The sequence below is a fragment of the Perca flavescens genome, chromosome 19 (assembly GCF_004354835.1).
Source record: "Perca flavescens isolate YP-PL-M2 chromosome 19, PFLA_1.0, whole genome shotgun sequence".
Lineage (NCBI taxonomy): Eukaryota > Metazoa > Chordata > Actinopteri > Perciformes > Percidae > Perca > Perca flavescens.
In genome coordinates, this window is record NC_041349.1 from 16,003,845 (window position 1) to 16,292,202 (window position 288,358).

At 39.4% G+C, this 288,358-nt stretch overlaps 17 protein-coding genes, 2 long non-coding RNA genes and 4 other non-coding genes across 48 annotated transcripts; 12 read left to right on the plus strand and 11 right to left on the minus strand.

Moving 5' to 3' along the window:
• The first annotated feature begins 7,527 nt into the window (after nt 1-7,527).
• rin1b (Ras and Rab interactor 1b) lies at nt 7,528-32,821 on the plus strand. Its single transcript, XM_028564382.1, has 12 exons — nt 7,528-7,647; nt 19,549-19,692; nt 20,066-20,180; nt 20,422-20,494; nt 21,139-21,230; nt 21,944-22,119; nt 22,451-22,735; nt 22,996-23,545; nt 26,220-26,528; nt 27,045-27,176; nt 27,759-27,928; nt 30,984-32,821. The coding sequence occupies exons 2-12, from the start codon at nt 19,549-19,551 to the stop codon at nt 31,305-31,307; spliced, it is 2,370 nt and encodes a 789-aa protein (XP_028420183.1). The 5' UTR covers nt 7,528-7,647; the 3' UTR covers nt 31,308-32,821.
• Nucleotides 32,822-33,454: 633 nt separating this feature from the next.
• zgc:101810 (actin-related protein 2) lies at nt 33,455-40,932 on the minus strand. Its single transcript, XM_028564697.1, has 9 exons — nt 40,769-40,932; nt 38,909-39,019; nt 37,932-38,090; nt 37,437-37,566; nt 36,362-36,498; nt 36,017-36,166; nt 35,469-35,614; nt 35,225-35,357; nt 33,455-34,261 (listed from the first exon to the last, which is right to left on the minus strand). Exons 1-9 carry the CDS (start codon nt 40,814-40,816, stop codon nt 34,091-34,093), a joined length of 1,185 nt encoding a protein of 394 aa, XP_028420498.1. The 5' UTR covers nt 40,817-40,932; the 3' UTR covers nt 33,455-34,090.
• A 2,205-nt stretch (nt 40,933-43,137) lies between these two features.
• Nucleotides 43,138-46,736, minus strand: six7 (SIX homeobox 7). Its single transcript, XM_028563883.1, has 3 exons — nt 46,263-46,736; nt 44,558-44,721; nt 43,138-44,298 (listed from the first exon to the last, which is right to left on the minus strand). Exons 1-3 carry the CDS (start codon nt 46,668-46,670, stop codon nt 44,088-44,090), a joined length of 783 nt encoding a protein of 260 aa, XP_028419684.1. The 5' UTR covers nt 46,671-46,736; the 3' UTR covers nt 43,138-44,087.
• Nucleotides 46,737-64,094: 17,358 nt separating this feature from the next.
• On the minus strand, nt 64,095-68,596 carry b4gat1 (beta-1,4-glucuronyltransferase 1). 2 transcript variants are annotated; one of them, XM_028563881.1, is made up of 3 exons: nt 68,473-68,596; nt 67,071-68,075; nt 64,095-66,158 (listed from the first exon to the last, which is right to left on the minus strand). In XM_028563881.1, the coding sequence occupies exons 1-3, from the start codon at nt 68,473-68,475 to the stop codon at nt 65,967-65,969; spliced, it is 1,200 nt and encodes a 399-aa protein (XP_028419682.1). In that variant the 5' UTR covers nt 68,476-68,596; the 3' UTR covers nt 64,095-65,966. The 2 variants fall into 2 exon arrangements, with proteins under 2 accessions (XP_028419682.1, XP_028419681.1); XM_028563880.1 differs by having other exon boundaries at nt 67,071-68,596.
• Nucleotides 68,597-68,736: 140 nt separating this feature from the next.
• Nucleotides 68,737-68,818, plus strand: trnas-gcu (transfer RNA serine (anticodon GCU)). The gene has a single exon. It is a non-coding gene; the product is annotated as a tRNA-Ser (tRNA).
• Nucleotides 68,819-69,444: 626 nt separating this feature from the next.
• Nucleotides 69,445-74,117, minus strand: pfdn2 (prefoldin subunit 2). The gene is made up of 4 exons (XM_028563885.1): nt 74,008-74,117; nt 72,728-72,816; nt 71,155-71,278; nt 69,445-70,931 (listed from the first exon to the last, which is right to left on the minus strand). Exons 1-4 carry the CDS (start codon nt 74,086-74,088, stop codon nt 70,740-70,742), a joined length of 486 nt encoding a protein of 161 aa, XP_028419686.1. The 5' UTR covers nt 74,089-74,117; the 3' UTR covers nt 69,445-70,739.
• A 1,062-nt stretch (nt 74,118-75,179) lies between these two features.
• Nucleotides 75,180-78,187, plus strand: nit1 (nitrilase 1). The gene is made up of 6 exons (XM_028563882.1): nt 75,180-75,551; nt 75,918-76,151; nt 76,644-76,747; nt 76,904-77,040; nt 77,555-77,680; nt 77,785-78,187. The coding sequence occupies exons 1-6, from the start codon at nt 75,463-75,465 to the stop codon at nt 78,049-78,051; spliced, it is 957 nt and encodes a 318-aa protein (XP_028419683.1). The 5' UTR covers nt 75,180-75,462; the 3' UTR covers nt 78,052-78,187.
• Nucleotides 78,188-79,734: 1,547 nt separating this feature from the next.
• clcn3 (chloride channel 3) lies at nt 79,735-120,706 on the plus strand. Of its 10 annotated transcripts, none has more exons than XM_028563870.1 (15): nt 79,735-80,009; nt 86,653-86,834; nt 105,430-105,590; nt 106,847-106,946; nt 107,428-107,615; nt 108,397-108,519; nt 109,419-109,625; nt 109,752-109,832; nt 109,992-110,244; nt 110,638-110,930; nt 111,024-111,210; nt 112,074-112,472; nt 112,748-112,964; nt 114,098-114,173; nt 119,322-120,706. In XM_028563870.1, exons 2-15 carry the CDS (start codon nt 86,672-86,674, stop codon nt 119,493-119,495), a joined length of 2,622 nt encoding a protein of 873 aa, XP_028419671.1. In that variant the 5' UTR covers nt 79,735-80,009; nt 86,653-86,671; the 3' UTR covers nt 119,496-120,706. The 10 variants fall into 10 exon arrangements, with proteins under 10 accessions (XP_028419671.1, XP_028419678.1, XP_028419673.1 ...); XM_028563877.1 differs by lacking the exon at nt 114,098-114,173 and adding an exon at nt 116,540-116,577 and having other exon boundaries at nt 79,795-80,009; nt 119,322-119,397; XM_028563872.1 differs by lacking the exon at nt 86,653-86,834 and having other exon boundaries at nt 79,795-80,009.
• A 3,174-nt stretch (nt 120,707-123,880) lies between these two features.
• Nucleotides 123,881-132,926, minus strand: mfap3l (microfibril associated protein 3 like). Of its 3 annotated transcripts, none has more exons than XM_028564804.1 (3): nt 132,779-132,926; nt 130,596-131,001; nt 123,881-126,026 (listed from the first exon to the last, which is right to left on the minus strand). In XM_028564804.1, the coding sequence occupies exons 2-3, from the start codon at nt 130,915-130,917 to the stop codon at nt 125,077-125,079; spliced, it is 1,272 nt and encodes a 423-aa protein (XP_028420605.1). In that variant the 5' UTR covers nt 130,918-131,001; nt 132,779-132,926; the 3' UTR covers nt 123,881-125,076. The 3 variants fall into 3 exon arrangements, with proteins under 3 accessions (XP_028420605.1, XP_028420606.1, XP_028420607.1); XM_028564805.1 differs by lacking the exon at nt 132,779-132,926 and adding an exon at nt 132,072-132,213; XM_028564806.1 differs by lacking the exon at nt 132,779-132,926 and adding an exon at nt 131,899-132,061.
• On the plus strand, nt 132,264-138,861 carry LOC114546139 (uncharacterized). Its single transcript, XR_003690984.1, has 4 exons — nt 132,264-132,963; nt 133,082-133,208; nt 133,495-133,617; nt 138,786-138,861. It is a non-coding gene; the product is annotated as an uncharacterized LOC114546139 (long non-coding RNA).
• Nucleotides 136,333-145,724, minus strand: aadat (aminoadipate aminotransferase). Of its 4 annotated transcripts, none has more exons than XM_028564801.1 (15): nt 145,360-145,724; nt 144,999-145,112; nt 144,541-144,612; nt 143,815-143,983; nt 142,818-142,950; nt 141,605-141,679; nt 140,965-141,174; nt 140,684-140,749; nt 139,914-139,996; nt 139,015-139,111; nt 138,436-138,497; nt 138,213-138,277; nt 137,396-137,508; nt 136,532-136,633; nt 136,333-136,391 (listed from the first exon to the last, which is right to left on the minus strand). In XM_028564801.1, the coding sequence occupies exons 3-15, from the start codon at nt 144,605-144,607 to the stop codon at nt 136,350-136,352; spliced, it is 1,284 nt and encodes a 427-aa protein (XP_028420602.1). In that variant the 5' UTR covers nt 144,608-144,612; nt 144,999-145,112; nt 145,360-145,724; the 3' UTR covers nt 136,333-136,349. The 4 variants fall into 4 exon arrangements, with proteins under 4 accessions (XP_028420602.1, XP_028420603.1, XP_028420604.1 ...); XM_028564802.1 differs by lacking the exon at nt 145,360-145,724 and adding an exon at nt 145,335-145,351; XM_028564803.1 differs by having other exon boundaries at nt 137,396-137,502; nt 144,999-145,365.
• LOC114546140 (uncharacterized) lies at nt 140,954-144,171 on the plus strand. The gene is made up of 2 exons (XR_003690985.1): nt 140,954-141,201; nt 143,766-144,171. It is a non-coding gene; the product is annotated as an uncharacterized LOC114546140 (long non-coding RNA).
• ino80b (INO80 complex subunit B) lies at nt 145,122-149,780 on the plus strand. 2 transcript variants are annotated; one of them, XM_028564808.1, is made up of 6 exons: nt 145,122-145,254; nt 145,733-145,850; nt 146,407-146,587; nt 146,699-146,856; nt 148,671-148,843; nt 148,955-149,780. In XM_028564808.1, exons 2-6 carry the CDS (start codon nt 145,811-145,813, stop codon nt 149,408-149,410), a joined length of 1,008 nt encoding a protein of 335 aa, XP_028420609.1. In that variant the 5' UTR covers nt 145,122-145,254; nt 145,733-145,810; the 3' UTR covers nt 149,411-149,780. The 2 variants fall into 2 exon arrangements, with proteins under 2 accessions (XP_028420609.1, XP_028420608.1); XM_028564807.1 differs by lacking the exon at nt 145,122-145,254 and adding an exon at nt 145,312-145,585.
• A 124-nt stretch (nt 149,781-149,904) lies between these two features.
• Nucleotides 149,905-188,360, minus strand: intu (inturned planar cell polarity protein). The gene is given in 18 exon segments (XM_028564799.1): nt 149,905-150,586; nt 151,506-151,648; nt 166,948-167,137; nt 167,247-167,341; nt 167,657-168,079; nt 168,262-168,354; nt 168,498-168,713; nt 173,317-173,370; nt 173,372-173,380; nt 173,833-173,886; nt 174,271-174,454; nt 174,756-174,833; nt 175,474-175,563; nt 176,105-176,223; nt 180,985-181,200; nt 184,917-185,002; nt 186,484-187,085; nt 188,107-188,360. Coding segments are annotated over 18 exon segments (2,901 nt in total). The 5' UTR covers nt 188,244-188,360; the 3' UTR covers nt 149,905-150,474.
• Nucleotides 165,373-165,444, plus strand: trnad-guc (transfer RNA aspartic acid (anticodon GUC)). Its single transcript has one exon. It is a non-coding gene; the product is annotated as a tRNA-Asp (tRNA).
• trnad-guc (transfer RNA aspartic acid (anticodon GUC)) lies at nt 168,140-168,211 on the plus strand. The gene has a single exon. It is a non-coding gene; the product is annotated as a tRNA-Asp (tRNA).
• Nucleotides 188,361-190,245: 1,885 nt separating the features above from the next.
• LOC114546267 (small nucleolar RNA U3) lies at nt 190,246-190,461 on the minus strand. The gene has a single exon (XR_003691012.1). It is a non-coding gene; the product is annotated as a small nucleolar RNA U3 (small nucleolar RNA).
• A 3,039-nt stretch (nt 190,462-193,500) lies between these two features.
• trmt10b (tRNA methyltransferase 10B) lies at nt 193,501-200,052 on the plus strand. Its single transcript, XM_028563662.1, has 8 exons — nt 193,501-193,866; nt 194,649-194,757; nt 194,891-194,898; nt 197,797-197,949; nt 198,888-198,966; nt 199,335-199,402; nt 199,581-199,704; nt 199,790-200,052. Exons 1-8 carry the CDS (start codon nt 193,723-193,725, stop codon nt 199,924-199,926), a joined length of 822 nt encoding a protein of 273 aa, XP_028419463.1. The 5' UTR covers nt 193,501-193,722; the 3' UTR covers nt 199,927-200,052.
• A 4,960-nt stretch (nt 200,053-205,012) lies between these two features.
• On the minus strand, nt 205,013-208,369 carry cxcl19 (chemokine (C-X-C motif) ligand 19). Its single transcript, XM_028564143.1, has 3 exons — nt 208,140-208,369; nt 206,144-206,279; nt 205,013-205,405 (listed from the first exon to the last, which is right to left on the minus strand). Exons 1-3 carry the CDS (start codon nt 208,189-208,191, stop codon nt 205,276-205,278), a joined length of 318 nt encoding a protein of 105 aa, XP_028419944.1. The 5' UTR covers nt 208,192-208,369; the 3' UTR covers nt 205,013-205,275.
• Nucleotides 208,370-216,762: 8,393 nt separating this feature from the next.
• Nucleotides 216,763-221,524, minus strand: LOC114545805 (C-X-C motif chemokine 2-like). Its single transcript, XM_028564336.1, has 4 exons — nt 221,290-221,524; nt 220,976-221,084; nt 217,676-217,756; nt 216,763-217,470 (listed from the first exon to the last, which is right to left on the minus strand). The coding sequence occupies exons 1-4, from the start codon at nt 221,465-221,467 to the stop codon at nt 217,359-217,361; spliced, it is 480 nt and encodes a 159-aa protein (XP_028420137.1). The 5' UTR covers nt 221,468-221,524; the 3' UTR covers nt 216,763-217,358.
• Nucleotides 221,525-227,249: 5,725 nt separating this feature from the next.
• LOC114545728 (protein mono-ADP-ribosyltransferase PARP14-like) lies at nt 227,250-241,886 on the plus strand. Of its 2 annotated transcripts, XM_028564194.1 has the most exons (15): nt 227,252-227,284; nt 232,055-232,231; nt 232,343-232,461; nt 233,141-234,628; nt 234,718-234,954; nt 235,439-235,663; nt 235,758-235,812; nt 235,979-236,125; nt 238,194-238,256; nt 238,344-238,520; nt 238,610-238,792; nt 238,909-239,541; nt 239,793-239,929; nt 240,265-240,445; nt 241,173-241,886. In XM_028564194.1, the coding sequence occupies exons 1-15, from the start codon at nt 227,257-227,259 to the stop codon at nt 241,457-241,459; spliced, it is 4,137 nt and encodes a 1,378-aa protein (XP_028419995.1). In that variant the 5' UTR covers nt 227,252-227,256; the 3' UTR covers nt 241,460-241,886. The 2 variants fall into 2 exon arrangements, with proteins under 2 accessions (XP_028419996.1, XP_028419995.1); XM_028564195.1 differs by lacking the exon at nt 232,055-232,231 and having other exon boundaries at nt 227,250-227,284.
• A 787-nt stretch (nt 241,887-242,673) lies between these two features.
• On the minus strand, nt 242,674-270,274 carry f13a1b (coagulation factor XIII, A1 polypeptide b). 8 transcript variants are annotated; one of them, XM_028606247.1, is made up of 19 exons: nt 270,090-270,274; nt 267,958-268,620; nt 261,688-266,914; nt 258,661-258,847; nt 254,970-255,083; nt 251,316-251,539; nt 249,390-249,578; nt 249,034-249,282; nt 248,803-248,921; nt 248,617-248,724; nt 247,684-247,858; nt 247,195-247,333; nt 246,403-246,506; nt 246,160-246,248; nt 245,892-246,045; nt 244,366-244,641; nt 243,899-244,059; nt 243,592-243,728; nt 242,674-243,263 (listed from the first exon to the last, which is right to left on the minus strand). In XM_028606247.1, the coding sequence occupies exons 6-19, from the start codon at nt 251,500-251,502 to the stop codon at nt 243,122-243,124; spliced, it is 2,229 nt and encodes a 742-aa protein (XP_028462048.1). In that variant the 5' UTR covers nt 251,503-251,539; nt 254,970-255,083; nt 258,661-258,847; nt 261,688-266,914; nt 267,958-268,620; nt 270,090-270,274; the 3' UTR covers nt 242,674-243,121. The 8 variants fall into 8 exon arrangements, with proteins under 8 accessions (XP_028462048.1, XP_028462047.1, XP_028462045.1 ...); XM_028606246.1 differs by having other exon boundaries at nt 258,661-259,798; XM_028606244.1 differs by having other exon boundaries at nt 258,661-260,063.
• On the plus strand, nt 258,704-267,258 carry si:dkey-185m8.2 (trichohyalin). 2 transcript variants are annotated; one of them, XM_028606242.1, is made up of 3 exons: nt 258,704-258,962; nt 259,200-260,024; nt 261,703-267,258. In XM_028606242.1, exons 1-3 carry the CDS (start codon nt 258,914-258,916, stop codon nt 267,183-267,185), a joined length of 6,357 nt encoding a protein of 2,118 aa, XP_028462043.1. In that variant the 5' UTR covers nt 258,704-258,913; the 3' UTR covers nt 267,186-267,258. The 2 variants fall into 2 exon arrangements, with proteins under 2 accessions (XP_028462043.1, XP_028462044.1); XM_028606243.1 differs by having other exon boundaries at nt 259,248-260,024.
• Nucleotides 270,275-288,358: the final 18,084 nt, after the last annotated feature.

Here is a 288,358-nt window from a genome sequence, read left to right on the forward strand (position 1 = left end):
TGCACACTGTAATTTGAAGCCAGCAATTTTGTAATTTTGCCCCAAAATACAGACAGAGACAATATTAGCAGGGCTGTAGCCACCACTGGGAAGAATAAGAGTCACGTCTGTATTTTTAGGCATGGCTCGAGGGGACAGTAATGTCTCTCGGTCTGCTGGTTGATTCACCACTTTGGTCCTAGTCAGAATATCTCAACTACTATTAGATGAATTGCCATTAGCTCTTGTACAGACATTCATAGTCTCCAGAGGATGAATCCTACTGACTTTGGTGGTCTCCTGACATTTCCTCAAGCACCATCATCAGGTTAAAATGTGTCCAATACTTTGGTTTATGACCAAATACTAGCAACCCCCAAAGTTTACATTATACAGTTGGTGTATTGGCTTATTATCATACTTTAAACTCAACACAAAAAAAACAATAAATGTATAAATAGAAAGGATTCAGTATTTCTCCACCAGAATGTTATTCCATCCAGGCAGCATGGACAGGGCTTTAAAACAGCAGTTACACTTATGTGTGAGTAAACAACCTAAACACAAGGTCAACTTAACAGCTTTTTCAGGCCTTCTATTTTGTCTTTATCAGCATTTCACACTTCATTTTATGAGGCTGTAATTTCCTAGAAAGATCCTGGAAAGAATTATGTAATCTGAAAATAGAGACAAAGCATCTATTTTGTTGAAGTTTAGTTACTTTTGTTTAGTTGTTGATTGCAAGAGGAATTTCCCTGACAGAAGAGCTTAATTTAAATAAAACGTGCAGAAAATATAATCAAGCAATTGATTGAATAAATGAAATATGAAAAAAAACAAGTACAAGTAAGCTACAGCCCTGCATGATTCTTAACATGTGATGCATTGACCAAACCCCAAGGGCAGAAAAAGAAGAACAAAGAGCTGAAATCTACTAAAATTATAGTGAAAAACATGAAAACTGTAAACTCACTCAGTCACTCACACCAGCCATAGGTTTGTGACTAATCATCTTCAAGGATGAGTCGAGAGAGGCATGAAAATGACAAGAAAACGAGTTGTTACTGGGGACAAAAAACCTGATTAGATTGAAGAGGAACGACTCAGACACCAAACAGCATCTGGGGCTGGCAGAGCATCAACAAACACATCAATTAGGATGTGCGTAAGTAGGGACATTATCAGGTTTAAAACTTAATCTGATTAGAATTTAGATAATGTGGCAAGTTTAAGTCTGAGCTCACGCTGGACCACAATATGGCCCAAAGTATGTGGCCACCCAAACACACCCATATTTGATGTTTTGCTGAATATTTCATTCCTGCTGCAACAGGATTTCTGCAAGATTTCTAATTCTGGCTGCAGGAATTTGTTCCAATTCAGCCCCAAGAGTCAGCTGTGCAAGAAATACAGCTACAGAACACACACACAACACACAGACATAGGGACATACTAGGAAGAGTTATTCAGGTCCAAATGCCAAAAAAACAGAAATGTCTTGAGGTAGGACTTTCAGAAGTGGGGGCGCTTATAAGAGGGAGGCTGTTCCACAATCTAGGGGCCACAACAACAAAAAGGTATGATCGCCCCTTTTTTCTCCAGTCTAGATAGTGCAACAGCCAGATTTTAAAGTAAATTCTACTGCACTGAAAGACGAGGAAGAGAAGTCAAGAAGCAGTATTTTCAACAGGTTTGCATCCAGGACGAGGAAGAAGACTAGTGCTATTATGGAAAACTGTGAAAACCATTTCTTTGTTAGTTTGGGCATGTTAAAACCTATTATATTTAGTTTAGGTTTTAAGTTTTTATCACAAACATAATGAAATATAGCTGCACCAGCTCCTAAATATCCTTTATATTGAGCCATAATGTTTTACTCCTGATCGCCACAGTGGTGCTTTTGGCCCTGTATGTGGAGATAAACGCGGCCTGTGGCGCCCTCCAGCGAGCAGAAGCGGAAGTACACATCCTCACCTGTTGGAGAGAGAAAAAAATGATGGATGCAGCAATCCAGAAATAGCTCACAAAAATGCACCCTGCGTCAAAGTACAGTTCCGGTTATTTATGAAACATCTAACAGCTTTCTAAAGGTCACAGTGTGAGAGGATTATGATATTTTAATTAATATACCTCACTAGATAAATACAAAATGACTAAATTAGCAATTTAATACCCTTAGCTGTTTCTTCCCACCTTATCAGTGTTTTATGTAATAGATATGTGGACAAACAGGATGATGGTTAGATGGTGTTTAGTGACTTTAAAATACCTTTTTCATGGTATCTTCATATGATATTTTCTATTGTTAATATTAGTTTATTGTGGCTTTAATATTGTATTTTTTTTATAATATTTATTTACTGAAGTTAATCATCATCATCGTCGGTTAGTATCATCCTTTATACTTTCGTATTAAGAAATTTGTATAGGCTACTTAATTGTATCATTTTAGCCTACTATCCGCACATTCTTTTTTTTAAATGTTATTACAGGATTGATATACCGGAAACACCCTCTTTTGTAATTTTTCTAATTGACAAAAGTGGTCTTGATGACAAAATTGACATTTTTCAGTGGCATAAAGTGGTTTGGTGTGTGTGTGTGTGTGTGTGTGTGTGTGTGTGTGTGTGTGTGAGAGGGAGGCGGGAGGGGGGGGCACACACACTGTCTCTGGTGTGACTGTGTATCACTTCAGATGCTCAGACAGAATTAAAAACGCGCTCCTCCGCCTTGTCACCAGTGCTGTGCGCATTTTCTTGACAAGCCCGTGTTCCCACAGCATGGTGCTCGGACTCAGAGGCTCAGCAGCACTGCCTTCATACATAACCATTAAAACTCTCTCGGACGCCTAATTAGGCAGCAGAACACGCACAGCGAGGCGCAGCACCTGTTCCCACCTTCATAGAGAAGGTAAGTTTATTTTTGAAGCCGAATTGGCGTTTGAAAAGAAAAGAAGAAAAGAAAAAAAAGAGACAGACGAGTGCGACTGGTTGTCATGCTTAAAAAATAGATTCCGTGAAGTAAAAAAAATGCAGCGAGAGTTCCTGGAGAGTTGGCACACGCAGGCTGGCTGCAGGCAACAGTATCGGTATTAATATTTTCTCCTCCCTTTGAAGGTCTCTTTCTATTCTCAAGTTCAAAGCGCGTTGGCGTGTGTTGTTTCACGTAGTTTCCGGTCGACAGGGGACGTCTTGGTAAACAATGCTGCTCAGTGATTCACACAATGTGTCCCCTTGATATTCAAGCTGTGCCAATTAATCAATTAGTGGTCAGGACAATCGTAATGTGATGTCACGCAGGCTCAGTGCAGCCTGTCCATAGCCAACATAGTGACTTCATTCCATTACAAGGGAAAAGGAAAGAAAATAGGCATTTTCTAATTGTTTCAGACTGGCATTGAAAACACGAAGTGTAGGTGTTCAAGAAATTCTAAATACTGCCAGCCGCAGTGTGCTCAGGTTGTCAGAGGAGCTGACAGGTATAGCTTTCTTTTACATTTAATGATGACTTCTGGAAACATCTCAGCACTATATGCTGAAGGTTTGTCTTTTGTCCAGAGAAGATAAAACACCCTAAAGTTTCATTCTCTAGAAGAGAATGTTTTGTTTTGTTTCACTGCAGCTGATGTTTGAACCTAAATCCAGCCATGAGCAATATTTCTACTAAAAAAACTAAAATCTTTTTACTTTTTTTACATCTTTAGATGTGAACTAGTCATTTATGCACCTGTACCAGCCAGAACAACGTTCAATTAGCCACTCAGACTTTTCATTTTTTGAGTATCTTGATCTCTTGTCTCCCCTCTGAGGGCAAAGTGAATGTAATCTCACACCATTGGATTGTTACATAACTTTAAAACTGAAGTGCCATCCTGCCTGCGTAGGAGTATGTGATGTTCCCACTTCCTTACTGTTGTTTTGCTCGTTAATTCTGAGAGGCACATTACTGTAAGTGGCGTTTTGTGACTTAACATGACTGCTGATTTGGGGTTTTTTGTTTTTTTTTATGCAGATTGGGCCCTGAGCAGGACTGATTGCTTTGCAGGTCCTCGCTGTGATTATGTAGCCTTCCTACATGAAGTCTGGGATTGTTGAATGTGGAATGGCATGTTAATTTTGGAGGTGGCATGACCAAGTGTGTATGTGTGTGTGTGTGTGTGTGTGTGTGTGTGTGTGTGTGTGTGTGTGTGTGTGTGGGGGGGGGGCTGCATTCTGCCCTGTGTTGTGTAGGAGGGGTGTGAGCGCAGTGTGCCTGAGCATGACGCTCAGAGCTGTTGGACAGAGTTCAGTCCTTCACTGAGCAGTCTGTCCTCTGTGCTGGAAGTGGTGCACAGACAGACGCGTTACAGTAACCTGACTCATGTATGTGGCAGGCTTCCCCCATCACTGCTCAGGAGTTGTGTCATCATCATCATCATCATCATCATCATGCAACACAACACAAAGGAACCAGCGACGAAAATGAGTTTCAATCCTGAAGCAAATGTCCACCATTTTGAAATATCTGGCAGCTAAAAAATGATGGCTGGCATGCAAGAAAAACTCACGACTGTGAAATGTTTCAGTTAGTTTTCAGTTAAAAGTTTTGGTTTTTTTAAACTCATAACTGCACTATTGTTATAAATACTGCAGTCATATTATTGTTTTAATAGTAAATATGAAATGATCTTTTTACTGATAATACAGTTTAGTTTATGGGTATGATACTTTTCTACTATTTTCAGGATATTTTCTTAATAATTCCCTATACAATTGTCAACTCTTTTCTTTGAAAAGGGTTATGTAAGTTAGAACAAAAAAATGAGTTGAGTTTGAATGAAACAACTGTGTTTAAGCTATGAATGCATATCTCCTTGGTTACCAAGTGGACCTTCAGTCAGTTAAAGAATTGTTAAGAATCTGAGTTATTAAGAATTTGCTGCTTATAAACCAAAATAATGACTAACAATACAAACTTACAGATACAATATTATTATAAGATACAAAGTAGATACTTTTTTTTAGTTTAAGGTTGTCTTGCCTTGTATATTGTTGTGATCAGATCATATTTAATGCCTAATGTTATCCTCATCCTTGATCTACAGTCTTGCAGTTTTGTGTTTTTGCCTGTGCTCTCATTGGACCATCCTGTATGAATAAAAGTTGAATGAAACATGTCCTAGTAATTAAAAGTGACATACTAGAAAGGAAAACCTACAGGAAGTTGATATAAAATGAAGGGACCTGTATAATAAAGCATATCTGACTATGGATTTTTTTTACTTCCTTCGTATTCCACACCATCTCTTTCCACACACCTCCAATGCAGAGACTAAAAGTACAATATCTACAACCCAGATAAGACATAAAACTATAGATTTGATCCCAGCCACACCACTGATAAAGTGATAGATACAATGTGGAGATTACCATCTAGCATATTTGAGATGCAGTTTAAGTTAGAGGAAAAAAAACCTACACTTCCTGATTTTGTTATAACACCCATTGACTTCCCCACATTTCCTCCCAGCTCACGGTTGATGTTTTGTATATGTTTTGTATATGTATATGTAATTCACTTTTTCTGTCCAAACATCAACACTTTTAGGTGTGTCGTTATAGTCTAAATTGACTTAAAACACTTCTGTTATATGGAGGTATGTTTCTTTACCAGAGCAGTATTTTCCTGAGGCTTATTTTCGTATTTTTCTGAGGCAAGTCTGGTGGGACAAATGCTCCAATATAGACAATGTGATTGGAGCCAGATATCCCTTTGTGAAAAGATTAGAGAAAAGAGCATAACTTGGAATGGAAGAGGTCTGACTCGGGACCCTCCCTCCCCGGCCACTTCAGAGTGTACAGTATTAATGCAGGCTTTTGTCCTCTTGTGGTCACTCTAACACAATCTAAAAATGGAGGATGAAAGTGATTCATCATTGTCATTGTCAAGACTACACTCAGGAGATTCACGACAGAGTCCAATGCATTTTTTTTATTTCCTCACATTCATATGGTGTAGAAAGCCATGAAAAGCCTGAAAAAGGAAATAATGTCCAAATGGTAGGCATTTAGAAAGATACAAAAAACGGTCAAAGTCTTGGGGCAAAATAAGATTTCTTTTAAACCCCCAAATGCAAAATATTTTTGTCTGTTTACCCACTGTCCTGTTAGGTGTTATTATCACGTTTTGGGGTTTATCTTTGGAACAAATATCTTTGGTTTTTAAGTGATTTTATCTAATTCATAGAAAATAAATCTTTGACTCTAAAGATTATTAAACTCGAAAAGCAGTTAAACTGGAAATGAACACAAAGTCTTGGACACCTGTGTGGACCCTGATTTTGTAAAATATCTACTTCAAACATCCCCAACAATACTTTAAAAAGCACTTCGTTTTTTAAGAGGTATTATTCATGCTCACTTATGGAAAACCTCTGACAACCTAACGGTCCTTTACAAAAATAAAATTTTGTATAAAGTGCTCCCCATGCCGACCCGTCATTAGTCACACTGTGATTCACACAGTCCAGAGGTCAAAACGCATCAGGAAAGGCATGATGATGTTACAAAAACCTTTTTAAGTGCATTAATTATTGTTTTAAGCTTTAACTTGTGTCTTAAGAAATATTTACATTCCTCTGACCCTCTTTTTTCTTAAAAATGTGAATGTTTCTGAGCAATTGAGGCTAGTATTCAGCATCCACTCTTGTTTTTATTAAAAATAAGTGTGAAAACTATATGCAGTTGTTTTGTCTTTTGAAAATTGACAGTAACAAGTGACAGCATCTTGGAAAAAGTTTCTGTTTTCACAGGAGACAAGTGGATAGATTGGAACTAGATTGTTATTCTGGCAAGTATCCTTGGCTTATTGTGAGAGAAATTAAATTTCAAAACTGAATGCTAGATTGGATGACCTGTTCAGATGGACGGATTTGGAATTGCAAGTCAAGTGGAGCCTTCACAAAAAGCTCAAAAACATGGTGAGAAAAGAGACTTAGTGATAAATATTCATAAGTCACTGCTTGATTAAAATAACCAACAAACGTCAATGAAAACTTTACTTAATCACCAATCAAACATGGCCATTATGCACCCATAGTTCACCCCAACTGTTGTTGGTGAACTGTTAGGGTGGGGACATTTACATTGTTTGTATTGTTATTGGTTCGTTTGGAGATAGCATGGTGATATTAAGAGCAGAGGTCTCTAATTAGCAAGAGTGACTGAAACCTTGACTATTAAAGTTGACCATGAACTAGAATTTAAGTAATTATAAATTACCCCACTAAGGATAACCCTATATGTCCCTATAAGATGAACTCCTCTTTCACCCTATGTTAATGTATCCAGTTTTAATATTAAGTAGGCCTAACTATGACATTTAAAAAATTTAAATTTCAGAAAAATAAAATAAATTAACCTTATAAAACTTCATATAGCCTACCGGTATTTTCATTCATATGGAAACTTTTATGTATTTTATTATCTGCAATAACGGGTTTTGGCCACTTGGTGGCAGCAGAAACAAGGTGTAAACCATAGGTGTAAATCAGTCTATGGTGTAACACAACATTGACTTATCATATAATTAACGCGTTAGCTAACAGTTGCTTGTAGACACATCCAGCAATTACACACAAAAAATAAAGTATGAAGTATATGAAGACGTGTTTGTGGACACCTGGTGAATGTAAGTCCAATATTCACTCTCAATTTTACCTCTTAATTGGTCTCTAGCTACTTACGGAGCAACTCCTGAGGGAAATATCTGGCTATTTAACATTAGCTAGCTAGCTAAATGCTCAAACGCTTCACTCGGTAACGCTAACGTTAGCTAGTTAGCTACTAAATGTGCCTGTCTGCTGTTTGTTGCTGAGCAGGTAGCATACAGTGGATTTTAAGAGTTTTTTGATGAAAATAACTGTCAGTAAGGGTAGTTATAGTTAAGTTATTGGTGGAAAACTAACCTGTGAGCTAAAAGCATGTTAAAATATGCTAACACACTTGTGTAGAGCTGAGTTAGCTAACGCTAACGGTTAACTGCTATGAGCAACCCAACTGTCTATGTGAGCAACCCCTTCCCTAATTAATGTTGCATGTAGCTAGTCATTTGATTTATTAAGATACCATTTTTTTTATTATTATAGACAGATAAATACATGTGTACATGCTTATAGCATCTTTCAAATTGTTCTAAATAATATTGCCCAGTATTAACTGAGGGCCTCGCACTTGTAATTACTAGCAAATTTTTTGTGAGCCAACCAAAAAAACCCAAAAAGGACCCCAGAAGATTTTATGTATACCGAATGTTAAAAAAAATCCAAGCAAAAGTTCGTTTCAGAGTCGTTTTAGTTAAGTTCAGTGTCACACTGTAGAGATCAAATCAAGGAAAGACTAGAACTATGAGGCAGTTTAAAGATTTTATGACATCATGATGGATACACTATAGCTTCTCTCTCTCTCTCTCTCTCTCTCTCTCTCTCTCTCTTCTCTCTCTCTCTCTGTGTGTGTCTTTTACACACAATCACACACACCAGTGGTCTGACAGAACTATTTGTGATAATGTCCCTTCTGAATCACCGTACCGATATGCTTCTAAAATTATGAATATTCACAGTTATGCTAACAGCCCTTCTTCTCTCCTACAGTCCCAGTGTTACTTCTGACTCACGCTAATGCCTTTGTACAACTTCGTCATAAACACGCAAACAGACAAACAAGCACACACTGAGTAACACACAGCTCTCACTTCCTTGTCACTGGCCCCGAGTGCCATCGCTTTTGCAGCAGGCATCAAAATGGACACCTGTCATCAGTCAGCATGCCCCGTGCCCACTGTTGCCCCCTGTGGATACTTATAGCCCACTGCAATTATGTTGTTCCATTAGTCATCCTACGCATGCACTGATGGGCTGCTGGCTATACTTAGCCATAGTCATTGTCACTCTTGTGCAAAATGAGAGATTTTACAGTCTGATGCTTGTAGTTGGCGTCAAACACGATACATAGAGATGAATAATAAGTACATCGTTGTTGTTTTGACAAAGTTGGCTGTTTGTTTGTTTGTGAGGAAACAACAACTGCTCATTAATGTGTCGGCCACTGCTATTTTGCATGTTTTTTTTTTTTTTATCTTAGAGAAACTTGCTTAATAAGGTATAAGCCACTACACAGTTTATCCATCCTATAAGCCACTACACAGTTTATCCATCCGCCCAGTGGCATCTCCAACCTCACAGTGACAACAAAACTCCAGGAGGTTCCTGCGCCCAGCTGTTGATGGTCCCTTTTGAATGGAGCAATGAATTGCACACGTTTGTCAATTTAAAAGATAATTTTGCAAGAAAGTTGCAGTTTTCCGTAGGTTTGTCGTTGGACTACGTAGTTTTGTGTGAAACCACTCTGTGAACTAGCTTACATCTCTCGTCTCGCACAATATACGTCACCTTGCTCGCTAGCTAACTAGCTTAGCTATGTTCCACAACACACGTAACTTCATCTGATGTGTTTTATCCAGCGTATTTTGATCAGCCGGAAAGAGAATGAAGGGGCAAGACCTGTGTGAGTAACGTTACATCCCGGTACAGACCATAGACTTTACTATGTATAATATATAATAATAACTATTTATAGGCTATAATATTTACAGTCAATGGTACAGACACACAGGCATCGTAGCTTCAGAAACCTGTCACTTGTGCAACTTTGGGGTGAGTAGTCTTTCTAATTACGTATTTTCAGACTCTTATACTTCAACAGTTTTACGACAAACTGAGACTTTCTTGACAATTATATTTGAAATTGAAGAACATCAATCTCTAAATCATGGCTTAATTCAAAGGGGATCAACAAATTACTTCTTCTACTACTTCTTCTCTCGCAGTTTCCTACCATACAGATTTTTCCCAAATTAGGTCCATGAATGTATGATTAGGTCCCATGGTAGTCCACCGGAAGGGGAGGGACTTTGTCTGTTTATTGTAATGTTTACATTTCTGACAAGATACAAGTAAGTAAGTAAGTCATTCGACTTCAAATTACTTTATATAATTATTTTCCAACTAACTGCTGTTCTACCAAATGCCATGCTAGCATTGCAGCTCCATCAGTAATGATCCTGTCATGTTTTGTTTTTTTATCTTCCAAAGACTTTATTAATCAAAACAGATTTCCATTTGATCACAAGCATAGTGGTAAATACTGTAAATGGGAAGTAGCATCAGTCTTAAAATACAATAGATAATTACAATTAAAAGAGATAAAAAGGCAGATTTAATTATTTATATTAATTATTATTAATTATAACTATTTTATAGTTATAATATTTATTTGTGAATGTACTCTTTTTGTTTTTATGACATTTCAGAAAGTTTATAACATATGTAAAATCATAAAGGAAAAGTGAAAATATTGATGATCTTTTAGAAAAATATTGATAAAAAACTCAATTGAATGGTCTTTACATTCAAATTGAATCAAATTGAAAAAGAGTTGCATGAGTGAGCGATTCAGTTTCTTTTTTACAAACAGTACAGCTGATGTCAGCCTCAGCAAAATGTGACACAAAACCATGAGTGGGGTCTCTGCGTCTACCCCAGACCTTACGCTGTAGCCTGACGTGCACTTCTCGAAAAATGTAACTACATGTCGCAGCGACGCACGTCGCTCGGCCGTGGCTTGGTAGCGTTGCATTTCCCCCGACTCATTTCCTGGTTCTCCTTCTCCGTAAACAACGTGAAATCAAGGAGAGGTTAACTTTTCCTGCTAAAGATTTCCCACCGTGGTCAGAAAGAACAGGGGAGACACTTTATTTCTCTCACTATGACTCTAGAGTCGGTACTCGCTCCAAAGCTAATCGCCATCACTCTCTCACTTCTCCCTCGCTCTACAACACACTCCCCCCGGCCCCCACACACACACACATATGCCGGCTCGACGCACACACCAGCAGTATAAACATCAGGCCACTTATGTAGGCTACGGCGAAAGCTCTGCAGGACTATAAAACGGCCTTTAGTGGGATCCTGTCATGTTTAAATAGAGCCATTATGGAGAATGGTGTTAGAATATCAAAAGGCCAGTAGTTACCCATCAAGCTAGCCATAGCCAGGAAAGGACTTTGGCTCTTTATGGTGGATAAAACAAAAAAATTTGCACAATTACCGTAGTTATACAGTATAGGCTCCATACCCACTACTGAGAAATAAAAGAAACGTTTTTTGAATTTCTAATTGGAACAAACACCAAGCTCGTACGCCAACTCTACATCTTTGCTTTAGGTAAGAAAATACCTCAGTGGCCTGCTGCCTCTGCAGAGAGGGACAGTTTGCACAAAGTCTCCAGACTCCAGCGTTGACAGCGTGTATGGACTCTTTTTTTTTTTTTTTTTTTTTTTTTGACTGGACTGCAAAAGTTTTAGTAAAGTTTGGGGTTTACTTCCCACTGTAAGTGTCTCTTATTCCTTTATGTTATATTTAGAGGTGAAATGTGTATGAGTAAGTTTAAATTTGATGCACAAAAGTAAAATAGGGAAAATAAACCCTGACAGTGAAATGAAAGCTGTTGAAAAGTAGGGAGATTGTTGATTTGTCTGCAGTTAATTGTGCTTTAAATATGTAGACATGACAATACATCATGGTTGGATGAAAAGTATGAAGAATGTGTGGATTAAGATAAGACACACCTTTTCTTATTTATATATATATCCCCAGCGGGGAAATTCAATTACAGCACATACATTAGTAAGAAGGAAGTAAGAAACATATATGAATATCTAAAATCTTTAAGACAACCACATGCATATCAAAGAATATCAAAATAATAATAAGAAAAAAATGGGTGGCTGGATATGGGCTTTGCTAGCTGCCTGCTTATCAAAATCTATACATGGGAATACCGTATGTAGAATGTGACAGTGAGCAAAGTGCACAGCATTGCTGTCTGTTTTTAGTACCGCTATCATTACATGTTTGTGGGCTGGAGGTTACATTCGTGGAGAAAAATGTTGTGAAGACTGTGTTGCACCTTGGAAGATGAAGTAGAGGCTGGAGATTTGTGTGTGTGTGTGTGTGTGTGTGTGTGTGTGTGTGTGTGTGTGTGTGTGTGTGTGTGTGTGTGTGTGTGTGTGTGGCTGCATCAGCTCAGTGTCGAGGGGGTGGGAGATGTTATGGAGGATTCGGTTTCTTCCTCATCCTCCCTCGGCTGCTGCCTCTGAAATCTCTGTAACTGTCTCTGGACTTATTTAGTTACGTTTTGTGTTGCTGTGGATGACTGGCGAAATGTAATGAACAGTACAGATGATTTATCGCTGAGATATTTTGATTGCAGACGAAATTGAGTTTATGAGAATACATCAGCCGTAAACATCAGCAACATTTTTTAGACTCATTTTTTAGACACAATATTTTGGACTAATGATCAGAAATAATCTAAGAAGAGGCAGCGATATTACTTTCTCTTCTTGCTGTATCCTCAAGAGACAAGAATGCAATGCCGCTAGAATATATGTTAGGTGTAAAGAGCAGTTTTTTTCCACTGGAACCCTGCGCTCTTTTGCTCCTACTATCTCTATCATTATGGCTTCATCCACCTACACAAAGTACTTAGCTGAATACAAGTTCATGTGCATGTGGAGGCTGCTGAAAGTAATTCTGGGAAATGTAGGAAATCACAAACCGGAGTAGAAGGAGAGGAGGCAGGTTGAAGGCAAAGTGAAAATGTCAAATTCTTCCTTTAAGGAACCATTTCCATATTTGCATATATTTATCATTTGACTTCAAATCATGTATACATTTTTGCGTTACTGACGACTATTTCCCAATAAATTAGGTCAAAAAATAAAATTAACCAATCAAATCAAGACCCTTAAGGACTTAAGGATTTTCCTTCTCCATGCACTTTGCAAGTATGTGAAGTTGCACGAGAACCCTCCACGCCACTTCATTCACCACCTCACTCTGGCTGATTCCAGTTTATTTTGTGCTCCAGTGCAAAGCTCCTTCCTCTTGCAGCTGCTGAGCTGTAGGTGGTTCTCCTACAGTACCTGACAAAACTCCTCACCAGACTCATGTTCTCCACCTTCTCTGCTTCGCATGACTAAGCCGTCATCAGGGAACATCTGGAGGTGGCACAAACTGTTGAGATTGTTGAAACAAGGTTGAAACCATTGATCCCTTGCGGGTGCCACTGTGCTTATCTGTAACCAGATGGGGCGCTGGTCTGGAGGTGGACAAATCTGGTCACCATGGTGTGGTCCATCTGCACCAGAATGAGCTTCCCGGTGAGCAGCTGCTCACCGTCAGTGATTTCTTTCAACCTACACTGTTCTCCTGAAAAGCTAAAATCCTGTGTTTTTCTCATCCTCCTCTTCAGCATCATTTATGTAAATTTAACTTCAGCTTCACCTCCAGCCCCAAAGCCTTCTTTTTTGTTGTTGTCTTGAACCCCTTCTACTTTTGCAAACTTCTGTCATTTGTCATATATGAAAACTTGTATATTGGATTTACAGGTGCATGACACTGGTCTGATGAGTGAAGGCTGGTGATGTTTTCTGTGTACTTATTCTTCGGCTGCACAAATTATTTTTTTTGCTCCAACACCTTGAAAATCTTTAGGCAATTCAACACTGATACCTACAGTATAGCACCTGCTGTGTTTTTTGTTCTTTAAGTGTTTGTTTTTTTGAGTCACTCTATCTAGCTGTCATCACTCGCTCAGCCAGCATGTCGGTCAGTCCTTCTGTCCAGTTTTGCATCTCCTTCCAAATCTCTCATCTCTTTTGCAAAAAGGTGTAAACTAGTCAGGTTTTCTGTAGCAGTCAGTCAACATTTGCACAATAAAATCTGAAGTTCCCTTTCCAAAATACCCATTAGCAGCTCACTGATTGTTGACACTATACATGCTCACTCCAGATGTGCCTGACAAGCCCATTCTCCCTCTACTGAGCATGTCTACCAGGAGAGGGAAACATAATTTAGGTTTCTTTCGAAACTCCGTTTTCCTCTACAACGCCCCACAGATTCCAACCACTGGGCTCAGCACTCCTTTTCCTCCCTCTACTCCCTTTATCCCTCTTCAGACAAGTTTGCCCTAACTCTACTTGTTAAGTCGTCAGTGCGTTCAGCAGAATCAGACTTTGTCTATCCTGCTGCTGCCCTAATGTGCAAAAACACCTTGTTAGATATACAGTGTATGTCGCCTTCTGCTTATTATACTTCCAGTCTGCCAGCTTGAACCTAAGTGCTGCAGGCCCACTGAAGTTGTGATTTCCTTACCCAGCATTAATTTTCAGTCCAGGCTTTTCTCTTCTCTTTTCATCATTTTATCTTTTATCTTTCTCTTGTGTTTCTCGCGCTCTGTGTAGCTCTCTTTCTCTGAGGGAATTACATAAGTCTTTCTGTGTGTGTGTGGGCAGCGTTGCATTTTATGTAAGGCAGACCTGGAAATGCCTAGCAAAACACAAGGGTCTTGCGCTCTGTTTTTTCTCTTTCTCTGCTTGTCTTATAGCCTTGTGTGGTTGTGTGTGTGCGGTTGGGTCATCGGACTGTGGATCTGCGTGGTGGTTGGCTCCTGATACACAATGAGGTGACTCTGCATGACCACTCTGACTCACACTCACAGTTTATTTTTTGAAGCACACCTTAAAATAAAAAAAATATTTGACTCCTAATATGAAGATGATGATGCTTGTTGACTTGTAGTGCTCATGTGAAGTGCGTTGTTTTGAAGTGAGTAATGTCTGAAGTGTATCTTTAACGGATAAAAGTAAAGGAAGGAGTAAGGAAAAAACTACTCTATTTTATTTGCATTCGACAGTTCGCTAAGCCCTGCCCCTCTTAGTTACTGTCGCTATGCCTTACAAACTTTCCGTATGAGACATATGCAGTTTACATAAATAACGGTTATCATTCTACAACGTGTCTTCAATTTCACACAGAAATAAACAAAAGCAGGCTTCTCATTTCTAGCCGACTATCATCAATTTTGTCGCCTGAAATATTGTCGCTAGCAGATTTTAGCTAACTGGAGTAAGCAAAAGGTAATGTAAAATCAGGAGTTGGTTAAAAACTAATGAATCCAGCTGACTCATTTTAAGATAAAAACCTATAAAGGGTTCTTAAATAGTTCTTAAAGACAGTCCTGACCAGGTCTGTTTTTCTAACCTGTAACACTCTTTCTGTAACCCTACAAAGTAACGTAGATAGCTAACTTGCTCCTTGTCTTGAGAAGAAAAGCTAGGTTACTACTAGCCCAGTTTTTGCCTCTCATGTATTAGCATACACTTGAGTCACAGGGATAAACATCAGTTTCTCTATAAGATCATTAACTGATGATGTATGAAAACCCCGGATGTAAGCAACCCACCAAAGCAAATTCCTTGTAAGTGTTATTTACTTGGCAATAAATCCTTTTCTGATTCGGATTCTCAAAAAATGGAGGGCACAAACTGGGGCAAGATTACTACTATATACGATTTCGGTTCTTAACGATCACAAACAGAATCATCGAGAAAAACGATTATTTTGCACATTACGTTTTGCAAGTAAACTCTTATTTTATCTTGTGTTCTGATAATACAAAAAAGTTCAATGGGAAAAGTATTAAGGGAAATTTCACAGATCAAGGTGTTTTCACTGTTTTAGTTCAATAAATGCAACGTCTTTCCAAAAGTCAATGAATAATCGTGTGAAATAATCCTGATTTCAATATTGACCAAAATAATTGTGATTATGATTTTTTCAATAATCATAATAAGCATCCTCCAACTCCTGGCATCCTCTCTCCCACTTGCCGTTTCTGCATGTGACGTGACCAGCGGCGGCACCCAACTCCACTTGAGGAGCGGTCGGCTCGGTGTCTCTCAAAATCTGGCGAAAATCTTTTAAACTGACCTTTGTCGATCTGAAATGAAGACAGATTCAGCAACTGCATGGCCTATTTCTTGCTTACGTTTTCAGAAACACGTTTAGGTGAACTATTTTAGTACAATATGAGATCGTATTCTGAACGAGCTGCCATGACAGTCTGTTTTGAAATTGGGGAGCAGCAAAGAATTTCTAATATAGGTGACGCGATCGTCCAATCAGCTGCCACGTGTTGCGTTCGTCACGCTCATCTCGCTCGTCATTTCCAGTAAGTGTTTTAACATAGGTGTCGAAAGTGGGCGCTACGGCAGTAAGTGGTTAGTGCACATTAACAGTGTACTGACGAACCGTGCGGCACACGCACACTCCGAAACGAGACTAGCGAACCGAGCGGTTCGGATATTTTTTTATGAACCATACCACCCCTCGTAAGATAGTTAGCTGGGCTTGCTAACGTTTGCAGCTTACGTTAAAACATACACACACCTTTTCTGCATGTGGAGAAATCCAAAGCTTGACACGCCTGCCCTGTCCAGTTACAGTTGCTCAACTCTAATCAGACAGTTGCTGTTTGTGGGTTCAGTCAATGCTTCTTATTTTATAACCAAATCAAAGTTCTGCAAGCCTTACAGTTGTCAGAACAAACCTGTGATCCTTATAAAACCCTCTTCTTTTGATTGGTGCCTGCTGTATTTGATTCCTAACCCCTCTAACGCTGTTTACCATTAACTGCGAAGGGTCCTTCAGAGTGCAGATTGGCTCACGGATTACTGGTTTCCCCGAGAGGAGGGGAGAGTAATGTTTATAAGTGGCAGGAGGTGATGATGAAAAATGTGAAAGATTCAAAGGTGTTTTTGAATGAAAAACAATATTCATAATGCTTCCTCTAATACCACTGAAACAGGCTGCTGCATCTGATTTGCTTAGAAAAGAACGTTGGTGCTCTGATGTGAGGGAGGAAGCAACTAACAAAATACTGATTATTAATGGCATCACTTTATTATTTATTTAGTGTCATATTTCTTTGGGAGAAAAAAAGACTTCCTAGTCTCTGCACCCTGGAAAACCTGTCATATATTTAAAATAGTTTGTGTCTGTGCGTGTGTGTGTGCATGTGCGTGTGTGTGTGTGCGTGTTTGTGTGTTTGTGCGTGCACGCGCATCTCCAACTTGTCAGAGAAAGGGTGTTTCACTGAGTAGGAATGCCTGGTAGGATGTGTAGGCCCAGGTTGCTATGGTAACCATCTGCTGCTACTCTCACAAGCGTTCGCCATCAGCCCACACAGTGTGACATCCAGCAGCAAGCCAATCTGAGAGAAAGAGAGAGAGAGAGAGAGAGAGAGAGAAGTAAATCTGTTATCTGAATGTTAACACTAAAGGGCCAAAAATAAGGAAAACACACACAGTTCAAACTGAATGATTGGAGCACATGTAAAGGGGCTTTTTTTTTTTCCAAAAAGTGTAAGTTCAAACACTTGAATTCTTTAGAAATATGTTGAGTTTTCTGCTGTTACAGTGAAGACAGAAGGAGGAGAGGTGTACAGCCCACTGAAGCACGCAACAATGCTTTGATTATAGATTGAACAGAAGGATGTAAAGCTGCTTTAAAATGTTTAAAACTGAGGAACTGAGGTTTGGTGAAGAAAATCTTTATTAAAGTTAAAGCCACCTTCACACAGCAGGTCAAAAGTTGGCTCAGGGGTTAAGATGCCGATCATGAGCCACAACATCCTCAGTTTGAGTCAAGCCGGAAACCTTTGTTGCATCTCTCTCCCTCACTCATTTCCTCTCATCTCTCCACTAGAGCTATCTAAACTTAAAACAAAAAGTAAGGAAATTTGTGTTTGGTAGATTACTTCTCTGTGGTAACAATGCTTTTTGGCAATAAATCTTATACTGTTGGAAAGCCTGTTTAGTTCCCTTACAAATGGGGCACCATTTGAATGCACATGCATTTGTGGGATGAGAAACAGAGCTGAGTATGTGGATTGCGCCCATGAAAAATTTGCCAAATCTTCTCTGCCAATGGTGGATTGGGTGATTGGAGTTTGAAGAAACAAGACATAATGGCAATTTTAACAATTTATTAATTTAACAAACAGGAGCCTCAGTAGCGTGTGGAAGAACCATACACAGCCACAACAGCCTGGCACCTCCTCCTCATGCTGGTCACCAGCCTGGTCACACACTGCTGTGGGATGGCATCCCATTCTTCCATCAGCATTTATCGCAAGTCAGCCAACGTGGTTGTGTTGGTCACTCTGGCACGAACAGCACGCCCAAGCTGATCCCACAAGTGTTGAATGGGGTTGAGGTCAGGACTGCTGGCAGGCCATTCCATCCTCTCCACTCCCACATTCTGGAGGTAGTCTCTGATAAACCCCGCTCTGTGGGGACGAGCGTTGTCATCTTGGAGGATAGAGTTTGGTCCCAGACTGTGGAGATATGGGATGGCCACTGGTTGCAGAATCAGGCACCTGATTGTCAGCACCTGGGGGTACCAGAAGCTCAAAACAAGAGTCAATAGCAACAGCAAATAAAAGCTGTTTGGCATTGTCAGAGACGATTTGGCAAATTTTTCATGGGCGCAACCCACATACTGAGCGCTGCTGCTCATCCCACAAATGCATGTTCCTTACAAATGGTGCACCATTTGTAAGGGAACTAAACAGGCTTTCCAACGGTATAAGATTTATTGCCAAAAAGCATTGTTACCACAGAGAAATAATCCACCAAACACAAATTTCCTTACTTTTTGTTTTAAGTTTAATAAAGGCATAAAACATCCTAAAAAGCATAATAATAATAATAATAATAAAAGTTGCCAAAACTCTGCATTTGTGTGTGATATGAAACCAAACATCAGCCTTTTTTAAGTGAAAAAATACATTCAATCTGACATTTTTAATTGTTATATTTTACTTGGCAATCCAAATCTGACACAAATCAGATTTGTGCTAATGTGGTCACAGTCTGATTGTATTTCATTCACCCATGAAACATGGGGAGAGAGAGGGGTATGACATGCAACAAAGGTCCCCCGGCTGGGAGCCAAACTGTGAATGTTGCGGTTATATGATATGCGTCTTAACCTACTTTTTATGCTACTGGGGCACCCTGTTTGCCTCCTCTTCTCATAATATTTAGATACATATGTATATATATATATATATATATATATGTATATATAGTTATAGTTATATAGTAGCGTCCATTTTACTTCTGTACCACCAGCCCTCAACATAAAAAAAAATATAACAACATTTGATCCTAGAAAGAAATCAATGAAATGATGACAATAAATGCTAGCAGTGTGAACGTGTGTCTAAAACAGCTACATGTATATGTTCACCTTTACGCAGACAACTTTTCACAGTATACAGTAAGTACACTTGTGTAGTGCGTAGGTTTCACTTCAGCTTTAGGGGTCACAGTCTGGGCTCAACTCTAAAGGAAAGCTGGGCAAACTGCACTCATGTAGTAAATATAATATATATTGTACTCACTGCAGCCTGAAGTCAACTCATTGACAAAAAGAAAATAAGTAAGTATGACCTTGTGGACAACTATTTAGTCAGGGTGAAATACAGACATCGGAAAGCTAATCGTCTAAATAGGGCTAACAACAGTAAATAAAATGTGAATTATTTTGTGAAAATAGACAATCAGGCATAAAAAAGAGAAATCTGATGGTTGTTGAATAATAACCTTGTACATGTGTTTCAGATGCAGGAGATGGGCAGTACACATCGAGGCTCCGAGAGGGTCTTCAGCGTCCTGGATCGTCTGCTGCTCACACATCCTGTGTGGCTGCAGCTGTCACTCAGCCAAGACTCTGCCCTCTATATCCTGCTCAGAGAGCCTGTTGGGGTGCGTACAAGTCAATTATTTCAGTCATGTGACCTACCTTATCAGTTAAAAGAATACAGGAATACATTTTAGGACCCACTGATACTTTTTAAAAAAAACTAAATATGCTTTAATTTCCCCAAAAGTGAAAGACAACTTTTGTTCATCTTGACCGAAGACATTAAAATGAATAGTTCAACATATTTGGGGAATATGAATATTTGCTTTAAAACCTCAGCACCTTACCATTTTAACAAATATTTTGTTCTCATTTTGTATTCAAACAACTACAGCTCCTCTGAGGTTTTGACGGCATACCGATGTGAAAACAAAATATATCTTTAACATCCCTGTGTTTTATTCTTGTTTCCGTGGTGACTGTTGGTGCTTACAGACCTTTTTGGTGCGTAAATGCAGCTCCAGCCAGAGGAAGGTGCTGTGTTTGAGAGAGACAGCCGACAAAAGGGTCTCCTCTGTTAAGGAGTGCTTCATCTGTGAGGAGGACTCCAGTGAGTATAAAACAAGCTAGATAAGCATGCATTATCCACCTGCGATACGCATAACGCTACATTTCTCTGCTCACCGTTTGTGGCACAGTGCAGTTCATACACTTACTGGGTGAAGTAGTGCGGGACAGAGAAAATGGGTCCTCCAGATTATTTGCAGTTGCCATATATCTCCCGTCAGATAGTAACAAGTCTCCCACTGCCTCCTCAGCTGTCAATGAAACTCTGTCTCTTCTCTAACCAGCATTCGCTTTGGAGAACTCAGCACTCACCTTCCCTGACCTGTGTCGACTGGTGGCCTTCTACTGTATCAGCAGGTGATGTTTTATTTGAGCTAAACATCTATGGGCAAAAGTAAGTTGGGATGTTCTTCATGGTTTCCCCAATTCCAATGAAGGGAACAGCACACAATGATATACAGTATAAGACAATAGTGTGCTTTCAGTATTGAAATAATTTATGATAACAGTTTAGAGAAGGCTCTTTCCTGTTACAACATGACAATGCCCCTGTGCACAAAGTGAGCTCCATAAAGAAATTGTTTTTCCAGTTTGGTGTAGAAGAACTGGCCTGCACAGAGGCCTGACCTTATCCCTGTCCAACACATTTGGGATTAACTGGACTAGGAGCCACAACATCACTGGTCAACTTCTCTAATGCTCTTATGGCTGAATGGGAGCAAAACTCTTTAGCCAGGTTCCAAAATATTGTAGATAGCCTTCCCAGAAGAGTGGATGTCCACATACGTTTGGCCATGCAGTGCACCTGATGTCATTCAGCCAAGGCCCTCTGGAAATCTCATGGCCACTGTGTGTGTTGTGTGTATGGCGTCCTTTTATATGTTGCGTCCTCTAACCTGAGCCTTAGTTTGATTTCTTTAAATGGAGGCTGTAACAGCCACACACATGCCCAGGATTTGATGTCTTTTCTTTCTGTGTGTCTATTTTTTTCTTGTCTGCAGAGATGTGTTGCCCTTCCCACTGGAGCTACCAGAGGCCATCGCCAAAGCCACAACACATAGGCAGCTGGAGGCCATCTCACACATGGGCCAAGGTACAATGATTGAAGACCTCTCATCCTTTTAAAACTGCATTTACTAAGTACTTTACTTTATCGCTTGCTCTAAATAACAATACATACTGTACTTTACCAAGATGATTAATAAGAGAGCATACCAATAAATATTAAAGTTGCAAGTATTCTTTGTGTAGATAACTATCAAACTTAAGTTAGGGGTCATTTTTTATGATTAACACCTCCTTGCGGTACTGGATACTGAGGATACAGTGAAGTTCCTCTGTAACGGCTTTTTCTCAGCAGTGTATTCAATTCAATTTAATTCAAATAACTTTATTTATCGAATTGCAAATTTGAGGGAGTAAAGGAATAAGTGACTAAAGTAGTGACTGCCAGCTTGCAACTATTTAACATGGCAAACGTGTTCTGATGCAGCGCGGCAGCAGAGAGCGAGGTGTGACTTTAAGACGGCTAAAAGGGACATAAGTAAGACACAGTATTTGTCACTGACTCTAACTCAAAGATAAAAGACTCGTTCTCACCATGGTTGGTTTGCACTAGTAGCCTGAAAGAGAAAAATAAAGGTTCTATGTGTAGCATTTTAACCCAAGTGAATAATTACTGCATTGATTTTTAAATATTTGCACAATTGCTGCATAAAAATCTGATTGATTGGTTGGTATATCTGCAATAATAAGTGTGACTGAAAAAACGTTGGTATCCAAACTCTCTTCTTCTTTCTGGACTAGACTTCTGGAGCGCACCGACTGCTTCAGATATCCAAAACGGACCGGTGGACCCGGTTGCATCCACCAGTGGCAACCAGGGTCAGATGGCCCAGGAGCGATGTACCCTGCTGACCCGGGGTAGACCAGGCAAACTCTGCTTCATCAACCCGCTCTTCCTACAGCTGGAGGTTAGCAAGGTTAGTAGTGAAAGTGGTGGGGTTATGTGAGCTTTCTCTGAGACCATTTAACTCTCCACTGTTGTGATTTTCTAGTATTTTACCTTAATTTGAAGTTCAAATAGAATAAAAGAAAACTTTTATTAAAACTCAAATTTTGTGTAGTTCCTGAAAAGTTCCCTTTTTAAAAAGTTAAGTCCATTACAAGGTCTCTGAATCCATCATCCTACTGTGCATGACAATATAATACTGTTGTACCTTGCACTTCACCTTTTACCCTTTGAAAAATAAACAGTTCAAAAGTCACTGGCTTTTGTTAGATTAAGGGCTGAATCCACTTTTATTTCTACAGCAGCCACAGCTCACTAACCACAGTGCCTCCAATAAACGGCACCGCTTCAAGCGCAGCATGCGGCTCAGGCTCTCAGAGTCCTCAATGAATCTGTCTTTGGAAGGGGTCGGCTCCTTCTCACCTCGCTCATCATTGGAGATGCCCGGCGGGTCAGAGAGGCTGCAGAAGGCCAACACTAACCCACAGAGAAGAATTCACCCTGGGGCAGGGGTCCTGAGGAGAACCCCTGCTGTATCACCGGGTTCTGCAGAGGAAGAGGACATGATGTCAGTCTATGTGCCACAAGTAATATGTGTTTTTATTTGTATTTCAGACCATGCCTTCACTTCTATTTGGGACCGTGAATATTAGGAAGTTTAGAAAACCATCTTTACAGTCACATAATACTTTTTAATGATATTCAAATGAAATTAAGCGTGCTTTGCTATTTTGTAAACTGAACTCCTCTTGCATTTAGGAAATTCATACTAAGATATGGTAAGAAATGGCCAACCACAACATCTCTATTATCATGCTGTAAAATTATCACTTCTGTCCCGGTCAAGACATCTGCAAAAGTTGGGGAGCCTCCCCAGCCCCAGCAGTCCGCCCAAGCAGTGGATACAGGCATCGAGGTGGCAGTTCTGGCCCTGGAGCGCCGCCCGGCTCCGTCCCTGGCCGAGCTCGACAGCAGCAGCTCCTTCAGCAGCATGGACGAGGACAATGATTCTGATCCAGAAAGCATGACCCAAGCCCCAACTCACTTCTACCAGCGCCCGCCGCTCGTGCGCTCTCGAGGCCGTGGTGGGCTGCACCGCATGAGCGAGGCGTTTGTGTGTTTCTTTGCTCCGGACAAGCGGCTGACGCGACTGGTGGAGGAGCTGTCCAGAGACAGGCGCTCCATCTTTGGGGGCATGGTTCAAGACTTCCTCCTGGCACAGAGAGAAGTGCTCAAATCCCTGGCTTCCTCTTCTTCATCCTCTTCCACTTCACATGTGACCTCTGTGCAGCTCCTGCAGGGCCTGCGCCTCTTTCTGTCCCAGGCAAGGTGCTGCCTGCTGGACAGTGGAGAGCTGGAGCCTCCCATTGAAACCCTGGTGCCAGAGAACGAGAAAGGTACACAAACGCATCATCAAAGTAAAACACATTATATTTGAATCATAGCATGAACTATGTATTTCCACTTTCTTGCACAAATTAAAGCTAGCTGTAGAGAAGGGATGCCCTACCACATCTCAGCAACTTGTTTTGCAGCCTTGTGCCTCAAACTACCTGATTGGTTGATTCAACTTCCTGTCAGGAGATGGGTTCAAAATGATACAGCAGAACTAAACTGGACAGATTTAATTATACCCAATATCTGGAAATGTGTAATGGAAAACATCTCTGAATAACACCTGTGTAGACGGAGAAGTACGTCCCAGCGTTTAACATTATTGCAGCCATTAGTTACAACTTATCAATCTCCTATAAAGTATACCTCAACTCAAAGTAAGTCACTTAGTGAGTTATTTGATGGAATTTAGCTGACTGTGCCGGATTACATTCTGAGCTCAACCTTGTGAATTTCCCGTATGCATGATTAGTTTATCAAATCAAAACGAGGAGACGGTGAGTGCAGCAGGGGACTGGAGCAGGGAGAGATATGTGAAGAAAAAAAAACTGCTATTAGAAAACACTGATTCAATAGAGCACAGTGCCAGAGGATGCAGTTCTATGGAAACAGACAGCCTTTTCTCATCGATGGTGGGCTGCCCAGGCTCCAGTGAAAGGCACTGTCAACACAAAGTAGTTTGCGTGGGGGGAGTAGAGCCTCATTCACTAGAGCTCATATTGTCTCCGGTATTTAGAAAACAGCATTAGGAAAGCCCTGCCCGGTGCGCCTGCTTTCATATCCAACATATTCAAAGTGAGATTCTTCACCTTACTGTAAAGACATCGCAGGGTGCTACTTTGAAAGAATTCTAGTTAGAGATTTTGACACAGTCCTGTGCGTAGGTTTTTCTTTTATGGACTCCTGTCCTGTGCGGCCGAGTGTGTGTTTGCAGGTATGTTTGTGTGTAAACGTGTGATGATGGATGGTTGCCTGGCAGTACAGAGGCTTCAGGAGAGAGCGGTCGTCCACTGCTTTCCTTCCTCCCATCCTTCCTTCCTGCGCTTTGATTCTGATCTATCTCACTTTGCGTCGGTGGGAGGCATTTGCATTTTTTTCTCCCCCTCGTTTATCATAAAAATATATCACAGACCCACGCTCACTTGAAGAGCAGCACGATTCAGGGGAGGGTGGGAGGGTGGGAGGGAGGGATAGAAATAGTCAGGATACTTTGAAAGTGTAATCATTTACAGATCTGGGAGTAACCGTCAGTTTTCTTCTGTACTAGCCAGTAACTGACAAGGCTGTAATCACACTACACGTACTCTGTTACTCTCCAGAGCTGGTAAGAGAGAGAGGGATGCTGGGAGGGGAGAGGAGAGGGAGGCAGAAAAACGGAGTATGGAGGGCGTGAATGATTAATCACAAGGGGGTAAGATATAGTAAGATAGATAGGGGGATATGTTGGGGAATTATACAGGAGTGAAACATGAAGAATGGAGAGAGGGAGAGGAGGATTTGATGATGAGTGGAAAACCGTGTGCACTGGAGAATTGTTACCCACTTAGTCAGGACTGCCCACTGACTAATCACTGTGTGTGTGTGTGTGTGTGTGTGTGTGTGTGTGTGTGTGTGTGTGTGTGTGTGTGTGTGTGTGTGTGTGTGTGTGTTTAAAGGAGTGGTTTAACATTTGGGGAAGTACGGTAATTCCCCTTTCTTTCTGAGAGTGAGATGATTGACACCGCTCTCATATCTGTGTTAAGAGCCAGGAGATGATTAGCCTAGCTAAGTATAAAAAGACCACAAACAAGGGAAAAACGCTGGCCTGGCTCTGTCCAAAGTTTAAAAAAAATATGCATACAAGCACAAGATCACTAATTAACAGGTTGTATCTCCTTGCTTTAATATGTTCACAAACAGAAATGTAAAAACAATTGTGATTTTACAGGAAGCTATATACATACAATAACTATTTCTTGTCAAAGAGGTAGCTAACTAATAACTGACAGTTAAACAGCCAGACACAAAGCTGTTGACTGACTAGCGCTAGCATGTTCCCGACTGGCTACTGTGTTAGCGCTTAGTTCACCAACAGGTTTTGTGAGTAGTCACTACGTCACAGAGCTTCCAACACCACCTATTTCCAGAGGAGGCATGGATTAATTCTGTGTGTGCAGGACTTTACTGGTTTGTGTTAATTTGATTGAAAACAAGTGATATGAAAAGGTCCTGCTTTATTACTTAATCGTGATGCCCTGTCTTGAGGAGAGAGGACAATTTGGAAATTACATGAACACAAGATGCTGATATTCATAATTTTTTTTGTGTTTGTATATGTTCTGTGTTTTGTCCATTGGTTAAAATGGTAAAAACACAATTTAATCACATATGCAATCAATAAGAAAAGCAGATGTCCCCTGCACAGCAGAAACATTGTCCTTGCTATTATATAACATTTTCTACAAGTGAGAGAGTGACTCCATTTTCATTGCAGACACGTCATTCACCCTAGCAAAAGCAGCATACCTTTCTGGGCCTCTTGCCAGTGCCTCTAGATATGCAGACGCATTTCTCCACCTGCAAATTACCCAATAAATAAATCGCACAAGCAACTCGTGTTTACAGTAAAATAGAATCACAGTAGTACAAAAATGTTTACTTTCAGCCCAGGCAATGAACCCCTCCCTCTGTCCTCAGACCTGGCGCTGGAGCGGGCCATGTTCTCCTGTGTGCTCAGGCCTCTGAAGTCCCACCTTGAAAAAGCTCTAATTGCGTCGCACAATCAGGACGGCACCAGCCAGCGCCTCACCCAAAACATGGTCCGTCTGAAGGGGGACGCCGCCATGGAGCGGCTCGGCGTGCGGACGGGCGTCCCTGACAGCCGCGAGGTGGAAAGGGTTAAGCAGAAGCTGGTCCTGATGCAGAGGACGCACTCGCCCATCGACAAGGTGCTGCTGCTGCTGCAAGTGTGCAAGTGTGTCCACAAGGCCATGGGTTCCTTACATGGTGAGACCAAATACTTTGTTGTTTTGTTGGATTGTAAGGTTCTGCAGTTTTGATGCTTAAAAGCTTCCCTTTAAAGGAATGAAGGTCAACAATATTTGCAAAGCTGAGTGGCTTGTCACTTTCAAAAAGCTCCACACTTCAGACATACTGTATCTGTGTGAGCTGTAGCACGGCCTGCCTGCTTTTCAGCATGACCTGCTGGAAATGAATGCGTCATCATGTCAGTACACTCGAATATTGGGTTTCATTTTGGAATTGGTGCATTGTAACGTATTTGATATTTTTACTATCATTTGCAAAGTCTAGTTAGATGGGTAACTATGCTAGGCTAAACTTAAGCTGAGTGAAACCAAATGATTTGGACCAAATGACAACATTTTTTTTATTATTATTTCTCTCCATACTTTGCTAGTATATATATAAATAATATTCAATTAAAATTTTCAGCAACCTGCAGCAACAAAATCAAAGATAATAGCGTACCCATATATTGTCCTCCTGTTATTTTCTTTCCAGGACAGGAAGTGAGCTGGGAAGACTTCCTGCCATCATTGTCCTACGTGATTGTGGAGTGTAACAAGCCTCACATCCTGATAGAGGTGGAGTACATGATGGAGCTGCTGGAGCCCTCCTGGCTCGGAGGAGAGGGTACGACCTAAACTCAAAATGCTACCTGTAGCCCAAAAATGTCGGCTGTTGAGGAGCTGTTCTGTGCTTTTAATTAGTTAAACCAATAACAGACTGTATTGTTTGTCTTTAAAAAACAAATAAGTAGGAAATACACCCCTACAGCAGGTAAATCAACAGCTGTCGACTTGAGTTACATGACTTAAACTCTTTGTTTGAAGTTTAGTCATTAGTGAATGAAAACTTCCTCCACTCCAGTGACTCATTGTGACTGTTGGTGTTTACATTTTAAAGTGACCTGAAGTGGCGTTAAATTATGCGACAAATGCATTTTGACTTGGTTAGAACTCCAAACCCAGTGTGTAGGACTTGTTTGGTTGTTTTATCACTAAATCTGCCAATTATTTTCTCGATTCATTGATTAATCGTTTCAAATAAGCCTAACTACGAAGCTAGCATATTCAGTATTTTCCTATCTACTACTTCTAGTACTAGTAACTAGTACCTACTTATTAATCACTAGGTCCTGTTTTAATTTGACTAACTATTTGGCTCTTATTTAAAGCTACTAGAAGCTAAGTTGTATTGTCTTTGTGGTTCCAGGTGGCTACTACCTGACCAGTGTGTATGCCAGTCTGTGTCTGATCCAGAGCCTGGACAGGGAGCAGCCGTTCACCGGCTGCCTGACGCCAGAGGCCCAGGAGGCTCTGAAGGAGTGGAGCTGCAGACGGAGCCGCGAGGCCCAGAAACAAAAGGAGAACCAGCAGAGCGAGGTAGGTACAGTACCAGATGTTTTGATAGTAGCACCCCACAGAAACACTGGTAGTGTTACAGTATGTGTGGGTTTGCACTGTAATCTTCTATATAGCTGCCACACATAGCTGCCCTGTGTGAAGTGCTGATTGATGTGTAGGAACTCCTGCTTATTATGCAGTGAAACAGTTCTATGGGATATTCTCCACAGTACCATGTGAACAACATAATGGCAAAAGAATAGCGGTTAGTGAAAATAAATTATTTGTGTCAAAACTAAATATTTTTTCAATGCTTTAAGTACTTTGGATAATTGTTAATGCTCATGAGAGGATTCATAGTAGAGAAAAATAGTCACATGCTAAGTGATGCTGGAAGGTTAGAGTGATACAGAGCTTCCTAAAATATAGGATAGAACCCTAAATGGGTTTCAGGTGGCTGACTGTGGATTGAAGGCTGTAAAATACAACAACCGGTAACGTAATGTGATTGACAGCAGGGGCTTTTTTGTTTCTGCATAGGTCCTAAACTATCGCAGACCGAGTTGTTGTTGTTGTTGTGTGCAGATAGGAAAATAAAAGGTCAGGGCCTGTATTCACAAAACATCTGATCTTACTAGAAGTACTCCTACATGGCACTAAAAGTTCCTAGCTAAGAGTGTCCTCCTACAACCAATTCACAACACTGCTGAGACCAACTTTTACTAAGGAATTGGGAGAGCTCTTAAACTGAGAGAAAGGGCGGGGTTAATCCCAATTGCTAAGGATGATGTCATGTTTCCTGAAACTGTGATTGGCTGTCTTGGGTTTCTGTCAGTGAATTTGCGATGGAAATACTGTAGGAGGTATGTTGCCATATCTAAATAAATAAAATGTATGCTAAGTCAAGGTACCTTTAATAATACCTGAAGGTAGATTTGGTTCCACTGATTTCACAAGAAACAAAGAGTAATATAGGCTACTTAATATAGTCAAGAATATGTGTCAGCCTCTTACATGTCTGGCAGCTCGTTAACAATTATTATGAAAGAAGAATGGTAATTATCAGACTGCTGTTAAGACAGACTGACTTCTGCTGGTCCAATCAAGGTCACAATTGTAAGAAACGTGATTTTTGCATTTGAAATGTGGACAAATCTAATCTGAACCTAAAGTTTTAGCAAGTTAGCAACTAGTTAAAACTATAATATGGGAAATGTGGTCTATAAACGTGTGATGCGTGTCTTTATACTGCTTTATTAAAAGTCTTCTCACATGTTCCTAGCTTTAGAGTTCTTGTCTGTAACTGACAGCCCCCTGAAATGAACTGCCCTGATACTCCAGCTTCTAATGTTGAAAGATGTTTCAAACAGACACTAATTGTTACAATTTCACAATTCAAACATGAACCTGTGTTATGTCTTTTGAAAGGCACAAAAGCAGCAAAAGCAGGGTGATAATCCACCCAAAGAGTTCAGACTTTACATTAATTATACTGATGGCGATGCACGCTGAGCAACATCAGATTATCCAACATCTGTAAAACAATGACAGGTGGGGCAGAATGAGCAACAGCGACCCATATTTGATTCAAACTGGATCTTAGGTATTACTGCTGGTGCTTCTTGGGGAGTCAAGGGCAGCACTCCAATTTTTCAAGAGTTCAAGCAAAAGGTGAAGATTTTGAGATGAACAATAGGTCATCCATCAAAAACCAGACAACACACCTGGATTACACTTCTTTGCGTGCAAACGCATTTTAAAATCATTTTAGGGGATTAGTTTTTAGTAATTTTTAGAGGTATGGGGCTTGCACTAATGCGCGCGAGCAAACACACACACACACGCACACACACACCGACCTTTACCTACACTTTCCTATTATCACTCTCCCGGCCCCAGATTGGTAAAACTGTCCACCAGATGCCATGTAAAAAAGGCATTGTCATCCACAACGTTTCTGTCTCGTCACGTGGTGCCTCTCCTGGCTTCAAATAGCCGATCTAACTCACCCGGCAGCCAGATTTTCCACTGACACAGGCGGGGATCAGTGAGCCAAGTGCTATGAAGAAGTGGGCGGTCAGATAACATGAAATTTATTGAGCTGCATCTACCCATCGAAGCAGGCAAACACAATATGCACACGGACAGCGAGGAGCTCAGTGACTCTGTAAGTTTTAATAATGGCAGACCTGTTGATTGTAATTGCTGGTGTGTGTGCGTTTCTTTTTTTTAGAGCATATTTGGCCACTTGTGCATCTGTGTGTCTGTGTGTGTGTGTGTGTGTGTGTGTGTGTGTGTGTGTGTGTGTGTGTGTGTGTGTGTGTGTGGGGGGGGGGGGGTGTAGTTGTGTGTGCAGGCAGTATTTGGGTTTTTGTGTGTGGCACAGAAGAGAATTCTCTCTGGTTTCTTGGCTGTTTGGTTAAAGGATTATGTTAAGTATGTTTTCATTGTGTGTGTGTTTTTTTTTCAAAGAGAGTTGTGAGGTCGTCTGTAGGTGGTTGAATCTGACATTATATAATAGCTTATGTACAGCACAGTTGCTGGTAAGTGTTTAAAGAGTGCCAACTGTTGAGACAGACTCGTTACTTGTGTTTTAGCGTCTTTTTTTGTTCTTCTGAAAATGGCAAAAAGTTTCTGTTTGGATTAAAGTGTAGAGGGAAAACTCCACCAGAGCACCAAGATAGAATGAGTTTAATGGACTGTATTTGGTGAGTTTGGACGTGGACATGTTCTAGTGGATTAATATTGGGAGTTTGTCAATGAAGCTGTAACATTCAACAGAGAAAAGAGCAATTTGACAAAGATGATTTTCATGTTTCATTTTTATCTTTTCGACCCGGTGGTTGTGTGTGTGGGAAGTAGAAGCTTTGTTTTAGAGAGAATTTATTTCATGGGCATCATTTTGACTCATTTATTATGGTGGATTATCAGCCTGTGTGCCTGCACTGCTCTCACTCCTCTGGCTCCATCTCTCTCTCCTCCCCCTCTTTTGCCCTCACTCCATAAGCCTCTTGACCTCTGTTTTGCATGAATACAGAATATATTCACTCTTTTTTTTCCCTCTTCTCCTCCCTCCCTCACTCCCTCCCTCCAGAGGTGCGTTCGGGTACTGTTCCAGGACGGGGAGCGGAGCGCCGTGCGGACGTTGCAGTGGAGAGCCGGGGAGACCAGCCAGGCCCTGGCGCAGCTGTGTGCCGCCACTTTCGAAGTGTCCGACCCGGAGCAATACACCCTGTACTGGCGCAGTGGCGGCGAGATGAGGGCCCTGCCGCCTCAGGCCCAGCCTCAGGACCTGGCCAGCCACAGCGAGGGAGGCCCCTCGCTCTCCTACCTGAGGACCGACCACGACTTCAGCAAGATGCGGCGGCTCACCAGAGGTGGCGCCGTGGACCTGAGCGAGTCGGTGTGTGAGGAGTGAGTGGGAGTAATGGAGGAAGGAGGGAGGAGGAGGAGATGGATGGTTGCTTTCTCTTTCTCTCTCTTTCTCTCTCTTGTTCTGTCTCTTTCTCTGCGGCGGTGTGTTGTGTCTCGTCGTGGGTCAGGACTTGTTGTGAAAAACTACAGCCCTTCTCCAGACTAGGAGCAGACCTTTAATGGTAAACTCTTTCCTAAATGGACCAACATGCAGAGCACAGCAGGACCAACATAGGGACTGTTGCCAAAAGTTGTACTATGTACCACTCAGTGTGGCTGCTGGTGTAAAGGAGTGTACTACTATTTGTGAAATGGAAAATGTGTAATAAATGGATTTGGTTGTTATTTAAAATCCAGAGTTATACCATGAAGGGATTACATCATTAAAACGTGAAGAGGCTCAAATCCAAAGACAAATTCTGTGAGACTACTGTTGCCTGGAAACAAAATCACTTCCTGTACGCACACTAGAAGGGAAATTGTCCACCGTGGTGATGTAACCCTTTCACAGTATAGTTCTAGGCAAAATCTAAAAGACACTTGGATGTTTTATAACTTCACTTTTATGTGTAAAAGTCGGATGGAACCACGTTGTTAAAGGGTTTGGGGATACAAACCTTTCTGTGCCCCCCTGGAATACAGTTTGACAAAAAAGTCCACAAGACTAAACCTCAATACCAAAGTGACAAAAAAAAAACAGATAAAGAGAGGTCCTTTACTTCGAAAGAAATCAGAAGGAAGCTTTAAATCGGCTGTTTATTTTTAGAATCACCCACAGAGACAATTTTATTTTTGCTTTCTGAGAAAAAGCGCAGACTCTCCTTGCTCGCGTAAGTGTTTTTGGCAGGTGGAGTAATGGGCGAGTAGGAGTGAAGTGATAGAACAGCATCAGCTCTCTTTTTCTCTTTTTTTTTTTTTTTTAACCATGTGAGAAAAAAATTCAAACATCACATCGACACACCGAGACAACCTGCAACAGATTTACTGAATGACTTGCGAATGTAATAAATCATTTTTTCCGTGTTGGACTTTAATCCTTTCACAGCTGCATTCATTTCACGTTTGAATTCACTGCTTTTGAGTTCTACTGTATCTCTTGGCCGTACTGTAAAAATAACACTGCGTTACGACTTGGACTGAGCGTACAGTCTGACCAGTAAACCAGGACCTCGCGGTGACTGGTAGAATGTAAATGTAAGTCACCAGCTTCTGGTGACTCCTGCTGCAAGTCATCACGATCAACTGACTGTTTGACTCAGTGTCATCATCAATTATCATATTGTGTATTTTAAACTAACTTTTAATTGTTCAATTTGTTGGGTAGATAGGTTTTCAACATATCTGGAGTTTTTAATCAGCGGAGGAGGTTCATTTTGAGATGTGTTTTGAACATAATTGCATGCTTTTTCATTTAACGTGAAGGTTCTGCGAATGTGGTGTGTGTGCGTGTGTGTGAAGCATGTTTTCATTGTAAGAGCTCACTATTTCTTTTTTTTCAGTGTGAAAACATATTAATGTATTTTGTCAGGTAACTCAGTATCGCAATAAAAATTGCAATATCTGTTCACAATGTTGTTACATCCAGTTTTTTTTGTAGTGGGATTGTGAATGTTGTGTTTCGATGTCTTAAAAAACCTCAACCACCAGAGGGCAGCAGATAACACCACTTTATCTCCTGCGTTTTCCAGCACCTCCCAAATGTGTTATTAATTCAAGATTTGTGGTTTCTGATGTTGACATCCTAACAGATTGGATATTTTGGTCTTTTATTTTTGTATTTCAGCTTTTACCAAATCAAAGAAAGCACTGCTAAGGCTTAATTAGCATGTTTGATCCTTAAATCCTTAAATATTAGGACTGATATTGCCCAAATGCAACAACAAAAAAATTCAATCCATACAGATTAGTTGTGTTCTTGATAATCTTTTGAGAAATAACTAACTAAATAAAAAAAATAACTAAATAAAAAGCTACTTTGTTCCTTCAGTCTAGTTTGACAGGCTTATGGTTATTTACAATGTTAAACATTTCCCATGCTCTACATCAGTCTGTGGTGTTTTCCATTGTTTACAGCAGCCTTTTACAAAGCAGACTGTCTCATTGGATGTAATAAATATTTTTTATTTATTTATAGACAGAATTTCACTCACGAGAAGTTATACATTGTGTCACATTGTGAACCTTGCATGAGGTTGCATTTGAAATGACAGAAAACAACACTCGAATTGCTGATTTAGTAGTCACACTGTATAAAAAAAAGTTTATTAAAGTTTCATATGCTGCATGTGTTCAGTGTGTCCTGAACATATTCATGGTTAAAGATGAACGAGCCGTTCAGAAGCCTAGAGTGCTGCCCATCTCATGGTCAGTTGTTTTGGAAGTAACAAATGAACGGATGGATACCTGAGACTTGCTGTACGTGTAGGAGAGCAAAGGTTTCTGGGGGTTGCATTCTGATGTTTATAAAGCGCCATCTCAGCAGGGACTATAAGGCTGCAACTAACTGTTATTTGTAATACTATTTCATCTGTCAAATATTTGTTAATCAAGCAATTGTTTAAAAAAATACCCATTACATTTTGTTCTGTCACAAAACAGTCCAAAACTCAAATACATTTACTTTACAAACTTGATAAATGTCAATCAAAAAAATTTGGACAAATTGATTAATCAGCACCAGCAGTCATAAAGGTACATTGAGAACAAGCTTTTTCATCCAGCATGCCAGGCTATTAAGTGAGAAGTTGATACAAAAATTGAAACATCTAGGTGATGTTGTTTTCTGTTTTATCTGACTCCAACTCCCAGTTTTTGCAGCACGCCCAGGCCTTTTTCCTCGTACTCTGCCCTGCTCAGCCAGAAGGACTCCTTGTCTTTCATGATGTTGGCCAGCACCGCGCCGCCCATGAACACCATGTGTTTACGCCGGGGAGGGTCCTCCATGCGGATCTTAAACTTCTGCACGGGTGAAGAAACAAGAGAGAACAGGTGATTGAAACACAGTGTAAACTTTTTAGCAAGTAAGTCAACTTTATTTATATAGCACCTTTCACAGACAAGAGGGGTCACAAAGTGCTTTACAGTAAAACAAATAAAAACAACAACACATAAAATATAAAACCACATGGCTAATTAAATGCTTGTCTAAAAAGATGTGTCTTTAGGTGTAATTCTAAAAGCTTCCACAGACTCCAAGGCTCTCAAGGCTAAAGGGAGAGAGTTCCAGAGCCTTGGAGCCACCACAGAAAAGGCCCGATCACATGTACTCTACATGTCCATGGTTTGATGCTCTCTGTCTCTCTATGTGTGTTAGAGCACCAGATGAAACCGCTCCTACAACTGCAGTAGGAAAACTTATTTTAAAATAACCGTCACAATAATCCTAATAACAAAATATATTCTCAATATAAGTTTTTTTTGTTGTTGCAATAAATGCAACAAATATTGCCGTATAATATTGGGTTTGGATTAATGGTGAGCATTGTAAATGGCTGACATTTCCTCATTGTGAACCTTTTTGTAATTAATAGTACAAATAGTGTAAGGATTGACAGTTTATTCTTGCCTTTGGAAACAACAGTAACAAAACAAGCTCAGCTCAAGGCCCACTTACTGTCAGTCTTCGTCTTAATGACCTTGTGATATGGTTGAAAGCTCCACAACAAGCGAGTAAATGGACCTCGGGCTAAGATTGTTTTGTCAAATGCATTTATTATTCCAAAAAGAGTAACTATTATATCAATGCTAAGTAACATTTATTAAATTAATGGAAATGTCTTATGAGAACATTGTTGATATATTTATAAACAATATTTAAACAGTTGGAAAACTGCTGTGTTTAAAAAAAAAAAAAAAGCTGTATCCCATTGTATTATTCTCCAGAAAAGCAGAAATACTGTGAGTGAATATTGAAGTTCTTACTGATAGTTTCTGAGTGTCTCCATCCAGCACCCTCTCCAGGTAGAGCTGCTTGATCTCTCTTTCTAGCCTGGATGGAAGTCCGGGGTACATGGTGGTCCCTCCGGACAGAACAATGTGCTTATAGAAGTCTGCCCTGCACAGAAAAACACACGGTAGATGGGCTAAAAGCAATGCTTTGTTTGTCTCCATCCTCTGTTTATCTTCTGTAGGGCATTATTACAGACAGCGGTGAGGAGACTCAGACCTGAGGTCAATGTCTGCAGCTTGGATGGTGTTAAACAGCAGCTCAGCCACTCCCGCTCCCTCCACGTTGATGAGATGAGGCTGGAAGAGAGCTTCAGGGGCCCCGAACCTCTCTCCACCCACCTTCACCTGCCGGCCATCAGGGAGCTGCACCACACAAAGGCAACGATTTGAGTTTTGCGGATGGACAACATGGTAGCATTGTGCATTGCAGTGTGCCACAATTATAGGCGTAATTAAAACTGGACAGTGCAACCCACCCCAAAACTCTATTATAAATTCCTTTATATAAATAAAGACATTTGCACCATAACTTGATGCAGAAAAGGCTCAAATTGTTGCAGAACAATTCACCAGAGTGCAGGGAATGAAGTGTTTCATATGCTCAAAATTTCGATTTTGATCAAAATTGGAGATCTCTTTCAGATACATGAGTGGTATTGATCTTCTCATCTAACTCTTGGCAGGAAAACAAATAGGCATATTTCCCAAAATGTTGAACCACAGACTTTATGATATCAGTTTTTAACATAGAGATATGTCACATGCCGTGAACTCCTCCACCAGGAAGGTGGTCTCTGTGGCCAGCCGCTGCTCCTGCTCAATGTTGTATCCGACATAGCAGAGCTTCTCCTTCAGCATGCGCACAGTCTCAAAGTCGGCCGTTTGGTTGAAGACGTAACCGCGGAGAAGCAGGAGCTGATGGCCGTGAGATAAAAGGTGAGTGTTTTTGTCCTTTTTTTTTCTTGTATGCATGTTTACCAACATAATTTACTAATATTTTTACTAATATTACTAGTATTTTCACAGTTTGTCTCATTTTCCTAATTTTTTTCCACTTGCAATATTCAGACCCTACGTCCCAAACACTGAACTGAGCGTCTCCCAGCTCACCTTAATAAGGTAGCGTGTGATGTCACGTCCTGCAATGTCCAGCCTGCGTGTGAGGTGGGGTAAAGAAAAGCCCTCATATACCGGACAGATGTGGGTGACACCATCCCCTGAGTCGAGGACCACGCCGGTCAGCAAACCTGTAAACAAGATTGAATCCCAAAACATAGATAGATAGATAGATAGATAGATAGATAGATAGATAGATAGATAGATAGATAGATAGATAGATAGATAGATAGATAGATAGATAAATAGATAGATAGATAGATAGATAGATAGACTTTATTAATCCCAAATTGGGAAATTACTCTGTTACAAGCAGCAAGTTACAAGGACATACACACATACTCACTCACACACACACACACACACACACACACACACACATACACACACACACAGACAATACGGATGGATGGATGGATGGATGAATAAGATATAAAATAAAATACAATAAAATTAAACAATGAAATAAAAAATTAAATAAGATAGATAAGATAAAAATGCCAGAACAACTACTGAAAAAAAATGTACTTACAGGAATGAAAAGAAAGTAAGTGTGTATACAAGTGTAGAATAAAATGTACAACCTACTGTACATAGATAGTATATATAACAAAATAAAATATGTATAATATTAAATATTATTATACAGTATTTTATTTATGAAAGAATTCCAATAATCCTGGAGGTTTGATTTTGATTTGATTTCTTGTGTCTTTAAAGGTCCTATGACATGGTGCTCTTTGGATGCTTTTATATAGGCCTTAGTGGTCCCCTAATACTTTATCTGAAGTCTCTTTTATATAGGCCTTAGTGGTCCCCTAATACTTTATCTGAAGTCTCTTTTATATAGACCTTAGTGGTCCCCTAATACTGTATCTGAAGTCTCTTTCCCAAAATTCAGCCTTGGTGCAGAATTACAGCCACCAGAGCCAGTCCCACAATGAGCTTTCCTTAGGACGTGCCATTTCTGTCTGTAGCTTTAAATGCTATTGAGGAGGTCAAAAAGTTAAAATGAACAAAGGATTGAATCCATTACATATTCATTTCCCACTGAGTTGTGATGTCTTACCTTGAGCATACAGAGTGAGCACAGCCTGAATTGCCACATAAATGCCGTGGAACTTGTACTTCTCAAACATGACCTCTGTGATCTTCTCCCGGTTCTTGGTGGGGTTCATAGGCGGCTCAGTCAGCAAGATCTTGAAGAAGTAAAAAATGAAATAAAAACTGTGAATGTTTTTAAAAAGGCTTATTATGTGCAGTGTTTTTCCAGGCATGGTATAAAACGTTTATATATATTTTTTAATTATTGTAGGTTACAGACAGAGAGGATAATGCTGGTATTCAGAACATACAGATGTAGAATTAATTACAATAAGGTCTGTTTTAGTATTTTTTTGTTACTTCATGTGGTGTTACAATAGTTATATATGTTGCTGAGCTTCATTTTGAAAGGTTGACATTGTGGGCTTCTTGCAAATCCCCATAACAGATGCAAACAACATTTAGCAACACAAACATTTAGCAAAGAAACTCCTGCAACATCTGTCCAGCTGTGTTCTACCTTGCACTCTGATGGGTTGAGGTCCAGGCGGTCGGGACCAAAGGTGTAGTCCCACAGGTGGAGCATGTCTTCCCAGGAGCGCACCATACCATTCTCCATGGGGTAGGAGACCTCCAGCATGGAGCGGCATTCACTGGCCTCATCACCCACCATCAGGTCCTGGTGGGAGAGAAACAATTCAGCAATCTGTAAAATGTCCGTCAATTTATAAATACAGGATGAGGAAATGTTCCTTTCTTATGTAAAGGGGGACATTTAAAGCATTCCCTTTCTCTTTTCTGTCTTTTTTAATTTTTGAGTGATGCTACAAGTGATGCTACAGTTAGTCTGAATTGCTTTGTTCAAAAAGGATGAGGACTGGGTATTTATTTTCAAAAATTCCAATCCCGGTGCATGTATATGCATATGATACCTTAATTTTGGCATAGATACCAAAATAATGCTTTTTACTAATGATACATTACACTAATGATAATTATTGTCTTAACACAAGCAGCCTTACAAGAACTATATCAAAATATAATATTTAAATCAGGTGATATATGATCAAAGAATAACCAGACTGTGCAATCCTGTGAGGATTACAAGAGTAAAAGTCTGAACGATTTGCACAACTTCATGTTACCTAAGGATATGCTTAGGCAGCTGACAGGTGTAGGCCCTACACTCTCAGCTCATACTGATACGTATGAGCTGAGAGGTAAGAAGAGCTGGAGGAGAGGAGGTAAGTTAGGTGTTTAATTAGCTTAACAAGTCTTACAGTCTTACAGACTTACCAGACAGCCATTACCCTTTGCTTTAAATAGAATCCACCCACATAAACCGTTTTTGTTATTAGAGGCTGGATGAGAGTTGGTGTTAATAAGTGACAGATAGTTTTATCGCTTTTACATCCCTCTTATCATCCTGTTGTTGTTTATCTCAAGTCAAAACCAGTTACATGCTATAACAAACCAGTTTATTCAAAGTAATCTCACCTTTATCTCAATGTTGCCCACTTTGGTGGTTGATCGTATGAGTGGTCGACCCACCATGGCAGGGAAGATGTGATCGGGGAAGTTGGATCCAGCAAAACCACACTTGACAAACTGGGGGAGGGATGTGAGAGTGAAACATTTTAGTATATATATTGTCTGTGTGTGTGAATAAAGTTCTCATTTTCATGTATTGACTAAAACTATAAGTATATCCCTAACTTTTTATTATTATTTTTATATTTTTTCGAACATACAGAATAGACAAATACAACTGAACAAGAACAACAACGCTCTCCCACGCCCCACCCTCTGTGGCCTTGAGAAAACAAAAACAAACAAATAAACAAAAAAAAAAGAAAAAGAAATCACACCTTGCCTAGTCACTTTCCTCTAATTCTTGTGACGCTGAGGTCATTAGGACTGATACTTGTGCTGCTGCGTTTTTCCATAGGTCTATTATTGATGATTTGGCTTTGTTAATCCTTGCTGTAGAGAGCTCAAGCATAACTATGTCCGGAAAATACGCCAGCCACTGTTTTACACAAAGCGTGTGGGCGGGGGGGAGCCAGCGCTGAGCTATCATTCTTTTGGTTGCAGTTGACCCGGCTAGCCAAATCTTCCAAGTAGTCTCCCAAGTAGGTGTAATTTAGAGTTGTCATTAAGTAACAAAACAATTGGGTCAGTAGGAAGTCGACATCCTGGCACATCAGATATTATTGATGTTGTTTTATTCCAAAACTCATGTAGATACGTATCTCTTTTGAGTCCAATAAGTCCTATGACATATGTTGAAGTGGATCTGCTGGTGATTTGGATTCTTGGAACAGTGGGAAATGTTGTCCCAAACTGTCTCCCAATTAATTACTTTCCCCTCCGAGCTCAGCTCTCGCTCCCATTTCTTTACTATTGGGAGTTCTCCTACAGATACTTGCATCAGTTTAGCATAAATCCTGGACACAAATCCTCTCACAGGAGAATCAACAAGCCATTTAATGATTGGGTGCATCTCAAGTCCCCATGGGATGCCGCACTTTTGTACTCCCGCACTAAAGCCTTTTGTAATGGATAATTCCAATTCATAAATCAGTTTCATTCAGTTTAATCCGGCACTGGACTTAAACTGCAGGAAACTGTCCCAGAGTGTATTATCGTTATGCATTTACTAGATTATTTATCAGGCAATGCAAGTGAAATTTCATTAACTTTTGCAAAAGCATGTGTAATAATTAATTTGGCAAGCAAAGGGAAATACATGTTGCTACATTGCTTTTAAATGGCCTGCATTTCACTGCTGCTCCCCTGCATACTGTAGTGTCTCAACTTGTCTTTGTGGCCATAGACACATTCTTTAGCCTGGAGGGATGCAATGCATTCCAAGCAGAGGCAAATAGCTAAGGATTCTGACTGCAGGTATGGTTCATAACTCATGTTTGTCCTAACATATATCAACATTTGCATGCTACAACACAGTATTGAGCCACTCCTGACGTTTCAGTATCTCAAATCTCTCTTCCTTATTTTCATCCAATAGTTGCTCATTTCAAAGCATCACAACCATTTATGGCTGTGTGTGTGTGCACATTAGAGGCAGAGTGACAAGTCGAGACAGATATAGATCAGGCTGCAGTATGCACACAGATTCACACCCTTAAGATGTTAAACACTACACATGATCCAGAAGCTCACTTTTAACTTTTTAGAGTAACCACTTTAAAATAAAACACATGTTTCACACAGCTGGTGCAGGTTGCATAAAAAACAGTGTGACAGGTTGAAGATAACACAATAATAATAATACAAGCTTAAAATTTACTGGGGAAAAAAAAGACAATAACCAGTGCAGTTAAGGCTGTGACTTACCCCTGTCCCATTGTCACAGACCACCACTTTTCTCCCGGCGCTGTCCATGCTTAAGCAATGAAGATTCTCCCCTCTGTCAGTACAGGGGTCTGACTAACAAATGACAAATTCAAGAATATTACGCATGGATTTAACAGTGACTACAACTGACAGGTAAGCAGAAGTCTTGCTACTCCTCCCAGTGTGGGCGGGATTGCTAAATGTATGATCGCACATTTTCTGTGGTCAGAGAAGAGGGGGAGGACCTGCTACACACTTCTTTGAGGGAAACAGGCAGTGTTTTTTTGAAAGAGGCATTTACAAATATTTTTTTAATGTTGACATTTCCTTGTTGACTGCTCATTTTGCAACAAAAAAAGAACATTTGTTCCATTTATTATGTAAATGTCCCTACTCTGCCCACTTATGGGGAGACATTCCCCACTTATGTTTACTATGTTGACCATATAATACTGGAAATGATCATATTTGGTGGATAATACCATTAAACTTGCTTTTTTGAAAAGTTCCACACAAGCATAAGAACACTACAGAAGAAATGTATATACTTATTTTCTTTCATTTTGATGTGATGAAATTATAAAACTAATTAAAATATGTTGTCTTCTTTAGTTCCGTAAGTTATTTCTACATAGGCCTATAGCCTATGGAATTATACATATTTTTTTACTTGTCATTTTTATTTTTAATTGTCCTTGCACTTTTAAGTTTTTTTGTATTTTGAATTACTTCAATTTTTTATTACTCTATGACGGTATTAATAAAGACAACCAATTGTGTTTCTGCCCCCTGGCCTTCAAAAAGAGCAAGAAGCTATATGTCACTTCCGGCCGCCATCTTTTTTTTGTTTAATAAACAGTTGTGAGTAAACAGATGCAACCGGTTGCAACTAGTAAACACTGTTAAAAATCCTCTCCACTGTGCAGCAGAAACAACATTTTTACGTTCAAGCTGGGTTGACGAATATTTTGAAAACCCTGGAAATGTCCTCAAAACATGGGTATGTGTTTTTATTTTTTAGTGTGGCTTGAATGTTATTCATAAGAAAAACATGCTAGTGACGTGACAGTAGTTTGCAGCATTAGCTCAGGAGGCTAACTTGTATGCTAATCATCAGTGCAAAAGTTTTAAATGTGAAAACTTACACAAGAAATAAACTAACGTTAGTGCTAAAGTCTTACTCAGTGAAAAGCTCTGATAAAACCACTGCAACGTTACTCTAACGTTACCCTACAACAAAGTTAGCTGTTAAATTTGCCGCTGAACATATTCAATCATTTAAACTAGCAGCAAAGGAGCCCGATACTTGAAGGAGACTTAAACAGAGCTAAAAGTAGGGTGAATATTGGTCTCACATTCATGAGGTGGCCAAAAACTGAATACCAGTGTTGCTCTTTGTCTGCTGGATTTGTGCATCGTTTGCTAACATGTGGGCCTTAACAACTAGGGCATATGTGGATTGAAACTAAAATGGAATAGACCTTTTTTACTGGCTGTCATTATTCACTAGTTTTGTATGTACTCAGTTTCAGTTCAGGTGTGCCATTACTGTTTGTAATTAGAGTATTTGCAATTGTAGCTCTGCTTTTGTCTTAGCTTGTGTTATTTAATGGAAATGTAAGTTCAGACCCAGGATTTATTTTGATCTGAATTGACACAGATTGTGTTCTTTGTTGTCATTGCTTACCTTCAGTGGACTTGGTGACAACATAATCAACAACAAAACCATAACACCCCTTGCAACTTTAAACTGTAGGTGAGTGACATGTTAGGATTTACACTAAATCTCAAAACATAAATAAAAAAAAACACTTTTCCAGTGAAACATAATGCAATTTCAATAATGCAATTTTTCAACAATAACAAACTCCAAAAATACTTAAAATGGGGCGCACACTCTACTGGGTGAGCTAGAGGTCACCCCACGATTGTGCTTTCTACCCTATGCTATGTGGCCCTTATGTTCATCGACCCAATTTGGGGATTCTCTCTCAGTTAAAGTGAAGGCAACATTGTACTGTATGGACTGTATGTGGCCCATAATACAAGTTCTATCACATTTCATTGCTCTGCTGCATTAATACAGTTTTGAACTTATAAATACAGTTAGTCAGTATTACTTTGGATAAAAATAGGTTCATTTATTTACATTAAACATTTACAAATTACATATTTTCATTGAAATGCAGTAATGTGTTGTGAGAAATGACGGTTGTAAGAAAGACAGCAAACAGTAGGCCTATGAGTGTGTCGTTCTGACATGAGGACACCCAATCATATCCAACTAGGTCTCACTTTTCTCAAATGCAATAGGCACATTGAGTTAAGACCGATTAGTGCTTTACATTCTTGCTGTCTCATCTTTTCTGTTTCTGCTCCTGCAGGAATTTATTACAGCAGCTCAGGAGCGTTTACAAAAACCCTACATATTTTAAACAGTAACCAAAAGAAAAGTGAACAGGTAAAACACAGCTGGTAACAAAATTCATTGTATTTTAAGCAGGACATTTGCATCATTAGTTACATAAAGTCTGTCTTATGTTATTTGTTTTTGCATTGTAAAATACTGATGCCCTTAGTTCCTTTTTAAGGCAGTGAAATGATTTTAACTGGTCAGTCACTGTTTACATGCACATTATAACCTGATCACTCTGAATAACAGTGTTACGGTTATGATAATGCAATTGTTAAAGGTTTACATTGTTTGCCTTTTACTAGTGCCATTAAAAGGTGTGTTTTGGACATCTATTCAAACTGTTTAAGTTCTTGATCAGATACATTGAGTGATGGAGCAAAAATCTAGGTTATGCCTATACCGTAATTTAATGTTTAATTGCTTGCATGGCACTTTACAAAGTTGGCATATTGCTGTAATATGAAGTTAATCAAGTTATTAATGTGCATGTAGATGTAGTTACATAGAAAATGGCCTACTCAAGGCATTGTTCGTTGTGTCCTCACAATTTCCATACAAATGAATTATGTAACTTAGATAATGACTATTAAAAAATGATCTATCAAAAAATATTTTCTGAAACGGTATCAAAACTTGACATATTAATATTCACATTATCATGGTCGGCAGTAAACTAATTCATTTAACAGTCGAGGTCATGTGCTTTTTTGAAGTGCATGGTTTTGTTTTTTTGCATATCATTGCCTTATAATGTCCACTCACAGCCACATCCAGTGGCTTGACCGTCCTCTCACTGAGAACACCTCCAGTGGGTCCACAGCCACAGACAGTTCAGGTGTCCTTATCTGAGTCTGATGATAGACGCTGCTCTCGTCTCTGCAGAGAGCGAGAGTCTTGATCATCTCAAGACTCAAACTCGCTGTCGCTGCTGACGGAGATCTCTGGGGTGGAGGCTCCTGTTCCTCTGCGCTCGTTCTCTGTGCTACAGTCGCTGGCCTCCGGGCTGCCTAGGTGGCGAGGGGAGGGAGGCAACAAGTGGGGGTGATGACAGCGGTCCTGAAGGGAGCCATCAGGTGAGCTCCCAGAGGGCAGGAGGGAAGGATCCTGCTGCATTCTGGGTGGAGGGAGAAATGAGAGTGGGGTCCCAGATTAGATTTTTTTATTTTTACATGTAGCAAAGCGGCAAAAATATCGTTTTTTTGCTTTTTAACAAAATATAACCTATTTCACCAAAGGGCAATTAGGTCTGGTTCTCAATTCACAAATTGAATCTATAACCGTAACAGCAAATTTAGATTTGCCACGTGCCCGATTTTCTTTATCTTTTCTCCTTTTTATTAATAATCAGCATAATCTTGTAATTCTTCACACACCTGTTCTTTGCAGATGCAGCACGGTCTCTTTGACGGCGGTTCTTGAACCAGTTGCCGACCTGTGTGGGTGTGAGCCCCGTGGCCTGTGCCAAGTGGCGTTTCCTGGACGGGTTGGGGTAGGGGTCTTGCAGGTACCACTCTCTCAATAAACTGCGAGTTCTTTCCTGGAGAACACACAGAATATATGGAATATTTATGCATATGTTGTATTACCCCTGTTAAGCAGACAATACACAGTACAATACTTTATTAGCATTGAATAGCACTTTGAAAAGACACCATATGGTGTTTTGATATCCTCTTTAACCACAATAATCGTATCACTCTCATATGATGCTCAGTATAATCGCATTAGACTGGATTTATGAATACAGTAGATGATTCTACATTAGAAGTATACATAAGAACTTATAGCCACTAAATTGGATCATGTTAAGGGGCTTAATAGGCAGTTATAGAGACTATCCCTCCGGAGGTTTGGCATTAAAGATTAACTACTCATATGAACAATACTTAACCCTGCCACATGAGGGAGATCACACACATAAACACACATACCCAAGAGGCAAGGTACATGCTTTTTTGCCTTCTCACATACACTATTTCATTATCTTAATCTTTGAATCCTTTAAGTGTATTCCTCGCTTGTGAAATGTAGCGGTGTCATCATAACTTTAAGGGAAAACATACAATATGCCTGCTTCCAAAAAAAACACTAATGATCTCATGACACTGAAAAACTTAAATGTTTCTGAATTTATTTTGTATACACATGGTGCTTGCACCAGTAGTCTGAGGTTATGCACCGCAACTGTTGCTCTTGGAATAAATGGAATGGAAACATGGAATAAATGCCTCTATATTGGCTCCTGGATAGCAGATAGAGGGCTGATTTAGACTCTTGCAGGTCTGTGCTCATAGCCAGGTAAAGTGGAGTTCGCATTTGAAAGAAGTAGATACTAACTAAATTAAATTAGATTCAACTTTAATGGGCCCTTTGGGGAAAACAATGCAGTTGCACACAGTAAATGTTACAGCAAGAAAATAGATTATAAAAAGAAATTTGTGCTTAAGTGACGATTTTAAAACAAAAACATATTAGACATACAGATAAATAAAATAAGTATGACATAATTTGTAAAGTTCTTTCAAAAATATGACTATAGCCTATATCATATATGAGACAAATATGAGAATGAAAAAAAAGAAAAAAACACTGAATGGACAAGATGCACAAGAATCAATGCTAAAACTACTAGTTTGGTCATCTTTTGGAGCCATAATCAATTTGTCTGACATTGTTTAACAGTTTGTCAAAGCATGGATGTCTGGCTCAGAAAATATTGATCTCTGATCTTGCAACAGTCCACCACGTCTCAAGTAGTTTAGTCTTCACGGCAGAAGGATAACCACAGCTCTGACGATTATCATCTTAAGAGCTCAAATACCAGGCTGCTTAATACAGCAGGTTAAACAGCACTTTTGCAAAAAAGCAACTGGTGGTCAAGTTTCCAAAGTTAAGATGCAGTTTCACATAATCTAAATGCATGGTATGGGGCCCGTATCAACGCCTGATCGATTACATTTTCGCCCCAAAACGATGGAACACGTGTGTTGTACCAGGGTCCCACTACATCAAACTTTCACAAGCAGCCATGTGGGTTAAATTATAGCACCACAGCACGTGTCGCGACATTGTGTTTACCTTAAAGCAATGCGTCTTCTGCTCGCCGTCCCAGATGGTTCGGGGCAGGGGGAACTTCTTGCGGATCCGGTACTTCTCCACTGGGCCCAGCGGCCGCCCTCGGAGCCTCTCCGCCTCTCGGTAGTGCGCGTCCAGCCACAGGTCTTGAAGCTTGGCGTGCGACTCGCGCGTAAACCTGTGGCTCTGGAGGATCTGGTAAAGACCCTCAAAGTTTCCCCCGTGGAAGGCGACCAGCGCTCTCGCTCGCATCACCGACTCATGTCGGTTCAGCGCTTCCCCGGCAGAGCCAGGGACGGCGGCTGGCAGGGACCAGAGGAACCTGCCGAGGCGCTCGATGTCCCCGGTCTCCTCCAAGTTTTCGCACACCCGAGCGACCTGATCCGGTGTGAACATCGGCAGTGGGAACATCTCGGCTAGTTGCTTCTCAGTAGCTCACCGAAGAAGCTATGAAATGTTCACAAGGCGCATGAAATTATGTATCCAACCGTGGGTAACGCTCCGTGCGCTCACTGCCTTTTTTAAATGAAGGCAGGTTTATTGACACTCGCAGCATCTATCCGCTGCCTCTGTTATAAAACGGTGTCTTTCCTGGTATTTGGGGAGATGTTTCAGAGAAGCCGGTATGCACGACGGCGGCTCCAGGTTTCCAGGGTAGTGCCAAATAAAGAAAGAGGACAAGGAGTCAACTTGTATTTATAGCTAGATACAATTAGCATCTCTGTAGTTGTTTTGAGAAGGATTAAACATCCCGGCCATTAGCCTCTTAGTGGGGGGTAGTGTGTACAGAGGTGACTGGCAGATCAGCTTGTTTGGCTTAGCCTGAGGATACATTGACTGCCAGGATTACTGCAGTTAGCAAACAAGCGAGGATATGGTTATTTGATAGGATGGATCTGGTGGAGCCTTGCCTCAGGAGGAGATGATGAGGGAAGTAAATATGGAGTGAGATGTTGCGTGCTACAGAAAATAACTAATTTTTTTGACCAAACCCAAGAAAATGTAAGCAAATTCCCAAGAAATTGGGTCATTTTTGCTTTTATTGATTAGTGAAAACTTTAAAGGCGTAATATGGAACAGTTACTCTGCCACACACTTAAATGCAAAATTAAATTGCGGTGCCCATGGTCATGAAAATCGGTATCACAGTGTCTGGACATTTGGACGAGAGGTAGTCGGGTCACAAAGCTTTAGTTATCCCCGAGCAACTAATTATAACATTAACTATGTAATTAAAACAGACATGGTTGCACCTAAAGATTATCCTCATCAACCTCTTGCCAGGCCAAGACATAATAAAAACGCCCCTAGACATCGATGTATGGCGGAGCAACTCCAGGACAGGGAATTAATGATCTGCTGCCCGGTTCAATCCTTCTGATCTCAGTACCATAATAATGTTAGGATCATTTCCTTGTTAATCAGGTTAAGGATCCTGTAAGCATCTGTCAACTATAATGCAAACATGTTGCACTTCATTTGCACATCATAGCTTAAAGGAAATATATTTATATGACTTTTGCCAAGCATCAGTGGACCAAAGCCTGAATAAAGCATGTTAAGTTATAGATATTGAATTAACAATTTCACTTAAAGTCAACAATAAACGCCTCTGAAGGCAGACATAGATTAAACCCTGGAGTGAATATGAGGCTTTGAATAAAGGTTGCAGTCAGGTGAAGGATCATCTGGTTTAAAATAAGGCAAAGTGGCTTAAAATCCTTCTAAAAATCTGTCTAGAATAAAATGTTGAGCCTGCCAGACACTGAGTGTGAACATCAGGAGTCCCAATTTGTGTATGCTTAATTAGAAAAAAAAATATTAAAATGTGAAGTCCATATGAGAACCAAATTAGAAGTCATTTTAAGACCTTTACTCACACATCGGTTGTATTTGTCAGAATAAAATGTTTTCTGATTTAAATATTTACTGATAGGAAGATGCATCAAGTTGGTTCCTAAAAGGATCTAAAGCATGTGCAATTAAATATTTCAAATTGTTTTCAGTATTTAAGCAATAGAAAAGGTTGTTCAGCTTCATGAAGCAAGTTTTACCCCAAAAGAGTTTTAAGATAGAATTTTTTCTCAACATTGTAATTATGACAGATAATTCATCTGACAGCTTTTTGCCTAATTGCCAATTATGACATTTAGCCAATACCACAGTTAGAAATAACCCTTAACAGTTTCAAACAAGAAAATTATATATAGTCTCAGTTTTACATTGTTTTGTCAGGGATGTAACTAATATATTTATTAACCAAATTTTGTATCACTTTGTAAAATGATTTTCCTCATTGTTTAGTCCATAATATATATACGTTGTTTTCTGACAAACATTACAAGTTACAACAATGTAAAACAAAAGTATCCAACCAGCAGCCCAAAATCCAAATTTAATTTACAATAATATAAGAGAGAGAAAAGAAAAAAAAAATCTCATCTGAGCAGCTGAAATGTATTTGTTTGTTTGTTTATTCATTCATTTATATTCAGGATACATTAATCAACATTTTCAGTTCCCACCTCAATGTAAATATACCAATGTTGGCTAATGAGTTAATTTTCATCTGGACAGGTTATAAGCAAATATATAGACTACTAGATAAATTACTTTAAGCAATTTATTAGAAATTGACAAAAAATAATTTTCAGTCAAATAGTGGACTAATCCTTCCAGCCCGAGTCATGGAGGACGCTTTCCTAATCTGTTCCTGAGATGCTGTTGAGTGGAGTTTAGAGTATAAAAAGCATATAGAATTACTTTATAAGCAGTAGGCAATCATGTAATACTGTATGTGTTAGATCCTAAATCTAGATTAAAATACCAGGTGGGATTGTTGGGCTAATGGAAAAAGGGGGTAGGTGTGATTGTGTGTGTGTCAGCCACACTCTTTTAGCACAGAAGGGGAGAAATTAGCTCAGTGAAGATCATAGTTAATCTAACCCCTTCAAGTTTCAGACAGTTCGCACCACTGACCACCACACATACACACACACACACACACCTTCATTAAACCCCCCCCGACCCAATCTGTTTAACACTTTGAGAGCAGACTGAACAAAAATCTGCTTAAGCCCTCCCAAACCGTTAGAACAGGATGAATAATAAAATAGCAATGGGATGAACAGATTATGTATGTGTTTGTAGAAGGGTGTGTGTGTGTGTGTGTGTGTGTGTGTGTGTGTGTGTGTGTGTGTGTGTGTGTGTGTGTGTGTGTGTGTGTGTGTGTGTGTGTGTGTGTGTGTGTGTGTGTGTGTCCTATATATGTCATATCTTTTACTGTATGTCTTTGTAAAATAGAATATCTTGACATATCATGCAATTGTTATTTATAATTTACCCCCTGCTTTAGTGAATAAATGTGTAACATCAAGGCCATTTCAATTACATGTTTTCTCGTTACGGTATGTCACACCATCATTTTTGTCAGCATAGCACCACCTCTAACTGCTACTGTAATCATCCGCAACAATTTCAGGTAGACTTTTATTTTGAAATTGATACCAAAAACCGGTGCTCTGTTTAACTTTCAAATCACATTGAATTACAATCCGGAACACTTTTCAGACAATGACATGACATTGACAAATATGAATGATGTGGTTGATAGATTCAACAATTTGTTAATGTGGGCCCTAAACTGGCCAAAGATATAAAAAGCACAGGGAAGAAATGCTCTGAGATTGACTATGTGGAAAGAAACCCAAACTCAATATTTTTGGAAACTGTAGAAAATAAAGAAATTATAGATATTGCAAGTAAAAGAATGAATTCAACTTTAAAAGATTGTAATGATATTGCTATGTCTCTGGTAAAGAAAGTAATACATGGGATTGTAGATCCCCTAACACACACACACACACACACACACACACACACACACACACACACATACATACATACATACATACATACATACATACATATATAATATACGTAATTATGTATGCCCAAAACGGTTTATGATATTTGTAAAGTAACAAATGTATTAAAATGTATTGTTTTTGCAGATGACACAAATATTTTTTGTTGCGGGGATGACTTGCACATTTTGTAATGGTCACAAAAGAAATGAACAAATTAAAACGTTGGTTTGATTCGAATAAGTTATCTTTAAATTGAACAAAACTAAATTTATGTTATTTGGAAATCGCACAATAAACAGATATTAAAATAGTAATTGATAATGAAAAAAAGTAAATAGGTTATGAAAACTAGTTTCTGTGTCTCGTACTTGACCACAAGCTGTGCTGGAAGCCCCACATTAAATATCTGTGCAGTAAGATGGCATTGGAATATTAAGTAAAACTAGATAAATCTTGAACCAGAAATCACTACATACTCTGTACTGCACGCTTATTATTATCTGCTATATCAAGAGCACCTTACAAAAGATTTGCACAATGCAAAAAAGAGCAATCAGGATAATAAATCATGCTGGGTATCATGAGCACACCAGTCATCTTCTTTTTGAATTCACAATCATTGAAATTTTTGGACATTGTCAAATTTAAAACTTTAATCAAACAGAGCCTGGAGGAGGAGACCTGAATATAAGAATTGAAATGTAATGTAAGTGTATATTGTTGTATTCTTTGTATGTTCTTTGAAGTGTTGTATGACCTTCACTTTTGTATGCTGGCTATGCATATCTATTTGATTTTTTTCCCATACTAATATAATATTGTAAAGTAGGGGCGGGACTATATAAGCATTATGCTTCCGCCTGATCCGCCTGATCCTTCTCAGAGTGGTCCTTTTGTTGTTCTTTGGTGAAGTCTGATTGATTTGTCTATGTTTGTGTTTTTATCCATTTGTTCTTTATTTTGTTTTCTCTTTTATAGCATACTGTTGAAAAAAAATCAAATCAAACAAAAACTTCCAAAAAGATTTATTTAAATTATTGTTAAATAGCTGCTACATAAGTTTTGTTCATGCGTTAGGTTTGCATTAAATTATCAGGGGCGGGGCGGCCTCTAACTCACCCAGTAAGAGCGTGCACCCCATGTATGGTGAGGCCTTTGCAGCGGCCCGCGTTTGAGTCCGACCTGCGGCCCTTTACTGCGTGTCATCCCCCATCTCTCTCCCACCTTTAAAGTATCAGGTGAGAGAAATTCTTAAAGGAAAACACGCAGGATTTTCAACTTTATCTCTTTATATAATAATTCCTTCCTCAGCAGCAACACGGAGTGTTCTCCTGTGTTTCTCTGAACCGCTGCTATATGATGAGCCATTAATAGTCCACCAACAAAAAATGACGGCTGGAGGATTTTTGTGTGGAGTTTACATGTTCTCTGAGGTTACCTTCAAGTGTTCTAGTTCCCTCCCTCAAACAGTCTAAACACATGCAGGATAGTTGAACAGGAAAGCCTAAATTGCCTGTACATATAACGGTGTTTGTGTCTTTGTTGTATCCTAATTAAGGTGGTGAATCAAACGACACGGCAAACCAGATCTGAAAGCCAGACTAAGCCGACGCCTTTTCCCCAAACGGATAAGACCAAACCTACTGGTGTGTTAGGTGCTTCTCATCAACTCATCAGGTAAAAGACTAACTAACTGACCTCAAATGGTCGAGCGAATCTAATTTTATGTGCAACAGTTGAGATTATTAGCTTCCATTATTTATACCCTGCAGAGGCTTCTTCATTAGTGTAGTTTTTGTGTAGTGTAGTGTTTCTTTGAAGAAAACAAACATGGGAATTAAATATGACATATTCAAGAGATATTTCTTAACTTCATGAGTTGACGAGAATCAATTGATGCACACAATGGATTACTGTACAAGACACTGAGGGCTGCTAAGGGTACAGTGGTCGTGTTCTCCAAAGAAACTGGCAACTGGTTTTGTAGCAGCATTTCACATCAGACAAGTCTTGTCGGCCTATTATGACGTATCTGGTCTTGAAATGCACACATCAGGGGAACCAGTCCATGAATTGGGACACTCGCAACCTGCCTCTTGCCCAATACGTACTGGCATAGGTTTTAGCTTCTGATCAGGGTAAACAAGTAAAGAAAATGGCTTGATATGTTGTTCTGTGCCTCAAAGGATGATTAACATTTTATAGAATCAAACTTCCGGTTTAACTATAATGACCGTTAAAGAGTGCCTTCGGTGCTAATTAGACATTTAGTCTTCAGCATATATAAACCTGTAGTTCCATGGATGTTTATTTGTTTGGTTACTGTATTCTGTTTAAATTTAAGAACAAACTAGAGAATATTTTAAAATTGTACTACAACTTAATACACACACACACACACACACACACACACACACACACACACACACACACACACACACACCTCATTGGCTGGAGACATAGATGGTGGAACCCCACTTGGCATAATTAGTTAGAGGCTTAAACAGAAGCCTCCTGCTTAATAAAATGACCTGTTGATTTTGCCAACAGGCAAAGCAGGGTGTGTGTGTGTGTGTGTGTGTGTGTGTGTGTGTGTGTGTGTGTGTGTGTGTGTGTGTGTGTGTGTGTGTGTGTGTGTGTGTGTGTGTGTGTGTGTGTGTGTGTGTGTGTGTTGAATGAGGGGGGTGGGGGGTATTACCATGCTGCATAAATCCACACCAAGCACAATTAACAAGCAATTGGGAGGAGAAGTAATTAGTATTATCTACTTATCACCGTCGACCCCTATTTTAAGGAAAATGGGTTAAAAAACACACAATGACACATACACACACACTAATTCCCTCTGGGCAAATGAGTAAGGGCTAATTACAAGCTCATTTGCAACTCAATGGTATCCTCTCAGACAGGTCTATCCCTCTGCGTCCTCCCCTCATCCTTAACATACTGTGTGTTAGCTTTACCTCTCAGCCCACGCCAGAGGCACTCACTAAACAAACAGCAAAAATTGCTTCCCCGTCCGTCGCTGTGGGGTGAGAGGAGAGAGAGAGAGAGGTAGATCTCTTAATTCAATAGACACAGGTGATATAAAGTATATGTGGGTTGCATTTTCAGCAAATACTGATGGGGGATTTTATTACAACTTTAAACACAAAAAGAGGTTTAAAATTAGATCTCCAGTTCAATTTGATGGATATATTGGAATATATATATATATATATATATATATATATATATATATATATATATATATATATATATATATATATATATAAAGCAGGAATATTAACGCACATTGTACCAGTCTATCGGCTGTGGTATATACTGTATGAAACCTCTGCCTAGCAAACACTTTCAGAGACTTTGTGATCTTGTGGGAGGAATGCAGTGCTCTATCCAGTATTTTTGCTTGTAACTTATTAGTTTTGTCCAACTGTAACACACAAGGGTACAACTGACAATTATTTTCTAATTGTTTGGTGTCCATAGCCCAAAATTGACATATTCAAATTATTTGTTTTCCCAAACAGTCCAAAATACAGATATATTAAATTTACTATGTTTGAGAACTATAAGAAAGCCTGCAAATATTTGCTCTAAGGAGCTGGAACCAGTGATTTTTTTTTTTTAAAAGTTGGATTTGTCTTAATTGTCAAATCGTTTACTGTACTAATCGTTGTATTTCTGGTGTATCATCTATATACATAAACAGTTTTCACGTATGAACCCTGGACAATGTCTGACGAATTTCCCCTTTTCACCTGTAGCACACAACAGGAGATTGTCTGTGTTAAGGCTCTGACACACCAACCCGATTATCAGCCGTCGGACAGTCTGGCGAGGTCGGTGACTCAAGTCTGTTCAGTGTGTTCCGTGCCGTCGTCAGTCGGAGGAGGAGGAGCCGGTGGCATCCATTTTGGCCAATTTGACTTGTTGAATTGGCCAGTGGGCAGTGCTAGCCCTTGACTAGTGAATAAGTGCTTCTTCTACAAGAAGAAGCCCGAGAGCTGACAATGCCAGTATCTTCTTATTACTAGCCATCGTATTTTCTTGCGATTAATGACAACAACGATCCTTCTTGACTACTATCAACACACTCTATGAAAACAATGACTGACGACAGCGTGCTCTATGTTTACTAGGTCTAGAGAGATGTTCCGTCATTTCCGGTTTTGGGCGACGATACAGATTAGCGGTGCCTGCTGTTATGGAGACGTATTACGTCTCGCGCACGCGCAGAACGTACGCTGAAGTCGGCGTCGCTTCGGTGTGTTCCTAGGCACTTTTTTGAGATGGGAGCCGACTGATCAGTCCGACTGCCTTTTCTGCCGACGGTCGGCCGTCGGCTTGGTGTGTCAGAGCCTTTAATGGAAATTCTCTTGTTTGGTGTAGATGCGGGGTGGCGCCTGGGTAGAGCATGCAGCAGGCAGGACGTGACGTTGATTACACAGCGGTCATAGCCGATCCAACTGACTCCGACATTTGCGTTCTCACAGACAGCTCCGCCGGGTAATGTCTACATAATTTCAGGTTTGCAGTGCATGTGTGAAAGGGGTTATAGAGTATGACATGTAATCAATCTGCTTCTATTATCTGTTTTTTTTAACTACTAATATGCCCAACTAAATATACCTCTGGCCTTTGCTTTGAACTAAGTATTCTTCTAAGTTTTCTTTTTCTGTGAGCATGTTAGTGTTATGTTAGACTCTGGTGTCACAGCAAATTTGCACTTGAAATAACAGATACATTGTGCCTCAATTTGAATGTGGTACAAATCAACTGTTTGTACAAAAGCAGGCTATGTTTTGACTCAAACTAGCCTAAACAAAGACCTAACAAAATAACAGTATACGATATAGCATGTTTTCTTGTAATTCAATAAATAAATAAATAGTCTATATATGAAATGATACATCCTATTTGTGTATACTCCTGTGTGAATTAAATACTTTACAAATCTCATTCTCATTTTATTAAGAACTTTAGTGCAAGACATAACGTAAGGATCAGAACGTAGAGCGTCGTCCAAATTATGTAAATATTGCTGTAAAGCAGTTCGGCCAATAGTTTTTCAACATCAAAGCGATACAGAAAAATACATATGATAGACATAGATTTATTTATCGCCAAATTGCCCAGCCCTAGTGTGGATATCATGTTGTTATGGTATGGTCAAGGGAATACATTGTTAATCTATATTTTTTAAAGTCACTTAAAGGCCCTTTACTTGAAATGAGTCCTGTCCGGTTCATAAACATTTCAAGATGTGCATCATTCGTACATGATCTAACCCCAAGAGCTTTTTATCCCATATTTTGTTAAAAGATCCAATTAAAATAAGATCAGGTAATAATGACGTTGTATACAAAAAGTTTCATGAACCTAGAAGGAGACTCTTGAAAGTCACCGATCTTGTGGCATGTAAACTGATTCACTTCTTTTATGTAGTGCTGTGTCACGGCGCCTGCTGGTTTTGTGACATGAATTAATTAGTGAGTCAGAGCAGCAAACTCCTTTTACACTTGAAGGTGTGAAGTGAAAAGCTGTCTGGAGGTTATTTGTGAAATGAGATGTTACAGGTATGATAAACCAGTGGATTGGGTTGTTGTTCCCTCCAGTAGAATGAACCACCCCCCAGACAGTATCACGTTTGCTGTTTGAAGGATCAGCTTACCACAAGATCACGGTTAGCTGCCAAACTCTAATTTAAGCCTTTCAAAAATAGCCCGGAAAATAACTGCTCACTGATTTGTTTTCTCGTCTGATTGTGGTCGTAGGCCTTTTTTTTTTAGACTTGGATAGCCTGGAAACACTTAATGTCCCAGACTTAGACTGTTGTTAAGTTTGTTTGAAAGAATGCGATGAGGGAAATTATAGGTACCACCTCTCTTAATGTGTCCACTATGTGTTTAATACGATAGGGTAACTAAACTAAAAACAAGTACATGTATGTATTTTGATTGAATACACTGTAGATTTAACCCTAGTCTTTGTTAAAGTACTACCAGGACCATACATATTAGTATCACAAACCCTTTTTCATATCTGATTTGTGACAGCGGTTTCAGCTGCTGTTATTAATACATTTAGCCATTCATTGAATCTTGATTGTTGTTCATTTTTATTTTTAGTAAAACTGAGTTTCTGACATAAAACGACACAACCAGAGCAGCTTGTAAATACAATAAATACCTTTTGATTTCAAATTTTGCATGAGTCTGCAATAATATTTAAATAACAAACAAGTAAGCAGTATTTTTGTCTAGTGTTCTGATGAAGAAATGTGTGATTTTTATGTAAGACAAATGAAGAACAAACAGTTTTAGAACAAACCCTGTCAGACTTCATCAGAAAATCACATGTAACAGGTGTTAGTGGAGTTGTTCAGGACTCCTGAAGGATTTAAGGTAGGACTTATTCTTACCTAATACTATAATGCTCATTAATTCCTGCTTTGGTAACTTGCGTCCCCTTGATCCTCTCTGGTTGGCCCGGCCCGGCCCAGCCCATCCTCGACAGAAAGGCCGTGCAGCTGTCGGGTGGGAAGAAGCATTGGGAGGAGGATTTTAGGAGAAGTCGGGAACATGGGATTGCAAGACAAGGGTACATGTCTGCATGGGCGTGCCTCTATGGACAATTTTGTCATGACCCATCAAGCACGAGAGAGAGAGGGTGGTGTGTTAAAGGCGTGTGTATTTTGTGTAACAATTGTTTATAGGGATTTGTGCCGTACTGTGACCAAAACAATATGGTAGTTTCCTTAGTTTAAGCACTGGAAAAAAAGGTAAAAGTGCATTTTCTTCTTGCAGGAAGTACCTTAACTGGAATTGTTGAAGCATAACACAGTTTGTACTGTTTCTCCTGTTTTGTGGCTGAACTTGCACTCTGATCTTTCTGTAAACTAATTCAATGCAGTACATTTGGGCTGTGTGCTAAATGAAATGTCATTTGTAAATTTCTACAATTACAAAAAACCTCCGTATGAGGAACTCAGATGAATATGAGATGGACTTCTAAAAAAAGGAAAACAATAATTGGGCTTTCCTCAGAAGTGGAATAGTACACAAAATTCCTTATTCGATATGCACTATGGTTTTGGGGTCACAAATCAGTAGATTTTCAATACAGCTGGGAAACAAAAGATTGCATTTTTTTATTTTGAAAAACAAATAAACAGTGCCTCTTGTTTCATAAGTCTGGCTGTAAAAACTAATGGAGTTAAAGGTACTCTAAGCGATGTCACGCGTTTTTTTAGGCTACAACATACAGTACAGGCCAAAAGTTTGGACACACCTTTTCATTCAATGCGTTTCCTTTATTTTCATGACTATTTGCATCGTAGATTCTCACTGAAGTCATCAAAAATATGAATGAACACATATGGAATTATGTACTTAACAAAAAAGTGTGAAATAACTGAAAACATGTCTTATATTTTAGATTCCTCAAAGTAGCCACCCTTTGCTCTTTTTGATAACTCTCCAAACCCTTGGTGTTTTCTCAATGAACTTCATGAGGTAGTCACATGAAATGGTTTTCACTTCACAGGTGTGCCTTGTCAGTGTTAATTAGTGGAATTTTTTCCCTTATTAATAAAAAAGCAAAGGGTGGCTACTTTGAAGAATCTAAAATATAAGACATGTTTTCAATTATTTCACACTTTTTTGTTAAGTACATAATTCCACGTGTTCATTCATAGTTTTGATCCCTTCAGTGAGAATCTACAATGTAAATAGTCATGAAAATAAATAGGAAACGCATTGAATGAGAAAGTGTGTCCAAACTTTTGGCCTGTACTGTACATCAAACATCTCCCCACTATTCGCAAGCTGCCGGTCCCCTAAACGCACTGTAAAAGAACGCGGGATCCTACACAAACTGTGTTCCAGTGTGCGCTGAAGCACAGAAGGTAGGGAACGGGATGAGGAGGAGGAGGGAGGAGCGAGCTAGTCTTTGTTTTGTTTGAAAATACTTTGAACGTCAACAAGAAGTAACGTCACCCAACATCGCTTAGAGCACCTTTAAATATGTCTATTGTCGGCGAGTAAATATAAAGAAAAGTAAAAGTGTCATTATTGGTCTAAATTTATTGCAAAACTATGCACTCATTAACAAACAATATAGCGAGCACTAAGCACTTTGTTTTCTCTATGACAGGTTTTCTCTATGATGGCGTGGAGTCCTATCCTAGCCAGTTAAATACATGTACCAATACACCAATTCCTTCCAGAGTGCCATATAAGATGTACTGCTTTATAATTATGTCAATAATCACAAAGAGTCAATGCCATTGGAAAGCATATTCACTAATTCTCCCTGACTGTGGTTCAACAAGTGTTTTTATATGCACCCTCAAACATTCATGAAACAAGTAATGAAAACAAATAGTCACCCTTCACTACTAGCTTATATTGATTTTGTCACGTTGTGTGATCCTTTGATACAAAGGCTGACCGCTCAACTATAATTTAATCTGCCATATAAATCCCACTTAATCTCATGTATTACAACTGCTATATTAAGTATATTAAATAGAGTAAGTGATCAGATTGGTTGATATCAAAGCAGTTTCTTTTTAGTAAAATCATTTAACTGGAATTTTTAGTGCTACTTTTGATAGACAACATATTTCATTTGGTCTTGGTCTTTGGTCATCACATCAGTAGCATGGCATGATGGTAGCAGTGAAAACCTTCAGGTAATCTCAAATGTGATTTAAATTAGAATTAACTCACCCCACTCACCACAACACACCAATGTGTGGTTGTGATAGTGCTTCACTTTGTGGGGGTGTGTGTAATTTTCTGCAGCACGGCATGACGTAGTAAGATGACCTTTAATGGTTACTCACCTGTGTGTGTGTGTGTGTGTGTGTGTGTGTGTGTGTGTGTGTGTGTGTGTGTGTGTGTGTGTGTGTGTGTGTGTGTGTGTGTATATTTTGTGTACACGACTACTGTGTCGTTTCCTGCTGAGTTAATATAACAGCAGGGGTGGAAGGCTAAGAGCTTGGTGAGAAGGATTACCTATATCTGTTAGGCCTCCTTTTCTTTCCCCCGGGCAGTGTCACGTCTCATTACTTTGGTACTCCAGCCCGGATAGTCTGGCTTTAGAGGGATACATTTAAAATGCGGGCAGTCTGGGAGAGTGATGAGTGCCCTTTGCCTTAGAGGCTTTTTTATCAGTAAGTAGACAGGTAAACTTCTCCCAAAGCTGGCATTGATGGTAGTTAAGCCTTCACTTGTTTAAAGGGGTGATAGAATGATTATATAGGGTATTTCACACTGTTCCTGAAGGTCTCCTAATGGGGTATGTAACATTGGTTGGGCTGAAAATGGTCTGGTTGATATTTTATTGGCCCTTATGCATCCCTGTGTTTTGGCCCTATTTGTAACAAGAGCTTGTCTTCCAAATATGGTATGCTCATGAATATTTAGATGAGCTGCACTCTGATTGGTTAAGCGAATTGCCATACACACACATTAGAGACGTGCGCTGATTGGTTGAGCGAATCGCCATACACACACACTAGAGATGCGCGCTGATTGGTTGAGCGAATCCCCAATACACACACATTAGAGACGCGACAGAATCTCATATTCCAGACACTGCAATTACTTTTTTATGTGAGAAATCAACCATATAAAGCTCAAATCGTTTTCTCCTTTTACGAAAATTTATGGCTAATTGCAAATTTGGTAAGACGTGTCGGACTTTAGGAGTTTCACACAGTCTGACGCTGGGCTCCATACCCAGGGCAAGGTCACCCTTTGTGGATTACTGCACCGGGGCTCCTCGGCTGGCTGCCGACATAACTATAATATATTTATGGTGTGAATATCGTCACGCCGCTTATATAACATCTAGCCCAAGGTCATACAAAGCTAACCGTTGTGTCCGATTTGAATTTAAGGTATTTTTATGAACTCAGAGTCTTGTTAGGAGGAGCAGCTAGCTAGCTTGCTATATGTCCCATTCAATACAATGGGAAAATATTGCAGCTAGCTAACTACACTTTCGGCATAACTATAGTATATTTACAGTTTGAATTTCGTCACGGCATATATATTACAGGTTCCCCAAGGTCTTACAAAGCTTAGCTAACACTTGTCCGATTTCGGATTTCAATTGAATGCATTTTTGTGAATGTCAGAGGTCTTGTTAGGAGGAGGCTAGCTAGCTCTCATTGATGGACTCCAGCTCACCGCGGGCTCTATCAATGAGACTCACGGACAAAAGGCGTTTATTTCCCCGATTGTTTGTTTAAATAACTCAACACACATATCCATTATAAGATTAACTGGAACCTGCGGGCTGCGGTATGAGATTGCGGGCATAACAAGCTCGCTGACCGCGCTCTCAGTCACTCACCGGCCGGCCGGTAGCAGGAAGAGGGGAGGGAGAACAGGGAGTTGCAGGCCCTGGAGCTCTGTCAGGGAAGCGGCGTTTGGTAGTTCAGTCACTCAGAAAAGGGTGAGTTTGCGCAGTTATTGAGCACCGGGCCGCCGGCCGAGCTCAATCGAGCTCACAGCAGGCCCGGGGTCTGTGATGGAGGACAGGCAGGGCGGCGATGTAGCAACCCAGGCAGCACCGGCCGCTGAACTCTGACACACAGTCAGACAAAATTTGCAATTAGCCATCCATTTTTGGAAAACGGCCCATATTTGAGCTTTACATAGTTGATTTTTCGCATAAAAAAGTTTCAAAAGTGAATTTTGGAATGGAATAGCAGGGATCTGCGTGACCTAGCTAGATTCAGAAGACTACCTGATCTCAGGTCAGTTGTGTAGCCTATGTAAATGTTGGGGCGTGACTGTTCTCTTAATATACCCATGGGCGTGACAAAGGTACAGGTTTTGAGATGCTTAAGTAAGCAATTAGCTTTGTTGAGATTCGCCCGTTTTCAGCGGCAGTTTCAAAATATGAGATTTTCATAGTAAAGGGGTGTCATGGGATTTTGAGCTTCTATGTATGTCCTGTTTACCCACCGAACTGTTATTCAACTATGACAGGGTAAAATCGGTTTTGCATTCACCCCTTTAAGTGAAACGGATGGTTGCCTCTCAGAGAGAGACGTGCTCAGCGTGTGGTTACAATCTGTTGTAGCCTTTGTCCATGTTCACCTGCATGTAATTACCATCACACACTTCACATGTATAAGGAAGAGAAGAGGGGAGGTAAAGGAAGAAAGCACGGTGTTAGTAGGTGGGGGCATTGTAGAATATTCTAGATTTTCTGCTTCACTCTTATTTATATCATAAATTCAACATCTTTGTTTTTTTGTCTATTTGTTGGACAAAACAAGACATTTGAGGATGTGAAACCAGGCTCTTTTTTTTTTCCAAAGGCATTTTTTTTTTTTTTTCACTGATTGATCAATAGTGAAAATAATCGTTACTTGCAGCTCTTAACTGGGACTTCAACCCACAGTTTTCTAATGCTGAAACTTAGTCGATGACATAATTTAATTTAATTTAATCAATCATTCTTCTCAAATGTGAATATTTGCTGCTTATCTCTGTTTTATGTCATTATAAAGTGTAATATTGTTATATGTTTGGATTTTGGATGGTTGTTTGAACAATATAATCAAATAGGAGATATCTTGAAATCTAGGAAATTGTGAATGCTGTATTTCACTGTTTTCTGACATTCAATAGAGCAATTTATTGATTAATTAAAACCATTAACCTTAACTGATCATGAAAATGTAAGTTTTCATAACCTTGTAAACCCGTCCTAATGTCCTAACACCAGACCTCAGTCAAATAGTAACTAAATTCACATTTGTCTCAAACTGCATGGACAGATGTGTTTTATACCTCAAAGTTTAGGGAGTAGCAGTTAAATGTTGATTTTTATGCCCACCCACTAATATTTATACTTTTGGGTGAGAGACATTTGTCATAGTGCTGCTGAAAGCTATTGTGTGGAAAAAATACACACTTGTGTAATTGTAACCTATTTGTAAGTTAGTATTCTGATATAATATATTCTAAATCCCCTTTGAGACATTTCAGTTAACAATCTTTCCTTGATTAATTGTAAAGATCTCTTCAACCATTTGGCCTAATCATTTGCAAATCCTTCCAGTCAAGTGGCTCATTAGAAGAAATCACTGATGTTAAGCTGAGTGGCATAAACATCCTCTATAGTCCTTTTCTATTCAAACTGCTTTTAAACATGCTACAGTGGACAAACAACCAATTTGTAACCACATTTTTATTTTGCAAATTCCTTTCATCAGTATGGGTCAGTGACTCCTTCATTTGTCACCCATCCACTGACCCAGAAGGGCCTGTATGTCTACAACGCCTGCATGTTGACCCCTTGCTCTTGTTGCCCTCATCCTTTCCTCCCTCCCTCTCGAGGAACCCCCCACTGCCTACTCATCTCACCATCCAGCTGGTTCCCTCCATCGTCCAGAAGCTGTGGAGCTCTCCTGGCCTTAGCTGGCCAGCTAATCTAGATGGCAGGAGGCCTCCCTCCTGCTAGCGTACACAAGAGAGGGCAGCCCTAATTGCTTATGTCGTAAAGCTCTCTGACCCAGATAAGCCTCCATTGCCCCAAAGCTGTCACTATAACCCCACTTTACCTCACCAAACCTGCCTCTCCTGATCCACGCAAGCCACCCCCCCTCCTAACATTTCTGCACCTTCTGCCACATTATTAACTCCCATGACAGGGGGAAATGGGGAGAAGAATACCATGGGTAGACTAAACATGAGTAGTAGTATTATTTTTTGGAATGAAAACCAACCGCTCATTCAAGGAGTTGTATGTTGCAGGAAAACAATTACTTTAAGTAGCATTTTTTTATTTGATTATTTTACATAAACCTTGTAAGAAAAAGTCTTCAGGTAGCTCTAAGGAGAGTAGGTCTTTTTTTTTTTTTTTTATAAATTGACAGAACATGCTTGTAGTTGAAGTAAGAGCACAGGTTTGGAGATGAAGGCGTGATAAATAGACCAGAAAGCAAAAGTGATAGATATTTACAAACAACACACAAGTTGATGAGGTGGATGATGATTAGGGTCCAACTAAAGTTTGTCTAAAGCCAAAGCATGGAGTTGCGTGCAACGACCTCTCGCATGCCTGGCTCAACATTTAACCCGATAATGGAGGCTTAGCCACAAAATGCCACAGTGCCTTTGACAGTTTTCAAGTGCCAAATGTCACACGTGCTCTACTTTACTAACAGATGGCTTCACCGATCAGCATTTGGGCAACTTTGAAGTTACGCAAAAACAGATGGATGTTTTTAATTTTCAACGTAAACTTTTTAAAACTTTTGTTGTACAGAGATGATAAATAGGATATATTGAAACGTTTTTCAGAAATAAATATTAGCAGTTTACTTGGGTGGCGTAGCTGTTTGGACCCCATTACAGGAGTAATTCATATCAAACAGGAACCTTACTGAGAACTCCTTAAAGTCCACTTTAATACAGATCTTAATTACTTAATAGGAGCTTTTAATTGGATGCTATCCCGACTCACCCTGTAATCACCAACCACATGCTACTGGTGCAGGGATGACTTTAAACCCCCCATCTTAAGATATGTTACACCACAGGTTCATGTCAACGGTGTCAAGTGCTTGGTAAATGATACTCCTACTGATATCTTGTTTTTCCTCTGTGAATGACCCACCACAAAGACAAAATTACAAAGTTGTACATCACTTCAGACACAATTTAAGCTAAAATGAGAAAAATCTGATGTATTCCGTTAGTTAGGAACATGTTTCTCGACATTAAGCTCTGTAGTTCCTGGCCTGTCCTGCCTTTAAGCCTCTCCGCCTCCTATTTAAGAAACACTACTGAGATTGTCATTACAAATGCCTCTGGTGAAGTTAATTGATTGGATTTCCAAAGTGCTCAAAGAGCTTCCTGATGACTGGGGATGTTGTTCGGTAGTTGTAACTACTGACTGTATATTGTATAATTAAAAGGACAATAAGTGAGAGTTATGGGTCACATAACAGTCATCCAGTAGGTTTAATAGAAATCCAACAATACCAATCGGGCATTACATTTTAACACAAAAGAAAAAATAAATACAAAAAAGTAAAGCATCACATCATCACACAAGATCATTTGTTGAAATTGATCTCACTTACAAAATACCAAATAAAAATGTTAAATAGTGGTTCTAAAATAAAAATGTTCCATAACAAACCACATTTTCGCATCACAATTCCGTGCTACAGTTTTCCTGCTTGGAGTCAAAAAAAAAAAAAAAAAAAAAAAGGTTCAACCAATTCCAGTTGAAAGAAAACATTTCACAATAAATAGATCATAAACACTACAAGTAAGGAGGGAAAACATGTTTAAATCTCCTTAAAAGCCACAATTACATATCAACACTTAAAACTAACCAAACATTTTTTTGTATATGCATAACTTGCAGTACATATGCTGTTTATATGACAAGAGTGGTAGTCAAGGTTTAATACTGTATGTGCTGAATGTACCAGTAGGTTACAGAATAATACAAGAGTTTTAAGATCAATTGTTTTATAGTGGTGTTGAGATGGACAATTCCACAGAAATCCTTTTGACAACACGTGTTTAGTTTGCATTTTATATTTACATTGTGCAGTATTTTTAACCTTGCTACATTTCTACCTGTAGCTCACTGGCCCCGTCCTGTAGTCTACTTCAGGAGAAAACCCCTAACTCTAGATTATCTAACCGACTGACGGCGTCAGATCAGTCGTGTTATAATACAGTAGTTTTCCACAGTGCTGGCGAAATCATAGTGTTGTACATTGTTCTATGTAAAGTTTCCCAGTGCTTTGTTGTCCTCTTGACTTGTGAGTAATCTCTTTTCAGACAGTTTGCTACAAGAACAAGGACTCACAGAGTAATTAGAATGTCTGAAATGTGCTGACAGTTGTGGCGTGGAGCAAATTCACATCCCCCTGAGCGCCAAACAAGACTGGTGTTGTGTAATCCCTGTGTTCTGCTCTATAGTGTTTTCAAACACTCACTTCAGGTTAAAATATATATATACTGCAACTCTGCACTTAACACTCAAGTGCCTGTTGCCACCTGGTGGTCAGACAACATCGTTGATTCCTAATCATACAGCCAGTCATTTTGTTTCATTTGAAACCATATTTGCGACGTCACAGTTCTATCTTTGGGATAGAAATACCCTTTTTTTCTTCCTTTATATAATAAAAACTATCAACTATACATTTGACATTGCTCTTGACAGCAAAGAGGGATAACTACATGTGATTTCAGTTGGACTTTGAGGAACAAGGCAATTTTTGATCGGCTGTCACAAAAAGTAGAACCTGGGAACTGTTTCAGTACATAAAGTGAAATTAGGTCTTTTGTTTCTTAGAAAATCTTTCGGGGTGAATAGGTAGACTGAATCTTGCGGTCACATTTGTGTCTATTTTTGTGTCTGGACAAGCTCAAAAATATTTTGAAAATGTACCTTGTATGCTACATTACCGTTGATCAAATGGCATCTAGATTTTGGATTTGCATTTGATTCAAAAAGTCGCTCGCCAGTTTTGTCAGTCTTGAATGATCATTTCTTACTTTCAGTCCCAACTAGCAGGAGGCTCTCAGAAATCCCCAAAGAACATTTCCCTGCTGTTCACTTTTAGAGGGACTTGAAATAAACCCAAGAGTTGAATTAGATTAAACTCATACTGTGCTGTCATCACAAAAAATCAAAGGAAAAAAAATAGGACGTTTTAGGCAGAGGAGAGCCTGACTGGAAGCTAAATCTGGTTAAAATGAACAATGTACGTCCATCATTGCCACAGAAGACTGATTAGAGACTGATAGAGGCAGGATGTATTAGTCCTCATCTTGTTTCAGCACCGTCGATTGGAGGATGGGTATTTGGTTTTCAGGCCCTCTTTGAAGCTGCGAAACAGAACCCGGTTGCGTTTATTCTCCTCGTCCTTTCTGGCGTGGAACTCCCCCTGGATCTTGAAGCCCCGGTGTACCACGAAGGCTGAGCTCAGCACCGAGAACTTGTATCCGGCCACATGAAGCTCGCAGGCCTGGAGGGAGACGAAAAAGACAAGATGAGATGACAGACGTGGAAGTGGGAAGTGATGAGACAGATTGTGCAGAGCGCAGAAAGTGAGAAAAAAAGGTGACAGCAAGGACAAAAGGGGAAACAAGGAGGAAGAGATGAAATATGTTTAAGAAATATGGCATGGAACATTGGTAGAGCAAGGTCAGGGAGATGTAATGAATAAGGTAAAGGTATAGTTTGGACAGCATTCATCATGCGATGAGTTAAGATGTGTCAGAAAGACGGGGTAAAGGGAGGTGAGATGGACCAGGGTGTAGAGATGTTGCCATAGAAATAAATCAGCATTCCACGGATTCAGTATTGTTCTTTCATAAAGTTGGGGGGACCTGCGAGAGTTTAAAACTGAGGCAGCAGAGGCCAAGACGTCCTGAGAGTGGGTCAAACTCCAAAAACACTGGATGTTATGATTCCCATAATGCAACTCAAAAGCATCTTTCATTAGACCTTTACTGCTTGGTAAATCTCCATGTCTTTCGAGCTCGACAATGTTCTTCCCAGAATGAAAATGTACTCAAATGAACAGTGGTTGAAAACGATTGAATGAACAAGGCTGGTAAAATTCTACATTTTTCTATTGTCAACTTTCCCTATTGTCAGAAACTATTAGACGTTCCAATGCTTTGATGGTTTTGATCTTTTCATGGGATTTGATGATTGGTTCTGCCTTTTCATTTGTTTGTCTTCCTCAGCTGGTATGTGGACCTGGAGTTGTTTTTTAGTCATCAAACTAGGATTTCAAGTCAAAAATCAACTTTCAGCACACTTAATACATTATTTGTATTGCTGTATGTTTTCTATATGTGAAAAACTTAATAAAGTATTGTTTAAAAAAGAAAAGCAACTTTCACACATAAATGTTGAAATTTGTACAAACCTGGCTGATACGATTGAAGCCATATTGCTTGAAGTTCTCATCATAGAGGGGCACAGTGTGGGGCCCGATGTAGAAGGGCTCCCAGGGGTCCACCCAGGTGAGCGTGTAGGCAACCTCTAGGGTGCCTGTCTCTCTAACGTGGCTGTTGACCCACTGTGAGTAGTTAGTGGGGGCTTGACAGCGAGGGCACAGCTCTTCATAAAAAGGCCGGACCTCACCGACCTGGTAGAGCTGAACCAACTCTGCCTTGTTGGCAGGCATCTTCCGGGCGTGGCGGATCTCAAAGGCAGGCAACACAAATACCTCATCACTAACTGACTCACGCCTCATGATCAGGGCCAAGAACTGCTGGTGCAGGTCAGCGCTCGGCATCATGTCGATGTCAATGACCAGGATGTAGGAGGACTCTGTGCCACCCCGGGCAACGTTACGAAGAAGATTGTTGGGGTAGGAGACATTTCCACTGATGGCATAGTTCTTGTATGTATCTCTGTGGGTCTCCAGTCTGGAGAACACAGAGGCACAGTCCTCAAGCCCTGCAAAATGATCACGGTCCTGCTCAGGGAAACTGGCCATCTCCCCCGAGAGGCAGACCAAGTGGAAGTCCACCAGAGATTGAATCTGAGGGCAGAAGAAGCTGAGAGCATAGACCAGAGCTGTGGCAAACCTGACATCTTGTCCATGTGCGAATATGGCCACAGAGAGAGGGTTTTGCCACCTTCCCAGAAGAGATTCCAGGTGATGCAAGTTGTTGATGGTTGTGTGTGTGGCTAAAGCCAGGACATTGGAGCTGGGGTCGGATCCTGGTTTCTGATTTGTGGTGAAATCACTTTTGATCAAGTTTTTGTACACCCGGTACTGACCACTGTTGTCAAACATCCCACCAGTAGACAGCGAGTACCTCAGACGCTCCTTCCGCGAGTTTTTCTCGGGGTGCCCATTTTTCTTGCCCCCAGAGCCTCCAAAGAGCTCAGAGTATCGGTACCGCTGCTGCTTACCGTGAAACTTGGATAAGAAAGACAGGTATATTAGCTGCAGGAGCGCCACTATCATCAGAGCACTCAGCACCACTTTGAAGACGGAACATTTCTTGGAGAGATGCATTCCAGAGAAACTTAAACTGGCCAAATAGTGTACACAACGCAGGTCCAAACAGCGGAGCAGGCTGCTGGTTCCTTGAGTGCTGGCTATTTCTGTCCAGGCGTCCCAGCTAACATTACCTACATTGCTATCACAATGCTAACAATGCAACCGAGCAGATTTGGCTGGAAATGCAACGAATGCTTGCATATTTTGCTGATTAGTGGCATAACTGCCCCGGTTTTCATACGGCTACCGACAGCACGAATACAACGACGAATATAATGTAGTTTCCGTGATCTCCATCAAAAAACAACGTTACCATTCTGCTCTGCTGTTGCTGCTGCGATAGTGGCGCATGTCCATACGTAACCGTAATGTCGGGAGTAAAGGCGCCACCGAATTTGGTCCGGTAGCACTGCTAGCTGAACTAGTGCTAACGGTCCCTCGAGAATAAAGGGCTATTGTCACTAATTCGTTTACGTGAGAGCGAGTGTGTTGAAGATACGCGATATGATCTTCAACAATAATATTTTCATGAGTTTCTTCTATAAATAGGTACTTGATGTAAACAGGGAGTCCATAAGACGAGGTGGCCGAGTGGTTAAGGCGATGGACTGCTAATCCATTGTGCTCTGCACGCGTGGGTTCGAATCCCATCCTCGTCGATAATCATTTTTGTTTTTTATTGTACAACATATGTCTAGTGTTTTACAATTATGCAAATGATCAAATGTGAATGGACCATCATACTTTTCTCTATATAGATAGATATATCGTATCAGCATAGTTTTTCTAGTCATCAACAAAAATGAAGAGGAGCGTCCCTAAGACTGTAAAATTTTCCAGAAACCAAGAAAAAGGTATTATTGCAAGTCGTTGCTCTCTTACAGCCCTACACATGTGAATGCAAAGCCTAGATTTACACAGGGTATGTTTTGCACTGACAATTAATAGCCTGTTTGGTAGAATTAGTGGCGAAGTGCCTTGCTGAAGGTATACTTACCACACTTGTAAATGGAGGGGGAGTGCTCCCCTATAATTTACAAAAACTAATTTATGCAGTTTCTATCTTTGAATTTAAAAAGAAAATCTGGTATTTCAAAAACCTAGGCCAAAAATAAGTGTCATTTAAAAAACTCCCATTTCCTTAATCCCCCAGAAAACTATGAATGTATGAATAAATTATGCCTAATATAAATAATGTAAGCAAAGGCTGTGTAATAATATCTATTAAAGCTTAATTTTCATCCACCAGTGCAGACAGACAAATCTATGACAAAGACATATGGAAATCAGTCAACCCCAATTTAATTTGACTGCATTATTTGCAATCCGCAGGTCTCATTACATTTTTGCAGTCTTAACATGAAATCTACCACAGACATGCATGGGATACAGCTTGAATAGGTTTAACCTCCTAAAAAAAGTTATTGGTGATGTCAGTAAGGGATTTGTGGCATACAGTAACAAGGATTTAAGACACTATACAAAAAAAAAGCACAGTTGTGACATTCTTTCATTCATGACAATTAACAAAAAAATGTTTGTCTTTACAACTACATGAACAGTGCAGACAGCCCACATCAGGTCCTAGGCTGCGTTTCCTCAATTTAGACTGCGTTAACAAATTAATTTAACCCAGCTCAAACATGCACTACAGATCAGAAAGAAAATGACAACTTTTATTGTGTTTTCAATGACAGGGCTTTATTAAGGTTGTGGTAGCACTGACTTCTTGTCACTCACTGACATCATAAAGTGAGCTTTAATAACCACAGAAGAATAACTGACCTCATATGATGAATATAAGTCAGCAGCCGTTCTGTGCATGGCTTGTGGAGACAATTATGAGTTGTGATAACATGTTTCATAAAAAAAAGGGTGACTAAAGCTGACACATTCATTTTCATCTATAGTGACATGTTTACAGTGTAATATCTTGTTCATGCTCATGACATGTCAAAATGCCTTCCAGGATCTGTTCTGCCTTGGCAAGAGTGACTTATGTAAAATTCAACCTATTTTAGGGCCCTATGAAATCAGCTTTATAATTTCTAAATAGTTAGTCCAAAATCCAAAAGTTTCAAAAGGCAAAAGCGTGTTTACTTAAAAATGCACTGTAATCTAGTTTTTTTTTTTTTTTTTTTTTTTTTTTACTTAAACCAGCACCTTGCCAATTATATTTTAAATTATCTTACGTGTGGAAAAAAAGTTTCTGTAATCTGAGGCAATAAAATATTTACTTGCTCATGTGTAAATGACAAGTGCTTAGAATTGAATGGTTTAATTTATGCCACATAAAAAAAAAAAAAAAAAAAAAAAAAAAAAAAAAAAGTCAGCTTCACTGAAAGGCAGATGTAGGACAAACACCCTTAATGTTTTACACACACTAGCATTCACATATGCAAGCAGAACAGTACGTATAGTGAGTTTGCCTGTTGCAAAGTACTTCAATACCAAGACCAATATGTTCAGCAGAACAAAAAAAAAAAAGTTCCATTTTGAAACCTAGATTGTGTGACTCCAACTCTATTTTCAGTACTGTGGAAATCATAAGGCCCTAAGTTCGCCCTCTATTATTACAAACTACGACACTAAAACACCAGCTCCGCTTTTAGGACCGCCTCCTTCGCTGTCCCTGGAAGATGCTGCCGACTGGCCTTGTGCCTCTCCTTCGCCCTCTCCCACCAACCGGATGTTGTAGCGTTCCCTGTACTCTGTGAGCTCCCGTCCTTTAGTCTGCATCTGTGTGTTGATGGACTCGATTATTTTGGAAATCTGTGGGTGGGGGGGTAGGGGGGAAGAAAGTAAGAAAATTTAGATTTGTGCCCCAAGTTGTCTTCTTATTTGGTATTAACCGACTAAATATATGCAGCTATTAAAAAGGAAAGTGTTTATCTTTCAAGTAGCTACTTTAAATTGAAATTGATATTTAAACAATCCGGTACTAATCTGAAAGGTAATGTACTAGTACATTTGATTTTCTTTTCTCCTCCATCACCTGTTCTTTGTTGGTTTCCAAGGCTGGTAGAACTTCTTTTACCGTCCTCTCCACCAACACTCCTCCTACTAGACGAAAGCATTTCCTCGAAGGATCCACTTCCCTCAGGGTGTCAATTACTAAGCTGGATGGATCAAAAAACAAAACAAAAATGACACCTAAAAGATCCACTCAGCAGGTCAGTTTTCTGGTCTGGTAACTGTAATTGAACTTAAACATGTGCTGTATTTGTGACTAAAGGCCCCGATACCCCAAGCAGACAGCCAAGTATTAGTGGCGACACAGGCCGACTGTGGCGTCGCCTTTGTCTTGTTTAAAAATGTGCAGTTGAACACACCGAAAAGACTAAAGCTTACGTTCTGTGCCTGCGTGAGAAGAAATAACTCTCCACGTCCGCAGGCGGCGGTAATCTATTCGTCATTCAAAAAGGGAAACCGGATACAAACGTTGCTATGATGCCTGAATCAGCAGCGGCAGGAACCCTCTGCTTCACTCGCCACCGGGAAGACAGCTGACACCGGGAGGTGGCTAACCACACTGTCCCTCTCCCGGGCTGTCATTCGTTCTCTCTGCGGGGGAACCATGCTGCTGCTGCTGGCTAACGTTAGCTTGCTACTTCCACCCACCCAACATGCCTGTCTGACAACGCCTTCATGCGACACAGAAAATGAGCCGAACAAAGTTGTCACTCGGACGATAGCAATGTGCTTTCCTACGATGTGACAAGAGCGTGTGAATGAAACGTTATGCGGTTACATTTTACTAATTTAGAGCCTGGCTAGTTAGCGTGGTTCATCTGTAGTACTGTAGCACCAACCACGGTTCAGAGAGAGGTCTAATTACGGTTTTTATATTAAATTTCACAGTAGAACATTAGTTTATTAACATTAGTTCATTTTGTAATGTGTAGGTATATGTCGATCTTTTAAAAGACGATGTTATTGTTGAAATAAATACATCCCACACAAATATTTATGTATCTCGTTGTACATACGTTTGCCATCTTGAGGACATAATGTGCAAAAATCATTGTTATTCCAATAATTTGAACCTATGCGTTTTTTAGAAGGAACATTCAAACGTAATTTTTGTCCAGTTTTGACAGCTGTGTGTATTGGATTGATGAAAAATGAGAAGAGCCTTCTGTATGCGCGCTCACAGTCATTTGGTTGCTTTCCTCACTACCGCTTTTCAAGCTGAACAGCCAATCAGATGGCTTGGCTATTCCTCCTACGCCGATTCAACACATTGATCTCAACATGCCTTTTCAACATGTTGAATCGGCCAAAAACAGGAAGACAAAAGCCTAAGTGTTGCGAAGGTTCGCGACACACCGCAAAAGTCGGTCCAACTTTGGCCGACGGTCTCCTTGGTGTGTCAGGGCCTTAAGGACATATTTTTACGACATGGTTTGGAGTTAACAAAATATCAACGCTAATGCAGACTCAGCAATATCAGAACTATGGTGGCTCGGTCAGCCGGAGATTGTTATAAGAAATGTCTTTCTTGATCTAAAATAAAATGAGTAGACAGTGAATCAAAGGCTGTAGAGGTGGGAACATCTGGTTCCAACCTGTGCTCGTTGATCTCCATCTCCAACTCTGCTGATTTAGAAGCCATACTGCGCTGCTCCTGGCGCATCCTCTGAAATGTCGCCACCACCTGTCACACAAAAATACACAGTCAGCAACACACACACACAATTGTTTTTTTTAAAATACATGAAATTGTTACAAAAACCGAGGTGCTTTCTGCTCTTCACTGTGTATCTTTACAAATCAAGTACTTCGGATTTATGGCTGTTGATTTTAAATCAAGTAAACTGTGATAGACATTTGTCATCATTTTACATATGTAGAGACTAACCGATTTAATCAGTAAATCTAAAAAGTGATTTCTGAAAATGTATGGACTGATTTTTTATTATTGTACTGTTAGATTTAGATGAGAACTAAGACTAAACTATTATATTATTCCAGCAAAAAAACGAAATATTCACCAGTTTAAAATGTTAGGATTTACTACTTGTCACTGTAAATCGTTATGTTTGAGTGACTGACTGTTGCTGAGACAAAACAAGCAGTCTGAAAAATGCCAAAGATCCCCTGGTTTTAGGCTCTCGGAGTGAATACTGACTGGTTTTCTTAAAGTATTCGATGATAATATCTCGGTGTTGATGACTTTTGGTTCGGAAAAATCAAGGAATTTGATTGTCAATTTAGGCTGTAGGAAATTGTGATGAGTTTTCTGACATTTAACAGACTAAAAATTTATTCATTTTTGTATTAAATTTTTAATTTAACAGACCCATACACACCAATATTAATGTATTAATTAAATAATCGGCAGACATTAAACATGTAAATTAATATTTGCCCTACTTTCAGTATATTTAGCTGATCACATTAATAGTTTACAAAAGCAGCATTTTGAATGTGGGACTTTAGTAACAGTATTACATAGTGGTACTTCTTTTACTTAAGAAGAATACTTCGTGTACCTTGATAGTAGTAACGTTAGTAGTAAAACAGGGTTGGGTGGTCTTTGTTGATAAAAATAGCTTCTGACACTTATACTGGGCGAGACCTATTCACCAAAGCCCACCATTCCATAGAGGCGTGTGCTAATTTAAATTCACCTAAGTCCTATTTATGTAATGTTTGTTGAAGCACAAACCAGCGACAAACTCGTTATCAAAAATGGTGAGAAAGCAGAATGATGGCGATGGGGGAGCTAACGTTAGCCTTGGCTAGCTGAGAGTCAGGTTAGCGGCTTTAGCTTCACCGGACACGACTGAGCAACAACGACGACGAGTGTTCCGACTAACGCAGCCTGAGGTGAAGGTGAGGGTACCTGTTCGGCTGACGGGCCCGACTGTTTTCCACCGGCGCTGTTGCTGGATTTGCCAGCCGTGCTGCTACTGTTGGCTGCCATCTTGAAAGGGTGCGCTTGGAAGGACCCCAGGCAGAATGCTTATAGTAAATTCATGTGAGTGCCTGTGTGAAAATCCACCAATCTACTATCACTTTTTTTATTTATTTTTTATTTATACATATAGAACATTACAGACAATTACAGTACAAAATACAAAGAACAAATGACATACAACAGTACATCAGGTAGTGTACAGGGGTACAGCCACAGTCACAAGGCCTAAGTGGACAAGCTGGTAGGCAGAGAAATAAGTAGATAAATATGTATAATAATAAAACCTTATTAATAACTCTTTGAGGTCACATACAACTCGTATAGATCCAGAGTTCTTACGGCCTTAGTGTTTAACTGAATTTATGTAATTTCTAAACTCAGTCATAAAACCAGAAAAGAATGGTTTAGAACCATTGAATTTGTTTCTATGGATGTGGTATTTAGCATTTAGAAATACAAGATTTACAATAAAGTATTAACCTTTAAGTTCAGGTTCAAAGTCAAACATACCAAAGAAAACATCCCTAAAGCAAAATGAAAAATCTGGGATTAATACTGAGTGAATGAATTTTAGGAACTCTGACCAGAATTTAACAACATGGGGACAGTTCCAAAAAAGATGTGACACATTTTCATCAGTGCTATTACAGAATGATCAGTTAGACTCAATATCCTGTTTGTATCTTTTAAGGAAGGATTTTGCTGGGTAAAACCTATGTATTAGTTTAAAAGGTAAAGACCACACTTTCTTCCAGGGAATATTCTCTACAATACCATTCCAGACCAATCTACTATCACTTTAGTGTTGCAGGGATTGGTCAGGGGATAGGACCTGTACATGTAAGCATGGATGCCTGGCCAATAGTAGTGTGTGAATGCTAATGAAGGGCGGGTCTTGGCATGTTAGTGGAGTAAAAAGCACAATATTTGTATATATAATGTACTTAGTTACTTCCACCACTGCCTTGCACCTAGAAACTACATTATCGAAACACCTTTCAATATGCAATACAATATTCAGCAGCACCGCATATCAGCCTCCAAAATGGCCACGGACTGACAGGAATTACCTCATCTCTAGTGTCCAGGGAAATAGAATACATAACAACACAAGTGCGGGATTAATGTATCAATAAAAATAGGAAATTTTCACTCAACACTGCTTTTATACACGCCGTCAGACAAAAGCAAACACTCTCCAACAGATGGCGGTGTTGTGCCTTAATGCTGGTTTCTATCCTCTGACAAACAACAGAGAAGAAGAAAGTAGCTCGCTGATCCTTCGTTTGCTGTACAGTAACGTAATCACAAACTTGTGTTAATATTAACAGTCTATGGTTAAACAGGGAAGGTGAAACGCTGTCTGAGTCACTTGGACTAATGTTCACGGTCAGGTGCATTTTGGGAACATCTGCGAAGTATTTGGCATCTCTCCGAGCTTTGAGAAAACAGATCAAGCTACAAAACAGGTATGTGTATTATTCTGAATAAAGGATATTTTGTTTTGATATCTAACAGCTGATCCTCTAAGCAAAGAACTCATGAGAAAGACTACATTTGTATTGTGACCATAAAGTTCATATCTGCAAAACATAAATGACTAAGATGGAAGTCAGCATGAATAGAGTGCGTCTGGTTTTTATTTCAGATATTGCATTTAAATGTCCCCATATCCTAGTAAGATCATCATGGGTGCAAAGCTGTATAATATTCTACAATGAATATACAACAGAATAACTAGTGCAGTTAATGATCAACCATGGTTTTCCTGACATCTTTGCCAGTCATACAGCTTCTGTGCACTGGACATAGTCAACAACCTCTTCTCCATGCAGGATGTCGACCTTACCTCACTCAGTGGTTGCAGTGTGTCAGGTAACAGCCACCCCGGACAAAGAGGCCAACTTCTCTGCCTGTAAACAGCTGGTGAGGGAAGCCAAGGAGCGAGGGGCCAGCATGGTCTTCCTGCCCGAGGGCTTCGACTACATCGGATCCAGTCGAGAGGAGACGCTGTCGCTGTCTGAGAGCTTGACAGGAGACACAATCTCACAATACACTCAGCTGGCCAGGTAGACAAACTAGTTCTTTTTTCTTCATTTCTATTCCTAGGAAACGGGTCTGCTTTCCACATTGAAAGAAAAGTCTGTTCAGTCCCACACTTTTGGAAGATATTTTTCAGTAGGCTGCTAGCTAAGAGCAGGATGATGATGACAAATGTTGGCTCCATGCAAGCAAAAACATGTTTGTACATGAGATAAAAATTATACAGAGTCAACAGAGTTTTGCTTCCCGCTTCTTCACCTTTTCTTGCGACAAAATGTACTGTTGGCTTAATGAACAAATAAAAGAAAGATAGCTTGTGTGCCATAGTACTTGGAGCTTAGGAACCAGCCTAGGTTCAGTACATTTATTGTAACATAGTGTAAATATGTATTCGGTAGCCAAGCGAGATTGGTTGGTAAAACTCTGAATCCATCAGCAGGCAGCTACTTCTGTATTGTCTCATGTAAGAAAGATGTGAATAATTGGTAACGGGTATTTATTTTAACTTCTCCTTCCAGAAAGTTGGAAGTCTGGCTGTCTCTTGGAGGATTTCATGAACGAGGACATGATTGGGAGTCTGACAAACGGATCTACAACAGTCACATCATAATTAATGATAAAGGTACTGCTTATTGAACAAGCTCTCTTTACATTCTCTCACTCTCAGAAACTTAGGGCTTACAAGGGCTTATTACGTACTTTTTAAGATCCACAGTCCATGTTTTCCACTTGATGATTCCTTTTGATACACATGCTAACATTGCCATTGCACCCACAGGGGACATCATTTCAGTCTACAGGAAGTCCCATTTGTTTGATGTGGAACTGCCAGAAAAACACGTGTCCCTTAAAGAAAGTGCCTTCACCATTCCTGGACCCTCCCTTGTGTCTCCAGTCCAAACTCCCATCGGCAAGGTGTCTTTTTATGACACAATAATTATCACCAAGTTGGCCTGTAAATGCACATGCATTTTTCACATTAGGTGATTGGTTTGAGAAACCTACTGTCACAGAAAACTGTTGATGATAGATATGTCCAAAATAGACCAGCAAACAGTTGAGGTATTCCCAAACACTTTAAGTGTTCTTGACTGGACCATTTAAAGGAAGGCATACTGTATTTATTTTACTGTCACTTTACTGGAAAGAAACACACATTTTAAAATCAGAAATTGTAAGTTTTGGCTGTAAGTCGTCTAACCATCCTAGGCTTGAACTGCTTGTTTTGATTGTGTAAGATACAAATAGAGGTTTTTAAACAAAAAGACAAATCTTTCTTTCTCAAATAATTGTTTATATCATGGAATTTCATGGAAAAAATGTCCAGGCTTGTTTTAGATCCACTTTGGGCTTCCCAACTGTAGTTTAACATTAAGATCTGTTCATGTTCTGTGTCTTTGTTTTGACAATTTTTATTTTGCTGCCACAGGTTGGCCTGGGCATCTGCTATGATCTTAGATTCCCTGAGTTATCACTGGCTCTTCAAAGGCATGGGGCCGAGATTCTGACATACCCATCAGCCTTCACTAAAGCAACAGGAGCTGCTCACTGGGAGGTGGGATGAGTCATTATTTTTTTGGGATTACTCTTGCTTACAACGAAAGGATAACTATAATGTATAAACCCAAGCAAACACAAACTTCATGTATTTATTCCCAGGTTTTACTCCGTGCACGGGCAATCGAGACCCAGTGTTTTGTCCTGGCGGCAGCGCAGGTCGGCCAGCACCACGAGAAGCGATCATCGTATGGCCACGCCCTAGCGGTGGACCCGTGGGGTGAGGTGTTGGCTGACTGCGGAGGGGAGAAGCCAGGCGTGGTGCTGGTGGAAATCGACCTGGAGAAGGTCAGCAGCACCAGGAAGAACATGCCAGTCCAACAGCACCGCAGATACACTGGTTTCTATCACAGTCTGGAGAAGACTTAACTACAAGAGAAGGGAAAAATTCAAACTCAGTTTAGGTTTCTGTCACGATGCATCATGAGCACCTTAAACTGCTCATATTATGCTTTTTGGCTTTTTCCCTTTCCTTTATTGCGTTATATATCTTTTTTGTGCATGTAATAGGTTTACAAAGTGAAAAAGCCCAAAGTCCACCACAAAGGGACTTACCATCTCCAACAGAAAACACTGTTCACAAACTGCTCCAAACAGCTCTATTGTAGTCCAGCCTTTACTTCCGAGACAAACGTGCGTCACTTTGTAACACACGTTATAATGCTTGCCTAGCTGCTAGCGTGGCACTCCCTCATACTCTCCTTCTGACTGGCTAGTAGTCCTTACCTAGGTACTGAGCATGTGCGACTCCCAACAAAGATGGAACAGAAGTGTAATGCCTCACTCTGTAACTAAAACAGAGAACACACAGGGTGAAAAGAGGAGCTGCAGCAATGTGCAGTACAACAAAAATATGGTGTTTCTTGAAAATTAAACCATGTAAACCTATTCTGGTACAACCTCTAAATACAATTATGAACCTGAAAATGAGCATAATATGAGCACTTTAAGTGAAAATCAGCTCATACCAAATGAGTCTGTTAATGACTCATACTGGTCAATAGGTGGTACTGTTGGCTATTAACAATATAAGAAAGTACTGATATGTATATATGATATGTGTTGATCTGTGGTACTGAATGGTTATGTACAAATTCACCTGCAACTTTTCTGTGATTAAAATGAAATACTTTTACTGCTGAAGGATTATAAACTCAAACAACTGGTTTGTTTGTCTTCTGTTTCCATTATGAATAAATAGATTACTTTCTTTGTTTAGCTTGATGGTATCACATCAGTGTCTGAGGTGCAGAAAGGTGATAATGAATGAAATGGTAAAGAAATGTTTAATGTCTCCATCAGGGCCCAGAAACAAGTCATTTCTGTGTATAGCCTAAAATCACAAATACCTCTTATACATAAACCCTCGATTTTTAAATCAAAATATATACTCATGTTGATGTTCACCATATTTATGGATTAATATCATCTTCATACATGTAAATGGGAAAACCTTTAACAAGTAAATGCCTTAAAACTGACCTTTTTTCTCATCAATTCATCTTGATTACCATAAATATGTCACAATTTTTCCAGAGCCCAAGGTGAGATCCTCAAATTTCTTGAGCATAAAAGTTTAGTCCTAACCTTTATAAACAGTAGTTGCTAAACATGCATTAACTAGCTTCCCCCCAGAGAATTAATGCATGAATATATAGGCCTACACCACAATATTTCAGCTGGTTAGGGTGGACCTTTTTTTAAACTGGGCAGTTTGTGAATTTCACCAAGGGATCAATAAAGTATTATCTTTATTCATAATAATACATCATCATTTATTTGTTAATTCTATTTTGTATAATTAATCTGATTCTGCAAAGTAACTAAATGTATCAAATAAATGTAAAAAGTACAATATTTCCCTCTGAGATGTAGTGGAGTAGAAGTACAAAGTAGAATAAAATAGAAAGTACCTTAAAAAAGTACAGTGCAGTACCCCTCTGCTTGTAATGGGAGTACTTTTACAGTGCACTTCCTCCACTACTGCACACTACACATGACCATATAGCACTGGTAGTGACTCCATTAGGTTTGATCCCAGCCGTTTGATTTGCACTGACTGGATGAATTATTGATCAGATGTTCTCCTTCTTGCCTGTTTTACCATCACAGAGACTGCGGGTGGGAGCCGCCGCCGCTGCTGCTGCTGTTAGGATGGGAAACAGGAAGTGAACGTCACTGACACAGGAATGGGACTGAAAAAGGAAAACACCATCATGATGAGGAGAATGTCAAATCCACTCGTGTAGGAAACAAAAATCCTCGTTTCATCTCCAGGAAAAAAGGATGAATGTTCGTGTCCGAGCTGAAATTGAGGCATCAGGAAGGTAACGTATAGTTGCTTTTTTTCTTTATTAGCGGTATCTTAATGTGTGTGTTTGAGAAAGGAGATGTGTCTGTGTGTTTCACCATCCGAGGCCATCTATCCATCCTCCTATCGCTGTCAAATTCTGTGAACTCACAAGTTGATTATTCATCCTTCTTGCTGCCCGAACACTGGTGCTAGCTTGCTTCCCAGCTAGCTTGGTATGTCGGTGTCGATGCCGTGCATTTTGTGTGAATTCACTGTAAATTCACCGTTAGCTTGTGAATATACTTGTGGACAAATTGGTACTTTGGTGGTCTCAGGCCTTTGGCTACTGAGGCTGTACAATCCAACGGCTGCATGCAAACAGTTTCCTCATGATGTGCTTTTTTTCTGGATATTTTCACCATGAAATGCAGATGTAACGTTAACACATGCACGGCTAACTGCTGAGCGTGTGCTGATAAGGACTGCTTTTTTTTTTTTTTTTTTTTTTTTTTTTTGCCATGCTGACATATGGTTGTCTTTCATCATTAGCATTGGAAATCTTCCTCTTAAAACTTTTTCCTCATTTCCTAAGCACACCCTAAAGCTGAATGTATAGAGCAGGGTGTAATGTTAATTTACCATCAAAGCAACTACCGAGCTAGGCTGTAGAGTGTAAAAAGTTAGGCTGGATATTATAAATATACACGTTACTGTATTATTTTTTAGTTTAAAATAACACTACACAGTTATAAAGATTTGAAAATGACCCAAAATGGCTTTCCATCATGTAGGCCATTGGCATTTACTATAAGGCTGATTTGATTAGTCAATTGATAAATTAGTTGATCAACAAATTTTTAAAGCAAAAATACCAAAATGTCATGGTTACAGTTTCTTAAAAGTGAATATTTTCTGGTTTTCTTATTCTTCTTTGACAGTAAACAGAATATTTTTGGGTTCTGGACCCTTTTTTTGGGATAAATTAAGCAATTTAAATATAATACAATTTGTAAATGGCCGTTTTTCACCTTTTTTTAAACATTTTTATAGGACTTTTAATTGAGAAAATGAATTTAATTTCAGCATTCATAGCCTAAGCTAATTAGCAATGCCCATCTTTAGACTGCAAAATACAGATGAATCAATAATGATAACAATTGTTTGCTTAAGCCCTGATCTTTTTCTCATTATCATTAATATATAAATATAACTACATTTAATTGTTAAGTTGCTTTGGCTGATGTATGATAATAACTTCCAGCTCTAAACCTATATGATGATTGGTGTGGACAGTAGTGCTGCAGCTAATGACTATTTTCCGATTACAGATTAATCACTTGATTACAAATTCAATTAATCATAAAGTTGTTTGGTCTATAAATTTTGGGGGAAAAGAGTGAAAAATGCCCATTGCATGTTCCCACAGCCAAGGTTACATCATCAAATTGCTTGTTTTGTCAACAGTCCAAATCTCAAAGCTATCCATTTCACGATGATAGAAACCATGAAAAAAGCAAATGGTCACAATTCAGAAGCAGGAACCCGGCAAGTGTTTATAATTTTTGCATGTTGAATGATGAAGTTATCAAAATTGTAAATAATTTGTCGATTGACAAACCATTTTAGCACCAGCAGACATATATTGAGGCGAGGGGACTATGTGTAGGGTGAGCTGGGATGCTGTATTTTAGGCCTGTGTATGCTTTTTTTTTCTGTGTAAATTTAAACTACTGCAAGTGTCTCTACATGACACTCAAATTTCATAAAATATTAAAGATGATTTTTTTTTACTCTGAACTTCATATTTATGGGAAAAATGCAAATTGAATTGAAAATACAGAAGCCTTGTTGTCAGTGCGAGTAGTTGTAACCCAGATCATGATGTAAATTCACTTTTACATTCATTTTAATCATTTCACACAGCCCCATTTACTAACAAAGACCTTACATGTTGACAAGATGTCCTTGACACTGAAAGTTAATGTTAATGTTAAACATTAACCCAACACCTTTTCATTCCATCACTGTTTTCAGGTATTTAATTATATATTTATGATTAGCCGTCTGTCCTCTCACAGCATAACCAAGACTCTTTCCAACCTATGGTTACAGACCGGTCAAACCAAAGGCACTGCCCGCTCCTTATTTGATTTGCCATGGCTGTTGGTTTAATCAGCGCGCCTGATTGTGTTACGTCTGTCTGGAGTGTTTTGCAGTCATTTAGTTAAGCATGACCTCAGAGTTTCATTCACAGTCAGACAGTCAAGACATCTAATTTAAGTTGTTATCTCCCTCCTGTCTGTAAGATCCCCTGCTGTTTTCTTACTATGGCGTTCATAGGAAGTAGAAGGCCGGATTACACACGTCCGCAAAAGAATCTTGCTAAATCACTTGTCATGACTTTCACTTCAAAACATCAGCCTAGACTTTACATCTCCATAACAAGATTTCTGTTTTTAAGTGAGGCCTTCTCTTATTAAACGATTAGTAGCACACAATTACATCATATAATTAGATACCTTAATGAACTTGTCGTGACAAATCTTGTGATTTGATGATGAGCATTCATTTTGTAAAAGTAGGAACTTCCCCTGTCTTCAGTCAGGCCTGTTGTTTGTTTTTTTTTACAGCAGGATCTCTCCTTGAGACAGTAACATGATGTGTAGGTTTACATGATGTAAACCAAATGGTTTAATGAAAAGATAAATAGATTAAGTAATAAAATATGTGTGTGTGTATATGTGTGTACATATATATATATATATATATATATATATATATATATATATATATATATAATTTATTATAAGTTAAATCCATTTAAAACTGGAACCACTTATAGTATCTGACATTAACTGAGTATTATTTTCTCAAACTGACATCATCACATGACTGCACAACTCCAGCAGTTAGTCAGTGCTGCATGTTGTTGACGTGCTGTTAATTGTGAGGAGTGAAAGCTCCCTGTTGTGTTGGAGCTGCTGTACGCTGGATGTTTTGCTACAAAGCGATCCATATATTGATCGCCCGCTGCCTTTTGAGGAACACGTGTCAACTTTATTGGCCCTGTCCATGGAGGAGGTGGGAGCTTGTCGGTTAGAGGGAGGGCAAAACGCTGAGTCACATCCCAACAGTCGCCTGGGCAACCCCTCCATAGTGACCAGCCGGAGGAAGATAACGGCCCTCGCTGCTCAACTAGTTGTGTAACATCAGCAGACCCTGCAACGTTTTGTTCCCTCGCTGTTGATTATGCTGCTGTTATCGACTGACACACACACACACACTCCTCCCTCTAGCCTATCCACATCCTCAAACACCAAAATGAAATCTGACTCGTAGGATAGTAGCTCCTCAATTATCAACACGCCCTAGTCTCCCTGGCATAATTACGGTTTTGATTACTGTTGCAAAAAATGAATGGAAACATGAACAAGTATACTGCAGACTGTCATAATTATAGCTATCAAATGTCACCAGCGGAGAGAAATGGGACAAAAGATGAGTCTAATTGAACCAGACCATCGTAAGCAGCACAGTTTATTTAATATTAAAACTGTCTGTCTGAAAAGATAATTGCACACTTTTAACATGCATTTTGTACTCTCACTCTAATTTGCCCTGGTTAGCAATGCTTCATTAATCGGCACCCCTGTGTGTTCAAACTAAGCCACAAAAGCTTAGTTTAAGTCCAAACAAAATAGTAGAAGTACTGAAGTACTATAGTAGTTTAGATTTCAGACCGGCACAAGATATTCTTCTCAAATCACGGCTGTTCTGCAGTGTAACTAGAGGCCGACATCACATGAGCTCACCTAGAGGATCTCTGCCTTGAGATTGACTCTGCAAACAAGCGTAATTGAATTTCCTGGCCACGTTGATTTGATATAGTGCAAAGGGAAGTCCTGTCTCATGGTGAATCGGTGCGATTGTTGCCGCAGGGAAAGTTTCTCTTCCCTGTGTGCCTCACATTATAGAGTTTGTGCCAGAGTGGATTAGTGGTCTTCAGTTTCACTGTTGGCGTTTGCGGCAGACTTTTGTTCATCATAGCATGTGCCGTGATGTAGTAATTTATTATCATAACAAAGTGTCTGGTTTTTTTTTTTGTTAGAGGAGAGGGACTTTCACTGCAACACCCCACATCTAAAAGGAAAGGGTCGGCGCTGTTGCAAGCCATTTTTTTAATATGAAATAAATGTGAAGTAAATCCTGACCAAAAATTGTCTGTGGCAATATATTAGCCATTTGCAGTACAGAATGGCCAAAAATATGCTTATGGCAGTTTAAAAACATTCTCTTTCCTTGGCATTCACTTTCTGTATGCACTGGATAAAATGATTGTTTTGTTACAAAATCACATTTTTAGAGAAACCTACTTCCTAATTCTATCGAGCTGACTCCAACTTTTCTTTTTCTTCATTTCCTTTTCATTGTGGCCTTTTCTGAATGTCAGCACACAGCACATGCGAGAAAAATCCAGATCACATAGAAAGTCGAATCTATTCAGGTCAATAAAAAGGGAGCTTAGAAATCGGTTTAGCCTTTTTTTTCACATATATAGCAAAATATGTAGTCGCCAGTCAAACCATAAAGTATTAGTGACGTTCAGTCAGGCTGCAGCACCATCTTTCTCCTGAACTCTCTTCTTCTCTCTTTCTTTATTACTGTGGGACTCATCATGCCTTGTGGCTGATATTCATATAAATATCTTCGGGTCATCTTCTAATTTTCAGGAGTCATTGTGCTCGGCCTGGTGGGGATCATTTAGGTCACGTCTGTCACAGTTTGTGGTTACAGATTATTGTGTAGTTCCCACCTCTTCCACATGGAGGCGGGGTTTAAGCAAAGGTGACATGCTGTGTGTTGACGCCACTCTGCTCTCTTTGGTCCAGCAGTTTTATTATCATAATCATCCTCTCATTGTAGGGAGGATGTCCATGTGTCATTTTAATCCCTCAGTCTATAAATACACCCCTTGGCTGTGCAGCCAACAGAACATTATAACATAAATGCCAAATATCTTGACATTCTAAGCATTAAAGGAACCAAACAAATTAGGAAAAAAATAAAGTCAAAAAAATAAATAAGTAAAAAGCCAGGAACTTCATTCCTATTAGCATTAGCATTATGCATCTGAATCCAAGGTATTTTCAATACGTAGGCCTAGGTAATACTTCATTTTATGGGTCCATGATTTCCTAATAATTTCCCAGGAAGTTTATTAATAGAACTATGTAATTTGGTACTATCTATAGAGAAAATAAGGGTTTCCTAGAGAGAAAATCTCAATTCATACCCAAGTAAAACATTTATTTGTCATCGGAAACTTTATTCTCCATATGTTGAATTATGTGCTTTCCTGTAGACATATTTTACATTATACCATTTTTAGGTTACGCTACAGTAATTTTTAATTAAGATTCGCACATTAACATTTTTTTGTAACAGATTACGTAGTTCTTTTAAGGAAAAGCCTTGGAAATTATTATGAACTTATTCTTAAATATTGTTTCAAAAGAAAAGACTTTCATAGCTGAGATATTGATTTTTATGATAGCTGCTAGACTCCCCAGTACTCTAGATTTATTGATGGTTTAAATCTGCAATCACAGGTCGAATGCATTTTTCTTCTTCACCTTGTATCTCTGGTAAAGGGGTTCAAATATTTGTTCTCAGTCATTCTACCTCTTCATTAGCATGGCTGGCCATCTCTGACAGTAGGCATTCATCTAAACTCTAAATGGATGTCCTGTATCCCTTCCCTCACATTCCTTCCACACCTCATTCTCTTTTTGTTTCACTTAGTCTTCCATCACTGTGCGGTCCAGCGGTTACAATATTTCTCTTATCTATCAAGGTTATCTGCACCTTGAAAATGTACTTGCACACATTTTTGTATTTGTGTGTCTGTGTTGTCAGTTTTCTTACCAGTAATCACTTTTTTTGTTGTTGTTGCCAAAAACACTTAAACATAATAGGAAATGTACGTGGAATGCTAACACTGGAAATGTCAATTGAAACACAACACCGACAGTAAAAGATTAAAATTTGAAATGAAGGACTTTTTCAAATATATAATATGAGCAGGGTCTGTGAGAGTCTTGCAGACATTTAAGTCAGTGATCTAAACAATATTGACTATAATATAGAGTATATTTTGATCTGGTGATAATTTTAAAAGATGGGTCAAACTCTCTGTGTATCCTTGTAATTCTTTAGAATAATTAAAGGACTTTGTTGGCACTTCTCATGTATGTTTGCTGTTTTTGTTTCCCAGTGAAGGCCCCAGTTGCCTCATTCTCCAAATATAATTGGACAGATATGTGATGGATACAATGAAAGAATGTGTGACCAGATTATTGTCTTTCAGTTCAGGCTTTTGTTGTTTGTCTGAGAATAAGCTCTGGGAACTGGTTATGTTTCTCTTACCGCTCAAATGATAAAGTAGATTTTTTTGCTGGACCATGAATGAGTGTATGACTATAATCTCTCCATCACAGCCTCACTGTGGGCCTGTCTGTCTTTGCTGTTTTTCTGTGAGTCAATATGCACGTAAATAACCCACCCTACTCATCTGTGACCCACTTCAGTCTGTAGACTCTATAATCTAGCATCCTCACAACACGGTGTGTATATCTCCACCACTCCCCTCCTTCCCTCCCTCCCTCCTTATCATCCAGGGCACTGGCGTGTTGCTAAATGGAGTCGGAGCAGCTGTATCACAGAGGCTACTGCAGGAACAGCTACAACAGCATCGCCAGCGCCAGCAGTGACGAGGAGCTGCTGGATGGAGCCGGCGTTATCATGGACTTCCACACCACAGAGGACGACAACCTGCTGGATGGGGATGCTACCTCCCCAGGTAGGGAGAACGGGATGCCTCCAAATACCTCCCCCCAAGCTGTTTGATTGGTTCTGGACCTTTTGAGCTCCCCCCCCGTGACCAAGGCTTGACGAACACTGACCCTCACCCTCCAATCAGATAGCACCTTTACTTGAATTCTCAGTGAGCTTCCCACTGTGCTCCATTCTTTCTGTTGTGGCGTCTTCCAGTCCACAATCCAGTTTATCTCCTGACTAAGCAGACACGTTGCTGCTCTGGTCAAGTGTGTGTTAGCTCGTGTGTGTTGCTGTTCTATGGCGCAGTCGCTCTGCCATTGACCCCCTCCTCATCTCCATCCACACCCATCAGCTGCTCTACGTGCCGTCCTGTCACACTCTACAGACACCTGCTGCCCAGCATCCACCCAGCATCATTGTCCTGCTCCTGTTTTGTCTGAAGCAGCCTCACAAATGGTTATAAAACTATTAATCGATATAAAAATGGGAAATGAATATGGATATAGACAAGCCAAAGTCACTTCTTTGTAGCCTGCTGATAACCAAATTATCTGAGCACAGACGTAAACGTATTAGGCTTGAGAGGTTTTGACCATATCTCATGGTCTTCATTCGGCAAATAGTGAGACCCTCAAGTCCCGTGATAACAAATGATAAAAAGTTGAGGTGATAGCCAAGCAGAGTGAATTCATTATCAAATTAATTCCTTTTAACGTTATTCGCTTTATAACCATTTGTAATTTTTTTTAATTATTATTATTTTAAGTTGTGTTTTTCCACCAACAATCATTTGTTTGGTTGTCTTGCACATCCAGTCATAATTATCGTTCTGTCCAGAACTACAAACATAACGATGACTGTTCTTATACCAAACTTTATTTTGCTTGGTTTCATGATTTTGCCTATTTGTGTTCTCCTGTTTCCATCCACCATCTTGACCTGGTCACCTTTTCAACAATATTGCTTCCTGTTTCCTGCAGTTTTGTGGTCTCACCACCACTTGTATGTGTGCTTTGGCCTTGCTTGTTGTTCCTACTCCGCCTTGTCTTGTGGCTTACGTGAATTGGTCTTTCGTATCAGGTCGCAAGCAATGAAAGATAGGTGGGTTTTAGTAATAATACAGACACGTGGCAGAGGCTCTGTCTTTTTGGGGGGGTTTATTCATAAATGCGTCATCAGCTGGCCAAATATAGAACAGTTTAGGTGGAGTGTAGTGTACAAGTGAGACACAGTGATTTTAGCTTCTAAAAAAGATATAGTATTTATTATGCAATTGTTAAAAAGTGTGTTGTACCATGTGTTTCCTGCTGAGTAATTATAATCCTACCTGTCATTCCAGTGCACACACCTGTTTGTCATTCATTCAGAGGCTCAATGGCACTCTGACTGGTATATCTTGTGACCCATCGACATCCAATCTGCTGCGTCCTGTTTGTTGTTCCTTGTCTGAGTAAATCTGGTGATTTCTCTCTTTAGTTTTGAATTGCAGCTGGTCAAACAGAAAGCGCTCATGCTGAGGGGGTTGTGTCTAAGGTGTCAGCTTGGGGTGGGGAGACTGAAGTTAACAAACTAGTGTGTTCATGTTGTGTATAAACTCTTTCTGTCTATTTAATTTAGATAATTAGGATTAACTGCCTTTATTTGTGTCCGCTTGAAGACACAATGAAAAATAAAAACACACTTTTGTATGGAAAGTTGTGGTGCAAGTAAACTGGACTAGTTGCTTGTAGAGAACAGACATTTTCCCTGCTGCTTATTCTCCTATTATCTGCAATCTCCCTTTTCTGTGGTGCAGCGTTTTTCAGTTTAAGTCTGAACACAGCTTTTCCTGTTTTGCACTGATGAGAGTGCAGAAAGACTTGCTCTGTTACAGCTCTCTCTATCAGGCATTATAAGTCATGTGAATATGGTTGGCACAAAGCCTGTAATATTTCTGTTAAAGTGAACATCTCATGCTCAGAAGCTGAAAAATTTGCTCATTCTTGTGTTCAGTGTTGCCAACATAAAAGCTCACAATTCTGTGGGAAGATTCTCAAAAGAAAGGCACCTAAAACAATGAGTGCATTTCTAAGGTTACAGTGTGCACTAATGGAGAAAGTTGTGAATCTTATAACATTTAATAGCAGGTTGATTGAAAGGCTTCTGTTTTTACAATTTTAATGGCAAGATATCTGAACATCTAAACATGCTTTTGGACTACCATTAGCTTGTATTTTCTGTAGGAATTTTCTGTCTGCATTGTAGTCACACTACTACCAGCAACTCTCAAAAGTGAATTGTCTACTGGCTTTAGTTTTATGTTTTTATTGAAGTGTAGTAGCAGTGATATAACGACTCTAGAGTTTAGACTCAGTCTATTCATTATTAAAAAGGAGACTGTGGGTGACCAGGCTGTTCAGTAGGAGACACACAGGTGACTTAACTGGATGGACGACCATGTATAGTGCAGCAGGAGGCAGACAGAAGTGCGATTGTATGGAACAAGATAAATAGAGGTAGTGCTGCAGCAAAGGCAATACTGAAGATGTATCCATCTTCTTTGTTTGCTGTATTTATGCTCGGTTGTGTTTAAAGCTCAATACCAACATTGGTATTCCAACATTAGCATTTAGCTCAAAGCACAGTTCATGTTTACAGCCATACAGTAAGCATGTTATCACGCATATTAACAACTATTTTATGCTAAGTTAAGCATTTTAACATGCTAATGTTAGCTTGTGAACATAAACAAACTTTATTTATATTGTCACATACACACAGTACAATGTAGTGAAATTCTATTACTGCATTTAACCCATCCTAAGTATTAGGAGCAGTGGACAGCTATACATACAACGTCCGGGGAGCAACTTGTGGTTCAGTGTCTTGCTCAGGGACACTTGGACACATGGCCGGACGACTTGGGATTGATCCGCCAACCTTGTGGTTGTGGGGCAACCATTTTACCTCCAGGCCACAAGCTACCCACAATGTGTCGTTAAAAGAACATAACGTGGGCGCCCGGATAGCTCAGTTGGTAGTGTGGGTGGCCATATGTAGAGGTTTACTCCTCGACGCAGCGGGCTGGGGTTCGACTCCGACCTGCGGCCCTTTGCTGCATGTCATTCCCCCCTCTCTCTCCCGTTTCATTTCTTCAGCTGTCCTCTCAAAAAAAGCCTAAAAATGCCCAAAAAATAATCTTTAAAAGAACATAAAGTAATATTGAGCATGTAAGCTTATTAGCTTACATATTATAGCCAGACCAATACTGGATTTTAGTCCCAGAGGTAGTAGAGGTTGTGTTTATCTACTGTATGAGGGATTGGCTTGCATGTCAGTGTCTCCAGTCTCTGCCTGGTGATTAGCCCCTCTTTCTTTTTCTCTGAAACTGGACCTCTGGTCAGTTGACTACTTTCACTATGGAAGGTGAAAGCATGGGGTAACCCTAACCTGCCTCCACGTATACGGTCACTGCTGCTACAAATGGAGTGTGAGCTTCATTGAAATGTTGCAACAATGCATAATTGATACGTTTCCTACAAATATTGAAGAAATCTGATAACCACTGTTTTTACACTGTATTAACCAGGACGTAAAAAAGGTCTTACAATTAGGGCGGTTGGAATGAATACTGAAATTCGAATATAATTCAAATTAGGTGGTACGGTTCACAAAACCCACGGTTCTGTTCGTATCACGGTTTTCGGGTTTTGTACAGTTCTTGTTATTTTTTCTTTTAATACTAAAGTATCGATATTTACGATCCCAACGTCTCCTGCTCTAGTATCGATTCTGATATAAAAAGATCGATATTTAAACTCAGTAATTTGGAGTGAGTGTTTATGTTATCATAAGTAACTTGTTGTCACCTGAAAAGTCTAATTATATCCGTTTAGGGGAAGGAACTACTTCTCCTTCCGCCGGTCAGTTGTGTGTGCACTGCGGCTCTGTGACGGAGCCGGCCGCTGCAACAGCCCTTCTTTAATTTCCCGCTACGAAGACTGCAGACTGAGTGACTATGGCTGACCGCAAAAGGAGTCATGTCTGGCTGTATTTTAGCTGTAAAGACAGCAGGGACGCTGTGTGTGGACATTTTTTTTATTTGTGTGTAATTTTCAACCTGTTTTACTGTACAAGTCTCTGAGATTTTCTTTATAATTAAATAATATGAGAGTAGTTTATTGTCTTGTCATTATGCAGCTATAGCCTACTTTGGAATTGGTAAGCCTACAGCCTACTTTTTTATTTTACTTTAAACTATTTGTCACATGACACTACAAATAAAATACGTAAAAAGTATTGGTATCGGTATCGGCAATACCAGCCTGGGTATTACTTGGTATAGGATCGAATAGGAATTAAGTGGTATCGCACATCACTACTTGACATTTCTGCATGTGACGTGACCTGCAGCAGCAGGAGCGGTCGGCTCGGTGTCTCTCCCTCTGGCTGGAAATCGTAAGGAGGACGGGAAATAGTTTTAACATGACTTTAAAATCGCCATCCACCGAGCCAAAATGCTAATGTTATCAATAGTTAGCTTGTTCTGGTTTCCTAACTGCGTCGGTAGGTAACGTTAGTTAGCTGGGAGCTTCATGGTGAAAGCTAAAGTTTATGTTAGGTCCCCTACAGCTGTCAGTTAGCTTCCACATCATATTATCTTCTTACAGCTATATTCTCAGTAACGTGACAATCTGCTGGAAACGGGTTGCTTATAAATCACTAAAATAGTAGTGACAGCACCGATTGGCTTGGTTATTAATGCACTTAGCGTCGATTGTTACTTACCTAGTTTAGGACAAATGGTTTCGGCTGTGCTTCCTAACATGATGTTAGACTTTACAACTTGTTAGATAATGTTTCATTACAGAGTTCTCGGTTGATTTGGGTTTGTTGCTGTGTGCTCATGGTGGAAAATGAATGTAAACAAAGTTGCGTGCAGGTTGCCTCAAGGCCAATCTAATGTTAGAAGTCCCTCTAGTGGACAGAACGTGTAACAACAACCACATGCTTGTAGTGGCATTGACAATGCATAAGCCTGAGTAGTGTAGAACATATTTAACAGGCTGCAATTGAGCATTAAATATTCAAATATTATTCGAATATTAAAAAAAAAACTCAAATGGAATTTGAATAGTATTATAGAGGAAGATTGACAGCTCTACTAACAATCATTTATAACTTTGGACCGTATTGTAATGTATTACTGTATCTGCCTGGGCTCCACCTCCTGCTCTTGTCAGTTGATTTTTGTGTGACACCCATATGTGCACTGGCATTCCAAGAACCCGTTTGGCTGCAAGGTGTCTGTGTGAGCTAGAGTTTCAGGAACTCTCTGGATGGCTGTTCTTCCTTGAAGCTGGTGTGTTGCCTGTCTCTGTCTCTCTGTGCTATTTTTAGGTAGAAATGAGGGGTGGGTTCATGGGGAAGCTTGTAAAGCCCTCCTCTGGGCTATGACTGCAGTGTGAGCAAAGGGGCTGGCTCACTCTGTGGTACCCTGGAGAATTTTGCTGAAACTTTGTTTGCTTGGAAAAAGTAAAGGAGATCAACAGAGCAATGCTTTGGGGAAATTTGATTTGAAAAGGATTTATTCTGTTACATTTTAACTCACTGGATTACTGAGATTTTTTTTGTTTCAAACTTCATGTTTTGCCGGTTTAATGTCCTGACTTTGAGCAGAGAAGTAGCAAACTATGGCTGACATCACCATTATCATTGCCTAGCAACAGGAGCCCTGCTGAAAGGTAGGTCTTGGCTTTTTATGTTATAGTGAAAACATAGTTACAGCGTGTGAAATGTCAGGGTCCCATTGTTTAGGCCTGGGAACTGTAAGTCATGTGGAAGAGCCTGACTTAAGTTGCATTGTTTCATACAATAACACATATTCACACCAAGTTTACAAAACACCTTCTGTCTTGAAATGGTAACTGTGGTCGCTTTTGGATTATAAGCATTAAATCCACCCCCATTCAGATTGGTTTAAAGGGACTAGAGAGAGTTACTCTACATTAGAGTCAGTACAGTCTGTCTTGCATTATGGCACAGATGCTGTGAGATGTCCAGATAATATCTCACGTTTCATTCATTCGCTTTTTGCTTGTTTTTTCTTGCTCTTACAATCCCCAAAACAGTATTTCATTTTCTCTTAGTATGCTGGAGGAAAGCCAGCCGTGGCAGTGGAATTTATTCAAAAATAACCAAAATAACAAGGCAGATTGGCAAATAACTCCAATGGGCAAATAGTTATTGACCTTGTTTGTGCAATCGGAAAGATATATTTCATTTATGAATAGGCTAAGTGATTTTGAGTTGAATTGGCAAAATACTGCTGTAGAAAGTTTTCTCTTTTATCAGTTTGGGCTGTAACCAGAGATGGACCGATGTGACTTTTTCTCTTGCAATACCAATTCCAACACCTCAACTCTGAGTTTCTGCAGACACCATTCATCAGTCTGATACTACAAATGATCTCTTTTCCCCCCAGTTTTGAAGAATATGTTACTGGCTGGAGCTCATTGGGATCCTTTTTATGTAAAGGTAACATGAGGCCAGAGATTGCTGTGCCACTGAAAACTGAGTTGACTTTAACCAATTCAATTCAATTTTATTTATAGTATCAAATCATAACATAGGTTATCTCGAGACACTTTACAGATGGAGTAGGTCTAGACCACACTCTATAATTTAGAAAGCCCCAACAATTACAGTAATTCCCTCAAGAGCAAGCAGTGCGACAGTGGCGAGGAAAAACTCCCTCTTGGGAAGAAACCTCGGACAGACCCAGGCTCTTGGTAGGCGGTGTCTGACGGGCCGGTTGGGGGTGTGATGAACAGTGGCAATAGTAGTCACATTAATAATGGAACAGTGACTGGATGTAGCGGGAAGCTGCAGGGTTCAGCAGGAAGCAGCATGACATTGCAGGGCACCGCTGAGCTCAGCAGGGAGTGCAGCAGGACCACGGCGACAGCTGGAACCAGGATCTTGGTGCCAACGTTCTCCAAGGAAATACGCTGGGGGAGAAAACATAAGGACTCCGGGGAGTAAACTCCCCAGAAGCTAGGATTAGTAACAAGCATTTCTGGGACGGGATACACACAAATAGTAATAGTAATAGAAAGGGAGAGGAGAGAGCAGCTCAGTGTGTCAAAGGAAGGAAGTCCCCCGGCAGTCTAGAACTATAACAGCGTAACTATAACAGCGTAACTAAGAGAGACAGGTCATAAGGAGAGGTAGCTTTTTCGGGCTTAGAACTCTCTCCCTGCCGGATCGGGCTTGGCTGGCCTGCCTCCCTCTACTTTGTTATGTATTATTAATCTAACAATTATGAAGGGAAGCAGGTGGGCCAGTTAGGTGAACACTGTAACTCCTCACTCCCTAACTATAAGCTTTATCAAATAGAAGAGTTTTAAGTTCATTCTTGAAAGCGATTACAGTTTCTGCCCCCCAAACCCAGATCGGGAGCTGGTTCCATAGGAGAGGAGCCTGATAACTGAAGGCTCTTGCTCCCATTCTACTTTTAGAGACTCTAGGTACCACCGAGTGACTTTTTGAAAATAACATAACAAACACTTGATTGAAACTGTTGATTAAATAAAATTATGTGGATGGTCATTTCTGGCTGACCCAAAACGTACTTACAAGTAAAGTATCTGCTCCAATTCCCATACAGCGATCAGATCAATGCATCCCTAGCTTCAACAAAAAAAATACCAGACCTCTTGTCTTTTTGTGGTCTGACCACAAGATAAGTTAGACCATAGGGTCTCACATGACTGACAGTTTGAAACTCGAACATATTTAGTTTACCATCATATGAGACAAAGAAAGTAGGAAATATTCAAATTTTTGGGGCTGGAGCCAGTAAAATCTTTGCATGAAAATAAAGCTGATGAAAATTATAATTATTCACCTGACAGAAAGCCTGTTCCACTCATACTATTAGAACTTCTATTAATTAATTACACTACTCACAAAAAGTTAGGGATATCTGGATTTCGGGTGAAATTTATGGAAAATGTAAAAAGTGGTACTATATCATGAAAGTAGGGCATTTAAGTAAAAGCATGCAATGGTGATTTCCTCATCTCAAAAAATGTATTGAAACAAAAGCCGTGGTGGATATACCACAACAAAAAATGTAAATGTCAGACTAACTGTGTGCCCTTGAGCATCAATTACAGCTTGACAACGACGTCTCGTGCTGTCCACAAGTCAAGTTATTGTCTGCTGAGGCATGGCATCCCACTCTTCTTGAAGGGCGGCCCTCAGGTCATTGAGGTTCTGGGGTACAGAGTTACGGGCCTCAACACAGCGACTCAGCTGATCCCATAGGTTTTCTATGGGATTCAGGTCTATACGACCATTGCAGGTCGTCTAGCACACAGACCACGCTGATGTAAACGGTTTTGAATAGTCTGACATGACACTTGGGTGCCTCTCGCCTCCCTTAAATGTGCCTGGAGTTGAGTGGCATTCATCATCCGGTTCCGCAGAACACTGTTCACAATGAAGCGGTCATCAGTGTGGGATGTGGCCAATGGACGTCCACTTCTATGCCTTTCTGTGACTCTTCCAGTCTCTCTGTATCTCTGTTGCAACCAGGTTGCAACCTGCTGATGACACTCTGTGACACTCTAAGCTCAGTGGCCACTTCCGTCTGACAACATCCTGTTTGAAGCCTCGCAATGGCGAGGTACTGTTGATCAATTGATAGGTGTCGTCTTGGTCTCATGATGTCAAAATGTGAACAGCATGATGAGGAGGACTGTTTAAATACCAATCTAATTGAATCAGGAAATGTATTGGTCGATTCATGGATCAAACACCTGTTGTGAATTTTGCCGTTAAGCTCCGCGTTACGAGGACAGCCAGTTGTGCAGAAAGTACTGAAACATTGAATGGTTGGACATGCGCATTCAAAAGTTGAGAGAAGGTCACATTAAGTTCACCTGTAAAGGTTATAGCCTAGTGGATTTTAGGTTCATCCTGAAATTTCACCCGAAAGCCGAATATCCCTAACTTTTTGTGAGTAGGTGTATTTACTCCTTACTTTAACCCCCCCTCCATTTGCTCAGTATGGAATATTCCATTTTAGAGCTCACCCTATCACACACACACCCCTGTGACCAGCCCAATGGACTCTCCCATACAGGCAAGGCTCACAGATCTCCCTTAGCAACCAAGCAGACAGGGTTGACCGGCTTGGTGTGCTAGTCGTCTTTCCCTTTGAGTGTGTGTGTGAGTGGTGACATCATCAGCTAGTCAGCTGCTGCAGTGGAGGGAGAAAGAAAAGGGCGGGGGTAGGGAGAGAGGACACACACAGCCCCGCTTGTCTTCCTCTGGTAAACATGGCAGCAGCAGCAACGACTGACACACGCAGCGAGCAGTGCGTAGTGAAGCCTAGCTTAGCTTAGCCTAGCCTAGCCTCGTCTCAACTGTCAACATGGAGGAGGAGGACGGGGCGGCCGACCCCTATTTGCCCTACGACGGCGGAGGGGATACCATCCCCCTGCAGGAGATCCCTAAAAGAGGTACACCACGTCCCCTCTTATTTTTTTCCCCTCCCCCTTCCCCTCCGTTTCCCATCTTTTCTCATGATGCCGTGATGACAGAGGCCGCTTTCTTTCTTGTACAGTGAGTGCATGTAGCCATATGGCATTGTGCAGGTTAGGCAAACGCTGCCTTCATCTGTTGTTGGTGAGGGATGAAAATTGGAGTGAAATTATGGATTTGAAGCTGCAATTGCTATTGAATGCATGTTCTATGGGAGCTAAACATCTGCCTGCTCAGCCTATTTCACAATCCACTTCTCTGTTGATGATCAACCAGCAGTGTGTGTGTGCACGTCAGCCAAAGATAATGAGCTAAAGAGGGAGTTGGAGTTAGTGTGAAGGCTTGTGCTTGGGCCTTTTAAGCAGCAGCGACTAAGGGCAGCATCATGGGCATCCATTTTAATTCCTCCAGAGAGAGACACAGTCAGCCTTTGGCTACTAAATATGTGAACTGGATGCATGTAGGCTGTGTATTGTTGAAGCTTTTCACAATGTTCCTGCAGTGTGAGGACACCTGTTGGCCAAATTCAGGACGTCACCTTAGATCACATCACACATAACGAGGTCCTCAGGGTGAAGGCATACAGTCAAACTGTGACAGCTTGTTTTTCGATGACAAATTTGAGTTCTTAACACTCTATCCTTGTTTGTCTTTCCTATCTGTCTTTAGGGAGTTTTCCTTTTAGTTGCATGTGTGTGCGTTGATTCCTCCAGGCCTTGTTAGATTTTTACGGTGAGCGAGCAGATACAAAAGGCCCCTACTGAGTTTAGGACTGCCTACATCCACTTTGTGCAAAGTACATCCAATCTTGTATTTCCTCTCTCCTTGCAGACACACATTTTTGTAGTTATTAGTCCAGCTTGTGATCCTCTCCTTACTTGAATTCTTCAGTCTCTAGATAACCACATCTAACCATAAGTCCACCTCTCTCTTACCATTTTGTCAGCCCTCCATGTAGAAGCAGCTTTACACATGTATCTTCTGGCTGTTTTGCATTGCACGAATGAATGAATGAAGGTTTATTCGGTTACAAAACATAAAACATAATATAAGTACAGCAAGTTCATTACAAACAAGGTAGTTAATTGAAAAGGTGTAGGCTGAAGCCATAGCTTATTACGCCTACCCTATTTACAAAACAACATCTACCCATCAGAAGTTAAACATAAACAATATAATTGCATAAACATATGTATTCATACACACATACATATATACATACTATATATATTCTCATATGCATACATACATACATACATACATATGCATGCACATATACATACAACATACCTATACGATTTTACTTAGGCAACCTTATATTTGAAAAAAAATTAAGTTTTAAACTTGTTTGAAATAATGAATGGAATTATTCCTCTTAAGATCATCAGTGAGACCATTCCACAAGTCGACCCCTTTTACCAAAATGGTGTTTATTTTAAAGTTTGTTCGAACCATTTGTTTTTTAAACATATTCTCTCCTCTTAGGTTATATTTCTGTTCCCTTTTTTCAAACAAACATAATATGTTTTCAGGCAATATTTTCCTATAGACTTTGAACATAAAGACAGCTGTATTCAGACTGACAAGATCGGAGAATTTTATTGCTTTAAATTTGCAGAATATCGAGTTTGTCGGTTCGTTATACAGTGAATGATTGACTATCCTTATGGCTATTTTTTGTAAAATAAAAATAGGTTTTGTGTTTGTGGTGTAAGCATGCGCCCATATTTCAAAAGTATGGAACAATAAGAGAACAATACAGAGATGGCTTATTTGTTATACAGAGATGGCTTATTTGATTACAGTAATTGTGATCCAGATACATTTTCTTCTAATTCCCTGCTTTACTAACCTGTGAAACTGGAATATAGTGTTTGTACTATATTTGCAAAACAAAATATAGCAATTTGGTCTCTTAAGGTCATTTACCTTAAACACTGTGTCCTTGTCTCAACTATCCAAAACCAACACAGAATATGTAAACACACACAAAAAGGGCCTTTTCGGACTTTGATCCATTTTATTTGTCTGCCTTTTGTGTGACTCCAGGGATTCCATCAGTCTGGTCATCAGGCTGGCTTCTCTGGCTAAGGAGGTTGTCGGGCTCAGTTTATGATGCTGATCACATGATGGCTGAGCAGATTAACCCTACTCCAACCGGGCCGATCCGTAGTGTCCTAGCAGGCTGCCTCTAAACCTCTCTGATCTGATTTAGACCTAATTCAGGGGGTTGAAGGGCAGGTTGTTAGACTGGAAACCTTAAATTTCTCCACCCATTATACACAGAAACCTCTGAACAAGCAGTTGTCTGCTGGTCATTTCCCACCTCATTGATCATAGTAGCACAGGAAAGCCACATCAAATTCATTCAGGGAAGTGGTGATTATTGACAAGCCTGAATGCGCACTGACGCGGCTGTTATCCCTGCTGCAGGCTGAACAGAATTGCCACGTCACTTTACTAATGCACAAGGGAAAGAAACTGAAGCCTTATTTGTATGTGTGTGTCTTTTGTCTGCGTGCCTGCTGAACCGCTGGAATGTGATGCTGGCGATGTGTTCGTATATACAGTACCTTTCGTTTTCCGTGGCGTCACCCTCGCTTGGCTCCAAACACTGATGGGTGTTCAGTAGTGCAGCATCAGCAGGAAGTCTGATTTATTGCATCAGTCAAATCCTTCGTTTTCTTACTGGAAGTTGAAAATGTTCCCTTCTTAGCCACATCGATTTTGTTCCTATTTGTGAGATGGAATTTTTGTAATAGTTACTGCAGTGAAGAGCCGCAGTCTTATCTTTTGTGCTCTGTTGTCTTCATAACCGACACCGCTATTTTTCTTCATTGAAATTTTTTGCCTGGCAACAGACTTTGCAGAAATCTAACTTGCATTTTTTGTGTCCCACCTTTCTCCTGAGTCAGTCCATGAATCACCTAGAGTGGCCCTTGAGGGACAGAAATCCCACTGACAAATATTTTTGGTGATATTTTCAGATATTTTTCATTTTTTGTCTTCAATTAATGGCCTGCCCTAACATTTTCACAAAGTCAGTTGGCCAAAATTGGGTAACTTTAATGTCAGTTTGAGATTTAATCATGTTAACTACAATGTAATTTGGAATTATAAACATTCTTAATTGTAGATGCTCAGTATAAACTGGGTAGTGATTTTTGAATAAATAAATACGGTACATTAAATCAAATCTTTATTGTCCATTATGGAGTTTGTTATATGAGCATACACCAAGACATGCACCAAGAAAACGGCAGTTATTACCGTCACCATCTCATTAAATGGGTGGTCTTTTAAGAAATCAATATACACTGCAGTATCTTCAGTCCATATTAATCCCTGTGATTATTCAGCAAAACATTTTGGCTCTCTTTTTGTCTTGACTTATACTGTCCCTTCAGAGCAAGTTTTATTATGTCAGCGCTTCTCTTAGCAAAAGTCACTGCATCCAGGTCTCTTTAAATTTTTCACCGGAAGTAATTGTGAAACTGAAATTGTATCCTAGCATGCATTTTGAATCTACCAAGCTTGGACGGCGGAGGATATGAAACAGCCTCTCATTTTCGTTATACAACTCAATTATCAATAATAGTTTTACACAATAAATCAACTCATTAGACTTTGAATGTATGGTTGATTTCTCAAAGTAATGCCTGCATGAAAATTTGCTCAGACGTTTGCGGCAATGTGGAGACCTGCTAGCTAGCCTGGTGGTCATCCCTCAGTGGAACTGTTGCATGATATATTTGTTGCTGCAAAAGTGGTTTGGCTGATGGGAAATTTGATTTATTTATTTTTTTCTGCACATACATTACAGTGAGGATAACAGGTGTATCTGTTGATTGCATTTCACAATCGATGCTGTTGAGAGCGCTGAAAAGTTAGTTAAGTGGAATTGTACTGGAGTAAACGGTAACACATTTCCCTCTGAAATGTAGTGGAGCAGAAGTAGAAAGTGGCATGAAAAGAAAATACTCAAGTAGTAAATTACAAGTACCTCAATCTTGAGTAAATAGTTCTAGGTACTTAATTACTAGGGCTGGGATGATATGCTTTTGTCCCGATTAGATTCTTTCATGCTACATGTGTGCGGATTGTTTTCATTAATTGCGATTCGATAGTATTGAGTATTGCGATTTTCTTTTCCTTCTTTAACAAAAACAAAAGTTCAATAATACACTTCTAGAGACAATATATCATGAGACATTTCTAAAAACTAAATGTTTTCTGCACATCGCATTTATTTAATTTGTAAAGAAGTACATAACATGTATTTTCTGCATTTTCTGCTTTCGGTCTGTTTTGCTGGAAACGGATATGATGCAGTCGGCGGTACCATATAAACAGAAAATATTTAGGTGAATCATTGGTAAATAAAAATCGTCGCAAAAAAAATGACACTTTTCTTTTTTTTCACCCCTAGTAATTGGTTATATTCCACTACTAGATGCCAGTAAGAACTTTGTGTACTCTGTAATGAGAAAGGCCTAATGTCAGTTAAACTGCAACTGCTATGACTGCAACTAACTACTGTGCCAGTAATGGTTGCTACTAGCAACAAAATGTTCAACTGAAACCAATTACTGGTTGGTCATTAAAAAGGGAATAAATACCAATTTTTCCTCAATAAACCTAAATTCAAAGCATGTCACACATTTCTTAAGGGTTGTTGTAGGTCTTGCCTTTTTTGACTGAAATAGCTCACTCTCTTGTACTTAATGTAGGCAGATGTACAAACTGATGACTTAAAGGAAAGTTGATCGTATAAACACGAAAACCGTATGAGAAACACACAGACCATAGCTACACACACACACACACACACACACACACACACACACACACACACACACACACAAACTTCCAGATTGTTGGAGTCACTCTAAAATTAAAATGGAGAATGATAGCTTCAGTCTCCCTGCCAAGCTTGACACTCTTACTGCTGCTGACTCCACAACAGTACTCTTTCCCCTTTCTCCTTTCAGAACAGGATGTGTATCAGCTGGTCAGATGAAAGCTACATTTGGCCATTTTGTGCCCTGCTTCTTACAAAAATTCTCACCAAAGTGTTATCAATGTATTTCTTCTTTCTCACATCCTATCTACCATCAAAGGCAGTGATATGAGTTTTCAAAGGCTGTGTCATGGCCCACATTAATAGGGTGGGGGGGGGGGGCAGGATTTATTATCAGCTTATGTCTGAGGTATGATAAAAATGTGGCTTTATTCCTAACTGAAATGTTTATTTGGTTCTTGCTGCTTATAATCTTTCTTGCTTGCTGTGGATTAATTTTTTGGTGCACTGAGTTGTGTAGCTCATTTATTATATGGTAATGCATGTGTTATAGCAGTGCAGTGTAGTAATGCTTGGAAAGGATGCAAATGCATTGATGCCATTTAATGATCTGTTTTATGGCTCTGGTTAGGGATTTTTTTTAAATATTTAAAGCAGATCACAGAGGTATGAATAAGGCCTTGTTTGATAGTCCTCATGGCCCTGCCCCAGTTGTAGTTACACTCAGGAGATTTAAAATGTATTGTGGACTGGAATGTGTATGTTTGCTCTTCAAATGGCCTCAATATTATTCATGGTGTGTCATTTCATTGGCATTTCTCTCGCCCACATTTCTGCATTCACACCTTTTATCTTCGGCAGTGTAAGTTTCTTTTGTTTTATGTTGTTACAGATTACACCAGTCGCAGAATGGCATGCAGGGTGGGAAATTAACATTCCCTTTGATTGTTGTCTTAAGTACCACTTTGGCAGGAAACCAACAATCATTGTTTTATTTTTTATTTTTTTAATTAAATTAAATCTAAAGTTAAATTTATCTGCTAAACTAGTTGAATTTGTACCCTCAGTAACATCATCTGCTGCTAACGGTCACGTTGCCAGACCACAGCGCTGCAGAGGAGGGTCAGGCTAGAGCACACAGCATTCCGGGATAGGAGACAAACGTGCTCTGGTTTATTGGCATTTCTTTAAACTAGGGCTGTCAAAATTAACGCGTTAATTTTTTAATATTTAACTCGTTAAAAAAAATTAACGAAATTAACGCAGCTGTGTTTGTTTAATTCATGTGGCGGCTGAGAAACGTAATACGTCTACATAACAGCAGGCGGCGCTAATCTGTATTGTTGCCCAAGTAATGAAAACCGGCAGCTGATTGGACGAACGCGTCACATGGGTTTGTTTTCTCCGGAAAAATTGAGAGCCAGACTGTCATGGCGGCCGTTCAGAATACGATCTCATATTGTACTAAGATAGTTCACTGAAACATGTTTCTGAAAACATTTTAAGCGAGAAGTGCAGTTGCTGAATCTGTCTTCATTTCAGCTCAACAAAGGTCAGTTTAGAAGATTTTCGTCAGATTTTGAGAGACTTTAGTCACACTCATTCCACTCGCCATTTCCGGGTGAGTCCCGACTGCCCTGCCGGCGACTGAACTCTCGGCTCGCTGGAGATGAGCTGAACTCTCGGCTCGTTGGAGATGAACTGAACTCTCGGCTTGTTGGAGATGAACTGCTCCTCGCCTGTAAAGTAGACGAGAGCAGGCGACAGCAGCCGGGGACGGTGACAAAAATCTGCTTTCTTTTTTGTTTTTCTTCATATTTGCAAAGTTAAGTGATTTAGCATTTAAATATCCATTATTACAAGCTTCAGTCTCAATTTAAAAAAGCGATTAATCGCGATTAATTACAGCAAATTGTGCAATTAATTAGTTAATTTTTTTTAATCAATTGACAGCCCTACTTTAAACCAATCACAATCATCTTGGGCGGTGCTAAGAGCCGGACGCAGGTACGGTGCCACTGTAAAATAGCCTCGGGAAGGAACTCATTTTGGTGGAACGTGCACGTAGGGAAGCGGGCTCTGGAATTCAAATGGCTGTTGAATTTGTGATGAGAATTTTACTCAAAAAAAAAAAAAAAAAAGTAAATATATAAATATAATTGATTGTCGGAGGATGTTTCCCGAACCGGAGTTTAGAATGGCAACACAAAGAAAGTGGCAGGTGAGGGACTTCAGACCGAAAATGAGGGACATCCGACGGAACGGGAACAATCCCTTAGATGAAATGTCTAAGGCGTGGCACTGAATGATCAGGGGAGGTGGAGATGGACCGTTGCGTACAAACTAACAGCATTTATGTAGCCTCAGCTCGATGCTACATGCAAAGCAATACAGGAAGTTTCTATGAGTTTATTTTTACTTACTTTGTTTTCAACTGCAGTTGTTTTAGGAGCCCCATGTTTTTTTCTGAACTCTGTGTCCATTGAATCTTTCAACCGTTCTTTGGCTTGGTGTTAAGTTGCTCTTGCATAGTGGAATACTTTTCTATAAATAGTTTTCTTTTCGCTCTGTCATTTGTCATCTTTTGGCTTCTCATGTTTTATTTGGCATGTCACATTTACCGTTAACACAGTAATTAAACCCATTTTCCCATGATTAATCTGATATTGCTGAATGTAGACAGGAAAAGAAGTTGTACTTGGGACTCTTTGTGTTGCTGATGAAGTCTCACACATTTGCGTCACCACAAGTGGGATGATTAGGCTCAGCTTAACTGTCAATTTCAAATACCAGAGGATGGGGTCTCCCTAATTTATCAAACACATTTTGTGCCAGATTAAACACGTGGCAGTGCATTTTAAAGTTGATGAGGGGGGCTTTTATACTTGAATGTTTACTTACTGAATTATGAGGATGATAAATCAGAAGATTATGAAGATTTTTTCATTATCCCCTTGTTGACTCAGAACTGTATTACAAAATATTACACGTTTTTCACTTTTGTTTTATGAAAGAAATTTTCATCATGCAGCCAGGAAAGGCAAATGGCAGCCATGCAAATTGTGTGTGTGTCCCTGTGTCCCTGTGTCCCTTCTCATATTGAATTTGTGCATCCAGCCAGATGAGATCAGACCTAACCAGAGACATTCAATGTCTAATGACGTTCTTATGAGCAAAGTCACTATAATAATCTAGTCATTGTCAGTAAAGGGCAGGGGACAACGTTTGATTTGTATTTTTTACTAACTCATGTGGAAGTCATTTCTGAACTAACTGTTCATTGTCTGGCAGCCTGTAGGCCAATACAATCAGACCAGCGCTAATGAGACTGTCAAACATCCAAGTAGTTAAACGTGTTTATGCTTAAAAGGACGGGGGATTTTTAGGGCTTCAAGAAAAGCCAACAAGGCACCTGTTAAAGGTTTTAAATATAATTAAAATGTCATTCACTTAGACTGGCGTGTGCATAAAGAGCTTTTAGTAGAAGTTGCTGATTGAAAGTTTTAATGTTGAAAAGATCATCTGCAGACACACACGTCCACCGAACATAGTGATCTGCATCTCACACCAGAGCAAGAAAAATAAACACTGCAACTGCTCTGTGCAGGTGTCCATGTGCAGCTTACTTAACCCCAAATGCTCCAGTGAAGGTGTGACTGTGTTAAAGTGTGGATAAAATATTACCTCAGGGTATTTAGGTGGAGTTTACTCATCCAAATGATCCAGCATTGCAGATAAACCTCCACTTAGTTTATTGTTGTTGCCGAGGAAGTGATAGACTGCAGGCCTTACAGGGATTTCTCAGAGTAGCTGTGTCATTATCTCTCAGCGGTGACTGTGCGTTTAGTTCTGCAGTGTTTTGATGGGCCAGATAATGGAGGAGATTAATCTCGCAGCCAGCTCCTTCTCTTTTCAGTAGCATTTATGAACATAAGATGTACGGCAGAGCAGCTTGGCCAAACCATTACATCACAAGCTTTTCTTTTTTGTTTTCAGAGACAGATGAAGTTCAGATAGGTTTCATTTGACTTTTTTTTTTTTTTTTTTTTTTTTTTAATAAATGATTTTTATAACATGATCATGTCCTACATGTTCTTTCGTATTGTATTTTTTTTTGATATAACACGCTTCATCTTTTTGAGTCAAACAGGTCACCAAAAGATAGTATTGTGAACACTGCACATTTGTGCATATACAATATACTTTTTATACATTTAAAAAAAGTTACAATTCAAGGTAAATAAAGAATAAATGTAAAGCAAACTCTCATGTACTTTTGTTATAGGGTCTAACTACGTCATGTCTAACGGGGGCGGGGCACCCAGCAGCACCACCCACCTGTTGGACTTCCTAGAGGAGCCCATCCCTGGTGTGGGGACCTACGACGACTTCCACACCATCGACTGGGTCCGTGAGAAGTGCAAGGACCGCGAGAGGCACCGGAAGGTGAGGAGACTGAGGCTGGCCATCCTTTAACCTTAGAAGTCTCAGTATACTTTAAACAAGCTAGTTCATACGACAAAAAGTCAGTTTGTAGCACTTTTCACGTGGACAACTAAGGGTAACACTATGAATATCTTCCAGGAGAGACTGAAAATGTTCACCGTTCTCCACATATATCAACAATCAAATCTCTGATCAGCTTTTCACACCTTCCATTGTGGCTGTTCGTAACAACACACTTTTGATTTCCAACGCAGTCGGACAACACGTTGAACAAACTACTTTTGTAGTATAACCCCCCTTTAGGCGATCTAACAAGCACTTTGTCTGAAGCATACTGAGGCTTTTGGCTTTAAAACATGGGTTTTTGAAAACCCTTCTCACAATGAGGTTATAATAGAAGATTCAAATTGATACTCTGCTCTCAGAAGTATTCTCGTAGCTCAGCCCATTTTTAGTTCATAAAGCCACATTAGCTGATGTCAGTGCAAAATCCTCTGCTGCACAGAAATGAATGTCTTACACATTTGCTGTGGAGCAACACTTTGTTTTGGATTGCACAAACTGATTCTACGAACTGGGTAGTTATGTAAGATCAGCAGTTTTACCCTAAATGGCTTAACAGAGGGGGAAAATAGCCCGACATCCGACAGAAAACAAAACTTTATGAACAATGATTTAATATCAAAAGCTATTGCCAGTTTAAAATGGAAGTTTTCTGCTTCAACATTATGATTATTTGAGCAAACCACTACTTTTAAGATATTATTTTATTGCAGAAATCTAGTTTGTCAGGAAATAAATTCCCATAGTCCACTGACCAGCTTGATTTTGGAGCTTTCAATTATATCTTACAGTCTTCATTAGCATGAACTCATGAATGAACCAGAGTCAGTGAACAAACAATAGACTCGGCTTCCTGCCAGACATCTCCAGATCACGGATACAACCTCTCTGTCAACACTTTTGTCCAAATATTGACACAATGTTACAGCCCGCTTTTCATAAGTGCAGGACTTGCAGGAGAATTTTTATGTTATTTGAATACTTTATCAAACATTGTTTTTATAACCTCTTACTTAGTCTTACCTGTCTTACAGGAATTTTATCGTTTTATTGAAGCAACAGTGGAAATCCTGCCACTTGAGTAGATTACTGAATTGCTTATCATTGGGGAGTAGTTATAAACCTTTGACCTACTTGCATATTATTTTGATACTTGTTCATCTTTTTTTTTTTTTTTTTTTGTGTGTTTTTAGATTAACAGTAAGAAAAAGGAGTCAGCATGGGAGTTCACAAAGAGCCTGTACGATGCCTGGTCTGGGTGGCTGGTGGTGACGCTCACTGGCTTGGCCTCAGGTAACACACAATGCACACTTACAATACAAACAAACACACACACACACATATGGCCGTTATCTTCTCTGCTGCGGACTCTCACATGCTTTGCCTTAGGAAGCTCATGCTCAGTCTTTCTCTTGGTCTCGCTCCATCTTTTGCTCTCATTTAACCACAAACGGAAGCACTTTGTGATTTGTGTTTAATTGACAATTAGTCACTTAGACACAAATCCGTGGAAAAATAAGGTTCAGGTCGAAAAATACTGAAATTTCCCTTTTAAGTTGCTTTAATGTTGTATATTTGTATTTTCTTTCGATACCTTGACATTTACAGAAATAGGCGTACCTTGCTGTTTTGAATTGATGACAGGCTCGTAACATGGCGGTAGCATAACTAGCAAGCTAACTGCCTCTGCCTCTCTTTTTCTATTTCCTCTCTCCTTCCTGCCTTCACCTCTTTGCCCCTCTTTTCCTACCTGGTTCCCTCCTCCTCCTGTCAGGTGCTTTGGCTGGCCTGATTGACATTGTTGCTGATTGGATGAACGACCTGAAGGAGGGCGTGTGTCTGAGCGCCATGTGGTTCAACCACGAGCAGTGCTGCTGGACTTCCAATGAGACCACCTTCGCTGAGCGGGACAAGTGTCCTCAGTGGAAGAGCTGGGCTGAGCTAATACTGGGGCAGGCTGAGGTAGAATAGCACAGGCACATGCCCGGGACATGGTTACTGCTAATGCAACCTCAAGGCGTCCTCCATGTTTACCTGTTGTTGGGGGGAAAATGTACATTTGCATAATTCACATCAGTACAACTTGTCAGACTTACTCCTCTGCTGCTTTCAGTTATAATGCGGTTTAATCACTAATTATTTACACCTTTTTATTGCTATCATGCTATCGTCAGTTACAATTCAACACTTTTAGCAGTGCTGTTTCACATTAAAAGCCCACCAGCACAAAGGGCATAATCCCACCCTTTCCTGGTAGGCTTTTAATTTGAAATATATGCATGAAGTATTGAGTAGAGCTGTATCAATTCCAAATTTTGCTGTACAAATAATTGTCTCAGAAATAATTGCAATTAACAATATAATTGTCTCTTTCAGTCCAATTTTAAAAAATAAAATTAAAAAAATAAAATATATTTATTTGTTTGTTTTTTTATTGAACATAAAGCTGATAGTTACCATCAACAGTCATACCCCTTAGCTAATGTTGGCAATTAATTGCAGTTAAAGAAAGAAACGACGATACTTAAAATATTATGCAGTAGGCCTAGTATTGAGATTTAATTGCACTAGCTGACCCGCGACAAAAAGAAGGGACAATTGAAAATAATTTGTGAATGAAAACTATTTCTATTAAAAAGTCAATGGCGAAAGAAACAGTGCTCAGAGATCATTTACATTCATACTCTGCACGGTACCAGTTAGTTTCAAGGTGTTGACTCTTTTACCTCTCACCTCTCTGCAGGGGCCCGGCTCATACATCATGAACTACTTCATGTACATCTACTGGGCTCTGTCCTTCGCCTTCCTGGCTGTCTGTCTGGTCAAGGTGTTCGCTCCCTACGCCTGCGGCTCTGGGATCCCTGAGGTGAGGAAAATGGCGCTTTTACAAAACCCTTTCAGGTACATTTGGAACCTACTTGCAGCTGCATGCAGGGGCCATTTTGAAACCCCTTCTTGGTGGCGCATTGAAGATCTTGTGTGAAACTCCAACATCCAAGAGAGTTGTTTTTCATGCAACAATTCAAACATTTCTTTTAAGAGGTTTTGACAGCCCCAAACTACTTTTTACCACATATGTTTTTTTTATCAACCTTAATGAGGTTAGCAGGCTATCTTTCTTTGTGCCTGAGTGTCTTTCCTGTCTCTCTTTTTCAGAGTGAGTGAAAGAGCCTTTGTAGGATTTATGCAGATTATTGATGTGCTGTTTTATCTCTCAGTTCTCTCATTCTCTCATGTCCAATCAATTTGCTCTGGGTGTCAGAAACTCAAAGTAGCACATGAAATAGAAAACCTATAAATCTCTGCAGCTGCCTCTAACTCTCCATGAAACTGATCTAATGCGCTCTCCGGAATCCTCACAGCGTGTTTTCATGCTACTGGGGTTTCCCTTTTTAATCTTGAAGTGGCTTAATATAGTTAATGTGGGCAGCAGGGAGATGTGACAGGTTTGACCGTGCTGTGAAAAAAATAAACCCTTTTTAAGTGAGCGCTCTGAGCTTTCAAAAAATGTTTTAGAAAGCTGGAACTGCATTGCCAAGTAAAGTGTGTAGATGGAGACTTTGAACATGTTGACAATCACCGAATAGAGAAAAAGATCAGGAGGTAGAGATGCAGCTAAAGCAAAACCTGAGTGAAATTCTTTAAAAAGATTGAAAAAGCATTTTTAAAATATTTTATTAGTAGTTGGGGTTGAGTGTGATATATGACATCACTAATCACATCACTAATTAATCACTTCCTCTTTACACGCCCCCCTGTCCCCAGATTAAGACCATCCTGAGTGGGTTTATCATCCGGGGATACCTGGGCAAGTGGACCCTGATGATCAAGACCATCACTCTGGTGCTGGCTGTGGCGTCTGGCCTCAGCCTGGGGAAGGAGGGTCCCCTGGTCCACGTGGCCTGCTGCTGTGGGAACATCTTCTCCTACCTCTTCCCCAAGTACAGCAAGAACGAGGCCAAGAAACGAGAGGTGAGAGAAGATTATTCCATTGATAAATTGTCTGACATTCTTTGATGTCCCCCTGGTATTCTAATATTATGACTGTGTTTTAGACCCCATCACATCAGCTGAGGTGTGTTTGTTTTGTCCTCTCAGGTTCTCTCTGCTGCTTCGGCGGCTGGGGTGTCTGTTGCTTTTGGTGCCCCAATTGGAGGAGTGCTCTTCAGCTTGGAGGAGGTACAGCACATGTTGTGGTAGACTGTTGAACTGACCAGAAATGACTCTGAAGCTTCACTTTCATGCTCAGAAATCACAACATAATGCCCAGTGTAAGTGGCAGGATGATACATTAAAGTGAACATCTCTTCTCTCTCTCTCTCTCTCTCTCTCTTAAAGGTGAGCTACTACTTCCCTCTTAAGACGTTGTGGCGCTCCTTTTTTGCCGCCCTGGTGGCAGCCTTCGTCCTGCGCTCCATCAACCCGTTTGGTAACAGCCGTCTGGTACTGTTCTACGTGGAGTACCACACGCCGTGGTACCTGTTTGAGCTCATCCCTTTCATCCTTCTGGGAGTTTTCGGAGGCCTCTGGGGCGCCTTCTTCATCCGGGCCAACATTGCTTGGTGTCGGCGGCGCAAGTCGACACGCTTCGGCAAGTACTCGGTCTTGATTCATGATTCAAAGTGGGATATGTCAGTCAGCCCAGGTGTGGAGGTTGCTGTTAGAATTGATGGGGCTGTCTGGGAGATCACTGTCTGCTGTTTGCAGGAGCAGAGAGAAATGAAATGCTAGCATGATTTAAAAGGTTGAGGATGACAGCTTTATCGTTTTTGTCATCTTTAACTTTTTGAGCATTATGGAGCAAAGATGAATGGCTAAGCACGTTAAAATTCTCTCGCAAGCAGCTATTAGAAACACTTAAAGTGGAAAGAAAGGGATATGTTGAGAGGTTTCTGGCGGCTGCTGTTTTAGCAGACACAACTTTGATAGTTGTAATTTCCCCATCCTCCCACAGTCTGACATGTTGCTTTATCCCTCTCTTCAGGCAAGTACCCAGTGTTGGAGGTAATCTTTGTGGCGGCCATCACAGCTGTGGTTGCTTTCCCAAACCCATACACTCGTCAGAACACCAGCGAGCTGATAAAGGAGCTGTTCACAGACTGTGGGCCGCTGGAGTCTTCGCAGCTCTGCCAGTACCGCAGCCAGATGAATGGCAGTAAGGCCTTCACCGACAACCCCAACCGGCCGGCAGGGCCCGGCGTCTACGCCGCCATGTGGCAGCTCTGCCTGGCGCTCATCTTTAAAATCATCATGACTATATTCACCTTTGGACTCAAGGTGATCCCTGGACAGTCTTTCCTAACAGGTGCACATGCTTCACCCTGCATGTCTTCATCAACACTAAAACCACTTCCTGTTTCTCATCCTTAGGTACCGTCAGGCTTGTTCATCCCCAGCATGGCTATCGGGGCAATCGCAGGGCGAATCGTTGGCATCGCCGTGGAGCAGCTGGCCTATTATCACCACGACTGGTTCTTGTTCAAAGAGTGGTGTGAGGTGGGAGCAGACTGCATCACTCCAGGGCTCTACGCCATGGTGGGGGCCGCGGCATGTCTGGGTGAGTCAGCAGATAACAACGTTATAGTAGATAGAAATGGTAGGTTAGTTGGTCAGCATTGTGTCAATGCTTGTTTATTAGTTATCAGTGCTGAGGGTGGGCAATATATGAAATATACCGTGAGACAATAGAAATGTGTTAACCCTCACATATTTTGCTCCACTGTTTATACTGCTGTCCCTTTTTAATATCTTGCTTTATTGGAACATGTTTGGGCTAGTCCATGAGCAGGACTGGATTTACAGGATGTTTGCTTTAATAGGATAAGTTACCTTGTTTTTGCAGTTATTTACTTCACTAGACTAGACAACAAATCACATCCCCATCATGTTATTTTATCAGTAGGGGGATTCTCAATTGACTTTCTTTACTATACCATAAAACATATCACTATTAAGATATACAATTACTTGTGATCAAAGGTCACCAACCTTTTTTTCTCCTTTTGCTAAATGTATACATCTGCAGAATAAACCTAAAAAAGATTAAATTACTCTTTCTTAAATTGTTCACCATGTCATTCACTTGGTTTCCATTGCACAATCTTCTAGAAATGAAAACAAATCAAATGATGTTGCATCATGTTCTTGTCACTTGATTAAAAGACAACTGACAAATGTAGGTTGTTGTACAGCAGACAATTTTCACCGGAGTGGTGACATTTAAAAATAAGGTTATTTATTGACCTAATGCCTTACGAAGAGATGGTTTTGAACTGCGACCCAAGGATATACAGTATACTCTGCTTTTTTCATAAAGCTGCCCTTGTGTTTTTATAAAGTCAAATTCCTTAAACTACAACCTTATTTTCTTTTTGTGTAGATGAGTGTTTGTCTGTTTCTTATTCTCTGATCTCTCTTCAGGCGGTGTAACCCGTATGACTGTCTCCCTGGTCGTCATTGTCTTCGAGCTGACCGGTGGGTTGGAGTACATCGTCCCCCTCATGGCTGCCGTCATGACCAGCAAATGGGTGGGCGATGCGTTTGGCCGTGAGGGAATCTACGAGGCCCACATCCGTCTGAACGGTTACCCCTTCCTGGACGCCAAGGAGGAATTCACACACATCACACTGGCCAGAGAGGTGATGAGGCCTCGACGCAGCGACCCGCCCTTAGCGGTGCTGACGCAGGACGACCTGACGGTGGAGGAGCTGCAGAGCACTATCAATGAAACCAGTTATAATGGTTTCCCTGTGATAGTGTCCAAGGAGTCCCAGAGGCTGGTGGGCTTCGCTCTGCGCAGGGACATCACTATCGCTATCGGTAACTAAATTCTTTCTCTTACATTTCAGTCTAAAATGTGAGAACAGTAAGAGAGCACCAGAATGGTGAAGAAAACTGAATCACCAAAGTGACAAATTGGGACATAAGTTATTACATGGTTAAGGGTCCTTAAGCAAGACATTGAACTTCAAATCGCTCTGTGTGAATACATGAGGAAAAGTTAAGTCACTTTGGACAAAAGCATCTGCCAAATCTTCATCTTCAAATCTACAATCTTTTGATTATAATGTCTTTTCTTGTTCCTTTCTCAACAGAAAATGCTCGTCGCAAGCAGGAGGGCATCATGTTGAACTCCAGGGTGTACTTCACCCAGCACGCACCCACCCTGCCGGCTGACAGCCCTCGGCCCCTCAAACTGCGCTCCATCCTGGACATGAGCCCCTTTACCGTCACCGACCACACCCCCATGGAGATCGTGGTGGACATCTTCAGAAAGATGGGGCTGCGCCAGTGCCTGGTCACTCACAACGGGTAAGTAGGAATTCAAAATAGTCTTAGGAGGAAGGTGAACAGAAGGTGAATCCTTCTCACATCTTAGCACTCAGCACTCTGAGGTCGACAAACTTTGCACAAACACATGTACACTCTGTCTGGTGTTGCATGGGCTCTAAAATCCCTGGATTTACCCTGTAATCTGCATGGCCTGGCCTAACCGCTGTGCTGCACTTCCTTTACCCCCTAACTGGCAATAACAGACTGACTGACTCTCCTGACAGACTGAGCTGCAAAAACTAACTACATAACAGGTATCATGTTGGTAAATATAGTCTGTCAAGTCAGTTGATGTGTGGTTTAAAAGTGAAAAAGAAGCTTTTAGAACAATCACAGTGATGTTTTACTGTCGGTGAAAATTAATGTGGCATGATGGGTCAGACTCCAGTCTTGGTTTTTCAGTTTCAAGTTCTGCAGAGAGCCACCTGCTGGTGTGATGTAGGAATTACAAGACCGATTGTGTTAATATGTCTTGATTTACAGATCACTTCTCTGATTGCTGTTACAATCACCAAAGACCAGCTGTGCAGCAGTGTTTTTCATTTACATATTTGTTTAACATTGTTTACAATTTGAAGGATAAGGCTGGCGTTATTATAAAAAAAATATATCACCAGCCTTACCTTTTAACATTTGCCTTGTTTCCATCCACATTTTGCACACATTTTAAACGATATTTCAGAAAATCTGCAAAATAAAATGCAAATGAATGTGCAATTTTGTCCACTACTGTTATTTAAATATTGGGAGAAACAGGTGGTGGTGCTAATCCCTCAGTCGGGAGCCATTAAATCATCCCTGAAGAAAAGGTTGCAACAAGATGACGTAATTAAAAGAGTGCCAGTAAAACCTCTAACTTAAAACGAGAGACATAATAGATGAGTGACAAACTATCATCATAACCAATGTGAAATTCATTTATAACAGTTTTGTTCTTTGTATGTAATTTTGAGTTATATTTTATGTTAATTTTAAGTTATCTGTTTAATATTTTAAGTTGCACACTGTTATGTATGTTTTTGTGCTGCTGCTGTCTGTCTCTCTCTTCTGTTTTTTGATATTCGTTGTTGTTGTGTTTGGGCAGTTTACCGAGTAACGGGTGTGTGTTTCAGGAATGTGTTGGGCATCATCACAAAGAAGAATATATTAGAGCATCTGGAGGAGCTCAAGCAGCATACGGAGCCCTTGGTGACTAGCCCTGCCCCTTTACACATGTGACTCCTCCCCCCACTTTCGCACCTGTCTCTTACAGCTGGAACACACTGCGCGCGTAAGCGTCGCATATAGCATCTTCGCGCAGCTATTTTTATTTCGGTGCCTATTTTATCCAATTTGTCCGGCCCCACCGGGCGTGTAGCGTCCGGGTAGGCCTGCGCGCTGCAGCGATAGTTTCGGCGTCTCCTGTATTTGTTGCGCGATACGCAAGCGTATGTGTCAAGCCAGGCAGGTAATCACATACAGGAAGACCACAGTGCAGCCAGATGTTTTACCACAATAAACACATTTCAAAATAAAACAGCCAGGTTTATGGCTGTCTTGACTTTTCACAGTGAGACACATGTTCAGACACACGGAGACACACAACCACACACACTACAATTACCACAGTTTAGAGAGAGAGAGAGAGAGAGAGAGACTGTCTGTGCGTCTGTCTGTCTGTCTGTCTGTGCGTCTGTCTGTGCTACGCGACACTTATGCGTGCGGTGTGTTCCAGCTGTTAGGCTCTGCCTCTTAAAAGGGCTGCATGAAACTTGGTGTGAAAAACTGTTGACAGTTCCCGGCAAAACATTAAGCCTTCCTTTTTATTTCTTCTTTCACTTACTGTTGGCACTTCACCTCTCATGCAGTCGTTCAACATCTGTAGATAGACCTCCATCTTCATCGCTGGTAGCAGTTGCCGTTTTGGAGTCATTGTATATAGAAGTGCTTTCTTGTGTTTTTCTGGGTCTTGTAATGTGGACCTCTATGGGAACTGTCGCCCACATCACTGCAGAGCCCCTTTCAGACATGTGCTTAATTACAGAAATATGCCAGCAATTTAACATGTCGATGTTAAAGTTATTTTACTGTAAAAGTTGTAACATGTCCGTAACATTTCTCAGGTTCAGCTAAGCTGAATTGAATGCCGTCACATAAAGGCTAAAGCCTCACCACAAATTAACCTACAGAGATTTTAAAAGTCTTGTTCCACACTCTAGGAGCACTGTAATAAATTAGTCCTAAGTATCATCTTATACACAAAACTTTGATGCTTCACTTTTAAGCCGACGTGAATGAAAGGCTTAAGAGTGCTATTGACAAAATCATAAAAGCTACTGAGCTTGCATGCCAACACATGCAGATGAAGCTCCAAAAAAAGGCAAGTAAGAGGACCTTGAGTTGCGAGTTGTTTTGTCAAACTACCATTGTCCAGGTTGAGATTAAAATATAATATATTTAGTGAGCCATGAAACGCTGTGATTGAGCCAGTTTTAATAGGTTGTAGAGAACTTCTAGTGTCGGATCAGCCTTTAAAAATGGGTATTCTTTAATATTTCTTCCCCTTGTGGTGAAAAAGAGTCTACAGTCACAAAGTTTTACATACAGCAGTAGTGTCAAACTCAGTTTCACTAAAGGCCAGATTGGAAAATAAGGCCTTGAGTTTGACACAAGTGACATACAGCATGTGAGCAAATTGAGCACTGTCTACTTGTAGGCTATAAAACAAGCTGCTGAATCCTTTCTTTTATCTGATGAATTATGACAATGTTAAATTTATTCTGAAATTTGGGTTGATAAGACCAGAGAGAAGCTGAGGAAAGCTTCCCGCACCATTAATTAAATAAGACACCCGGATTACCGGTATTTCAAAATAAGTTTTAAAAGACAACTTTTCTTCCTTCATATCATTATAGTAGCCCTTATGGGTCATTTATGTAAAGGAGGTCTAATGTAAAGCTGTAAAAAAAAAAAAAAAGTCAATATGTTTTGAAATTGTGGAATGACACAGCCACATACTTTGAAATTATTTCGACACATTTCACAAGCTCAAAATCCTCATTTGATCCTTTACTCTATAAATATCAAAAAGCTATTAGTTTAACAGATAGATGAAACCAGCACTTTTAACCGTTTCCATGTCTGAAAAGGGCTCTGTAGATTCCCAGAGTGAGTGCAGCTTTGAAACTCATCCCCATCAAACTGCATTTGTACATTCTGCAGCTCTGCTTAGTGTTAGTGTGTCAGCTGCTGCATCATGCATACATCTTGTTTTTTTCTGATTTATAGTAACTACATCGCTTAGATGTGTTTTTGATATTGTTTCCGGTTATATGCTGTATAATTGAGATTCAACAGTGGATATAATTTCTCAGCATGTCTGCAGTCATGTAACCATGATGCCTGATATGTGTTTCCCATCTTCCTCTCCCAACAGTAGTTTCATTTCATTTTGAGAATTCACCCACCCTCAATTTTCTACCTTCATTAACGACTGCTTTTTCTTCTTCTTTTTTTTGTTTGTTTTTTAAACCCCTCCCCTCTCGACCATACCGTTTCGCCCTGGGTCTCCACAGATTGACGACATCTGAACCATCGCCTTAACGACCACTTGGCGAGTAGCTAGCCGCCTTGGGAGAGCGGACCACCGTTGTTTCAATACTTTTTAGAGGGTGGTGTTTAGTTATAAGTAGGGAGGGAGAGGGAGATCTCTAGTGCTACGATTCATTCCCATATTTCCCTCATTCTGTAGTGCTAGTGAGCGCTGTGGTGCAGTGATGTTGTTGTGTTGATTGATGCTGGTAGTCACCGGGCTAGTTAGTGTGTGGTGATAAAATGACCTTGATACGTAATTGCTGATCCCGAGCTTTAACCTGCCAATGTTTCCTCTTAGCCAGCTGTGTCCTGTTCTCTTCAAGAGCGTTAACCAATTTATGTTCTAAACAAAAACACTGATTACTAATGATACCAATGTGGGTAAAACAGGTTTAACTTAAAATCATCAGTCTGTCTCTATGCTGAAAATGGACTAGGTTAAACAAATAAAATATTGGAGAGAGATAGGAAAAGCGAATAAACCAGAGAATAATAAAAAATGTATTGCAAAATATATAAAAGGATTTCGTGTACAGTAGATAACTGGCCAAACGTAGACAATGTGGCTCCACAGACGGAAATATATTTTCCATATTTTGTCAATTATTATTCAGTCTTTTTTGGGGAGCCACTGATCTAAAATAACCAACTTTCTAGAGGAGATATTTTGCATTTTTATATCACATTCTCACTTGGGTGCCACACTAAAAATGCCAATACAAACACTCTCTCAACCAACGTATACTGAATTCAACCATTTATACCTGGTTTGTGATGGTTTCTGAGTTATTGTGGGAAATCTAGGAAAATGTACCTCCAGTAGAAGTTGACTTGAATGGAAACAAAATGTGTTTAATAGTAAAAAGGTCCTAAATTTACTTTGAGGTAGCATTTTAAAAAGGATTTAACGTCTTAAATGTGACTTTTTGTTACTTGTAACACTACATCTACTGATATCACTTCCTGGCCAGAGCTTTCTTCACCTGGATTAAAAACATGAAACAGATCTGGATACTGCTGGCTTACAGGGAACATTGCCCCCCCCCGACCCATATTACACTCTTAACTGTAGCTGGTATCCCTAGCATCTACGACTGTTTTTGTTCATTTCACTGGTTTTAAAATGAACGAGCCAGTCGTAGATCTCAGCAGCTCTTGGGGGAAACCCAGGTCTGATCTGTGTTTGATGGTAGCTGTAGTTCTAATCCCCCTTACAGGTCCTCTCACTCAGACCTGGGTTCAAATGTTTGTTTTCACTCATTTTGGGTGCACTTTATTTGCCTGTTTATGGTTCAGATGAAGCTGAACCTCTCACTAACAACACATGAACTCCGTGAGTCCATATGACAGTATTAAACCAAACCTCAGCTTTTTTTTGACCCAGCTCTGCTCTCCTCTAGCTCTGTAGCAAATGGACAGCTTCTCCTCACCGCTATCAGCTGTTTTGGCTTCCGATGCTTTTCTTTACTTGACCTCAGACTACTTTCTCAGCTGAATTCAACAGCGAAAGTGTCATGTTGTCTTCTGGCAAATCAAAGCAATTTTACATTTACCCTTAGCCTGCGATGTGCTCTTGAATCAGCAGGAGTAACCTTGACTAACTGAATGTTTAGAGACGTGCTCCTAAGTCAGACCCAGTCATGTAAGTTGGGTCGATCAGGTAAATGTGCACCATAGTAGAGAGCGAGAGAAGGAGGCAGCTCTGTCACATGAGTCAAACTGCTGACACTATGGAAGTCTTAATTGTCTAATCGTAGCCATTTCTACTGGTTTTATATACCATTTAACTTTAAAAGGAAGAAAATAGAATCAAGACAACACAAGTATAGAAAGAGTGAAGAAATGTAGAGACTGTGAAATTGTTTTACATAGAAATTAGATTCATATCTATCTATATATCTATCTATCTATCTATCTATCTCTATATATCACAAATTAAACAAGGCAACTCAAAGTGCTTTATATAAAACATTAAAAGAGCAATTCATATAATAAATTTCTTTTAGAAAATAAAGGTAAAATAGAATAAGACAGGTATCAAATACAAGAATAAAGTTACAGTGCAGTATAAGAAATGAACAGATACTTGATGAATGTTTTGGCACATCTAATTAATAATTTGATCAGTGCTCTATCTATCTATCTATCTATCTATCTATCTATCTATCTATCTAAACACACACAGAATGTCAAAGATTTGGACAAATAAATACAATACAAATTGACATCCACCCTTTTAAATGATTTCTGACTTGTGTGACAAAGACGTCCCCTTGTCTCCTCCTTCTCAGAGGCCCTAACTCTTCTCCACGTCCTGTTCACTACTTCCTGTCTCCTTGTAGGATCCAGTTTTCCCTTCTCCCCAGCTTTTTGGACCGATAACATAAAATGGCTGGGGCAGTGTCTGAAGTGACACCCTCCTCTCTGGTAGTGGGGTGCTGTTTCAGACTTGCTTTAATCCCTTTTTTCCTCTGGTTACTCACTCCCTCCTGCTGACTTTTACTTCCTTGGACTCGTGTTTTTGTTGGCTTGCTAATCAATGTCCAGAAATGTATTTTATGATTCCAATAAACCTAAATAGAATCCAGTTAAAATCATGTGCTTTTGTCTTTAAAGACTTCTTCGCCATTTTGAACAAAACTTGCCAACAAAAACACGATTTGTTGTTTTCTCTCCTTCACTCCAAACCAGCAGGACCTCCTCACTTCTCTTTAACATTTTCTTCTCTCCCTTTCCTCCCTCTTCCTTTGTCTCCCTCTGCAGGCGGCTTCTTGGTATTATCACAAAAAAAGATATCCTTCGTCACATGGCTCAAATGGCAAACCTAGATCCCGAGTCCATCATGTTCAACTGATCCGCTCCTTCCAGGACGGCCGGGGGGGAGGGGCAGACGACAGCGAGGAGGAGGTGCACCTCCTGGATGGCTCCAATCTCTGACATCGGACCCCGTTTTTCTTCTTTTTTTCTTTTTTCTCAGCTGTAGACCCTGAACCTCGCAGACTGACTGTGGGTCCCAGAGACTTGAATGAGAGGGAAAAGACACGATAAACGACTTTGTTATTCTGGCTGCTATGGTCACGGAGGTCACGGGTTGAAGGCACACACACACAAGTGTCCCCAAAATCCCCAAAACACACACTTTTGCATTGCAGACACCTCAAACATGCATGCTCTCTCTTCACATACACATAACCTGTAAAGATTTCCCCCTTTGCACTCTTCATGTGCCTCACCCTTGTCCCATCTCCGTGGAGGTCGTGGTAGCCGTCGCCTGGCAGAGGTCAGAGGTCAGAATGAACCGCTGATGAGGGACGCGATGAGGGACCTTAAACCTCCAGGCTTCTGTTCAAATAAACTCCCCCGCACACACACACCTGACCTGTCCGTCCTCCGGAGAAAGTGTGTGTGTGTGTGTGTGTGTGTGTGTGTGTGTGTGTCCCCGTCCTAGCAGCACTACATTCCAGTCAGGTTACCATGGGAACAGAGGACGTGCACCTGCTGAAACTGGCAAAAAGCCACGATCGCATGTTGGTCTAAATGTGGTGGGTGTGTGTGTGTGGGAGAGAGAGAGGGTTAGATGGGTACTATATTTTAAGAACAAAAATGTTCCCTTTCAGATGGAAGTGAGTGTGTTTTTTTTTTTTTTTTTTTTTCTCAGCCAGCTTTAGCTGTGTGTGTGTGTGTCTCTCACAGGTCGAGTGTGTGTACGTAAAGGAAAACAAAAAGACAGTGTCCACGTTGAGTTATTCTGTGTACTCTGTTACAGGACACAAAATATATAAACATTTCCTTTTTCTTCTCAAACTATTATTCTTGCCACTTTTAGACTATTGATCTTGCTATAATCAATTAGGGTTTTATGACTTAAAGCAAAACAAAACTGGAAATCTGCACTGTTTTAAGTGATCGGTTAGTGTGATTGGAGAAGGACGGTGTAAATGCTACATGGAGACTTCTTGTTTTCTTTTTCTGAAATCTGTCCACATCTCTGGGTGATAACATTGTATATTTTCAAACAAAAACTATTTTTTTCGTATATTATATTCCCATTAGTTTATCAGAGGAAAGCTACTGTTAAACACTTCGTACATCTTTGGACGCATGAACCTAATTGTCCACCTGGAAAAGACACCAAAAAAAAAAAAAAACTTAAAGAGATTTGCACATTGTCCACGTCACACTTTGATTAAATAGTATTTCCAACAGTTGATAGTGTGTGCCAGATGGCTGGAAGTTGAGGCATCTGATCAGTTGAGATGTTGATATTTTGACACTTTAACATGATTTAAAACTAAAAAATACAAGAAATCAAAACCAGTACAAAAGGTCACTAAACCACTAACAATTGTTTGATTTTTTTTTTTTTTTTTTTTACTCAAGCCCAAGTTTGTTTAAATAACCCAAGTTAATGTCTCTAAATTGCTTGTTTGGTCCAACCACCAGTCCAAAACACAAACTTATTGGAATCATAATGATATAAAACAGAGTAAAGCTATACATCCTCACATTTTAGAATCTGGGACCAGCAAATATCTGCTTTATAATACTTTTGCTGCACAAACCCACCAGCACGACATAAGATAGACCAGTGATTCCAGTAGTAAAGTGAACCTTAATTTCCAAGGTCAGGAATATACGGTCAACTTCAAAATTAGGTAATTGTTTTTGTGAAAAAAGTTTTTTCCCCCCCCCCTTCTTAATTCTCATGCCATATCCTGTCAATCATCTCACGACCCACGTGAAGAACCACTGCCATTGGCTAAAAACGCATACAACTACATCTGCACACTGCCTTTAGTGATAGCAGGTTGTGCTCAATCTCGCTTGTCCAGTTTTGCTACGTCTGCCTGGCAAATGTTTCCCGGCTCTCCACACCTGTATTTTATCCCCGAACCCAAAAGCAACACCTGCTACTCCCACCTGCCATTCCCTTTTTGTCCTTAGAACATTTAACGTGTTGTGATCCTTTGAAGTGCAAACAATAAAGGGAAATGAAGTGATGGAGGGACGGTGAAGCGGGGACAAACGGTAGCACTTTACTTGGTGTGTGTGTGTGTGTGTGTGTGTGTGTGTGTGTGTGTGTGTGTGTGTGTGTGTGTGTGTGTGTGTGTGTGTGTGTGTGTGTGTGTGTGTGTGTGTGTGTGTGTGTGTGTGTGTGTGTGTGTGTGTGTGTGTGTGTGTGTGTGTGTGTGTGTCATCCCATATACTCGTTTCCGTTGCAGCTCGTGCTGTGTGTCGACAGGCAGCAGAGTGTGGTCTTTGTTAACCAGTGGTGTTGCCTAACATTGTATTTCATACAGATCTCAATGTTTTTTTGTTTTTTTTTTTATTTATGGTTAGTGTCGATAGCGTTGTGCATTATGAAGAATTTTACGTATGAGTACATTGATTGTTTGATTGTACATTTAAGACAAAATATGTAAAGATTACATTTTGTTTTAAATTAAAAGGAACAAAAAGATTCAAGTTACAAAGGGTGGTGCTTATTTATTTATTTTTCCTGACACCGTTTCTCCACAGCTTGATTTCACTCTGGATTCTCTACCCTTTACAAATTATAATTTGGAGCTTCTAACCGGATTTTGCAGTCTTCATTAGTAAATAAAGTTTGCTGCTGTTTCTAAGGTCAAGAATGAAATGTTGAGCTCAAAATTTATGCCACACATGGATGAGAAGTCTTAAAAGTGCAATGATAAGTGACTGTGATCAAAAGCTCAAGAAAAAGCGAGTAATGGGACCTTTTGTGCTGTGCATATTGTGTTGACTGCCGTTTTAAGGACGGTCAACTCTGTGTTCTCAGATGTTAAATTTGTCTCAACACCAATCAGCTGCACATAAACTGCTTTAAAAAAAAATAGCAAAATTATCAATTAAGGAAACATTTGATCAAAAGAATAAGTAAACATGATTTAGTAATCGGCCTCTCACAAGTCCCATCACTTTATGGAAATGCAGTACTTCACCACTGGAGTACATCTTTAATGGTGACCTCATCCTGCACAAGTAGGGGGCAACAAACTTGCACTCTATCAAATCAAAAGCCTTTATCTTCCTAACTGGTCATTGGTTTACAGTTTAAAATCCTGTTTTAAAGGAAATTCTTCACATTAAGTAAGAGCAGTCGTTGACCATAAGCTTTACTGCAGGGCTTCTGTGTCATAAGGTGTTTCTATATTGTTCACATTCTGTATTCATAAACACAGTACATCACAATATCTGGTTTTGTTCTTGTTCTCAGTCTTTGCATCACCATTAGCGTTAACAGTGGCTTTACTGTTGGCACCCAGGGGTGGGAGAGGTTTGGGACAGAGTCCGGGGAAAGTGATAGGAGCCTCACACTTCCCAAACACAGACTAGCCTTTGTTAAAAAGTCCACATAGTTTTCAGAGATTAAAAGTAGCTCAGAGACATGACAGTGGCTGAGAGTTGGACTGCTTCATGTCCTCTCCTCGTTTCCTGTTACAGAACATCAATCATTCATGGCTCGGTCTGAACCTGAGACTTTAATTTTTTTGTTCACCTGCTGGCTCCACTTTCAGTAAGCCTCCACTGCTTCTGCTTTGTGAGAAAAACAAATAGGATTGCCTCACCTTATTCCATATAGAATTCACACATTCAAAATATTTGTTGGTATAGTTAAAGGTTTTGGAAAGAATCTTTGTTAATCTTATGGCATTACTTTCAACAACAGGGTGTATGTGGTATAGTGGACATTTTCAGTGTACACTTTGTATCACAGAAATTGTAGTGCCAGGTTTACCTAGACTCTTAAAGCAGACATTTTCCCTGCATGTCCAAAGTCTGAGTGTAACGTTACGTTTTTAAGGACACTTAACTCCGGTAATTCAGTCCATTTGACTCTTTTTCAAGCAAACTGCTTCGCTCTTCGAGACAGACGGCTGAAGGTTTCCAGTTCTGTCAGCAGATCCATTTCCTCCTCCTCACCTTTGTCACATCAAAAGACACAAGCTTGTAACCATGGCTCCATGCCCGATGACAAAAGTGAACATGGGTGAGCTAAGTGAGCTGTAGGCTACAACTTGTCTTTTGTTATTTGTTTATATTTTGGCAAATTGGCACCATTAAAAGTATATTAGCTATGAGTATTTTAGTTTGCAGTGTACTCATGGATGTACAGACAGCTATCACTGAATTACTTTGATACTTAAGAAAACTTAAAAACGTGATGATTCTCAAGCAAATTTTGCAGTTCTGAGTAGTGTCTTTTTTTCTGATTTAACAGACATTTGTGAACAAAGGTTTACAAAGTTATTTGTGTGTGGGACTGAGGGATGTAAACAAAAACACAACTGACCAAACTGTGCAATCAATGTTTTTTTTGTTGTTTTTTTATATACAGCACTTCTATTTTATTCCACTACCAAAAAAAAAAGCCATCTCAAGAGCACCAGCAAAAGCCGAAGAGCATCCAGTTCATCTCCGCCACAGACTGGACTGTTAGCCGAGCAAAAGAAGAAAGAAAAGAGTTTTTTTAGTCCCATTGTCCAATCTCACATGCAGCAGAAATGCAACTGTACTGTAAAGCCTCTGCAGAAGCAAGACATTGCTAAGAACAGGTCAGAAAGGAGATAAAAAGCCTAAAACAGCACATGGTGGAGGAAAAGAAGCTACTCTTCTCTACTGAGGAGATCATTTTTATAGAATAAAAACTAAAAAATGTTTTTTTACGGCTTAAACTAGCTGATTAACAAAATCACACCACAATGGGTAATAATAATACTCTAATAATATAATAATACTAAAATATTTCAAAAGAAACAGACAAACACTATACCCAGAGGTGTGCGACCCAATCAGGTAATTACTATACACACATTTTAAGGATTTAACTGGCTTACTTGTTTTGTAGAAATACAGTAGGCTGTACAATCATGAAATGTTGACCAAACTTTTTTTTTTTTGTCGTCAGTCCAGCATGCATCTCTAGGTGAGCAGGACGTTGTACAATAACGGATCAGCTGTAACAGTAGCTGGATGTGAATTCTTGAGTGGATGAAGGAAGCTTAGCTTTCATGGTTTGAAAAACGGCACGAAGAGCAGCTTGAGGCAGATTTCTGGAGTTAGTCCTGAAAACCCTAGCACTAAACTAAAAAAAAAAAAAAAAAAAAAAAGAAATCATTCTCCCCTCCCCCACCCCCGTGAGTACCCTATTTCTTTAAATAATAGTCTGAGCTATAAAAATCTCAACACAGGAAATGTCACTTTACAATCACTGCTTATTACATTAATAACATTATTGATTACCCCTGCTGTGTACAATCAAGCATGAAAGTCTAGAGTGACTCTCATGATTTCCTCATGAGACCCTCGCGATTTATTGTCAGCAGAACAGTCTACAGAGGTTTCGAGAGATTGTCCCTCCAGAAAACATAAATTAAAAATGTGATTGTTTCACTCCAAAATGGGAAATTAAAAATGTCATGTTGACCTCTTCTTGTTTTCAAGTGAAAATGCATAGCAGGATCGTTTATTGTTCCTCCGGGGTCTGCCTGTCTCGTCACACGTGGCTCTCGTAAAACACCTGGCAGGGAGGGGCATCGTTTGCGTCTGTCGCTTCGGGCGCAGCCTGCTCGGTGTCCTGCTTGGCTTCGGCCTCGGCCTCGGCCTCAGGCTGCTCCTCGGGGTCGAGGGGAGCGGGTGGTGGGGAGGAGGAGGGGGGAGGCGAGGAGGGCGCGGCCTCCGGCTGAGGTGGCTCGTCGATGCTGCAGTAACCCTCGATGGCGAGCTGCGGGTGGACCGACACCTGGATGGCGATGTGCTGCGGCTGCTCGTGAACTGAGGAGTTCTCGGAGTCGGCGGCGGGGGAGTCGCTGCGCTCCCTCTCCTGCCCTCGCTGCCTCTCCCGCTCCCTCTCCTGCAAGATGGAGAAGATGTCTCTCGGCCCGATGGCCCTGCTCACTGTGTCGCGGCATCCCTCGGGCGCTTGTCTGACAAAGGTGTGCCTCATCTCCTCCACGCCCACCACCTCCAGGATCTCTTCCATGAAGGTGCGGCAATTCATGATGAGCGGCGGCAGCGGGATGCTGCGAGCCAGCTCCTCGATGTACCGCGCAAACTCCATGGTCTTGAACTGCGTCACCTTGGCCAGCTCCAGCGTCTTGGCCGAGGTGATGATGGGAATTCGCTTGGCTATCTCGAAGGCCTTCTGCAGCTTTTCGGCGCCCTCGGTGCGGAAGAATTCGTTGATGGCTTTCTCGGTCTTCTTCAGGTGGCTGCTCATCATGCAGAGGCGTGTGATGTTCAGGGCCATAATGATGGTGAAGGTGACCAGACACACCACCATGTAGTACACGCCCATGTCACCGTTGGAGAGGATCACTCGCAGCGTCACTGTGCAGTTGGAACTGCCGTGCACGTTGGACGCCATGCAGGTGTACTTTCCACGGTCTGCAAACTCAATGCTGGTGATGTTTAGGACACCAGTGTCCAGCAGCCACCACTTATCACCTGCAGAAAGAGACGGAGAAAGGTCAAAAAACAACCGGATAAAAATCAATAAAGGAAAACTATGGTTCATAAAAACTTTTCAGTTTCAGACTGATCTCATGAACTGGCACCAATTCGTATGCCATTTTGGCGTGTTATCAAGACGCATAATCGCTTTTTAGCGTGTTAATCAACGCTTGGCGTTTGACGTTTGGCCTCCATTTGACCTACATTAACGTGTGAATTATCGCCGTAGCGAGTCGTATGAAAGGACGGAAGTCCGAAGAGGGGGCTTGGTTGGGGTGGTGGATGCAATCATTATCATAACTGATAGCCAATGCTATAACAAATCAAACCTGAGTTGTAATAAGCCTTTAACTACAGGTTTGAACCAGCTACTCTTTGACAAATTCTCAAAGCAGTACAAATACTACAGCCAATCCATTACTTGTGGTACCATGTGGTAAAAATGGACTTTGCTTACCTGCTTTTAAAAACACTCAACCTCGCTACATAACCCACTAAATATGTGGTTGGCCTACTAACTCACTCTGAGGTCAAAGTTTAAACCCTGAAAATCCTCCTAATGCATCTGTTCCTCCTCCTCCTCCTCCCTGTGTGATATAACAGCAAACTCTCCTCTGCAGTGTTAATGCAGCTGATGTTTGCTGCTTTCTAAGAGGAACTTGCTTACTTAGATGTGCTTACGTTGCACTGTTCTAACTCTTTTTTTTTTTTTTTTTAATGGAGTCTGACAGCTCAACAGAACACACTGTTTTGGCACAAATATTTATAAATAAATGAAAAAAAATCAAGTGCCGTTAAACCTAGCAGTCCTTCAAAACAGCAGCGTGCACTGTGATCTCATGTATGAGCCTCCATCCGTGCTCATCTCAGCCTTGGGCTCTAAAATGTAAAGCCACTTTATGTTCCGTATGTGCCACATTAGTGCATGATGTGCATTTATCAGACTGTGAGTTTAGACGGGAGAGAAGCAGTGACCTTCATATTCCTGCCATGCCTTCAATATTTAAACAGGTGGCGCGGCTGCTCTGTGTGAGGTTTGAGTAATCAAAACAGCAAAGTTCTATTTACATGTTGGAGTGGTTGAGTGAAACAAGTGTTACAACCTGAATGAAAGGGTCAGTTCTCTAAAATTATGAAAAAATTAAAAAATGTCAGTGTCGCAATTTTATCAAATGTTAAAGCGCACTACAACTTTCAAACAGAGGCCGTTGCAAAGTGAGTTAACATCTGTCTATTAGCAACCAGAACCTTTTGGAAAATGTTTAATACAATGTAAAATGGACACAGGGAGAAGCTGGAACAACTTGCAGCACACCTGTGGTAAGTCAGCCTTTGATGCTGTCTATTAGAGCGTCTGGATCAAATCTGTGCTTTACAGTCAAATGAATATAATATCTTCAAATGTACCAATCCAAGCATGAGTACACGTACTAGTTTATATCTGTGTGTGGCGCCTGGCTGTAGTATGTTTGGTGAAAATCCATTAATTGCTTTGGTTATCAGTTCTTATCAAGGTAACGAGGTACTGTAGTTATCTTAACTGATAAACTGATCGACCTATATGGTGATGTGACAGCCTTTGTGCGGTTCAAAGGAATAGATGGACATTTTGAAAAATGCACTTATTTGCTTTCTGGTGGGGAGTTATATAAGTAGATTGATGCCACTCTCATGCCTGTCTGTTAAATGTAAAGCTGAGGGAGCAAGAGGGCAGCAGATGGTAGGGCTGGACCATTAATCCAAAATGTATCAACATCGAAATTCTGAAGCAGTTATCGATGTATTTTTCCCATGACGATAATTTCGATAATTTATTCCTGTTGATAGGTCTACTTTCTCGTTAAAAACATTTCACCGCGTATAGCAAGCATAATGGAGGATAACTCAAACACAGAGTCCGAGTCGAGTGAGCAACTTGTGCCCAAAAAACCTGCAGTGTTCGTCTGGAAACATTTTGGCTTCAGAAAAGATGATTTAGAACAACGTGATTAATTATCGTTCATTTATCGTTACCGAGGTCAAATCATTTGACTCAAATCATTTGACTCAAATGTGCAATTAATCGTGATTTTGATTTTAGGTCATATCGTGCAGCCCTAGCAGATGGTTAGCTTAGCTTAGCACAAAGACTGGAAACAGGGAAACGGCCTGCTGGCACTTCCTGATGGTTCCAACTGTTCAGAGCCAAGAAATAGTCAAAACAGAGACAAAACCCCAGTAAAACTGCAAATAGTTGTTATTACACTTTGGTTTATGTATGGAATAAACAAACAAGATATTATGTGTTAATTAGTGAACTTTAGAGGGGCTGGTATGTTACCTTAAAACCAGTCTAGCGGTTTCTTCTTGTTTTCAGTCTTTATGCTAAGCTAACAGGGCTGTTGACTGTTATTCTCATCTCATTATTATGGTTGAAAACCGCTCTTAAAAAAACCGTATACTGTAAGGTTTGTGCTTTGTCCTGAACTGGCCCTTAAGTACAACTCTCATAGAAGCTTTTATCCACAAGCAGCAACATTTTAGTGAATTAAAATTAAACTGCAACTCCTCCTCAACTCCCTGCTGTCTCTACTGTGTGGGAGTAAAGATGGACAGATATCACAAAAGGTTTCTATAAATCTGGAGTCTGGAAGACAGCATGAAAACAATTCTGCTGCCTTCTTCTCCACTGCTAGCACGATCAATTTCCCACACTGGTATCCTCTGGAGGAGAGGTCAGGAAATGTAGCCTGGCCGACAACAGAGTCCCGCCCATCCGCCTATTCATGCGAGAGCAAGATTTCTAATTTTACCTCCACCGCCAGATCATGTGATGCGATTGATGTGCTGCCCAATACTACAAGCAAGTTTGGAAGGGAAATAAAAGAAGCAGCCTGAGTAATAGACGGACATCTGCAGAAGAAACAAGCAAGGTGGTAAAACTGCTCCGTTAGTAACCCATATTTATTACTGAGTAAAGTACTGCCTGCTGTGGTGACAGACAACCCCTCCCTAATTATATTCCTGTGTGCAGCCCAGGGGGAGAAGCTCTGTAATGGTACAGACGCTGCTCTGGGTTTGTGGGTCATAATAACAATGCCGCCTCTCGTCTCCCATGGCAGGTTTCAACAGGCTAGCTCTGGAGAAGCATCAAAAGGACTCCTCACTTTGCATTCCTTCTCTTAGGTGAATCACAATATTCAAACAAGAGCGGTGGAGGCTCGGCTTGAATGGAAATCAATAGTGAAAACTTTCTGAATTATTTCCTGAACCTAATTGGCGAACACCTCCAATCACAGCAAGAAAATAATCACTGCTGCCGGACAAAAATGTGCAATAATTGAGCTAAATTCCCCTTAGGAACTTAAGGCCTGACTTCTGAACATGAGGACTAAAGATTCAGAAAGAAACGTCTATCAGTCATATCAGACTGGAACCAGGACTAAAGTACAGTACAGTACAGTACACAAGGTCTTCAGTTCCTGTCTTGTCTTTTCACTCTTCCCTTTTTTTCTTGTTAAACAGTGTTAACCGCCATTATCATCCGAATGTCCTTGAATATACAAAATAATTATATCTTTATTTTCTTGTAACTGTAATGCCGTCACACATCAAGTATCCAGATGGAAACTCTGAATTTATAAGCTCTAACGGCTGCATTCATAACCCAGCACAGTGGCCTTAAAGAAACTCAACCAGAAGGTGAGCTCATTTCCTGTTCTTTGACTGGAGCTCTAACATTTTTAACACTTCTCCTTGGCCCTTAAAGTGACAGGTGAGGTGATACCTAAACATTTGCTCTGATTGGTGTTCTGTGTACCTGAGAGGAAACACACCAGTGGTGCATGATGTGCACTGAAACACCTATTGCAACCATTGTTTTCAATGTAAGACACTGGCTGTGGATTTCTGTTCATCAAAGCGTCAGGTTACGCTACCGTCCTATTTCCCAGTGGGAAGCAGCAATGTTTTCCACATTTATGGGAATATCCTTGGTACATTATCTGTGTACTACAGTAGGTATACCAGTAGTACCAATGACATCCAACTCTAAATCAATTATCTGTTGATAGGGGTGGGTGATATGTAATGTGATATAGAAACTGCTTTATGGCAATATTAGACTTTAATTTTTAAATGATTTTTGCATCAATCTGATGACGTTTCTTTATTTGCCAGTCCTTTAATTCACTGGATTAGTCAAAAACAGATTATTTTATTCATTAACAGTTTCTAAATCGATTTTCTAGAAAATGTACAGTATTACAATGACTATACCCAAGTAACATAGAGACGATTTACAAAATAAAAGATCTATGTGGCGTACCACATCTGTGACACCATTTCCAGGGGGAAACCCTGTAGCGTGCATTTTGGCGTGTACTGACAACTAACCAACTTGCTACAATTTATAAATGCACCTAAATGTCTAATTGTTAACTCTCAAAGCCTTATTCATAATAAATAATAAACCTGACACTATTCTGTATTCACTTCTAATGCAATTATAATTAAGTGACAGGCAGTGCTGGTGACGAAGAGAACAGGAAGCCAGGTTTAAAGTAACAGTACAGTCTGTCTCACCATTCATCTCCGTGTCCAGAAGGTCTCCATGGGAGTTGAACCACTGAACACTGGGGAACGGCTCTCCGGTGACATTGCAATCAATCAGCACGCTTTTCCCCTCACGGGCAATTATCTGGCCCACTTTTGTGAACACAACTGGGACAAATCCGCTGTCTGTCACATTGCCGGGTTCCGTATGGTTTCCATCCATGTCCAGAGATAAGGCCCCAGTGGTGTGAGAGACGATAAGGAACGCCAGGACCAGAAAAACATATCCACTGGCCCAGTGCATTTTCTGGAGCTGTCGGTGTGTCACCCACAGGGAAGGAGACTCTGTCATTCCTCCTGGGTCTCCATCCAGCAGGCTGGCTATCTCTTGATAGTAGAAGGCAATTTGGTATTCAGTTCTGTGACTTAAAACTCACTAGAATAGAAAGAAAGTGATTGACGTGTTAATCAGAGATGGTGCAGGATAAAACCTACTGTGTCTGTTCAGGACTTGACACTCAGCAGCTGGAACAAACTGATAAGGAAGCTGTTTTATAACCAGTCCTAAAATGACTACAGGATTGCACTTTAATGGTTATGATTATTTTCATTATTATTAATCATTTAGCCTACAATTGAAAAATGCCCCTCACAATTTCCCTGAGGCCAAAGTGAAATCTTCAAATTGCTTGTTTTGTTCAACTGACGTTCCAAAATCCAAATATATTACATTTACAATTATATAAACCCGAGAGAAGCATCTAAGCCCTCACATTTGAGAAGCTAGAACCAGCTTGAAAAATGACCTATACTATTGACTGTCAAAATAGTTGTCGATTTATTGTCATTTGATTCCAAGATTATTTTATAGATGATTGCTGATTTCGTTAATTATTAAACAGAAATACCCCAAATCTGCTGGTTGCAACTTCACAAATGCCTCAAGTTCCTTGCTGTTTTCAGTTTTGTATTATTAAAAAAAAACGATGAACATTTCCTTTAAGTCTTGCAGCACTAACACGTTCTCACTCATGAAAAACATCTTATATTTGAAGCAAAATAAGCAAGTCTTAGCACACACAAAAATTTGGCAAATAGCCTGTACCATTTTACTAACATACTGGTCATGTTCATTCAGTTAGCTTTAATGACAAAATATTAGCATTTAGTCAGGGGTTTCATCAAGGCAAACCTAACGTTAGCTAATACTGTACGTGTCACAGTTAAAAGCAGTTGCATCATATTAGAAATAAATATATATGTATCAATACCTTGCAATAACACTAAAACAGATAATTGGTAACGTTATTATCTGTGTTAAAACAACACTTACTTGCTTGATTAATGTGAAAACAAAGCCACTACAACATAACGGAGCGGTGTGTGGGCTCCGTCTATTTGCTATTCCAATTCCTTGCCAGTGCCACACATACAGTCCCCAAAGATGGCATCGGACAGAGCGCGTTTGCAGGTTGCAAAACGCGAGGCGCACTGCGCTGCTTTTACCTTGTTGAATACGTCCCGTCCCGATCAGACCAGTCGGGTCTTTTGTGATTCTTGCTAGGCAACTGTCGAATCCCCTGTACCCAGCCAACCGTTATTTTGCTTTGAAGTTAAATGGCGTCATCTCTGAAGTTTTTCAACTCGAGGCGGCCGGTTCAGAACGCTCCGGCAAAAAAAACGCGAGGCGCTCAGCAACGCAAAAGCAGCGAGCAAGACGCTTCGCTCTCATTGAAAACAACGACGAGCATGCGGATAATACGCGCTCCGTCCGATCGTGAATGTAATAGTTAATTGTATATTAATCATATGTGCGACTGATTTCAAGATTTCGTCGCCTTAAACGGTGCCGTTTAAGGCACAAAACAAGGGCGTGGGACATGGCTATGTGCTGGACGGTTGGTTTACATCACGAGACCCTTCCAGAGCTGTGCCACTGCAATCAGCAAACAAGCGGCTGTGAGGTAGCTTTCATATTTACAAAACGAAAGATAATTTAACGCGTTACAGTTAACAATAAATATTACCGCAGAGAATAGTCTGAATCATCGGTAGAGAGCGTATGGATGTAGCTAAGCCGAGAAATGCAGTATAACGTCTCCGCAACGCAAGCCCAAACGGCAACCTCAGCGTCGACGTCAGCAGCTTAAACGTTGACTAAACCAAATGTAATGTTATGTTTCCCAGTTGATTAATACCACTTTCATACTCACATATTGGTCCGTCGACGTGTAGCTAGTGGTAAACACCAGAGTCGATGATATGTCCTTAGCTATTTCACCGCATCTCCATCATCCTCCGTCGTCCGCTACGTCACGAGCAACTGTGACGTTAGCGGTGCTTCAGGAGGATAGACTGGGTGACAACATCGCTCAGTTGCTTGGTATTGCCAGAGCAGGTGGGGCAATAACGTCAATAAGACATTGATTTAGAATACTTAAACAATAATGAAATAGTTCAATTCTGAACAGGTAGTTAACATGTAATAAATTACTTTTGCTATTTTGTTGTCACAGGCTTGCCTTCCACTGCTATTTCCTTGCCCATGTTTAAAGATGCAGTAATTGACTTGACACTCAGAGGCAGCAGAACAAGCTGGAAACACGATGTTGACACATGATACACAATAATGCTTCTGTAACTGTAAGTCAAATACAATCTCTTTTTAGTTCTTAAAGTCTGCCATAAATGCTCCATAAGGCTGAAAACAAGGGAGTTGGGTGATAATTTCCTGTAGGTATTCCCCTACAAGCAACCCCTTTCACATAGTCATCTGATCCACTGACAATTGATTAGCGCAGCTTTAAAATCACAAAATCTCAACCCAACGCCTATGGGAGATTTTGGGCCTAAATATTAAACGGCTACACCAAAGATTGAGGCTTACTTAAGCACTTCATGTTGTTTTGTCCTTATATTTGTCCCCCAGCTGTATTCCTGTTGTATGTTTGAGCAGCCTGACCTTGACGCTTCCTTGAGGAGACAGCAGCAGTGTCTGGGAAGCTTCCCGTTTGCCATCGACCACTACAAATCTACTTGAACCCACATAAAGGTAAAGTGCAAGTACATTTAATTTTGTGGTACAGTTAGTAGACCTTTCTGTGCACGTCTGTTTTAAGACATGGCATACAATGACTATGGTGAAAACCCATTTCCTTCAGCATTTATGATCAATTAAAGCTAAAAGGTTGGACAATGAAAAGACGTTTGAGCCTGAGGCAAAATTAGTGTTGTGGAAGGCAGATAAAAAAAAAAATAGTATTAGGAGCATAAAAAAAACAGGAAGAAAGGGCAAACTTCTCATTGAAACAAAATATTTCCTGGAAGAAATAAAGGCTGGACAGAGGCACCTCTAAATAAAGACCAAGTCAGGGTTATCTGGGCTGTTTGTTTGTGTGCCAGAATTGATAATTGTCTGACCTTGAAGCCACAAAGTCTGAAATCAACACTCTGTGCCAAGGCCTCAGCAAACAGTCAATAACTAAGTCAATAATGCTTCATCAATGTATAGAAATATGGATATTTAAAGGAGTGTGTGTGTGTGGGGGGTTGTGTTTATCATACATGAGATAACTTTGCATTACCTGGTGAATATTACTCTTTTTCTGCACTAAATTTCATCACATTTAGAAGGAAATTTGGTACTTTTACTCCAGTGTCAAACAACCGTAATATTTTTTTTATGTTGCAGTTTTACATGCAAGTATAAGATAAGCTCATAAAAGTAAATACAGATACGCAAGTAGTTAGAGTAGACTATATATGTATATATATATATATGACCGCATAATCACTTTTTAGCACACTTTCTTTTCTGTTTTTGTACATTTTAGTGCGAATATTTGACTTTTACTAAGGTCAGGAGTCAGGGTGCTTAGTTTTAACGAAGTATATTCACACACGGTGAAATTGTGGTTTTTACGAGATAATTTCAATACCTTTCTTCACAGTAAATAAGCGTTGCAAAATCCGGACTTTTAAGCCGACCCTCTGACCTCATTATCCTTTACAGATTAATGTTTTAGCTTTACACAAACACCTCCAAGAGCTCGGTCACCCTGCTCCCAAAGTGCTACATATTAACACAACAGGGAGAAAGTCTGTACAAAGGAAAAGAAAACAGTTTCCAACACACAAACCCTATTGTTGTCGGCAGGTACTGTTACGTGATCGCTGAACATGCAGGTTTTTCTTTAGGTCATCAGTAAACAAAGAGGGTCAAACCCCAGCACCCTGTTGCATCAGCTGATTGTTTACTTCAATCATAAGTCAGACTGTAAAATTTACAGTAAATGTTAGGTTGACTTGACACAGTTTTTAACTTATGTGGCAAAATCCTACTACATACAAACACCAATATGTTTCTTTTATCTTCTGTGACCAATAATAAACAGCCAAATTATAGCCTAAATTAATTTATAATAAATAATAAACTAGATTAGATGTTTTGGTTTAGATGTGATATAACCCGTTTGTTTTCATAACTTATGCACCTGCATTAAATGATAGCTTTGATTTTATAAAAACATTTCCAGATAAGTCACCACTTGTTACACAGTTAGTTTTAAGCAGAGGCAAAGACACCTTCAAAGGTGAACAAAGAAGTGGCCGGGTCCGCTCAGTGGGTAGAGCAGGCACATGTGTACTGAGAGGTTTATGCCTCGACGCAGAGTTCAAGAGTTCAAATCCGACCTGTGATGATTTCCTGCATGTCTTCCCCCTCTCTCTCCCCTTTCTTAAAGGCGGAAAAGCCCAAAAGAATAATCTTTGGGCAAAAAAGAAGTGGAAACGGTGTTAAATGCACTTGCAGTTTTAAGAACAACTTTATTGTAAAAGGACGTGTGGCTTTCGTCTGTGCAATCCTTGCGTCGGTCTGATAATACAGTTGTTCTGGATACTACAAGTGTTACTAGAATTTTTACCCTTTTTAGAGGAAAAAAAACATCCCAACTAAAAGATGAATTTGTCCAATCAAGTGCAGGAAGAGTTCATGTTTAGGAGGATTTTTGTACCACCTTTTTGAAATTAGACATTTCCAAAACAAACCTCTAGAGCCTTGCTAGATTGCTATAAAGCAACATTTCATAGCTGGCTGTGCTTTGCTAAACTTGAGAGAAATGAGAGAAAAAGATGCTGATTTAAACATCATCACACTTTAACAGAAATGTTGCTGTGCAATCTATATGCATTTGTTGTAAGGTCTCCTAGAGCCACAATAACCCGGACATACTATTCATTCAACTAATACACTAACCAATGATATCAAGTGGTGTAACTGTTGTATCCACAGGGTAAAAGTTATGTGCTCTCTCTATTACTAATGGGGTGGGAAATCTATTTTTGTAACTGTATTTACAGTGTTGAGGTTTTAGCGGAGCAGCAGTCACAAACATACAGACACAAAATACAGAATGATAAAAAAGTAATTTTATTTTTTTGTACATTAAAAACTAAAAGACATCTTCACTGTGTAGTGTAATAACGGAGTAACAAATTATGAACTCATTAAAATATAGGTTAAAAAAAAAAATCTCTATATCAATATCTGCTATATAAAGGAGAACATTTTTTTTCCTATTAAAGTTTCTTGTTAAAGAAACGTGGCCCAAACACCACGTATTTTATTTCTTTTTTATTCATTGCTCCAATTGGCTTTCGATGGTCAGCACCAAGTACATGCATTCTGTGTGTCTTCTTTTGTCAGGGGAGGTTACACAATACAATACAAAATATATTTAAGCTTAGCAATATTTTAATTTTTTTTTTTACAAATTAGGGATTTGATCACAAAGCCTCTTTGATGAGAGAGGAGAGTCTTCTGAAAGCCTGTCAAAATAATTGTAAGAGATTAGTCATTATTTTGTGTGTGTGTGTGTGTGTGTGTGTGTGTGTGTGTGTGTGTGTGTGTGTGTGTGTGTGTGTGTGTGTGTGTGTGTGTGTGTGTGTGTGTGTGTGTGTGTGTGCACCTCATCAATCTGCTCTGGTGTGGAGAGAGAAAAGGCTGCTCTGACGTAGGGACAGGGGTCACTACTGTTGATCATGAAGACGCCTCCGGGAACCAGCAGTACCTTTTAGCACACATACAAAGAGACATGACTCATGTTACTTAATATTTACATTGCTTTTGTCTTGTTTTCCAGTTTCTACACAGCTGATCTTTTTATGCATCCAAGGTCAGAGTTAGAGAATAAAACACTGATTAATCCTCTTTGTGAGAACACAACTAACCTTTTTTTTTATTCCTTTAAAATCGGTCAGAAATATTGCAACTTAAAAATCTCTGACTGCCTGTTGCAAATCCACTGCATAACACAAGAGGCCTGAGGGCAATTATTACAGCTTTGAACCATGGGAAAGAAAAAGCACTGACAAAGATTCAAATCTGAAGTGTTGTTTTTTTTCTCCTGTGAAGAAGACAGAGACTTGGGAGTCTTTACTATCTGCTGTCTGGATGCACTGTACGCACCTTTGAAAAGCCCGATTGTACCCACTCTTGTTTATCCACGGCTTACCAGCCAAATTTAGAAACGTTCTGTGTGTGTGGGAGGGAAAGCACTCAGTTGCTAAACCCACTCACATTGCTCACAATGGACGCTTTACATGCACCATCCTACTCTCTATTCAGAAACAGAACCCCTGGTGCAAAACATCTGCTCACCAACTGACAGAAAAAAGCACCAAAATGCATTCTAGGTGCCTGCTTTTGGCATAATAGAGTAGCCTACAGTAGATATGAGTTAATTGGGTTTCGTTCCCTAATTAAATCACAAAAACAGATTAATATGTGAAGGCTTAAACAGAAATACAATAGGAACAAGTTGTGCGCTGACCTCTTTCTCCAAGGCTTTCTTCATAATGAGCTGTTGGGTATCGGCTATGCCCTTTAGCTTAATCCACAGGAACATGCCTGCAGATGGGGTGTGCCACTCTGCTACATCTACATCTACACACACACACACACACACACACACACACACACACACACACACACACACACACACACACACACACACACACACACACACACACACACACACACACACACACACACACACACACACACACACACACACACACACACACACACACACACACACACACACACACCATGTAGTTCCTCAAATAGTCACCAGGCGGTGGCTCCAAGAAAACTCTGGTTTATACTGGTGTGACTCAGAATACTTTTTTGCAAAAAATGTTTGTCCATTTTTTTTACAACAGGGAATGACCACTAATGTCACGTCTTAGAGAAAAGGTAAAACAAATACGAACAAAACAGACAATACAAAAACTAAATAAGACAGGTACCCAAATAGTTTTTTCCCTCTCCGCCTTTAAGGCGCTAAGTCAGACCATACAGCAATATAATAATGCAGAGGGTCTGTATTACTGTAATGTAAATTACTTAAGAAAATCTGATTTTCTTTTAGCAACAGTAAATACTGCAGCCGGCCACTTTTTGTATTCCTGATCGGACAGTCCAGACAGGACCCATATTATCCACAAATGTCAGCTCTGTCTTGATACAGAATTTGATTTGTATCTATTTTTTATTTCAGTAAGAGAATATTAAAAGGTGCATTATGTTTACATTAAGTGTGTCACACCAAAATGCAACTTTTGGTATTTCAACTTTTTTTCACAAACCTTTAAGCCACTTGTCTGCAGAGGTGATCATGGCGTCACGCTGTTTCCTGTAAAACTCAATAACCCTGTGAGAGGAAAGAAATCTTTGTCATGCATCAATGCAAGTGTGGCTGACTCCATTGAATGGCACTGTTGGTTAGAAATGGATCTTTTTTCTTAACCGGTCAAATCAGTCCTGCAGAGCAAATGTGGCTGTACAGCAGCATTGTGGGAAGTAACATACCCCTCTATGTGTTGGATGAAACCCTCTTGGCCCCAACTGTGCAACAACTGAGACACCATGAGCTGAAAGGAGGCAGGATGCATGTTATATCATGTAATGACTGGCACAGATTCAAAATATTTTACCCTGCAGCAGATAATCTGCCTTCAGATCTGCAGTTGGAGCATGACACACCTTTTTCTTTTGCCTTTTAAATGTTTGTTTTGTTCTTGTTTCCAATTTTAAATATTTCTGAGTTTTAGTACAGATTAGATGAAAAAGCAGGTGGTGAGGATTGAATCGGAGGAGGGTGACAGCAGTTTTTTTACAGATCCTAATTAATCCCTCTTTTTCCTTATTAAAATCTGCAGCTGCTGCTGATCCAGACGCACCGCAACATCTTGTTTGGCTTCAGCTGTAGGGAGACAACACACAGCCTTCTCGCTGGTGAGTTTGTGCAAATCTGGCTTGCTGAAGAGTTGGAACAGAAGCTGGCAGTATGTACAAGTCTGTGGTGTCAGAATCTGTTTGCAGCTAAACCAGTAATGGCAACATGTTGATGAGCAGGGTGTGGCGGTGTAAAATGAAGGTTTCAGTCACCTGCGTGAAGGTACTAGTGTGCATTGTGGAGGCCTGGATGTGCAGCACCACCCTATCCACCAGCGGTTTGGGACCGGTTACAAAACCTATCCTCAGCCTAAAACACACAGAAAGAAATAAACATGCTGGTGAAGTTCTGCATAATTTGGCTCTGAAAATATAGTGACGTTTGCCTGGTCTTTCAAAGAAAAACATTCATTTTAAAATTAAATAAACAAGTGTAAAGTACAGGTTGAATGAACAAATTCAAATTCTGATGTAGCTATCCTGACTGAAATTAAAGAAAATCTGTCTTAATAAAAATAAGGCAGGTCATTGACAGTCAGCACACAATGTCCTAATCTGTGGGGGTTTAAATATCTTGTCTCACGACTAAGCCTCAGAACTAGTCAAAGCTGCTATGATTATGTCAAACATCAGATTTTTATGACTTGGATTTGGGAAAATGTGAGTAGGATCTTATAGTTTAAGGTGATTATGATGTAAATGTAAAAGGAAGTATCTATAATATGTTAATAGGGTTTTTACAGTCAGTTTGTACTTTTTTAAAGTTTTCATAATGTGCTCAATATAAGCTAAAAAAAACAATATGCTTTCCTACAAACAAACCATCCGATGTGACCAGTGACGATATGTTTACATATCTGATCCGGACTCGTTAAGGAAAAAGCACAAACACTGTGCTGTAGCAGAGTCAATATAATCTTAAATGGCAACAGCAGAGCCTCAGATGCACTGGGTTTACACACACACACACACACACACACACACACACACACACACACACACACACACACACACACACACACACACACACACACACACACACACACACACACACACACACACACACACACACACACACACACACACACACAAACACAAACACAAACACTCACCCTGAAGACAGGATCTTGGAGAAGGAGTCTGTCCTGATGATCCTCCCGTCAACATCCATGGAGAGAAACGTGGGAGCCCACGGCTGCCAAATAGATGAGACATCCAGGAGCATGAATTCTTATGCCATCAATTGGATTGTTAAAGTGATGGTTCGGAGTAATTTCACCCTAGAGTCCTTTGCACCATGACCTCGAACCAAACACCCCCCCAGAAGCTTTTTTCAGCTGGGTCTAGCATTGGGAGAGTTAGCGTAGCAGCATTATCAGCTGAATAGCTTAGCGCAGGGGCTAATGGACTGCAGGTAGCAGCAGCAGCAACAGAGAGCAGAAGAGAGCAGGCAAGTGTTCATAAACTTCTGGTGTACTCACAAACTTTCCAATCCATCGTTTTACGAGTACATAACCTATTTGTACTAGTGTAGAAGTTTGGTATCATTTCGGGCATTATTAGTGGGGTCATTTACGAGATACAAACGTGGGTCCATTAGCCCCTGTGCTAAGCTATTCAGCTGATAACGCTGCTACGCTAACTCTCCCAATGCTAGACCCAGCTGAAAAAAGCTTCTGGGGGGGTGTTTGGCTCGAGGTCATGGTGCAAAGGACTCTAGGGTGAAATTACTCCGAACCATCACTAATTCATGGTTATCCAAAAAAAAAGATCAGATCATAGAGTAACAACAAATGAGACAAATGAACTATTTCACATTTTTAAATGACAGAAAAGTAACTTTGTTTGACGAACAGATGAGGGGAGTCAACTCTTTTTGTACCTTGTCAAACTGCAGGAAGAAGTATGGGTCGTCCTCAATGATGAGCATGTCGTACTGCCTGGCCAGCTATTAAAAAAAGACCGGAGGACGTTAGAAAAGGACTGTGAATCTGCAGGGAAATCAGCTTCACTACAAGCTCTAATTAGCAGTCAGTGGTTCACGGACTGCTCTGCATAAATCAGACAGAGGAGTGATTCATAAATCATCTGCAGTGTGTGCATGCAATCATATTTACGACTATATGAGTCTTTGTTTTGTGACTTTGCAGAGGGGACACAAACCTCATACACTTCCTGCTTCCTCTGAGCCGTCATGGAGGCACCGGTGGGGTTTCCTCCGTTGGGGATGGTGTAGAGGATTTTGGGGGCAGTGCTGCTGGGCTTATTAACCTCTGAGGGGTCCCACCGAGACAAAACCTCCTTCAGGGCTGCGGGTATCATGCCGTGCTGATCGCTGGGGACGTTGATTAAGTTGCAACCAAGCGGCTGGAGCTACAGAGGAAAAAAGAAGTTTGGAAGGTCACGAAGCTTAAGTTACTGCATGTTTGTGTTGTTACAAATTAGAGCTGCAAAGATTAGTCGTCAAGTATTAAAGTAATTGCCAACTATTTTGATAGTCAATTAATCGGTTTGAGTAATCTTATGAAAAAAAAAAAATAAAACATTCTCTGATTCCAGCTTATTAAATGTGAATATGTTTTTAGTTTCTTTACTCCTCCATGGCAGTAAACTGAATATCTTTGAGTTGTGGACAAAGACATTTGAGAACGTCATCTAGGGCTTTGGAAAACACGGATTCACATTTTTCACAATTCTTTGACATTTTATAGACTTTTTAACAACTAATCGTTTAATCGAGAAAATAATCAGATTAATCGACTATGAAAATAATCGTTGAAGACCTATTATAGAGTTCTCTCACCACTGCCAGTGTGCCTGAATACGTGGGTGCATCCAGCAGAATGTTGTCTCCAGGGTTGACCAGCATCTCAAACACCTGAAACCCCAAAACATTTAAAACATGTCATCACTCGCAGTTTTGCCTCTAAACATTTCCCTACTTACCCCAAGCCGCCAAATAAAGATGCAGCATAATGATCTGTTAAATCTGAATCCATGGAACACAGGTCTGATCTCTAAGATGTATAATATAATACATAATATTGATTCTCCAACACACACTAGAATACATGAAGCCTGGGAAAGAGACCTGGAAATTGTAATCCTGGATGATGTCTGGGCTAAATGCATCTCCAGCATACACACCTCTATATGTGTAAGGCATGGACTAATACAATTCAAGGTATTTCTCAGAGTACACTACTCCAATGACAGGCTAGCTTAAATATACCCATCTGTTCACCCTATCTGTCCTAGATGCGGAAACTCTAATGACACTATCGCCTTTATGAGACCCTGTGTTTTTACATCTGGCCCTCAAACAGCTGGCTACACAAACGGCATGAGTGACGGTGAATAGAAGCGTTGCAGCTGGAGTATTCTCACTTTGCCAGACCTTCCTTCACAACGCTGCGGAGGGTGTGGCTAGTCCACACAGCATTCCGGGATGCAAAATTACGAATCCCACTATGGCTATATACTATATACTGTCTATGCTATGGCCACGCCAAGACCCGCCCTACGAAGCAGCTCGATTGGTTGGGGTTAGGCATTTCACCTCGAGTGGTTAAGGTTAGGGTTAGGGGATTGGTCAGGGGATAGGACCTGTACATGTAAGCATGGACGCCTGGCCAATAGTAGTGTGTGAACGCTATTGAAGGGCGGGTCTTGGCGTGGCCATAGTGGGATTTGTAATATCGCTTCCGGGATGGGAGAAAAACATGCTCTGGTTTATTGGCACTTCTTTAAACCAATCAAAATTGTCATGGGCAGCGCTAAGTGCTGCACGGAGCCCCGGTGCTACTAGCTGTCTGGATTTACCCTGCAGAGATCTGAGGAGCAGTTAACCATAGTCCTCAGAAATCCACCGGAGTTTACAATTCCAACACAAAGGAAGGTTAGGTAACGAAAATCTGATTGAAAAAAAAGGACATACGGCGAAATATCCAGCAGCAACGGGGCAATCGCGGAAATGGAAGTTCGTGGATATAGACTACAGCTGGAGGTGTCAGTACCTTACAGAGCCCCTCCTGGCTCCCCGTGGTCACACACATGTCCATCTGGCCGTTCTCAGGGGCGTAACCGGCGGTCGGTGGGTCATGGAGGTCCTTCTGCAGGTTCTTCATCCATGTCAGCAGCTCGGGTATTCTACGTAGGAATAGAAATTAGATTTACTACACAACCAACTTCACACTGTAATAATCTGCTGTTTTTTTTATATATAAATAGTACAGTATGTTTCTGTTTTGTCAGTCCAACCAATATTACATTAATGAAAGCTTTTCTAAGTGCTGTTGCTGGGTAGGTTTTTGAGAAAAATGTTGTGTTTGGAATAAGCATAGAAAGTAATTTAGACAAAGGAAGGCTTTCACCTACAAAACTGTAATCCAACATGAAACTCCAGAAACAAGATATTACTGCCCACACTGTTTTTAACTGGTGATATGGATGGTTTGTTTGTAGGAAAGCATATTGTTTTCTTTAGCTTATATTGAGCACATTATGAAAACTTTAAAAAAGTACAAACTGACTGTAAAAACCCTATTAACATATTATAGATACTTCCTTTTACATTTACATCATAAGCACCTTAAACTATAAGATCCTACTCACATTTTTCCAAATCCAAGTCATAAAAATCTGATGTTTGACATAATCATAGCAGCTTTGACTAGTTCTGAGGCTTAGTCGTGAGACAAGATATTTAAACCCCCACAGATTAGGACATTGTGTGCTGACTGTCAATGACCTGCCTTATTTTTATTAAGACAGATTTTCTTTAATTTCAGTCAGGATAGCTACATCAGAATTTGAATTTGTTCATTCAACCTGTACTTTACACTTGTTTATTTAATTTTAAAATGAATGTTTTTCTTTGAAAGACCAGGCAAACGTCACTATATTTTCAGAGCCAAATTATGCAGAACTTCACCAGCATGTTTATTTCTTTCTGTGTGTTTTAGGCTGAGGATAGGATTCTACAAAACAAGGACTCCTGTGTTAATCTCTCACCCATTAGAGGCAGAGTACTGCAGAGCCCTCTTCATTGCTACATCATCAAAAGTGAGCGTCTGTCCGTTCTTCAACTTAATGGATGCTGACTGGAAGGGGAAGGTGTTGGGGTTGGGTGCTCCTCCCGCCAAAGAGATCAGGGACGGAGGTGACCGCTGCTGCAGCTCAGCTTTATACCGGTGGAGAAATAGATGAGATGGATAGATAGGCATTTGGGCTAAAATAAGGCGACATTTGTTGTTTGAGGCATTTATATGTCCCCATTTTACATACATAACAGCTGTTGTTGTTTTAGCATTTCAGTGACTGTGTCTCGGTGTATGGCCAGGTTAATTAATAAAGTGAATGGAAAAAGTGTTACTTTTATTCTATTGAGAACGTGATTAACCCTTGTGTTGATGTTGACAACACAAGGGTTAAATGTAAAAGTTGGCCACACATAAGTGTCTAAGAGGCTTTTTTTTTTTTTTTTTTTAAATGAAGTTTGTGCCTAGGCATCATACTGTGTGTCAACTGGTTTATGATAAATCAATTGACATCTGTTAGACAATGTGCATCACTTAAGCCTTTCATCAACATGGTAATGGTCTAAACTGTATGCTGCTGCACGCAGACAAGGAGGAATGGGGCTCAGCTGCTTAATTTTGCCTGGGGTCACTAGTAGGTTTATCTGGCCATGCAAAAAAAAAAGTTCACTAGATATCACACATACCGGTATATACTTACTAAGCATCCTGATAGGGGAGGGCTTTCTAGCCGCGCTGACGGCTGTCAGAAACCGAGCGTAATTCATGATTCCTGCGAAATTATGAAATCAGATATATTTACCCTCACATACCGATACATACGTTGGATGTATTTGTTTATTCAGCTTACACCTGTTGCAGAATGCCTGAGCGAGGCATCTGTGTTAAATAAGCTTATTTTCTGTTTAATATAAAACGCTGTAACTTATTAAATCAAACCATGTGACCAAAGACAACTTGACATACATTTTTTTCCCAATTTCAACATGCTTGCAGGCAGATTGAATGACTGTTTCACAACGGGAATTACTACTTTAAATGAATCACTACAATGAGCAGGTGAACATAAGTATACTGAATACATCTAATGGTAGTTGTGGTTTTAACCATAGACTGTAATAGGTTTTAATTCGACCACGTTCGGGCTGTGTAACTGACCTTGCGTAGTTCGGCTTGACCGCCCCGGGTGCTTCTGGATAATGTATTTCTTGTTACACCAAGATTTACAGTGGTCAACCTGCTGCGTCCGTTTCGTGAACTACATTACCCAAGCTGTAAAGCAAACGCACAATTATAGCTACCGGAGTTTCGGCTAGCTAACGTCAATTTTGCTGTACCAAAAATCCTCGAGTCTAAACCGTCTCTGGCTGTACAATTCAAGACAACAGAATTGTTTACATTCAGTAATTGCATTGTGAGTGTGCTCTATCTTGACTATTCATCATTATCATTACTATTATTATATTTGTTTTTGTCCACTAGAAGGCAACAAACCAATAATCCAAGGGATCAGAATTACCGGAAATGACGAGGCAGTTGAACTTCCGTGTTGTTAGCGTAGCCTTTATTAGCGCATATTTAGTTTAGCTTGCTCTTGTGACTTATGACTGTATTACGTTAGCTTAGTACAGTCAAAGTTGCTTCAGGCTTACAGTCTGTGTCACATCATTTTCTTTTAAACTGGTAACTCGAATCTATTTTTGCAATGGAGGTTTTTTTCAGACGTTGAATGCTTGCTAGCAAATGTGAGTGATCTCCCAGCTAAATAATGCAGTTGACTTAACGTCACAGTTAAGGTTAAAACTAACGGCCTCGTCCAAACAAACCTTATATGATTTTCTAAATAAATAGAAAGGAAATATGCTGTATGGCTTATCACGTGTGCGTCTCAGTTTTCCAGATAAGTGAGATTTCTGCTGCCATGTAGAGGCTGTCCTGTCTTTGGTGTTTACATCCCTGTCGTCGTTTCAATGGGGAAAAGGAAAGACATGATTCACCCCCGGTTTCTCTGTAAGTATATGATTATTAGCATTTAATTTATCATTTTGGTACGCAGAGTTATGCTTTTCTTATGCTAGTTTTGTGGTGCTGCAGAGACATCCCGGCCTACAAATCGTACCCCACAGACTAAAGAAAAAATCTTTGTTTGGTACAGATCCTCACAAAAAAATCACACTTCCATTTAAAAAAAAATATATTTTTCAATGAGAATAATGATACAAATGATCATTCCCTCCAATATCGTGAATCATATCGCAATCGCAATATCAGTCAACATAATCGCAATTAGATATTTTCCTAATAGTGCTGCCCTATTTAGAGGGTAGGCTAAATAACAGAAACAGCTTCACATAATGCAATGCAGTTCCACAATACCACAAACTACACCCTTCATTTTGTTGTGAGCAGTCTACCAAATATCAACAGTAAAATGTTCTTGGACGGCTAATTGTTTCTGCTTCATGTAAATCTTCTTGGCCGACATGGCAAGGAAATGGCAACCATCATTTCTTAGTTCATACATGTTTATAGTATTTATTTGTTGCTTTTCTCTCGTCTTCTGCAGGTGAAGGCGGCTCAAGTCTGCACAGCGTTCACAAGCGGAAACACAAAAAACACAAGAAGCACAAGAGGAAGCACCACAGCTTCGCCGAGGCCCCAGAGCCCGAGCCTGTGGTGGTTCCTCGGCCTCCTCCGCAGCTCAGACTCAAGATCAAACTGGGAGGACAGACGCTGGGGACCAAGAGGTGAGGCAGGATGTCAAAGGTGGTCAGTTTGTTGGTGAACCATAATGTCAGTAGTACTCAGTTTCATAGAAACCCAATCACTCAGCGAGTTTCTGTCTCTGTCTGTAACAGCGTTCCCACCTTCACCGTGCATCCCGGTGTGGCTTGTCCTCCCTCCCCCTTGATGATTATTAATAATGTTGATGATGATGACGATGATGAGGACGATGATGAGGAGGACGACGACGATGAGCCCTCTGTGCCTTTGGAACAGTATCGGGCCTGGCTGGGTAAGTTACAAGATACTAGAGCTGGGCAATATATCGATATTGTGATATGAGACTAGATATCGTCTTAGATTTTGGATATCATAATATTGTAATATGGCATAAGTGTTGTCTTTTCCTGGTTTTAAAGGCTGCATTACAGTAAAGTGATGTCATTTTCTGAACTTACCAGACTGTTGTAACTGTTCTGTTATTTGCCTTTACCCACTTAGTCATTAAATCCACATTACTGATGATTATTTATCAAAAATCTCATTGTGTAAATATTTTGTGAAAGCACCAATAGTCAACACTACAATATCGTTGCGGTATCGATATCGAGGAATTTGGTCAAAAATATCGTGATATTTGATTTTCTCCATATCGCCCAGCCCTACAAGATACTACATACTGGATCTTGATGAAAAGTTATTAGAGTAGATCACCTGTGGTTTATGTATCTGAATATTGTGATAGAGGTTACATGTTGCCTTTTCCTAGTCTTAAAGGCTTCATTACAGGTAAATGAAGCAAGTTTCTGAATGTAGTTTGAGCTGACTGAAATGAACAACCAATGCCTTTACCCACTTATTACCAATGTTTCCCTTGAGACCATATCATCGTACCCCTAGTTAAGAATTGTTTATTTTTCTGACATTTCTCTTTTTGTGAAATACTGGACACTCTTTATCTCTTTCGGCCTTTAAAAAAGCCTGTAAATACAACACTCTCTTTACTGCTCATAACTCATGTCCACACACTGAGGTCAGGGGTCACAAGTAAACTTTATTTCATTTAAAGTGGTCACAAGGCAAAAAGGTTGAATGGAAACCATTGGATCCCTTAAACAGTAGGAAAATACAAGCAATTAACTATACTACAAATAGTATTAACTGTATCACATTGATGCAAACATTTAAAGTTAACTTAAATTGAAAAAACACTGGTACTGTACTTTAACATATGTTACCTCTATTATGGATGTAGAAATTTACCTTAATGTTTTCAGACAACATCCACTGAATGCTAAAAAAAAAAGCTTAAATGGTTGTGATTTTTATAATTTTCCTTCTTTCAAATCAATAACTTTTGCACTGTCAGGAGTAGGGTTGGTTACCGAAACGCGGTGCCAATAGGACACCGGTTTCCACGTAAACGGTAGTAACGAGAGCGAATAAGAATGTAAATTCCGGTGCCTGACTGATTTTTTTTCAGAAGCATCGCTGCACAGGACACTACGTTACCGTTAGCTAGTAGCTGGATTAAACACAATGGTTAAAATGCTGACCGTTTATGTTAAGCGGTGTAAAGTGTGACTGTATTTCCCTGTAGAGGATTCCAACTCCGGGACTTAACAGTCCGCAGCTGCCGGAAAAACAACACAGACGGTGCGTTCACTTGAAACTCGCCAGCCTTGTGGTGCATTCAAAGTTATTGTAAAATACCCTTTTCCCATCTGGTTGTTTTTTTCATTCACCAGTAATTTAATGGTGAAATAAGTTATTGTTATTACTTTATTAATCAGTCATTTAATTTTAACCATATGGCCTTAGCAATAAATGTCGCCAACTGTCGTTTTGTGCTCCTTTTCTTTATATTTTATATTATATACATTATGCATATATTATATATATTTTAGTCAGGCACTGGCAACGTTTTAAAAGTGTCGTTTTAGCACCGGTATCGGAAAAAACCCAAACAACACCCAACCCTATTCAGGAGCACAGTGAATGCAAGTTAAAGTCTGTTAATTAGGGTTTTGCACCATGGTCAAAACAATTATCTGGCCTTGGTTTGACAATAAATGCATCATGTTTATTTTGTTTGTTGTGTATCAGATGAAGACAGCAACCTGGCCACGTCCCCTATGCCAGACATAGACTCAGACTCCATGCTGGGCGTGCCTGTGGACGAGGAGGAGAGGTGGTTGGACGCTCTGGAGAAGGGAGAGCTGGACGACAACGGAGAGCTGAAGAAGGAGGTTGATGAGTCTCTGCTCACCGCCAGACAGGTGAGCAAGAGCAGAAACGTGCCCTTCAGTCCTGTATTGATCAAGCAAATGCTTAAAGCAGCTATAAACATGCATCCCTGAGTGTGATTTTATTCCTGTGTTTGTGTTCAGAAAGCCCTGCTACACAAGCAGCAGAGCCAGCCTCTCCTGGAGCTCCCCATGGGTTACAAGGAGAAAGAGATGACCGCAGAGATGATGCAGAAGCGGGAGGAACGAGCCCGAAAGAGACGCCTGCAGGCCGCAAAGAAGGCAGAAGAGAACAAGAACCAGACAATAGAGAGACTGACAAAAACCAGCAAGGCCAAGATCAAAAGCATGAGAGAGAGGAAGTCCAAGCAAAATCAGTGTCCTATGGTCCGGTACAGGGACTGCGCCCAGGGCATGGCCATCTCTTTCCCCACCGGGGTCCCCGCTCCGGCCCCAACAACGCCCTGTCCTCCACCAGCAGCCCCGGTGAACTGCGGGGCCAGCGGCTGCACCAACCTCAAGAAGTACTCCTGCTCAAAGACCGGCGTTCCTCTCTGCAGCCTCGAGTGTTACAAGAGGAACTTGCTGCTTGAACTTTAAGGGACGAATATATCCTCAACGGATGTGGTTCTGTTACTACGTTGGGATGTGATGAAGGTGCGTACAGTCCACGTGGTTATAAACATTTCCTGACATTTACGTTAACACAGATACTCGTGACTCCACAGATGTGGTAGGTATAATTTGAACTTTAAACATAGATCTGGTCAGGGCTAAGAATGTGGATTTACACTTGTTTGTAGCTGTGTCATATTGATAATAATGGTTTTCCCTGCAGTGATTGCTGGTTACACAATTCAATTATGTACATGATGAAATGTTAGGATCTAAAAATCTGTGTACCAAATATAATACAATATTTATGATTTCCATTTGTTGAATACTACATAAAATGAATATTTTTGTATAAGTTTGGAGAAAGGGTAGCATTATTTCCACTAGCTTGGACTGTTTTTCATTTAGTCAATAATGTAAAATGATGTATGTAAAAACTGACAAAGCATGTCAACGACAAGAAAATTTGATTTGAAAGATTAGAAGAGAAAATGTATTGCTTCTTTAATCTCAATTTTGTAACATCACTCAATTTCCATACAAAACTGTACATCTTAAATTAAGTAACAAATAAAATGCCTTTCCAACACTGCATATAAATTGTGACAATATCAGTACAACCTTATTTGCTGTGTCAACATGAAGACGTGTGCCACAGCGTAGGTTTTATTGGTACAGCTTAGTAAACTTTATGGCAGGTTTTTATCCGCTCTTATCAGAGGCTTACACCAAAGTGTCTGAGGTATTCAATGAATGAGAGGCTTTTCATATACAAAAAAAACCCTTGCACACATGTCTGTTGAGCAACAAGGCACAAAAAGTGACCTGGTTTGAACTCACTATTTGCTTAATCACTGCTGTAAGGCCAGAGTCACGCTCTCATCTGTGAAAAAGAGGCACATAGTTCGATTCAGACTCCACACAAAATCTCCACATTTGCTCTCAGGTGTTTTACAAGCAGAACCGTTTGAACTGATTTCCTGAGAATTCAACTGATGCTGCAAGAAATGTTGTAGTTTGTGTGTCCATCATTGTCAGAGATCTAATAATCAAAAGGCCAGTCCGAAGGAGAGCCTGAAGGCCATCTCTACAGGAACCTCTGCCACCGAGTCATGGAAACACACGTAGAATTCCTGAGGGACGGGTTCGAGCAACATCCTCCTAAAAGAAAAAAAAGCGAGAGATTGGGAGATAAGAAAAAGGCATGGACTTTGGAGAGAACGGTGCTGTTACCTCAATGCTAAAAATGACTAAAGTTAGAGATAAATATTACGTTTCATAGACAAGTTGATTGTTGTTTTTTTTTAGACCTACTCTATCTGTAAAGTGTCTTGAGATAACTCTTGTTATGAAATAATACTATAAATAAAGTTGAATTAAAGAATAGTTATGACTATCTACAATACCATTTGGTAAAGATGAAAACAATGAAAGAAATGTTTAAATGTGCTTTTTTTTCCTCCAGCTGTTAGACTGTTTATTCATTCAAGTGAAATTTCCTGGGGCCAAGCTACAAAACATGTTGTCCTTTGCACTCCATGCCCCTTTTCCTTTAAATCCTTCCTTCCTGCTCTCTGTCTCTTCTCTCTGAATTGCTAAGACTGGTAGCCTCTCCGACAAATCGGACCTTCATTCAAAAGCTTTCCCTCCCTCCCTTTTAAAGTAAATCACATCACAATGCTGCCTACTCATTACAGTCCTACCACAGCAGCCTGACGTGAAAACAGCACTGCTGGGTTTCTCATAGATTTGGAAGTCCCACTCAATGAGGAAACACAGATATGTTGGCTACATATAGGCCTAGACCTAAGACTAGACTTTATTCATTCTTTCGTTACGCTGTAATATTCTTGACTATTTTTCATATCACTATATCTACAATATTGAGTTTATTGACAAGGATCATTTCACTGAAAACAATATACTATGGACCAGGTAAAAACAAAAAGGGAAATGGTTGCATTCCTGGTTTCTGGAGCCACAAGTATTTCCACTGGTGCATAACTAAATTATCAGTTCCCTCCCCAATTATTAAAAATAATGTAAGGCTTGTAGATATAACTATTTGAAGCTGACATACCCTATAACCCAGTATGTCATGGTGGGAGCAGGTTTCCTCTGGTCGGTCCAGTTCTCAGGTTTACACTGAAACAGGACCCCATGTTCCTTCACTGGACCCAGACCCCAACCAGCACCCTGAGGCCTGTCTGCAGCCCGACGGCCCTGCAGGAGAGGAAATCACACCAACAGTCACTTGGTTTATCGAAGGTTATTTTCCATGGACGGTGACAGAGGAGAGGCTTCCAGAGAGACAGATCAGGAGATTACATCTTTAGTAAAATAAAATGTAATCTAATTTTGGAATCAACCTACTCCACAGTTTATCAAAGTGCTGTCCCTGGGCCAATGACATGCTTTACAATATTCTTTGGGGCTTTTTCATGATTCACCAGACAAATTTCTTTCTTATTTTTTTTTTTTTTTTATGGTTCCCAAACCAGATATATTTTATGACTTTTAAAAAAAAAAAAAAAAAAAAAACTTTTTCAACATACTATGACGTTTTAGTGACTATTCAAGTACATACTATAACCTTTTTTTTTCCCCGATATGCTATAAAATGACTTTTTTTCGACATACTATACTATGACTTTTATGAAGTACTACAATATGACTTTGACTTAGTATATATGTATACTATGTTTTTGTGAGTTTTGTCGACATACTATGTTACTTTTTCAACATACATGATGTTGTTGACTCTTTGACATACTAGACTTTTCCACATACTATATTATGACTTTTTGACATTCTGTACTATTAAGTTTTTGTGACTTTTTATCAACATACTTGACTCTTGTTGTACTAGACTTTTTCCGACAGTATTCTATGACTTTTTGACATACTATACTGTTTTTGTGACTTTTTTGACATTATATGACTTTTTAGATGTACTTTAACTTTTATTAAATTTCTTCAACATACTACACTGACTTTCTTTTGACATACTATATACTGTGACTTTTTTATAACTTTTTTCGACATACTACAGTATACTATGACTTTTTTATGACTTTTCAACATACTATACTATTACTTTTTTCCAACATACTATGACTTTTTTTGACATCCTACACTATCAATTGTTTTAATTTTTTTCAATATACTATACTAAGAAGTTTTTATGATTTTTGTTTCGACATACTATACTAATTTTTTCCGCCATTTTGACATACTATGACTTTTTTCTACATACTAAGGTAAGGTAAAAGTACTTTATTGTCACATACACAGTGAAATTTATTCTCTGCATTTAACCCATCCCTCAAGGGAGCAGTGGGCAGCCATTTACAGCGCCCGGGGACCAACTCCAGATCTGAGCCAGTAGGCTCGTTCGAGATGATCTGCGCCTCGCCTGTAAAGTAGACGAGAGCAGGCGGCAGCAGCCGGGGGCGGTGACAAAAGTCCGCTCTCAAGTCGGACAGTTTTCCAGCTGATTCCAGCAGCATTCAGGCTGAACAGGAAGTGACACAAACACTGTGGTTCGATTCCGATTAAATAAATGTTATCAGACCCATATATCAGATCCTACACAGTCTCCAGTTGATTTTATTATGACAGAGTAGCTGTCAAAATTCTCTACATGCGATCTGTTGCTGATTTTAATTACCAACAGACTGTAGATGATCCATAACCTTAACAGATTTAGTCTCTTTGACTTCTAAACGTAACTATCGGCCTCACAACAGGTGTTCTGTACAGAATAAGCCTTTAAATCAGACAAATAGCAGTTAAAATCCCTCCGATTGAAAATCGTTTATATAAAACGTCATCATGTTGAGTCGATTCTGAACCAATCAGCTGTTCGATCAGCTGAGAGGCCGGCGTTTCCCAGCATGCAGTGGGTCCACCTGCGTCCACCTGGCTCTTGCGGTTGGTGAAAAGCAACTGCGCTACCTGCGTCTCAGAACTGCGGCCGCCTTGGTCTCGTGTGATTATCGTTGCCCACATGTGCATGACGTCAGAGCAAGTCGGGATCAAGTCGGACACAAATCTAACCGGCATGCATTGGGCGGCGATCGCCGGTGATCGATTCTGCGCAGATCTGACCTATGACTTTTTGATGACTTTTTTGACATACTACACTATGACTTTTTTAAACATACTATACTATGACTTTTTGATGACTTTTTAAACATACTATACTATGCCTTTTTTTAAACATACTATACAATGACTTTTTTTAACATACTATACTATGACTTTTTGATGACTTTTTTTAACATACTATACTATGACTTTTTTTAAACATACTATACTATGACTTTTTTTAAACATACTATACTATGACTTTTTTAAACATACTATACTATGACTTTTTTTAAACATACTATACTAAGACTTTTTGATGACTTTTTTAAACATACTATACTATGACTTTTTGATGACTTTTTTTAAACATACTATACTATGACTTTTTTTAAACATACTATACAATGACTTTTTTTAACATACTATACTATGACTTTTTGATGACTTTTTTAACATACTATACTATGACTTTTTTTTTAACATACTATACTATGACTTTTTGATGACTTTTTAAACATACTATACTATGCCTTTTTTTAAACATACTATACAATGACTTTTTTTAACATAATATACTATGACTTTTTGATGACTTTTTTTAACATACTATACTATGACTTTTTTTAAACATACTATACTATGACTTTTTTAAACATACTATACTATGACTTTTTTAAACATACTATACTATGACTTTTTGATGACTTTTTTTAAACATACTATACTATGACTTTTTTTAAACATACTATACAATGACTTTTTTTAACATACTATACTATGACTTTTTGATGACTTTTTTAACATACTATACTATGACTTTTTTTAAACATACTAAACTATGACTTTTTGATGACTTTTTTTAAACATACTATACTATGACTTTTTGATGACTTTTTTTAAACATCCTATACTATGACTTTTTTTAAACATACTATACTATGACTTTTTTAAACATACTATACTATGACTTTTTGATGACTTTTTTAACATACTATGACTTTTTTAAACATACTATACTATGACTTTTTGATGACTTTTTTAAACATACTATACTATGACTTTTGTAAACATACTATACTATGACTTTTTGATGACTTTTTTAAACATATTATACTATGACTTTTTTTAAACATACTATACTATGACTTTTTGATGACTTTTTTAAACATACTATACTATGACTTTTTTTAAACCTACTATACTATGACTTTTTGATGACTTTTTTAAAACATACTATACTATGACTTTTTGCTGACTTTTTTAAACATACTATACTATGACTTTTTGATGACTTTTTTTAAACATACTATGACTTTTTTAAACATACTATACGATAACTATTTTAAACATACTATACTATGACTTTTTGATGACTTTTTTTAAACATACTATGACTTTTTTTAAACATACTATACGATGACTTTTTGATGACTTTTTTTAACATACTACACTATGACTTTTTTAAACATACTATACTATGACTTTTTGATGACTTTTTAAACATACTATACTATGACTTTTTTTAAACATACTATACTATGACTTTTTGATGACTTTTTTAACATACTATACTATGACTTTTTTTAAACATACTATACTATGACTTTTTGATGACTTTTTTTAACATACTACACTATGACTTTTTTAAACATACTATACTATGACTTTTTGATGACTTTTTAAACATACTATACTATGACTTTTTTTAAACATACTATACTATGACTTTTTGATGACTTTTTTAAACATACTATACTATGACTTTTTTTAAACATACTATACTATGACTTTTTGATGACTTTTTTTTAACATACTACACTATGACTTTTTTAAACATACTATACTATGACTTTTTGATGACTTTTTAAACATACTATACTATGACTTTTTTTAAACATACTATACAATGACTTTTTGATGACTTTTTTTAAACATACTATACTATGACTTTTTTTAAACATACTATACAATTACTTTTTTTAACATACTATACTATGACTTTTTGATGACTTTTTTAACATACTATACTATGACTTTTTTTAAACATACTATACTATGACTTTTTGATGACTTTTTTTAAACATACTATACTATGACTTTTTGATGACTTTTTTAAACATCCTATACTATGACTTTTTTTAAACATACTATACTATGACTTTTTTAAACATACTATACTATGACTTTTTGATGACTTTTTTAACATACTATGACTTTTTTAAACATACTATACTATGACTTTTTGATGACTTTTTTAAACATACTATACTATGACTTTTGTAAACATACTATACTATGACTTTTTGATGACTTTTTTAAACATATTATACTATGACTTTTTTAAACATACTATACTATGACTTTTTGATGACTTTTTTAAACATACTATACTATGACTTTTTTTAAACCTACTATACTATGACTTTTTGATGACTTTTTTAAAACATACTATACTATGACTTTTTGATGACTTTTTTAAACATACTATACTATGACTTTTTGATGACTTTTTTTAAACATACTATGACTTTTTTAAACATACTATACGATAACTATTTTAAACATACTATACTATGACTTTTTGATGACTTTTTTTAAACATACTATGACTTTTTTTAAACATACTATACGATGACTTTTTTAAACATACTATACTATGACTTTTTGATGACTTTTTTAAACACTATACTATGACTTTTTTAAACATACTATACTATGACTTTTTGATGACTTTTTTAACATACTATACTATGACTTTTTTAAACATACTATACTATGACTTTTTTTAAACATACTATACTATGACTTTTTGATGACTTTTTTAACATACTATACTATGACATTTTTTAAACATACTATACTATGACTTTTTGAAGACTTTTTTAAACATACTATGACATTTTTTTAAACATACTATACTATGACTTTTTTAAACATACTATACTATGACTTTTTGATGACTTTTTTAAACACTATACTATGACTTTTTTAAACATACTATACTATGACTTTTTGATGACTTTTTTAAACACTATACTATGACTTTTTTAAACATACTATACTATGACTTTTTGATGACTTTTTTTAACATACTATACTATGACTTTTTTTAAACATACTATACTATGACTTTTTTTAAACATACTATACTATGACTTTTTGATGACTTTTTTAACATACTATACTATGACATTTTTTTAAACATACTATGACTTTTTGAAGACTTTTTTAAACATACTATGACATTTTTTAAACATACTATACTATGACTTTTTTTAAACATACTATACTATGACTTTTTGATGACTTTTTTAAACACTATACTATGACTTTTTTAAACATACTATACTATGACTTTTTTAAACATACTATACTATGACTTCTTGATGACTTTTTTAACATACTATGACTTTTTTAAACATACTATACTATGACTTTTTGATGACTTTTTTAAACATACTATACTATGACTTTTTGATGACTTTTTAAACATACTATGACTTTTTTAAACATACTATACGATAACTATTTTAAACATACTATACTATGACTTTTTGATGACTTTTTTTAAACATACTATGACTTTTTTTAAACATACTATACGATGACTTTTTTAAACATACTATACTATGACTTTTTGATGACTTTTTTAAACACTATACTATGACTTTTTTAAACATACTATACTATGACTTTTTGATGACTTTTTTTAACATACTATACTATGACTTTTTTTAAACATACTATACTATGACTTTTTTTAAACATACTATACTATGACTTTTTGATGACGTTTTTAACATACTATACTATGACATTTTTTTAAACATACTATACTATGACTTTTTGAAGACTTTTTTAAACATACTATGACATTTTTTAAACATACTATACTATGACTTTTTTTAAACATACTATACTATGACTTTTTGATGACTTTTTTAAACACTATACTATGACTTTTTTAAACATACTATACTATGACTTTTTGATGACTTTAACATACTATACTATGACTTTTTTAAACATACTATACTATGACTTTTTTTAAACATACTATACTATGTATTTTTAAAACATACTATACTATGACTTTTTGATAACATTTTTAAACATACTATACTATGACTTTTTTTAAACATACTATACTATGACTTTTTGATGACTTTTTGAAACATACTATACTATGACTTTTTTAAACATACTATACTATGACTTTTTTTAAACACACTATACTATGACTTTTTGATGACTTTTTTTAAACATACTATACTATGACTTTTTTTAACATACTATACTATCCATCCATCCATCCATCCATCTTCGTCCGCTTATCCGGTGTCGGGTCGCGGGGGGAGCAGCTCCAGCAGGGGACCCCAAACTTCCCTTTCCCGAGCAACATTAACCAGCTCCGACTGGGGGATCCCGAGGCGTTCCCAGGCCAGGTTGGAGATATAATCCCTCCACCTAGTCCTGGGTCTTCCCCGAGGCCTCCTCCCAGCTGGACGTGCCTGAACACCTCCCTAGGGAGGCGCCCAGGGGCATCCTTACCAGATGCCCGAACCACCTCAACTGGCTCCTTTCGACGCAAAGAGCAGCGGCTCTCTCCGAGCTCCTCACGGATGAGTGAGCTTCTCACCCTATCTCTAAGGGAGACGCCAGCCACCCTCCTGAGGAAACCCATTTCAGCCGCTTGTACCCTGGATCTCGTTCTTTCGGTCATGACCCAGCCTTCATGACCATAGGTGAGGGTAGGAACGAAAACTGACCGGTAGATCGAGAGCTTTGCCTTCTGGCTAAGCTCTCTTTTCGTCCACAACGGTGCGATAGATTGAATGCAATACCGCACCCGCTGCGCCCGATTCTCCGACCAATCTCCCGCTCCATTGTCCCCTCACTCGCGAACACAACCCCAAGATACTTGAACTCCTTCACTTGGGGTAAGGACTCATTCCCTACCTGGAGAAGGCATTCCATCGGTTTCCTGCTGAGAACCATGGCCTCAGATTTAGAGGTGCTGATCCTCATCCCAACCGCTTCACACTCGGTTGCGAACCGATCCAGTGAGTGCTGAAGGTCGCAGGCCGATGATGCCATCAGGACCACATCATCTGCAAAGAGCAGCGATGAGATCCCCAGCCCACCAAACTGCAACCCCTCCCCACCCGACTACGCCTCGATATCCTGTCCATAAATACTACAAACAGGATTGGTGACAAAGCGCAGCCCTGGCGGAGGCCAACCCTCACCTGAAAAGAGTCCGACTTACTACCGAGAACCGGACACAGCTCTCGCTTTGGTTGTACAGAGATTGGATGGCCCTGAGAAGAGACCCCCACCCCATACTCCCGCAGCACCTCCCACAGTATCTCCTGGGGACCCGGTCATACGCCTTCTCAAATCCACAAAACACATGTAGACCCGGTTGGGCATACTCCCAGGCTCCCTCCAGGATCCTTGCGAGTGAAGAGCTGGTCCGTTGTTCCACGACCAGGGCGGAATCCGCATTGTTCCTCCTCAACCCGAGGTTCGACTATTGGCGAACCCTCCTTTCCAGCACCTTGGAGTAGACTTTACCAGGGAGGCTGAGAAGTGTGATACCCCTATAATTGGCACACACCCTCTGGTCCCCTTTTTTAAAAAGGGGAACCACCACCCCAGTCTGCCACTCCTTTGGCACCGTCCCAGACTTCCACGCAATGTTGAAAAAGGCGTGTCAACCAGGACAGCCCCTCCACACCCAGAGCCTTGAGCATTTCTGGACGGATCTCATCAATCCCGGGGCTTTGCCACTGTGTAGTTGTTTGACTACATCAGTGACTTCCGCCTGGGAAATCGGCGACAATCCCCATTATCCTCCAGCTCTGCCTCTAACATAGAGGCGTGATTAGTCGGATTCAGGAGTTCTGCAAAGTGCTCCTTCCACCGCCCTATTACCTCCTCAGTTGAGGTCAACAGTGTCCCATCCTTACTGTACACAGCTTGGATGGTTCCCTTCCCCTCCTGAGGTGGCGAACAGTTTTCCAGAAGCACTTTGGTGCCGACCGAAAGTCCTTCTCCATGTCTTCTCCAAACTTCTCCCACACCCGCTGCTTTGCCTCTTTCACGGCAGAGGCTGCAGCCCTTCGGGCCCTTCGGTACCCTGCAACTGCCTCCGGAGTCCTCCGGGATAACATATTAAACATACTATACTATGACTTTTTGATGACTTTTAAACATACTATACTATGACTTTTTTTAAACATACTATACTATGACTTTTTGATGACTTTTTTAACATACTACACTATGACTTTTTTAAACATACTATACTATGACTTTTTGATGACTTTTTAAACATACTATACTATGCCTTTTTTTAAACATACTATACAATGACTTTTTTTAACATACTATACTATGACTTTTTGATGACTTTTAACATACTATACTATGACTTTTTTTAAACATACTATACTATGACTTTTTTTAAACATACTATACTATGACTTTTTTAAACCTACTATACTATGACTTTTTTAAACATACTATACTATGACTTTTTGATGACTTTTTTAAACATACTATACTATGACTTTTTGATGACTTTTTTTAAACATACTATACTATGACTTTTTAAAACATACTATACTATGACTTTTTGATGACTTTTTTAAACATACTATACTATGACTTTTTTAAACATACTATACTATGACTTTTTGATGACTTTTTTTAACATACTATGACTTTTTTAAACATACTATACTATGACTTTTTGATGACTTTTTTTAAACATACTATACTATGACTTTTTGATGACTTTTCTTAAACATACTATACTATGACTTTTTTAAACATACTATACTATGACTTTTTTAAACATACTATACTATGACTTTTTGATGACTTTTTTAACATACTATGACTTTTTTAAACATACTATAACTTTTTGATGACTTTTTTAAACATACTATACTATGACATTTTGATGACTTTTTTAAACATACTATACTATGACTTTTTTAAACATACTATACTGTGACTTTTTGATGACTTTTTTAAACATACTATACTATGACTTTTTTTAAACATACTATACTATGACTTTTTGAAACATACTATACTATGACTTTTTTTAAACATACTATACTATGACTTTTTGATGACTTTTTTAACATACTACACTATGACTTTTTTAAACATACTATACTATGACTTTTTGATGACTTTTTAAACATACTATACTATGACTTTTTTTAAACATACTATACAATGACTTTTTGATGACTTTTTTTAAACATACTATACTATGACTTTTTTTAAACATACTATACAATGACTTTTTTTTAACATACTATACTGACTTTTTGATGACTTTTTTTAACATACTATACTATGACTTTTTTTTAAACATACTATACTATGACTTTTTTAAACATACTATACTATGACTTTTTTTAAACATACTATACTATGATTTTTTGATGACTTTTTTAAACATACTATACTATGACTTTTTGATGACTTTTTTTAAACATCCTATACTATGACTTTTTTTAAACATACTACACTATGACTTTTTTAAACATACTATACTATGACTTTTTGATGACTTTTTTAACATACTATGACTTTTTTAAACATACTATACTATGACTTTTTGATGACTTTTTTAAACATACTATACTATGACTTTTTTAAACATACTATACTATGACTTTTTGATGACTTTTTTAAACATATTATACTATGACTTTTTTAAACATACTATACTATGACTTTTTTAAACATACTATACTATGACGTTTTTTAAACATACTATACTATGACTTTTTTAAACATACTATACTATGACTTTTTGATGACTTTTTTAAACATACTATACTATGACTTTTTGATGACTTTTTTTAAACATCCTATACTATGACTTTTTTTAAACATACTATACTATGACTTTTTTAAACATACTATACTATGACTTTTTTTAAACATACTATACTATGACTTTTTGATGACTTTTTTAACATACTATACTATGACATTTTTTAAACATACTATACTATGACTTTTTGAAGACTTTTTTAAACATACTATGACTTTTTTTAAACATACTATGACTTTTTTTAAACATACTATACAATGACTTTTTTTTTAACATACTATACTATGACTTTTTGATGACTTTTTTAACATACTATACTATGACTTTTTTTTAAACATACTATACTATGACTTTTTTTAAACATACTATACTATGACTTTTTTAAACATACTATACTATGACTTTTTTTAAACATACTATACTATGACTTTTTGATGACTTTTTTAACATACTATACTATGACATTTTTTAAACATACTATACTATGACCTTTTGAAGACTTTTTTAAACATACTATGACTTTTTTTAAACATACTATGACTTTTTTTAAAACATACTATACAATGACTTTTTTTTAACATACTATACTATGACTTTTTGATGACTTTTTTTAACATACTATACTATGACTTTTTGATGACTTTTTTTAAACATCCTATACTATGACTTTTTTTAAACATACTATGACTTTTTTTTAAACATACTATACTATGACTTTTTGATGACTTTTTTAAACATACTATACTATGACTTTTTGATGACTTTTCTTAAACATACTATGACTTTTTTTAAACATACTATACGATGACTATTTTAAACATACTATACTATGACTTTTTGATGACTTTTTTAAACATACTATGACTTTTTTTAAACATACTATACGATGACTTTTTTAAACATACTATACTATGACTTTTTGATGACTTTTTTAAACACTATACTATGACTTTTTTAAACATACTATACTATGACTTTTTGATGACTTTTTTAACATACTATACTATGACTTTTTTAAACATACTATACTATGACTTTTTGAAGACTTTTTTAAACATACTATGACATTTTTTAAACATACTATACTATGACTTTTTGATGACTTTTTTATACACTATACTATGACTTTTTTAAAACATACTATACTATGACTTTTTGATGACTTTTTTAAACACTATACTATGACTTTTTTAAACATACTATACTATGACTTTTTGATGACTTTTTTAACATACTATACTATGACTTTTTTAAACATACTTATACTATGACTTTTTTTAAACATACTATACTATGACTTTTTGATGACTTTTTTAACATACTATACTATGACATTTTTTAAACATACTATACTATGACTTTTTGAAGACTTTTTTAAACATACTATGACATTTTTTAAACATACTATACTATGACTTTTTGATGACTTTTTTAAACACTATACTATGACTTTTTGATGACTTTAACATACTATACTATGACTTTTTTAAACATACTATACTATGACTTTTTTTAAACATACTATACTATGTATTTTTAAAACATACTATACTATGACTTTTTGATAACTTTTTTAAACATACTATACTATGACTTTTTTTAAACATACTATACTATGACTTTTTGATGACTTTTTTAAACATACTATACTATGACTTTTTTTAACATACTATACTATGACTTTTTTTAAACATACTATACTATGACTTTTTGATGACTTTTTTTAAACATACTATACTATGACTTTTTTTAACATACTATACTATGACTTTTTTAACATACTATACTATGACTTTTTTCGACATACTATACTGACTTTTTGTGACATACTATACTATGACGTTTTTGTGACTTTTTTTACGACTTTTCAACATACTATGCAAAGACTTTTTTCGAAATACATTGACTGACTTTTTTTGACATACTATACTATCACATTTTTGTGACTTTTTTCGACATACTATACTGTAACTTTTTTTCGACATATAGTACGTTTTTATGACTTTTCAACTTACTATGACTTTTTGTGACTTTTTTCGACATACTATACTATGGATGTTTTTAATGTTTATATTATGACATGTTTAGCACATCACCATCGCCATCCGTGGAGGACTTCTACAACTAGCAGTGCAAAAAGAAGGCCAACAGGATTGTAAAAGAAATAACTGTTTCACTGTAATTGTTGTGCATATGACAAATAAAGAACTTTGATTTTGAAGATTGATTTTGCAGAAATTGTGAATGTGTCATTTGTGAATGTGTCATTGCCCCATTGCCTCCACACTTAAATGCAATGCCTGTGTGCGTGCTTGGTATAAGCGCATCAAACCAGTTGCTTACTATACTATGACTTTTTTCGACATACTATACTATGACTTTTCGACATACTTTATTGTGACTTTTTTTATGAATTTTCGAAATACTATACTATGATGTTTTTCGACATACTATACTATGACTTTTTTTGACATACTATACTATGACTTTTCAACATACTTTATTGTGACTTTTTTTTATGAATTTTCGAAATACTATAATATGATATTTTTCAACATACTATACTATGACTTTTTTGTGAGTTTTCCTGACATAGTACTATGACTTTTTATGACTTTTTTTTCGACGTAATATACTATGACTTTTTTTTGACATACTAAACTATGACTTTTAACATATATAACATTTTATTTTTACGATTTTTTGGGGGGCATTTTCGGCCTTTATTTTGACAGGACAGCTGAAGACATGAAAGGGGAGAGAGGGGGGAACGACATGCAGCAACGGGCCGCAGGTCAGAGTCGAACCCCGGCCTGCGGTGTCAAGGAGTAAACTCTATATATGGGCTCCACCAACTGAGCCATCCGCTCACCCTATATTATGATTTTTTTTCGACATACTATAAAAAAAAATAAAATAAAGAACTTTGATTTTGAATTTAGATTTTGCCTCCACACTTACAGTAACTGCAAAGCCTGTGTGAGTGCTTATATAAGTCACAGTATAGTATGTCAAAAAAGTCATAGTATAGTATGTTGAAAAAAGTCATAGTATACTATCTTTTGAAAAGTAATGAAATGGCATAGTATGTTGAAAAAGGTCATTAAAGACATAGTATAGTATGTAAAAAAAAAAGTCATGAAAAAGTCATAGTATGTCGAAAAAAAGGTCATTAAAAAGGTCATGGTATAGTATGTCGAAAAAAATCATAAAAAGGTCATGTATGTTGAAAAAAAGCAGGAAAAAGTCACAGTATAGTATGTTGAAAAAAAGTTATAAAACGGCCTTAGTAAGTAGAAGAAAAGTCATAGTATAGTATGTCAAAATTAAGAAATAAAAAAGAAATATAATATTGTAAAAAGTCATAGTACAGAACGTTAGCAAAAGTCATATTTATTATGTCGAAAGAAAGGAATAAAAAGGTTTTAAAAAGTCTTTAAAAGTGTCCGGGTAGCCCGGTTGGTAGAGTGGGCGCACATATGCAGAGGTTTGTTCCTCAACGCAGAGGGTCCAGGGTTCAAGTCCGACCTGTGATGGTTTTCCTGCATGTCTTCCCCCCTCTCTCTCCACTTTCATATCTCAGCTTTCCTATCCAATAAAGGCAGAAATTCCCCCAAAAAATGAAAGTTTTTAAAATATGCAGACAGTTACAAAGTGCTTTGTTAAAACAACATAAAATCAAACCAATAAAACAAGTTATAAGAAAGAGATTAAAAAACATTTAAATGGTACTTTGTTGAAGTGAGTTTTTAAAAGTGATTAAAAAAGATAAAGTTTGCTGCCCTGATCTCCTTGGGCAAGCCTGACAGAAAGCCTCAGTCTGCCACTTTTGTGTTTAATCTTGCAACAACAAAAAGGGAAACTTTAGAGCATCTCAGGGAGATTTATATGAATACATATTTATTACTTACAAGCCTAATGCTAACTGAAATGACTTAAGCCATTCTTTAGCAGATATATTACCATCTTTCTTTCAAACCATATACACCCTTCCTCGTTAGTATAGTGGACAGTATCTCCGCCTGTCACGCGGAAGACCGGGGTTCGATTCCCCGACGGGGAGTTATTATTACTCAAAAAAGGAACCTGAATATGGATATCCATTTATTTATACTTTTATAGAAAGTCATATAAAAGAAATATAGTATAATATGTCAAAAAAAAAAATCATAGTATGTGTAGAAAAAAAGTCATAAAAAAGGTCATAGTATAGTATGTCAAAAAAAGTCATACAGAAGTAATAATATAGTATGTTGAAAAAAGTCGTACAGAAGTCATAGTATACTATGTCGAAAAAGTCAAAATACTGAAGAAAAAGTCATAAAAGGTTCATAGTATACCATGTTGAAAAAAGTCATACGGAAGTCATAGTATAGTATATCAAAAAAAGTCACAAAAACGTCATATTATATATATGTTGAAATAAGTCATAGTATAGTATCTTGAAAAAAAAGTCATAAAAAGTCATAATATAGTATGTCGAAAAATGTCATACAGGAGTCAATGTATAGTATGTCAAAAAAAAAAGTCATAAAAAGGCATAATATAGTACGTCAAAAAAAGTCATACAGAAGTCATAGTATAGTATGTCGAAAAAAGTCCCAAAAAAAAGAAAACTTCATAGTCCATCCATCCATCTTTATCCGTTTATCCGGTGTCGGGTCGCAGGGGAGCAGCTCCTGCAGACGACCCCAAACTTCCTTTTCCCGAGCAACATTAACCAGCTCCGACTGGGGGATCCCGAGGCGTTCCCAGGCCAGGTTGGAGATATAATCCCTCCACCTAGTCCTGGGTCTTCCCCGAGGCCTCCTCCCAGCTGGGCGTGCCTGAACACCTCCCTAGGGGCGCGCCCAGGGGCATCCTTACCAGATGCCCGAACCACCTCAACTGGCTCCTTTCGACGCGAAGGAGCAGCGGCTCTACTCCGAGCTCCTCACGGATGACTGAGCTTCTCACCCTATCTCTAAGGGAGACCCCAGCCACCCTCCTGAGGAAACCCATTTCGGCCACTTGTACTTCATAGTATATATACTATATACATATAGTATGCTGAAAAAAGTCACAAAAACATAGTATAGTGTCTCAAAAAAGTCATAAAAAGGTCTTACTATGTCAAAAAAAAAGAAAATCAGAAAAAAAGTCATAGAATAGTATGTTGAAAAAAGTCAAAAAAGTCATAGTAAAGTATGTCAAAAAAAAGTCAAAAAAGTCATAGTATAGTATGTGGAAAAAGTCATTGAATTTTTATTATAGCCCTCTTTCCTCTTTGTACTGCAATTGCTGCACAACAGTTACCCTTAGGATAAATGCAAAACTAATCTTTAAGTCCATGCTATGATGGCTAACCAACAAAGTTTAGTCATGTGTTTTGGCCTGACTTCAACTGCACTGAAGAATGTTGTTTTTGATTTGAGATTAACAGAATCTGGTTTTGGTGCGACTTTAGGTGGCCTTGACACATCTTCTTACTATCCTTTCCTGTTTGCCATAATTACTGTGAAATGTGTTGTTAAGTGGGATATGGTCTGAGGTTAGGACTATATTCATTTATGACTATGTGACTTACCCTGGCTGGCAGGCTCTGCTGAAACGCAGCCCGTATGGAGAGGCAGCAGTGGTGGAAGTTGCGAATAAGCTGTGGGTGGATGGAGCCGCTGAGCTGAGCCACCTCTCTGTTAGTCGGCGCAATGAAGATCCCCTGAACAGTTTCCATCAGAACATAGTGGAACAAGGTGTTCTCTGCACCTGAGGTCAGTCTGTCACAATGAGAACATTTAGATTTTTAGCTGTTAGCACGTTTTAGTCAACATTAATTATATATTTGCCGTTAGAATGAAAGAAAAATTATTATTTTCAATCACCCACTTCATGGTGTTGTACATCTCCTCTGTCTCCCTTTCAGTCAGGGTCTTCTTCAGGGTGCCCAGGTAGAATGGGTTTGGGTGCTTCATCCTGGGAATCTGATATCAAACAAGTCAGACCATTACAGTACAGTACATTACACAATACTTTTAAAACGTAATATGTATGTACATTGCTATGTACATATGAGTACAAGGTCCAATAAAAATCTGATTTTCTTGGAGATTAGGGTTAAAAACACTAAATTACATTTTTGAGTCTATAGCAGGGCTCCAGACTGCAACTAAATGGTTGCATTTTAGGCTAACAGTGCTCCTAGTAATTAAAGTTAGTCTGGAGCCCTGTATAGTGATCATGGCAACAATGTTCTTAACAGGAACAAACATAGATTTAATAAATGACTAAAACTGTACCTTGAAAAGGCCTCCACTCCCATCAGACCCTCCAGATCCAAGCGAATCCCGACGCCCCCCCAGCTTCCTTCCTGAGTCTGGGGTGGAATGTGGACTGAGGCCTGGAGCCATTGACGAACCAGACCCTGACCCGGCATCCATCTGTCCCTCACTCCCGCTGTCCGACAGGCTCCTCTGGGGGCTGGACCTCCGGGCCTTCTCCCCAAAGAGGCTGCGGCCTCGGTTTCCAGTGGATGAGCCTTTAACTGCACTGGCTATCTTGCTGAAGACGGGGGAAGAAGAGGCCAGGCTATCCAGGCGGTCACGGGCCGTAGCAGCAGGGAGGAACCAGTCAGCACAGGACAGACAGGGAGCAGATGGAGCATTTAGACGCTCCTCAATACCTGCCTCCAACACCTCCAACTGTAGCAAGGTGGCCTTCACCTGTAATAAGAGCGTAACATAGGATATTAAAACCCAGGTTATCTTTGAAGACTTCAACCTTCCTCGTTAGTATAGTGGACAGTATCTCCGCCTGTCACGCGGAAGACCGGGGTTCGATTCCCCGACGGGGAGTATTTATTGCATCAACAAGCAGAGGTATGTTAGGAATTTACAAAGTTCACCTGATCTACATAAACACAATCAGGTCCTGGAGAGCCCAAAGCTGTTGAAGCAGCGCCACCTGCCTCCAACAGCACACACTGCATGAAGTGCCTCTAAAGTGGAGAGGTAAAGAAATACAAGCAGAGAAAATGTTTTTTGTACTATAAAAAAAACATTACTAGGAATAGATATTGGGTGATGACATGGACAACGAGAATAAAGTTAAAAATAACCAGTTAGTGACTTGTAGTCTTACCAGCCCCACAATGAGGAGGAAGTGCCGTCCTTGAGGCTGGCTGTAGCCTGGCGCTGTGCTGCTGCCTTTAGCTCTCTGCTGGGGAAACACCTCCCTCCAGATGACTAGCTGACCCACCCGCTGCTCAGATGCCAGCGGCAGCAGGCAGTAGTGCTGGCAGTACAGGCACACATCCAGAAGGTCATCTTTTGGCAGATGGTTGGCGATCAGGTAGGACTGGAAGGGGAGTGTGTTGACGATTTAGTAAAAGCTTCAGTAAACAGGTGTTGAGGGCTTGGAACAAAGATTGTTAGCAGTATGTCCAAAAAAGTCATGGTATAGTATGTCAAAAAAAAAGCACAAAAAAAAAAAAGTCATGGTATAGTATGTCAAATAAAGTCAAAAAAGTCATGGTATAGTATAGTATGTCATAAAATCAGGATATCCTTTAACGCCCACATAAAACAAATCTCAAGAACCACCTTTTTTCACCTGCTTAACATTACCAAAATTAGGTACATTAAATTAGGTTCTCTCAAAACACTGCAGAAAAACTAGTCCATGCATTTGTTATTTCAGGGCTGGACTATTGTAATTCCTTATTATCAGGTCGCTCTAACAAATCCCTGAAGACTCTCCTGTTGATCAAGAATGCTGCAGCACGTGTTCTGACAAGAACTAAGAAGAGCTCATATTTCTCCCATATTAGCTTCTCTGCATTAGCTTCCTGTAAAATCCAGGATTTAATTTAAAATCCTTCTCCTGACCTACAAAGCTTTTAATGGTCAGGCACCATCTGACTTAAACAGCTCAAGGTACCCTATTGTCCCACTAGAGCACTGAACCCAGAATGCAGAGCTACTTGTGGTTCCCAGAGTTATCAAAAGTTGAATGGGAGCCAGAGCCTTCAGATATCAGGCTCCTCTCCTGTGGAACCAGCTCACAGTTTAGGTTCGGGAGGCAGACACCATCCCCACATTTAAGAGTAAGCTTAAAACTTTCCTCTTTGATAAAGATTATAGTTAGCAGGGCTCGACATTAAGGCTTGTCCGCTTGTCCAGGACAAGTGGATTTTTTGTAGGGCAAGTGGAAGAGAAATTTACTTGTCCCATTGGACTGGATTTTAGTTCACGTCATGTGCCACTCATTACGTCTATGTTACCGATTTGAAACGATAATTTCTTTCCCCCGCAATCCCGGTCAGCGGACCGCTAACATTAGACCCAGCCCGCTGTTCAGCTCGTTCTCTGTAAGCAATGCAGCATGAAAGCACGGTGAACCTGCCGGTGTTAGTCATAGACAGTATATAATGGACCAATAGACCCCGTTGCTCTGGACGGAGACCAGTGAAGGCTATTAGAAGCACTTTTCCGGTGATGGCCAGCTTTACTGCGCAGCCTCCAACTGAGAGAATGTGACGTGAGCAACGTGTCTGAAAGTTGTAAGTCTTCTGGTAGCTGTGCCAAGAGAAATCTCAATCATTCCCAATCTTACAGATACGGAGATTGTAGGTGTATGGAAGGAGATAACATGGGCACAAGCTAATTATTGATCACTAACATGCTAGTTAACATTAGTAATTAAACCTAAACATCTCATGTAAGTCAAAACTGCTTGCGAGCTTCTCCTGTACTATACGGTAATTCCTCTACTATGCGACAGTAAGTCACTTGGTTATGACACAATCGTTAGCCTATTTTTACAAAAACGTCTGCTACGGAGCCATAACGTGAGGTACAAGGTAATGGAGCCTTTTATACATTGTCGTGTTTCTTTGGAACTAAACAACGGACAAATAGAGTCTTTAAACGCTTCAGATGTAAAGTTATTCGCAGTCAAGTGACGTAAAAAAAAAATGGCGGTCAGCGGAATGCTAACAGGAGGTGATGGCCAGTTAGCAACAAAATGGTGCCATGATGGCTCGAGTTCTGAAGCGAAGCTTACCCCCTTGGTGTTAGTTAGCTAACGTTAGCTTGCTAACTAACTCCGCCTTAACGTTACCTCCTCGTCACATCGTTGACAGAAAAGGAGAGACCCGGTGCTACGGCACCGGTGCCTTAACGACCGTTATCTACCGGACCGAATTGCAACGCGGTGCCACTGAAATGCCTGCGCTTCTCTCGGATGCTCCAAAAACGGACGTTAGAGGCAACCTAAACATCGCCGCATGTTACGCTAGTTAACACTACACTCGACAGCAAGTAACGTTAGCCTATCGTTAGCTAGCAGCTGGAGTAAACAGTTAAAATGCTGAAAGCTAAACTGTGTAAAAGTGTGTCTGTATTTCACTGAAGAGGAACATATGACAGTGTGCCGCTGCTGTTGTCGGAAAAACCCAGATGTTGCATTCACTTGAAATTCGCCCCGCCAGCGTTGTGCTGCATTCAAAGTTGTTGTAAAATACCCTTTTTCCTATCCAGCGGTTGTTTTTGTCGTTTAACAGGAACTTACTGGTGAGATAAGTTATTTTTATAAGTTATTGTTGTTACATTTTTAATAAATCATTTAATTTTTCCTTAGCAATAAACAAGCCATAATATGTCGTATTTTTGCTCCTTTTTGAACAAAAATAATAAAAAAAAATATGCAGATTAAATATCAGGTAATAATCAACTGTAAAGTAGCTACACCTTTTTAAAAGGATCCTTTCGGTAAATCAGCCTCTGCCGGGTAGAAATTTGTGAAATTGTATAAAAAAAGTTAACACCAACATTTAGTGGCAAATTCCATTGTTATGTCTACAAAATTATTTTAGATATAGTAGAAGTTCAAGTCACCACAACCTCTGGTCAAAATATTGATTTAGTATCTCAGAATATAAACTAAGAATCTCAAAGTAATGAGAAAATGTCAAATATTGACTTAGAATCTCAATATATTTGCTTAGTATCTCAATATATTAATTTATCTCAAAATATTGACTTAGTATCTCAATATTGACTTAATATCTCACTATATTGTTCAGTATCTCAATATATTGATTTATCTCAAAATATTGACTTAGTATCTAAATATATTGACTTATCTCAAAATATTGACTTAGTATCTCAATATATTGACTTAATATCTCACTATATTGATTTAACTCAAAATATTGACTTAGTATCTCAATATATTGACTTAGTAACTCAGAATATTGACAAAGAATCTCAAACCAATAAGAACATTTAAAATATTGACTTACAATCTCAATATATTGACTCAATATCTCAAAGTATCGACTTAGTATCTCAATATATTGACTAAGTAACTTAGAATATTGACTAGGAATCTGAAAGTAATGACAAACTTTAAAATATTAAATTAGAATCTCAATATATTAACTTCTGCACACCGCAACACATATTACTTTGTATTATGGAGTCTGGAGATCCTTTTTTCTTGTTGAAGGGGAAATCTATTGTTGGGGCACGTTTGTTTCTACTGTTTCAACAGAATTGTATTAATGTTGATAGTGTTTGGATGCTTTCAATGGTTTTTTCAAATTCTGCATTAGCAAAACACAATTTTTTTTATAAAATGATGAATCTTTACCCGGACAAGTGACTTTTATGCATGGACAAGTGAAACGTAAATGTACTTGTCCGAAGGACAAGTGCCTCAAAAAGTTCATGTCAAGCCCTGTAGTTAGGGAGTGATTATAGGCAGCGTTCGTCTAGACTGGCTGGAGAGGGTGTTGCTTCAGACACGGCGCCCCCTCCTTTTAAAAACACAACTAATAAAAAAATTTAGATAGATTAAAAAACAACAATTAAAAAGGTACTTTGTAAAAGTGAGTTTTAAAAGAAGATACAGTTTTCTGCCCTGATTTCCTCAGGGAAGTCTGACAGAAAGGCTCAGTCTTGCAACAACAAGAAGGGAAACAGAAAAAAAACAGGGAGTTTTACATAGATAAGTAATTGTTACTTGAAACTTAATAGCAAACTGAACTCACTTAAGCCATTCTTCAGCAGAGATTTCATCATCTTTCTTAAGAAACCATCCACATCCCTCCTCGTTAGTATAGTGGAGTATTTATTGCACCAAGAAGCAACTGCCAACCTCGTTTCCATGTTTGGCATTGTATATAGTAAAATCTTAAGTATACAAGTGTTGAGGGCTTGGAGCCAGCATTCATTTTGTAGAGCAAAATAACACTTCTAAATGTAGCGAGCATTTTCTGATCTTATTGTTACATAACCACACTTTTGGACTTTTTCAGCAGAAGAGCATTCATTGTGACTTTAAAAAGGAAACAAAAGAATGAACCAGAAATGAAAAAAATAAACCAACAGTACATAACATCCGTCAGTCTTCAGTATCTTGAAATGTGTATTGCATCTGGCTCCAATTTTAATTATCTATTTAAAACAAATCTTTCCTAAAAAGGTGCCACCTTGTTATTCTGTGTATATTGTGATATGAAAACACATTTATATCAAAATACCAAAATGAAATTCTTCTCTTCAGGTAAAGTTTTAATATATATTATATACTGACACACCTTGCACTTGAGCACATATATATAAAATTACATCCAGTAAAATGTGATAATAAATGTTACCCAGGTGATTCTCACACCTTCACCGTAACATAATGTACGTCACAGTCACTGCATAATATCCTCCATCTCCCCTTGGTTAATATTTTAATAGTAATTAGGGTAATGATTTGTCTGAGAACAGGTTTGTCATGTCTGAAAGATCATCTGTTATTGTTGACATTTAACAATGGCTGTCTAGACGGTGGGGGACCATCAGGGGAGGATATAAATAAGTTAAAGCTGCTGGCACTGAAGTGTGTGCGCGTGCGTGCGCGGGTGCATGCGTGCGTGTGTTGTGTGTTGTGTGTTTTGACCTACCTTGTAGAACAAACATGAGCCAAGAATTACATACAGACGTCTCAGGCCAAAAAAAGTCCTCAGACTGTAAAGAAATATAAACAAAAATAAAAATTACAAGAAAGTAAACAAAGATTCAATTCACTTTCTAAGAGCAGATAGGACATTATTCATTATTATGGTTGCCACCTGTCTTATTTTAAGAATAAAACTTTACGACAATGAACAGAAGAAATAAGTATAGTTAACGAAGCTTGGTGTTGTGCTAATTTGAACGCAACTTTAATAATGATAATCAATTTCTCTTCAATACTACCTGTATTAATAATCCCTCTTTCCTTTTGTCTCAGCTGTTTTATGTCCTCAACTACAGCTTCATGTAATCAGTTAAGGACAAACCAGACCCCATTAGTCTCTCATTAAAAACACACATGCGCCTACTCAAACAACAGTTGTTTGTAATTTTGTTAAGACAAATGCCCATCCCTAACAGGTAGCATACATTTCAAAGACAGCAGTACTTGTGTGTTTTCTCACCATTTCTCCAAAATCAGAAGACTCAAAATCAGAAAGAACAGTATCCACCTCCATCTGGGCACAGAGAAAATCAAACATAAGCTTAACAGCATTTAATTGTTAGCATGGCAAATATACTACATGATTAATCTTCAGCATGTCCAATTTCTTGTAGTGTTATCCATAGTCTTTGCTACTGCATTGATCCAATATATTCGTGAACATCGTTGAAATTTCATCTAATTTGAATTATTCCAGTGATACATTATGTCAATTACAACAGTGGACACTAGAGGGCACCATAGCTACATTTGTGACAACATCACATTCATCTTCTAAAGGTTGAGGAAACAGACACTGTTATTACTGTATTTATTATTACTGTATTTACTTCTGCTCTAAGACTAAATTAGATCTATAAATAATATTCCTGTCTTCTCACGTAAGCCATAAATGCACCTTGATTTCTGGCGGCAGCGTGAGCCACTGGACCGCTGGCAGTCCATCAAGAAAAAGGGTCCCTGAGACGTCGGGGGTCGGGGCTGAGGAGCCGTCCCTCAGTCGAGACGGCTGGATAAGCTGCTGGAAGAACAGGCAGAAGAAGTGGTCCAACCTGGGAGCATGGTCCGCCTTACAGAACGCACTGTGGAGGACACAATAAAGTTGACAAATGAGTGTCATGATAACAAATAAAAGGTAATTCATAGAACTAAAAAGACCATTACATTTCAAGATAAAAGAAATAGAAGAAGGTCAAGATATTTAAGAGCAAAAAAAAAATGGGGGTTAAGCAATTGAGACAATGACTTTTTGTAAAATCCAACTGGAAAATTTCCTTTTGATCACACACTATTTTTATTTAGTGTATATTGCATTAAGCATTAAAAAAAAAGGTTTCAACCAGTGCTCTCAGCAGGACCACAGGAAAGCAAAGACAGACCCACCTGTCTAAAGAACCGTACATCACTTTTAGTGTCCGGACCACGTCTCCCACCACCGTCTGCAAATACAGCAGTGGAACCCTTAGGGAAAATGGAAAAATGTCAAACACAAATGTGATTAAACTTCAGCTTCAGCAGATCTGCTGCTTATCAAATAGTTGGACTAATGGCCAGGAGCCATGAAGGAAAAACATGTTATACATAATTGTTTTTTCTACATGTGGGTGTTCCTCAAAAATCAATCTATATGGTTTTAAGCATGAATGAGATTATTTCTCAACAGAGATGATGATTGATCGGGTTGACCCAGTTGCCAAAAATGAAAGGTGGGTAATATGACTCATATCATGAACCACATGTTTCTTAAATAGGTATTCATCCTGCCAACAAAAGGACAAAAAGAAGCACATGTGCACGTTCAAATTGTTTTTACAGATCGGGATCATAAATATGTTTCCTCTTCTACAAAAAAAAAGTTCATTTCTGTATGGTAATAACATGTATTACCACACCAGTATCAGTACCCTGATTTAAAAAAATGATGTACTGAAAATTTTCTGTCTGATCATTTACACTTGCCATACGGAACCAACTCTTGCCGGGTTATGTCTATGTTGTCGGTTTCTGAGCTGGCAAAGGCTGCAGTTCAAAGGAAATGTGATGGAGCTTATTCACAGCGTAATATTCTGTGTGTAGCATGTGTGATGCTGCCTCCCTCTACCTGTCAGCGGGAAGGCCGATGACCAACAGGTTGTTGCTTTGCTTCCAGTAGCCCACATGTACCAGCTGGTTCCCAAGTAGGAGAGAAGAACTGAGGGGAGGAGGCAAGGTGACCATGAATACAAGGCAATGGATATATTCTTAACATCCAATAGCTCCTCCAATCGCCAAACTTTTCACCAAGATCACGGTTGTTTTAAATCATCAACTGTAAACTGTGTTGATATTCAAAACATCCATCGGTGAACTAGCAGAAAAGTTAGGAATTTGAGGGAGCTACAAGAAAAATAGTCTAGGAATTTCTCATCATCACATTCATTTTGATGCCCTATTATAATTTTATATAAAGAGCCACTGCATCTTTCCTTGAGTGCCAGTTTTTTTATTTTTATTTTTTTTAAATGGAACAAAAGAAAATTGCTCTGAATAGGCTCACATCCTCTTCATGAAACAACCAGCATTATGTGTGAAAAAGTTAAAAGGGTTTAGCTAACACTTTACAGTATCATCAATGTGCTTTACAACCAATATGGTCTATTAGACTTCTTATAGTATACGGGCATCATTATGGGTGCAAAGCATATCAGAGTATCGCCTCCACATCAATTTTTTCTCCATGCTGCTTCTTCTACCTGAGGATCCGCCCTCCTGTGACGTTCTCCAGCATGTCACTCAGAGTGAGGAAGATCCCCCTGACTCTTTTCAGCTGGCCGGATGCTTCAGACACCGGGTACTTGTACAAGATCTCCTCCTGCAGACACAAACACACATTCACACAGGAATATCTGGTAAAAGCGTAACTCTCGTCAAAATGCAACCTGGAGTCTTTTTGTGAATGTACCCAAGTCAAACTTTCGTTTAAAAGCATATTTAGGACGGAATCGCCACTTTTAAAATTTACCATATTTTAGTTTTTCGGTCAAATGGCCTTTTAAATGGGAGAGCTATGGGCACTTTTATGCTAGCCTCAAAATAGCTATTTTTGAAACACTAAGAAAGCTCGACACAACATTAAACTTTGCTGGAAGTATCACCAGGGGCTCTACACCTTAATAAAAGCATTGACAACATTGTTTGTGTACACAGAGTTTACTAAAAATAAGGTTTTGAACAACTCACCGTAGCTCTTGTTGTAAAAGTGCACCTAGCACTCCCATTCAAAAGGCCATTTGACAGAGAAACAAAAATACGGTAAATCTTAAAAGTTGCGTTTCTGTCCTAAATATGCTTTTAAACGAAAGTTTGACTTGGGTACATTCACAAAAAGACCCTAGGTTGAATTTTGGCGAGAGTTTCGCTTTAAGTGTTGTTCTGTGTCATGAAAATGATATATTCAGCAGAAATAAACATCTCTGGTGAGCCCATGACCAGATAAATGTCACATAAAAATGTGAAATATCTGTTGTTGGATGCTACCAAAATGTAAGTCTGAAATTATAGACAGCAAAAAAGAATTAACAGATGAACCACTGGATGTTTTTTTCTGTCACCTCAACAATAATAGTTTGGTTTCAGTTTTACAACAGACTCTCACTTTGGGACAAACATAAAAATGTCACTTTAAAGATGAATGTTACCAAAATATTTTACATGTTTGACTTTCCAGAGTAAAGAGAAGCAAATTCAGGAAATACAGGAATTTGGCTGAAGCTCAGAGAATAACAAACTACAGTATAACATGATTAGTACTTATCCATTAGAAACTATTTTTGCAATACCAACTACCAAGTAGAGACTATTAGCATTATTAAGCATTTTAGTAAGTAAGTAAATGTAAAGCTTTATTTACATAACTTCTTTTTTTTTTTTTTTTTTTTTTTAAACACAGTTACAAAGTGCTTCACACACAATTCTTACATTAGTATTCCTCCCAGCATGCTGGTAGCTCTAACAGATACAGGGAGGATAAGAGCAGAGTGGCTGAGAGGCTAAGAGGATGGAGTGGTGGGAGAGGGGATACAAACCTTGAATGAACAGGCCCTTATAGTATGGCGAGTGGATTGTGTCATTCAAAGGATAACCAGGTATAACGTCTAAACTAAGTACGTTGCCTTACAAACGTGTGAAACACACGCCTTCACTATCTAAAGACGTCTACGTCGTCAGGGTGACTTTTCCCCTAATATTGAACTAGAGTAAAGTATATTGTCATTGTTTAGATTCACATTTTGTTAGTGTTCTTTTGCTTACTTTCTGGTTCTTATGTGTTACTCATAATATGTGGCTAATAATATCATCATGCTTATAAAAAAAGTATTAAACTGCTGAATGAACACTCAAAATGTCTCCATGGCAACAATAGACAGATGCCGTTTGAACAACAATCATAAATAAAATAGCAATTTGGCATATTTAACCAAAATCAACAACAATCAGCAACTGTCTTATGCCTCCTTAGGACCGTAACGAAGGTATAGTCACAAGATATATGATCAAAATCATAAAAATAACTTGCAGGGAGCTTGCAGCCTTAGTGATAGTTGCGTCCACTTGTTACCCAAAATGAACGTCAATTCACTCAAAAAATACAAACAAATTAACTATTAAGGGTATTCAACATTAAAACAAATATGAAGGTGCTTGATTGACATTTACCCATTACATAATAAATAAGTCAGTGATTTGGCTGGTCTTAGCTAGGCCAACTAGCTAGATAAAGAACAGAGAGCCAGCCCACACAGCGAGACCGTGGTGCCTTTGACTCAAATCGATTTTTTTTTAATTGGGGGTCTCTGCAAAGATACTAAATAAAGAACTTACAGTATATTTTGGATTTTTATCAGAAACTGCTTTATTGGCCATGTAAGTGTAAACACAAGGGAATTTGAGTCTGGCTAGGTGTTGCTTTCAAACACAGAAACAGACATAACGTTATGGCTAAAAACAAAGATAAACAAGGTAACGTTAAACATGAATGTTTCACTACTATGTAGGCTACATATATAAGTTGTATATAATAAAGTGTATACATGCATACATACACATACGTACATAAAGTTACATGTAAATAGATCTATTAAGCTTATAAACAGTAAGGCAATTAGTGCCAATGATCCAGTAGATGGCGCCGATGTTCAATCAATGTTAGAGTTACGTATTCTTCCAACAATGCGCAGGTCACATAAGCTGATGAGATACTACAATTTAATTCATCGTATTATTTTTATATTGTCAGTAGGCTACTTTTAGAGCAACTTGTATAATGGCTAAAGGGCCTGGAACATATATTGAATGAATTGAAATACATTTAAACCTATCGGCCACAGTCTTACTGTATATTGAACTTGAATTCACTCAATCAATTTTTTTTTTTGGGGGGGCACGTCTGGCGACGACGCTAGGTGTGGCGGCGTACTTATCAACTACGATGTACACTGGCGACGGTGTAGTCAATCCACACGTTAGAGTCACACGACAGTCTCCTTCGGTAGGTTATCCGTGGCACTATCCACTCGCCATACTTATAGCCTTGCCAACCAGAACAAAGAAACAAGAACAACCAACACAGCACAACACTTAAGTTACATCTTTTCTGTACAAGCAAAACAATGCTCAGATCACACAATAATCACACAGCTAAGACTCAAAAATACCAAAGCTGAACCAATTTTTGCTACCTTGCAATCAAAGGACTCATCAAAGTCAATATTCTTGCATAACACTATCATTTACAAAATCAACCACTGGCTTATGTGGCTCCAGACAACCCGTACTCTCCACTGCTGTTTAGGTCAAGAAAAAGAAAAAAAACTGGCTTGCAGATACACAAAAAGGAACTGCAGAACCATGAAATACAATCATAAAGAAAACATCAACTTGCCAATAGTCGTCCACAGGGAAATTGTGATTACAGTGTAGGAGGTGTTGGTCAGAAAATAATTATTTGCTTCCCAGAGCAAGAAAACGCATACACACAATATGGGACTAACACTTCACTAAAAGTGAATATATGAAATATACAAAACAGTGCCCTAAATAAAGTTCACAGCACTAAGCTCAGGGTAGTGCCTCAACATCTCCCCTTTCCCTCTGTTTTCTGTTAGTGGCACCGCAGGCGTTGGAAAGCATCCAGAGCAGTAGTTTTCTGTAAGAGTCTGACTCACATCAGATAAATTCATAGAAAGCTTTCCACTCCTGGACATGGGATTTCCCTACACATCTCAGGTCATTCTTAACACTCAATTATCAGAATACACCTCCGTACTTCTGTATAGTTCAATGTTTCAAATCCAAAATCCAAAGAGTGACACAAAACTGGACAACACCCAGGCAAACCAGACAAAATGCCATGCAGCTTCAAGCACAATTAATTTGGATAAAAGCGTTGCATTATGGAAGATAGACGGGATTCTGTACAGCGATGCCCGCGCGACACACACACACACACACACACACACACGCACACGCACACGCACACGCACACGCACACACACACACAGTAGAGCCGAGGTGTGTGCGTTACATGCGCACATGTACCTGACTGGGAACGATTCAGAGGATTATAATCTGCCGCTGGCACAGATGAACTAACGCTACGCTCTTTACTATAACTACGTTTTTACCTGACAACAGGCCTTTCTTTCTGCAAGCATTTTCTACCAATCAGGACACTGTATCATCACACCTCAGTGAACTGCCTCCTAGTCTGAGATGATTTTATAGTTAAAGCTATAGTGCATAGTTTCTGTCACCCCCATGAACAATTCTAAGTAATGACAACAACACTGGAGACGTGTCCACATGATACAAGCCTTACGTGATCGCGCACGGGCCCCCATCCATCCTTGATGCAGTTGCTAGCGGCTAAGGAGGACAGGAGGATTAAACTCTTTGACTGTAGGAAAGTAGTAATACTTTGGCACCTGATTTATCTGACCACTACTCCTGAGCACAGAAACCAGGTTACTCATTTACAGATTACTTAAGCAAATAAAATCCATGGGTGGGCTTGAACCACAAACCTTTCAATTAATAGCCAAACACACTAACCAATTACACCACAGACACTCTGGAAAGTACTAGGGGGTGTGGCTGTGATCTTCCAGCAAACTTGAATTACCATTTAGTGACTAAGAGTCAGGCTGGGCAATATGGCAAAAATTTTAATCATGGCTTTTTAAATTTGTGCAGTGCGGGGTTTCCAGCACTGAATGTTCCTGATTGGTCAAATACACTTGACTTTTCCACAGCAAACAGTGTTTTGTTTCACAGCTCTTTGTTTTAAATCCAAGATTAACCATAAAAAGGAGCCATTACAAAGAACGACAAAATAATTTTAAGTTCGTCGTCAATGATCTTTGTGGGGCTTAAGATGTAATAAAAAAAAAAGGAATGCAGTGCATTGAGGGAACCTTTTAGTTCGTGGACTTTTGATAAAATGGCTAAGATGAGGTTTAAAATTGAAGTTTATACACAAGTCTTAATTCTAATTAAGGTTTGTGGTGTTATTTGTCATTCATCATTTTCTGTCAAGACCAATAAATCTTCCATCATGAATTTTATGCAAACTGACCTCGTCCTGTGGCGATGCTGAGTCCAGTTTAAGTGAGAGGTACATGACAATGTGCGGGATGTGTCTTATGGACATCTGAAGTTCGGCTGTGTCCTCCCCCCACAGCAGACGCACCAGCTGGCTGACAGGCGGCGAGGCCTTCGTCTTATGGACTGATGAAGTGTCACTAGCATTGCTTCTGTCCACCTGAGCCACCGTCTCCAACGTAAGCCTCACCTGGAGATGGTGATAACAGACGAGGAGAAAAAGAGACAAAAAAAACAGCTATTTTGTTAAAATATCATTGCATCAGCCTGCCTACCAATCCCTCTAAGAGTTTATTATTAATTTCTAAAGAATCTGCCACTATGGCTCCACATGATTATTATTATTCTATTTTAGGAAAATAGAGGTGTGCACGTGAGCCGTGCTGCCAAAGGGGTGAAAAACTTCAATCATTACACAGTCATTCAGAAAAAGTTGAAAAGTGAATAACAGGATGGAGATTGTCAGAGAGAGAAAGTGACATTGCAGCCAGACCTGACCGCAGCATAACAAATAGCAGGGATCTGTGTGTGTTTTTGTGTGTGTGTTTGACTGAGTGTGTTTGACTAAATTAAAACCAGACTTGTGCAAAGCGGAGAAACAGTGGCAACACAACAGACAGCCTATCTTTTCTTGTTCATGCAGTACTTTCCATACCCCAGTTTTCTATTTTACGCTGCCATTCATAGAAAGTCAAAGTGGAAACAGAAACAGAGCTGCACGGAAATCCAACAAGCACGCACATGGAACACATGCAGTCAATGTGCAAAGAAGGATGAGAAACTGCAACAATCTGTCAAATCTACATTTAAATCTTGTACACTATATCAGATTATATCTAGTAGACGCTGTGTATAGGAAAAGAACTCCCAAATGTACATCCTATACATCAAAAATACCCCAGAATTTCACAGCGATACACAGTAATGGTATTATGTGTACATATGCATATACAAAATACACCCCACACACTATATCATTTAAACTTGCACATAATCGATTGAAATACACATTTTGGACAACAAAAGACTGGATATTCACTCACACTTTACAGACTCACAATGTACATTGTTTGCATGCTATGGTGGCATACCTGTTCACACATTGTGCTGACTCTGGGCTACAACCTGTCAGCACTAGAGAGGCCATCTATAGAGCTAAGCTGATGTTAATTCAGGAAAATCACAACCAGAATCCAGATGTTAAAAATAGCAGCTAAATTCCTAAAAAATAATGTGCTTAAATCAGTGGTCAGGAAGAATTGTTAAGTGCCCTTTAGCAAATCAGCTAAACTCTTTACCAAATTGAATTTTATGGTGCACTCAGGCTCACTGTGTAAACTCATGGTGCATTATGGTGCATCTCGTAAACTCTAAGAAACTCAAGCGGTTGTTGTAAAGTACCCTACTGCCATCTATTAACTCTTATTTATGTTGTTATGCATCAAGACTCCATATAGTCTACAAAATATTTAAATCAAAAACTGAATTGCATTGTGATCTTAAAATCAAAAGTCAAATTGAATCGTGGATTTGGAGAATCATGACACCCCTATTAGTGTGTTCACTTAGGTAAAAAAAAAAAAGCAAAAAAGATGTGTTGAACAAGGGAAGCACCAATCGACCTTTCTTTCCCCCACAATACCTTTTTTTTTTTTTTTTTTTTTTTTTTAAATAAGGCAATTTTATGTAGTACGTATTGCTGTGGCACATAAAATTGAGTTTTCGGCCTGCTGTGACTAGATTAATATAACATAGTGAAAACACAGAATTTTATTATATTGATAAAGAAACTGTATTAAATGTGCATCTCTCATATCTGTCAATGCATGATCCACTTAATATGGTCTGCATCGTTAATCAGATCAAGAAACTCTATCATTGGGTTTGATTCTGATGCAGGATTTATTTCTATGAGAAATAATGTAGTGTAACCCTGACACAAGGGGAATATATTATAAAGACAATACAGTAGGTCTGAAGATTTTTCCCTTACTGAGACATTTAGTGAAAAAGCAGAACGAAGTCGGAACAGTGGAGGTTCTGCTGGGATTTGACCTCAAACAACCGTGGACCTTGCGGATCCAGTTATAAGTTTTAACCACTACGTTTTAACTGGACACACCCCAATTACACTTTGGTGTTTAACTATAATGCAGAATGTAAAATATGTCATTTATTGAACACTCTATGTTACTCTACTGCTTACGTTGTTTAAGACGCACAGTTTTTTTTTTTTAAATGGATGACTGAAAGGGTAGTCCAGTTCCTAACCCAGGCATTGTTTGTGTCTGCCACTAACCTAAAAAAGCCATTTAGTATGCTCCAAGAAATTAATGAGGTGTTGTGGTCATTACTTTCAAAAAACATGGGTAGTCCTAGATCATATGGTGCCTACCAAACTAAATGATTAAATTGAAGATCATATTCCATGGTCAAAAATGTAGAAGCTGTATTTTTCTAATCCAACGATTACTCCCAGAACTCTCCAAGGCCTGTCAGCACTAACCACAGGCTACCCGCCTCCCCAGCAGGCGCCCACATCTGGGCTGCCAGCCATTTTAGCCAAGTGTAGAGGTATTATTAAGAAGAACCTAGTAGTGATGTACCTTTCAATTGGTGACTATCATTTGTTCACTCAGTCCTGGAAGTGAGAGGTAGAAATTGTGAAATGGATATCCTCAATTCTTTAGGATTAAAGGAGGATATAAGAAATAGCTCTTGATTGAGCTGAGGGACTCAAATTCAGACATTAAAAACGGTAGAAACTTTCAAATAGGCAAACCCTAAATTTGAGAAATCACTGGGTAAAAAGGCTGAGTGGGCTAACTGCAGCCCTTTCTCTCATCATAAATAATAAGGATGTGGTTAGACTGGAGTGTGCTCTGACTGGGATTCCAGTCTGTTGATGTCAGTCAGTTAGCTCTGGCTTTTAGATGGACACACACACACACACACACACACACACACACACACACACACACACACACACACACACACACACACACACACACACACACACACACACACACACACACACACACACACACACACACACACACACACACACACACACACACACACACACACACAAATGAAGGAGTAACTGAGGCTTGTTCGGCTATAAGGGTTAGCAAAGGGCATGGTGGACTGACTTTAATACTAATATTTGTTCCTCCAAACCTAATAAGTACTGTCTACGTTCCATCTGGGAGGGCTGGCACAAAGAAAAGCCATCCTCCAACGCACACAAGCATACACACACACACACACACACACACACACACACACACACACACACACACAACTCTATTCCAAGTTTTTTTTAGAGTCATCGTGGTGCCTGAGGAACCTTGTATTTTTCCAAAAAAAAATCTTCCCCGCTCTTTCCCTATAATGTAATTTAGTTTCCGACTACATCTTCTAATCAGCTGAGCTTCCATACCCACAACAGCTTCCTGTGGCACCGAAAAAAGAGTCACACCGCAGTCCCGTCTATCCGCTGTGTTCGCCATCAACCCGAACAGACTCTGTCATTTGCAAATTCCTACTTTTTGATGGTCTGCTTTTTGGTGAAAATGCACGACTGAGGCACAGACTGTGGATTTTTTAGCTACCGATCAAAGGATCATTTTTCAGTAATTGAGGTTTTTCTAATGTTAAACTGAGCTGACTTCTGCTTTCCATTCACATTTTAGCAGCTTAGAAGAATCTATGCATTTCAAAGTAATTTAATGTCTATATTTACTCTCCAAGTTTGCAGTTTGTGACAAGCCAGGAAAAACCCAAACACTCACACAGTGGGCCTCAAAAGGGACTAATAAAAATTGGTTGCTATCAATATCAATAAAAAACAAAAAATAAATTGTTGTTACTGAGCCTTTATTCGGCAGATTTACACACACTGACCTGCGTTGGCCCTGGGATGCAGGACAGAACCCTCTCAATGTTTTCCGAGGCCACGTCCACATCGTCCACTGCGACAAGCACATCACCTGAACATAACAGAAAAGTAACATTTATCAGTAATAAGTCATGCTAATAAATAATTTTATTAGTTTATGTTCAATCAGCGTACATTCCCACATTAAACTGGGGTTTTCACACAAATGGGGCCAAGAAATATATTAGAATTAAAAAACCTGAGATGAAGTGCTACGTGGATCTGACAGAAGATTCTCTTGATGCACAGCTGAGCATAATGCTGTCCACATGAAAGGGAATGAATTCCACCAAAATTCAATCAACTTTAGTACTGTAATAAAGTGTGCAGTGTGCCTTCATTTTTTGGTACAATCTTATCCCTTTCCTTCAGAAAAGTGTTGGTCAGCAATTAAATATTGACTTGGCTTATATGGACAGTAAGAACATTACTTAGAATAATGTTATTGATTGTATTATTGTGATTTGCTTCTGACCTATGCACTTGGATGACCCAGTAAAAGGCCAATAAAGAGCTTCACCTGCTTGTGTGCAGGGCAGCTGACCACCATCTCAGTAACAGAGCTATTTCAGGTATTTAACCAGGCTAATTGTTTAAGCATGTAGCTGGCTGCATAAAAAGCTGCTCTAAACAGTAACTCATGTAGTCATTTGTGCTGAGGCACGACTGGCGTTCCTCCGTCTGCTAGTAAAAGCTGTCCGATCATTAACCCCGATAGAAGAAAATCACTTCAGAGGAGCCAAGCTTTCAAACAGACTGATTACCATTTTTTCAGGACAAGACCTGAATATAGAGTTACATTCACTCTACGAAAATGTGCTGAAAGTTTCACTCGGACCGAATTGACCTGCTGCTAAAAGATGGCAATGAGAAGTAGCTATTAAACTTCCTATACACATTTTTAACAAGAGCCTTGTGGTTTTACAACGCAGAGCTAAAAACTGAAACTATAATAATGATTTGTATCACTCTGTAGTTGTTACTATGGATTTGCCACACTGAAAGAGTTTAGACAACATGATGAATGACAAGGATAGTTCTTCCTTCAGAATAAAAACAATTCTTTCCAGTTACCTTTAAAAATCATAGTTAGTTAGTTAGTTAGTTAATAGCCGGTTAGGCTACCACCTGCTGACTTGATTAGGGGTTGTACATGACGCTCATTATTTAAGCTTTGGGCTCTTTATCTCAAGAAATCTGATTAAGACTGTGTTGTAATAATTGTAGCGCATGCTTTCGCAGTGCATCAGTGTGGTTTGGAAATAAATGAGTCAGTGCTGGTTCATGACATGAAATCAGAACTGCTGCATAGCTGTGTTTTCCCTCTCCTGAAAGCAGTTGGATCTGTTGAGGATGGAGATAGTGCCTTCTGCATAACGTCAGTCACAAAAAGTACTTTTTTTAGTTTAACTGATGTAGTATTAGAGGACTATCTTCATTGGCCTTTTCAAAACTGTATAGAAAAATACCGTGAAGGTATTTAAGATGATGATATTTTGTAGTTTTGTATAGGAATTGGAATTATGGTCTTACCAATTAAGATTTGGCCACATTTGATGGCCGGGCTATTGGGTATTAATCCATGAACAGTCAGTCTTTCCTCCTGTCTGACACCTGCAGAGTCTGCCTGTCCTCTGCTCCAGGAGGGGCGATGCACCACCCCCAGCAGCGCTTCCAGCAGGCCTCCACTGTCAGAGAGAGGTGTTGATGAACCTCCAAGACGTTTAGGGTTGAGGTAGACACACACTTCCTTCAGCTGCTGCTGCTGAACCATCACACCCTGCCTTTGACCTGGCTGGTTCTTCAGGATGGATGCTGGAGGTGATGATAAAGTCGAGTTGTCTTTACCCCCATCCTTTCCTCCTACTCTGCGCTGAGATGGCCGGCGTTTTCTCCTGAGGATCCTGGCTAGCCTTTTTAATGGGGGCTCACCTTTCGTCCATGAACTGCATCGCTGCTTCTTGTTTTCCTCCGTGATGACCTCTGCCTCCTTTTCGCTAAAGCGAACATGATTAGTGGCCACACCTTGGTTGGCGGCGGAGGCCAATGCAGCCTCTTCTTCGCCCTCACTCAACTCAAGGTAGAAAAGCTCGCCATTCTTCTGGATGTCATCCAGCCATTCTGGTTCCAAGTCGCTGAAAGAAATCAAACAGAGCATTGAAAAACACATAGCATCAAAGGCAGAGTTGTAGGAAACTGGTAAGAGAAGGTTCCATTAATAGGGACTCGAGACATACTAATATAATAGATATGATGATACAGGACTAGATTTCATTTTTTAGATTTTGGTTATCCTCATACTGTAATAGTTTACATGTTGTCTTTTTGTTCCAAAAAGCCATACTGAAGTTAAGAGTCATTACTTCAAAAATGTATTTGGCTGTTTTTTCTTGAGTGAAATGTACAATAAATGCTCCTCCTCGCTTGCCATTATATCCACATTTCTTAATTACTTCTGTCTTGAAAGAGATTCAGTATTATCCATGCAGTGTCAGTATTTATGCTACTGTTGTTTTTTAATTTACTTTTATCAGTTATTGCCCATGTGTATTGTAATGAAGAAATTAAAAAAGCTAAACTAAAAACTACTATATGTAAAAAGCATAATCACATGCTTGACCAAAACTGTGAGAATAAAAAAATAGTTATTTTTTTCCTTTTGGTTTCTCTCCTTTTAAACTTTCTTTGAAGAAATCTGTGGTAGGCAGCTTTAATGTGATATCCATAAATTTACAGAGGATGACAAGAAGCATACTACTTATGAAGGCTTACCTCCCAAATTGAAAACACTCCCCAAAAGCTATGAAAAGCACAAGGGAGGAGGGATGGAAACTGTGTGGATGAGATGACACTCCCTTTTGGCAAAGCTGGCCATTGCCTAACATTTACAAGTACTTTTATTCACAAAACAACTATTTTTAGATGATATGTGTAAATAAATGCTTCACAAAAGCCACATAACCACAGCCTAGGTTTTATATCTGCATTGTAAACCATCAAAACGACTGTTAAAGTGTCATGTTGAAGTATCTCCTCCTCACAAACTTTTCTGTGTACACTATAGCTTGTTCAACCAGACTCATCTCATACATCTTAAGCAGCGTCACGGAGTCTCATGTGTTTGTTTGTATTCACGGAGTCAAATTATTTTCTTACTTAGAGCAGTCGGAGCTGTTGAAACTCGATGATGTGGATTCACAGTCACTATCGTGCTCGTGCTCGGCATCATCTTCTTCCGTTTGACCGCGACAAAGAGTTTTTTCGGTACACTTGCGGGCGTTTGCGGAGGCCATTTGTCTAGAAGACGTTTTATTTCCCACTCAATCGCGAAATGCGTCTTTAAAAGCTCAACTTTTAGAAAAACGAACAGTGATTTTCGCTCGCCATGTTGGAAGCGTTGACGAGGTGTTGTCACGTGATGCGAGCGGCGAATGCGCCCAATCTGATTGGCGGACGGTGCAGTTGCCCCTGACAACGCAGACGCTTTCTTGTGTGTTTCTTTGCCGTCTGGCACGGGCGACCGTGTGCCAGTTTACTTGGCAGCACGAGACACTCATCCCGTTAAATAATGCAGAAACCACATAGACAACACCACACACCCGCTCACAGTAAATTTACGGCGACATTTCATGTAATTAAATTACAATTAATAGAAATAAATACATGAGGTGATATAAAATAAGATTCGTTATAAGGGGTAAAATGAGAACCGTACGCTGACTTCTGACTTCCACAACAATGAAAGGATCCCAGACAAATGTGGAATTGTGGATGCAATGACCATTAATTGCCTGTGTCTACTGAATTTTAAATTAAATGCAGATTTGCGCTTTCAATTTGTTGTCCCCCTATCTCTCCGCCTTCCTACAGACTTCCACGAGGTTTTTTAAATACCCTCCGGTATTTAGCAAACTTCTGTGCCTGAATAAAGACCCCCACACACACACACACACACACACACACACACACACACACACACACACTTTACGTATGTAGAATAAAGAGATAATTGTGTCATCCACGCGTCATGTAAATGCTTTACTGACCTGTAAAGGAGAACACTGCGAATAGAGTCGAAGTCCTCTAAATTTTTAGAGAATGAACCTCCATCTATAGAAATGTTAAACATCATGTGTGTGGCATGTTTTCGCCGGACCAACAACGCTGTGTTCACTTAAACTGTCCAGTTTGTGAAGATGCAATTCAAAACTCCAAGAGATTTCAAAGAAAAGCTACAAAAAAAAACAGTTTGTCATTGCACCAACAAGATCAAAACTAATTCCTTTCCTCTGTCCCGTATGAAGTTTCAGACCGCGCATGAACGCCGCCGGTCCATCATGGGGCAGGCTGAAGTGCGTATCCGAGACCGGAACGAATCCTCCTCCAGTTTCTCATGTCAGTCACTGACACAGAGGAGTGAACGGTTTTTTTTTTTTTTTTTTTTTTTTTTAAGTTTTGAGTGTTTCTCCAGGGCAGCGGAGCGGAATTTGTCCCAGCGGTCTTCTTGGCAGGTGGAGTACTAAAACCCCGCCTACTCTGGGCTACCAACAAAAAGCTCGGCAGACAAGCCCACACATTATTATTGAAAACAAAGCATATTCAAGCCTGGGGAAATACTCCACCACGCGTTTCCTCGGCAATAATCCCAACAGCAAAGCATGCACTTGTTTTTATGGAACAAACAGCCAGGTCATTTACTTTAGTAAACGCGGCTATAAACTCTGCTTTATATTGCCGGCGGTTTTCATGCCAGGCTGCTGCATCAATGTAGTTTCCATGGGAATTACTTATAATATCCTGAAAGAATGTCCAACAATGTAAAACGTCATTATGCAAGCTAAAAGTCAAACCAGTTTTAAGAAAGTGACCGAAATGTTGTTTAGTAAAAGTATTAAATCGCACAAAAAAATTAAGCAACGTGTCGGTATGCTAAAATTTAGTTTTCAGTAAAGAGTTAAAGTAGCCTGTTACTGTCCACTTTTGAATATTGCCATACAATTCTAAATAATGGGGTGCCACAATATTTGAACGTACCAATCTCAAATTTTAAAAACACTCAGTTAAAAGTAAAAGTCATGTGTTACATTTCTGAGTAAAAGTACATACGTATTTCATTATTAGCAAATGCACTCAACTAATCAAAAGTAACAGTACTACCTCAATGCAGAATACTAATGTCAGGAAGTTTTAGTTTGACAAAGTACATTGCATTAAGTATACAACTTCTTACTAAACCTATGTGAGACTTCTGTGATAACTTCTACTCGAATTATTTACTTTTAACATCATTACGCTACCACTCTGATCATACTCTTCCCCTCATTGTCCCCGAGGAGACAGTGAACGGTCATCAAAAGCAGAGAACACATGAAATACATCAAAGTCCTCTGCCCGCTTCGCGCTCAGGAAAGAGTATCATTCACTCTTCATCGTGGTTAGCGAGACCAAACATTTTAGAAACACATTTCTCAAGTCAGAAACTATAGAAATGATCCCTGAAAGTATAGTCTTAACTTTACCAACGCGCTTGCCCTACCACTAGTATGACGAACCTGGGCTTTACTGTCATGGTGCTTACATCCAAACACTACGCCAGATGTTATTACTAAGAAAATCATCACAAAGAACATTTTAAAAGCAATGGATGACACCGAATAAAAAACACAATATGCACATATATTTGCAATTGTTAGAACGATACTGAACATTAAAACGCATACTATACATTTTTAATCGTACCATGACAATATCTGCCACCGAAAATATATTTTAACACCGTTCAATCGTCAATACAAAGCACAGCCTATACAATGAAACTGTTCACAAGATAAAAGCACGTATAACATGTTTAATAATTTATGAAATATATTTATTACGAATACCCACAATGCTGTCTGGTAGCCTACCCCTCCTCCCGAGTCTCTCATTGGTTGCTGTGATGCTGCATGGCAGCGTGTTAGCTTCAAATGCTAACAACAACAGAGCAAAACCATTGTTTTTAGAGCCGACATTTTCAACAATCCTGAAGACGTGTACATTGGCTGAATGCTGGTGTCACATTATGGAACATTACTGAACATAGAAATAATGTCACAAAGTAAAAGACGATGATAATTTAACTTTAACGTTAGGAAGAGCTGGAATCCAGTGTGCACCTTCTTTTGGCTTCCGACTACAAACAAGACTACACGACTTCCTGTGCATGACCAAATAGCAGCACACTTGACAGAAACACTTGGAAAATAGTTTCAAAACGTCTTAATGACTAAACTTCTAGTCTAAGAAAACACAGATAACATATTTTACAACTTTATCTCACAACAAATTATTTAAAGCTATTAAGTTTTTTCTTTTGTAACAGAAAATATGTCCTTACTCATTTGAAGTTTTGTTATAACAAAACGATTAGGTGTTTTGGAATGATTTGCTGAAAGCAGTGACATAAAAAGCCAATACAATATGGATTCTTCCAGTAGTTTAAGAAGAGAAACAGAACATGTTGCAGTACAAGTCAGTAACAAGTAACGTTCTGTAAACTAAGTTTTTAGATTTAAAGCATTAGGCAATTACTCTTGTAGTATTGTTGGCTGGACCACATGGTAGATCTCTCCTCTACCCACTAATGAAGTAAGTGTAAGGGTAGCTGCAAAACGTTTTAAAACTTTATTTAGTAAAAAAAATAAAAAATAGATTGACATAGCACAACATCACACAACCGTAAATAAAATAAAAGGGATGAAAATATAACAATAGCTCGATTCTGCCAGCACTAATAACCCAAAAAGATGGCACAAGATTGATTTTAGCAGCATTTCACAATCATTACCTCAATGTTGACTTTTTTTCTCCCTTGTGTTTAGACATCCAGCATCATACAACAGTGTTCCCCTGCAACTATGTTCATGTGGATTTCGAAAAGTATAACTGATAAATATTTGAAGAAACTTTAAAGTGTTAATTGAGAATCCAGTCAACCTAGAAAAAACACTGTGCATAAGTTTTATAGTTTTCTGTATGCTTAGATACAACTTTTGTTCACAGCGCACATATTATTTACAGCCTATGGCAGCGCATGTAACATTACATAACGATTTATGAATGTTAAGGCTAACGTTAGCTTACATAGCGTGCGTTTCAAGCACTAGCTAGCTAGCTAACGTTAGCATTGTCAGTCCACCACGACCTTGACACATTTTGGAGCCCGACTGAAGGTTAATCTTAGTATCCTTAAACAGTTTTAACCACAACACGTGTTTTAAGAGTGTGAATATACGTAAATGTCTTTATAAGACAACCTTCAGACTAGTAACGGCATAACTTTGAGCTACCTAGCAACGCTAAAGAAAGTTTAAAAAGCCATCGGCATTTAACTGAACAGCCGACTGAAATTTCAGAAAATTATTCGCAGCTTCAAAGAAAATTAAAAACGCTTAACATTTTACATACGTTTTTAAACTATTTTTTTTTTACCATACAATAAAATTTATAAACTTACTCACCACAATTCATGGGCTAATGGTAAAATGTCCCAATAGCCGCGTTTCCATCAAACACATTCCGTAAAGAAATCGCCCCCCTTTGTGCATGCTTAATTGGAACAGGAAGGGGACGTTTACAAAGTTTAATTAAATAAAGTTTAAGTTGTATTTTATTTTATTCTGTGCTAAGTTTGAACTGGCTGTTTATTATTTGGTGTTATTTCTAAAAAGAGTTGAAGATGCAGTTTGAAGTGGAATAAATCAGGATAGGAAAGTAATGTAACAACCACCAAGGCAAATTCCTCATAAGTGTTACATACTTGGCAATAAACCCTTTCCTGATTCTGATGATGGTGAAAATATGTATCAATTCATCAAATAATGTTAAGTAGTGAGAAATCTATTTTTATTCGTATTCGCAATGATTTAGGAACATCCGTTCGCAGAGTGCTGTAGATATGTCCTTTCTGAAAGAAAAAAAGACTATAGATAAATCCAATAAGAATAAATAAAAACACTTTTTTCTTCTTCTTTTACTTTTTTAATCTTGTTAGTGAGCGATCGTATATTTTAAATGTAAATTTTCTTTTCTCATAGAACACAGACTGTCTCTTTAGAAAAATGTATGTATTTCAGTGTTAAACACATGTAACAGTAGTATGTCGTATAATAACGTGTGTAGCCCATGTATGTCTATTTCTTAGAACAATTCATACAGAAGAAAAAATGTATTTCCAATAAACCCATCGCCCTTGCTATATTAGAGAATGAACAGTAATTAACCTCTAGGATTCAATATAATACCAATTAAACTTATTTGGAGTTATATAGCCTATTGGTATTATACTGGCCTCTTCTGGCGTGTTAGTGGTAATGTAAACTGACTACTATTATTTTAAATATTACACAAAATAGTGAATATGCGATGTATGGCTTGCTGAATGTAGCCCTATTGTTTATTCTTCTCAAAATTCACATTTAAAGTATCAATCATTCAAAATTCATCGTCTGTCCCCGCCATAGACAGTATATAAGGTCCCCGCCCCCCTCCACTTGTTTACTCTGACGTCATTCACACGCGCCGCTCACACGGAAGCGACCATACACTTTCTTAGGCATATTATCCATGATATTATCACTCTTTCTGCCTTTTAGATCACTAATATGTTGCTTTAATGTGTCATTTAGTGGATTTAAGAAAAAAAAGCTATTATTTTGAAAACATTTAGCGTTACGATATCAACACAGATATGACTTTTTGGCTTGTTAAATGCCACAAATAGAAACTAGATAAATGTTGACTGAAATGGCACATATAGGCTCAGATGTGTGTGAAATGCAGCTGAATGGAGTTTCAGAGATGATGGATCTGCTTCAAATAGACGTGGAGACTGATGTGGTGGAAGACAGGGCAGGGAGAGAAGCTGCACCATTTTCAGTGAGTAGATTTTGTACTTGGCCTTCATTTGAAATAAACACTACTACTATTAACGTTACTACTTTAAAACCTCTTCAAGCTTGCATGTTTTTCCAGGGTAGCAGCTTCACTAACCATTATTTGATTGATTATTTCCTTTGTTATTTCATAATTATCAATTCTGTAAAATGTAAAAACAAAAAACATCAACCTATGAACATCATGGTTTTCCAGTGACAGAGTAATTGAAACCATGGAAGTTAAGCTAATTGAAACATTGTTTCTCTCAGGACCACAGTATAAAAACGTCAGGCAAAAAATGAAAACAGCAAGACAAAATATAAAAACATGGAGGTGCATCAAAAATCTGAATGCAATTAGTGATCTGAGTGTCTGAGATCCTATTTGATTTCCGAAGAAGTCTAATGTGTGCAGTCCTAAAACACCCACAGTATTCACATGACAATGGTATGTTACATATCAAAGCAGGTTAATCTTAATTTTTTTATTCAGGGTTGAAATCCTCATATCTCTTGTTTAGGTAATGTTTTTAGATGACTTTGGTTGATAAAATGCATGATTCTGCATGATTTCAGATACATTTGTGACCCAATGGGCTTATTAAATATTTTTAAAACCCTTCAAACAAGATTTTAAAAAAGCCTACCAAAGTTTACACAGATGCCTGGTTTCCATCTAAAATCATGTAGTATCCCAGTTATGTTTGTAATTGGTCTTAAAATACTGTATTTGTCTTGAGCTATTCTGCACTGTTAATGGTGATCTATCTGTTAAATGAACAGAGAAATGTGTTGAGGAAGCAGCGACACTGGGAGAGGCAGCTGGCAGCGAAGAAAAGCAAGAGGAAAGAAGAGAAGCAGCGGAGGAAGCTTAACCGTGAGCAGGAGTCAGGTACAGATCAAGCGAAGAGAATCAAACACTCATTTTGCTTTTGCATGAAGATTAAAGGTGAAAGTCATTTGAATTTTAACTCCAGAGCTTCTATAACCAGAACACCTGTCTTTCCTGTGATTTTGTCATACAGGTTCCCGCGCAATTTACCAAACGATAATCCTCAAAAGAGCGTTTTGAGGCTCAAACAGGACTCAAACTCATATGACAGACAGCAATCACAAAACAGCATTTAACTGAAACATCCTGTTTTTGAGCTCAGTCCACAACCTTTTTGACTCAAACTCTTTATGGGTATTGAGTCTTTGATGAAATATGACAGACAATGCATGTCTGAGAGACACTGGTCATGTAAGATTTCCACAAAAACAGCATCATTAACAATTTTCTTTTTTAAACATCCTGTTTTTGTGGTCCTTAGCCTGTTTAGAGGACCCCTGGTTTAGAGGGTACAAACCAGCTGGTTTTATTTCAAATAATGGTTTTCCAAAGAGATACTGTTTGATTTAAACTGCTCATATTATGCTTTTTGGCGTTTTCCCTTTCCTTTATTGCGTTATATATCTTTTTTGTACACGTTATAGGTTTACAAAGTGAAAAAGCCCAAAGTCCACCACAAAGGGACTTACCATCTCCAACAGAAAACACTGTTCACAAACTACTCCAAACAGCTCTATTGTAGTCCAGCCTTTACTTCCGTGACGAACATGCGTCACTTTGTAACACACGTTATAATGCTCACCTAGCTGCTAGCGTGGCACTCCCTCATACTCTGCTTCTGACTGGCTAGTAGTCCTCACCTAGATACTGAGCATGTGCGACTCCCAACAAAGATGGAACAGAAGGGAGATGCCTCACTCTGTAGCTAAAACAGAGAGCTCAACACACAGGCTGAAAAGAGGAGCTGCAGCAATGTGCAGTAAAACAAAAATATGGTGTTTCTTGAAAATTTAACCATGTAAACCTATTCTGGTACAACCTCTAAATACAATTATGAACCTGAAACTGAGCATAATATGAGCACTTTAACTGTCTGCATAAGTTCACCCACAGTACCTTAAAGGGGTGATAAATTGCAAAACCGATTTTACCTTGTCATAGTTGAAATAACGACAGTTTGGTGGGTAAATAGGACATACATTTAAGCTCAAAATCCCATGACACCCTTTTACTATGAAAATCTCATATTTTGAAACTGCCGCTGAAAACGGGCGAATCTCAACAAAGCTGGAAGTTGACGTCAACCTCTCAAAACCTGTACCTTTGTCAGCCCATGGGTGTATTAAGAGAATGGTCACGCCCCAACATTTACATAGGCTACACAACTGACCTGAGATCAGGTAGTCTTCTGAATCTAGCTAGGTCACGCAGATCTCTGCTATTCCATTACAAAATTCACTTCTGAAACTTTTTAATGCGAGAAATCAACTATGTAAAGCTCAAATATGGGCCGTTTTACAAAAATGGATGGCTGTCGGAGTTCAGCGGCCGGTGCTGCCTGGGTTGCTACATCGCCGCCCTGCCTGTCCTCCGTCACAGACCCCGGGCCTGCTCTGAGCTCGATTGAGCTCGGCCGGCGGCCCGGTGCTCAATAACTGCGCAAACTCACCCTTTTCTGAGTGACTGGACTACCAAACGCCGCTGCCCTGACAGAGCTCCAGGGCCTGCAACTCCCTGTTCTCCCTCCCCTCTTCCTGCTACCGGCCGGCCGGTGAGTGACTGAGAGCGCGGTCAGCGAGCTTGTTATGCCCGCAATCTCATACCGCAGCCCGCAGGTTCCAGTTAATCTTATAATGGATATGTGTGTTGAGTTATTTAAACAAACAATCGGGGAAATAAACGCCTCTTGTCCGTGAGTCTCATTGATAGAGCCGCGGTGAGCTGGAGTCCATCAATGAGAGCTAGCTAGCCGACATTCACAAAAATGCATTCAATTGAAATCGGACAAGTGTTAGCTAAGCTTTGTAAACCCTTGGGGAACCTGTACCATTCATTGCGAGACAAAATTCAAACTGTAAATATACTATAGTTATGCCGAAAGTGTAGATAGCTAGCTAGCCGCAATCATTTCCCATTGTATTCAATGGAACACATAGCTAGCAGCTGCTCGTCCTACAAAGACGCCTCACGTTCATAAAAATGCCTTAAAATCAAATCGGACACAACGGTTAGCTTTATAAGACATTGGGGTAGATGTTATATAAGTGGCGTGACGAAATTCAAACTGTAAATATACTATAGTTATGCCGAAAGTGTAGCTAGCTAGCTGCTATCGTTTCCCATTGTATTGAATGGGACATATAGCTAGCCAACTGCTCGTCCTACAAAGACGCCTCGCGTTCATAAAAATGCCTTAAAATCAAATCGGACACAACGGTTAACTTTATAAGACATTGGGGTAGATGTTATATAAGTAGCGTGACGAAATTCAAACTGTAAATATATTATAGTTATGCCAGCGGCCGGCCGCAGAGCCCCGGTAGTGCAGTATCCACAAAGGGTGACTTTGCCCTGGGTATGGAGCCCAGCAGGCTGCCGCTTTTTCGTCTGACTGTGTGGAGCTCCTAAAGTCCGACACGTCTTACCAAATTTGCAATTAGCCGTACATTTTCGTAAAACGGCCCATGTTTGAGCTTTATATAGTTGATTTCTCACATAAAAAAGTTTCAGAAGTGAATTTAGTAAGGAAACATTGCAGTGTCTGGAATATGAGATTCTGTCGCGTCTCTAATGTGTGTGTATTGGGGATTCGCTCAACCAATCAGCGCGCGTCTCTAATGTGTCCGTATGGCAATTCGCTCAACCAATCAGCGCGCAGCTCATCTAAATATTCATGGAAATTCCATATTTGGAAGAAAAGCTCTTGTTACAAATAGGGCCAAAACACAGGGATGCATAAGGGCCAATAAAATATCAACTAGGCCATTTTCAGCCCAACCAATGTTACATACCCCATTAGGAGACCTTCAGGAACAGTGTGAAATACCCTATATAATCATTCTATCACCCCTTTAACTATTTGTGTGTTGTCTGGTTCAGGAGATCAGTCGACTGGCTGGCCAGTTAAGAAGATTGTACGGTTCAAACAAGAAGGCGATTCGACCATTTCACCTTCTCCTGACAGACCTGAGAGAGGACAGCCGTCTCTACAGAGAGTGCCTACGAATGAACGCAGGCTTCCTCAACTACATGGTGATTATTGTTGTTAAAGGTCCCATGACATGGTACTCTTTGGATGCTTTTATATAGGCCTTAGTGGTCCCCTAATACTGTATCTGACGTCTCTTTTATATAGACCTTAGTGGTCCCCTAATACTGAATATCTGAAGTGTCTTTCCCATAATTCAGCCTTGGTGCAGAATTACAGCCACTAGAGTCAGTCCCACAATCAGCTTTCCTTAGGACGTGCCATTTCTGTGTCTGTAGCTATTGAGGAGGAGACAGGGGGGGGCAAGGTGGATGTTGGGGATGTGGCCTTGACCAGCTGCCACTTTGCTCGTTTGAAAGCCATGATGTCTCTCTTTCTAATGGGCAGGCCAAATTCTCTGGGCAGGCAAAGCAGAGAAAGGGGAGGTAACCTTCCTCCTTATGACCTCATAAGGAGAAGATTCCAGATCGGCCCATCTGAGCTTTCATTTTCTCAAAGGCAGAGCAGGATACCCAGGGCTCGGTTTACACCTATCGCCATTTCTAGCCACTGGGGGACCATAGGCAGGCTGGGAGAACTCATATTAATGTTAAAAAACCTCATAAAGTGAAATTTTCATGCCATGGGACCTTTAAACTCAACTTCAACTTCAACTTTCAATTGTATTATCCTGAAGGAAATTTGATCTGCAGCAGGCATCAAACCACATCAAGGACCATGACAAACATAAAATACTGACAGCACAACATTTTCACATCCTGATATTCACTGGTAAATATTTCTGGGAGGGAAAATAAAGCTGGACATATCTTTAGTAGTTGTTTTGCCAAATTAAAAGCTGTGCAATAATCTGGAGACAAGTGTTTTAAGTCTTATTTTAACTTTAAATACATAACATTGTACATAATGTGGGCTAATAATAGTTTGAATATTTAGCAATAATAGTTTGAATATTTAGTAATTTTTTGTACGTTTATTTCAGATGGACATAACAGAAGAAAGCTGTCTGGACCTTTTTTCTCCAGAAACTGTTGTCTACCTCACACCAGATGCTGAAGAAGGTTTGAATGATGTCTCAATGGAAGAACAAATTTAGTTGAACTATTTTTTGCGGCCAGCAGAGGGTGCATTCTGACCACATTCATGTGGACCATACCACTACAACTTTTACTACTGCTACTATTTATACTACTACTAGCACTTTAGTCAATCCAAACACAGAGATAATGTGAGGGTTAATTAAAAACCTCATTGAAAGCTAAATAATACATGGAAAATGAGAAGAAAGTTGTATATTGAGCCAAAAAAAAACTGTTTTTAGGGCAAAGCTACATAATGCTATATATATTCGCATGTCCATATTTACTGTCTTTTCCCATTAGATTTTCTTTAATAATATTTTTTAAATCTTTTTATTTTTTTATTTCAGCTTTAGAAACAGTGGATGCCGACAAGGTGTACGTTCTCGGTGGCCTTGTGGATGAAAGCATCCAGAAGGTATTGTACATTCAGACAGGTTATAACTGCACAACACAGACATCCCACAACTCGATTCAATGTTGGTTTTCTTTTTTTAAGTCACTATATAAGTAACTTTCTTTTCTGTTCAGGTCAAATTAAATCCAGTAGCGTTTGTCATTAATGCAGTGACATCACTGTCGTCTCTCCCCTGCAGAAGTTGAGCTTCTCGAGGGCCAGAGAACTGAGCGTCCACACGGCAAGGCTGCCCATAGACGAGTACATGGTGAAAAAAAACAATGCCAAGAATTTCCACTCAAAGATCCTGGCTGTTAATCAGGGTGATACATTGCATTTGATTTGCAAGACAACTGATGCTATTCTGTATTTGTTATTAATGGAGTCTCTCTCTCTCTCTTTCCACAGTGTTTGACATCTTATTGACTTTCTGCAAAACCGGCAGCTGGACAGAAGCCCTGCAGGCATGGTTCCCCCAGGGGAAGGGTTATGTTGTTGCACCAGAGTTTTCCCTACCACTCTCCGTCCCTCCATCACAAACTTAGCATAGGGATTCATTTTCAGTCATGATTTACACAGAACCCTTTTTGTGTCCATGTCACTTACGTGAGGGGAGTTGATACAACGTATGTGCCCGGTTAAGGAAATAAATAGCACACTGTTGTTTAACATTTCTGGGTATTGTTTACTTTTACGAACAAATGTAATATTGTTTATGTCTGGAAATGTTTAAAAGTTCTCATCTGACTTTTTAATAAAACAGTGGAACTTTTGTATTTTTACACTTTTTTTGTTGCGTTCAGTAACACTGAGGGCCCTATCTTGCACTCAGCGCAATTGCCTTTGTACACTGACTTATGTATCGTTCCTATTTTGCACCCGACGCACAGCGGACTTTTCCCTCCACAGACGCACGTCGGTAAATTAGGGAATGTATTTGCGCTCCCGGGGGCGGTTCAGCGAAAAGAGGAGGCGTGTTCCGGCGCAAACATTCCCTGGTGCTATTTTGCAGTTTCAGAAAACAATTCCGCCACTGACCAGGAAAAACCTGGTCTAAAGTCAGTATGGCGTTACTCAGATGCTATTTTAGGGGCGCATGCTTGGCCATAATGTAGCGTGTGCACAACGCGCATACATTCTCTCATTTTAACGGACGCAGCAGTTCCCATTTTTGCAAACCATACATAATTACAAAGAAAAATATTACTGAAAATGTGCTTCAGGTGTTTGGATAGGTCAGGAGGCACTTTACACAGTCTTCAAGTCCCAGCATTTTTTGTGGCTTGTTGTGTTTTACACAACATTTCCATGAATCATGGATGTGTTTATTGACATAAATGAGGAAATATTGGAGGAATTAAGGAGACGTGATGTTGAACTACGGTGGGATTGGACACTCCGGCGGAATCTGATCCGGGAGCAATGCGCGATGGGCTCCTGGTGGAGCGGGTGGACAGAGATGGAGTGGGGGGAGGAGGAAGGCGCACAACAGGAGCAGGTGGTGCGTTTGGAAGCCCATGCTCCATGGCTGCAATAATCCTCTCCAGACTTGAGGAGATGCGCCCGAGAGGCCACAGCAACATCGTCACCCGCTCAAGACGGGCATTTATTACTTTGCCGCATCTCGGACAGCTGCCGCTGGCGTGCGCCAGGCAAATCCGCCGTCATAATAGCAATCCGCCATTGAACAAGCGCGCCTGCTCTTAAAGGGAATGTGAGATGACGCTCTGATTGGTTATTTTCAAGTTACGCCCAAACCACACCTAGCTACTTCAGACCAACCCATTTAAGATTTGCGTCGGGTGCAAGACTCATTTATCCCACCGGTATAATAGCAACAGCGCCCGAGACCTGCTCACAAAGCTACTTGCGTTTTATACTTGCGTTTCAGATGTTAAAATAGGGCCCTAATAGTCTAATCTGTTTTTGTAGGAGTGGTGGGTGCAGTTTTCCTTGATTTACTGAAGGCTTTTGACACTGTTAATCATGAAATACTGTTAAACAAACCGGCCAGCTACGACCTCTCCATAAACTAAAAACTGGATTGAATCATATCTTAGTGCCCCACTCCAGTGTGTCACCATTTAAAGCATGCACAATGGGAGTACCACAAGGGTCGATCTTAGGACTGCTGCTATTCAGTATATACATTAATGACTTACCATCTGTATGCGGTGACGTTGACATATTAATGTATGCTGATGATACTGTTTTATATACTCATGGGAAAAATGCAACAGAGGGTTCTATAAAACTAACAGGCAATACATAGTGTTGCTGACTGGCTGCACAATTCCTGTCTAACATTGAATGTTGATAAGTCTGCTACAATGTTTTTCACAAACAGGTGCAAACTTAATGAGTGTCCTGGCATCTTTGTACATGGGCAAATAATAACCCTTGTGTTGACTTCGGGTCACATTGACCCATTTTCAATTTTTGTTTTATATCAGAAAATATGGGATGTAGAAATAAGCGCTGAACATGTGTAGTGCAAACATTTATCAATTCAAAACGTTGGAAAAGGCAAAAAAAAAAAAACTATTTAAAAAAAGGCGTCAAAAACGTCAAAAAATTGTGTTTTTTTTCAAGGTTGACGGGAAGACAACACAAGGGTTAAAAAATGTGGACCAATTAAAATATCTGGGTGTCACCCTTGATCCAACACTCAGCTTTAAAAAACATCTCAAAAAGCTGGGCAACACACTGAAATTTAATCTATCTAACTACAGAAACAAGAAATTCACTTACTGTTGAGGCATCTAGTATGTACCTCCACGCAATGATTATTCCACATTTTTTATATTGTATTTCAAGTTAGTCTCAGGCATGTAAAACAGCCATAAGGCCACTTGAATCATTATATAAAAGTGCCCTTAAGATTCATGACAAAAAGCCTCGTCACTACCATCATTGTCATATTCTCACTAAATATGCCATGCTAAATCTTGAAAATGTTATATTTCACTCAAATGTTTGCTTTATTTATTTATTTATTTTTTAGCTGAGAATGAGCTTGCTTTATTACACAAAAATTACACCACTGCCTAAAAAGATAGAAAAGAAAAGGTGAAGAGAGATACATTCAGACATAAAGGCAACAGACACAATCACATTTTCTTCACTCTACTCAGGGGTTTTCTTTATCTATAAAAGAATAAAAGAATTACAGAGCTGTTCCCTGTATTTTTTCTATTATTTTTGAAAGATGTTGCCAACCATAGTTTCTGAAAGCTGCTTGTTAATGAATAAGGCAGTGCGTGTAGCAGGTAGCTTTTGTTTGGGTCATTGTACTTGAACTGTTGTATATTGTTAGATATCTACTCTATGTTTCACTATAATGCAGTGTTGTTGCCCTTTTAAAGATTTTTTAGATATATTTGCTAGAACAGTTCTGCCTGATGTCCATTTTTGGTTGTAGAGTTTGCAGCTGGAGAATGAACTTCATTTATGCAGTCATGTTTTCCAAAGAACAGTGGATTTATCTCATGACCCCGGGTAAATCTTTATATGGCTTGCTTATTAATGTCTGAATCATCTTGTTTATTTAAACAGACATGACTGAAATAATGAGACGGATGACCAAAGGTCAAAGCACATTTGTGTTTACTACTAGATTACTTTTTTTAAATACATTATTTGGCTTTGTGCATAAGGTTGAATACTACCAACGTAACAGCAGTAGGTCATGACCTGTCTCAGGCAGAGTAGTAATTCTACTCTATGTCTCTTAAATTACAAGACAGTGCTGTCTCAAGCACACCCATCATTGACTGTGTTTTGATTGGCTTGAATGGATGTTGGAATACATTTGTTTTGGCTGAACATGATCTTCTCAACGTCAGTTATCTCATAGCAGTGGGGGCTATAACTGATTATGAAATTGTGAAATGTTTATTCTCCGGCAATTAGAGCACCCACTTATCTTGAAAAAATTCTGTTACAGCACCCAAACTGCTTTACCGGCAATCACACTGAACTACTACTGCAGAAAGATTAGATGGAAAAATAGATTTTTTGGATTTGGAAATGACATATGTATGACACGCCAATTCGTATGCCATTTTGGCGTGTTCAAGACGCATACTCACTTTTTAGCGTGTTTATCAACGCTGTTTGGCCTCCATTGATTTACATTACCTTGCGATTGCGTGTGAATTTACGCAGTAGCAAGTAGTATGAAAGGGTGAAAATCCACGTAGGGAGGTAGTTGTGGTGGTGGATGGGTCAAACACAGGACTTTCACCCAGGAGACTGGGGATCGTGTCCCGTGTGTCACGTTTCCTAAACTCAACTGCTGCTTTGTTCTTTTTGTAAACCCAACCCCGTTCTTCTTTTCGTAAACCCAACCTGCGTGTCACGTTTCCTATCTTCTTTTACTAAATCCAACTGGTTCTTCTTTTCCTAAACCCAACCTGTCTGCTGTATATGCCGCTCAAAATGCGTATAGATAACACGCCACGTGGCTTTAGAAAGTGGCGTGTATGTTTACGCAAAGTCATGATGTCACGTTGCAGACTGCCGTCAGCTGTATGCGGCGTAGAGACAAACACGCGGATAGCTCAAAATGCATATAGATAACATGCCACTTGGCTTTAGAAAGTGGTGTGTATGTTTATGCGAAGTCATGATATTGCAAATTATGGATTTTGTATGTGCTTCTTGTTTGGATTTCATGTTTTAGTCACTGATAAAAAAAGTCCCTGCATGCATACTCAGGTATTTTCAGTTATAGAAGGTTTGCACTGAATGATCACTTTTTCATACGATACCACCTCCTCACCCACACTGAGTGGCCCAAAAGCATGTGTCTGCTGTGAAAGAATGGGAGCTACCAAAGAAAAAAGTAAAAAACACAGTGAATGTGGTATTCCTGAGTAACACCAGGGGCCTGAAGTTATCAACAGCTAATCCTACACTGAAGTTTTTTGTCATCGCCAAACACTGTCTAGTGATACGAGCAAATAAGCTGTACCTGTTTGAACAGGTACAACAAAATGTACTGGAACTAACGTCTCTGATAAAGTACACACTGATTAACTGATATCGTTATCTGGAAGTCTCCCACCATGCAGCGAACCCATAGCCAAGCTCCAATGGTTAGAGAACAATATATCATGGGAAGTGCACAAAACTCTGGCATGGCAGGCAAATGTAATCTGTATCTGGATACCACAACTGGATAAGAAAAAAACGCGGGTTAATGCAAGGTGTAAATGTAGTCTTGTTATTGTACATTTTGTTTTATGCATCTTATGTTTAAGTTTGTGCATCTTCTGTTGGCTGCAAAACGCTGTTGAAGTTTATTAAAACGCTAAGTGTTCAACAGTGTATTTCTACAAATATGTGGAGACAGGATTCACATCCAGAGCAAAGCAGGTTTGAATGGAAGACACAACACATTTTGCTTTTTAAACATATATTTGTTTTTCTTTTGTGCCTCACATTAGATATATGGATAGTGGTTTAACAAAGCAAATTATATGTTGGAGAAGCTCCACACAGTATTACATAGTATGAGAGATTTCATGCTACATTCATCTGCTACATCTTCATCTGGTCATACAACCAAACTTTCTACACAGAGTAATGATTAACATATTAGTGTCACACTTGAATGTATGAGCGCAATTAAATACCTTATGCAAGTCTTACAACTACTTCTTTAACATAATCACACACATCTGTTTTTGTGTGCTCTAACACGTAATCAATATAAGTCCAGAATCAATGTTACTTAGAAATGTTTTAGCAAATATGAACAATAACAACAGAAAAGTTATTTAAGTTACACAACTTGGGTTAAATGTTATATTATAAAGTAAAACGGCATGGCTCATAGTTGCAGAAAGACATGTTTCAACAGCTTCAATTGGAACATGTTTTGCATTGTGTCATCGATTCTTGGAAAGTGCTCCTCCTCCCTTCTGATGCAGTTGTTTCTCAAGAACAAAGTGGATAAGCTTCTTCACCCAGGAGGACCGAGGGTTCAGGCACACTTTTTCCCCATTCACCAGTCCAGCTCTGGGTCAAAAGAAAAGTACCACAATTAGGGCCAGGATTGAAAAGCAACCAAACTTCTTCATTTCTTTCTAAATATTCTATATACACAATCATCTAAATCCTGTCTCTAAGGCAAGGCAATTTCGTTTGTAAAGTTCAATATCAAGGTTATTCAAAGTGCTTTACATGAGACAATTTGTTTTAAAGAATTGTCTTTCACTTTTTATGTACAACTAACTGTTTAATTTTATATCATGTAAATGGTATCTCCCATTCATTCATTCAAACCTTTATTTAACCAGGATAAAAAACTCCTTGAGATTACAAATCTCTTTTACAAGAGTGTCCTGGCAAGTGGCAGCAGCTTGGTTTCAAATAAATACAAAGACAATAACAAACAAAACACTTTCACTAATCATATCACTCATCCCAATATTAATGATCAAAATAGTGTTTCAGATGGAAAAGCTAAATCTCTTTTATTAAACCTTTAGACCATTAGAAAACTACAAAACTTCCCAGAAACAATACCGGGGACATGAGCGCCCTGGAGCCCTGGATTTATATATTGATTTTTATATCACTGTAAATGTAATCTCTTTTGGGAGAAAATCAGCAATTTGAAGACATCACTTTGGGCTCTGGGTAATAACAGGTGATAATGGAAATAGTTGTTACTTTCTTCCTTCTAATAATATAAAATTGTTATGATTTGCGTGATTACTTTGATTATACAGTCGTTAATATGAGAGCACTTACATGACTTCTATATCCGGGCAGTGGGGCCCTTCAGGGACGAGCTTGATGCTCCTCAGATTGTCTGGAGGGATGATCCTCGACTCCACCTGAAGGCACCGGCAGTGGGTGTTGTAGTCCCTACTGATTGGCGGCATTCCTGTCGTCAGATTTTAAGCAGATAAACATATCACATCAGCTTCTCACTCATGGCAGACTTTTTCTAAATCACTTGTGAAAATAAACTTGGAACTCTGCTTAGGTTGCAGTTTTACTTGAAAGATTAGAGCATGCAGATGCTTTTTTTTTAACTTGGTCTTGAGTGTAATGAAACAGATTTTTTTTGCTATGCTAACAGCTCCCAGAAATTTAACTATCTCTGGTGTTTTGACATTATCAGCTCAACAATGATAAATGTTTTGGATAACATAGGCCGCTTTGTGTTTATGCAATCTGTTCAGCTCAATCACTGACACTGCAAAGTATGCAGGGTTTTCCAACAAATTATAGTGAAAGAAGAAACTGAGATCAGGCGTTCCCCCTCCTTTAGTAAAAAAAACGCTGCATCCTCCCCTTCCTTGTTTGATTTTAATGGGAACTTGGCATGGTCTCAGTGTGATGGTGTAACACCTGATGTGTATGTGTTCATTAATCCATGAATCAAATACTGACAAGACAACTTTCTAACTGCAGGCTTTCATCAGAACCAGCAGACTTGGTATTGTGACATTGTTACAATGGGCACTTCCCTCTTTTCTCCCCCAGTCATCTTCCTGTTCACTACAACGTACATTCTCAAGTCATGAGAAAAGGTCACTGAAGGCTGAAAAGTTTGGCGGAGTTACGGTAATATAGAGCCGTTGGTTCAACATTCCATCATAGGTAATACATAAGTGAACACCATGGCTGCATTTTGTTTTTGCCTACGTTACCTTCAGTGGTGGAATGTAGCTGCAGTAATTAAGTACAATTTTGATGTACTTTTACTTTTTTTCCATTTTCTTTTTTATAAATCTATTTTACTGCACTACATTTCAGAAGGAAATATTGTACTTTTTACTCCACTTACTCCATAGAGTTACTTAGCAGATTAAGATTGTACATACAAAACAGATTATCATATAACTAAATATATATATATATTAGTTATATTTAGAAAAATGTTAAATTGTTATTCATTATACATACCGTTCTTCTTACTTAACTAACGCATCATTAACACTTTTTAATATTATCATATATAACAATAAAACATCAAACAAGATCATTCTGCTAAATAAGTACTTTTCTTACATTTTGGCAATAATACTTACATATGTAGGCTACTTACACTTAAGTAAAATTTCCAATGCAGGACTTTTACTAATGGAGTAGTTTTACACTGTGGTTTTGCAAATTTTCCTCAACTAAAGGATCTGAGTACCTCTTCCATTTCTGGTTACGTTATTTTGGTGTGGTAATGCAACACAGGCTTTTTTAAGCTCTGCACACACTGTAAAATACAATGCAACAATAAACAATAAACAATAAGAGCAGACATGATGTTAATGTGATGGAATAGTAGCAAGTTTCAAGTCCCTGCAAGTTGTCATACCACACAGGTTTTTTTATAGTAACCTGCAAAAATACATATATAATGATTTATATTTCATGCAATACATGGTGAAATGATTGCTATGCTTCTCAAGGGAACATTCACAATACAGGAAAGTACAAGGGATTTATTCTTGCTTTAAAGTAAATCACACATTGCAGTTCCCCTTTGCCAACTGGTTTATCTAGAATAATTTACTTGCTTTAGGGCTTTGACAGCGTGTTTCACATCCTTAATTTAATTAAAATACTGTTTCCAGATTGACGATTATCTATTCTGGAATGAGTAGAACTCTGCAGGAAATTAGTATCCAGAGTTATTTACAAGCAAATTAATTACCCTTCACTTTATTCCAAATACCTAATGTTTAGTATGTTACCATTACAGAAGAATGTTAAGTCAAAAATTGTGTAGTAGTGCTCTTACCGTAAACGAGGACGGGCAGGATCACAAACATAAGCAGGATGCAGAACTTCATCTTGTTTGTGCTTGTTTACTTGTAGAAGCAGTTGCCTGTTAAATTCTTCAACTCAGACAGATATCATACAGCTGTTGTGACTGTTTATATACATTCTGATTTCCAATATTTACACATACAGCAATCATGTGCTCTTCGAGAACTTAGCCAAAACAACAACCCAGTTTGTATATATGTGTGTGTGCGCGCATGTTGGTTTCACTTTGGTGCATTCACATGTGCAGCAGAAGGTAGTCATGGGACTATGAGTTCAGGGACAGACAAGAGGCCCTAGAGGTTAAGACATGCCGTGTTTGCGGTTGACGATCAGGGAAATTATTCATACAGATAGAGTATGTTTGTCTTGATAATCAGCCAACAGATTCATATCTCTTCTGCATTAAGTATTCATCTCGGTTTGAGGATAATGATCAAAAGATACATTTCTGTAAACAAACACAGTTTGACCTGTGGCTACTGCACATATGACATATATGTGAGGTTGTGTTGTTGTCTTTTGTCCTGGGGGCTTTGTCAGACCCTGTATATACGTACAGCACAATAGAGTTACTATGTGAGTTCATCAGTGTTGTTTTTTTGGTGTTAGTATGCAGTGTTTCCCCTACACCAAAATACGAAGTCTTTTTCTCTCTTAGTTTTGCTAATTAGTCAAGAGGTTGAAATTCAACATAATTATCTGTTCATCAAGTATCAGTGACATATAATTTAATTAATGACCAAGATAGCAGCCAAAATTATCTTTTTAAATGACAAAGCACTTTCAGACATTCCTTGAGAAATATTACTCCCTTATGATTAAAGGCATGTGTCTTTGTCAGACGTTGGGGTCATAAATGTGGGATAAAAGTGGTGTGAAGCCTCAAGGCCACATGACTGTAAGAAATTAAATGGCGTATTACAGTATGACTTGGCAAAATTGCCCTCTTTTGAAAAACAACCTTGAGGGGACTTTTTAAAGGAGGGGGATTTTACAACCACAAGCACAGAATGACTACAATATTGCATTACACTATACATTAGGGAATTAATTAAAAGTGTAAATACTGCAATACCTATGACAATGTGAAGTCATTTTCCATTTTTTTCTGCTCTTATAACTGTTAACTGATCCAGGACAGTACTTGAATCCTAAGAAGCTGTCATGAGCAAACATTGAATAGAAAACCTGTAAGCAGTATTTGTAATATTTCTAATAGTTCTGTTCTAATTTACAAGCTTGTTTTTGTCTACTGATAACATGTGACTTTGTTACTTATGTTGATTACAGGCCACAGTAAAGCAAGAGAATAGAGGGCTGTGGGGGCTGTACAGAAACCTGTTTATCAGCAGATACATTTTATCATTGTTATTGCAATAATATTGCAACAGAGTCAGTGATGATTTTCCGAGAAAGACAAACAGAACCTGCATTCCCACAGTAACACATATTTAAATATATATATATATATCAGGGCTCTCAAGTCTCACGCATTTCAACCCGTTCACACGCTCACACGCCACACCTTGTATGGCGAGTGGATTGTGTCATTCAAAGGATAACCAGGAGATATGGCGAGTGGATAGTGCCACGTATAACCTACCGAAGGAGACTGTCGTGTGACTCTAACGTGTGGATTGACTACACCGTCGCCAGTGTACATCGTAGTTGATAAGAACGCCGCCACACCTAGCGTCGTCGCCAGACGTGCCCCAAAAAGAAATTTGATTGAGTGAATTCAAGTTCAATATACAGTAAGCCTATAGCCTATATGTTTAAATGTATTTCAATTCATTCAATATATGTTCCAGGCTCTTTATCCATTATACAAGTTGCTCTAAAAGTAGCCTACTGACAGTATAAAAATAATACGATGAATTAAATTGTAGTATCTCATCAGCTTATGTGACCTGCGCATTGTTGGAAGAATGCGTAACTCTAACATTGATTGAACATCGGCGCCATCTACTGGATCATTGGCACTAATTGCCTTACTGTTTATAAGCTTCATAGATCTATTTACATGTAACTTTATGTACGTATGTGTATGTATGCATGTATACACTTTATTATATACAACTTATATATGTAGCCTACATAGTAGTAAAACATTCATGTTTAACGTTACCTTGTTTATCTTTGTTTTTAGCCATAACGTTATGTCTGTTTCTGTGTTGAAAGCAACACCTAGCCAGACTCAAATGCCCTTGTGTTTACACTTACATGGCCACTAAAGCAGTTTCTGATAAAAATCCGAAATATACTGTAAGTTCTTTATTTAGTATCTTTGCAGAGACCCCCAATTAAAAAAAATTCGATTTGAGTCAAAGGCACCACGGTCTCGCTGTGTGGGCTGGCTCTCTGTTCTTTATCTAGCTAGTTGGCCTAGCTAAGACCAGCCAAATCACTGACTTATTTATTATGTAATGGGTAAATGTCAATCAAGCACCTTCATATTTGTTTTATGTTGAATACCCTTAATAGTTAACTTGTTTGTATTTTTTGAGTGAACTGACGTTCATTTTGGGTAACAAGTTGACGCAACTATCCCCAAGGCTGCAAGCTCCCCAGCTATATAAGCTGTTATTTTTATGATTTTGATCATATATCTTGTGACTATACCTTCGTTACGGTCCTAAGGCATAAGACAGTTGATGATTGTTGTTGATTTTGGTTAAATATGCCAAATTGCTATTTTATTTATGATTTTTGTTCAAACGGCATCTGTCTCTTATTGCCATGGAGACATTTCGAGTGTTCATTAATACTTTTTTTATAAGCATGATGATATTATTAGCCACACATTATGAGTAACACATAAGAACCAGAAAGTAAGCAAAAGAACACTAACAAAATGTGAATCTGTGACTCTATGAATCTATAACAAATAGATAGAAGGAGCAGGTACCCTCCCCATCGTCGCCAAACCGTGTGGAATTTTGAATTGATTTAATAGGGATTGCAGACGAGAGACCAGCGGCGACTAGGCGGCGAGTGCATGTACAAACATTTTCCGGCGGCGACGTGGCGACGGCGTATGTTTAGAATTCCCATCAAATTTACACCTACTAAAGACGTCTAAACTAAGTACGTCGCCTTACAAACGTGTGAAACAGACGTCTTCACTATCTAAAGACGTCTGAACTATGTACGTCGTCAGGGGGACTTTTCCCCTAATATTGAACTAGAGTATTTGTTATAGATTCATAGTCATTGTTTAGATTGACATTTTGTTAGTGTTCTTTTGCTTACTTTCTGGTTCTTATGTGTTACTCATAATGTGTGGCTAATAATATCATCATGCTTATAAAAAAAGTATTAATGAACACTCGAAATGTCTCCATGGCAATAAGAGACAGATGCCGTTTGAACAAAAATCATAAATAAAATAGCAATTTGGCATATTTAACCAAAATCAACAACAATCATCAACTGTCTTATGCCTCCTTAGGACCGTAACGAAGGTATAGTCACAAGATATATGATCAAAATCATAAAAATAACAGCTTATATAGCTGGGGAGCTTGCAGCCTTGGAGATAGTTGCGTCAACTTGTTACCCAAAATGAACGTCAGTTCACTCAAAAAATACAAACAAATTAATTATTAAGGGTATTCAACATAAAACAAATATGAAGGTGCTTGATTGACATTTACCCATTACATAATAAATAAGTCAGTGATTTGGCTGGTCTTAGCTAGGCCAACTAGCTAGATAAAGAACAGAGAGCCAGCCCACACAGCGAGACCGTGGTGCCTTTGACTCAAATCGAATTTTTTTTAATTGGGGGTCTCTGCAAAGATACTAAATAAAGAACTTACAGTATATTTCGGATTTTTATCAGAAACTGCTTTAGTGGCCATGTAAGTTTAAACACAAGGGCATTTGAGTCTGGCTAGGTGTTGCTTTCAACACAGAAACAGACATAACGTTATGGCTAAAAACAAAGATAAACAAGGTAACGTTAAACATGAACGTTTCACTACTATAGGCTACATATAGAAGTTGTATATAATAAAGTGTATACATGCATACATACACATACGTACATAAAGTTACATGTAAATAGATCTATGAAGCTTATAAACAGTAAGGCAATTAGTGCCAATGATCCAGTAGATGGCGCCGATGTTCAATCAATGTTAGAGTTACGCATTCTTCCAACAATGCGCAGGTCACATAAGCTGATGAGATACTACAATTTAATTCATCGTATTATTTTTATACTGTCAGTAGGCTACTTTTAGAGCAACTTGTATAATGGATAAAGGGCCTGGAACATATATTGAATGAATTGAAATACATTTAAACATATAGGCTATAGGCTCACTGTATATTGAACTTGAATTCACTCAATAAATTTTTTTTTTGGGGGGGGGGGGGGGGGCGTCTGGCGACGACGCTAGGTGTGGCGGCGTTCTTATCAACTACGATGTACACTGGCGACGGTGTAGTCAATCCACACGTTAGAGTCACACGACAGTCTCCTTCGGTAGGTTATCCGTGGCACTATCCACTCGCCATACACCTTGTACTTCTCACGCAGAGAAATTACCAGGATAACGCCCACCAAGTTGCGCCGCTATTTTTAACAGTGGAACAGGTAGAGGAATCAAGGGGGTAAGCTTCGCTTCAGAACTCGAGCCATCATGGCGCCATTTTGTTGGTAACTGGCCATCACCTCCTGTTAGCATTCCGCTGACCGCCATTTTTTTTTTACGTCACCTGACTGCGAATAACTTTACATCTGAAGCGTTGAAAGACTCTATTTGTCCGTTGTTTAGTTCCAAAGAAACACGACAATGTATAAAAGGCTCCATTACCTTGAACCTCACGTTATGGCTCCGTAGCAGACGTTTTTGTAAAAATAGGCTAACGATTGTGTCATAACCAAGTGACTTACTGTCGCATAGTAGAGGAATTACGGTATAGTACAGGAGAAGCTCGCAAGCAGTTTCGACTTACATGAGATGTTTAGGTTTAATTACTAATGTTAACTAGCATGTTAGTGATCAATAATTAGCCTGTGCCCATGTTATCTCCTTACATACACCTACAGTCTCCGTCTCTGTAAGATTGGGAATGATTGAGATTTCTCTTGGCACAGCTACCAGAAGACTTACAACTTTCAGACACGTTGCTCACGTCACATTCTCTCAGTTGGAGGCTGCGCAGTAAAGCTGGCCATCACCGGAAAAGTGCTTCTAATAGCCTTCACTGGTCTCCGTCCAGAGCAACGGGGTCTATTGGTCCATTATATACTGTCTATGAGAGGAATCAAGTGAGTTCCCCATAGAGTTCAGAACGCCCTGCCACCATCCGCGGCGCTACCATTGGTCATTTTAGGTTCGGGCCCGCCCATTTTGACCCATCTAGCAGTTCATCCAATAAGCAGCCTGAGGAAAGCTTTGAGTGAAAGCTTCTCAGCCAATCAGCGGCTTCTACCCGCCTGCCCACAGGCTGCGTCGTCACCAGCAAGTGATCCAATGAAATGAATGACGTTTGTGCGCAAGCTTTTCAAGCAAGCTCAATGAGACAGACACAGAGTGTAGCTATTAGCTAGCTAATATGAAACGCAAAGCGAAGCAAAGCAGCTTGTTTTTATCTAAATTCAGCAAGAAACACTCCAAGGAGCAGGAGGAGGACATTTTAAGTAACGCGGTTACAAGTGACGATTTACCATCCTGCTCGGCCGCCCTCTCCCCATCAAGTCCTCCCGTAGCCACACTGTCACACCAGCAAGGCAAGTAGTGTCTTAACGTTATTAGTGTCTGGCTGTCTGAATGTAGGGGGAACCTGAATACATTTGGCTTATTTTAATTGGCCCGTCCAGTTTTCTGGAGGCCCACCTACAATCAAAATCTTGGCGCCGCTAGTGCCTGCCACGCACAAGCTGAGTGAGTGCGGATTTCAAGTTGCGGCTTTCGTCGCTGTTTGTGACTTTGCCTGAGATTGAGTGACAAGTGTACTCGGTGTACTCATTGGGTGTACTCGCCCTGTTGTTTATCTGGTTGCCATGACTTGGCGGGTGATAACATCCTGTCACTGTTCCAGTTGAGGGGAGAGAGAGCGGATGACAGCTTGAGTTCAGTAGAGCACACGGCTCTGTAGAGTCGTGGAATTATGACTTTATATACTAAATGTACATAGGAACAGGAAACCCTGATGTGTGTCTGCCCTATTTCTGATACTGTGGCGGCAGAAATCAACATAAAGGAAACACTGGGTAGCTTTTATTATTATTATTATTATTAATATTATTATTATTATAGTTATGTTGAATCGGCTGCAGGGCTACTCTGACAGTTTTATATTATATATACATAATAATTTGGAATATTTTTAGTTTTTTCTTTCCTTTTATTTTTACTGCACAACCTCCTGGGCTCCATTGTGAAAACCTTTGGCCTAGGCTATTTCATTATATTGTATGCAGACAATTGATAGTATTAATTATTCCGCACACACACACACACAAAGACATACTGAATTAATAAAAATAAAAATTATTTGTACGAATTTATGTAGGGCTGCTCCCTCTTAGTGGATTAGTCAACTAATCGGTGGTTTTGGTCTTAGTCAACTTAGATCTCTTTAGTCCATTAGTCATGTTTGATGCTTTTTTCATGCTGAATGACTTATTTCCAAGAAACGTACGAGCACATCTCTAGTAAACACAAGAATTAAGGGTTGACATTTTACCTAAGAGATATCACCGTGAAACCTACTTTGATAACTTTCATTAAGGCAATTTTTTGTTGTATTACACGTTTTCTGAAATGTTGTGTTTAAATATGCAAAGGAGGCGTTATCTTATTCAATATATGCATCATTTTGCATGACTCTTTGCAGAGAAACTCAGATTTACAGATCTGTCGATTAAATCAACTAATCAATTAGTCGATACAATTGAATGAGTGTTAGTCGACTAAGAATGTCTTCAATCGAACACAGGCCTACATTTATGTCATTTATCAGATCAGACTCCGTCCCCACCCAAACCCCTGCCGCCAAAATCTCACTCTGAACTCTGTTCAAAACTTGAGAGCCCTGATATATTCTTAGCCATTCTAGCAGCATGGCTCTATGAATAGTGGTGTTGGTCAGTCGGTCCCCCACTTTGGTCCAACAGAATTACAGCCACTAGAGCGAGTCCCACAATGAGCTTTCCTTATGTGCCATTTCTGTGTCTGTAGCTATTGAGGAGAAGAGAAGGGGGGGCAAGGTGGAGGGTGTGGCCTTGACCAACTGCCACTTTGCTCATTTGAAAGTCATGATGTCTCTCTCTCATGGGTGGGCCAAATTCTCTGGGCGGGCAAAGCAGAGAAAGGGGAGGTAACCTTGCTCCTTATGACCTCATAAGGAGCAAGATTCCAGATCGGCCCATCTGAGCTTTCATTTTCTCAAAGGCAGAGCAGGATACCCAGGGCTCGGTTTACACCTATCACCATTTCTAGCCACTGGGGGACTGTAGGCAGGCTGGGAGAACTCATATCAATATTAAAAAACCTCATAAAGTGAAATTTTCATGCCATAAGATAGTGAACATGGTTAACATTATACCTGCTTAACATCAGCATGTTAGCACACAGATATAGCTGTAGACTCGGTCTTGTTTAGGTTCTGGCTCCATCCTTTAGTTTTAAAATGGTGCTTTCTATACGTTTTTTGATTACTGACCATATACACTTGCACCTTAGTCTGTTTGCATAATTACACCTTGCAGTTTATGTTGCAAATACTGATAACAATGAGTGCATCTAGAGGAGGAAGTTGCTAATATGTCACTAGCTACTTTGAACTGGAAACTGGCCGTTTCAAAAGAAAATTCCAAAATGTTAGTTTTATTTTACATGTCAAAAGTGTTAAGAAATCTCTAAAAGACGTGTTCGTTCTGATTTCTGGAGGAAGGAGGAGAGACTGGGGTCGAATTGAAAGTTAAGCAAAAGGTTTAATGAAACTGCATGAAAACGACAAGACAAAACACAATTAAACATAAAACATGAAAACACTGCAGCTGACAGCGGACTGATCTCATGCTTCTCCTTGCGGAGTTACAGAAGATCAGTCATGTGACATGACAAACAATACGCTGTAAACAGCGGACTTCAACGTGCTTCCCCTGTCGGGGTCACAGATCGAAGTGCCGAATCTTTCTCCTGCTCCCACATTTATTCCTGTCTCTCAGGATAAGAACACACCTCTGAATTTCAGGTCTACCCCAGGTCACAGACTAAGGTTGATTATCATGGAAGTGTTGATCCCACAGTAATATGCATTTCCTTTGTTCTAATCACGGCTAGCTCAACAGTTACTTTTCCTGTGGGGACAATGAGTCTCCTACAGTATGCTAAATAACAGCAATGACCTAAACAATTCTTTAGAAGCTACAGAAGGTGTGAGCCAGACCAATGCTAATCACTGTAGTTATTTGATTAGATCGAGCAAGTACATTGTTTTCAAAACACAGTCCGGGTTTTAACTTTTTAACTTCAACAAAAGTCAGTATTGTACATTATGATTTCAGCCTGAAAAAAAAAAACTGGGCACAGAGTATAGTATGAATAAATACACATTTGTTTGTAATAAAAAAAATAGAAAGAAATAGCTTCAAATTACAAAAACAAATAATGCTTTAACATATAAATGGAAAACAAAAAAAGTTTACTTTACCACCATTTCTTTCATGACTGACCTTCACATTATTATCTGCCAGCTTGAATTACAACATGAACAAGTCTTTTACAAAATATTGAAAGATGATAATTTACTTCTAAAATCACAGTAGTGTGGACACATACAATACAATTAGTAGTAGTTAAAAAACAAACACATTAACCGTGGATCAAATCTTAAGGCAGGTGTTTTAGGGTGGAAATACAATAGTCTTATCAGCATACTTAAATCACACTTCATACATGCATCTGTTTACCCGGAAGAATATTCTGGTTTCACAAACTGTCTACTAAATGTGCCCATCCTCAGTTATGGCTGCTGGAGTATTAACTTTTAGCTTCCAGTAACCAACACTCAAAACAAATGAAGTGAAACTATTTCACTTGTTTCAGCAAATGCCTGGGTTTGATTTTGTAGAAACAATCAGGAACTAACAGCAACCATACCCTTACTTTGGGAAGGTGTACAAATTAGATACCTCTGTTTAATTGCAACGATGATAAACACATTTGCATTATGATGATGCTGGCGTTGCTGTAGCTGACACTGTAGCTGACACTGTGGCTGATACTGTGGTTGTTTTGGGGCTGGTGATATTCTTCTTTGCAGCACGGACCACCATCTGCCTGTAAAGAAAGCATATCATGTTCAACCTTTGACATTTTAATCATCTGAAACAGTGGTTTCCAGCTTTTTTGAATTGTGACCCCTTAAATGTAAGTAATGTCTACTTGTCTCTTCTCTCTCATCTAATTACATACATATTAGTTTACATTGTGTTGAAACGATGGCTAATAAAAGCACACCATAGAAAAAAAGCTTTGGACTTACATTTTTATTGTCTGCATGACTGCTTGGATGAAAGGTGAACTGTGGTCAAGACACCGTAAGGTTTTATCTTTCAGTACGGCACTGTAGGAGAAAGAAAAAGCTATAAAAGGTCCCATGGCATGAAAATTTCAGTTTATGAGGTTTTTTAACATTAATATGCGTTCCTCCAGCTTGCCTATGGTCCCCCAGTGGCTAGAAATGGTGATAGGTGTAAACCAAGCCCTGGGTATCCTGCTCTGCCTTTGAGAAAATGAAAGCTCAGATGGGCCGATCTGGAATCTTACTTCCCCTTTCTCTGCTTTGCCCATCCAGAGAATTTGGCCCACCCATGAGAGAGAGACATCATGGCTTTCAAATGAGCAAAGCGGCATATGTATGACACGCCAATCCGTATGCCATTTTGGCGTGTTATCAAGACGCATAATCGCTTTTTAGCGTGTTTATCAACGCAATTCTCCTGCCACTTACGGGGCTGGTTCTAGCGAGATTGAGTTTTGCGCACCCCCCATCTCACATTGCCAGATCTCCACAGTTCTGTTTCACCGATATAGTAGGAATGTATGTTCATTTTGTTTCACTTTCTAGCTTCCATGTAAGTTAGATGGCACCAACATTTCATGTAATCATAACTGGTCTGGCAACCCAAAGGCCAGTGTTTTGTTTCCAAATTTGTGTGCATGGTGACTTATGATGGGGGGGGGTCTGGAGGTCCACCCCCTGAAAATTTTGAGCATAAACTTAATTTCCTGCATTCTGGTGAATTTTTATGCACTTATTTTATTTATTTTTATACCTTTTTCTGAATAAATTTATGCTGGAAATATCTTTATCTAAAGCAAAACATAGATTACAATCCAAATATAAAAACATAATGGAATATATTGCAGTAAGGCTCTCAGGCATTCTGTATTGCTTTCATCTATTTATTCTTCTTTGGATCGATGTTTCTAATTATATCTGAGTCAGCACACATGTAGCCTAGCATCATTTACTCTTCCCACTTTTGCTTCTTTTGTTGAGGAAGTAACCACCTTAAATGTGCATATTAAAATTATTCACCTGAATGATACATTCATTAATTTTAATGAATTAATAAACCCCTGGACTGTAATATTTCAGATGTGTTTGAGCAAGATTTCTGCTCATGTTCAAAACTTTGTGCACATTCAAAATACAGTATATCTCAACTGTGTTCTCTGAGGTTTGGAGAGTCATGATATTTTGAGAAAAATAAAGTGATAATACAATTGGCTATTACAAGAATAAAGTCACTATATTTCAGAAAATAATCCACCTGCACCATAATCTGCTGTGCATTACGTGATTGCTCTGCTGAGACGGTAGATCTCAGACCTCCTGACAGACTCAGAGCCCCATTTGGGTCTCTGGTTTCTGAATGAGACAGTTTAGGGAAATGGCCGTATGCTGCTCTACATCGGATGTGGAAACACAAAACTACGCAGAAATAGGGACACATCTGCCGCAGCATGCCCACAGCAGAGCGCGTCCATTATAAACCTGAAGATGCACAGACCAGGGAAGGCGCGCTGCAGCAGCTCCGTGTCTGTCCCGCTGCTCGTCTCTATTTTTACAGCGAGAGTGGACAGTAAGCGACTTCAGAGCTCTGTGTGTTTGAGTCTGAACCGTAGACTGGAAGTGTCGTGTAATGAAAGGTTGACCAGTAAACGTGTGGCTGAGGGGGCGCCCTATGATGATCATTCTAATTCTATTATTAATGGGAAGTAGACCTAAGGGCGACACGGCGCCCCACGCATTTGACACCCTAGGCAATCGCCTAGGTCGCTTATGGCAATCACCGGTCCTGGTCATTGACCTACATTAACAGTGAATTTTCGCCGCAGCAAGTAGTATAAAGGGACGTAAGTCCGCGGATGGCTAAAACACAGGACTTTCACCCAGGAGAGCCGGGATCACGTCCGCGTGTGGCGATTTTCAGCTGTTTTTTTTTTTTTTTTTTAAGCCTCCCCCAATGTTTCTTTTCCTAAACCCAACCTTTTTTTTTTACACGCGTGTGATGTTCTGGCGATAGCACGTCACGCCACGTGGTGTGTGTCAGTACCCGATCCGTTCCACCTGCACAATCCGTTCTGCGCATGCGCAAGATGTTCATGCATGCGCAGATGATAATACCTTTACAACCTGCCCGATCTGTTCCACGCTAGCCTCCACCCAAGCTAACGTTAGTTGTTAGTTTATCTAACAGCTAATTCGGCTAACCACTAGCCGACAAATAACGCATGCGCAGAACGGATCGTGCAGGCAGAACGGACAGCTAGATTCAGTCTAAAATAACGTTAAGTCAAACATAATGGGAAAAGCAGCCTACAGCAAAATTAAGACTTTACAGTAACAATAAAGACAAGTATTGAGTGATTGTATTTTAAATGAGCACAAGTAAAGTAGAACTGACGTAACAGCTGTTATATATGTTAACGTTTGTTTTGAAGTTTTATTTTGAGGGTCTTTTAAAAGTTTGCATGCTGTCTCAGCTAGCGGTTAGCCAAATTAGCTGTTAGCTAAACTAACGTTAGCTTAACTGTGGAGGCTGACAGACGGCAGACCGCTACAATCAGCTAGCGGTTAGCCAAATGAACTGTTAGCTAAAGTAACGTTAGCTTCCCAGTGGAGGCTAACGGCAGACCGCTATAATCACCTAGCGGTCCGCCCGAATTAGCTATTAGCTAAACTAACGTGAATTAGCTATTAGCTAAACTAACGTTAGCTTCCCGGTGGAGGCTAGTGTGGGAACAGATCGGGTAGTGTCGTAAATCATCGTACCACAGTACATGCGCAGAACGGATTGTGCAGTTGGAACGGATCGGGTACCGACAGTGTGTATGTTTACATCCGCTGTACACAGCATTTGGCTTTAGGAAAGTGGCGTGTATGTTTACGCAAAGTCATGATGCCATGTGGGACTGGCTCTACTGGCTGTAATTCTGCACCAACACTGAATTTTAGGAAAGAGACTTCAGATACAGTATTACGGGACCACTAAGGCTTATATAAAAGAGACTTCAGATACAGTATTAGGGGACCACTAAGGTCTATATAAAAGAGACTTCAGATACAGTATAAGGGGACCACTAAGGCCTATATAAAAGCATCCAAAGAGCACCATATCATGGGACGTTTTCAATACAGTAAAACAACCACTCTATAAAAGCATCAACACACCACAAATTACAGGGACGTTTAATTGGAAAATCAACATTAAAATTACTGAAAAATAAAAAAAACTGAAAAATAAAAAAACTACATGTTACTGCAGACACTTACATGACTTCTTTTTTGTTGCAGTATGGACGAGGCGGATACTCCTTGACATCAGCGATGAGAGAGGGGTCAACAGACTTGCTTCTTTTTATACACTGGCAATGCAAGATAGCTGGAAAAATTGAAACAGTTTGACAGTCTCAGTTTAAATAATCTATGTAAAAGCAACAGTTTCACCTCATGTTTTCTGATATGTTAGGCCCAGCAAAAGACACAGAGGGAGAGGTTTTCAGTCAAGGTTTAGCTCATTTAAAGCCATATAAATGCAGAAATACAGCAAAAAAGCTTTCCACAATCCTATAAATTAACACACTTACCCATTGAAGTGTAAGTGATACAGCAGGCCAGGACAATGATGCACTGGATTGAAGTATTCATCCTCGTCTTAAATGATGCAGACTCCTTGTATCTCACAAACTGAAGCAAAGCCTTTCGCTTTTGCAGTCCTCTACTCAGATTTGAAGAGTCCTCCAGTGCTGATACTGTGAGACCCATGTTTTCTGCAACTTCCTTTTATACTCTCAGTTAAAGTAAACAGTTTTCCTAAGAAATGGGTTTGCAGGCCCCCTCACCCCCTTTTCCCCACTCTGATACTCAAGCTTTTTTAATACATCCTTTTAAAGACTTCCTGTGCGTCAATGAACATGTTGAGTCATATTTACCCTTAAGGGTGGCATCTGGTTTATCAATGCTGCAATTTGACATGATTTGAACTCTCACTCCGAAATGCCATCTCTTATGAGTCACTTTTGCATAAAAATGATTGCTACTGCAGAGCTGTTGTCAGATCCTTCTCTGGTCACCTGTATATTTGTTCAGGATTTCTCTACTATACATGGTTATTATAATATATAACTGTTATCTCATGTCTAGACAATAAAGCACTGAATTCCCCACTGCTTACTGGTGGTGTAAAATATTTATATTGGCACTCAGTTTAGAGCACACAGCTGCTGATAGAAGATGGATGTAAATGACCTGCATGAATATTCACGCCTCCAAAAATGAAAAATAAGGGAAGCTTTTTCAGACCCCATCTTTGGACAGATATCTTTCTTTCTCCCTTGGAACTCAAAATGTTTACAACAGGGATTATTTTAAATCCAAGTTGAACTCGTCTCTTAGAAGGGATCAGGCATTTTCCTACGGTACTTTTATTGTAATTACCTTTTTATATTCATTTGTCATTTGTCTATATGTATGTATTATGCTTTCACACTATATAACATCCTTCTTTTATTTAAAAATCTGTCCCTTTAAAATAAATATAAACACACATTTCTATTTCGAAATATATGGAGGTAACAAGATGTGGGTTATATCTAGCAATAGTTCATAATGAATTCTATTATAATATGTTACCATCTCGCCCATTTGTTTTAAAAATCTAAACTTTCTGGAGCTTTTGACCACATTTTATGGTCTTTCTCATCTGATGGAGTTTGCTCAGTTGTCATGAAGATACCACAGTTGTCATCACATTACCTTGGAATGGAGTTTTGGTCACGTGATAACAGGTGATCATATATGGGGACCCCTGTTGACAGCTGAGCAAATTCCATCTGCTGAGGAAGACTGCAAAATGTGATGGAAAGCACTGGAAAAAGTGAGTAAATGGACCTTGGGTAAAGATATTCTTTTTGTCTAACTAATATACATTTTTAACATTGCATTGCTAAATGGCTTGTGGCCATTCATCTTAACAGTACTCTGGACATGGAAATTATTGTTGTTCAATGAGTATTAAAAAAATGGAAATTAATTAATAAATACAAATTTGTCTGAATAGCATATGTGTTTTCACAATTTAAAAGGAACCATGAATTGAGATAGAAAGGGAGTTTTTCCTCGCCACTGTCGCAATAGCTACTGCTAATGCTTGCTCTTGAGGGAATTAATGTAATTGTTGGGGCTTTGTAAATTATAGAGTGTGGTCTAGACCCACTCTATCTGTAAAGTGTCTCGAGATAACTCTGTTATGATTTGATACTATAAATAAAATTGAATTGAATTGAATTATCTGGGAACTGGAGTAAACCTGAAATCAGAGGTGTTTTTTTAACCTGGGACAATTTCCATTCAAGGAAACACCCACAATTCCAAAGGAATATAATTCTGATCCTGAGAAAGATTCAGGACTGCAAGCCTGTGACCCGACAAGGGAACAAGGTTCTGCAGTCCGCTGTTTACAGTGTATTGTTTTGTCATGTCACAGGACTGCAAACTGTGACCCTCACAAGGGGAAGCATGTCTTGCAGGTCCGTGTACGTTTTGATAGTTTGCTTTTTCGTTTGAACCACAAAACAAAATAACGAGAAACCAGCTGTTTTTCGTTCGTTTGTTGTTTCAAACCAAAAACAAAGAAACGGTAAAAAAAGAGCCGTTCTCCGTTTTTGGTTTCTGAATCCAAAAACGAAAAACGACTAAATCAAATTCAAATAACGGTCCGACTTTGGTTTTTTGAAATTCCTTTTTTCATTTCTCCGTTTGAATATCTACATTAAAAGAAAGACATGTTGGCCACGTTACCCGGAAGTAATAGTAAATATGGCCTATAAAAATAAAAGCCAAGCTTTTAGAACGGTCATAATATGCAGCATAACGTTATACCAGAGTAACGTTAGAAGAAAAAAAAACAATCAATAAATAGGCTTATATAAACCTGGACTGAAAGAAATAAGTTAGCAACAGTAGTTTATTACAGTAATTTAATATGGTGCCTATCAACGTACACATCACCAGTCACGTTTAATGAGCGCATTGTTTGGTTCAATACAGTTGGTAATAGTTAACCTAAGAACTTATTGTGTGTGCAGAGTTGTTACTGTTAGCACTATATTATATAGGGGAGAGCCGGGACAGTTTAAATACTTTTTAATTAAACGTAATTTACTCCGAACCATCACTTTAACATCAGAAAATTATAGGTCATCCAGGATTTTATATCTTTAATACATGCTTGAAGTTTAGCTAACTGACTGGTTTTGTCTGGTTTGATTGATAAGTTAATTGAGTGATTTAATTGAGTGTTTCCTAATGATATTACCAAGAGGAAGCATATATAAGGAGAATAAAATTGGTCCAAGCACTGAGCCTTGAGGAACGCCATGTTTAACTTTCACATACTTAGAGGATTTATCATTAACATTAACAAATTGAGATCAATCAGAGAAATAAGACTTAAACCAGCTTAGTGCAATTCCTTTAATTCCGACTAAGTGTTCCAATCTCTGTAACAGGATTGTATGGTCAATAGTGTCAAATGCAGCACTAAGATCTAGTAAAACAAGTATGGAGACAAGTCCTTTGTCTGCAGCAGTTAGAACGTCGTTAGTTATTTTCCCCAGTGCCGTCTCTGTGCTATGATTCTTTCTAAATCCTGATTGAAAGTCTTCAAATAAACTGTTGCTATGGAGAAAATCACATAACTGATTAGCAACTACCTTCTCAAGGATCTTGGAGAGAAAGGGAAGGTTAGATATAGGTCTATAGTTTGCTAAGACCTCAGGATCGAGGGTGGGTTTTTTCAGAAGAAGTTTTATCACAGCTACTTTAAATGACTGCGGTACATGACCTGTTAATAGAGACATATTGATCATATCTAGTAGAGAAGTGTTAACCACGGGAAATGCTTCTTTGAGTAGCCTCGTTGGGATGGGGTCTAAGAGACAGGTAGATGGCTTTGCTGAAGATACCTTTACCATTAGTTGTTGAAAAAACGGTCTAAGTATATGTCAGGTCTAGTCGTTCTTTCTAGCAGTCCTGCATTGAAAGGTGAACCGTTAGAAGTTGAGGGCAAAAGGTGATGAATTTTATCTCTAATTGTTATAATTTTATCATTAAAGAAGCTCATGAAGTCATCACTACTCAGAGCTAGAGGAATAGATGGTTCAGTAGAGCTGTGACTATCTGCCAGCCTGGCTACAGTGCTGAAAAGAAACCTTGGGTTGTTCTTGTTTTCTTCTATTAATGATGAGTAATAGTCTGATCTGGCATGTCTGAGGGCCGTCCTATAGGTTTTCAGACTGTCTTGCCAGTCCAAACGAGACTCTTCCATTTTGATGGAGCGCCATTTACTTTCAAGTTTTCGCGTTTTGCTTTAATTTACGAGTTTGGGAGTTATACCAAGGTGCTAGTTTCCTTTGCTTCATCTTCTTCTTTCTAAGTGGAGCAACAGAGTCTAAAGTAGTCCGTAGGCAGGCCGTAACACCATCTACACAATTGTCGATTTGAGAGGGAATAAAGTTTACATAAAGGTCCTCTGTTGTATTAAAACAAGGTAATGAGTTTAGTGCTGTTGGAATGTCTTCCTTAAATTTAGCTATAGCACTGTCAGATAGGCATCTAGTATAGAAGCTTTTATCTAATTTCGTATAATCGGGTATTAAGAATTCGAAAGTAATTAAGAAGTGGTCTGATAATAAAGGATTTTGCGGGAATACTAATACATCTTCAATTTTGATACCATATGCCAGCACAAGGTTGAGGGTGTGGTTAAAACAGTGCGTGGCCTCATGCACACTCTGACTGAAGCCAAGAGAATCTAGTAGTGAGTTGAAAGCAATACTAAGGCTATTGCTGTCAACGTCCACATGGATATTAAAATCACCTACAATAAGTACTTTGTCTGATTTAAGGACTACACATGAGTGTAGTCCTTAAATCAGACAACAACAAATATAATTGGCTGTACTGATTTCCGTGTTGGATGTTGAAGATTAAGAACAAGGCTTTCAAAAGAGTTATAATTTAGTTTGGGTTTAGGATTAATTAACAGGCTTGAATCAAATATGGCTGCAACTCCCCCTCCTCGGCCTGAGCCTCTAGGAATTTGAGTATTAATATGACCGGGAGGAGTTGCTTCATTTAGACTAACATATTCTTCATGGCCCAGCCAGGTTTCAGTAAAACAGAATAGATCAATTTGATTATCAGATATCAAATAATTTACTAGTACTGCTTTAAAAGACAGAGATCTGATATTTAGTAATCCACATCTAATTTTCCTATCCTTTTCTATCATTGCAGTGGTAGTAATTAGGTTGTTAAGTATTGCCCCTCTCTTGGTACCTTTGATTTAACTGATCTGAGTCGAGGAACTTTTTTGGGACAGGCTGTGGCTGACGTGAACTGGATGCTAAATTGACTATGTTTGCAGTCAACTTCTTATTACTTAGGGGATTCACCACTTTGTATGGTCTGTTGTTGATTATAATTGGAATAGTACTAGTACGACATGTTACTGGAATAGTACTAGTACTACATGTACTGCAGACTACTGCAGAAAACATTTTCAGATTCATCCACTTGTATAGTGCTATCAGGATCAATACCTGGGGGGCATGAATGTGTGATATTTTTAACAGAATGTCAATACTTGCCTTTCAGTGTGGTCGTTATGTTGTCAGATAGCAGCCTGGCTCCGTGTCGGTTTGGGTGGAGACCATCATGCTTCAGCAACAAAGATTGTTTATCATGGAATGTAACCCTATCTGTCAGGCCGCAAGCCCCAGCAAAATCTGACTCTGCATTGTGTTTATTTAGGATGTTGGATATACCAGGGCATGTGGCAGTGACAGAGAAAACAGGTGTCCAAATGGTGGTTGAGACACGCATAACCTTCCTCACTTATTGAGCCTTTCGGAAAACAAAAGAGAATATGACCTCCGGTGGTTGCGGAGAGTCAAAAAAGTGTTTGGTAATGTTTGGTAATATAGTACTGAAAATCATTCAAATCAATTATAAAATAACATGTTGCTGTTTGCTTCTTGGCTTCAGTTGTAGTCTAAACACAATTAAATGTGTTTTATTTTTATTATTATTCAGAATAAAAGGGAAAGATTACTGCACAATCATAAATATAGGGCTGCAACAACGAATCAATAAAATCGATAAAATTCGATTACTAAAAAAGTTGGCAACGAATTTAATTATCGATTCGTTGTGTCGCGCAACTATTAGGCCACCTAGTCGCGGAGATAAAAAAAAATTGAGTTGAGCGCAGAGCGGAGCAGCGCGGAGCGAAAGAAAAGGAAAAAAGAGCAGAGCGGGGGTAGAGGAAATACGGAAAGAGACCGGAGAGACCCGTAACGTTGCTCTGAAACACTCGGCGGAGGCAGAGAAATCAGTACGACCTAATATAAGTCATCCAAGGTGTGGGAGCATTTCACACTAAATAAATCAAAAACGTGTTAATTGCAAGATAAGCAAAAGCGACACGGCATGGCACGGGCGCACCACGGTGATGAGTCAGCACCTAAAACGTAAACATGTTGGAGTCGTTGATGAGGAGGAAGGGAGTTCAACAGCAGGGTAAAGTCACTACACTATCCTACTTCTGTTCCGTTCTGAAGTGAGGAACGTACCGTCCCTCCAGTAGCTCTTCTGGTGCTGCTGTTTACTCGTTATCCAGCTGACTAGCATGACAAGCTAACGTTAGCTCGGTAATAGTAATAAAGCAGGGGTGGTATACTTTGCAAGACTAAAGACACGGTTTTATTCACTCGCCTTTTTTGGCCCATTCATTTTTCAATCTGTTGTCATGTATATATTATGTGCTTTGTCCCATATCAGTTATTGTTGACAAATATAATAGTGTGTGGTGTATAAACGAACTTAACTTGCACTTACTACAATGATGGTAATAATTTAATGAATAAGTGTGTGTGTCTGTCTGTCTGTCTGTCTGTCTTTCTGTCCGTTTTGTCTGTATCTGCTATTTGGGTTACTTACCTTTACACAACTATTAACTAAAACAATATGTATGCATGTATTGAGTTGATGTAAATTAATGCTTTTTTTTTTATCCGATTCATCGAAAAAAAAAATACGTACGTTTCTAAGGAAAGTCTATGATGGGGAGGGCGACAACAGGGAACTCAAATACACCCTAAATGTGCTAGTGTTTAGCAGAGATGCACTTACAAAAAAATAAACATAACTGTGAACGTGTGAACACAATAATTACTTAAATACTGGTTATCCACATAAAGCAAAACTAACACAAAAACATGACGAACCACAATTTTCCTTGGATTTGTGCAAATAACTGGATCTGTTTATCATCTTCTGTAGAAATTGTGCTGTAAATTTGACTATATGAGTTTGTAAAGGTCTATTGTTTGGCAGGCTTAAACTGCTGTTTTATAATTGTCAAATTACCCCTTGCACACAGATATACATCTATGCTCATGGTCCTTATTATTATTGTTAACATTCATTTAAATGAATTCTTCAGTACAGCTTGGGATGTTTCTTATCTCATTTAAAATGTGTGAAGCTCTATAATGTTTGGTAATAAAGAACTGAAAATAATTCAAATCAATTATAAAATAACATGTTGCTGCTTGCTTCTTGGCTTCAGTTGTAGTCTAAACACAACCACAAGTGTAGTACATTAGTCAGAATAAAAGGGAAAGATTATTGCACAATCATAAAGAACTTAGAGAATGACCATCCCGTGATTGAGTCATTTCTAAACTTCTCTGCTTATCGGAAGTTCAGTCAGCTCATATTCCCAGCAGACAAATACTGTATATTCTGAGCAAAATCCAAATAAGAAAAAAATACGCAAGCTTCTATGGAAAGTCTATGATGGGGAGGGCGACAACAGGGAACTCAAATGCACCCTAAATGTTCCTCTGGTTGGTCCATGTGCCCCCCATTTGCCTCAAAGTCCTGCTCTAGTTACTCCAAGTTCCCTCTGGTCAACCTAAGTGCCCCTTTGGACAGCCCCAGTGACCCTGATGCCAGAATAAGTGCCCCTTTGGACAGTGCCAGTTAGCCCTGGTGCCCGTCTGATAAGCCCAAGACTTCTATCTGTCTCCTTCTGGTCAACACAATGCCACAGTTACACTGAGGTGTCTCCACTTCATTCTCTCTCTTGAGCTTTAACTCAGCTCAGTTTATTTCAGTAAAAAAAGAAAAGACTTGGAGTAAGACCTTTTGTCTAGTTGATGCTCTCACGTGTATATCACTGCCAGACATCTTATAAATTACACTAAACATGAATAGGACTGAGCTTGTATTGCTTTAGTGGAGGGGAAGTACGCATGAGACTTGTCCATCATCACTGACAACACTGTGTTGATGTCAGCTTGTACAGCAAGGAACCTGGGTGTGACCCTTGACGAGCCAACAATCAATGCCCTTTCTCTGCCTAGAGGACCTTTGGACACCCCTTTGGTCTGCTACAGGCTAAAAACCCACCTTTTCAGACTGAACCTCAACACCGGATGCTAGCACTTATTAATAATTCATTTAAAAAAAAAAACAACAACAACACATGAACAAGGTCTTTGTTTTGAGGGACAACTTAAAAAAAAAAAAATCATAAAATGATCATTATCTTGGAAACTGTGTGTGTGTGTGTGTGTGTGTGTGTGTGTGTGTGTGTGTGTGTGTGTGTGTGTGTGTGTGTGTGTGTGTGTGTGTGTGTGTGTGTGTCATATTTAGGACCTAGTCAATGCTATTTTTCTGAGCTTTCTGCATTTCCCCACTGCATCTCACAGTCTTCATAAGCGTATGGAACTGGCTTAGTTGTAATAGCGTTACCTAAGGTCTTGGTCATGTGTGCGTGGGTGGGGTGTGGGGGTGTTGAATGTGAATGACCTGCTTAGCATGAGCTATATTTGCTGATGAATACTGTGAAATCCAGTTGAAAGCTCTAACAAAAGCTGATAAGTGGACCTGTGAATTGAGGCTAGTTTGCCACATATAACTCCAAATTGTTTGTTTAGCAGAGATGCACTTACAAAAAATTAAGCATAACTGTGAACGTCTGAACACAATAATTACTTAAATACTGGTTATTATTATTATAAAGCAAAACTAACACAAAAACATGACGAACCACAATTTTCCTTGGATTTGTGCAAATAACTGGATCTGTTTATCATCTTCTGTAGAAATTGTGCTGTTAATGTGACTATATGAGTTTGTAAAGGTCTATTGTTTGGCAGGCTTAGACTGCTGTTTTATAGTTGTCAGTCTATCAGTTGAGTTTTTAGTCTAAGTAGGACATCTAGTGGTTTGGTGCTGTAAATATGCAGGATGTCAGTTTTACTCCAGAACTTCTTGTTGTCCCTTTTGGTTTTTATACACTCCCGCACACTGTTTAATATTAAGATAAATTGAATGCCACCGTTTCAGTACTAGACCTTCATCCGGCAAAACATTTTTTATGGTGTGAAATCACAACATACTCAACATACAAATTGAGGAACTATCAGAAACCATTGATGTCAGGACTCAGGAGATTACATTGCCCATATCTCTCTCCCCTCATTTCCTGTAATCTATCTACTATCTGTTATTGAATACACAAACACATAAAATGCCTAAAACAAAACAATTGTCATCAACCTCATTATTGGTTGAATAATTGTCCTTATGATACCTATTTACTGTATATACATCATTATTCTTATCCCTATTATAACTTTTATCACTATCATGCTTCATGTACAATGAGGCAGAAATGCTGGGTTTCATTTTGGGCGTGTGCATTTGCCAACACCCAATATAAATATAGGGGAAAAAAAGGCTTTCAGTACTTGGATTGAAACTAAATTAAAGCAGTTAAGGTGCCTTTTACTGGGGAGCTGGGTGATGCACAGTTGCCATACTAGATGAGAAACTTTTCCTTCAAGTTCAGAATTTGAGGTAAAATAGAAGAATATCGACACCAATTGTTCTTTGAGGTGCATTGAACAAACCAACGATTGGATGTGCCAGAATTTCCTAAAATTAAACGAAGATAAAACGGAGGTGATCATTTTTCGATTAAAAGTCAACGCTCATCTTCAATCAACAATGTTAAAAAGAACAGACAAAACAAGAAATCTTGGCATAATTATGGACTCTGACCTGAATTTTAACAGCCACATTAGGTCAGTAACTAAATCTGCCTATTATCATCTCAAAAGTATAGCAAGGGTAAAAGGACTTATGTGCCAACAAGATCTGGAAAAACTTATCCATGCTTTTATCTTCAGTAGACTTGACTACTGCAATGGTGTCTTTACAGGTATTCCGAAAAAGTCTATTAAACAGCTACAGCTGATTCAAAACGCTGGTGCACGAGTCCTTACCAACACCAAGAAAATAGATCACATCACTCCAGTTCTTAAGTCCTTACACTGGCTTCCTGTGCACCAAAGAATAGATTTCAAAATACTCATGTTAGTTTATAAGTCACTAAATGGTTTAGGACCAATTTACCTTTCAAATCTGCTACTACGCTATGAGCCGCAGAGATCTTTGAGATCATCAGGGACAGGTCTGCTTGCCATCCCCAGAGTCGGAACAAAAAAGGGGGAAGCTGCGTTCAGCTTCTATGGTCCGTACATCTGGAACAAACTACCGCTAAACTGTAGGTCGGCACCTAATCTTAGCTCTTTTAAATCAAGGCTGAAGACCCTTCTTTTTTTTGTATTAACTGCTTTTTATCTGTTACCAATTTGTATGAATTTCTGACTGTGTTTTTATGTCTTGTGTAAAGCACTTTGAATTGCATTGCTGCTGAACTGTGCTATACAAATAAAATTGCCTGGCCTTGGCTTGGAAGCAAAATAACTTATGGGCATCATTTGGGGGAAAGAAAATCATAAACGGTGCCCAGAATTGTTTTCTGCTAATTTGAGGATCTGAAGGATCATCTCTCTAAAGTTTAGAGAGATGAGAGAAGGGGGGTTTCAGCAGCAGGAGGGTTTAGAAGAAACCAGCAGACAGCTGGTTTCTTCAAACAAGCTCTGACAAATCCACTGCCCATTGTTAGTTTAGGATTTAAATGTCATCATATGAAACCAAAATGTGCAAAATAGTGTCATCATCATAATTGATGGAATAGTTACCCTTACATCACTACATTACAGTACCACTGACCACGGTACGGTAAAAGTAAACATTAACTATGTAGGTCATTGGGTGTGTCTATTTGCAAACACGTAATCATGAGGTGAGGTGAAGGGAGTTAAGTGAAAGTGAAACTAACAAATTCAGATGAGATTGTTCACATAAGAGCCATGGTGGTGTACTAAGAAGTGCCATACTTATTGAAGGTTTTTACGTTGAGAACTGTAGGTAAAATGGATGAATACCAACATCCGTTGTTCTTTGAAGCGAAAGATCTGACTGACAGAGACAAGGAGAAAATTAGGAGGCACTTTCAAAAAAGACGGGATTCTGGGGGAGGGGATTGTGGAAGGATTGAAAAGGCTGGAGGCAACACCTATAAAATCTGTTTCAAGGAAAAAGAAGGTAAGGAATCCCATTTAGTTAAAAGGAGTTATAGGTAGAATACACTTTGCAGTTCTAGTTTAAATGTAGGATTTTGTTGAAACCTTGGACTTTCTATTTTTTTTTTTACAGACCAGGAAAGGGTTTTGCAGAGGAAGTTTCACAGTATCTCCCTTCCTTGTGGAGAACTACGTCTGACTGTGAGCCGAACTAATTCCCCACTTGATCAGCCATCCACTAGTCAATCACAGGTAAGCAAACATTGCTCAGGAAACTTTGCTAATGCTTTTATGATAACAGTAAACACACAATCACAAATGTCAGAGCCAAAAGAATCTGTCCAGATGCCGGGATTTCTGAGCACATTCAAGCTCTGATAATCAAAATGGTGTAGTGTAGGCTGATTATATATATCTTTAAGATGTTTTTTTATATCTTTTACTAGACTTTAGAGATGGCCCGATACCACTTTTTTGCTTCCCGATTCCGATACCTGAACTTGCGTATCGGCCAATAGTGAGTACCGATCCGATACCAGAGTGTCATATATTTCATTATGTTTTAACAGCTGTATACTACTATCCCTGTATGGATGTGATATGATTTCTATCTTTGTTGTCGGTCTGGCTCAGGTTAAACTCTTTGTGAAACATGGACAAACACAAACAATGAATGCCCCAGAACTTTCTTTTATTCTCCAGTTTGACAGTCGGTTATAACGGAAAAAGAACATAAATAAACTACTTTAATGTAGATTTTCTTTAGGGCTTTATTACGTGGTATCGGATCAGTGCATAAACTCCAGTACTTCCCGATACCGATACCAGCGTTTTAGGCAGTATCGGAGCCGATACCAGTATCGGAATATCTGTACTAGACTTACATTGCTATAAAATAATTATTTTGTTTGATATTGCTTTTCTTCTTTAGACATTCACAAAAGTAAACACAAAAGGCCTTGAGAAGATTTTCCAGCTGGATATTTTCCTCCTGTATTTCCTGAGAGACAACCTTAAAACACATAAAGTCTTACAGAAGCAACTCTCTTCTATCGGCTGCACAGTGGAGTTGGACTTTGATAATGAGGAGGCAGTGGTTAGGGGGGATATTGAGAAGGGGCCTGGAGGAGCCTTTGGTGCTGCAGAGAAATGGGAGATACAGGTGGACAGGGTCTTCATCGGTCTTACGGAGACCTACCTTTGCTATCATGTGGTTGAGCCAAAAAAAATCAAAATCCTACTGCAGAACCCTTCCTTGGTGACCGACGATATCAAAGTGTACACGGAGAGCGGCTATGCTGTGGTTGTGGGAGAAGTTGAGGCTGTAAAAGAGAGGATTGCAATCCTGGAGAACAGCCTGCCAACCCGGAAGGAATTACCAATTGTGAAGAAGAAATTCAAACTGGTAGAAGAAGAGTTTAGTAGAGAAATGCGTGCACATTACCCAGATGTTAAAATCGTATTAGGCAGCGGTGTGATCATCTTGGAGGGCCCTGACAAGGAGGTGCAGTCAGGAGCTACGAAACTTGATGAACTAATCAAAAATGTAAAGGAAAAGAGAGTTAAGCTCTGCCCAGCTTTGATGGCCTTTATAACATCCAGCGGTGCCATCTCAAAGTACCAGGCTCGCTTCCAGCAGAGCCTCAGAAATCCTGTTTCCCTAGAGGTGGTGTCTGATCTAGTCCTGTCCAGTTTGTCCTCTGATGCCCTGGATGAGGCTGAGGCAGCAGTGCAGAGAGATCTTACTGTGGCGAATGTGCCGCTGCAGGGAGCTGCAGCTGTACCTCCAGATCTAGACAGAGTGAAGGAAATCCTCATTAAAGCCAAGAACACAGCAAACTCTCAAGAGCTCAGAGTGGACGTCAGCTTCATCCCAGGAACCGCAACCATCAAGGTACAACTCGTGGGCTACAGTGAAAATGTGAACAAGCTCAAAGAGGTTCTGCATGACTACCAGATGAACCAAGTCGGGACACAAGAAGTGCTGAACCTACCGCATCCTGAACTGCTCGACTGTTTTGATAAAATCTTAGGACTGATTGGCATGAAGCAAACCAAGGTGACCTTAAAAGCCTCACATTTGCCACACCCTTGTGTGCTTGTGTCTGGTCCCCGTTGTCTGGTCCAGGAGACCCAGCAGGCTCTAATCTCAGCACTAGCCAGTCTGACAACAGACACTCTGGTTCTAGATGGACCGGGGGCTCAGCGGTACTTCCAAGCAGAGGGTAAAGTAGGCAAGGAGCTGGTCGAGACCTCCTGTCAGGTTATTGTCAGGGAACAGCAAGGAAGCATCACCTGTCCCAGCACCAGCAGCTTCACAGTCCGACCCATGCCCAGATTGCGCAGCAGCACTGTTGGAAGTATTGTGGTCAACAAGACAAGTCTGAAGATCAGCCTTGGCAGTTTGGTGGATGAGCAGGTTCGACATTTACTATTCTACTCCATATTACATAGCTAATAAAGCAGCAATGCAACCACCGGCATTGATATTTTATATTATTTCCACAGGTGAATGTGTTGGTGGTTCCCATGCTCAACAGACAGCTAACTTCTACTAATATTGGTAAATGCCTGTTGAATAAAGCTGGGAACGCAATCAAGTCAAAGTTTGACTTTATGGCAGCGAATTGTACCCTCGTCCCTGGTGATGTTCTGCAGGTTGATGCGCCTCCATCTCTGGGCTGCTCCAAGCTCTTCTTCATTGAATGCTTGCCATGGGATGGAGTCAGAGGGCAGAGTGTGCAGGTAAAGTAAAATATTTCAAAAGAGAAAATACTATGGGTGAGGGCAAAAGACGAGTTCAAATTAAAGGTTCACTTACTGACATAAAACCAATGTAGTGGACTTCATAGCAGCACAATAGAAAAATTGTTTTTGCATTTAAATGCCAGGAATCTTGATGATTCTAATTGAGGATTTGAATGTACAAAACTTGTTTCAGGCAGAATCTTAACAGAAAATGCTATTGGTTGACTAAAACCTCAGTGGTTGGATCGAAAAAGAATTACTATGACATTCATGATGTTAAGGCGGGAGTTTATATGTTTCTCCTCAATGGTACTTTTTTTTCCGGAGACTTCAGTCAAACATTTCTTCAATCATAATTAAGTTAAGCTCTATAAATCTCCAATATACGTTATTTTTTTCTTCACACATTTTAGAAAGCAATGTTGAATGAAGGAGTACCTTTTGAAAACACTAGAGGAAATGTCTGATTTTTATTTTGCAGGTGCTTGGTAATGGGCTGAAGAAGTGTTTGGACCTCTGTGTACAGCTGGGCTTGTGCTCAGTGGCCTTTCCAGTTATTGGACCTGGATTTGTTTTAAAATACCCGCTGAGAGAAGCCATTCAAGTACTAACTGAGAACATTCGCCAGTTTGGATTATCTGCATCCTCTGGGTCTCTCTCCACCATCCACATCGTCATTAAACCAGACTATCCTGACTCGGAAGAGGTGACTATCAACACTTCAACAACTGGTTTGTAAGATGCATGCATGCATGGTTTATTGATGGCAAAGTGTTAAATGGTGGCGTTCTTATTTACAGTGCTACCATGATGTCAACAGACACCTCAGCTCAAATATGAACCAGGGAGGTCAAGGTAAACTGCTAAGACTACTTAGAATTACTGTTAATTACAAAAACAACGCATTTGTAACCTTTAAAACATTGTTTTAACTATTCATTAGCAATTTCATATTTCACCATTGCCACTTCTCAGATGAAATATCAGACAACTACAAAATAAATTGTGTTATTTCTCTTAGCAATCTTCAGGTCCCTCACTAGTGATCTTGATGACATCACAATGACAGTGGGAAGCGGGGTTAAACTACAGCTGGTGTTTGGGGACATCACTAATGAGGTTACAGATGCTGTTGTGAACTCGACCGACTTTCTTAACTTTCAAAACGGTAAGTGAGAACTGATGGAGGCCTAAAAAAAAGCTGGTCACCAGCAGGTCAATGCTTTCATTTATTCATTTACGATGGATTGGTACAAAATTCGGTACCTACTCATGGTTCCCAGTTGATGTATCCTAATGACTTGGTGAGCCCTTTACTTTTCCTTTAGTGCCACCATGAGGTTGACAATTTTATGATTCCGTTATTGTTATTGTTGCATTCATTACCATGAAATTAAGTACACACTGTCATGTATGCATGTTTCCTACTGGATGAATAATAGGTTTGGTGATCCCTTAACCTTTTATGCAGGCACAATCATCTGATCAACATTTACTAAAGTATTTGTTCAATACTTTTGTTTAGTTTTTTAGGTCAGAAGCCATACAAAACATTTTTAAATGGCAAAACGGCAGCTCACAAAATTAATACCATCATCAATTTATATGTGCTATAAAACTATTATAAATTGTAGCCAGCACATATCAACCACTTTCACTAGACAACCATCGCTATCAACGGCCTATCATTTTAATGGTTATCAAGTAAACATACGTGACAAGAGCTAACACACACACTAACGACGGCAAAATGCACAATTCGTACGAACAATAATACTAAGGTCCTTAACTGACAGCTAATAAGCAGGTTAAATAAATATGTACTCACCAGTCCCAGCCTCTAACGTTAGTTCCCATGGAGCCAGCAGAGCAAGGTAACATTAGCTGGTGTCTTTAGGTGTGTCTTTAAGCTGACATAAAGCACGAAAAACTCCGGTCGCATGCAGCCGATGTGAGAGGCGCCACGTAATGTCAAAGAGATGCACAACAGCTTGAATAAATCCGGGAAAGCATCCCGATATGGCCTAATAGCACTAGTGCATCACCATGTTGTTGCTAGTAGTCTTGCATTGCCAGATCTTCCTCTGTTGCTAGTAACCCCAGTTTTCTTCTTACTAAATGGCGCTTTGCCAGGTGAAGTTCAGCAGACACATTATCGTCACTTATGCTATCTTTCTGCAGCACTGTCAACTTCCACCTTCACTAGTTTTAGCGTACCTTACAGCGCAAAAATATAGGCTACTTGTTTAGTTTTGTTTAGCTAGCTAACTACCGTAATTCATCCAAACAGTAACTGCCAAACCTGAGCCAAGCGCGTGAGCTTTGAGCAACCAATCCGAAGAAGTTGATCAATAGGGGTCAGGGGGCAACATGGGTCGATTTTTATATATATATATATATATATATATATTTTTTTTTTTTTAATGAGGACATTTTTAGAAGGACCTTGGACCTTTTGGGGGAGAGCTCGAGCGCCCCCTTGCCACCGCGCGTGCTTTGGTTGGGAATTATTTGAAACCCTTATGTTTACAGTCTATTTGTAAAACTAATGGCATTACCATCAGCCTCAGCTTTACTTCGTGTTAACTGCTGATTAGTGGATATATAATATGTTTCCATGCTGAAATTAGCATTTAGCTGAAAATACAGTCTCACAGAGCTGTCTACATGGCTGTCAGTGATGGATGAAGATATTTAGGATTTTTATAGCAAGTAGTGTAAAATATTTACAAGTGAAGGTCCTGCTTTTTAAAATCTTACCTAAGACTACAAATGTATTATAATCAAAATATAGCCTTTAAAGTACCAAAAGTAGCCTACTCATTATGCAAAATGGAGCATTTTAGAATTATTATATATTACTCGATTATAATTAGTAATTCGTTAATGTGTTCATAACTTTAATGCTGCAGCTGGTTAAGGTGCAGCTAATTTTAGTTAACCTACTTTGTATACTGCTGGGTAGTTTAATCCATAATAATATATCATCATTTATTAGTTTATTTATACTTTGTATTAAAAACCTGTATCTGCAAAGTAACTATAAAATAAATGCAGTTGAGTAAAAAGTACAATACTTGCCTCCAAAATATATTTGAGTAGAAGTATAATGTAGCAAACAATGGAAATACAAAAGCAAAGTATTGTATTTAAGTACTGTACTTCAGTAAATTTAATTTTCATTATAGTTTAGTTTCATTTGACCACTGATTATAAATATAATGTTTATTCTACAGATGGTGTGTGCAAAGACATCTTAACTCTAGCTGGACCAGAGGTGGAGGCTGAACTCAGAGCAGGTGAGAAAAGAGGACCAGCATGGCATTTATCAAGCAACACACACGTACAGCGTCTCACTCATCTCGTCTGTGTTGTTTTGTGTGTAGCAAAAGAAAATCGAGGAGACATTTTTGTGTCCCAGGCTGGATTGTTCCCCTGTGAAGCCATTTTCCATGTCTGTGGGGAAAAGGATGCTGTCATCATCCAACAACTGGTGTGTCGCATTGTTGAATATTGTGAATCGTACGAGTTGAAGTCTGTTGCCATTCCTGCCATTTGTGCTGGTGAGTCTTTGGACTTTTGCAACGCCTGAATGTAAATTTTGTAGTCAGTTTTAATTCTGCTAGTAATATTCTGCATTCTGTGTGTGCAGGAGCTGGTGGGTTGGACCCTGGTATTGTGGCAAGTGCCATCCTCCAAGGGATCAAGGCAGCCACGGCGTCCACTCCTCTCTACTGTCTCACTGACATCCGCCTTGTCCTGATTAAGATCAATGTCTTCTTGGCTTTTAAAGATGAAGCAATGCAAATGTTTTCCACTGCGGTAATCAACAGAGGTGATTCACAAACAGCGTTCTTCTTTAGTGGTTGCTTAGAATTTGTCTCTTATATCAAAATGATCTTATTTTCTTGGGAATTGTCACTGATTGTTATCATTTTACCTACCTTGCAGTGCCAGTACCTCAGTTACCTCATGTACTACTACAACAACAACAGCCCCCTTCGTCTGTGAGTGCAGACCTAAGCATCCTCCCTATAAGCTCCGCAAGTCAGCAGTCCGTCTTCCTGTTCTTGGGTCTCTCCAGAAAGGATGTTGACGATGCCATGACAAAGCTGAAGGATCTGTATCAGGCTCAGTGCTCCACTCAAACCTTCAAAAAGGAAGAACTGGAAGGCCTCACCCAGGACGACATGCAGATTCTGATGCAGCTGGTGGAGACTCAGGGTCTGTACGTGCAGAAGGACCAGTCTGGCCAGGGCACCTTAACAGTGAGCGGGTTAAAAGATGGGGTTAACCAGGTGATGCAGCTGATTAACACCTGTCTGCACGGTTCCCTCAGAAGAGAGGTGAGAGTCAGAGAGGAGGAGGATCTGTACAACCGTGTGTCTTGGTGTATCCTGGGACATAGTGGCAACTGGGAGAGATTACCCAAAACAGCAAATCACAACCTGGAGAATAATGATGTAGCAGGAGGGATAGTGGACGCACAAAACATCCAGTGGAGTGTAAATCTGCAGAGGATGGAGGCCACGGGACCATTACTTGGGCACACGGCGAAGCTGAAACGACTTGAGAATCTTTCAGGTGAGAAGATAGTTTTGAGATGTTAAAAAAACTTTCAGGACATTTAATTAAGACCATATAATATTTTTCTTAGAATATAACTTACTTTATTTTCCTTACTACATACAATTATGCTTCTCTGTTTACAGCAATGGTAAAAATCTAAATGCATAACAGCATTTTGTAATGGTATACATTTAGTTTTGGGAAAAAAAAGCACATTTACACTGAATTTCGAACAATTTTCTATCAATTTTTATCACTTCTTTTAGACTTCACTCTTCCTCTGTACTGGGACAACATGGCTGCCGGTGAATCTTTGAAGGTGGTTGCACTGCAGCCGGCGTCTGCAGAATACCGGAGAGTGAAGGAGGCCTTCAAACGAACTGTCCACAAGACTGTTTTGAAGGTGGGCAGCTTTCACTGGAAGATAAGCCTACATTTTATTGTCTGTAGACATGGAATGCACATTTCATTTTGTCACCCTCCAGTTTAGATCTATGACAGCTTAATATCATCATCTATAAAAATATAACTCTTTTGTTATCTTACATTTTATATCTAACTTTTATATCTCAGATTGTTACATTTCACTGGAATTGTTTTTTGTACAATTTCATGTGGCAAATAAAATTGATTGATTGATATCTTTATATAGTCCTAGTGTAATTGCATAATATCTGCATCACACTTGAAAATAGTCTAGATTAGACAGCTCATTATTTTATTTTATTTTCTTGATAGATCGAGCGCGTGCAGAATGTCCATCTGCGACGCGCCTATGAAGGGCAGAAGAAGCACCTTTCTGATAAAAACAATCAGCCGGGAGGAGCAGGTGAAAAGCTTCTGTATCACGGGACAACCCACGACAACTCCGACTCTATCATGAAAAACGGGTTCAACAGGCGCTTTTCTGGGCAGAATGGTAAAGATGTAGTAGTCATTGTTTCAGCAGTGTATGATCTGGTCCAAAATAATGCCACATTTTGAATGCAGGTTGAGAGGGGAAAATATTTGTTGACAGAGGGACTAGCTATTGGTTATTAGTAATTTCTAGTTGGTGATAGAGTGTGGGATTTAGCCCACATTGAGGACTCTGAGATCATGAATTTGTGGACACCTGGGTTTTACATTCTACAGTTGACTCTTACACATGTAGGACTCTACAACACAAAAACGACTTTCAGGTAGGGCAATAAAAGATGACAATATTTTATAAGAAAGTTTTACGGACTTTCCTTTTGGAGTACGGTTGTAATTACAGGGGGTTATGTTTGCATTGGGAGGATCTGGAATGATGACCTCAGTGTCTCCAAAATCCTGGCTAGAGCCCTGATTGAAAGCAACTACACTGACATTTATTTCTGTGAAGAACTTCTCCTCGGAGTCTGTCCTCAAAAGAAAAATGAATGAATGAATAACTTATTCAAAGGCTTAAAATGACTCGTATACACTTTTCTGACAAGCAAGCTCTTTAGTTTTAGAGTACAAAAGTGTCTGACGTTTACACCAGTAACCAGTTAGCATCTTGTCTACTAAGAACAGTTTATTAAACCATGATTATAATTATCTTAGCCAAGTAGTTTTAGTTGCCCAAACCTGTTAGCTATGTGAGGACTTCTTGTTAATTCCATATTTCCTCTTATTCTCAGCAACTGCATACGGTCACGGAACCTACTTTGCGGTAAACGCCAACTACTCAGCCCAGCCCACGTACTCCAAGCCAGCTACTGATGGTTCTGCGTTATTGTTCGTGGCCCTCGTCCTGACAGGAATCTACACTCTGGGCCAAAGCGACATGAGGGTCCCTCCTCCTTGCAGTGACCAGCAGCCTCATGACCGCTTCGACAGTGTGGTGGACAAAATAGACAACCCCAACATGTATGTTGTGTTCCATGATAACCAAGCGTACCCAGACTATCTTATCACCTTTAAATGACTATAAGGGAGAAATTATGAATTTTCCACAGTGCGAGTTTGTAAGTCTAGAAATATACAGAAAGTCTTCAGAATAAAGTAAAAGATAAGCTTTAGATAGGTTATATTTTTGGGTATGTTTACTTAAAGTTATGGTTGCAGTTATGTAATAGAATGTTTGAGAGTAGGCTAAGTAAAATGAAGTATACATTATATATATATCTTTAGTAGTTGATGTTGAAGTGAAAGTTCTCAGAATTGTTCCCAGGTATACAGTATGTCAAACTTAACTTTAACTGCCTTGGTGGGCACAAGTCTGGTTCTCCAGGAATGAGGATGTTTTGCTGCTGCACTTTAGTTTTTTTAGATGACAAGATGTACTGTTTACAGCTTTTGAAATCAAAGCTAAACTGCCAATCATCTAAGCATTAATAAAATGTGTCAAATCATTTATGGTGTCTCTATGAAGTTTTAGACTTTTGTTGCTCATGAAGTAATGATGGCACTATGACTGGTTATAACCACACTGACACAAAATGATGCAGTTGTTAGTCTTTTATTTGGTTAACATTTGCATTTGTTCTCGTACAAAGAATAAATGGTAAGAAACAGATTTTATAGATAGATATAAAGAGGTGGAAAAACTCTTTATGGTACTCAAGGAAAAACATTGATACTCAAGTTTAATAGTTGCATAGTTGGAATACATTTTGAAAATTAAGTTGAAGCTGCATTAATCAATATTTAGTTTATTAAATGAAAAATAACATGAAATGGGTTGCTCATCTTTCATAACCACAAAGAATTCTGATTTTTGTGTAATTCTGCCACCGAATTGCAAAAAATTGATTAATGCAGCTTTAAAGGTAGACATTTTGGAGACAGATATACTCACTCTGTACTTAAATTAGTTAACCTTTGGAATTTTGAAAAAGAAACTTTATTTGCCATAATAGATTTCCCCAAAATGTCCTTTCTCATAAAAAAAGAATTGCAGTAAACATAATTTTTGGATTGATCTCTTTTTGTTGTTTATCTTAGTTGCCCTTTAAAGCTTTAGTGCGTAACTTTTTGATATTATTGAACGTCTTTTACATTCAAGCCATTGCTAAATGAGTTGCTACAAAGCTAATTAAGACTATCAGCTCCACACAGGTCTCTCTGTATTTCTCAGTATGTTCAGAAGATTGTGTCGTCCGGCAACTTTACCGCGCAAAAGCTCGAGTGAAGATAATTACCTCTTCTGAAGAGTCCGTCATGTTATTTTAATCCTCCATGTCGTCTTTGGCTACTAGCAACTGCATCGAGGATGGGTGGGGGCTCGTGTGCGATCACGGAAGGCTGTATCATGTGGACGCGCCGACAGTGTTGTTGTCATTTCTTAGAATTCCACATGGAGGAGACAGAAACTACGCACTATAGCTTTAACTGTCAAATTATTTGATATGGGACACAAATGTGTTGATTAGCATCTTTTTTTTAACCAATTGCAATTTTAAAGAACAACTATTTTCTACATCAAGATCTTTCGTAGCCTATAACTAAAAACTATCACCGTGGTTATAGTAAATGCTGAAGCTAAACCTGTTAAGCTGTGAAAACCTGCAGTGACGTAACTATGCTATAGGCTTATACTGTGTAAATGAATGAATGTTGTCTGGCGTCAGTGATCCTACAGTGATCCTCAGGGTGCGATGGTGACGGACGCCTGGCCGTAGACCTGCCTGACAGCAGAACAGTCCAGAGAAGCGATCACCCTGCTTCTGCCAGCCCTCTGCGGGGTGAAAAACTCGGTCCAGGTCAGGGAGGAACTTCCTGGGATCAGACTGAAACCAGCCCAATGAGAGTTTTTTGTTAGATAGAAAGGGCATTTCTGCTGCATACAACATAAACATTTCCTTCTAATGAACAGGAATTTATAAAACTTTGTGTATAAATTGACGCAATGATTGCCATAATAACAAATGTGTGTAAACTGAAGTCATTTTCACTTCAGCTGAAGGTTTGTGTGGTTATAAAAAAATAAAATAAATCCCACCTTTTAGTTAATAAAATCATTTCCAACCTCAACAAAGAACATCCAAACATCTCACTGAAACATTAACATATTAGACGGGGAGAAGACAACAATTGTTTTTTCTGTGCTGAACTCACCTGTAATATTTGGACTTGGGCAGCATGATTCCGGGTCCTTCCATGCGAATGTAGACGCCCTCCAGGCTGGAGGTGAAAGGGTTTGTAAACTCCACAGTCGCCGTCATCTCTTCATTAACTTTGCCGCCATCAGACACCTGAAGTACACAAAGGAAACACTTGAAAAAAACATGGCAAATCAAGCAAGTTCTTGAATTTATTGATGCGATTAGATTGGGGAAAAAGTGAATGTATGTGTCCCAAAAAGCTGATGCGAACAAATTAGATTTGTTTTACGCCTAGACAGAATATGAGCGTATTTTCAGACCGTGACGGTGAGTTTGGGATTGTGCAGGGTGACGACTTTCATGGCGGTGACGATCTGGCCGGTCTCCTTGATCTTCCCAGTAGCAATGAAGTGAAGGTTGGCCTGTTCCACCAGTTGCTTCATGTAGTTCTTAGACTCGACCATCATAGACTCTTTCACACCTGGAGAACACAGAAATACAACACTGCTCTCTCTACATTGACCTTTTTTAGATTATTACATTCTTTTAATTGCATGTGTATTCTAAGATTATCTAATTTTCCAAGGCAAAGGACTGAATATTTTTTGGGTGCTTTCTTGTGTTTAATTCTAAGAGTTTTACTGATGTCGAATTGATTTCTAACAGTGCTTACATATTCTTTATAATGTAGATGATGTCTGTTGTTGCAGAATAATAATGAAAAAGTCAATAGAAATACTTCTGAGTCTATTTTTGTTGGTGAGAAATAAATAAACGCCTCTCTCACTTTGGTTGGGACCAATCTTCACTGTGGGATTCCTGAACAGGAACTCGTAGCTGGTGACTCCGGTGTAATACACCACACTCCCGCTGATGTAGGCGTCCACGGTGCGGCGCTGGGTGCTGCGGTTTATGAACTCCAGGCTCAGCTCGAAGTCGTCGCCCACGCTGATCTCCAGGGTGGGCAAGACCAGGTCAACGTCCGCCACAGGAGGGTTGGACTTCTCTCGCTGACAGCCGTATTCCTCCGCTTTCTCCAGGACAGTCCGCTCCTCTGTACTGCCTAGATTGGATGATTGAAATATATCAGTGTGTCTGCACATTTATATAATTTGTGATAATGATAATTGCAATGTTTTTGTTAACAGGCTTTGCTTTCCTGGTTATCTGCACAAAGATAGCCTATTTGGAGATATACAGTCCTTCAGTGACAAAACTTAAGCTCAAAGCAGCAAATCACTATTGCCAAATTAATGCTAATATTGTGAAGCACCAGAATTGGCCCAGGTATTGTGGTCCTTTTCCTGATTCACGCCAAAACCAAGCCAGAATGAAGCCAACTGGAACTGATTTCCTGACCATAAAGGAACCAAGTCCACACCCCAAAAACCTTGCCAAATCTGGCAGCCACATAGGGGCACACGGCTAGTCCTCTGCTGCCAGAACACAGCCAACTGAGCCAACACTCAGCCACCATCGTCCCAAATTAGTCAATTCTCCACAGTAGGAAAAACAAATTGACTTACACTGACGCAGAGACTGCTTGAGAGAAAATAATCCATCACAGTACACATGAAGCCGTGTTCCAGTTTTTCTGTTTTCATTATGACGCTGTTTCCAGGATAAATGTATTCATGTTGGTGCCTCTTTCAGCATTTTAGTTGTGATGGCTGATTGATTTAAGATTACTCTTCTTAAACGTACAGTTACAGAATTATATAGAGAATATTTATATAAAAAACTTGATGTATTTATCTCAATCAAAAGCTGAGGCTGCAGCAGAGAAAATGGTTCTGCTTGCTTTTAAAAGTTTAATGATAGCCAGACAGATTCTTTTAAGAGGATGGAGGAATGAAGGGGTGCTGTCAATCCAAGAGTGGGCTCGTGAGATGGCTAGGGTGGCGGCATTTGAAAAGCTGTCATACAAACGGTTTTCCAGATTGGATGTCTACACTAGGAACTGGGGAAGGTACCTGAACTGTCTGGAGGCGTCCTAAGAAGTTATGTGCTGGGGAGAGAAGTGTATGATGGGTTTATGGTGTTGTCATAAATACATATGTTTATTTGGCCTATAGTTTATTGCCTATTTTGTTATTATTTTGTTGTATGGTGTTGAATATTGTAGTTACTGTGTCATCTTTTCTTGATTTTTTGTCTGGGTGGGTGGTGATGACGGGGGTGGACATGATTTATGTTCATGTTGCTAAATGTATGTATGTATGTTTTGTGTGTTGTGTTAAAAAAACAAATAAATAACTGTTAATCACAACAACAACAAAAACACTGCGATTTGTGTCGGATGTAGTCTCTGACCTTCAGGGAACTTGTAGTTATCGCTGATGTCGCGGCGGGTCACGTCTCCTGGAGTTTTGGTCACAACCATGCGGCCAATATGAGTCCGGTTCACTTTGACCGGCTCCATGGTCCCATCTTTACTCCGGGAATAAAACACCACATCGCTGTTGACCTGTCGGGAGAAAGACAGAGATGCTCCAAAAAACTTGGATCTCAGCAATAACAGACCAAAAAAATTAACTATTTTACAGAAAATGACACTAAAATAATGTTGTTTATGACTCACCTCAGCAAACACAAAGGCAGCGTCAAATGGAAAGCATATCTGCCCATGTTTTATGGCCTTAACTGATGCAGGACCACATCTGTACATGCCTTTATGGATAATAGAGGAAGAGATTATTATTTTGTGATTTCTCTTTGAATAATTAGATTAGCAATTATTAGAACGCTTCATAACCCATAACCTGTTATATAAAGCCAGCAATTATTTCATATAATCATTATTATTATTATTGTTATTATTTACCATCGCTGGTCTCCTGTGGTGTTGCATCCACAACCTGCCAGCCTCCAAAGCCAGTCGGGAGGTCTGGTCTGGACATGTAGCACTCATTCCAGCAGTGATAGTTCCTGATGAAACGTGATTTTTAATATCATTAGAGACATAGTTTAATAAAATTTCCGTTTTGTTTTTATCGTAACCTGTGTGTTAGTGATAGAGGCCTTAAAGGTTCTGTTCTCATTATTCAGAACAGCAATATAACAACAAACAAATATTTTCTATGTAAAGATATAGTGGAGTAATGGGTGTTTTTTTTGGGGTGTTTGGTGTTTTAAGCCCCCAACGTTGTCTTCCAGGCAGCGCTGCATGGAAGGCACTAGGGTTAGGCAAGGGTTAGGGTTAAGGTTAGGCTTAGGTGCCTTGAAGTCGATGGTGGGGGCTTAAAACACCATAGAGTGGAGTAATGAGCAGAGAATGAAATCACACTCCCTCTGTGTGTGTGTTGTAATCTGAGTTTCTCTGATCTTTGTTCAAATAACCGGTCCGACCACGCGTGCATGTGGCCCTGAAAAAACTTAGGTGTATCACAAATTGGGGAATTAAAATCAAAAAGGGTCCAAAAAGGGATATATCTTGAGATTTTGGTCTTAAGATGGCCCCATATGAAAGATGGGGTGTGTTCAGAATGGGTTCTTCCTCTTAGGAGCTTGAAAGTGCTCAAAAAAACCTCCTAGATGTTTTTAATTCCATGTAAACAAGTGGAATTTTTCTCTGTGATCTCTGTGATATGGTAAGCTACATAAAAGATGATGTTACCAGATAGAATCTTTGGTGCGACCGCGGTCGACCCTGCCGTTCTCATCCAGGATGATGTCGGTCCTCAGGTTTCCATCGTTGTCGTGAGCGGAGTAGAAGTTGGTGACGACCCGCGATGGGATGCCCAGACAGCGCAGGACTGGAGGCAAAACATTTTCACGACAAACCAAAACAGAAATCAAGGAGTGGGTAGACTAAAATAGAAGCCATGAGAAGAGTTGAAAGCTGAGAAACAAATCGCCTCTATTAAGCAACCCTTCCTATCTCATTGAGCTGAGGAATGAAATCATCCCACAATTCTGTTTTTGCGTGACAGATAATTGAGGCATTTCCGTCATATGATAACGTTGCCTAGTGTACGTTTAGTTACAGCACCTTCTCCACTGAGGTTAAGAAAACATTTGGAAGGGGTTTGGAAAGCAAAAAAATTATGTTTTTTTTTTATATATATATATATATTCTGCTATTTGGATCCAATAAATATCTCACAGGTGTTAAAGACGGCAGCGTAGACCCAGCACTGAGCGTAGCAGACAGGCATCTTGCTGTTGGCGTAGCTGAGCAGGATGTCTGTGCTGCCAGTCCAGGAAGTAGGCGCCACTCCGTAGGTGTAGTCGCCGCTCCAGTTCCCCACCAGCACGCCCTCGTCATCACGAGAGTTCAGCTAAGCAAAGAGCAGATTTTTGACATTTATGGAAAGATCCACTTGACAACCACTATATTTCAGACAAAGTGTTTTTTTATTTTAAAAGGCGTAATTTAACATAATTTTATTTCTTCCACTTCCAATTTATCTATTTTTAAATCACAACATTAGTTTTCATTATGGCTGCATATTTAATATTTTACATATTTCATTTTGTTATATATACTATGTATGTAGGTTGTAAATTTTATTCTATACACGTACATTCTTTTCATCCCTCTAAGTATATATTTCAGTAGTTGTTCTGGCTTTTTTTTCTTTGCTTTCTTATTTGCTATCTATCTTATTTTCTTATTTATTATTTCTAGTATATTTCTTGTATTTTCTGTATGTGTGTGAGTGAGTATGTGTGTATGTCCTTGGTTACTTGCTGCTTGTAACAGAGTCATTTCCCAATTTGGGATTAATAAAGTCTATCTATCAAATAAATAATTGTTTTTGTTCTATTTATACAGTACCATGACTATTTGACTTTTTTTGACATACTATATTGACTTTTTTTAAGATTACAGCTTGTCATATTTCAGGCTGGTGTCACAATTTAAGTGCAGTGTCATGAAAAGAAAACAATAACTCTATTCACTGTATCAGTAATATCTTACATTTTACGCCACAATCATGTTCTGCATGTATTGATGCACTATTTAACTGCATATCTTATGTATCTGTAAACCAGTTTCATGTGTTTTAGAAGATGTCCATGAATACTTTCTCACCATAGCAGAGGCCTTTCTGGTCACCCTGACGGGGTCTCCTCTGTTGATGATGGGCATGTCAGACCGGTCCATGATGTACAGACAGGCATCCAGGACTCCATAGTTAAACTAGGGGGGAAAATACTGTAAGTCCAAAAAAGAATTAGGAAAATCATTCCTGAAGTCCTTGACTGGTTTTTCCTCTACCTGTCCATAGTTCCAGTCTCTTTCAGCCACGTCGTCGTAGGCGCCGTGGTAGATGATCCCCATCTCAGTCATCACACACTCTTGCCTCTCTTTCTCGTCATCAAGAAACACAGCATCAGCTGAGGAAAGACGCAGCAGGTCATGTGGAAGTTTATGGACACGAAAGTAAGACATAAGCCAATAAAAAGGCAAAAAAAAAAATAAAATTGTGATCAAAAAGCCTAAACCGACCTGACACCCAGGGATTGAAGAGGATGTAGAGGTCTCGGCTGTTGTCCCGTCTGGTCCTGCGGATGCCGAAGGGCGTCACCACAGCTACGAACATGTGGTACTTTCCCACAATGCAATCTGCCGCAGGAGTGATGCCCATGGTGACTGTGTTGTCGGCGGTGTCTGTGGCACGGCCTTCCCAGGGGCTCGGACGCTCCTTGGCAGTGAAGACAGGAATATAGGTGCCTTTGCTGAACTGTGGGCTGGAGCCTGGGTGAATGGGGAGTAGCAGCACATTTATGCAAATGACAAGGGATCATAATCCAGAGAGTTTCTAACTGCAGGATGGAAAATATCACTTTTTAAGAGCGGCTCACCGATGACAAACTCCACAGCGAACTTGTCTGTAGCAGGATTGTAGGGACGGTTGAAGGTGATCTTGACCTGGAACTCTTGTCCTCGACGGACGATGAGATAGTCAGAGTTGAAAAACTCGGTGTGGTGTTGCTTCTTGTTCGGCTCTTCTGGCCTCCTCATCATGTCCACGTCCAAGATGTCAAGATACTCTAAATGGACGGACAGAGAAAAAGAAAGAGAGAGAAAGAAAGAAGGCGGGATGTCTCAAAAACCTGTAGATGGATTTCAATAAAATTTGATAATGAGCAGCTGAGCCACAAAACAAATGATTTTGGTCATGGTCATCTGACATTGTAATTGTGCACATAGGGCTACAGTACTTGTTTTTGTTAATTCAGTTCAGTAAATAAAATTCTTCCGGTAAAAATAAGCAGAGTAGATGCAAATGCTTAAGGTAAAAAAACAATAAAATGGTTTAAAGCTATAGTGCGTAGTTTCTGTTGCCCCCATGAGGTATTCTAAGTAATGACAACAACACTGTTGGTACGTCCACATGATACAAGCCTTCCGTGATCGCGCACGCACCCTCCTCCACACAGTTGCTAGTAGCCCAGGAGGACACGGAGGATTAAAATAAACATGATGGACTCTTCAGAAGAGGTAATTATCTTCACTTGAGCTTCTGCGCGCAAAAGTCGCCGGACAACACAATCTCCTGAACACAGTCATACTGAGAAATACAGAGAGAGCTGTGTTGAGCTGATAGTCTTAATTAGCTTTGTAGCAACTCATTTAGCAATGGCTTGAATGTAATGGACGTTCATTAATATTATATTAACATCAAAAAGTTACTAAACGCACTAAAGCTTTAAAACAGTTTTTTTCAATTATGTCTACAGCAAATTTTGTTTATTGGTGCTTATTTTTTGTGTATTTTTGTAATCAATACAGTCAAAATAAACATCCAGATATTTCAGATTTTTTTTATCAATTAAAAACAGAAATTAATTGGCCCATGGTACATAAGTGGGCGGTGCTAGAGTGCCCTTTTCTTTGAAACCTTATTTAAAGAGACATGTAACTTTTAAAAGAGTAAATAACACAATCTTCCTCTGACGAATGAAAAGTTGAATTCATAAATAATAAAACACACTTCAATACAATACACAAGGGTTTTTGCTGCTATACAGCCCTACATGGTCTGGTATGACCACTTGCTCAGGGTGGCTAATGTTAGAAAAATGTACATAAGTGCAAAAACAAACCCTAACCCTGAAGAGAGTCTGCTCACATCACTGCCTCCTTTAACCAATCGTTGTTAGCTCTGCAGCAGGTAGAGACTTGACATAAAGCGCTACCAGATACATGTATTTGAAATCAAAAGTCAAACTTAAGTGTCAAAACTGAAACTTTAAGTGAAATCTAGTTGGAAAGTTGTTCAGTGGTGGAGACCAGTGCCCAAGACTTGTAAACTTATCAAAACCCTCAGTGATGTGTCACCCCTACATTACAACCACTCTTTGTGGCTGTGGCTGTACTCGAATGTACCACAAAAATTCCAGTCACTGCACACATTAATTCCAGTCACATCTGGATATAGCTCACTGTGCAGCTCTTTGACAACAATACAGGGTGGAATGGAGTGACAAGCTGCAGGAAGTGTGCAGAATATATCCTGTTTGGACGTCACTCATGTATCAATTATGTTCGAAAACTACTGGTGTCACTGTCAGGAAAAAGACTTCTTCTCAAACCAAAAGTGACATCTGTCTTCTGCCCTTCAAACCTTTTTTTTTCTTTTTTTTTTTTTTAGAAACAAATAACTTCTGTATGAATAATAGATTATTATTTGGACTTGGATTTATCTTGAAATTAATAAAACTTACAAATTTAAGTTAATGACTCCACTAAATTCCTTTCTGACGTTTTACAGTGTACTCCCTCACCAGTCATAGGTGGAAATCCTCTCGGGCCCGGTAAAACAAAGGGCTCAAACTCAGGTATGTCCGTTGAGTCAGAGTTGGAGCTGGAGATGGGAACTGCGGTGCGGCCGCGGTTCGTCACCTTCGGAGGGGGTCCCGTGGGAGCAGGGGGGGGAACAGAGGGGGTCGGGGTGGCACCTTGATCAGACATGGTGGTGATGGTTCAGGCTGGATGCTGCGTTGCACGACTGCAAGAGGAGAGAGGATGGAAAAAACATTTTTTAGTCTCTTACTTTTTTGAATATTTAAAATAACTCATTGTTATTGCATTCGTAGTAGTATACCTGTTAGTTTCTACGTAGTTTTTCAAGACTGAATTCCAATCATGCTCCGTTCATTCCTGCATGAAACCCATCTGCTTCACATCTGCTTCACAAAACTAAAAACGTATGTGTGTGTGTGTGTGTGTGTGTGTGTGTGTGTGTGTGTGTGTGTGTGTGTGTGTGTCTGCTATTCAAGAAGGAAAAATGTTCAAGCCATTAAAGCAAGAAAATATTAAAGTTTGTGACCGATGAAACAACAATGTAAAACACTTTTATATCACACATGGTTTCCATGTGTGTTTGTGGGTTGGGTGGAGGGGAGTTTACAGTCACTCCCCTTTCTGTAAGATGCTGATAAAAAAAAAAAGACACTTTGAGTGTTTGGTGACTTATTTTCACTTCACAAATATTGTGTTTTTGTGGTTAAAGAGAGAGAAACATTAATCATGTCTATTAAAAGACAAATGTATGTAGAATTGGTCAATATTTGAGTCGTGAGGTAAACCACAGTGAGTCTTACTGTGGTCTTCTTCTGTGTGAAATCATGTTATTATGAATGTTATGAAGAAATAATATCTAACTGGCTGTTCTTTTTTTAAGTCTCTTTAAGATAATAAACTGAATATCTCTGGGGTTTGTGATTATAAAAAAACAAGGGCACTGAAGGTTTTATCTTGAAAATGTTCTCCTTTTTCTGACATTTTATAGACAAAACAATTAATTGATTAGTTGACACAAAAACCCATTAATGATCGATGATGAAAATAATTGTTAGGTGCAGCCCTAGAAGTGATAATGTAATGATTTAAAAAAAACAAATAAGTATGGCTGTGGACTAATAGTACTTCTACAACACTTTGTTAAAGTCCCGTAAACAAGTCATTTCTATTTATGGTAAACCAAAGCCATTAAAAATACTCCTATAGTCTACAAATGTGAAAACAATAAACCAAAACTGAGTGCTTTAGCAAGTTCAAACTTGGAAGTGAACACATCAAACCGATGTAAAAAAAGACCCTCAGTGTACTCAGAATGACAGAACTAAAATGACATCAACCCCTCAGCCCACATGGGGTATATACCTAGGACATGGAGCAGGAAGGCACAAAGTTACTGCCATGATGATTAGTGTGTAGTAAGGCTGATTTACCCATTAAATACACAACAGCTGTTTTCATAAGGTACTAGCAGGGGGCACACACAGTATGTCAGGTTTTTGGTATACAAACAAACACCTGCCTGAGAATGAGGCTCACTGTTGCATAATGTGGGAGTGTATGTGCTGGTCGAGGAGACATGTTTTGGACGGAGTTTGGCTGCATGAGTCATCATTCAACACAGTGAAAGCTCTGTTTTTACCTTAACCACCAGTGGCACGGATACACATGCTTACCTTCTGCTGACTGGCACAGGGACAAGTGGACAGACAGACAGACAGACAGACAGACAGACAGACAGACAGGCAGGCAGGCAGACAGACAGACAGACAGACAGACAGACAGACAGACAGACAGAGAGCAGAACAGTGGTAGACAAAAACATTTTACTTACGTACTGTACAGTACTCATGTACAATTCTGAGGTACATGAGTACTTGAGTATTTCTATTTTATTCCACTTTATAGTTTAAGCCACCACATTTCAGAAGGTAATATTGCACTTTTCACTCCACTACATTACATTTCACAGCTTTAGATACTGGTTACTTTTCAGATTTAGATTTGACATAAAAATGATAAGCCTATACTATTAAAGCCTATATTATTAAACGAGGGGTTTCCAACCTTTTTGGCTCTTACAATAAAAACAGCATGTAGTTGGGGTTCCTTGTCATGTTTCTGTGATTTTCACTCTAAACTTATCAGATTTTGGAGCTCAAAGAAGTAAAACTACTAAATATTTCACAAAAAATTAGTGAAAAGTCCAAAATATGAATACAAATTTGTGTAGAAGAACTCAAATAATCATCTCATGACCACTCAGATTTATTTGGGGTCTGACTGGACTAAATAACCTAACTTCATATAAAATATTATATATACTTCATATATTATGCAAATGTTAAATGTTAGTGTGAATTGATACATCAGCATCAATAATTACTAAGTAGTCACAATGGCCATGTTTCTGCAGCACAAGTACTTTCACTTGTACTTAATGCTTCTGTACGTTGACTTAAGTTGGAATTTGAATGTAGGACTTTTACCTGGAAATGTTTTAACATTGTTGTATCGCTACTTTTACTTAAGTAAAAGAAAGCAACTACTTTTTCCACAGCACGTCACAAAGTCCTAGAAAAAGTCAGAAGTTTAATAATATGGAAATGGCTGATTTCAAAGTAACCTCCAGGTCTGAGACAACCTACAAGATTAATGTTAAATAAATACATACTTATTTTGTTATGGGCATTAATGGAATAAATATTCAGGTATTTACTTAACTAAAATTACATTTATTTAGCTGACTCTATTATCCAAGCGTGGGTACAACCCAAAAAGTGGAAGAATCATGTAAGTACATCAACCTTACCAAACAGGCTGATCTACTTCAAGTGCTACACAGACAATATGAGATTTATTTTTTTAAGTTCAGTAACAGTTCTGCATAAAAACTTAAAAAAAGTACAAGAACTCATGAGTCAAAGTGTGATTGGAATAAAATGGAAATACAACACACCTTTGGCAAATGCTGACACAGCAGAACCCTCCACACATTAATTAGCAGAACTGAGCCCTTTTGTGCAGCTGGGAGGTTTTGTGCTCAACATAAGACCATACTTTCCTTGGCAAAAACTGAAAAAAGGTGAAATGGACCAAGTTTTGCATGTATAATATACCTTGTTAGAGACAAAAAATATGCATTGAACAGTTTGGAAAACCTTAAAAAATTTAGGAACCACAGTTTTTTGTTCTATTGTTACTACTACTACGGTAACTACTGTATAATATTCATATATTCATCATAATAACCCCTGGATTTTTAAGTCCACTTAAGACTACTAATATTTAGGTAGTGACCCCTGGATTATTAGGGTGTAAAGCAGCCATTCATCAAACTTTAGATAAGAAAAAAGTGGATTGATAGTTAAATAATTCTAGTGATGTACAATAGGCTTTGTTTGAGTTATTCAGAGCCTCTTTGTTTCATCGAAAAAGTTTCAAAGATTGCACAACAACCAAGAACGTTTTAAATGACTTAAATGATCAGATGTAATTTATCATCATGCATTTGCATCTTCACATCTGGTAAGTATAAACAAAACCAAGCTGCTGAGGAGTTTTACACCAAAGCAGAACTCTTAACTATGAATGCAACCTTTGTAATTATATAGTAAGTTTAATTTAGGTGGACACACCTTAAATGAAGTTGGAGAGAGAAGCTGCTGTTGGAGTTGGCCTGCTGCTGCTGCTGCTGCTGCTGCTGCTGCTGCTGCTCCGTCTTGGGAAACTTTTGCTTCTGCTTATATACCCTACAGGAGAGAGGGAGAGCCACACATGAGTGTGTGTGTTTGTGTGTGTATGTGTGTGTGTGTGCAAGACCTTTTCAGGGAAACGGTGTAATCGTGGGTGTAACTGGTCAGTCCAACTTTACGAGCAGGATGTGGAATCTACCATCTTTGTGCAACCCACAGCTGGATGCAGCTGACACAGATAAAGTCACTCTGATGTTTGAGCTCTGCAGCTGTCACTTTGATATACATGCAGCTTTTTTGTAAAATTTTGTACAGACATTCATGGTCCCCAGAGAATAAATTGCAATGGCTTATTGATGTAAGTGGGTATGCCATGACTTTTATTGAAGGTTTTGAAGCTGAAGAAAACATATTGTATGTTACCTTGTAGAAGGTCCCTTTAGTGTTGCTAATAATACATGTTTATCTTGCACCAAGTTGTAACAATGTTTGTTCACAGGATATACTCTGACTGATATATACTGATCTATTTTGATATGGTTTATCTTACTCATTTCATGGTTGATTGGAATCTTATTTTAATTGTCTCTCTGGTTTTCTGGCCTCCAGTCATGGGTGTGGTCCGTGTGCTGGAAGTCCACTCTCTTTTGATGGTTTGTGGTGACATATTTACGAGTGTGATGCTTTTATTTTCAGGTGTTGGTTTTATCTTTACATAGGTAGGACACTCCCACTGCTCCACCAATGGTACTTCCTCTCCTCTTCCTCTGTTTTTGGGATTTAGCCCCTTTTCTAAATAAAGAGGGCATGAGTTTTGGAAGTTAAGCCACACCGACTGTTGTGGCCTCTTTAATGAGGCTCCTGTGTGTCATTCCAGTTGGTAATTCCTGTTAGGCTACTTATAATTATTCTTTTACTAATAAGGGCCTGTTTACTGAACTCATGCCTGACTTGTGATGAGTGACCTGAATAGACCCGAGTTCACTGGTCTGATTCAGGATGCGGACAAAGCCTAAAGCTGGCCTCTGGCAACCGTAATTGGCTCAAGTTTGCACCCTCACTTACATTCACAAACTGCATTGTTTGCATATTTAGCCAAGTTTCCATCCAAATTTAGTTCAATACATTTCCTCAACTCTCCAGTTGAACAAAAGCTTGAGTGACATTTAAGTGCAATGCTTCATCATACTGGTGATGAAGCATTGCACTTAAATGTCAAGATTTACTCGCTATGTCTGTTTCCATTTCACTTTGTTGCAATTAGTTTTTATTCATTCAACAACTTTTTCACCAGAGCCAAGCCTAAATAGTTTTTCAAACACTTCACCTAATAGACTGGAGAGTGTGTAACTGCAGACACACTTATAAAGGTCCACATATAACATTTGCAAAGCCAATTTTTGGAAGAATTTGAAAACCTCGGTTTACATCCATATTTGTCTTCTTGTGTCCGAACACAGCCCGATGTGCCAACAGTGAGCCCAATCAGCTCAAATCTGACTGTAGATGTTAAACTACAACTACTGCTTCCTATAGCTTTTTGTTAACACTTTTACGGTTAGTACTTCTAATACTACTGCTACTATTATAATAATAATAATAATGTATACTTTTATTAATACCGCAAGGGGAAATTCCAATGTTTTATTACTATGTATATTACTGCTGTTACACTACTACTCTATATAATATTACCACCATTATTCCTCTCACTGCTGCTACTACTACTGTTGCTATTATTACTCCTACAGTACTTCCTCTGATACTACTACTTTACTACTAATAGCGCTTTCCCCTTTCACTCTAGCATGTACACAGTTTTCTTTTACATATTGGCGCTGATACTGTGTTGAAGGGTAATAAAAAGCGAGAAATTAGTCCAAACAACTGTAGAAGAGCCAGTGGAGCAACCACTTGGCGACTGCACAAGATGTCCTTTGCATTTGTTCATTTAATCATCTGCTGTTACCATGAGAAAGAATTTCCATCAGTGCTACCCAAAACATTAACACAAAATACAGTTTAATATCCATCTAGATGCAAGCTTGTAATGTTTTGAAATGATTGAATGCACAAGCTGGCTGATTCAAAGTAAGCGACTGATGTGAAAGCAAAGCTAAAATTACCCACAAGCCCCACGGCCGAATGAAATTACAGAGGAAACACTGTACTGCATATTTCTCTGTTTCCCATTTTCACCACTTATCTTCTTGATTGACCAGTTAATTTCAGGGGCAAACTAATCAGCAAATGCCAATGCAAATGTCTATGTTACATTAAAAAGAATAACTGTGAGCTTTAGTGATGCTGGTGTAATTTTTGGGCTGTTTTTTTATTCATGATATGGAGTCTTTTAGATGCCAGGCAGCCTAATATTTTGAGAGAAGTGCTGCTGCTGCTGTTGGGAGTCCAATAAAAAGTAATTCATTTGACATTTACAAAAAGCAGCACACATGTGAAAAGGCATCCATCATGGTAATATCCACTGAACACTTAACAGACCTCAAAACAACTCTACTCAGGTTAATGGCGCCAAATCAATACGGCTGATTCAGACCTTTCCATAAACAGGGTTTGTTTTTATTAACCCTGACTGCTGCTGAAGGAAAGGGTGAATCATAAAGGACATGATCTAATGTGTTACTGTGTGTATGTGTGTGTGTTTTCATGGGACTGACTGGGAGTGGACATGAGGACATGTTGTACCATGTATGCAGCCAGGGAACGCCACACAGCAAAGCTGCAGCGACAGCAGGCAGGCATGATGAAAGGATACTGGCTCTTCACACAATACGGCGACTGTTCTGAAATAAATGTATCACGCTAGGACATTCATCTGTTCTGTTCTCGTTGTTGATTTAGGTTTTACACCCTTATGCTTAGAGAGGATAACAATATTGAATGGTTGCATAAAAACAAACTCTGAAGGAGATGAACAGAAAACCAAATGTGATGGGTAGCACTTTACCTTAACCCCTCCTATTTAGCATTTATATGCATTTAATTATGGTTTATAAACACACAAAGAAGTTTGATTGGATGCTCCAGAACAATTGCTAAATAGACCTTGTGGTGAGATTAATTTGTCAACTCCAGTCTCAAAGGTCAAGAACTTTTAAACTTAATATTTGTGTAATGTCAATATAGGAAGTGGTAACTGGCTTTATTTTAAAACTAAACAGTGACTAAATTTAGGAACATACAGAATAGTATATTTGATGTCTGATAAACCTGATGGCAGCTGCTCTTCCAAATTTGTTGAAACTTTTTTTTAGTCAAACCAATCATATATTACTGCAACATATTTTATAATTTGCACTCTGTATACAACTTCTGTCTGCTGTTTGTTCACTCTTGTCTTTTACAGCATGGCTGGAGACAGGAACTCGTTACCACAAGGCAGACTTAGCTCTGTATCATTCTGCGTGTGGGTAAAGGAAACAGATGTGCCACACATTTACCACAATGATCTCTGCAGCTCTCATCATGGAGCCTGCATTATGTGCCTCAGCATGCATATACAACTTATGTATGTGCATACATGAATTCATCTTTGCAACTGTGTGCAGCATATGTATGTGCCCTTATGTGTGTTTGGTAAGCACGTGCACGTTAATGTGTCAGAGAAGCTCACCATGCCATCGTTTAACTTCCTGCCTCATTGAAGGAGAGCACGTCAGAAAACCACAGGTTGGTCACGTGACTCGGCAAGTCTTCCATTTTCTGTGTTCAGTTTTGTGCAGCACCAATCTTCATTTTGGATCAATTGACTACGAAGGGTGTTTGTGTTTTCTTTCACAATGATAGTGTAGAAACTCTTCCTGTAAAAGACACACAGGAACCAAAAAGAGGAAGAGGAAGAGGAAGGACAAGCGGACAGAGATGTGATGGACGTGACAGATGAGAACTGTAGTCCAGTCATCATCACGAATGGTGGTGAGTTTATTGTAGAGCTCTTACATTCTTTCTTTACTTAAGTATACAATTGAAATAAGCTTGTATAGTATGTATTTACTTTCTGATAGCAAATGCAGTTTAATGTTTAGGTATTAATAATAATAATAATAATAATAACAATCCAATCACAATGAAAAAGAAGGTTTAAAGTGCAGTTTTTTAGATGTAAAGCAGAGACTAGATGACTGTCACACTTCTGTGTTTTGTGTCATTCAGATTATCCGGTACGGTGCACTGAGGAAGTACTTCTCCATTTCTTCACAGATGAGAGTCTGCAGGCCGCCATGGACTCACAACGCCCTCCCGCCTCCTGCAGCGCCCCCCCGGCTCTCCCAGAGCTTAGACTGGTCCTCCTGGGCAGGAAAGGAGCAGGGAAGAGCGCGGCTGGCAACACCATCTTGGGAGGAGTAGGGGGCTTTGAGAGCGGGAAGCCCACGGAGGAGTGTGTGAAAAGGCGAGCTGATGTGGCAGGGAGGAAAGTCACAGTGGTAGACACCCCAGGGTGGGAGTGGTACTACCCGCTCAACAGCACCCCCAACTGGGTGAGGAGGGAGACTTTACGGAGTGTGACACTTTGCCCTTCTGGACCCCACGCTGTGCTGCTTGTGGTGCGATCCTGCGCCTCAGTAACAGATGACTACATCAGTGAGATAGAGGAGCACCTAGAGCCGCTGGGAAAAGCAGTTTGGGAGCACACCATGTTGCTGTTTACCCGGGGAGACGAGCTAGGCCTGGTGTCAATGGAGCAACGAATCCAGACGAGCGGCCCGGCGCTCCATAGGCTCCTCCAAAAGTGCGGGAACAGATACCATGTCCTGGATAACCGGAGCAAAGGAGATGGGACGCAGGTTAAAGAGCTGATAAGGAAGCTGGAGGAGATGGTGGAGGGGAAGAAGGATGGAAGCAGCCATTTAGAGATGGATAATACGGTCCTGGTGGGTCTGGAAGCAGACGGGAAGCGGAGAGCAAGGGAGAGGCGGAAGAAACAGAGGCAGATGGAGACGCAGATGCAGAGAGGGACCATCAAAGCTGCTCTAATGAGTGAGTTCTTCAGTCTGTTCAGTTTGTAAAACTCAAGTCCTGTCAAACACATGAAGTCATAGCACAATCAGGCACAGAAAACCTGCTGAATGTATTCATTCTCTGCACTTAACAGTGGATCACCTGACGAGGTGTGAAACTTGTAGCCCTTAGTGTCAAACCGAAAGAATTACCATCTAACCCTGTTTCCGATCACGAGTGGACAGCTCTAAGTACTGTACGTGTGTTCACACATGGCAGCAGAATGCATCTCCGAATGTGTCCTGAGTAACCACTTGTGATTGGATCTCACTTCCCAGGGTTTTTCCTGGCTCAGAATGGGCCTTTGAGATATTTGATATTTTTATTCTCAATTCTTGTCATTTTGGTGCTTGTGATTTTCCTTTTGGGCTGGCTAAAACCTCTTTGGGGGGCGCCAAAAATTCCTCTATGCAAGAAAAAAAAAACTGGATCTCACTTCCCCTCTCTACAGTACATGCAAATAAACACGTATATCATTTTCATTTGCATAGGCTGGGTTGTTTGTGTGTGTGAATGTAAATGTCAGTTGTTGCTCTCACATGCAATAACTAATGAAAAAGTGCTGACCACAGTCTGTCTGTGTGCCGAAATAAGGATGTCTACTGACGGGCGCCGGAGAGAAAGATGTTTTCTCCGTGTGTCCAGCTCTCAGTACGTTTGTAACGTTATCTTCTAACTGAATCTCTGAGGTTTGAAGTTTAGTTCCGCTTATCGTAGCCATTTTAAGTCACTGATAATAAAGACCCACATTTTCTGACTGTGCTACTTCATAAATGGTTTTGAATAACAAAATAACGAGGGACCTTTATGGTGAGGAATTTATAAGCATTGCTTTGACTACTCAGGTTTACCGACTTCCAAATAGCAACAGCAGACAATGCATCGTAAGATCAGGATAGTGTAGTGATATCACACATAGTCGTAAATTCGGGGACGTTTTATGAAACTAAAATTAAGGTTATTGTATTCTGGCGGCTGCCTTTTCCAGTCAAATGTGGGACCAGATCTCCAGGCAGACATAAGGGCAGGCAGCACTGGAACAAAAACACAGAAACATCACCAACAGTATGATGGATCTCAATGCGTCCTGGGTGCATTCACACCTGTACTTTGAGCTGTCCATTGATCGGCTCACTCAGGACGGATTTTAATACTAGGTGGAAATGTTTCTGACTCTTAATAAAGCGTTTTAAGGTATTTGAACTTGTTTTGGTTTTCCGACCAGCAACCCTTCTCAGTGTCATTTCCAGAAGAAGCAGGCAGCGTTTTTCATCCCAAAAAAACTCTGATTAACCCACTGTACACTACCTGCTCAGCACCAAACAACAGACAACAAAGTGGAGCATTCAGCAGCTAAACAGTCAGATATTTCCTTCAGGAGTCGGTGGAGACCAAAAGCTAAAAAGAGAGTAAATATTGGACTTGAATTCATCAGGTGGCTGTAAATATGATGTTTCAAATGAATGTGTAGGTAACTTGTTTGCTAACACATTAGCATTAACAACTTATTGAGCTAACACGCTAGCAGTGACTGTGCCTGTTGGCTTGTTTTGAAGTTTTTCTGGCCCCTAGTGGCCAAACTTCCTTCATTTTATCAGAGCTGAACTTGAGCTACAAAATATGTTTAACCACAAATCTGTACCTTTCTCAATTCCAGGCGATGGTCTTCAAGGTTCAGAGCTAGACGCCCGCCAGTCGTTCTCCAAGGTTCCCCGACGTCTAACTGAGGTCAGGCTGGTTCTCCTGGGCGAGCGTGAAACAGGAAAGAGCTCTGCCGGGAACACCATCCTGGGCAAAATGGGCTCCTTTCAGGCCGGGGCAGTGACAGAGGAGTGCGTCTGTCAGCAAGCGGAGGTGGCCATGCGGCTGGTGACGGTGGTGGACACTCCCGGCTGGGAGGGAGGTGTGGCGGGGGCCACACCTGAGAGGGTGAAGAGGGAGATTGTCAGCAGTGTGGCCTTGTGTCCTCCAGGGCCCCACGCGCTCCTGCTGAGTCTGAGGGTGGATACACTGGTGAGGGCCGCACATGTGAAGGAACATCTGGAGCTTCTGGGCGAGGGTGTATGGAGACACACAATATTGCTATTCACCCACGGGGATCAGCTTCGGGAGGGGGTGGATATCGAGCAGCACATCCAGGGCGGGGGCAGGGATCTCCAGTGGCTGCTGGAGAAGTGCAGGGGCAGGTACCACGTCGTCAGCAGCCTAGATGGAGGAGGAAGAGGAACTGAAGGCTCCGTTAAGGTGACGGAGCTCCTGCAGAAGATAGAAAAGATGGCGGCGGTGAACAGGTGCGAGGCTTTCTCCGGCCTAGTTCAGGAGGTCATAGATCTGAGCCGGCACAGGAACGAGAAGTTCAACCAGCGGCTGAAGGACATGGGAGATAAAATGCTTCGCCAGGAGGAGGAGTTGAAAAATATTAGAGACAGGGAGATGAAAAGAATCAGGTGGTTTTTTGACAGGAAGAAGAAGGGGAAATCACCCGGAAAAGCCGACGTTCAAAGGGAAGAGGAGGAGGAAGAGAACAGGAGGATGGGAGAAAGGAAGAATGATGGGGAAGTTGAGGGGGAGCTGGAGGAGAGGATGCGATGGCTGACAGAGGATAAAGAAAGAGAAATTCAGGATATGAGCATAGAAAATGAAAGAATCCAGGTGGCGCTAACCCAGAGCAGACGAGAAAGGGACGAGGCGATGCTCAGGCTGGAGCTAAAAGAGAGAGAGACGGAGGAGCTGAAGGAAAGAATTGACGAGCAGCAGCTGAAGCTGCTGGACCTTGAGCGTGCAGGTGTAGCAAATGAACATGAGAGAAAACAGAGGGAGGATACCATCAAAGCAAAGAAGCAAGAGTGGTTGAGTGAGGTTAAGAAATTGGAAGACAACATAGAGCTGCAGAAGAAAGAGAAAGCAGAGTGGATGGAAAAAGTTGATTCTTTAAAAGCAGAAATGGACGAGACTAAAAGACATATTGATGATATGCTCGAGAGAAAAGAACAAGAAAGAAACAGGGAGATGGCAGAGATGGAAGAAAAACTTAAAAAAGAGATGGAAGTCAAACTGCTTGAAAAAGACAAAGAACTGGAAAAAAATAGGAAGAAAGCCTCAGAGGAAAAGCAGAAAGCTCACGCTATCATAAAACAATGTGAAGAAGCTACGGAAAGGAAAGTTGAAGAAATGAAATCACAACATAGGAAAGAGATGCATGAGAAAGAGGCAGAGATACAAGGAATACAACTGCAGCATCAGGAAGAGATGGCCAGAAAAATCAGAGAAATAGAAAAAATGATGGAGACAATGAAAGTTCAACACCAAGAAGAAATTGATCAAAAGTTTAAAGACAATACAGAAGATATGGAAAGAGTCAAACGGCAGCATGACAATGAAATAAAGGAAACGCGGCTAGAAAAACAAAGAAAGTTTGCAGAGCTGAAAGAGCAGTTTGCAAAAGAAACAGAGGAACAAATGCAAGTAAAAAAGAGAGAGATAGCGGAGTTAGTGCAGAGGTTTCTCGCCCAAACAGAAGAAAAAATGCTGGAAAATGAAAAAGAGAAGGAAAAGATTCGTCTGACCTACAAAAAAGACATGGCACAGAAGTTGCAAGAGAAAGAAAAAGAGTTAGAAGTGTTAAAATTGCAGCATCAGGAAGAAATGGCAAGAAAAATGAATGAAATGGAAAAACTAATGGAGAGGAGGAGAGCGGAAGACAAGGAGGAAATAGACAGAAAAGTGAAAGCAAAAGAGGAAGCTGTGGAAAGGGTCCAACAGCAGTACAGTGGTAAAATAAGGGACTTGGAGCACGAAACACAACGGCAGATTAAAGAGCTGAAACAACAGTTTGCAGAAGAAATTGAGAAACAATTGCAGGAAAGACAAAGACAGATAAGAGAGTTGGAGCAAAAGCACACCGCCCAAACAGAGGAAAAGGTGCTAGAAAATGAAAAAGTGATGAATGAAAACCACGAAAAATACATTTTGCAACAAATCCAAGAGAGAGACCGACTAATCGAGGAGTTAAAACATCAGCACATTAATGAAATCAAAGAGACAATGCAAGGAAGTGAAACAGAAAAGGAAAGACTTGTTATGAATCTCAAGAAAGAGATGGAGCAAAGACTGCAGGAAAAGGAAAATGAGATAGATGAGATCAAAGTAAATGTGAAAGAAATGAAGAAACAGCTGCAACAAAAGGAAGAGAAAGAACTAGATAATTTAAATCACAAGCAAGAAATGGAGCAAAGACTGAGAGAAAAAGAAAAAGAAATTGAGGGGATGAAGCTCAATGTCAAAGAAATGAATGAAAAGCTGCAACAAAACGAAAAGAAAGAAATTGATCACTTAAATGACAAGAAAGGCATGGAGCAAAGACTGGAGGAAAGACAAAGAGAAACAGACGTGATAAAAGAACATTTAAAAGAACTTTTAAACCACAAGAAACAGATGGAGCAAAAACTCCAAGAAAAAGAAAGAATGATAGAAAAATTGGATCAGCATGTAAAGGATGTTGACGAAATCCTGCGGAGAAAGGAAGAGGAGAGAGGAGAAATTATTCTCAATCAAAAGAAAGAGGCAGAGCAGCGACTGCAAGACAGAGAACGAGAGATGGAGGAGATGAAACTGCAGCTTTTAAACGACACGGAGAGAAAACTAAAAGAAAAGGAAACTGAGATTGAAAGTGTTAAACAACAGGCCGACTCCAGGGAGATGGGATGGAGGGAAGAGCAGAGGAAGAAGGACGAGAAAGGAGAAAACGAGTTGAACCGACTGTTACAAATCATCGACAATAAAACAAATGAAATAGCACAAGCGGAATGCCTTCTTGCAGAGAGAGACCGTGAGATTGACGAGGCAAAAAAGACATGCGCAAACTACTTGAAAGAAATTGAAGAGCTGAAAGAAAGCAATAAAAACCAAACATCCAGTATCATCGAAATACAGCAGCGTCACGCAGAGCAGGAGAGAAAAAAAGATGCTGAAATGATGACAAAACTTCAGGAGAAAGAAGAAGAACTGAAGCAGCGAGAGAGAGAGAACGAGAACGAGACCATCCAACTGAGGCTAACGATCGAGCAGACAAAGTCCGAGCTGAAGGAGCTCATCAACAAGATGGACAAGGAGATGACGAGCATGATTCAGAGTTATGAAAAGGAGATTGCGGGAAGGAACGAGAGCATGGAAGCCATGGCAAAGGAGAAGGAGTGCGCCATAAGTCGTTGGGAGGAAGCCACAGAGAAATGTGAGGAAAGTCGGAGGAGAGTTGAGGAGCTGCAGGAGCAAAATGAGAAGCTGAGAAAAGAGACGGACAACCTCAAAATAAAGTGCGAGGAGCTGAAGACGGAGAGCGAAGAAGAAGTTAGAAAACATCTCAGGGGATATGAACAGCAGGTGAAGAGCACAGAGGCAGAGATCCAGGGCATTCTTAGAGAGAGAGATGTGAGGGTCGAGGGATTAAAGGAGGCGAATGACCAACTACAGGTAGCGATAGAAAGGATGAAAGAGAGAGCGGGTGAGGCAGAAAGGCAGATGAATGAGATGAGAGTGCATGTCCAGGAAGAAAGTGAGTTTAGAACGAAGGTTGAGGAATTCTTAAAAAGGGAAAAAGAAGTAGAGGAAAGGGAGCAGGATCTGAACAGAAACAAAGAAGAGTTGAGCAAACGAGGACGTGAACTTGATGCAAAAGAGCAGGAGCTTGTTGAAAAAGAGGTAAAGTTGGAAAGCAAGGAAGAACAACTTAGCAAATGGGAAGAAAGGCAACAAAAAGAGCAGGAAGAAAAAGATAAATACGAGCATGACGTGAGTATGAGAGTGCAAAATATCAAGAAAAAGGAACAGGAGCTAGAGAGCTTGCTAAGAGCTCTGGAAGGCAAACAGAAAGAGCTAAACTATCACGGTCAAGATCTTCAGGAGAAGGTAAAAGGGCAGAAAGATCACGGGAAGGAGCTGAAAGACAGGGAGTATTACCTAAGAAATGAAGAGCAGGGGTTGCTCAACTGGAAGACAGAGTTACAAATGCAAAATGAGCGTGTAAACTCTACAACGCAGCAGTTAGATGAGATGGGGAGAGACTTGGCTCTGCTGAAGGAAGAACTTCACAACAAAGAGAACAATTTAAAGGCGTTACTTAAGAAATTGGGAAAATGGGAACAGAATCTTAAAGAACGGGAAGAAGGGTTGCTCAAAAGAGAGAATGGAGAATATGAGGATAGTTACAATGTGGGAGTGCATGAGGGGGATTCTTTCGATCTGACAGCTGCAGTTGAGAGCTCAGAAGCCGACTTGCATTTAATGTACCGAGAGGTCAGTGAGAGAAGGGGAGAAGGAAGAGGAAGAGAATCAGATAGAGGAGAAAAGGATAGGGAGGATCAGAGGATGAAAACAGCATCGTCGGCTGCAGAGAGCAATAACTGTCACCTTGAAACACTAAAAGAGATGGAGATGGGCGAGGAAAAGGAAGAGATGACAGGAAGAGGAGAGGAGACGAGGAAGAAAAAAAGCAGAGAGGATCTGGAAAGCGCAAAGGTCATTCGAGAGTTTGAGTTTTTATCTGCAAGTCAGGGTCACAGAGGCTCAGACAACAAAGACCTTCCTGGGTCGGATTTGAGGGTGGTGGTGTTAGGGGAGTCCTGGTCGTCTCGCTCCCCCGCTGGAGTCACCATCCTGTGTGGACAGGCACCCAAACACGACGGGTCTACCTTCACGCCCTGGAGAGGTCAAGTAGCCGGACGGCAACTTACAGTCGCAGAACCGCTCGGTCTGAAGTGGCGAGATGGGCCGGATCGGACCAACACAACGCAAAGGAAAAGCATTCTCGACGGCATCTCCTGGTGTCACCCTGGACCTCACGTCGTCCTCCTGCTCATTCCCGCCTTCTTAACCTGCACACAGAAGTACAGGAGAGCAATAGAGGAGCACATGAGTTTGTTTGGGGAAGACATTTGGCAGCGCACGCTGGTGGTGTTCACATGGGGGGAAATGTTAGGGGAGAGCGCAGAGCAGCACATCCTGAGGAACGGGGAGCTAATGGGGCTCGTAGAGAGATGTGGGGCCAGGTATCATGTGCTTGGCAGCAAAAAAAGTCACTCTTTGATTGAGAGATTGTTTGAGAAAATGGAAGATATGGTGACTTTGAATAGTATAGAACAGTGACGAGACTGAATTTATCATGTAAAAATTGTGTCTTTCATCTTACGTGAATATTTTTGAATAAATTTAGAAAGTTGTGGAAGAAGTACTCATATTCTTTATTTACTGTAAGTCAAAGTACCAATATCACAAAGTCAAAATACTTCATTTTAATTAGAATTTTAATCCAGTAGCTCCCCCAAATGGTCACAAGATAAATGTGGGGGGTTGTGAGATGATTACTGGGGCAGGAAACAAAAAGAACAAAAACTTCTGCTATATTAATCCATAATTTTTTGACTTTTCTCAAATAATAAAAAAATATATATAATTTTACCATTTTAAGCCTCAAGTCTAGAGGAGAATCACTCTTGCGAAATGTAACAAAAGGCCCCAACTTGACAGCTTTTTTTTGCAAGAGGTCACAAGCCCAAAAGATTTACAACTGCTGATTTAATCTTAAACATTCCATTGTATTTTATAAGCATTATTATGTTGTTGTGTATTTGTTTTTTGCGTGTGAAATCTTAATCTGAAAAGTAAGCGGTTACTAAAGCTTTCAAATAAATGTAGTGGAGTGAAAAGTAGAATGGTACCGGTACACTCTGAGATGTAGTGGAGTAGAAGTACAAAGCAGCAAGAAATGGAAATATTCTAGTAAAGTAAAAGTACTTTAAAGCTGTACTGCAGTACAGTACTTGAGAATTGCTGAACCTAACATCCTGCTTTCTGAATGATTCATATACATATTCATTACTTATCTATTGCTTTAAAATAAATAAAAATTCTAAAAGACCTGCAAATCCGTCTGACTGAGACAGACTTTCCTGCTCCCTCCACAAGATGGGGACCTTGTGTCAGTGTAGAGACGACTCTCTGAGCACCAAAGTAATCAGCGTTAAATGTCAGTGATGACAAGGAGTTGATGGCGAAAGTATAGTAAAGCTAGTCCAAAAAAAATGTTTAACCGTGTTTTACAATTTTCTGTGTAAATGGCTACTTTTAAAAGGAAAGAGTACACAAAGCCTGACTTGCAGGCCTGTGCTACATCTTGACTGGAGGCATTTAAGGAGAACCAAACCGTCTCGCAATTATAACCCCAGGGAGCCTGCCGCATGCTGAGAGGACTCCTGCTTTGACAAGTAAATTATGACTCTTGATGAGAGGAGTACGGCATTTTCAGAATGCAATTTTTGACAGCCAGGAAAATGCGGTGGATACACACAACAACTTCCATCATCCACAGAGCCAGATGTAACAACCAAAAACACTTGTGTGCAATCATCAGGCTAATAATTATGGAGTGTGAGTGCTGGTCTGTATCTAACATGGCAGCAATGTTTTTTAATCTGTCCATTCAATGTGAGCTGCCTTTGGAGGCAAATGAGAGGGTGTTGTGTCAAGATGGATCCCCTGCTTCTTTGATCATCCCTGCAGGATGTGACTGTTTTCAAAGCATCTGTGGATAAATGAAGAAAAAAAAAAAAGTCAATTTGCAGTTGATGCAGACATAATTTTCATACATTTTAGCATAATGTTTTAAACATATCAGGTATCCAGCACAAACTCAAGTCGTAATATATCATTAGCAACACCCATTTAATTGTCTAAATCCTTAGATTTACCATCACATAGCTCATTTCAACACACTTGATTTATTGATCATAAGCTTGGATTGATTGCAGAGTGCATGATAGTTTTCTGCAAAATTCCAAGACATGGTTATTAGTGTTTTAGTTTTAAATGTTTTAGGCTGTTTGAAGTTTTAACCTCATCAACAGCGTTGCAAGACAAAAACTTCTGAGTACAGTACATCATAAGAAATGCATGTTGCACAGCCAAACATCAATAGGTAGATAGATGTCCAGTCCTAATAATGAGCAAAGAACGCTTTATTCTAAATTGTAGAGAGTACAATGTTATAAAAAAATACAAAATACCTCATTATGCAAAATTTAGAAGAAATGTGTTTACAGGAATAGTACGATTTTGGGAAATATGCTTATCTAGCCTATGCTTATTGCTTATGTCTGTACAGTAGAGCTGTAACAATTCCAAATTTGAACGTACAATTAATTGTCTTACAAATAATTGCGATTAATAATATAAATGTCTCTTTCAGTCAAATTTTTTAAAAATATCTATTTTTCAGACAAATTAAACTTTTGAATGAATCCCAGGATACATCTTTTGGTTATATCACTGTTATGTGATCCAGATAATGTAATAACACAAGTAAACCACGACTCTTTATCATCATAAAACATTGTATTTGTTTCTAAAATGAACATAAAACTGATAATTACCATCAGGCATACCCCTTAGGACCTTAGCTACTGTTATAATAATTGTGGTTAAACAAAGAAACAGCAATACTTACAAAACATTGCGGTTAGACAATTATGCAATTACAGGCCTACTGTACAGCACATATGAAGCTACAGCCAGCAGCAGGTTAACATAGCTTAGCAAAGTGACTTTGGTAAACAACCCTACGTAAAATCCCAAATTGTTGCTTTTTACCCATGGTTGTTGTACAGATTAAACAACCAAGATATCAGATGAAACGACCAAGATATAAATGTTGATTAGTGAGCTGTAGAGGTGCTAGTAGGCAGATTTTGTTTCCTTTGGACAGAACCTGTCTACGGTTTCCCCTTGAACCAGTCTTTGTGCTGAGCTAAGCTAACTGGTTCCTGGCTGTAGATTCACATTTAGCTAATGCACATGAGAGTGGTATCAAACATCTTCAGGACGTTAAGAAAATCATTATTAGTTTTCTTGCTGAGAATTCGATGAGAAGATCAATGCCACCCTCATGTTTATGCGTTGGCTAAATATGAAGCCATGCAGAAAGTTAGCTTAGCCTAATGTAAAGATAGGTAAAAAGCTAGCTTGACTCGGTCTAAAGTAATAAAATACACCTACCAGCAACTCTGAGGCAATGATTAACACTTTATATCTTGTTCTGCACAAAAACGGTGTTTTACCGGTGGCTAAGCTAGCTTCTGGCTGTAGCCTGATATTTAGCTAGCTAACACACAAACTCCAGGAAGATTAGCTAACTGTGCACAGCTAATGTTGATCATATTATAAACTAAACTAAACAAATATATGAAAGCGGTAATAATGTTCTCATCCAACCACTCTGCAAGATAGTGAATAAGCGTATTGCCCAAAATGACTAATTATTTTTTTTAAATGATGCATTAGTCATTCAGGATATAGTATATTTTTACTTCATGTATGTGGCCTAAAAATACATGGTTCTAATATTTGAATATTTTGGTTGTTGGTGTTGGAACAAGAAGTCATAGGAATGTAGATGGTTTTTTTAGGGATCTTAAGATACAAAACAGCATTGCCATGTTTCCTTTATAAAAACACATTCCTTAACCTTAACTGAACCTAATCTAAAAGTGTATTAACACCAAGGTTAGACAATTTTAGGCATGATAATGTAAGTAGCCTACAAGCATGTAAAATGTGTTTTTTAAGTGAACTTTGATCTCAACACACATCACGCTCTTTCTTCTTTCCATTCAAGGCCATTCAGGAAACAAAAATCACCACTATATCTGCAAGTTCAAAGGTGAATCCTTGCTCCATATCCACAAACAGTGAATGATAAAACCACTCTTGGGCACTTATTTCGGTTTTAGCTGGCATTAGTTCAGATTAAGGCAACATGGTAACCCTAATTTATCTTTATTTGGAGCCTTTTAAGGTCCTGAATGAGGCTTTTTGGGATATATGGATGGGGCCACATTTACATGTTATACAATAGATGGAAACAGCACAGTCAATCATGTCTACAAATGTTGGAAACCAAATTACTGGGCTGTGTTAAAACAGAAGTTAATGGTTAGACTGATTTCTATTAAAGTCTGTGCACTCTCATTTGAATAATGGTGCTTCCAACAATATATATTTTTTTCCAGTACTTTACCCAGGAGGGAAATAAATGGCATTCCGCTTTAACACCTCCATTAATATTCAAGTGGCTTTAATACTCCAGGTTTATTTCTGACTCACCATAATTAGCATGACAGTCTGGTGCTAGTTTATAATAAATCATGTTCTGATTGTGTGTTTGGATGTCGGTGGAATAGACTATGGGTCTCATTACAAAAAATACATAGCTTTTGTGAGAAAAGAATAGCTACATGTCAGTATTATGAAAAACAAAAATGATTTTGTCATCAAATACATAATAATTTTGTTCACTTCGTTTCACGATCATTGTAGCACAAAATTGGATTTTCTTGCATGTGTTGTCATTTTGAGTATGTTTCAATTTCGAAGTGTATCTCGCTTTGGATGAAACTGTGTTGGTTTAATTTGACATTTGTTTTCTTCTTTTATGGCAAAAGACAACTATTCTGTCAATGTTTGCCTTTAACTATGTAAATCCCTTTCTTGTGACCAATTTCTAATACAGCACAATTTATAAGGGGTTTTATAAGCTGTAAATAATGTATTTAATAATGGTTAATAAGTAATTTACTGTAGCTTTATAGATCAGTGCAAAGGGACACTTACTTTGTCTTTTTAATAATCTCTTTAACTCATAAAATAGACTAATTCAACAACTTTATACAGTATGTTCATATTAATAAGTTGTTAATGGATTTTGGTTCAGATGTGGTCAAACAGTCCATTTGAGGGGACTTCCTTATGATTATTTTTTTTATATTACAGTAACTTTAATAATTACTTTTTTCAGAGGTCCCCGCTCAGGAAATAGTAGGCAAAGGCCGAAGCATGATCGTGGCTGTAAAGGTCAATGCTGGTCCCTCAAGGGTGAGGATTTATATTCAACCTGATGGACCATGAGGAGATCCAGATCTGCCCCACCTTGGTCACTTCCCGGCGGGTACATTTAGATAATGTTAGCCTTTCAGAATTAGATAGTCGACCAGCCATGGTCTCACACAGGCCCTCTGGAATCCGAAATAGTTGAAGCACAAGGCAGGGCCACAAAAGCACAACATTTTCCTGCTGGGGTAAAGAGGTGGCCAGATGTGTGCAAGAACAGAAGCTTAAAGTTCAGCTTATCTTGAAAGTAGCGTCAACTGTTGATATGTAAAATGAGGAAATCATATAAATAGGTGAGTATTTAAGATGTTTAACAAAAACTAGGAAAAAAATACTTGATTCTGGCATTTTTGTACATTTTGTGTATTACTGCCTCGCCCCTCCCTGCCAACTCCTTCCCGAGGAGGGAGGGGAGAAAGAGCGAGGAAGAGGAGACGATGCTGCAGATGATGAATCCCCCTCTGGATTGTATCCTTTTCGGCTGAGTGCATCCAGTGGGCCAGAGCCAGGTCCTGGAATCTAGCTAATGAGACACACCCCCTCGGGGGCTCTGTGTCATCCTATTGGCTGAGTGGCTGAGTGGCTAGCGACGGCCAAAACGATTGGCTGATCAAGTCCTGTGCAAGCAGCTCTCAGAGTGTGTTACAAATCAAAATTTAGTGTTCTTATCTAGTACGGCACACAGCATGGAAGCTAAATGACCTGAGTGAAATGAATACTCAAACTAACGTTTCCAAAATTATAAAAAAAACACAGGTAATATATGAAGAATTTTTACTTTAATCTCTTTACTACATATTTTATGTGATCACGTGCAGATTATTACATATTTATATTTCTGTGAATGTGGCTTATTTCCAAGTGCTGTTTTTAACTATTTTAAAACAAGACTTTTCAGTGGCTACATTTTTACTCATACTGTATCTAAAGCAATTTTATACACCACATTTAACTCTATTTAAAGTAGTTTTACTGGATTTGATTTTTTTTATATGTTAAACTTCCGTTTTATAGCTGAATGTTACGATGCCTTTTTCAGGGTTGTAATTGAACTGAAACACACCAAGAGATCCTCCAGATATGATGGCTTATTTCCACTCGCTGAAAGAAATAAATACATATAGATTTAATTTATTCAGTGAGATATCTGAGGGGCAATGAAAGCGACATGTCGTGTATCTTGCAGCATGAATAAAATATTGTATTTTTTACCCAGAGCAAAAGGCAGAACCTCTCATCTGTAATGTCCTACAAATATTTTCAGTTGCACTTTTGACTGTGATAAACACAATCTGGACATTTAGTGCAAAGAGGAACATCTTTATGAGCATTAACCAATGTAACACATGTAAACATAAACGGGAAACTATTTTGCCAACAAGAGGTGCAAGACAAGTTCAAGACATTAGAAAAATACTACAGTCCAGCAAAGGATGTGAAAAAGTTGGACCTGCCGCTTTTTCACCCCATCTTTGACATTTTGTGTCTCAATGGCCTACTTGGAGCTGTGAGGCGAGTTCAGCTAAAGGTCAGGAGGCAAGAGGAGAGGATGATGAACATTTCTGGTTATAAGTAAGCATCCTCTGATTAGCTCATGGTGGCAGATGCCTCAAGGCTGAGAAATGGAAAAAACAGAGCAGCAGGATGATGAAGAGGGAATGGCTACAATTAGGAGGGATATCGAAGATGTGACTTTGGAATGTGGCCACCCCTCATATATAGCCGCAAGACACCCAGAGTGAAAACTCTGTGTGAGTGAAAGAGACCTAGTTGTTCTGCGTCTCTTTAAATAATCCATCCATGGTAGAAAGTGGTAAATAACGAAAAGATTGATGCAGCAGACTGCAGGATAGATGTACAGAGCAGGGGTCAACTGTTAGAGATATTTTAATCCACGCTGTCAGAGCAACATGTCTTTGAGTGTCGAACTGCATTGAGTAGGACACACTTGCATCTATGACCACTCCTGTCAGCTCTTCCTTCTCCTCCCACATTCCCATCTCTCTCTTTCTCCTCGCTTTCATAGATTGTCAATTTGCATCACTTCACGCTCTCTGTTTGCTTTGCCCATTTAATTGTCCGGCGTTGGCTCTGTCCTCATTTGGACAGTCATAGAGTCAGTGTGTACCATCATATTTGCCTATTTAATCAAAGTGAGATCACATTATAACAGATGTGCTATTGTCTGAATGCCCAACAGCAGGGGTCATAGTTCACAGAAGATGAGCGCTCTTTAGTGGTGAACACAGTGTCCCATCGGTACAGTAGGCCTATGTACTCTATGCTGTGTTTTACTCATTATTTAATGTATGCAGATGTACACACTGTACATATACAGGCATGCAAGAATTCACACCCTTGGGCAATGTTTATTTTTCTGTATTTGCATCATGCCTTTTCCTGCTCTCTACACAGTCTCATTCTGTGTGTACGTACACACGCACACACACACACACACACACACACACACACACACACACACACACACACACACTTAATGTCCGTGCAGCTTTGGGAGGACAAAGCTAATTCAGAGCCGTCTGGCACCTTGTAGCACCTTGAAAACATTTTCTTTTACCTTTCCTCCGGGACTATATGGAAGGAACATTTATGCCATTTTGGATTCATCTCAATTACACTTATGAAAGTTTGATGGGCTGTCCGAGAGCAGGAGTCACAGCTCTGGATGGAGGTGAGGAGCAGATTAAAGTTTAATTGCGTGAGTATGAGGAAGTCAACCTAGGAAGGACTATATTTCTTCTACTTAGGTCAAAAGTGTGTTGTGTGTGTACAAATGTTTGAAAGGCAATGTTTGCGGTCTGCATGCTGTCTGGAGAAATAAATACATACAAGAGGTAGCCATAATAACCAGAACACAATATGATGTTGGACTTTAGGAAGGAAATAAGGAACGATGGAATAACAGAAAGAAAAAAGGAAAGAAAGAAAAATAGGAGAAAGGAAGGAAGACAAGAAGGAAGGAAATAAGGATGTAGTCTAAGGAAAGCAGGAAGGAAAGAAGGAAAATAATGAAGGAAAGAAAGAAAGAAAGAAGAAAAAAGAGAGGAATGATGGAAGAAAAGAAAGGATGGAAGGAAGGAAGGAAGGAAGGAAGGAAGGAAGGAAGGAAGGAAGGAAGGAAGGAAGGAAGGAAGGAAGGAAGGAAGGAAGGAAGGAAAGAGGAAAAAGGGAGGAAATTAGGAAGGAAGGAAATATGGACATAAAGCAGGGAGGAAAGGGTGAAAGAAATAAGGTAGCTCTGTATTAGAAAAATGACTTACTTATTACTTATTACTTACTGCAAAGCAGGCTCTGTACCAAACGAAGTGCATGAAACAACAATCACAAGTTGACACGCCCATCCTACCTCCAACCACATGAATGCAGCATTTAAAACTAGCATATTTGCACTTCACTTAAGCTCAGTTTAATTCTGGTCATATGAATCTTATACTTACCTTACTTATTTAAGTAGCTGTCAATATTCAACCGTTTGTTAATTACCCCTCTGTGGATGATTTATTATTAAATATGATGCTGCAAATTCAGCCAGGACTCTCTCAAAGAAGATATTTCAACAACAATAGACCATCATAGTTTAAGTAAATAAAATATAAAAAAACAACATGCTGAGTACCAAGGATAAAGTGCTAAATGACAGAATACAATGTTGACATTCTGCAAAAACAAGTGACATACAGTAAACCACACTAGACAGTGGTGCAAGAACAGCTGGTCAAGTAGGTCTTGTGTATGTAAAGCTTTAAAGGTGATCTATTATGTAGCATGTTCAGGTTCATACTAGTATTTTGTGTTTGTACTAGAACATGTTTACATGCTTTAATGTTCAAAAAACACTTGATCTTCCTCATACTGCCCCTGGCTGCTGCACCTGTATTCACCCTCTGTCTGAGATGCTCTGTACGAATGCCTGTCTCTTTAAGCCCCCCCGCTCCCGAAAAAAGCCCAGTCTGCTCTGATTGGTCAATAGGTCCGCATCTGGCTCCTGTTGTTGTTGTCTTCGTACAGCCGGTGGCATCAACAGAGTATACAGCAGGACTTTGTACCGTGAAAAACACCAATAAAGGCTTCTGAACCAAATACTACATACCCGAACATGTTTCAACAATAATGTGACCCGAAATTGGGGAGAAATTAACAACATTGGGAGCCAAGATTACATTTTCACTGCCGTTAGCATGTAGCTAAATGTGACAATGTTAACACCGCATAGAAAACTGTCGAAACTGGAGCGTTCAGAACAGTTGAAAATCTGAACGTTTTAGCTCACGGGAATTTCTCTGAAATACGTTTACCTCATTATTTAAAGCTCTTGCTACGTTTAACATGAGCATCTGACATCATAACATTATAGATAGATTATAGATATTCGTAACATTGCCAAAACTAGTCCATGCATTTGTTACTTCCAGGCTGGACTACTGTAATTCCTTACTATCAGGATGCTCAAATAAATCATCTTAAGACTCTCCAGTTGATCAAGAATGCTGCAGCACATGTTCTGACAAGAACTGAGAAAAGAGATCATATTTCTCCCATATTAGCTTCTCTGCATTGGCTTCCTGTAAAATCCAGGATTGAATTTAAAATCCTTCTTCTGACCTACAAAGCTCTAAATGGTCAAGCACCATCATATCTTGAAGAGCTCATAGTACCTTATTGTCCCACTAGAGCACTGCGCTCCCAGAATGCAGAGTTACTTGTGGTTCCTAGAGTCTCTAGAAGTAGACTGGGAGCAAGAGCCTTCAGCTATCAGGCTCCTTTACTGTGGAACTAGCTCCCAGTCTGGGTCCGGGAGGCAGACACCGTGACCACATGTAAGAGTAAACTTAAAACTCTCCTCTTCGATAAAGCTTATAGTTAGGGAGTGAGGAGTTGCAGCGTTAAACCAGACTGGCGGGGCAGGGTGTATGTCTGCAGACGCGGCACCCCTTCTCTTCTCTGCTTCTCTTCATAGTCGTCAGATTCATCTACCATATAATCAATGATATAATCAAAGTAGAGGAAGGCAGGGCAGTACAGCCCGATCTGGCAGTGGAGAGTTCTACCCCACCAAGCTCCTCTCCTTACCCTGTCTCTCTTAATTATGCTGTTATAGAGTTTTAGACTGCCGGGGGGACTTCCTTTGACACACTGAGCTTCTCGCTCTTCTCTCTTTCCATCTGTGTGCATCCTTGTCCCAGAAATGCTTGTTACTAACTCAGCTCTGGGGCGCTTATTCCCCAGAGTCCTTTTTTCTTCGCCCAGCATGTTTCCTTTCCGCTAAATCATGGTTGTAGCTGCCCCAGTGCTGCTCCGCGCCCTGCTACGTCCTGCTACGTCCTGCTCTGCCCTGCTATGCCATGAACTACTATTTCTAGTCATTGTTCCATTATCTTTATTGTGACCATTGTTGCCACTGTTCATCACACCCCCAACCAGCACCGCCAGACACCGCCTACCAAGAGCCTGGGTCTGTCCGAGGTTTCTCCCTAAAAGGAAGTTTTTCTCACCACCGAGGTTTCTCCCTAAAAGGGAGTTTTTCTCACCACTGAGGTTTCTTCCTAAAAGGGAGTTTTTCCTCGCCACTGTCGCACTAAATGCTGGCAATTGTTGGGTCTTTGTAAATTATAGTGTGGTCTAGACCTACTCTATCTGTAAAGTGTCTTGAGATAACTCTTGTTATGATTTTATACTATAAATAAAATTGAATTGAATTGAAAAGCATAATAGTTCACCTTTAAAGCCTGCATGTTGTAGCCTGTGGAAAGCATGCAGAAGTAGGCCCTTGTGGTTACTGTAGCAATGCAGTGACTTAAATTGTGCCTGAAGCCATTAATGCATATGTGTATCCTAGTGTGTCAAATTAGGTCTCCAGTTGGTTCAGCGGTGTGTGAGTCACATGTAGCAGATTAGGTCATTTTATTCACAGTAAGCCTGGGTTGCAGTTTATTCTTTTCTAATAAACAAAAAAATGCCTTTCTGAGTGAGATTCATTTTGGTTGTAGAACCTGTTGCTTATAAAAGATGCACAACTGCCTTCGTCATCCCATGTATATATAGAGGAGGTAAAGATGCAGTTCATACTGTGTAGGTCCAACATACAGTGTGTGTGTGTACTGCTACAAAGCCCCCAGAGCCCGTGAGCAAAGTAAATCGTTCAGACTCTGCTAGTAAGTAAGCTCACATCATAAAAAATTCAGACAGTGGCATATGGTGTGCCAAGCTGCGTTAAAGGCAATGTAGCTGCAGCTCATACACTCATAAATCCATATCCATTACTGCCATTTCAATTTTTTTTAAAGACCGAGGTCAATAGTTCACATCCTATCACAGAGGAGAAACATCTGCTTATGTTGCCATGGCAACTGGCTGCTGCTGCCACTGTTAGCCTACCTCACAAACCATGTTCCCATCTAATTGCCAAGTGAATTTTAAGCGACCTTTTAAAATGTTGTAAAATAGAAAATGTGAATTAGAAGCATTTCCATAAACTGGTTCAGAGCGAATAAACTAGACTACGCAAAGCGTAGTTTCGTCACAAGTTGACGTTACGCATGGTTGTAGATTGCAAACCAGCTTGCTAAATCAAAGAGTTTTGAAGTTCTTTGGCTAAATGGAGAGAGTAAGCAATGTACAAGTTGACCACCTGTGCAGAATACAGGGTTGTGGTAGAGACGTTTGGTGTCAGCGAGACAACCGTTCACCGCTGTGTATACGCGGTGTGCAGAGCCATACGATTCAAGCTGTTGAACCAATTCATCAATTTACCTGACATGGTTGAGGCACATGCAATAGCGCACCACAACTCCACTACGCACCTTGTGCCACAAGTGTACAGCGCACTGAATGGGACCAAAATCCCGATCCTTCCCCCATCCGATGGATACCAGGACTATAGACATGTGAGTTACATGTTCGCTACATCACAACTTATTCGGCAAAGCTGTTTCCATCTCCAATTTTGCGCATTAATTCTTGTGTAAGTGTAAAAACTTTTTTGCGAATTTGAGGACGTTTTATTTCAGAATTTTGCCGTTTCCATCAACATTTTCTAATGCAATACTTCAAAGCTACAGATGGAGAGAGAAAGAAAAAGAGAGAGAGAGTTTTTTATTGCTGCAGGTGCATTTAAATGCATTTTGACGCAAACTGAAGAGAAGTGAGTTTTTCAGGAGCCCTGCAGGTCTCGGTCCTCAATCCTCTCACACATCTGGACTATTACAAGTGTTTTTCCAACACATCGGAACACATTTTATTCACCTGTTCCTGAGGAACTGAGTCCAGAGGTGGCCTCTGTGCAGCACTGTGCATAAAGGAACCACAGCAATGTAGAGTAGTCAATAGTATATCAAAGTATATCAAAGCTCGAGTAATGTATTAAATTAATTTTAATTCCCTAATTTGCTACAGTTTAAAGCTATATAATATGTGCAAAAGTTTAGGCAGGTATGAAAAATGCTCTAAACTAAGAAGTGTTAATAGTTTATTTTCATCAATTAACAAAATACAGTGAATGAACAGAAGAGAAATCTAAATCAAATCAATATTTGGTGTGACCACCCTTTGCCTTCAAGACAGCATCAATTCTTCTAGGTACACTTGTTAAGTTTTTGAAGGAACTCGGCTGGTAGGTTATTCCAAACATCTTGGAGAACTAACCACAGATCTTCTGTGGATGTAGGCTTTCTCAAATCCTCCTGTCTCTTCATGTTATCCCAGACACACTCCATGATGCTGAGATCAGGGCTCTGTGGGGGCCGTGCCATCCCTTCCAGGACTTCTTGTTCTTTACGCTCAAGATAGTTCTTAATGACCTTGGCTGTGTGTTTGGGGTTGTAGTCCTGCTGCAGAATAAATTTGGGGCCAATCATACGCCTCCCTGTTGGTACTGCATGATGGATAAGTATCTGCCTGTATTTCTCAGCATTGAGGACACCATTAATCCTGACCAAATCTCCAACTCCATTTGCAGAAATGCAGCCCAAACTTGCAAGGAACCTCCACCATGCTTCACTGTTTCCTGCAGACACTCATTATTATACCACTCTACAGCCCTTCGGCGAACAACCTGCCTTCTGCTACAGCCTACCTACCTATTTAAAATTTTGATTCCTCAGTCCAGAGCACTTGCTGCCATTTTTCTGCACCCCAGTTCTTATGTTTTCGTGCATAGTTGAGTCGCTTGGCCTTGTTTCTATGTCGGAGGTATGGCTTTTTGGCTGCAACTTCTGGCCAGACTTCTCCAGACAGTAGATGGGTGTACCTGTGTCCCACTGGTTTCTGCCAGTTCTGAGCTGATGGCACTGCTGGACATCTTCCGATTTCGAAGGGAAATGAGCTTGATGTGTTGTTCATCTGCTGCACTAAGTTTCCTTGGCCGACCACTGCGTCTACGATCCTCAACGTACGACTTTTTGCAAGTGTACCTATAAGAATTGATGCTGGTTTGAAGGCAAAGGGTAGTAACACCAAATATTGATGTGATTTAGATGTTTTTTTGGTCGCTCACTTTGCATTTTGTAAATTGATAAAAATAAACAATCATTATTTATATTTTTGAAAGCATTCTTAGTTTACAGCATTTTTTCCACACCTGCCTAAGACTTTTGCACAGTACTGTATATATATATATATATATATATATATATATATATATATAGTAGGTGACTCTTGAGTAGGGGTGCACAATTAATCGTTTATTAATCACGCTTAGGGTTTTGTCTTTCCACAATTTAAATGAACATGATCGACTGTGATATTGACGTTTAAAATGTGTGCTGCAATCATTAAAAACTATGCTACATATGAAGTCAAAATTATCGGGATTTTCATTTTGGCCATAATTATGCAGCCCTACCTTTGAGTTTACATTGATTTGTTACACAGAATATTCTAGAATATAGTTGTCCAATAGATGAGTTCTGCGGTATGTTTGACATCTAATAACTTCTAAATGTGTATTTAGATGATGCAGTACAGGACCATTTATTTATTTATAATAAAAATAGAGGCTTCATTAATGAAAAATAAGAAACTCACAGCATATCTGTAACATACTAAGGGATTCATGTAGCAAGTGTGTAGCTTATCTGTGCATGCATGAGGAAAAGGTAGTAAACTAGTGGGCCTTTAGCATGACGTAGTAAGTGTAGTTGTTACATCAATTTTAAATGTAACTTCAAAGTGTATTTTTATTGCAACAACCTTGGCCTTGGGTCAAACCTTGCACACCAAATGACATCTCAGAAATATAAAAGAAGGGGAAAATAGATTCCGGAAATATATTTACTCAGTCATGAACTTAATGCGACCTCATAATGTTTGTATTCTGCCTCAACACGTGTTAACCTCCATTTAACGGATTTACTGTAAGGCACACACTCACCTTCTGGCTGTTTTAAAAGGGACACGCACGCACACACACGCGCACACACACACACATACACACACACACACTTAATGCAGCCAAAAGTGTACGCACCACTGGAAAGCCAATTTAAATAAAAATAACCACTGGACATGAAATTTTAATAAGAATAAAGAGGGGATACAATGACAACACTGCTATAGGCCTGATGTGACTATTGTAGAAAAAACATCTCTGGCTTTTTTCTTTAACAGAGTAGTACACATCATGATGTGGATCTGTTTTCAGTATTTAGTTTTATTCATGTTTTATTTAAACCTCTGCTCTTCTCCCCTCAGCTTGTTTGAAAAGAAATATTAGCATATCTCCACTGGCGAACAAATTGAGCTATTACACAAATGAATACTTAAATTAGCTGGAGTTTTTTCAAATTCAAATTTAAAATTAATTCCCCTAAATCTGTTTTCAAATTAACAAGAGGGTTAATGCAGGGCTATTAGAAAAATATTTTTCTCACCATCACATTAATTTAATTTCATGTTTAATTGTACGCACCGGATATTGGAATAATAACAATAATAATGATGATGATTAAAAAAGGCACCCATTAGCGTGCTCATATGTGGTTCTGATTGTGTGATGAATTATTCATAAAATCAGAGTTAACAAGAAGGAGAATGACGGGATCGGTTGCCCACTGAGGAGGACTCGGTATAAAGACAGGAGTCACTGCTGCCTTTTCTTTGAAGCCACACAGTCAGTCTGCTGCTGCTTGGTGGATACAGCTGCACAAATCAGGTATTTTTTACTCTTACAAATATAATAATTTATTCTGATACTATTACAATTGTCATTTTTTGTTTTTTAAAATACAATTTTAATAATAGCCTATTTTTTCACAAATGACAATTTATAGTACTATTATCACATTTTTATATATCAAAATGGCATCATGAAAAATACCTTATATTTACAAATACTACTTTTTGGGGTTAAACCCTATTTGCTTTGAAAGAAATTGTAGCAGTTGAATAAAAAAAATTTGAAGATCAAATTAGTGAAATTCATGTATTTAATTGCATGCTACAGTTTCTTAATATTTTATTAATTGCTAAAAAAAATGTAAACCTTTTTAGAAGCTATTTAGTCAAGTTGGATTTCAAAGTTGATTGCATTAAATTTCCCTTCACATGCAAAAAAAAGAAAATGCAAAGATAAAAACAAATACCTTCATTATTTCTACTCTTCATTCAGCACATTCATCACACAGACAAACTTACTAAATTACTAACAACACCCTAAACATGGGGAGATCCTGCCTGAACCCGACAGACTCTAGGACCCAGAAGCCTCAGCGTGGCCGGGTCCCTGTGCGCGGTGCATTCACAGTTCACAGGCATCTCGACCTAAATGCGATGTGACGGGAGAACCTTTACTGAAACAAACGGGAATATAGTATCAGAGAAGGCTGACCGAGCTGTGAACCGAGGCCCTAACACAGAGCAAATTAACATCAGCAAAAATAGCTCAGAGTTTTCAGATCACTTATGTGCCAGGCAGCAAATGCATCAAGCACTGTCAGGTCATTTTAGCCCGCAGATGTCTCACAAAACAGAACAATTTTAGGGGGCTCCTTTGGCCGGGTGTCGTCCTTGAACTCTGACTACCGAGCTGGACCAGCTCCTGAGTAGCTGCTGTTTGGTGTCCTCCGGACAAACAAGCTTTCAGTCCTATCATCCATCATGAGATCTCTTTCGAGACTCTTCGTCTGAGCTGAGCAGTCTAATGATGCCACTCTGCCTAGCCAGCTGAAAACGTAGAGGGGAAAGGCTGCCTTCTATGAATGCAGTTTGATTTTAAGGCCACCCTGCAACCCTGCTAACCAGAAGCCAGTTTATGGATTCTGGTTGGTTGGGTAAGGTCAACTCCTCAAACCCATGACAGTGATGTACAGCTGTCGTATCAAAGCTTCTGTTTCTGACTTACTGACAGTCCATCATAGAGCACCAGTCTGGACAGGTTTAAGTCAGATGCCAGTGGTGGACTATAAAGAAATTAGGCCTACATGTATAGCGGCAACATGGCTGAGCTGCATAAAGTACCCCCTAATCAGCAGATAGAAAATAGCAAATCATTGCCTATAAGTTGCCAAAAACCATCATGCATGCAAACATGTTTTCTTGTTAGGCCATACAATCCTTTTTAGAGCATAGAGTACAGTACTGCCAGCCACCCAGCTGTGGGCAAGACTAAGACTGATCCAAGTCAGTGAGATGTCTAAACTAAAACAAAACTCTTGACTGAAATCACAGTCTATAGAATGCACCATGTGTGTATTACTACACCCACACAAAAATCAGAAAGGCAAATTCCTTATACACTCTGGATTCAAGAGTCAAACAATCTTTCCAAAGTCCAGTTACACCTAGTTTCAATTTTAGACATGCAGCGGAATAATTAAGTCCTGGGGATCAGTAGAAGGGCAGGGAATCAGATAAAAAAGAACTATTGAGACTGAAACTGTAGTTGATTAAGCCAATATTACCTCTAGGGTAGTATTAAAGAACAGGGACAAAATAAAAAGTAGTGGATTAATGAATCCTTCTTCTACTCCCTTGTCTTTATAATCTTTTAGCTTTCTTTCTCTCTCCCTCCATCACCCTTGGGCAGACCTCAGTCGGTTTTTGAACACTTTTGAGCAAACAACTGGATATGAGCTGCAAACATAAACCTTCACTCCAGTGTGTGTGTGTATGTGTAAATCTTGATTTAATCTGAAACTGGCTTCTGTAACATAGGTAGAAATTAAATCTCGATATTTCAAAATTGTATGCTCCCTATGTCTACTATGATTTGGGGCCCAAAGCTCTAGAGCCCTGGAATAAGCATCTATATGTAAAGTCAGTTTCCAGGTTCTGTATATAGACCAGCAAATTCAACAACAACAAAATACTGCAGAGGTAGAGCTAAATCCCAGATCTAGCACTAAATGGTATACATGTTTTTGGTGTTTTTAGAGAATGAACTACAGTAATCAAACAAAAAATAGGGAAAGACACACATACGGAGGAAGAAAAAGACAGATAGAGGTGAGAAATAGTCACCCCCCTCCCTCCCGTCGCTGCTTCAAAGCCCATTAGGTCAGAGCAGAGCAGGGAGCGTGGCTCTTAGGCTGGCGGTGTATAATACGTGAGGACACAGCTGAGGGAAGGACCGCAGAGGTTTTTAAAAGCCTGTGTTGGCTGTGTGGGTGAGGGGAGATGTCATTTCCTCTCACTGCCTAAGAGCACCATCGCAGTGATATAAAAGCATGCAGTTCCTCGGCAGCTGCTGACGGGTAGCAGGTAGACGATGAGGAGGAAGGTACTACCAGCTGTATGCGTTATCCAAATGTGTGCATATAGAGCCATTATTGATGAGAACTTTATAGCACCAACAATATTTTAAATACCAGTTCTCAAGCAATTCTTTTTGTTTGCAATTAATAATGGCTTTAGGAATAAAGATTTGTGATTTTTCCTGTGACCCCTAAAACAAAACAATCGTCACTGATTGAATATGTTGTATTATAATCATAAAAAGCAACTAAAGAGGGATTGTTCTTTCCCTTGTTGTATCCGAATAAAAATGTAAACTCCTGAAAACATAATAAGTAACCAATAATTCACAAGTGAAAATGAAAAGATTAGAGGAACTTCTTGCTGTAAGAATTTTTTTTTTTTGATTTCCATAACTTTCAAGAACTGCTAGTTGTACGAATACAAACATAATAGTTACACATTAGACTCTTGTCTTTTTGGTTATTATGGTCATTGAAAAAAAAAAAGAAAAAAAAAAAGAATCCAGGTGCAAGGCAGAGTAAAACTGAAACCTTAAGAGAAATTTATCGGCAGCTATAAGTGTTGTTTTTGCTAACCTGCAGTGGTTTGACTTTTTAGTTTTTTAGTTTAGTTTATTTAGCAGGACAATGTGCAGTTACATTAAAAAGATGGCTGCACCAGATTTAGCATTATGCTACTTTCCATCTGTAGTCCTCCACAATTATAATGACATAACAGAGTTACTTCTCACCTTGCTGCAGAGATGTAGAAGTGTCCTCCCCGGTTGTGTCAGTACAGTGACATCACTGTTGAGTGTGTTTACAGGTGCAGCAGAGAAGTTCTGCCAACAATTAAACCAGAGAAGGCTATAAAAACACTGCTTTTCAGCCTGGCGTAAAGTTACTCTTTACATTTTTGTCTTTTTCAGCACCTATGCTCAAATATGTGCACTGGAGATCAGAAACTAACAAGCAAACAGCTTTACAGACAAGTCCTTTTTCTTCACCTGAAAGAAAATCTGCAGTCAGCATTATCCTCCATTAATCACACTAAGACCCTTGTACATACCGTTGTTGTGCATGCGCTGCACATTTCAGCATATGTCTACTTCCATGTTGTCATGCAGTATGTCAACCTCAATTGTCTGTGTATGTATTTATATTTGCATATGTGGAGGTGTTTCCTTATGTATATTCATGCAGATGCTGTTACAGTTTATCCTATACTGTACCTCCGAATGTCTCCAGGGAATTTTACACTGCTTTTAAAACTCCTGGAGTCTTCTCAGGATCTGTTCTCCTCTCTGCACATTAGCATTATCTGAGGTGAGAGGACACCTGGTAACCAGAGGAGCCAGACTCTGGTCCAAAGTGTGATTTAACCCTCATTTCTTACGCTCGGATTTCTTTTCACACTTCGATCACAATAGTTAAGGCGACCCCAGGTCAAACATGTGGAGATACCCTAACCCAACTTGGAGATGCAACACCGAGCATGCTCACTTAGCTGTATGGGTCATATCTCCCTCCCTCAGGGCGTACGGACACAACCAAAGCACATGAAGGCCTACACACTTGAAAGTCAACGCTCGATGAAGACAGACAGATCAACGCACGAAGGCGCACATGTATCGCATCTGCATATTTTTTAAATACAAGGGCGTGCCGTACACACACACACACACACAACACACACACACACACACACACACACACACACACACACTGTCTGTATTACTATCTTTGACATAATGCATTCCCTAGCCCCTTACCCTAACCTTAACCATCACAACTAAATGCCTAACCTTAACCCTTACCCTAACCATAACCTAATTCTAACCCTAATCCTAAAACCAAGTCTTAACCCTCAAACAGCCCTTTAAACTCGTGGGGACCAGCATTTTGGTCCCCACGAGGCTGTGCAGACCCCACAAGTATACTGTAGTCCCCGGTTTTTTGACCCCACGAATATAGTAAAACGGGTACACACACACACACACACACACACACACACACACACACACACACACACACACAATCTGACAGAGTATCTGAGCCAAATGGCCTAACACCACATGTTGCAACACTGACGTCAATGTACAGTATATACAGTATATGAATGACAACAGGGTAACACACAACTGTGTGGATGGGTTAAAAAAACACATCTGCCATTGTCACAGATACAAAAACTCACACACATTAGCTGTAAGAGCAGACCAACACAGCACAGTAGGTGTCTGCATGCAGATTTGACTGAAAATGCAGGGAGAGCCCCAACATGCCAGATGAGATCAAAATCTGCTGCTCTGTGCCCTGCTGACGTCAGGACCCCGGGTAAGAGGAGCTGGACAGGAAGGGTGGCAGACCTTAGTGTCGGCACTGTGGGGTATGCCAGGGGAGGTGAGGATCACACACACAAACCCGACAGACACACACATTCACAGACTTATATTATGTGCGATTGCGGATATAACAAATGGGACCGTTTCTTCTTACTGCTTCTGAGTCACTGTCACCACTCTCATACAGCTAGTTTCCAGCAGCAGCAGGCAGCTGTTTACAGCAACAACAACAAACACTACACTACCTGCACAGCGTCAAACAGCAGACAGACAAAGTTAGCGAATAGGTGGTAAACATAGTGGAGGATTCAGCAGCTAAAGAGCCAGAAAGTTCCCTCAGGAGTTGGTGGAGACCAAAACAGAGCTAAAAGGAAAGGGGATATTGGACTTGATTCAGAAACACGGGTCTAAATAGATGTTAATGTTGGTCTGTGTCTGCTGGATGTAACAGTTTGCCAACATGATTGTCATATCTACTTTGCAATGAGGAAATGTGTCAGTGTTTTAATTACAGCTTGTTATTGCAGCTTTAAATATATTTTAGCTGAGGTGTTGCACTATGGGTCATGCATCAAAAATGTACAAAATATCTGTATAAATCTAAAAGAGTCTTATTTTAATACAGTGGAGATTGATTGCAGATATATTTTTAGTACTCCATCAAAACAGCTTCCAGGTAAAAGGAGTGAAAACATACAACAACAAATTGAGTCTGTAGAGGGACATTGGTTTGATAATTAGAATTTTCTCATGCTGAATTTTCTGATGCTTTACATTTTTAAAAGACTTCATTGAGTTCTATTTGAATGGGAGAACTTTGGTTGAACTTGTGTCCTTGTTGTTCTGCAGCCCGAATCAGCATTTTTACCTCAACACTGGTGATTTTTACATCTGTTGAAAAGGTAATTCTTCTCCAACCTCTTGAACTAATGAACCCTTTTCATAATCAACTTGATAATAGAAAAAAAACATTTTGATGAACGATTCTTAATCTTTTAAAATACTGTAATAAATTGACTTATTTTCTTTTACCTAATTAGTGTTACACCAGAAAGTCTCTGACAAACAAGACATTTTGAGCTGTTTTTTTTTTTTTTTTTTTACTTATTACACACACACACACACACACACTTTTCAGATACAAACAACAGATATCAACTAATTATCAAATCTTTTGTTCTGATTCACATGGGAATTATGGCATTTTAAGTCTTTGGGGTTAAGTTTAGGTCTATTTCAGTTTCAGCTGAGCTTGATAAAACACTCAGCATATCCTGCATCAATAATACAGTGATCAACATGCTACACAAGGTATGAGGCTACATCCTTTTAGTCTTGTCGGTCC

Bases quoted from the DNA above. Each gene is read 5' to 3' on its own strand.
- rin1b (XM_028564382.1), top strand. From the start codon at position 19,549: ATGCAGGAGATGGGCAGTACACATCGAGGCTCCGAGAGGGTCTTCAGC. The intron at 23,546-26,219 runs GTACACAAACGC...CTCTGTCCTCAG, and splicing joins GGTGCCAGAGAACGAGAAAG to ACCTGGCGCTGGAGCGGGCC. The intron at 26,529-27,044 runs GTGAGACCAAAT...TTTTCTTTCCAG, and splicing joins GGCCATGGGTTCCTTACATG to GACAGGAAGTGAGCTGGGAA.
- zgc:101810 (XM_028564697.1), bottom strand. From the start codon at position 40,816: ATGGACAGCGCCGGGAGAAAAGTGGTGGTCTGTGACAATGGGACAGGG. The intron at 36,167-36,361 runs GTGAGCTGGGAG...CACGGCCATCAG, and splicing joins TCACACGCTACCTTATTAAG to CTCCTGCTTCTCCGCGGTTA. The intron at 35,615-36,016 runs GCATGTGACATA...TGTGTGGTGCAG, and splicing joins TCCTGGTGGAGGAGTTCACG to CTCCCTGATGGCCGGCAGGT.
- six7 (XM_028563883.1), bottom strand. From the start codon at position 46,670: ATGTTCCCACTGCCGATGTTCACACCGGATCAGGTCGCTCGGGTGTGC. The intron at 44,722-46,262 runs GTAAACACAATG...TGTGTTCTCCAG, and splicing joins AGAAGACGCATTGCTTTAAG to GAAAGAACTCGCAGTTTATT. The intron at 44,299-44,557 runs GTGTGTGAAGAA...CCCTCCACCCAG, and splicing joins GCTGCATCTGCAAAGAACAG to AATGCAGCAGGATCCTTCCC.
- b4gat1 (XM_028563880.1), bottom strand. From the start codon at position 68,174: ATGCATCTCTCCAAGAAATGTTCCGTCTTCAAAGTGGTGCTGAGTGCT. The intron at 66,159-67,070 runs GTTTGTACAAAT...GTCTCCCTCCAG, and splicing joins GCTTCAATCGTATCAGCCAG to GCCTGCGAGCTTCATGTGGC.
- pfdn2 (XM_028563885.1), bottom strand. From the start codon at position 74,088: ATGGCAGCCAACAGTAGCAGCACGGCTGGCAAATCCAGCAACAGCGCC. The intron at 72,817-74,007 runs GTACCCTCACCT...TTTGTGTGACAG, and splicing joins CGGGCCCGTCAGCCGAACAG to GTGGTGGCGACATTTCAGAG. The intron at 70,932-71,154 runs GTGATGGAGGAG...CCCCACCCACAG, and splicing joins TGGAAACCAACAAAGAACAG to ATTTCCAAAATAATCGAGTC.
- nit1 (XM_028563882.1), top strand. From the start codon at position 75,463: ATGTTCACGGTCAGGTGCATTTTGGGAACATCTGCGAAGTATTTGGCA. The intron at 75,552-75,917 runs GTATGTGTATTA...TTCTCCATGCAG, and splicing joins CAGATCAAGCTACAAAACAG to GATGTCGACCTTACCTCACT. The intron at 76,152-76,643 runs GTAGACAAACTA...TTCTCCTTCCAG, and splicing joins CAATACACTCAGCTGGCCAG to AAAGTTGGAAGTCTGGCTGT.
- clcn3 (XM_028563870.1), top strand. From the start codon at position 86,672: ATGGAGTCGGAGCAGCTGTATCACAGAGGCTACTGCAGGAACAGCTAC. The intron at 110,245-110,637 runs GCAAGTACTCGG...CCCTCTCTTCAG, and splicing joins GCGCAAGTCGACACGCTTCG to GCAAGTACCCAGTGTTGGAG. The intron at 114,174-119,321 runs GTGACTAGCCCT...CTCCCTCTGCAG, and splicing joins AGCAGCATACGGAGCCCTTG to GCGGCTTCTTGGTATTATCA.
- mfap3l (XM_028564804.1), bottom strand. From the start codon at position 130,917: ATGACAGAGTCTCCTTCCCTGTGGGTGACACACCGACAGCTCCAGAAA. The intron at 126,027-130,595 runs GTGAGACAGACT...CTCTTTCTGCAG, and splicing joins TCTGGACACGGAGATGAATG to GTGATAAGTGGTGGCTGCTG.
- aadat (XM_028564801.1), bottom strand. From the start codon at position 144,607: ATGAATTACGCTCGGTTTCTGACAGCCGTCAGCGCGGCTAGAAAGCCC. The intron at 141,175-141,604 runs GTGAGAGAACTC...TTTCCTCTGTAG, and splicing joins ATTCAGGCACACTGGCAGTG to CTCCAGCCGCTTGGTTGCAA. The intron at 137,509-138,212 runs GTTTGTGAAAAA...GTGTGTGTGTAG, and splicing joins TGCAGACAAGTGGCTTAAAG to ATGTAGATGTAGCAGAGTGG.
- ino80b (XM_028564808.1), top strand. From the start codon at position 145,811: ATGGGGAAAAGGAAAGACATGATTCACCCCCGGTTTCTCT. The intron at 145,851-146,406 runs GTAAGTATATGA...CGTCTTCTGCAG, and splicing joins GATTCACCCCCGGTTTCTCT to GTGAAGGCGGCTCAAGTCTG. The intron at 146,588-146,698 runs GTGAGGCAGGAT...TGTCTGTAACAG, and splicing joins CAGACGCTGGGGACCAAGAG to CGTTCCCACCTTCACCGTGC.
- trmt10b (XM_028563662.1), top strand. From the start codon at position 193,723: ATGTTGACTGAAATGGCACATATAGGCTCAGATGTGTGTGAAATGCAG. The intron at 193,867-194,648 runs GTGAGTAGATTT...TTAAATGAACAG, and splicing joins GAGAAGCTGCACCATTTTCA to AGAAATGTGTTGAGGAAGCA. The intron at 199,403-199,580 runs GTATTGTACATT...TCTCCCCTGCAG, and splicing joins TGGATGAAAGCATCCAGAAG to AAGTTGAGCTTCTCGAGGGC.
- cxcl19 (XM_028564143.1), bottom strand. From the start codon at position 208,191: ATGAAGTTCTGCATCCTGCTTATGTTTGTGATCCTGCCCGTCCTCGTT. The intron at 206,280-208,139 runs GTAAGAGCACTA...ATCTGACGACAG, and splicing joins CCTGCCCGTCCTCGTTTACG to GAATGCCGCCAATCAGTAGG. The intron at 205,406-206,143 runs GTAAGTGCTCTC...CTTTTGACCCAG, and splicing joins TGCCCGGATATAGAAGTCAT to AGCTGGACTGGTGAATGGGG.
- LOC114545805 (XM_028564336.1), bottom strand. From the start codon at position 221,467: ATGGGTCTCACAGTATCAGCACTGGAGGACTCTTCAAATCTGAGTAGA. The intron at 221,085-221,289 runs GTAAGTGTGTTA...CAATTTTTCCAG, and splicing joins TATCACTTACACTTCAATGG to CTATCTTGCATTGCCAGTGT. The intron at 217,471-217,675 runs GTAAGTCCAAAG...CTTTCTTTACAG, and splicing joins GTCATGCAGACAATAAAAAT to GCAGATGGTGGTCCGTGCTG.
- LOC114545728 (XM_028564194.1), top strand. From the start codon at position 227,257: ATGAGGAGGAAGGGAGTTCAACAGCAGG. The intron at 234,955-235,438 runs GTAAAGTAAAAT...TTTATTTTGCAG, and splicing joins TCAGAGGGCAGAGTGTGCAG to GTGCTTGGTAATGGGCTGAA. The intron at 240,446-241,172 runs GTAAAGATGTAG...TCTTATTCTCAG, and splicing joins GCGCTTTTCTGGGCAGAATG to CAACTGCATACGGTCACGGA.
- f13a1b (XM_028606250.1), bottom strand. From the start codon at position 251,502: ATGTCTGATCAAGGTGCCACCCCGACCCCCTCTGTTCCCCCCCCTGCT. The intron at 247,859-248,616 runs GTGAGAAAGTAT...CTCTTTGCTTAG, and splicing joins CCAGAAAGGCCTCTGCTATG to CTGAACTCTCGTGATGACGA. The intron at 244,060-244,365 runs GTGAGAGAGGCG...TGTGTTCTCCAG, and splicing joins GAAGATTGGTCCCAACCAAA to GTGTGAAAGAGTCTATGATG.
- si:dkey-185m8.2 (XM_028606242.1), top strand. From the start codon at position 258,914: ATGGACGTGACAGATGAGAACTGTAGTCCAGTCATCATCACGAATGGT. The intron at 258,963-259,199 runs GTGAGTTTATTG...TGTGTCATTCAG, and splicing joins AGTCATCATCACGAATGGTG to ATTATCCGGTACGGTGCACT. The intron at 260,025-261,702 runs GTGAGTTCTTCA...TCTCAATTCCAG, and splicing joins CATCAAAGCTGCTCTAATGA to GCGATGGTCTTCAAGGTTCA.